The sequence below is a fragment of the Pseudophryne corroboree genome, unplaced genomic scaffold (genome assembly GCF_028390025.1).
Source record: "Pseudophryne corroboree isolate aPseCor3 unplaced genomic scaffold, aPseCor3.hap2 scaffold_373, whole genome shotgun sequence".
NCBI classification, from domain to species: Eukaryota; Metazoa; Chordata; class Amphibia; order Anura; family Myobatrachidae; genus Pseudophryne; species Pseudophryne corroboree.
This window is the reverse complement of record NW_026970023.1, coordinates 40,692-315,862: the sequence shown is the minus strand read 5'-3', so window position 1 is coordinate 315,862 and position 275,171 is coordinate 40,692. Positions and strand designations below refer to the sequence as shown.

The 275,171-nt window shown below is 42.8% G+C and overlaps 127 non-coding genes and 13 pseudogenes across 127 annotated transcripts; 42 read left to right on the top strand and 98 right to left on the bottom strand.

The window, feature by feature from the left end:
* Positions 1-30,745: 30,745 nt before the first annotated feature.
* Positions 30,746-30,909, top strand: LOC135021928 (U1 spliceosomal RNA). The gene has a single exon (XR_010219123.1). It is a non-coding gene; the product is annotated as a U1 spliceosomal RNA (small nuclear RNA).
* A 152-nt stretch (positions 30,910-31,061) lies between these two features.
* Positions 31,062-31,224, top strand: LOC135021821 (U1 spliceosomal RNA). Its single transcript, XR_010219032.1, has one exon. It is a non-coding gene; the product is annotated as a U1 spliceosomal RNA (small nuclear RNA).
* Positions 31,225-31,898: 674 nt separating this feature from the next.
* On the top strand, positions 31,899-32,062 carry LOC135021699 (U1 spliceosomal RNA). Its single transcript, XR_010218917.1, has one exon. It is a non-coding gene; the product is annotated as a U1 spliceosomal RNA (small nuclear RNA).
* A 150-nt stretch (positions 32,063-32,212) lies between these two features.
* Positions 32,213-32,376, top strand: LOC135021763 (U1 spliceosomal RNA). The gene has a single exon (XR_010218980.1). It is a non-coding gene; the product is annotated as a U1 spliceosomal RNA (small nuclear RNA).
* A 10,988-nt stretch (positions 32,377-43,364) lies between these two features.
* LOC135021944 (U1 spliceosomal RNA) lies at positions 43,365-43,528 on the top strand. The gene has a single exon (XR_010219138.1). It is a non-coding gene; the product is annotated as a U1 spliceosomal RNA (small nuclear RNA).
* Positions 43,529-43,680: 152 nt separating this feature from the next.
* Positions 43,681-43,843, top strand: LOC135021820 (U1 spliceosomal RNA). Its single transcript, XR_010219031.1, has one exon. It is a non-coding gene; the product is annotated as a U1 spliceosomal RNA (small nuclear RNA).
* A 674-nt stretch (positions 43,844-44,517) lies between these two features.
* LOC135021695 (U1 spliceosomal RNA) lies at positions 44,518-44,681 on the top strand. The gene has a single exon (XR_010218913.1). It is a non-coding gene; the product is annotated as a U1 spliceosomal RNA (small nuclear RNA).
* A 151-nt stretch (positions 44,682-44,832) lies between these two features.
* On the top strand, positions 44,833-44,996 carry LOC135021762 (U1 spliceosomal RNA). Its single transcript, XR_010218979.1, has one exon. It is a non-coding gene; the product is annotated as a U1 spliceosomal RNA (small nuclear RNA).
* A 23,529-nt stretch (positions 44,997-68,525) lies between these two features.
* Positions 68,526-68,688, bottom strand: LOC135021840 (U1 spliceosomal RNA). The gene has a single exon (XR_010219049.1). It is a non-coding gene; the product is annotated as a U1 spliceosomal RNA (small nuclear RNA).
* A 152-nt stretch (positions 68,689-68,840) lies between these two features.
* Positions 68,841-69,004, bottom strand: LOC135021737 (U1 spliceosomal RNA). The gene has a single exon (XR_010218954.1). It is a non-coding gene; the product is annotated as a U1 spliceosomal RNA (small nuclear RNA).
* A 674-nt stretch (positions 69,005-69,678) lies between these two features.
* LOC135021764 (U1 spliceosomal RNA) lies at positions 69,679-69,841 on the bottom strand. The gene has a single exon (XR_010218981.1). It is a non-coding gene; the product is annotated as a U1 spliceosomal RNA (small nuclear RNA).
* A 152-nt stretch (positions 69,842-69,993) lies between these two features.
* Positions 69,994-70,157, bottom strand: LOC135021711 (U1 spliceosomal RNA). The gene has a single exon (XR_010218929.1). It is a non-coding gene; the product is annotated as a U1 spliceosomal RNA (small nuclear RNA).
* A 674-nt stretch (positions 70,158-70,831) lies between these two features.
* Positions 70,832-70,994, bottom strand: LOC135021782 (U1 spliceosomal RNA). The gene has a single exon (XR_010218998.1). It is a non-coding gene; the product is annotated as a U1 spliceosomal RNA (small nuclear RNA).
* Positions 70,995-71,146: 152 nt separating this feature from the next.
* Positions 71,147-71,310, bottom strand: LOC135021710 (U1 spliceosomal RNA). Its single transcript, XR_010218928.1, has one exon. It is a non-coding gene; the product is annotated as a U1 spliceosomal RNA (small nuclear RNA).
* Positions 71,311-71,984: 674 nt separating this feature from the next.
* On the bottom strand, positions 71,985-72,147 carry LOC135021781 (U1 spliceosomal RNA). Its single transcript, XR_010218997.1, has one exon. It is a non-coding gene; the product is annotated as a U1 spliceosomal RNA (small nuclear RNA).
* A 149-nt stretch (positions 72,148-72,296) lies between these two features.
* On the bottom strand, positions 72,297-72,461 carry LOC135021788 (U1 spliceosomal RNA). The gene has a single exon (XR_010219004.1). It is a non-coding gene; the product is annotated as a U1 spliceosomal RNA (small nuclear RNA).
* A 670-nt stretch (positions 72,462-73,131) lies between these two features.
* LOC135021752 (U1 spliceosomal RNA) lies at positions 73,132-73,294 on the bottom strand. Its single transcript, XR_010218969.1, has one exon. It is a non-coding gene; the product is annotated as a U1 spliceosomal RNA (small nuclear RNA).
* Positions 73,295-73,446: 152 nt separating this feature from the next.
* LOC135021706 (U1 spliceosomal RNA) lies at positions 73,447-73,610 on the bottom strand. The gene has a single exon (XR_010218924.1). It is a non-coding gene; the product is annotated as a U1 spliceosomal RNA (small nuclear RNA).
* Positions 73,611-74,582: 972 nt separating this feature from the next.
* Positions 74,583-74,745, bottom strand: LOC135021696 (U1 spliceosomal RNA). The gene has a single exon (XR_010218914.1). It is a non-coding gene; the product is annotated as a U1 spliceosomal RNA (small nuclear RNA).
* A 674-nt stretch (positions 74,746-75,419) lies between these two features.
* Positions 75,420-75,582, bottom strand: LOC135021855 (U1 spliceosomal RNA). Its single transcript, XR_010219061.1, has one exon. It is a non-coding gene; the product is annotated as a U1 spliceosomal RNA (small nuclear RNA).
* A 152-nt stretch (positions 75,583-75,734) lies between these two features.
* LOC135021934 (U1 spliceosomal RNA) lies at positions 75,735-75,898 on the bottom strand. Its single transcript, XR_010219129.1, has one exon. It is a non-coding gene; the product is annotated as a U1 spliceosomal RNA (small nuclear RNA).
* A 692-nt stretch (positions 75,899-76,590) lies between these two features.
* On the bottom strand, positions 76,591-76,732 carry LOC135021761 (U1 spliceosomal RNA; annotated as a pseudogene).
* Positions 76,733-76,884: 152 nt separating this feature from the next.
* On the bottom strand, positions 76,885-77,048 carry LOC135021790 (U1 spliceosomal RNA). Its single transcript, XR_010219006.1, has one exon. It is a non-coding gene; the product is annotated as a U1 spliceosomal RNA (small nuclear RNA).
* A 673-nt stretch (positions 77,049-77,721) lies between these two features.
* LOC135021851 (U1 spliceosomal RNA) lies at positions 77,722-77,884 on the bottom strand. The gene has a single exon (XR_010219059.1). It is a non-coding gene; the product is annotated as a U1 spliceosomal RNA (small nuclear RNA).
* A 152-nt stretch (positions 77,885-78,036) lies between these two features.
* LOC135021689 (U1 spliceosomal RNA) lies at positions 78,037-78,200 on the bottom strand. The gene has a single exon (XR_010218907.1). It is a non-coding gene; the product is annotated as a U1 spliceosomal RNA (small nuclear RNA).
* Positions 78,201-78,344: 144 nt separating this feature from the next.
* Positions 78,345-78,460, top strand: LOC135021911 (U5 spliceosomal RNA). The gene has a single exon (XR_010219106.1). It is a non-coding gene; the product is annotated as a U5 spliceosomal RNA (small nuclear RNA).
* Positions 78,461-78,730: 270 nt separating this feature from the next.
* LOC135021923 (U5 spliceosomal RNA) lies at positions 78,731-78,847 on the top strand. The gene has a single exon (XR_010219119.1). It is a non-coding gene; the product is annotated as a U5 spliceosomal RNA (small nuclear RNA).
* Positions 78,848-79,133: 286 nt separating this feature from the next.
* LOC135021925 (U5 spliceosomal RNA) lies at positions 79,134-79,246 on the top strand. Its single transcript, XR_010219120.1, has one exon. It is a non-coding gene; the product is annotated as a U5 spliceosomal RNA (small nuclear RNA).
* Positions 79,247-84,066: 4,820 nt separating this feature from the next.
* LOC135021779 (U1 spliceosomal RNA) lies at positions 84,067-84,230 on the bottom strand. Its single transcript, XR_010218995.1, has one exon. It is a non-coding gene; the product is annotated as a U1 spliceosomal RNA (small nuclear RNA).
* Positions 84,231-84,374: 144 nt separating this feature from the next.
* On the top strand, positions 84,375-84,490 carry LOC135021893 (U5 spliceosomal RNA). Its single transcript, XR_010219088.1, has one exon. It is a non-coding gene; the product is annotated as a U5 spliceosomal RNA (small nuclear RNA).
* A 286-nt stretch (positions 84,491-84,776) lies between these two features.
* On the top strand, positions 84,777-84,892 carry LOC135021899 (U5 spliceosomal RNA). The gene has a single exon (XR_010219094.1). It is a non-coding gene; the product is annotated as a U5 spliceosomal RNA (small nuclear RNA).
* A 275-nt stretch (positions 84,893-85,167) lies between these two features.
* On the top strand, positions 85,168-85,283 carry LOC135021922 (U5 spliceosomal RNA). Its single transcript, XR_010219118.1, has one exon. It is a non-coding gene; the product is annotated as a U5 spliceosomal RNA (small nuclear RNA).
* Positions 85,284-91,904: 6,621 nt separating this feature from the next.
* On the bottom strand, positions 91,905-92,068 carry LOC135021796 (U1 spliceosomal RNA). Its single transcript, XR_010219011.1, has one exon. It is a non-coding gene; the product is annotated as a U1 spliceosomal RNA (small nuclear RNA).
* A 671-nt stretch (positions 92,069-92,739) lies between these two features.
* On the bottom strand, positions 92,740-92,902 carry LOC135021875 (U1 spliceosomal RNA). Its single transcript, XR_010219074.1, has one exon. It is a non-coding gene; the product is annotated as a U1 spliceosomal RNA (small nuclear RNA).
* Positions 92,903-93,054: 152 nt separating this feature from the next.
* On the bottom strand, positions 93,055-93,218 carry LOC135021709 (U1 spliceosomal RNA). Its single transcript, XR_010218927.1, has one exon. It is a non-coding gene; the product is annotated as a U1 spliceosomal RNA (small nuclear RNA).
* A 671-nt stretch (positions 93,219-93,889) lies between these two features.
* Positions 93,890-94,052, bottom strand: LOC135021839 (U1 spliceosomal RNA). The gene has a single exon (XR_010219048.1). It is a non-coding gene; the product is annotated as a U1 spliceosomal RNA (small nuclear RNA).
* Positions 94,053-94,204: 152 nt separating this feature from the next.
* On the bottom strand, positions 94,205-94,368 carry LOC135021938 (U1 spliceosomal RNA). Its single transcript, XR_010219133.1, has one exon. It is a non-coding gene; the product is annotated as a U1 spliceosomal RNA (small nuclear RNA).
* A 671-nt stretch (positions 94,369-95,039) lies between these two features.
* Positions 95,040-95,202, bottom strand: LOC135021848 (U1 spliceosomal RNA). The gene has a single exon (XR_010219056.1). It is a non-coding gene; the product is annotated as a U1 spliceosomal RNA (small nuclear RNA).
* A 152-nt stretch (positions 95,203-95,354) lies between these two features.
* LOC135021727 (U1 spliceosomal RNA) lies at positions 95,355-95,518 on the bottom strand. Its single transcript, XR_010218945.1, has one exon. It is a non-coding gene; the product is annotated as a U1 spliceosomal RNA (small nuclear RNA).
* A 674-nt stretch (positions 95,519-96,192) lies between these two features.
* Positions 96,193-96,355, bottom strand: LOC135021780 (U1 spliceosomal RNA). Its single transcript, XR_010218996.1, has one exon. It is a non-coding gene; the product is annotated as a U1 spliceosomal RNA (small nuclear RNA).
* A 149-nt stretch (positions 96,356-96,504) lies between these two features.
* Positions 96,505-96,669, bottom strand: LOC135021864 (U1 spliceosomal RNA). The gene has a single exon (XR_010219066.1). It is a non-coding gene; the product is annotated as a U1 spliceosomal RNA (small nuclear RNA).
* A 670-nt stretch (positions 96,670-97,339) lies between these two features.
* LOC135021751 (U1 spliceosomal RNA) lies at positions 97,340-97,502 on the bottom strand. Its single transcript, XR_010218968.1, has one exon. It is a non-coding gene; the product is annotated as a U1 spliceosomal RNA (small nuclear RNA).
* A 152-nt stretch (positions 97,503-97,654) lies between these two features.
* On the bottom strand, positions 97,655-97,818 carry LOC135021705 (U1 spliceosomal RNA). The gene has a single exon (XR_010218923.1). It is a non-coding gene; the product is annotated as a U1 spliceosomal RNA (small nuclear RNA).
* A 972-nt stretch (positions 97,819-98,790) lies between these two features.
* LOC135021852 (U1 spliceosomal RNA) lies at positions 98,791-98,969 on the bottom strand (annotated as a pseudogene).
* Positions 98,970-99,643: 674 nt separating this feature from the next.
* LOC135021881 (U1 spliceosomal RNA) lies at positions 99,644-99,806 on the bottom strand. Its single transcript, XR_010219079.1, has one exon. It is a non-coding gene; the product is annotated as a U1 spliceosomal RNA (small nuclear RNA).
* A 152-nt stretch (positions 99,807-99,958) lies between these two features.
* Positions 99,959-100,113, bottom strand: LOC135021845 (U1 spliceosomal RNA; annotated as a pseudogene).
* Positions 100,114-100,910: 797 nt separating this feature from the next.
* Positions 100,911-101,073, bottom strand: LOC135021750 (U1 spliceosomal RNA). Its single transcript, XR_010218967.1, has one exon. It is a non-coding gene; the product is annotated as a U1 spliceosomal RNA (small nuclear RNA).
* Positions 101,074-101,225: 152 nt separating this feature from the next.
* Positions 101,226-101,389, bottom strand: LOC135021767 (U1 spliceosomal RNA). The gene has a single exon (XR_010218983.1). It is a non-coding gene; the product is annotated as a U1 spliceosomal RNA (small nuclear RNA).
* Positions 101,390-102,063: 674 nt separating this feature from the next.
* Positions 102,064-102,226, bottom strand: LOC135021842 (U1 spliceosomal RNA). The gene has a single exon (XR_010219051.1). It is a non-coding gene; the product is annotated as a U1 spliceosomal RNA (small nuclear RNA).
* A 152-nt stretch (positions 102,227-102,378) lies between these two features.
* On the bottom strand, positions 102,379-102,542 carry LOC135021688 (U1 spliceosomal RNA). Its single transcript, XR_010218906.1, has one exon. It is a non-coding gene; the product is annotated as a U1 spliceosomal RNA (small nuclear RNA).
* Positions 102,543-103,213: 671 nt separating this feature from the next.
* Positions 103,214-103,376, bottom strand: LOC135021749 (U1 spliceosomal RNA). The gene has a single exon (XR_010218965.1). It is a non-coding gene; the product is annotated as a U1 spliceosomal RNA (small nuclear RNA).
* Positions 103,377-103,528: 152 nt separating this feature from the next.
* On the bottom strand, positions 103,529-103,692 carry LOC135021755 (U1 spliceosomal RNA). Its single transcript, XR_010218973.1, has one exon. It is a non-coding gene; the product is annotated as a U1 spliceosomal RNA (small nuclear RNA).
* Positions 103,693-104,366: 674 nt separating this feature from the next.
* LOC135021841 (U1 spliceosomal RNA) lies at positions 104,367-104,529 on the bottom strand. The gene has a single exon (XR_010219050.1). It is a non-coding gene; the product is annotated as a U1 spliceosomal RNA (small nuclear RNA).
* A 152-nt stretch (positions 104,530-104,681) lies between these two features.
* LOC135021952 (U1 spliceosomal RNA) lies at positions 104,682-104,845 on the bottom strand. Its single transcript, XR_010219146.1, has one exon. It is a non-coding gene; the product is annotated as a U1 spliceosomal RNA (small nuclear RNA).
* Positions 104,846-104,989: 144 nt separating this feature from the next.
* On the top strand, positions 104,990-105,105 carry LOC135021905 (U5 spliceosomal RNA). Its single transcript, XR_010219100.1, has one exon. It is a non-coding gene; the product is annotated as a U5 spliceosomal RNA (small nuclear RNA).
* Positions 105,106-105,375: 270 nt separating this feature from the next.
* Positions 105,376-105,492, top strand: LOC135021921 (U5 spliceosomal RNA). Its single transcript, XR_010219117.1, has one exon. It is a non-coding gene; the product is annotated as a U5 spliceosomal RNA (small nuclear RNA).
* A 286-nt stretch (positions 105,493-105,778) lies between these two features.
* LOC135021920 (U5 spliceosomal RNA) lies at positions 105,779-105,891 on the top strand. Its single transcript, XR_010219116.1, has one exon. It is a non-coding gene; the product is annotated as a U5 spliceosomal RNA (small nuclear RNA).
* Positions 105,892-110,704: 4,813 nt separating this feature from the next.
* On the bottom strand, positions 110,705-110,867 carry LOC135021926 (U1 spliceosomal RNA). Its single transcript, XR_010219121.1, has one exon. It is a non-coding gene; the product is annotated as a U1 spliceosomal RNA (small nuclear RNA).
* Positions 110,868-111,011: 144 nt separating this feature from the next.
* Positions 111,012-111,127, top strand: LOC135021904 (U5 spliceosomal RNA). Its single transcript, XR_010219099.1, has one exon. It is a non-coding gene; the product is annotated as a U5 spliceosomal RNA (small nuclear RNA).
* A 270-nt stretch (positions 111,128-111,397) lies between these two features.
* Positions 111,398-111,513, top strand: LOC135021913 (U5 spliceosomal RNA). The gene has a single exon (XR_010219109.1). It is a non-coding gene; the product is annotated as a U5 spliceosomal RNA (small nuclear RNA).
* A 286-nt stretch (positions 111,514-111,799) lies between these two features.
* On the top strand, positions 111,800-111,915 carry LOC135021900 (U5 spliceosomal RNA). Its single transcript, XR_010219095.1, has one exon. It is a non-coding gene; the product is annotated as a U5 spliceosomal RNA (small nuclear RNA).
* A 275-nt stretch (positions 111,916-112,190) lies between these two features.
* LOC135021916 (U5 spliceosomal RNA) lies at positions 112,191-112,306 on the top strand. Its single transcript, XR_010219112.1, has one exon. It is a non-coding gene; the product is annotated as a U5 spliceosomal RNA (small nuclear RNA).
* A 6,629-nt stretch (positions 112,307-118,935) lies between these two features.
* Positions 118,936-119,099, bottom strand: LOC135021680 (U1 spliceosomal RNA). The gene has a single exon (XR_010218899.1). It is a non-coding gene; the product is annotated as a U1 spliceosomal RNA (small nuclear RNA).
* Positions 119,100-119,770: 671 nt separating this feature from the next.
* Positions 119,771-119,933, bottom strand: LOC135021874 (U1 spliceosomal RNA). Its single transcript, XR_010219073.1, has one exon. It is a non-coding gene; the product is annotated as a U1 spliceosomal RNA (small nuclear RNA).
* A 152-nt stretch (positions 119,934-120,085) lies between these two features.
* On the bottom strand, positions 120,086-120,249 carry LOC135021724 (U1 spliceosomal RNA). The gene has a single exon (XR_010218942.1). It is a non-coding gene; the product is annotated as a U1 spliceosomal RNA (small nuclear RNA).
* Positions 120,250-120,917: 668 nt separating this feature from the next.
* LOC135021833 (U1 spliceosomal RNA) lies at positions 120,918-121,081 on the bottom strand. The gene has a single exon (XR_010219042.1). It is a non-coding gene; the product is annotated as a U1 spliceosomal RNA (small nuclear RNA).
* A 152-nt stretch (positions 121,082-121,233) lies between these two features.
* Positions 121,234-121,397, bottom strand: LOC135021929 (U1 spliceosomal RNA). Its single transcript, XR_010219124.1, has one exon. It is a non-coding gene; the product is annotated as a U1 spliceosomal RNA (small nuclear RNA).
* A 670-nt stretch (positions 121,398-122,067) lies between these two features.
* Positions 122,068-122,230, bottom strand: LOC135021847 (U1 spliceosomal RNA). Its single transcript, XR_010219055.1, has one exon. It is a non-coding gene; the product is annotated as a U1 spliceosomal RNA (small nuclear RNA).
* A 152-nt stretch (positions 122,231-122,382) lies between these two features.
* LOC135021937 (U1 spliceosomal RNA) lies at positions 122,383-122,546 on the bottom strand. Its single transcript, XR_010219132.1, has one exon. It is a non-coding gene; the product is annotated as a U1 spliceosomal RNA (small nuclear RNA).
* A 702-nt stretch (positions 122,547-123,248) lies between these two features.
* LOC135021859 (U1 spliceosomal RNA) lies at positions 123,249-123,383 on the bottom strand (annotated as a pseudogene).
* Positions 123,384-123,535: 152 nt separating this feature from the next.
* Positions 123,536-123,699, bottom strand: LOC135021701 (U1 spliceosomal RNA). The gene has a single exon (XR_010218919.1). It is a non-coding gene; the product is annotated as a U1 spliceosomal RNA (small nuclear RNA).
* A 2,361-nt stretch (positions 123,700-126,060) lies between these two features.
* Positions 126,061-126,216, top strand: LOC135021887 (U1 spliceosomal RNA). Its single transcript, XR_010219083.1, has one exon. It is a non-coding gene; the product is annotated as a U1 spliceosomal RNA (small nuclear RNA).
* Positions 126,217-129,520: 3,304 nt separating this feature from the next.
* On the bottom strand, positions 129,521-129,684 carry LOC135021948 (U1 spliceosomal RNA). The gene has a single exon (XR_010219142.1). It is a non-coding gene; the product is annotated as a U1 spliceosomal RNA (small nuclear RNA).
* Positions 129,685-130,376: 692 nt separating this feature from the next.
* LOC135021800 (U1 spliceosomal RNA) lies at positions 130,377-130,518 on the bottom strand (annotated as a pseudogene).
* Positions 130,519-130,670: 152 nt separating this feature from the next.
* Positions 130,671-130,834, bottom strand: LOC135021951 (U1 spliceosomal RNA). The gene has a single exon (XR_010219145.1). It is a non-coding gene; the product is annotated as a U1 spliceosomal RNA (small nuclear RNA).
* Positions 130,835-131,526: 692 nt separating this feature from the next.
* LOC135021799 (U1 spliceosomal RNA) lies at positions 131,527-131,668 on the bottom strand (annotated as a pseudogene).
* A 152-nt stretch (positions 131,669-131,820) lies between these two features.
* Positions 131,821-131,984, bottom strand: LOC135021869 (U1 spliceosomal RNA). Its single transcript, XR_010219070.1, has one exon. It is a non-coding gene; the product is annotated as a U1 spliceosomal RNA (small nuclear RNA).
* Positions 131,985-138,727: 6,743 nt separating this feature from the next.
* Positions 138,728-138,843, bottom strand: LOC135021919 (U5 spliceosomal RNA). The gene has a single exon (XR_010219115.1). It is a non-coding gene; the product is annotated as a U5 spliceosomal RNA (small nuclear RNA).
* A 275-nt stretch (positions 138,844-139,118) lies between these two features.
* LOC135021896 (U5 spliceosomal RNA) lies at positions 139,119-139,234 on the bottom strand. The gene has a single exon (XR_010219091.1). It is a non-coding gene; the product is annotated as a U5 spliceosomal RNA (small nuclear RNA).
* A 274-nt stretch (positions 139,235-139,508) lies between these two features.
* Positions 139,509-139,624, bottom strand: LOC135021909 (U5 spliceosomal RNA). The gene has a single exon (XR_010219104.1). It is a non-coding gene; the product is annotated as a U5 spliceosomal RNA (small nuclear RNA).
* Positions 139,625-139,899: 275 nt separating this feature from the next.
* On the bottom strand, positions 139,900-140,015 carry LOC135021903 (U5 spliceosomal RNA). The gene has a single exon (XR_010219098.1). It is a non-coding gene; the product is annotated as a U5 spliceosomal RNA (small nuclear RNA).
* A 274-nt stretch (positions 140,016-140,289) lies between these two features.
* Positions 140,290-140,405, bottom strand: LOC135021901 (U5 spliceosomal RNA). The gene has a single exon (XR_010219096.1). It is a non-coding gene; the product is annotated as a U5 spliceosomal RNA (small nuclear RNA).
* Positions 140,406-140,669: 264 nt separating this feature from the next.
* On the bottom strand, positions 140,670-140,785 carry LOC135021912 (U5 spliceosomal RNA). The gene has a single exon (XR_010219107.1). It is a non-coding gene; the product is annotated as a U5 spliceosomal RNA (small nuclear RNA).
* A 270-nt stretch (positions 140,786-141,055) lies between these two features.
* Positions 141,056-141,171, bottom strand: LOC135021907 (U5 spliceosomal RNA). Its single transcript, XR_010219102.1, has one exon. It is a non-coding gene; the product is annotated as a U5 spliceosomal RNA (small nuclear RNA).
* A 144-nt stretch (positions 141,172-141,315) lies between these two features.
* LOC135021886 (U1 spliceosomal RNA) lies at positions 141,316-141,443 on the top strand (annotated as a pseudogene).
* Positions 141,444-142,036: 593 nt separating this feature from the next.
* Positions 142,037-142,200, top strand: LOC135021720 (U1 spliceosomal RNA). The gene has a single exon (XR_010218938.1). It is a non-coding gene; the product is annotated as a U1 spliceosomal RNA (small nuclear RNA).
* A 152-nt stretch (positions 142,201-142,352) lies between these two features.
* Positions 142,353-142,515, top strand: LOC135021792 (U1 spliceosomal RNA). The gene has a single exon (XR_010219008.1). It is a non-coding gene; the product is annotated as a U1 spliceosomal RNA (small nuclear RNA).
* A 675-nt stretch (positions 142,516-143,190) lies between these two features.
* On the top strand, positions 143,191-143,354 carry LOC135021735 (U1 spliceosomal RNA). The gene has a single exon (XR_010218952.1). It is a non-coding gene; the product is annotated as a U1 spliceosomal RNA (small nuclear RNA).
* Positions 143,355-143,506: 152 nt separating this feature from the next.
* On the top strand, positions 143,507-143,669 carry LOC135021837 (U1 spliceosomal RNA). The gene has a single exon (XR_010219046.1). It is a non-coding gene; the product is annotated as a U1 spliceosomal RNA (small nuclear RNA).
* Positions 143,670-153,263: 9,594 nt separating this feature from the next.
* Positions 153,264-153,427, bottom strand: LOC135021686 (U1 spliceosomal RNA). Its single transcript, XR_010218904.1, has one exon. It is a non-coding gene; the product is annotated as a U1 spliceosomal RNA (small nuclear RNA).
* Positions 153,428-154,082: 655 nt separating this feature from the next.
* Positions 154,083-154,245, bottom strand: LOC135021809 (U1 spliceosomal RNA). The gene has a single exon (XR_010219020.1). It is a non-coding gene; the product is annotated as a U1 spliceosomal RNA (small nuclear RNA).
* A 152-nt stretch (positions 154,246-154,397) lies between these two features.
* LOC135021734 (U1 spliceosomal RNA) lies at positions 154,398-154,561 on the bottom strand. Its single transcript, XR_010218951.1, has one exon. It is a non-coding gene; the product is annotated as a U1 spliceosomal RNA (small nuclear RNA).
* A 993-nt stretch (positions 154,562-155,554) lies between these two features.
* On the bottom strand, positions 155,555-155,717 carry LOC135021775 (U1 spliceosomal RNA). The gene has a single exon (XR_010218992.1). It is a non-coding gene; the product is annotated as a U1 spliceosomal RNA (small nuclear RNA).
* Positions 155,718-155,869: 152 nt separating this feature from the next.
* Positions 155,870-156,035, bottom strand: LOC135021773 (U1 spliceosomal RNA). The gene has a single exon (XR_010218990.1). It is a non-coding gene; the product is annotated as a U1 spliceosomal RNA (small nuclear RNA).
* Positions 156,036-164,095: 8,060 nt separating this feature from the next.
* On the top strand, positions 164,096-164,259 carry LOC135021723 (U1 spliceosomal RNA). Its single transcript, XR_010218941.1, has one exon. It is a non-coding gene; the product is annotated as a U1 spliceosomal RNA (small nuclear RNA).
* A 152-nt stretch (positions 164,260-164,411) lies between these two features.
* Positions 164,412-164,574, top strand: LOC135021774 (U1 spliceosomal RNA). Its single transcript, XR_010218991.1, has one exon. It is a non-coding gene; the product is annotated as a U1 spliceosomal RNA (small nuclear RNA).
* Positions 164,575-165,229: 655 nt separating this feature from the next.
* On the top strand, positions 165,230-165,393 carry LOC135021685 (U1 spliceosomal RNA). Its single transcript, XR_010218903.1, has one exon. It is a non-coding gene; the product is annotated as a U1 spliceosomal RNA (small nuclear RNA).
* A 5,560-nt stretch (positions 165,394-170,953) lies between these two features.
* LOC135021687 (U1 spliceosomal RNA) lies at positions 170,954-171,117 on the bottom strand. The gene has a single exon (XR_010218905.1). It is a non-coding gene; the product is annotated as a U1 spliceosomal RNA (small nuclear RNA).
* A 671-nt stretch (positions 171,118-171,788) lies between these two features.
* On the bottom strand, positions 171,789-171,951 carry LOC135021873 (U1 spliceosomal RNA). Its single transcript, XR_010219072.1, has one exon. It is a non-coding gene; the product is annotated as a U1 spliceosomal RNA (small nuclear RNA).
* Positions 171,952-172,103: 152 nt separating this feature from the next.
* LOC135021946 (U1 spliceosomal RNA) lies at positions 172,104-172,267 on the bottom strand. Its single transcript, XR_010219140.1, has one exon. It is a non-coding gene; the product is annotated as a U1 spliceosomal RNA (small nuclear RNA).
* Positions 172,268-172,938: 671 nt separating this feature from the next.
* Positions 172,939-173,101, bottom strand: LOC135021811 (U1 spliceosomal RNA). Its single transcript, XR_010219022.1, has one exon. It is a non-coding gene; the product is annotated as a U1 spliceosomal RNA (small nuclear RNA).
* Positions 173,102-173,253: 152 nt separating this feature from the next.
* Positions 173,254-173,417, bottom strand: LOC135021936 (U1 spliceosomal RNA). The gene has a single exon (XR_010219131.1). It is a non-coding gene; the product is annotated as a U1 spliceosomal RNA (small nuclear RNA).
* A 702-nt stretch (positions 173,418-174,119) lies between these two features.
* On the bottom strand, positions 174,120-174,254 carry LOC135021865 (U1 spliceosomal RNA; annotated as a pseudogene).
* Positions 174,255-174,406: 152 nt separating this feature from the next.
* Positions 174,407-174,570, bottom strand: LOC135021700 (U1 spliceosomal RNA). Its single transcript, XR_010218918.1, has one exon. It is a non-coding gene; the product is annotated as a U1 spliceosomal RNA (small nuclear RNA).
* Positions 174,571-181,692: 7,122 nt separating this feature from the next.
* On the top strand, positions 181,693-181,856 carry LOC135021744 (U1 spliceosomal RNA). Its single transcript, XR_010218961.1, has one exon. It is a non-coding gene; the product is annotated as a U1 spliceosomal RNA (small nuclear RNA).
* A 152-nt stretch (positions 181,857-182,008) lies between these two features.
* LOC135021806 (U1 spliceosomal RNA) lies at positions 182,009-182,171 on the top strand. Its single transcript, XR_010219017.1, has one exon. It is a non-coding gene; the product is annotated as a U1 spliceosomal RNA (small nuclear RNA).
* A 618-nt stretch (positions 182,172-182,789) lies between these two features.
* LOC135021832 (U1 spliceosomal RNA) lies at positions 182,790-182,931 on the bottom strand (annotated as a pseudogene).
* Positions 182,932-183,083: 152 nt separating this feature from the next.
* Positions 183,084-183,247, bottom strand: LOC135021857 (U1 spliceosomal RNA). The gene has a single exon (XR_010219063.1). It is a non-coding gene; the product is annotated as a U1 spliceosomal RNA (small nuclear RNA).
* A 671-nt stretch (positions 183,248-183,918) lies between these two features.
* On the bottom strand, positions 183,919-184,082 carry LOC135021797 (U1 spliceosomal RNA). Its single transcript, XR_010219012.1, has one exon. It is a non-coding gene; the product is annotated as a U1 spliceosomal RNA (small nuclear RNA).
* A 152-nt stretch (positions 184,083-184,234) lies between these two features.
* Positions 184,235-184,398, bottom strand: LOC135021743 (U1 spliceosomal RNA). Its single transcript, XR_010218960.1, has one exon. It is a non-coding gene; the product is annotated as a U1 spliceosomal RNA (small nuclear RNA).
* Positions 184,399-185,092: 694 nt separating this feature from the next.
* LOC135021831 (U1 spliceosomal RNA) lies at positions 185,093-185,234 on the bottom strand (annotated as a pseudogene).
* Positions 185,235-185,386: 152 nt separating this feature from the next.
* On the bottom strand, positions 185,387-185,550 carry LOC135021846 (U1 spliceosomal RNA). Its single transcript, XR_010219054.1, has one exon. It is a non-coding gene; the product is annotated as a U1 spliceosomal RNA (small nuclear RNA).
* Positions 185,551-186,221: 671 nt separating this feature from the next.
* Positions 186,222-186,384, bottom strand: LOC135021804 (U1 spliceosomal RNA). The gene has a single exon (XR_010219015.1). It is a non-coding gene; the product is annotated as a U1 spliceosomal RNA (small nuclear RNA).
* A 152-nt stretch (positions 186,385-186,536) lies between these two features.
* LOC135021747 (U1 spliceosomal RNA) lies at positions 186,537-186,700 on the bottom strand. Its single transcript, XR_010218963.1, has one exon. It is a non-coding gene; the product is annotated as a U1 spliceosomal RNA (small nuclear RNA).
* A 615-nt stretch (positions 186,701-187,315) lies between these two features.
* Positions 187,316-187,478, bottom strand: LOC135021812 (U1 spliceosomal RNA). The gene has a single exon (XR_010219023.1). It is a non-coding gene; the product is annotated as a U1 spliceosomal RNA (small nuclear RNA).
* A 153-nt stretch (positions 187,479-187,631) lies between these two features.
* LOC135021772 (U1 spliceosomal RNA) lies at positions 187,632-187,795 on the bottom strand. The gene has a single exon (XR_010218989.1). It is a non-coding gene; the product is annotated as a U1 spliceosomal RNA (small nuclear RNA).
* Positions 187,796-188,478: 683 nt separating this feature from the next.
* LOC135021853 (U1 spliceosomal RNA) lies at positions 188,479-188,630 on the bottom strand (annotated as a pseudogene).
* Positions 188,631-188,782: 152 nt separating this feature from the next.
* On the bottom strand, positions 188,783-188,914 carry LOC135021890 (U1 spliceosomal RNA; annotated as a pseudogene).
* A 671-nt stretch (positions 188,915-189,585) lies between these two features.
* LOC135021830 (U1 spliceosomal RNA) lies at positions 189,586-189,748 on the bottom strand. The gene has a single exon (XR_010219041.1). It is a non-coding gene; the product is annotated as a U1 spliceosomal RNA (small nuclear RNA).
* Positions 189,749-189,900: 152 nt separating this feature from the next.
* On the bottom strand, positions 189,901-190,064 carry LOC135021694 (U1 spliceosomal RNA). Its single transcript, XR_010218912.1, has one exon. It is a non-coding gene; the product is annotated as a U1 spliceosomal RNA (small nuclear RNA).
* A 615-nt stretch (positions 190,065-190,679) lies between these two features.
* LOC135021810 (U1 spliceosomal RNA) lies at positions 190,680-190,842 on the bottom strand. Its single transcript, XR_010219021.1, has one exon. It is a non-coding gene; the product is annotated as a U1 spliceosomal RNA (small nuclear RNA).
* Positions 190,843-190,994: 152 nt separating this feature from the next.
* Positions 190,995-191,158, bottom strand: LOC135021746 (U1 spliceosomal RNA). The gene has a single exon (XR_010218962.1). It is a non-coding gene; the product is annotated as a U1 spliceosomal RNA (small nuclear RNA).
* Positions 191,159-191,830: 672 nt separating this feature from the next.
* Positions 191,831-191,993, bottom strand: LOC135021838 (U1 spliceosomal RNA). Its single transcript, XR_010219047.1, has one exon. It is a non-coding gene; the product is annotated as a U1 spliceosomal RNA (small nuclear RNA).
* A 152-nt stretch (positions 191,994-192,145) lies between these two features.
* LOC135021930 (U1 spliceosomal RNA) lies at positions 192,146-192,309 on the bottom strand. The gene has a single exon (XR_010219125.1). It is a non-coding gene; the product is annotated as a U1 spliceosomal RNA (small nuclear RNA).
* A 671-nt stretch (positions 192,310-192,980) lies between these two features.
* LOC135021829 (U1 spliceosomal RNA) lies at positions 192,981-193,143 on the bottom strand. Its single transcript, XR_010219040.1, has one exon. It is a non-coding gene; the product is annotated as a U1 spliceosomal RNA (small nuclear RNA).
* Positions 193,144-193,295: 152 nt separating this feature from the next.
* Positions 193,296-193,459, bottom strand: LOC135021684 (U1 spliceosomal RNA). The gene has a single exon (XR_010218902.1). It is a non-coding gene; the product is annotated as a U1 spliceosomal RNA (small nuclear RNA).
* A 671-nt stretch (positions 193,460-194,130) lies between these two features.
* Positions 194,131-194,293, bottom strand: LOC135021844 (U1 spliceosomal RNA). The gene has a single exon (XR_010219053.1). It is a non-coding gene; the product is annotated as a U1 spliceosomal RNA (small nuclear RNA).
* Positions 194,294-194,437: 144 nt separating this feature from the next.
* Positions 194,438-194,553, top strand: LOC135021895 (U5 spliceosomal RNA). The gene has a single exon (XR_010219090.1). It is a non-coding gene; the product is annotated as a U5 spliceosomal RNA (small nuclear RNA).
* A 270-nt stretch (positions 194,554-194,823) lies between these two features.
* On the top strand, positions 194,824-194,939 carry LOC135021892 (U5 spliceosomal RNA). Its single transcript, XR_010219087.1, has one exon. It is a non-coding gene; the product is annotated as a U5 spliceosomal RNA (small nuclear RNA).
* Positions 194,940-195,225: 286 nt separating this feature from the next.
* On the top strand, positions 195,226-195,341 carry LOC135021894 (U5 spliceosomal RNA). Its single transcript, XR_010219089.1, has one exon. It is a non-coding gene; the product is annotated as a U5 spliceosomal RNA (small nuclear RNA).
* Positions 195,342-195,619: 278 nt separating this feature from the next.
* Positions 195,620-195,735, top strand: LOC135021910 (U5 spliceosomal RNA). Its single transcript, XR_010219105.1, has one exon. It is a non-coding gene; the product is annotated as a U5 spliceosomal RNA (small nuclear RNA).
* A 275-nt stretch (positions 195,736-196,010) lies between these two features.
* Positions 196,011-196,126, top strand: LOC135021915 (U5 spliceosomal RNA). Its single transcript, XR_010219111.1, has one exon. It is a non-coding gene; the product is annotated as a U5 spliceosomal RNA (small nuclear RNA).
* Positions 196,127-201,486: 5,360 nt separating this feature from the next.
* Positions 201,487-201,560, bottom strand: TRNAN-AUU (transfer RNA asparagine (anticodon AUU)). Its single transcript has one exon. It is a non-coding gene; the product is annotated as a tRNA-Asn (tRNA).
* A 40,206-nt stretch (positions 201,561-241,766) lies between these two features.
* On the top strand, positions 241,767-241,930 carry LOC135021692 (U1 spliceosomal RNA). Its single transcript, XR_010218910.1, has one exon. It is a non-coding gene; the product is annotated as a U1 spliceosomal RNA (small nuclear RNA).
* Positions 241,931-242,082: 152 nt separating this feature from the next.
* On the top strand, positions 242,083-242,243 carry LOC135021862 (U1 spliceosomal RNA). Its single transcript, XR_010219065.1, has one exon. It is a non-coding gene; the product is annotated as a U1 spliceosomal RNA (small nuclear RNA).
* A 674-nt stretch (positions 242,244-242,917) lies between these two features.
* Positions 242,918-243,081, top strand: LOC135021728 (U1 spliceosomal RNA). The gene has a single exon (XR_010218946.1). It is a non-coding gene; the product is annotated as a U1 spliceosomal RNA (small nuclear RNA).
* Positions 243,082-243,233: 152 nt separating this feature from the next.
* Positions 243,234-243,396, top strand: LOC135021805 (U1 spliceosomal RNA). The gene has a single exon (XR_010219016.1). It is a non-coding gene; the product is annotated as a U1 spliceosomal RNA (small nuclear RNA).
* An 824-nt stretch (positions 243,397-244,220) lies between these two features.
* On the bottom strand, positions 244,221-244,383 carry LOC135021778 (U1 spliceosomal RNA). Its single transcript, XR_010218994.1, has one exon. It is a non-coding gene; the product is annotated as a U1 spliceosomal RNA (small nuclear RNA).
* Positions 244,384-244,535: 152 nt separating this feature from the next.
* LOC135021731 (U1 spliceosomal RNA) lies at positions 244,536-244,699 on the bottom strand. Its single transcript, XR_010218948.1, has one exon. It is a non-coding gene; the product is annotated as a U1 spliceosomal RNA (small nuclear RNA).
* A 3,497-nt stretch (positions 244,700-248,196) lies between these two features.
* On the top strand, positions 248,197-248,375 carry LOC135021879 (U1 spliceosomal RNA; annotated as a pseudogene).
* Positions 248,376-275,171: the final 26,796 nt, after the last annotated feature.

Below are 275,171 nucleotides of genomic sequence, written 5' to 3'. Positions count from 1 at the left end.
CGATTATTAAAATGGTAATTGACAAAAACAAACTACATTGTCACCAGAAGAGCAATACAAAATGTACAAGTGATATATTAAAATCATCTTTCCAGCTTGAATTTCAATGATGCATTGGGGCAACGATTTTGTGAGAAACATCTTCACCCTTAAATAAAGATTTTCTTAATTCCTTACCTGTGTGCTAATTAGATATCACCTTGTTTTCACATTAAACAGACTTCCACATGAGAAAGCAGCAAGGATGCAGTGGCGTTAATGTTTCCTGGTGTCAACCTGTATTATTTCAGTAGATATTGAAATGAGGATGCATCTTGCTGCCTTTCCAATGAAGCAAGTTTAATTTAGTAATAGGTGAAAAACCATCCCTACAAAGATGTTAATCAGATACTTGGCTTTGTGGACACTTTTCAGAGAACAAATTTGTTAGCATAAAAATAAAGCCAGAAAATGAAGAGCTGTTTAATCAGTCAATTGGATTTTTTTGCCAGCATATTTCTTTTTCTCTGCAACCCACTGCTAAATTGTGCTTCCTAGCTGTTTTTATAAAATCACTGAATCAAATCTAACTCTGATTACATCAGAGAAGGCCAGGTACCCTACACCATAACAGGGGTTTTCGAAATTTTGACTTGTCTACTTAAATATCACCAAAATCTGATCACAAGGTCAATTACGTCCCTGGGTGGGATTGAACCACCAACCTTTTGATTAATAGCTGAACACACTAACCGATTGCGCCACAGAGACACTTTGCAAAAAGTACATACTGACAAAGACTAATAAGCATTCATCTAGAACGTTTCCTAGAAAAACTTTAAAAAGTCAATAATCTGGAGAGTTTTTGTAAGATGTTTCTTCCAGCAACCAATGAAGAAACACATTGGTACTTTCGCATGATGAGTGAGTGCTTCAGGATCTCTTGCACTTACATGTGCAGCAGAGTACTGCACTGGAAGCATGCTGGGCCCATAACCCAGAGGTAGGCAGATTGAAACTATCCTTTGCTATATGCATTTTTTTTTTGTTCATTAAAGTAATCCAAAACTGGGATTGATATTTTAGCTTTTATTTTTACTTAAAGTACAATAACTTTTACCATTTTAATTTGTTTTAATAGTATATTGACAGTATTGTTTTCTTTCAAAAATCCAATTAATTTTCTTTACCCGATTATTAAAATGGTAATTGACAAAAACAAACTACATTGTCACCAGAAGAGCAATACAAAATGTACAAGTGATATATTAAAATCATCTTTCCAGCTTGAATTTCAATGATGCATTGGGGCAACGATTTTGTGAGAAACATCTTCACCCTTAAATAAAGATTTTCTTAATTCCTTACCTGTGTGCTAATTAGATATCACCTTGTTTTCACATTAAACAGACTTCCACATGAGAAAGCAGCAAGGATGCAGTGGCGTTAATGTTTCCTGGTGTCAACCTGTATTATTTCAGTAGATATTGAAATGAGGATGCATCTTGCTGCCTTTCCAATGAAGCAAGTTTAATTTAGTAATAGGTGAAAAACCATCACTACAAATATGTTAATCAGATACTTGGCTTTGTGGACACTTTTCAGAGAACAAATTAGTTAGCATAAAAATAAAGCCAGAAAATGAAGAGCTGTTTAATCACTCAATTGGATTTTTCTGCCAGCATATTTCTTTTTCTCTGCAACCCACTGCTAAATTGTGCTTCCTAGCTGTTTTTATAAAATCACTGAATCAAATCTAACTCTGATTACATCAGAGAAGGCCAGGTACCCTACACCATAACAGGGGGTTTGAAATTTTGACTTGTCTACTTAAAGATCACCAAAATCTGATAACAAGGTCAATTAAGTCCCTGGGTGGGATTGAACCACCAACCTTTTGGTTAATAGCCTTACACACTAACTGATTGCGCCACAGCGACACTTTGCAAAACTATATACTGACAAAGGCTAATAAGCATTCATCTAGAACGATTCCTAGAAACATTTTAAAAAGTCAATAATGTGGAGAGTTTTTGTAAGATGTTTCTTCCATCAACCAATGAAGAAACACATTGGTACTTTCCCATGATGAGTGAGTGCTTCAGGATCTCTTGCACTTACACGTGCAGCAGAGTACTGTAATGGAAGCATGCTGGGTCCATAACCCAGAGGTAGGCAGATTGAAACTATCCTCTGCTATATGCATTTTTTTTGTTAATTAAAGTAATCCAAAACTGGGATTGATATTTTTGCTCTTTTATTTTTACTTAAAGTACAATAACTTTTACCATTTTAATTTGTTTTAATAGTATATTGACAGTATTGTTTTCTTTCAAAAATCCAATTAATTTTCTTTACCCGATTATTAAAATGGTAATTGACAAAAACAAACTACATTGTCACCAGAAGAGCAATACAAAATGTACAAGTGATATATTAAAATCATCTTTCCAGCTTGAATTTCAATGATGCATTGGGGCAACGATTTTGTGAGAAACATCTTCACCCTTAAATAAAGATTTTCTTAATTCCTTACCTGTGTGCTAATTAGATATCACCTTGTTTTCACATTAAACAGACTTCCACATGAGAAAACAGCAAAGATGCAGTGGCGTTAATGTTTCCTGGTGTCAACCTGTATTATTTCCGTAGATATTGAAATGAGGATGCATCTTGCTGCCTTTCCAATGAAGCAAGTTTAATTTAGTAATAGGTGAAAAACCATCCCTACAAAGATGTTAATCAGATACTTGGCTTTGTGGACACTTTTCAGAGAACAAATTTGTTATCATAAAAATAAAGCCAGAAAATGAAGAGCTGTTTAATCACTCAATTGGATTTTTCTGCCAGCATTTTTCTTTTTCTCTGCAACCCACTGCTAAATTGTGCTTCCTAGCTGATTTTTTATAAAATCACTTAATCAAATCTAACTCTGATTACATCAGAGAAGGCCAGGTACCCTACACCATAAGAGGGGGTTTGCAATTTTGACTTGTCTACTTAAATATCACCAAAATCTGATCACAAGGTCAATTACGTCCCTGGGTGGGATTGAACCACCAACCTTTTGACTAATAGCTGAACACACTAACCGATTGCGCCACAGAGACACTTTGCAAAAAGTCCATACTGACAAAGACTAATAAGCATTCATCTAGAACGTTTCCTAGAAAAACTTTAAAAAGTCAATAATCTGGAGAGTTTTTGTAAGATGTTTCTTCCAGCAACCAATGAAGAAACACATTGGTACTTTCCCATGATGAGTGAGTGCTTCAGGATCTCTTGCACTTACATGTGCAGCAGAGTACTGTAATGGAAGCATGCTGGGTCCATAACCCAGAGGTAGGCAGATTGAAACTATCCTCTGCTATATGCATTTTTTTTTTGTTAATTAAAGTAATCCAAAACTGGGATTGATATTTTTGCTCTTTTATTTTTACTTAAAGTACAATAACTTTTACCATTTTAATTTGTTTTAATAGTATATTGACAGTATTGTTTTCTTTCAAAAATCCAATTAATTTTCTTTACCCGATTATTAAAATGGTAATTGACAAAAGCAAACTACATTGTCACCAGAAGAGCAATACAAAATGTACAAGTGATATATTAAAATCATCTTTCCAGCTTGAATTTCAATGATGCATTGGGGCAACGATTTTGTGAGAAACATCTTCACCCTTAAATAAAGATTTTCTTAATTCCTTACCTGTGTGCTAATTAGATATCACCTTGTTTTCACATTAAACAGACTTCCACATGAGAAAGCAGCAAGGATGCAGTGGCGTTAATGTTTCCTGGTGTCAACCTGTATTATTTCAGTAGATATTGAAATGAGGATGCATCTTGCTGCCTTTCCAATGAAGCAAGTTTAATTTAGTAATAGGTGAAAAACCATCCCTACAAAGATGTTAATCAGATACTTGGCTTTGTGGACACTTTTCAGAGAACAAATTTGTTAGCATAAAAATAAAGCCAGAAAATGAAGAGCTGTTTAATCAGTCAATTGGATTTTTTTGCCAGCATATTTCTTTTTCTCTGCAACCCACTGCTAAATTGTGCTTCCTAGCTGTTTTTATAAAATCACTGAATCAAATCTAACTCTGATTACATCAGAGAAGGCCAGGTACCCTACACCATAACAGGGGTTTTCGAAATTTTGACTTGTCTACTTAAATATCACCAAAATCTGATCACAAGGTCAATTACGTCCCTGGGTGGGATTGAACCACCAACCTTTTGATTAATAGCTGAACACACTAACCGATTGCGCCACAGAGACACTTTGCAAAAAGTACATACTGACAAAGACTAATAAGCATTCATCTAGAACGTTTCCTAGAAAAACTTTAAAAAGTCAATAATCTGGAGAGTTTTTGTAAGATGTTTCTTCCAGCAACCAATGAAGAAACACATTGGTACTTTCGCATGATGAGTGAGTGCTTCAGGATCTCTTGCACTTACATGTGCAGCAGAGTACTGCACTGGAAGCATGCTGGGCCCATAACCCAGAGGTAGGCAGATTGAAACTATCCTTTGCTATATGCATTTTTTTTTTGTTCATTAAAGTAATCCAAAACTGGGATTGATATTTTAGCTTTTATTTTTACTTAAAGTACAATAACTTTTACCATTTTAATTTGTTTTAATAGTATATTGACAGTATTGTTTTCTTTCAAAAATCCAATTAATTTTCTTTACCCGATTATTAAAATGGTAATTGACAAAAACAAACTACATTGTCACCAGAAGAGCAATACAAAATGTACAAGTGATATATTAAAATCATCTTTCCAGCTTGAATTTCAATGATGCATTGGGGCAACGATTTTGTGAGAAACATCTTCACCCTTAAATAAAGATTTTCTTAATTCCTTACCTGTGTGCTAATTAGATATCACCTTGTTTTCACATTAAACAGACTTCCACATGAGAAAGCAGCAAGGATGCAGTGGCGTTAATGTTTCCTGGTGTCAACCTGTATTATTTCAGTAGATATTGAAATGAGGATGCATCTTGCTGCCTTTCCAATGAAGCAAGTTTAATTTAGTAATAGGTGAAAAACCATCACTACAAATATGTTAATCAGATACTTGGCTTTGTGGACACTTTTCAGAGAACAAATTAGTTAGCATAAAAATAAAGCCAGAAAATGAAGAGCTGTTTAATCACTCAATTGGATTTTTCTGCCAGCATATTTCTTTTTCTCTGCAACCCACTGCTAAATTGTGCTTCCTAGCTGTTTTTATAAAATCACTGAATCAAATCTAACTCTGATTACATCAGAGAAGGCCAGGTACCCTACACCATAACAGGGGGTTTGAAATTTTGACTTGTCTACTTAAAGATCACCAAAATCTGATAACAAGGTCAATTAAGTCCCTGGGTGGGATTGAACCACCAACCTTTTGGTTAATAGCCTTACACACTAACTGATTGCGCCACAGCGACACTTTGCAAAACTATATACTGACAAAGGCTAATAAGCATTCATCTAGAACGATTCCTAGAAACATTTTAAAAAGTCAATAATGTGGAGAGTTTTTGTAAGATGTTTCTTCCATCAACCAATGAAGAAACACATTGGTACTTTCCCATGATGAGTGAGTGCTTCAGGATCTCTTGCACTTACATGTGCAGCAGAGTACTGTAATGGAAGCATGCTGGGTCCATAACCCAGAGGTAGGCAGATTGAAACTATCCTCTGCTATATGCATTTTTTTTGTTAATTAAAGTAATCCAAAACTGGGATTGATATTTTTGCTCTTTTATTTTTACTTAAAGTACAATAACTTTTACCATTTTAATTTGTTTTAATAGTATATTGACAGTATTGTTTTCTTTCAAAAATCCAATTAATTTTCTTTACCCGATTATTAAAATGGTAATTGACAAAAACAAACTACATTGTCACCAGAAGAGCAATACAAAATGTACAAGTGATATATTAAAATCATCTTTCCAGCTTGAATTTCAATGATGCATTGGGGCAACGATTTTGTGAGAAACATCTTCACCCTTAAATAAAGATTTTCTTAATTCCTTACCTGTGTGCTAATTAGATATCACCTTGTTTTCACATTAAACAGACTTCCACATGAGAAAACAGCAAAGATGCAGTGGCGTTAATGTTTCCTGGTGTCAACCTGTATTATTTCCGTAGATATTGAAATGAGGATGCATCTTGCTGCCTTTCCAATGAAGCAAGTTTAATTTAGTAATAGGTGAAAAACCATCCCTACAAAGATGTTAATCAGATACTTGGCTTTGTGGACACTTTTCAGAGAACAAATTTGTTATCATAAAAATAAAGCCAGAAAATGAAGAGCTGTTTAATCACTCAATTGGATTTTTCTGCCAGCATTTTTCTTTTTCTCTGCAACCCACTGCTAAATTGTGCTTCCTAGCTGATTTTTTATAAAATCACTTAATCAAATCTAACTCTGATTACATCAGAGAAGGCCAGGTACCCTACACCATAAGAGGGGGTTTGCAATTTTGACTTGTCTACTTAAATATCACCAAAATCTGATCACAAGGTCAATTACGTCCCTGGGTGGGATTGAACCACCAACCTTTTGACTAATAGCTGAACACACTAACCGATTGCGCCACAGAGACACTTTGCAAAAAGTCCATACTGACAAAGACTAATAAGCATTCATCTAGAACGTTTCCTAGAAAAACTTTAAAAAGTCAATAATCTGGAGAGTTTTTGTAAGATGTTTCTTCCAGCAACCAATGAAGAAACACATTGGTACTTTCCCATGATGAGTGAGTGCTTCAGGATCTCTTGCACTTACATGTGCAGCAGAGTACTGTAATGGAAGCATGCTGGGTCCATAACCCAGAGGTAGGCAGATTGAAACTATCCTCTGCTATATGCATTTTTTTTTTGTTAATTAAAGTAATCCAAAACTGGGATTGATATTTTTGCTCTTTTATTTTTACTTAAAGTACAATAACTTTTACCATTTTAATTTGTTTTAATAGTATATTGACAGTATTGTTTTCTTTCAAAAATCCAATTAATTTTCTTTACCCGATTATTAAAATGGTAATTGACAAAAGCAAACTACATTGTCACCAGAAGAGCAATACAAAATGTACAAGTGATATATTAAAATCATCTTTCCAGCTTGAATTTCAATGATGCATTGGGGCAACGATTTTGTGAGAAACATCTTCACCCTTAAATAAAGATTTTCTTAATTCCTTACCTGTGTGCTAATTAGATATCACCTTGTTTTCACATTAAACAGACTTCCACATGAGAAAGCAGCAAGGATGCAGTGGCGTTAATGTTTCCTGGTGTCAACCTGTATTATTTCAGTAGATATTGAAATGAGGATGCATCTTGCTGCCTTTCCAATGAAGCAAGTTTAATTTAGTAATAGGTGAAAAACCATCCCTACAAAGATGTTAATCAGATACTTGGCTTTGTGGACACTTTTCAGAGAACAAATTTGTTAGCATAAAAATAAAGCCAGAAAATGAAGAGCTGTTTAATCAGTCAATTGGATTTTTTTGCCAGCATATTTCTTTTTCTCTGCAACCCACTGCTAAATTGTGCTTCCTAGCTGTTTTTATAAAATCACTGAATCAAATCTAACTCTGATTACATCAGAGAAGGCCAGGTACCCTACACCATAACAGGGGTTTTCGAAATTTTGACTTGTCTACTTAAATATCACCAAAATCTGATCACAAGGTCAATTACGTCCCTGGGTGGGATTGAACCACCAACCTTTTGATTAATAGCTGAACACACTAACCGATTGCGCCACAGAGACACTTTGCAAAAAGTACATACTGACAAAGACTAATAAGCATTCATCTAGAACGTTTCCTAGAAAAACTTTAAAAAGTCAATAATCTGGAGAGTTTTTGTAAGATGTTTCTTCCAGCAACCAATGAAGAAACACATTGGTACTTTCGCATGATGAGTGAGTGCTTCAGGATCTCTTGCACTTACATGTGCAGCAGAGTACTGCACTGGAAGCATGCTGGGCCCATAACCCAGAGGTAGGCAGATTGAAACTATCCTTTGCTATATGCATTTTTTTTTGTTCATTAAAGTAATCCAAAACTGGGATTGATATTTTAGCTTTTATTTTTACTTAAAGTACAATAACTTTTACCATTTTAATTTGTTTTAATAGTATATTGACAGTATTGTTTTCTTTCAAAAATCCAATTAATTTTCTTTACCCGATTATTAAAATGGTAATTGACAAAAACAAACTACATTGTCACCAGAAGAGCAATACAAAATGTACAAGTGATATATTAAAATCATCTTTCCAGCTTGAATTTCAATGATGCATTGGGGCAACGATTTTGTGAGAAACATCTTCACCCTTAAATAAAGATTTTCTTAATTCCTTACCTGTGTGCTAATTAGATATCACCTTGTTTTCACATTAAACAGACTTCCACATGAGAAAGCAGCAAGGATGCAGTGGCGTTAATGTTTCCTGGTGTCAACCTGTATTATTTCAGTAGATATTGAAATGAGGATGCATCTTGCTGCCTTTCCAATGAAGCAAGTTTAATTTAGTAATAGGTGAAAAACCATCACTACAAATATGTTAATCAGATACTTGGCTTTGTGGACACTTTTCAGAGAACAAATTAGTTAGCATAAAAATAAAGCCAGAAAATGAAGAGCTGTTTAATCACTCAATTGGATTTTTCTGCCAGCATATTTCTTTTTCTCTGCAACCCACTGCTAAATTGTGCTTCCTAGCTGTTTTTATAAAATCACTGAATCAAATCTAACTCTGATTACATCAGAGAAGGCCAGGTACCCTACACCATAACAGGGGGTTTGAAATTTTGACTTGTCTACTTAAAGATCACCAAAATCTGATAACAAGGTCAATTAAGTCCCTGGGTGGGATTGAACCACCAACCTTTTGGTTAATAGCCTTACACACTAACTGATTGCGCCACAGCGACACTTTGCAAAACTATATACTGACAAAGGCTAATAAGCATTCATCTAGAACGATTCCTAGAAACATTTTAAAAAGTCAATAATGTGGAGAGTTTTTGTAAGATGTTTCTTCCATCAACCAATGAAGAAACACATTGGTACTTTCCCATGATGAGTGAGTGCTTCAGGATCTCTTGCACTTACATGTGCAGCAGAGTACTGTAATGGAAGCATGCTGGGTCCATAACCCAGAGGTAGGCAGATTGAAACTATCCTCTGCTATATGCATTTTTTTGTTAATTAAAGTAATCCAAAACTGGGATTGATATTTTTGCTCTTTTATTTTTACTTAAAGTACAATAACTTTTACCATTTTAATTTGTTTTAATAGTATATTGACAGTATTGTTTTCTTTCAAAAATCCAATTAATTTTCTTTACCCGATTATTAAAATGGTAATTGACAAAAACAAACTACATTGTCACCAGAAGAGCAATACAAAATGTACAAGTGATATATTAAAATCATCTTTCCAGCTTGAATTTCAATGATGCATTGGGGCAACGATTTTGTGAGAAACATCTTCACCCTTAAATAAAGATTTTCTTAATTCCTTACCTGTGTGCTAATTAGATATCACCTTGTTTTCACATTAAACAGACTTCCACATGAGAAAGCAGCAAGGATGCAGTGGCGTTAATGTTTCCTGGTGTCAACCTGTATTATTTCAGTAGATATTGAAATGAGGATGCATCTTGCTGCCTTTCCAATGAAGCAAGTTTAATTTAGTAATAGGTGAAAAACCATCCCTACAAAGATGTTAATCAGATACTTGGCTTTGTGGACACTTTTCAGAGAACAAATTTGTTAGCATAAAAATAAAGCCAGAAAATGAAGAGCTGTTTAATCAGTCAATTGGATTTTTTTGCCAGCATATTTCTTTTTCTCTGCAACCCACTGCTAAATTGTGCTTCCTAGCTGTTTTTATAAAATCACTGAATCAAATCTAACTCTGATTACATCAGAGAAGGCCAGGTACCCTACACCATAACAGGGGTTTTCGAAATTTTGACTTGTCTACTTAAATATCACCAAAATCTGATCACAAGGTCAATTACGTCCCTGGGTGGGATTGAACCACCAACCTTTTGATTAATAGCTGAACACACTAACCGATTGCACCACAGAGACACTTTGCAAAAAGTACATACTGACAAAGACTAATAAGCATTCATCTAGAACGTTTCCTAGAAAAACTTTAAAAAGTCAATAATCTGGAGAGTTTTTGTAAGATGTTTCTTCCAGCAACCAATGAAGAAACACATTGGTACTTTCGCATGATGAGTGAGTGCTTCAGGATCTCTTGCACTTACATGTGCAGCAGAGTACTGCACTGGAAGCATGCTGGGCCCATAACCCAGAGGTTGGCAGATTGAAACTATCCTTTGCTATATGCATTTTTTTTTGTTCATTAAAGTAATCCAAAACTGGGATTGATATTTTAGCTTTTATTTTTACTTAAAGTACAATAACTTTTACCATTTTAATTTGTTTTAATAGTATATTGACAGTATTGTTTTCTTTCAAAAATCCACTTAATTTTCTTTACCCTATTATTAAAATGGTAATTGACAAAAACAAACTACATTGTCACCAGAAGAGCAATACAAAATGTACAAGTGATATATTAAAATCATCTTTCCAGCTTGAATTTCAATGATGCATTGGGGCAACGATTTTGTGAGAAACATCTTCACCCTTAAATAAAGATTTTCTTAATTCCTTACCTGTGTGCTAATTAGATATCACCTTGTTTTCACATTAAACAGACTTCCACATGAGACAGCAGCAAGGATGCAGTGGCGTTAATGTTTCCTGGTGTCAACCTGTATTATTTCAGTAGATATTGAAATGAGGATGCATCTTGCTGCCTTTCCAATGAAGCAAGTTTAATTTAGTAATAGGTGAAAAACCATCCCTACAAATATGTTAATCAGATACTTGGCTTTGTGGACACTTTTCAGAGAACAAATTAGTTAGCATAAAAATAAAGCCAGAAAATGAAGAGCTGTTTAATCACTCAATTGGATTTTTCTGCCAGCATTTTTCTTTTTCTCTGCAACCCACTGCTAAATTGTGCTTCCTAGCTGTTTTTATAAAATCACTGAATCAAATCTAACTCTGATTACATCAGAGAAGGCCAGGTACCCTACACCATAACAGGGGGTTTGAAATTTTGACTTGTCTACTTAAACATCACCAAAATCTGATAACAAGGTCAATTAAGTCCCTGGGTGGGATTGAACCACCAACCTTTTGGTTACTAGCCTTACACACTAACTGATTGCGCCACCGCGACACTTTGCAAAAGTACATACTGACAAAGGCTAATAAGCATTCATCTAGAACGATTCCTAGAAACATTTTAAAAAGTCAATAATGTGGAGAGTTTTTGTATGATGTTTCTTCCATCAACCAATGAAGAAACACATTGGTACTTTCCCATGATGAGTGAGTGCTTCAGGATCTCTTGCACTTACATGTGCAGCAGAGTACTGTAATGGAAGCATGCTGGGTCCATAACCCAGAGGTAGGCAGATTGAAACTATCCTCTGCTATATGCATTTTTTTTTTGTTAATTAAAGTAATCCAAAACTGGGATTGATATTTTTGCTCTTTTATTTTTACTTAAAGTACAATAACTTTTACCATTTTAATTTGTTTTAATAGTATATTGACAGTATTGTTTTCTTTCAAAAATCCAATTAATTTTCTTTACCCGATTATTAAAATGGTAATTGACAAAAGCAAACTACATTGTCACCAGAAGAGCAATACAAAATGTACAAGTGATATATTAAAATCATCTTTCCAGCTTGAATTTCAATGATGCATTGGGGCAACGATTTTGTGAGAAACATCTTCACCCTTAAATAAAGATTTTCTTAATTCCTTACCTGTGTGCTAATTAGATATCACCTTGTTTTCACATTAAACCGACTTCCACATGAGAAAGCAGCAAGGATGCAGTGGCGTTAATGTTTCCTGGTGTCAACCTGTATTATTTCAGTAGATATTGAAATGAGGATGCATCTTGCTGCCTTTCCAATGAAGCAAGTTTAATTTAGTAATAGGTGAAAAACCATCCCTACAAAGATGTTAATCAGATACTTGGCTTTGTGGACACTTTTCAGAGAACAAATTTGTTAGCATAAAAATAAAGCCAGAAAATGAAGAGCTGTTTAATCAGTCAATTGGATTTTTTTGCCAGCATATTTCTTTTTCTCTGCAACCCACTGCTAAATTGTGCTTCCTAGCTGTTTTTATAAAATCACTGAATAAAATCTAACTCTGATTACATCAGAGAAGGCCAGGTACCCTACACCATAACAGGGGTTTTCGAAATTTTGACTTGTCTACTTAAATATCACCAAAATCTGATCACAAGGTCAATTACGTCCCTGGGTGGGATTGAACCACCAACCTTTTGATTAATAGCTGAACACACTAACCGATTGCGCCACAGAGACACTTTGCAAAAAGTACATACTGACAAAGACTAATAAGCATTCATCTAGAACGTTTCCTAGAAAAACTTTAAAAAGTCAATAATCTGGAGAGTTTTTGTAAGATGTTTCTTCCAGCAACCAATGAAGAAACACATTGGTACTTTCGCATGATGAGTGAGTGCTTCAGGATCTCTTGCACTTACATGTGCAGCAGAGTACTGCACTGGAAGCATGCTGGGCCCATAACCCAGAGGTAGGCAGATTGAAACTATCCTTTGCTATATGCATTTTTTTTTGTTCATTAAAGTAATCCAAAACTGGGATTGATATTTTAGCTTTTATTTTTACTTAAAGTACAATAACTTTTACCATTTTAATTTGTTTTAATAGTATATTGACAGTATTGTTTTCTTTCAAAAATCCAATTAATTTTCTTTACCCGATTATTAAAATGGTAATTGACAAAAAAAAACTACATTGTCACCAGAAGAGCAATACAAAATGTACAAGTGATATATTAAAATCATCTTTCCAGCTTGAATTTCAATGATGCATTGGGGCAACGATTTTGTGAGAAACATCTTCACCCTTAAATAAAGATTTTCTTAATTCCTTACCTGTGTGCTAATTAGATATCACCTTGTTTTCACATTAAACAGACTTCCACATGAGAAAGCAGCAAGGATGCAGTGGCGTTAATGTTTCCTGGTGTCAACCTGTATTATTTCAGTAGATATTGAAATGAGGATGCATCTTGCTGCCTTTCCAATGAAGCAAGTTTAATTTAGTAATAGGTGAAAAACCATCCCTACAAAGATGTTAATCAGATACTTGGCTTTGTGGACACTTTTCAGAGAACAAATTTGTTAGCATAAAAATAAAGCCAGAAAATGAAGAGCTGTTTAATCAGTCAATTGGATTTTTTTGCCAGCATATTTCTTTTTCTCTGCAACCCACTGCTAAATTGTGCTTCCTAGCTGTTTTTATAAAATCACTGAATCAAATCTAACTCTGATTACATCAGAGAAGGCCAGGTACCCTACACCATAACAGGGGTTTTCGAAATTTTGACTTGTCTACTTAAATATCACCAAAATCTGATCACAAGGTCAATTACGTCCCTGGGTGGGATTGAACCACCAACCTTTTGATTAATAGCTGAACACACTAACCGATTGCGCCACAGAGACACTTTGCAAAAAGTACATACTGACAAAGACTAATAAGCATTCATCTAGAACGTTTCCTAGAAAAACTTTAAAAAGTCAATAATCTGGAGAGTTTTTGTAAGATGTTTCTTCCAGCAACCAATGAAGAAACACATTGGTACTTTCGCATGATGAGTGAGTGCTTCAGGATCTCTTGCACTTACATGTGCAGCAGAGTACTGCACTGGAAGCATGCTGGGCCCATAACCCAGAGGTAGGCAGATTGAAACTATCCTTTGCTATATGCATTTTTTTTTGTTCATTAAAGTAATCCAAAACTGGGATTGATATTTTAGCTTTTATTTTTACTTAAAGTACAATAACTTTTACCATTTTAATTTGTTTTAATAGTATATTGACAGTATTGTTTTCTTTCAAAAATCCAATTAATTTTCTTTACCCGATTATTAAAATGGTAATTGACAAAAACAAACTACATTGTCACCAGAAGAGCAATACAAAATGTACAAGTGATATATTAAAATCATCTTTCCAGCTTGAATTTCAATGATGCATTGGGGCAACGATTTTGTGAGAAACATCTTCACCCTTAAATAAAGATTTTCTTAATTCCTTACCTGTGTGCTAATTAGATATCACCTTGTTTTCACATTAAACAGACTTCCACATGAGAAAGCAGCAAGGATGCAGTGGCGTTAATGTTTCCTGGTGTCAACCTGTATTATTTCAGTAGATATTGAAATGAGGATGCATCTTGCTGCCTTTCCAATGAAGCAAGTTTAATTTAGTAATAGGTGAAAAACCATCACTACAAATATGTTAATCAGATACTTGGCTTTGTGGACACTTTTCAGAGAACAAATTAGTTAGCATAAAAATAAAGCCAGAAAATGAAGAGCTGTTTAATCACTCAATTGGATTTTTCTGCCAGCATATTTCTTTTTCTCTGCAACCCACTGCTAAATTGTGCTTCCTAGCTGTTTTTATAAAATCACTGAATCAAATCTAACTCTGATTACATCAGAGAAGGCCAGGTACCCTACACCATAACAGGGGGTTTGAAATTTTGACTTGTCTACTTAAAGATCACCAAAATCTGATAACAAGGTCAATTAAGTCCCTGGGTGGGATTGAACCACCAACCTTTTGGTTAATAGCCTTACACACTAACTGATTGCGCCACAGCGACACTTTGCAAAACTATATACTGACAAAGGCTAATAAGCATTCATCTAGAACGATTCCTAGAAACATTTTAAAAAGTCAATAATGTGGAGAGTTTTTGTAAGATGTTTCTTCCATCAACCAATGAAGAAACACATTGGTACTTTCCCATGATGAGTGAGTGCTTCAGGATCTCTTGCACTTACATGTGCAGCAGAGTACTGTAATGGAAGCATGCTGGGTCCATAACCCAGAGGTAGGCAGATTGAAACTATCCTCTGCTATATGCATTTTTTTGTTAATTAAAGTAATCCAAAACTGGGATTGATATTTTTGCTCTTTTATTTTTACTTAAAGTACAATAACTTTTACCATTTTAATTTGTTTTAATAGTATATTGACAGTATTGTTTTCTTTCAAAAATCCAATTAATTTTCTTTACCCGATTATTAAAATGGTAATTGACAAAAACAAACTACATTGTCACCAGAAGAGCAATACAAAATGTACAAGTGATATATTAAAATCATCTTTCCAGCTTGAATTTCAATGATGCATTGGGGCAACGATTTTGTGAGAAACATCTTCACCCTTAAATAAAGATTTTCTTAATTCCTTACCTGTGTGCTAATTAGATATCACCTTGTTTTCACATTAAACAGACTTCCACATGAGAAAGCAGCAAGGATGCAGTGGCGTTAATGTTTCCTGGTGTCAACCTGTATTATTTCAGTAGATATTGAAATGAGGATGCATCTTGCTGCCTTTCCAATGAAGCAAGTTTAATTTAGTAATAGGTGAAAAACCATCCCTACAAAGATGTTAATCAGATACTTGGCTTTGTGGACACTTTTCAGAGAACAAATTTGTTAGCATAAAAATAAAGCCAGAAAATGAAGAGCTGTTTAATCAGTCAATTGGATTTTTTTGCCAGCATATTTCTTTTTCTCTGCAACCCACTGCTAAATTGTGCTTCCTAGCTGTTTTTATAAAATCACTGAATCAAATCTAACTCTGATTACATCAGAGAAGGCCAGGTACCCTACACCATAACAGGGGTTTTCGAAATTTTGACTTGTCTACTTAAATATCACCAAAATCTGATCACAAGGTCAATTACGTCCCTGGGTGGGATTGAACCACCAACCTTTTGATTAATAGCTGAACACACTAACCGATTGCACCACAGAGACACTTTGCAAAAAGTACATACTGACAAAGACTAATAAGCATTCATCTAGAACGTTTCCTAGAAAAACTTTAAAAAGTCAATAATCTGGAGAGTTTTTGTAAGATGTTTCTTCCAGCAACCAATGAAGAAACACATTGGTACTTTCGCATGATGAGTGAGTGCTTCAGGATCTCTTGCACTTACATGTGCAGCAGAGTACTGCACTGGAAGCATGCTGGGCCCATAACCCAGAGGTTGGCAGATTGAAACTATCCTTTGCTATATGCATTTTTTTTTGTTCATTAAAGTAATCCAAAACTGGGATTGATATTTTAGCTTTTATTTTTACTTAAAGTACAATAACTTTTACCATTTTAATTTTTTTTAATAGTATATTGACAGTATTGTTTTCTTTCAAAAATCCAATTAATTTTCTTTACCCGATTATTAAAATGGTAATTGACAAAAACAAACTACATTGTCACCAGAAGAGCAATACAAAATGTACAAGTGATATATTAAAATCATCTTTCCAGCTTGAATTTCAATGATGCATTGGGGCAACGATTTTGTGAGAAACATCTTCACCCTTAAATAAAGATTTTCTTAATTCCTTACCTGTGTGCTAATTAGATATCACCTTGTTTTCACATTAAACAGACTTCCACATGAGAAAGCAGCAAGGATGCAGTGGCGTTAATGTTTCCTGGTGTCAACCTGTATTATTTCAGTAGATATTGAAATGAGGATGCATCTTGCTGCCTTTCCAATGAAGCAAGTTTAATTTAGTAATAGGTGAAAAACCATCACTACAAATATGTTAATCAGATACTTGGCTTTGTGGACACTTTTCAGAGAACAAATTAGTTAGCATAAAAATAAAGCCAGAAAATGAAGAGCTGTTTAATCACTCAATTGGATTTTTCTGCCAGCATATTTCTTTTTCTCTGCAACCCACTGCTAAATTGTGCTTCCTAGCTGTTTTTATAAAATCACTGAATCAAATCTAACTCTGATTACATCAGAGAAGGCCAGGTACCCTACACCATAAGAGGGGGTTTGCAATTTTGACTTGTCTACTTAAATATCACCAAAATCTGATCACAAGGTCAATTACGTCCCTGGGTGGGATTGAACCACCAACCTTTTGATTAATAGCTGAACACACTAACCGATTGCGCCACAGAGACACTTTGCAAAAAGTATATACTGACAAAGACTAATAAGCATTCATCTAGAACGTTTCCTAGAAAAACTTTAAAAAGTCAATAATCTGGAGAGTGTTTGTAAGATGTTTCTTCCAGCAACCAATGAAGAAACACATTGGTACTTTCGCATGATGAGTGAGTGCTTCAGGATCTCTTGCACTTACATGTGCAGCAGAGTACTGCAATGGAAGCATGCTGGGTCCATAACCCAGAGGTAGGCAGATTGAAACTATCCTTTGCTATATGCATTTTTTTTTGTTCATTAAAGTAATCCAAAACTGGGATTGATATTTTAGCTTTTATTTTTACTTAAAGTACAATAACTTTTACCATTTTAATTTGTTTTAATAGTATATTGACAGTATTGTTTTCTTTCAAAAATCCACTTAATTTTCTTTACCCTATTATTAAAATGGTAATTGACAAAAACAAACTACATTGTCACCAGAAGAGCAATACAAAATGTACAAGTGATATATTAAAATCATCTTTCCAGCTTGAATTTCAATGATGCATTGGGGCAACGATTTTGTGAGAAACATCTTCACCCTTAAATAAAGATTTTCTTAATTCCTTACCTGTGTGCTAATTAGATATCACCTTGTTTTCACATTAAACAGACTTCCACATGAGACAGCAGCAAGGATGCAGTGGCGTTAATGTTTCCTGGTGTCAACCTGTATTATTTCAGTAGATATTGAAATGAGGATGCATCTTGCTGCCTTTCCAATGAAGCAAGTTTAATTTAGTAATAGGTGAAAAACCATCCCTACAAATATGTTAATCAGATACTTGGCTTTGTGGACACTTTTCAGAGAACAAATTAGTTAGCATAAAAATAAAGCCAGAAAATGAAGAGCTGTTTAATCACTCAATTGGATTTTTCTGCCAGCATTTTTCTTTTTCTCTGCAACCCACTGCTAAATTGTGCTTCCTAGCTGTTTTTATAAAATCACTGAATCAAATCTAACTCTGATTACATCAGAGAAGGCCAGGTACCCTACACCATAACAGGGGGTTTGAAATTTTGACTTGTCTACTTAAACATCACCAAAATCTGATAACAAGGTCAATTAAGTCCCTGGGTGGGATTGAACCACCAACCTTTTGGTTACTAGCCTTACACACTAACTGATTGCGCCACCGCGACACTTTGCAAAAGTACATACTGACAAAGGCTAATAAGCATTCATCTAGAACGATTCCTAGAAACATTTTAAAAAGTCAATAATGTGGAGAGTTTTTGTATGATGTTTCTTCCATCAACCAATGAAGAAACACATTGGTACTTTCCCATGATGAGTGAGTGCTTCAGGATCTCTTGCACTTACATGTGCAGCAGAGTACTGTAATGGAAGCATGCTGGGTCCATAACCCAGAGGTAGGCAGATTGAAACTATCCTCTGCTATATGCATTTTTTTTTTGTTAATTAAAGTAATCCAAAACTGGGATTGATATTTTTGCTCTTTTATTTTTACTTAAAGTACAATAACTTTTACCATTTTAATTTGTTTTAATAGTATATTGACAGTATTGTTTTCTTTCAAAAATCCAATTAATTTTCTTTACCCGATTATTAAAATGGTAATTGACAAAAGCAAACTACATTGTCACCAGAAGAGCAATACAAAATGTACAAGTGATATATTAAAATCATCTTTCCAGCTTGAATTTCAATGATGCATTGGGGCAACGATTTTGTGAGAAACATCTTCACCCTTAAATAAAGATTTTCTTAATTCCTTACCTGTGTGCTAATTAGATATCACCTTGTTTTCACATTAAACCGACTTCCACATGAGAAAGCAGCAAGGATGCAGTGGCGTTAATGTTTCCTGGTGTCAACCTGTATTATTTCAGTAGATATTGAAATGAGGATGCATCTTGCTGCCTTTCCAATGAAGCAAGTTTAATTTAGTAATAGGTGAAAAACCATCCCTACAAAGATGTTAATCAGATACTTGGCTTTGTGGACACTTTTCAGAGAACAAATTTGTTAGCATAAAAATAAAGCCAGAAAATGAAGAGCTGTTTAATCAGTCAATTGGATTTTTTTGCCAGCATATTTCTTTTTCTCTGCAACCCACTGCTAAATTGTGCTTCCTAGCTGTTTTTATAAAATCACTGAATAAAATCTAACTCTGATTACATCAGAGAAGGCCAGGTACCCTACACCATAACAGGGGTTTTCGAAATTTTGACTTGTCTACTTAAATATCACCAAAATCTGATCACAAGGTCAATTACGTCCCTGGGTGGGATTGAACCACCAACCTTTTGATTAATAGCTGAACACACTAACCGATTGCGCCACAGAGACACTTTGCAAAAAGTACATACTGACAAAGACTAATAAGCATTCATCTAGAACGTTTCCTAGAAAAACTTTAAAAAGTCAATAATCTGGAGAGTTTTTGTAAGATGTTTCTTCCAGCAACCAATGAAGAAACACATTGGTACTTTCGCATGATGAGTGAGTGCTTCAGGATCTCTTGCACTTACATGTGCAGCAGAGTACTGCACTGGAAGCATGCTGGGCCCATAACCCAGAGGTAGGCAGATTGAAACTATCCTTTGCTATATGCATTTTTTTTTGTTCATTAAAGTAATCCAAAACTGGGATTGATATTTTAGCTTTTATTTTTACTTAAAGTACAATAACTTTTACCATTTTAATTTGTTTTAATAGTATATTGACAGTATTGTTTTCTTTCAAAAATCCAATTAATTTTCTTTACCCGATTATTAAAATGGTAATTGACAAAAAAAAACTACATTGTCACCAGAAGAGCAATACAAAATGTACAAGTGATATATTAAAATCATCTTTCCAGCTTGAATTTCAATGATGCATTGGGGCAACGATTTTGTGAGAAACATCTTCACCCTTAAATAAAGATTTTCTTAATTCCTTACCTGTGTGCTAATTAGATATCACCTTGTTTTCACATTAAACAGACTTCCACATGAGAAAGCAGCAAGGATGCAGTGGCGTTAATGTTTCCTGGTGTCAACCTGTATTATTTCAGTAGATATTGAAATGAGGATGCATCTTGCTGCCTTTCCAATGAAGCAAGTTTAATTTAGTAATAGGTGAAAAACCATCACTACAAATATGTTAATCAGATACTTGGCTTTGTGGACACTTTTCAGAGAACAAATTAGTTAGCATAAAAATAAAGCCAGAAAATGAAGAGCTGTTTAATCACTCAATTGGATTTTTCTGCCAGCATATTTCTTTTTCTCTGCAACCCACTGCTAAATTGTGCTTCCTAGCTGTTTTTATAAAATCACTGAATCAAATCTAACTCTGATTACATCAGAGAAGGCCAGGTACCCTACACCATAACAGGGGGTTTGAAATTTTGACTTGTCTACTTAAAGATCACCAAAATCTGATCACAAGGTCAATTAAGTCCCTGGGTGGGATTGAACCACCAACCTTTTGGTTAATAGCCTTACACACTAACTGATTGCGCCACAGCGACACTTTGCAAAACTATATACTGACAAAGGCTAATAAGCATTCATCTAGAACGATTCCTAGAAACATTTTAAAAAGTCAATAATGTGGAGAGTTTTTGTAAGATGTTTCTTCCATCAACCAATGAAGAAACACATTGGTACTTTCCCATGATGAGTGAGTGCTTCAGGATCTCTTGCACTTACATGTGCAGCAGAGTACTGTAATGGAAGCATGCTGGGTCCATAACCCAGAGGTAGGCAGATTGAAACTATCCTCTGCTATATGCATTTTTTTTGTTAATTAAAGTAATCCAAAACTGGGATTGATATTTTTGCTCTTTTATTTTTACTTAAAGTACAATAACTTTTACCATTTTAATTTGTTTTAATAGTATATTGACAGTATTGTTTTCTTTCAAAAATCCAATTAATTTTCTTTACCCGATTATTAAAATGGTAATTGACAAAAACAAACTACATTGTCACCAGAAGAGCAATACAAAATGTACAAGTGATATATTAAAATCATCTTTCCAGCTTGAATTTCAATGATGCATTGGGGCAACGATTTTGTGAGAAACATCTTCACCCTTAAATAAAGATTTTCTTAATTCCTTACCTGTGTGCTAATTAGATATCACCTTGTTTTCACATTAAACAGACTTCCACATGAGAAAACAGCAAAGATGCAGTGGCGTTAATGTTTCCTGGTGTCAACCTGTATTATTTCCGTAGATATTGAAATGAGGATGCATCTTGCTGCCTTTCCAATGAAGCAAGTTTAATTTAGTAATAGGTGAAAAACCATCCCTACAAAGATGTTAATCAGATACTTGGCTTTGTGGACACTTTTCAGAGAACAAATTTGTTATCATAAAAATAAAGCCAGAAAATGAAGAGCTGTTTAATCACTCAATTGGATTTTTCTGCCAGCATTTTTCTTTTTCTCTGCAACCCACTGCTAAATTGTGCTTCCTAGCTGATTTTTTATAAAATCACTTAATCAAATCTAACTCTGATTACATCAGAGAAGGCCAGGTACCCTATACCATAAGAGGGGGTTTGCAATTTTGACTTGTCTACTTAAATATCACCAAAATCTGATCACAAGGTCAATTACGTCCCTGGGTGGGATTGAACCACCAACCTTTTGACTAATAGCTGAACACACTAACCGATTGCGCCACAGAGACACTTTGCAAAAAGTCCATACTGACAAAGACTAATAAGCATTCATCTAGAACGTTTCCTAGAAAAACTTTAAAAAGTCAATAATCTGGAGAGTTTTTGTAAGATGTTTCTTCCAGCAACCAATGAAGAAACACATTGGTACTTTCGCATGATGAGTGAGTGCTTCAGGATCTCTTGCACTTACATGTGCAGCAGAGTACTGCAATGGAAGCATGCTGGGCCCATAACCCAGAGGTAGGCAGATTGAAACTATCCTTTGCTATATGCATTTTTTTTTTGTTCATTAAAGTAATCCAAAACTGGGATTGATATTTTAGCTTTTATTTTTACTTAAAGTACAATAACTTTTACCATTTTAATTTGTTTTAATAGTATATTGACAGTATTGTTTTCTTTCAAAAATCCACTTAATTTTCTTTACCCTATTATTAAAATGGTAATTGACAAAAACAAACTACATTGTCACCAGAAGAGCAATACAAAATGTACAAGTGATATATTAAAATCATCTTTCCAGCTTGAATTTCAATGATGCATTGGGGCAACGATTTTGTGAGAAACATCTTCACCCTTAAATAAAGATTTTCTTAATTCCTTACCTGTGTGCTAATTAGATATCACCTTGTTTTCACATTAAACAGACTTCCACATGAGAAAGCAGCAAGGATGCAGTGGCGTTAATGTTTCCTGGTGTCAACCTGTATTATTTCAGTAGATATTGAAATGAGGATGCATCTTGCTGCCTTTCCAATGAAGCAAGTTTAATTTAGTAATAGGTGAAAAACCATCCCTACAAATATGTTAATCAGATACTTGGCTTTGTGGACACTTTTCAGAGAACAAATTAGTTAGCATAAAAATAAAGCCAGAAAATGAAGAGCTGTTTAATCACTCAATTGGATTTTTCTGCCAGCATATTTCTTTTTCTCTGCAACCCACTGCTAAATTGTGCTTCCTAGCTGTTTTTATAAAATCACTGAATCAAATCTAACTCTGATTACATCAGAGAAGGCCAGGTACCCTACACCATAACAGGGGGTTTGAAATTTTGACTTGTCTACTTAAAGATCACCAAAATCTGATAACAAGGTCAATTAAGTCCCTGGGTGGGATTGAACCACCAACCTTTTGGTTAATAGCCTTACACACTAACTGATTGCGCCACAGCGACACTTTGCAAAAGTACATACTGACAAAGGCTAATAAGCATTCATCTAGAACGTTTCCTAGAAAAACTTTAAAAAGTCAATAATCTGGAGAGTTTTTGTAAGATGTTTCTTCCAGCAACCAATGAAGAAACACATTGGTACTTTCGCATGATGAGTGAGTGCTTCAGGATCTCTTGCACTTACATGTGCAGCAGAGTACTGCAATGGAAGCATGCTGGGCCCATAACCCAGAGGTAGGCAGATTGAAACTATCCTTTGCTATATGCATTTTTTTTTTGTTCATTAAAGTAATCCAAAACTGGGATTGATATTTTAGCTTTTATTTTTACTTAAAGTACAATAACTTTTACCATTTTAATTTGTTTTAGTGCAAAAGGCATATCAGCACTAACTGGTGACATGCCATTTGTACAAGTAAGCCATGTGTGACTAATATATAAACATACTTTATTAAATAACACCTCAAACTATCATACCCTGGATTCAAACCTATAACCTGTTGAATTCTAATCAAACACCCTACCCATGGAGCTACTTGATCCTGCATCTTTTCTAACCTCCAAAAACAGATTCAGTTGCATTTTCCAGCGTGTTTTGTTTGCGCCTTTGCAAATGTCTTACATCGACAAACTTATTTAGTACTATTTTGCAAATAGGGTTACATTGTCGCAACATTGTGTTCCCTAATTGCTTGATTTTTTAAATGCAACAATTGATAAAGACACCTGATAATTGCTCTGTGGAGTCTTATTTTGTGTTTTGTGTTTAGTCTTTAGATCTGAATTTGAATGTACTTGTGAACTAACTTAATTTCCTACTTCTAAATTCATTCCTAAATTCACTACTTACATGAATCCTGTAGTTGGGCATTTTGGGACTTCGATTGTGGGCATTGTTTTGTGTCCAGACCAGCAGCAGGTGGTGTGCATTTGCTGGAAAGGCATCGAAGACCTCCGATATGCTGCATCTCCTGATGTGTGTCTCCCTCAAGTGGCTGTCAGCAAATGCCTGCTAGACACCCCATTCCAAGCTGATTGTGACATCATGGAACATGCATCATAGAACAGGCATGCTAAAACATGGGTCTTCAACCTGCGACCCTCCAGCTGCTGTGGAACTACACATCCCAGCATGCCCTGCCTCAGTTTTAGCATACCTTAATAGCAAAACTGTGGCAGGGCATGCTGGGATGTGTAGTTTCACAGCAGCTGGAGGGCCACAGGATGAAGACCCATGTGCTAGAGCCAAGCCGCAGGTACATTGAATGCTAGCAAGCTGAATATTTAAATCCTTTTTGTTCCGCAGCATTCCAATGCGGAAGATTCCATGGAACCAGAGATCCTTCCATTGAGAAGGACATGCTGCCTGGATGACTACACTGTGCAAATTAAATCACGGAGCCAGTTGGCTTGTGGGTGGCTCTGGTGACTGGGTGGTTGGGTGGGTGGTGTGTCGGAAGTGGAGCGCATGCAAATGATTGTGTATCATCCAGCTAGTGAGAGAGAAAACTCATGCAGGAGTGTGCCTGCTTGTCAGTGGGTTATGCACCTTGCCAGACGTTAAATCTACATAGAGCAGCTGGAGGGGACAAGAGCAGGTTTGCAAAATATAGATAGAAGAGCATATATGCTGGCGCATTCTCCATGATTGTGTCAGCTTATGTTTTGGTGCACTGCACTTTCCTCCACTAAGTTTTAGCCATTTTTGTTAAGCTCAAGTGTAGTTGCTTCTCGGCCTTTTGGCTGTGATCTTGTATCGTGGTTGAAGGGTCTGCTGGAGGGAGGGATTGTTTTCTTCATTGGCGAAAGACCAAAGATATTCCAGGATGGAAGGCTTGGGAACACTATCTGTTTTTCAGTTGTGGAAGAGCACAGAGGTCGGATTGGACTACATTCTATAGTAAAGGATATCTTTCTATTTATTGACCCTCCCCTTATATGTGTCTGTGTTACAATAAAGCTTCGGTTTTGTGAATCCCTCACCCTCTTACACTCCACACCCATAGCCTTATTAACTGTTGTATTATTGTATAGTTTAAATGTATAGTGCAGTTCATGATTTATAGTGTAGGCTGGCCTGTGCTGTAGTTCTGGAACTGTACTATACCATCAGCATTTGTATTGTGTTTTGGCTGTGCTGCAACACTGTACTTATGTGTGTAATGTTTATGTATGTTTTTTTAATGTCAATAAAAACTGCTTTTTCAAGCCAATATCTGAAAACAATCAATGTTTATCTTTGATGGCAATAAAAGTGGTATGATATTTGATGCTTTTGAAAGGCAATATCTGATATGTCCCCTATCTGGGAACCATATATTAAATGGCTTTTAAGAAAAGGGAGATGGGAGAAGAGCTTTCAGTACTTGTAGGACCGATGTACATAAAGAAGCAAAAAAACATACATAAACATTACACACATAAGTACCGCGTTGCGGCAATGCCAAAACACAATAGAAATGCTGACGGTATAGTACAGTTCAAGAACTACAGCACAGGCCAGCCTACACTATAAATCATGAACTGCACTATACATTTAAACTGTACAATAATACAACAGTTAATAAGGCTATGGGTGTGGAGTGTAAGAGGGTGAGGGAATCACAAGCCCGAAGCTTTATTGAAAGACTGACTCATATAAGGGGAGGATTAATAAATAGAAAGACATCCTTTACTATAGAATGTAGTCCAATCCGGTCTTTCAACTCTTCCACAATTGAAAAACGGATAGTGTTCCCAAGCCTTCCATCCTGGAATATCTTTGGTCTTTTGCCAATGAAGAAAGCAATCCCTCCCTCCAGCAGACCCTTCAACCACAATACAAGATCACAGCCAAAAGGCCGAGAAGCAACTACACTTGAGCTTAACAAAAATGGCTAAAACTTAGTGGAGGAAAGTGCAGTGCACCAAAACATAAGCTGACACAATCATGGAGAATGCGCCAGCATATATGCTCTTCTATCTATATTTTGCAAACCTGCTCTTGTCCCCTCCAGCTGCTCTATGTAGATTTAACGTCTGGCAAGGTGCATAACCCACTGACAAGCAGGCACACTCCTGCATGAGTTTTCACTCTCACTAGCTGGATGATACACAATCATTTGCATGTGCTCCACCTCCGACACACCACCCACCCAACCACCCAGTCACCAGAGCCACCCACAAACCAACTGGCTCCGTGATTTAATTTGCACAGTGTAGTCATCCAGGCAGCATGTCCTTCTCAATGGAAGGATCTCTGGTTCCATGGAATCTTCCGCATTGGAATGCTGCGGAACAAAAAGGATTTAAATATTCAGCTTGCTAGCATTCAATGTACCTGCGGCTTGGCTCTAGCACATGGGTCTTCATCCTGTGGCCCTCCAGCTGCTGTGAAACTACACATCCCAGCATGCCCTGCCACAGTTTTGCTATAAGGTATGCTAAAACTGAGGCAGGGCATGCTGGGATGTGTAGTTCCACAGCAGCTGGAGGGTCGCAGGTTGAAGACCCATGTTTTAGCATGCCTGTTCTATGATGCATGTTCCGTGATGTCACAATCAGCTTGGAATGGGGTGTCTAGCAGGCATTTGCTGACAGCCACTTGAGGGAGACACACATCAGGAGATGCAGCATATCGGAGGTCTTCGATGCCTTTCCAGCAAATGCACACCACCTGCTGCTGGTCTGGACACAAAACAATGCCCACAATCGAAGTCCCAAAATGCCCAACTACAGGATTCATGTAAGTAGTGAATTTAGGAATGAATTTAGAAGTAGGAAATTAAGTTAGTTCACAAGTACATTCAAATTCAGATCTAAAGTCTAGGTAGGCCTCACGTCCTGGCAGCCGCCAGCATTTAAAAATGCCTTGATTAGAGGTACGGAATTAAATGTAGATAAGAAGTAGACACAAAATAAGACTCCGCAGAGCAGTTATCAGGTGTTTTTATCAATTGTTGCATTTAAAAAATCAAGCAATTAGGGAACACAATGTTGCAACAATGTAACACTATTTGCAAAATAGTACTAAATAAGTTTGTCGATGTAAGACATTTGCAAAGGCGCATCCAAAACACGCTGGAAAATGCAACTGAATCTGTTTTTGGAGGCTAGAATAGGAAATGTGCATCGGTCCTACAAGTACTGAAAGCTCTTCTCCCATCTCCCTTTTCTGAAAAGCCATTTAATATATGGTTCCCAGATAGGGGACATATCAGATATTGCCTTTCAAAAGCAGCAAATATCATACCACTTCTATTGCCATCAAAGATAAACATTGATTGTTTTCAGATATTGGATTGAAAAAGCAGTCTTTATTGACATAAAGAAGCAAAAAAACATACATAAACATTACACACATAAGTACTGTGTTGCAGCACAGCCAAAACACAATACAAATGCTGTCGGTATAGTACAGTTCAAGAACTACAGCACAGGTCAGCCTACACTATAAATCATGAACTGCACTATACATTTAAACAATACAATAGTTAATAAGGCTATGGGTGTGGAGTGTAAGAGGGTGACGGAATCACAAGCCCAAAGCTTTATTGAAAGACAGACACATATAAAGGGAGGATTAATAAATACAAAGATACCCTTTACTATAGAATGTAGTCCAATCCGGTCTTTCAACTCTTCCACAACTGAAAAACGGATAGTGTTCCCAAGCCTTCCATCCTGGAATATCTTCAGTCTCTCGCCAATGAAGAAAACAATCCCTCCAGCAGACTCTTCAACCACAATACAATATCACAGCCAAAAGAGCGAGAAGCAACTACACTTGCGTTTAAACAAAATGGCTAAAACTTAGTGGAGGAAAGTGCAGTGCACCAAAACATAAGCTGACACAATCATGGAGAATGCGCCAGCATATATGCTCTTCTGTCTATATTTTCCAAACCTGCTCTTGTCCCCTCCAGTTGCTCCATGTAGATTTGACGTCTGGCAAGGTGCATAACTCACTGACAAGCAGGCACACTCCTACATGAGTTTTCTCTCTCACTAGCTGGATGATACACATTCATTTGCATGTGCTCCACCTCCGACACACCGCCCACCCAACCACCCAGTCACCAGAGCCACCCACAAGCCAACTGGCTCCGTGATTTAATTTGCACAGTGCAGTCATCCAGGCAGCATGTCCTTCTCAATGGAATAATCTCTGGTTCCATGGAATCTTCCGCATTGGAATGCTGCGGAACAAAAAGGATTTAAACATTCAGCTTGCTAGCATTCAATGTACCTGCGGTTTGGTTCTAGCACATGGGTCTTCATCCTGTTGCCCTCCAGCTGCTGTGAAACTACACATCCCAGCATGCCCTGCTACAGTTTTGCTTTTAAGGTATGCTAAAACTGAGGCAGGGCATGCTGGGATATGTAGTTCCACAGCAGCTGGAGGGTCGCAGGTTGAAGACCCATGTTCTAGCATGCCTGTTCTATGATGCATGTTCCGTGATGTCACAATCAGCTTGGAATGGGGTGTCTAGCATGCATTTGCTGACAGCCACTTGAGGCAGACACACATCAGGAGATGCAGCATATCGGAGGTCTTCGATGCCTTTCCAGCAAATGCACACCACCAGCTGCTGGTCTGGACACAAAACAATGCCCACAATTGAAGGCTCAAAATGCCCAACTACAGGATTAATGTAAGTAGTGAATTTAGGAATGAATTTAGAAGTAGGAAATTAAGTTAGTTCACAAGTACATTCAAATTCAGATCTAAAGACTAGGTAGGCCTCACGTCCTGGCAGCACCCAGCATTTAAAAATGCCTTGATTATAGGTAGGGAATTAAATGTAGATAAGAAGTAGACACAAAAGAAGACTCCACAGAGCAATTATCAGGTGTCTTTATCAATTTTTGCATTTAAAAAATCAAGCAATTAGGGAACACAATGTTGCGACAATGTAACCCTATTTGCAAAATAGTACTAAATAAGTTTGTCGATGTAAGACATTTGCAAAGGCGCAAACAAAACACGCTGGAAAATGCAACTGAATCTGTTTTTGGAGGTTAGAATAGATGCAGGATCAAGTAGCTCAATGGGTAGGGTGTTTGATTAGAATTTAACAGGTTTTAGGTTTGAATCCTGGGTATGATAGTTTGAGGTGTTATTTAATAAAGCATGTTTATATATTAGTCACACATGGCTTACTTGTACAAATGGCATGTCACCAGTTAGTGATGACTGCTGATATGCCATTTACACAAACATGCCATGTGTGACTGTATATGCATTTAAGGAGGGCACCCCTGCAATACCACAAACCATTGAGTGTCAAGTATACTAGATATATCTTCATATCTCATGTGCTTTCTCTGAGACCAATCTTGTTATGCCCCTTCCCCACAAGGCATGCGCCTTTTGTCCATATTGCAAAAATGGGGGGGAGGGCATATAATTCTCTGTCACAGGGCACCAAAAAGTCTAGTTATGGCTCTGGTATGCATTATGTAATCTGGCAGACCATCTCTCCAACACTGGCTGGTTGGAATAGAAATCCGGTTATCTATGTGAGCAAATGACCATCAACGATTTACTCTCAAACACTAAAAAATGGACAAAAATGGTCCCCTAAACAAATTGGTTAAATTTTGGGTTTAACCAATTTGTGTAATGACCATTTTTGACCACTTTTCTAGTGTTTGGGAGCAAATGGTTAATTGACATTTGCTCCTATACATTACCAGATTTTCATTCCAACCATCCAGACTGGATAGATAGCCTGACAGATAATTGTGTAGTGTACGCCCAGGATAACTGTTAGTCATGCTTTATTTTATGGCGGCACATAAATGGGTGGACAGATCCAGGGCAAGCACTGCCCACTCATGCATAGTTGTCAACTGATGTGAAGTTCCAGGGGGCAATCTCAGTTATAAAGGGAAGTATCTGGAAATTGTCCCTAGTTAAAAAAAAAAAAAAAAATTTGATCAACTCCATTTATTTAGTATGATATCCCAAGTGATAGGATGCCGGCAGTCAGAACAACATACTTTATTAAATAACACATCTCAAACTACCATACCCAGGATTCAAACCTATAACCTGTTGAATTCTAATCAAACACCCTACCTATTGAGCTATTTGATCCTGCATAAAAATTGTGAACATTATATGAAGCTATTGGTACTTTGCAAAAAAAAAGAATCAGCATTACAACGCAGCAGATCCATGCAGTTTGCAGCCACACACTACATGTATCTGCTCAGCCACAATGCTGATTATTTCTTCACAAAGTACAAGGTGAGCTCCAAACAGAATTCTCTAGCTTAGAATTATACCTTTCTTTGCCAAACCTAGAAGTCGGGTCCCCCACCCTGGGATCCCCCAGAGGGAGGCCTGCACCGTCATGCGGCAGGCTTGTCCGTTTTGGAAGCAGGCTGATGGGCAGCCCAGGATTGCTTCAGTCTGGGCTTGGCAGGTCTGGAAACATGAGCTTGCTTTGGGTATGCCTGACCTTGGGTACGCTTTACCTGGAGGATGAAAGGGCCAAGAAAAGTACTTTTAGCCTTCTGCGTGGTAGGAGTCATACTAGGTAGGCAAGCTGTTTTAGCAGTAGCCAGATCAGCTACAATCTTATTGAGGTCTTCTCCAAAAGGAGATTCAACTGAGGCAGCACAAGGGAACTCTCATCTGGGGACAACAACTGCAGGGAGAACACATATTTTCAGATGAACATGGTAGGGCAGAAGGCTGCCTAATACTGAAGCACCCCCAAACAACAAATCAAATGCAACTTACTTGACAGAGATGTGCCTGAGCAACGGCCCTCCCCAGCCCTATCCCAAATCATACTTATTTTGCATAGGAGATACCATGGTCATGAAGATTGTTCTCCCAGGGTTAGGTTCATTCATTGCATTCTGGGTATGCTGACCCCTGTGATTTCCCCAAATGTGGGAAACTCGACTGCATTATTTGTGGTAGTGGGGGACTGTATTTGTGCTTTCCTCTGGTCAGCTCTGGTAAAATTCAGATTTCTTTGTCTCAGATCTTCCTCTAGCCTTGTTCTTCTTTCGAGAGTTCCCTTGTGCTGCCTCAGTTGGATCTCCTTCACTTGACAGGGGGGTGCCCGAGCAGCGACCCTCCCCAGCTCTAGCCCAACTCCTACTTACCTGCCAGGTGAGATACTATGATCATGAAGTTGCTTCTCCCAGGGCAAGGCTCACCCATTGCACTCTGGGTGTGCTGCCCCTGCGATTTCCCCAAATGTGGGAAACTTGACTGCATAATTTGAGTTTTCCCTGGTCGGCTCTCATGTAATTCAGATCTCTTTGTCTCAGGTCTCTCTCCAGCCTAGTTTGCTGTCTGGTTCCACTTCTTTTTTCTTGAGCCCCTCCCTTCTATACCCTTGTGCACTATCCTGACTTCTCCTCCCGTCTGCTTACTTTGTGCCTCCCAATGCACAATGCAAACTACGGGTAGTGCTGCAGGGCCCACACCCTTTTACTTGCTTTACAGAGCAGCTCTGGAGCTGTTACAGTGCCCAGCTGCTGCAAGAAATCAGCTTGAATGCTTCAGGGGCTGGGGAATGGCCAACATGAGCCCCACACCGAAGGAGGGTGGGGGTGCTTAATGCGAACTAGGGGTCATCCAAGCACCACAAAAGGCCTCCATGCCCTGCACGCTCCTTTTCTCTTTTCATATGCAGACAAGGGTTGAAGCCAACTTTGACCCACTGCTTGGATGACATCACCATATTCAAATCCATCTGCTGCAGGCCATCCCCCAGGAATGCTTGCACTAGTTGTTGCATTTGGTTTGTTGTTTGGGGGTGCTTCAGTATTAGGCAGCCTTCTGCCACCCCATGTTCATCTGAAAATATGTGTTCTCCCTGCAGTTGTTGTCCCCAGATGAGAGTTCCCTTGTGCTGCCTCAGTTGAATCTCCTTTACTTGACAGAGATGTGCCTGAGCAGCGGCCCTCCCCAGCCCTATCCCAAATCATACTTATTTTGCATAGGAGATACTATTGTCATGAAGATTGTTTTCCCAGGGTGAGGTTCATTCATTGCATTCTGGGTATGCTGACCCCTGTGATTTCCCCAAATGTGGGAAACTCGACTGCATTATTTGTGGTAGTGGTGGACTGTGTTTGTGCTTTCCTCTGGTCAGCTCTGGTAAAGTCAGATTTCTTTGTCTCAGATCTTCCTCTAGCCTTGTTCTTCTTTTGAGAGTTCCCTTGTGCTGCCTCAGTTGGATCTCCTTCACTTGAAAGGTAGTGCCCGAGCAGCGACCCTCCCCAGCTCTAGCCCAACTCCTACTAACCTGCCAGGTGAGATACTATGATCATGAAGGTGCTTCTCCCAGGGCAAGGCTCACCCATTGCACTCTGGGTGTGCTGCCCCTTGCGATTTCCCCAAATGTGGGAAACTTGACTGCATAATTTGTGTTTCCCCTGGACGGCTCTCGTATAATTCAGATCTCTTTGTCTCAGGTCTCTCTCCAGCCTAGTATGCTGTCTGTTTCCACTTCTCTTTTCTTGAGCCCCTCCCTTCTATAACCTTGTGCACTATCCTGACTTCTCCTCCCGTCTGCTTACTTTGTGCCTTCCAATGCACAATGCAAACTACAGGTAGTGCTGCAGGGCCCACACCCTTTTACTTGCCTTACAGAGCAGCTCTGGAGCTGTTACAGTACCCAGCTGCTGCAAGAAATCAGCTTGAATGCTTCAGGGGCTGGGGCATGGCCAACATGAGCCCCACACCGAAGGAGGGTGGGGGTGTTTAATGCAAACTAGGGGTCATCCAAGCGTCGCAAAAGGCCGCCATGCCCTGCATATCCCTTTTCTCTTTTCATAAGCAGACGAGGGTTGAAGCCAACTTTGACCCACTGCTTGGATGACATCACTTGCTGCCTTTCCAATGAAGCAAGTTTAATTTAGTAATAGGTGAAAAACCATCCCTACAAAGGTGTTAATCAGATACTTGGCTTTGTGGACACTTTTCAGAGAACAAATTAGTTAGCATAAAAATAAAGCCAGAAAATGAAGAGCTGTTTAATCACTCAATTGGATTTTTCTGCAAGCGTATTTCTTTTTCTCTGCAACCCACTGCTAAGTTGTGCTTCCTAGCTGTTCTTTTATAAAATCACTTAATCAAATCTAACTCTGATTACATCAGAGAAGGCCAGGTACCCTACACCATAAGAGGGGGTTTGAAATTTTGACTTGTCTACTTAAAGATCACCAAAATCTGATGACAAGGTCAATAACATCCCTGGGTGGGATTGAACCACCAACCCTTTGGTTAATAACCAAACACACTAACCGATTGCACCACCGAGACACTTTGCAAAAGTACATACTGACAAAGGTTAATAAGCATTCATCTAGAACGTTTCCTAGAAAACTTTAAAAAGTCAATAATCTGGAGAGTTTTTGTAAGATGTTTCTTCCATCAACCAATGAAGAAACGCATTGGTACTTTCCCATGATGAGTGAGTGCTTCAGGATCTCTTGCACTTACATGTGCAGCAGAGTACTGCAATGGAAGCATGCTGGGCCCCTTAACCCAGAGGTAGGCAGATTGAAACTATCCTCTGCTATATGCATTTTTTTTTTGTTAATTAAAGTAATCCAAAACTGGGATTGATATTTTTGCTCTTTTATTTTTACTTAAAGTACAATAACTTTTACCATTTTAATTTGTTTTAATAGTATATTGACAGTATTGTTTTCTTTCAAAAATCCACTTAATTTTCTTTACCCTATTATTAAAATGGTAATTGACAAAAACAAACTACATTGTCACCAGAAGAGCAATACAAAATGTACAAGTGATATATTAAAATCATCTTTCCAGCTTGAATTTCAATGATGCATTGGGGCAACGATTTTGTGAGAAACATCTTCACCCTTAAATAAAGATTTTCTTAATTCCTTACCTGTGTGCTAATTAGATATCACCTTGTTTTCACATTAAACAGACTTCCACATGAGAAAGCAGCAAGGATGCAGTGGCGTTAATGTTTCCTGGTGTCAACCTGTATTATTTCAGTAGATATTGAAATGAGGATGCATCTTGCTGCCTTTCCAATGAAGCAAGTTTAATTTAGTAATAGGTGAAAAACCATCCCTACAAAGATGTTAATCAGATACTTGGCTTTGTGGACACTTTTCAGAGAACAAATTTGTTAGCATAAAAATAAAGCCAGAAAATGAAGAGCTGTTTAATCACTCAATTTGATTTTTTTGCCAGCATATTTCTTTTTCTCTGCAAACCACTGCTAAATTGTGCTTCCTAGCTGTTTTTATAAAATCACTGAATCAAATCTAACTCTGATTACATCAGAGAAGGCCAGGTACCCTACACCATAACAGGGGTTTTTGAAATTTTGACTTGTCTACTTAAAGATCACCAAAATCTGATAACAAGGTCAATTACATCCCTGGGTGGGATTGAACCACCAACCTTTTGGTTAATAGCTGTACACACTAACTGATTGCGCCACAGCGACACTTTGCAAAAGTACATACTGACAAAGGCTAATAAGCATTCATCTAGAACGTTTCCTAGAAAAACTTTAAATAGTCAATAATCTGGAGAGTTTTTGTAAGATGTTTCTTCCATCAACCAATGAAGAAACACATTGGTACTTTCCCATGATGAGTGAGTGCTTCAGGATCTCTTGCAATTACATGTGCAGCAGAGTACTGTAATGGAAGCATGCTGGGTCCATAGCCCAGAGGTAGGCAGATTGAAACTATCCTCTGCTATATGCGTTTTTTTTTTGTTAATTAAAGTAATCCAAAACTGGGATTGATATTTTTGCTCTTTTATTTTTACTTAAAGTACAATAACTTTTACCATTTTCATTTGTTTTAATAGTATATTGACAGTATTGTTTTCTTTCAAAAATCCACTTAATTTTCTTTACCCGATTATTAAAATGGTAATTGACAAAAACAAACTACATTGTCACCAGAAGAGCAATACAAAATGTACAAGTGATATATTAAAATCATCTTTCCAGCTTGAATTTCAATGATGCATTGGGGCAACGATTTTGTGAGAAACATCTTCACCCTTAAATAAATATTTTCTTAATTCCTTACCTGTGTGCTAATTAGATATCACCTTGTTTTCACATTAAACAGACTTCCACATGAGAAAGCACAAAGGATGCAGTGGCGTTAATGTTTCCTGGTGTCAACCTGTATTATTTCAGTAGATATTGAAATGAGGATGCATCTTGCTGCCTTTCCAATGAAGCAAGTTTAATTTAGTAATAGGTTAAAAACCATCCCTACAAATGTGTTAATCAGAAACTTGGCTTTGTGGACACTTTTCAGAGAACAAATTTGTTAGCATAAAAATAAAGCCAGAAAATGAAAAGCTGTTTAATCACTCAATTGGATTTTTTTGCCAGCATATTTCTTTTTCTCTGCAACCCACTGCTAAATTGTGCTTCCTAGCTGTTTTTATAAAATCACTGAATCAAATCTAACTCTGATTACATCAGAGAAGGCCAGGTACCCTACACCATAAGAGGGGGTTTGAAATTTTCACTTGTCTACATAAAGATCACCAAAATCTGATAACAAGGTCAATTACGTCCCTGGGTGGAATTGAACCACCAACCTTTTGGTTAATAGCCTTACACAGTAACTGATTGCGCCACAGCAACACTTTGTAAAAGTCCATACTGACAAAGGCTAATAAGCATTCATCTAGAACGATTCCTAGAAACATTTTAAAAAGTCAATAATGTGGAGAGTTTTTGTAAGATGTTTCTTCCATCAACCAATGAAGAAACACATTGGTACTTTCCCATGATGAGTGAGTGCTTCAGGATCTCTTGCACTTACATGTGCAGCAGAGTACTGTAATGGAAGCATGCTGGGTCCATAACCCAGAGGTAGGCAGATTGAAACTATCCTTTGCTATATGCATTTTTTTTTTGTTCATTAAAGTAAACCAAAACTGGGTTTGATATTTTAGCTTTTATTTTTACTGAAAGTACAATAACTTTTACCATTTTAATTTGTTTTAGTGCAAATGGCATATCAGCAGTCAGCACTAACTGGTGACATGCCATTTGTACAAGTAAGCCATGTGTGACTAATATATAAACATGCTTTATTAAATAACACCTCAAACTATCATACCCAGGATTCAAACCTATAACCTGTTGAATTCTAATCAAACACCCTACCCATGGAGCTACTTGATCCTGCATCTTTTCTAACCTCCAAAAACAGATTCAGTTGCATTTTCCAGCGTGTTTTGTTTGCGCCTTTGCAAATGTCTTACATCGACAAACTTATTTAGTACTATTTTGCAAATAGGGTTACATTGTCGCAACATTGTGCTCCCTAATTGCTTGATTTTTTAAATGCAACAATTGATAAAGACACCTGATAATTGCTCTGTGGAGTCTTATTTTGTGTTTTGTGTTTAGTCTTTAGATCTGAATTTGAATGTACTTGTGAACTAACTTAATTTCCTACTTCTAAATTCATTCCTAAATTCACTACTTACATGAATCCTGTAGTTGGGCATTTTGGGACTTCGATTGTGGGCATTGTTTTGTGTCCAGACCAGCAGCAGGTGGTGTGCATTTGCTGGAAAGGCATCGAAGACCTCCGATATGCTGCATCTCCTGATGTGTGTCTCCCTCAAGTGGCTGTCAGCAAATGCCTGCTAGACACCCCATTCCAAGCTGATTGTGACATCATGGAACATGCATCATAGAACAGGCATGCTAAAACATGGGTCTTCAACCTGCGACCCTCCAGCTGCTGTGGAACTACACATCCCAGCATGCCCTGCCTCAGTTTTAGCATACCTTAATAGCAAAACTGTGGCAGGGCATGCTGGGATGTGTAGTTTCACAGCAGCTGGAGGGCCACAGGATGAAGACCCATGTGCTAGAGCCAAGCCACAGGTACATTGAATGCTAGCAAGCTGAATATTTAAATCCTTTTTGTTCCGCAGCATTCCAATGCGGAAGATTCCATGGAACCAGAGATCCTTCCATTGAGAAGGACATGCTGCCTGGATGACTACACTGTGCAAATTAAATCACGGAGCCAGTTGGCTTGTGGGTGGCTCTGGTGACTGGGTGGTTGGGTGGGTGGTGTGTCGGAAGTGGAGCGCATGCAAATGATTGTGTATCATCCAGCTAGTGAGAGAGAAAACTCATGCAGGAGTGTGCCTGCTTGTCAGTGGGTTATGCACCTTGCCAGACGTTAAATCTACTTAGAGCAGCTGGAGGGGACAAGAGCAGGTTTGCAAAATATAGATAGAAGAGCATATATGCTGGCGCATTCTCCATGATTGTGTCAGCTTATGTTTTGGTGCACTGCACTTTCCTCCACTAAGTTTTAGCCATTTTTGTTAAGCTCAAGTGTAGTTGCTTCTCAGCCTTTTGGCTGTGATCTTGTATCGTGGTTGAAGGGTCTGCTGGAGGGAGGGATTGTTTTCTTCATTGGCGAAAGACCAAAGATATTCCAGGATGGAAGGCTTGGGAACACTATCTGTTTTTCAGTTGTGGAAGAGCACAGAGGTCGGATTGGACTACATTCTATAGTAAAGGATATCTTTCTATTTATTGACCCTCCCCTTATATGTGTCTGTGTTACAATAAAGCTTCGGTTTTGTGAATCCCTCACCCTCTTACACTCCACACCCATAGCCTTATTAACTGTTGTATTATTGTATACTTTAAATGTATAGTGCAGTTCATGATTTATAGTGTAGACTGGCCTGTGCTGTAGTTCTTGAACTGTACTATACCGTCAGCATTTGTATTGTGTTTTGGCTGTGCTGCAACACTGTATTTATGTGTGCAATGTTTATGTATGTTTTTTTCTTATGTCAATAAAGACTGCTTTTTCAAGCCAATATCTGAAAACAATCAATGTTTATCTTTGATGGCAATAAAAGTGGTATGATATTTGATGCTTTTGAAATCCAATATCTGATATGTCCCCTATCTGGGAACCATATATTAAATGGCTTTTCAGAAAAGGGAGATGGGAGAAGAGCTTTCATTACTTGTAGGACCGATGCACATAAAGAAGCAAAAAAACATACATAAACATTACACACATAAGTACCGCGTTGCGGCACAGCCAAAACACAATAGAAATGCTGATGGTATAGTACAGTTCAAGAACTACAGCACAGGCCAGCCTACACTATAAATCATGAACTGCACTATACATTTAAACTGTACAATAATACAACAGTTAATAAGGCTATGGGTGTGGAGTGTAAGAGGGTGAGGGAATCACAAGCCCGAAGCTTTATTGAAAGACTGACACATATAAGGGGAGGTTTAATAAATAGAAAGACATCCTTTACTATAGAATGTAGTCCAATCCGACCTCTGTGCTCTTCCACAACTGAAAAACAGATAGTGTTCCCAAGCCTTCCATCCTGGAATATCTTTGGTCTTTCGCCAATGAAGAAAGCAATCCCTCCCTCCAGCAGACCCTTCAACCACAATACAAGATCACAGCCAAAAGGCCGAGAAGCAACTACACTTGAGCTTAACAAAAATGGCTAAAACTTAGTGGAGGAAAGTGCAGTGCACCAAAACATAAGCTGACACAATCATGGAGAATGCGCCAGCATATATGCTCTTCTATCTATATTTTGCAAACATGCTCTTGTCCCCTCCAGCTGCTCTATGTAGATTTAACGTCTGGCAAGGTGCATAACCCACTGACAAGCAGGCACACTCCTGCATGAGTTTTCACTCTCACTAGCTGGATGATACACAATCATTTGCATGTGCTCCACCTCCGACACACCACCCACCCAACCACCCAGTCACCAGAGCCACCCACAAACCAACTGGCTCCGTGATTTAATTTGCACAGTGTAGTCATCCAGGCAGCATGTCCTTCTCAATGGAAGGATCTCTGGTTCCATGGAATCTTCCGCATTGGAATGCTGCGGAACAAAAAGGATTTAAATATTCAGCTTGCTAGCATTCAATGTACCTGCGGCTTGGCTCTAGCACATGGGTCTTCATCCTGTGGCCCTCCAGCTGCTGTGAAACTACACATCCCAGCACGCCCTGCCACAGTTTTGCTATAAGGTATGCTAAAACTGAGGCAGGGCATGCTGGGATGTGTAGTTCCACAGCAGCTGGAGGGTCGCAGGTTGAAGACCCATGTTTTAGCATGCCTGTTCTATGATGCATGTTCCGTGATGTCACAATCAGCTTGGAATGGGGTGTCTAGCAGGCATTTGCAGACAGCCACTTGAGGGAGACACACATCAGGAGATGCAGCATATCGGAGGTCTTTGATGCCTTTCCAGCAAATGCACACCACCTGCTGCTGGTCTGGACACAAAACAATGCCCACAATCGAAGTCCCAAAATGCCCAACTACAGGATTCATGTAAGTAGTGAATTTAGGAATGAATTTAGAAGTAGGAAATTAAGTTAGTTCACAAGTACATTCAAATTCAGATCTAAAGTCTAGGTAGGCCTCACGTCCTGGCAGCCGCCAGCATTTAAAAATGCCTTGATTAGAGGTACGGAATTAAATGTAGATAAGAAGTAGACACAAAATAAGACTCCGCAGAGCAGTTATCAGGTGTTTTTATCAATTGTTGCATTTAAAAAATCAAGCAATTAGGGAACACAATGTTGCAACAATGTAACCCTATTTGCAAAATAGTACTAAATAAGTTTGTCGATGTAAGACATTTGCAAAGGCGCATCCAAAACACGCTGGAAAATGCAACTGAATCTGTTTTTGGAGGCTAGAATAGGAAATGTGCATCGGTCCTACAAGTACTGAAAGCTCTTCTCCCATCTCCCTTTTCTGAAAAGCCATTTAATATATGGTTCCCAGATAGGGGACATATCAGATATTGCCTTTCAAAAGCAGCAAATATCATACCACTTCTATTGCCATCAAAGATAAACATTGATTGTTTTCAGATATTGGATTGAAAAAGCAGTCTTTATTGACATAAAGAAGCAAAAAAACATACATAAACATTACACACATAAGTACTGTGTTGCAGCACAGCCAAAACACAATACAAATGCTGTCGGTATAGTACAGTTCAAGAACTACAGTACAGGTCAGCCTACACTATAAATCATGAACTGCACTATACATTTAAACAATACAATAGTTAATAAGGCTATGGGTGTGGAGTGTAAGAGGGTGACGGAATCACAAGCCCAAAGCTTTATTGAAAGACAGACACATATAAAGGGAGGATTAATAAATACAAAGATACCCTTTACTATAGAATGTAGTCCAATCCGGTCTTTCAACTCTTCCACAACTGAAAAACGGATAGTGTTCCCAAGCCTTCCATCCTGGAATATCTTCAGTCTCTCGCCAATGAAGAAAACAATCCCTCCAGCAGACTCTTCAACCACAATACAATATCACAGCCAAAAGAGCGAGAAGCAACTACACTTGCGTTTAAACAAAATGGCTAAAACTTAGTGGAGGAAAGTGCAGTGCACCAAAACATAAGCTGACACAATCATGGAGAATGCGCCAGCATATATGCTCTTCTGTGTATATTTTCCAAACCTGCTCTTGTCCCCTCCAGTTGCTCCATGTAGATTTGACGTCTGGCAAGGTGCATAACTCACTGACAAGCAGGCACACTCCTGCATGAGTTTTCTCTCTCACTAGCTGGATGATACACATTCATTTGCATGTGCTCCACCTCCGACACACCGCCCACCCAACCACCCAGTCACCAGAGCCACCCACAAGCCAACTGGCTCCGTGATTTAATTTGCACAGTACAGTCATCCAGGCAGCATGTCCTTCTCAATGGAATAATCTCTGGTTCCATGGAATCTTCCGCATTGGAATGCTGCGGAACAAAAAGGATTTAAACATTCAGCTTGCTAGCATTCAATGTACCTGCGGTTTGGTTCTAGCACATGGGTCTTCATCCTGTGGCCCTCCAGCTGCTGTGAAACTACACATCCCAGCATGCCCTGCCACAGTTTTGCTATTAAGGTATGCTAAAACTGAGGCAGGGCATGCTGGGATATGTAGTTCCACAGCAGCTGGAGGGTCGCAGGTTGAAGACCCATGTTCTAGCATGCCTGTTCTATGATGCATGTTCCGTGATGTCACAATCAGCTTGGAATGGGGTGTCTAGCATGCATTTGCTGACAGCCACTTGAGGCAGACACACATCAGGAGATGCAGCATATCGGAGGTCTTCGATGCCTTTCCAGCAAATGCACACCACCAGCTGCTGGTCTGGACACAAAACAATGCCCACAATTGAAGGCTCAAAATGCCCAACTACAGGATTAATGTAAGTAGTGAATTTAGGAATGAGTTTAGAAGTAGGAAATTAAGTTAGTTCACAAGTACATTCAAATTCAGATCTAAAGACTAGGTAGGCCTCACGTCCTGGCAGCACCCAGCATTTAAAAATGCCTTGATTATAGGTAGGGAATTAAATGTAGATAAGAAGTAGACACAAAAGAAGACTCCACAGAGCAATTATCAGGTGTCTTTATCAATTTTTGCATTTAAAAAATCAAGCAATTAGGGAACACAATGTTGCGACAATGTAACCCTATTTGCAAAATAGTACTAAATAAGTTTGTCGATGTAAGACATTTGCAAAGGCGCAAACAAAACACGCTGGAAAATGCAACTGAATCTGTTTTTGGAGGTTAGAATAGATGCAGGATCAAGTAGCTCAATGGGTAGGGTGTTTGATTAGAATTTAACAGGTTATAGGTTTGAATCCTGGGTATGATAGTTTGAGGTGTTATTTAATAAAGTATGTTTATATATTAGTCACACATGGCTTACTTGTACAAATGGCATGTCACCAGTTAGTGCTGACTGCTGATATGCCATTTACACAAACATGCCATGTGTGACTGTATATGCATTTAAGGAGGGCACCCCTGCAATACCACAAACCATTGAGTGTCAAGTATACTAGATATATCTTCATATCTCATGTGCTTTCTCTGAGACCAATCTTGTTATGCCCCTTCCCCACAAGGCATGCGCCTTTTGTCCATATTGCAAAAATGGGGGGGAGGGCATATAATTCTCTGTCACAGGGCACCAAAAAGTCTAGTTATGGCTCTGGTATGCATTATGTAATCTGGCAGACCATCTCTCCAACACTGGCTGGTTGGAATAGAAATCCGGTTATCTATGTGAGCAAATGACCATCAACGATTTACTCTCAAACACTAAAAAATGGACAAAAATGGTCCCCTAAACAAATTGGTTAAATTTTGGGTTTAACCAATTTGTGTAATGACCATTTTTGACCACTTTTCTAGTGTTTGGGAGCAAATGGTTAATTGACATTTGCTCCTATACATTACCAGATTTTCATTCCATCCATCCAGACTGGATAGATAGCCTGACAGATAATTGTGTAGTGTACGCCCAGGATAACTGTTAGTCATGCTTTATTTTATGGCGGCACATAAATGGGTGGACAGATCCAGGGCAAGCACTGCCCACTCATGCATAGTTGTCAACTGATGTGAAGTTCCAGGGGGCAATCTCAGTTATAAAGAGAAGTATCTGGAAATTGTCCCTAGTTAAAAAAAAATAAATTTGATCAACTCCATTTATTTAGTATGATATCCCAGGTGATAGGATGCCGGCAGTCAGAACAACATACTTTATTAAATAACACATCTCAAACTACCATACCCAGGATTCAAACCTATAACCTGTTGAATTCTAATCAAACACCCTACCTATTGAGCTATTTGATCCTGCATAAAAATTGTGAACATTATATGAAGCTATTGGTACTTTGCAAAAAAAAAGAATCAGCATTACAACGCAGCAGATCCATGCAGTTTGCAGCCACACACTACATGTATCTGCTCAGCCACAATGCTGATTATTTCTTCACAAAGTACAAGGTGAGCTCCAAACAGAATTCTCTAGCTTAGAATTATACCTTTCTTTGCCAAACCTAGAAGTCGGGCCCCCCACCCTGGGATCCCCCAGAGGGAGGCCTGCACCGTCATGCGGCAGGCTTGTCCGTTTTGGAAGCAGGCTGATGGGCAGCCCAGGATTGCTTCAGTCTGGGCTTGGCAGGTCTGGAAACATGAGCTTGCTTTGGGTATGCCTGACCTTGGGTACGCTTTACCTGGAGGATGAAAGGGCCAAGAAAAGTACTTTTAGCCTTCTGCGTGGTAGGAGTCATACTAGGTAGGCAAGCTGTTTTAGCAGTAGCCAGATCAGCTACAATCTTATTGAGGTCTTCTCCAAAAGGAGATTCAACTGAGGCAGCACAAGGGAACTCTCATCTGGGGACAACAACTGCAGGGAGAACACATATTTTCAGATGAACATGGTAGGGCAGAAGGCTGCCTAATACTGAAGCACCCCCAAACAACAAATCAAATGCAACTTACTTGACAGAGATGTGCCTGAGCAACGGCCCTCCCCAGCCCTATCCCAAATCATACTTATTTTGCATAGGAGATACCATGGTCATGAAGATTGTTCTCCCAGGGTTAGGTTCATTCATTGCATTCTGGGTATGCTGACCCCTGTGATTTCCCCAAATGTGGGAAACTCGACTGCATTATTTGTGGTAGTGGGGGACTGTGTTTGTGCTTTCCTCTGGTCAGCTCTGGTAAAAGTCAGATTTCTTTGTCTCAGATCTTCCTCTAGCCTTTGTCTTCTTTCGAGAGTTCCCTTGTGCTGCCTCAGTTGGATCTCCTTCACTTGACAGGGGGGTGCCCGAGCAGCGACCCTCCCCAGCTCTAGCCCAACTCCTACTTACCTGCCAGGTGAGATACTATGATCATGAAGTTGCTTCTCCCAGGGCAAGGCTCACCCATTGCACTCTGGGTGTGCTGCCCCTGCGATTTCCCCAAATGTGGGAAACTTGACTGCATAATTTGAGTTTTCCCTGGTCGGCTCTCATGTAATTCAGATCTCTTTGTCTCAGGTCTCTCTCCAGCCTAGTTTGCTGTCTGGTTCCACTTCTTTTTTCTTGAGCCCCTCCCTTCTATACCCTTGTGCACTATCCTGACTTCTCCTCCCGTCTGCTTACTTTGTGCCTCCCAATGCACAATGCAAACTACGGGTAGTGCTGCAGGGCCCACACCCTTTTACTTGCTTTACAGAGCAGCTCTGGAGCTGTTACAGTGCCCAGCTGCTGCAAGAAATCAGCTTGAATGCTTCAGGGGCTGGGGAATGGCCAACATGAGCCCCACACCGAAGGAGGGTGGGGGTGCTTAATGTGAACTAGGGGTCATCCAAGCACCACAAAAGGCCTCCATGCCCTGCACGCTCCTTTTCTCTTTTCATATGCAGACGAGGGTTGAAGCCAACTTTGACCCACTGCTTGGATGACATCACCATATTCAAATCCATCTGCTGCAGGCCATCCCCCAGGAATGCTTGCACTAGTTGTTGCATTTGGTTTGTTGTTTGGGGGTGCTTCAGTATTAGGCAGCCTTCTGCCACCCCATGTTCATCTGAAAATATGTGTTCTCCCTGCAGTTGTTGTCCCCAGATGAGAGTTCCCTTGTGCTGCCTCAGTTGAATCTCCTTTACTTGACAGAGATGTGCCTGAGCAACGGCCCTCCCCAGCCCTATCCCAAATCATACTTATTTTGCATAGGAGATACTATTGTCATGAAGATTGTTCTCCCAGGGTGAGGTTCATTCATTGCATTCTGGGTATGCTGACCCCTGTGATTTCCCCAAATGTGGGAAACTCGACTGCATTATTTGTGGTAGTGGTGGACTGTGTTTGTGCTTTCCTCTAGTCAGCTCTGGTAAAAGTCAGATTTCTTTGTCTCAGATCTTCCTCTAGCCTTGTTCTTCTTTTGAGAGTTCCCTTGTGCTGCCTCAGTTGGATCTCCTTCACTTGAAAGGTAGTGCCCGAGCAGCGACCCTCCCCAGCTCTAGCCCAACTCCTACTAACCTGCCAGGTGAGATACTATGATCATGAAGGTGCTTCTCCCAGGGCAAGGCTCACCCATTGCACTCTGGGTGTGCTGCCCCTTGCGATTTCCCCAAATGTGGGAAACTTGACTGCATAATTTGTGTTTCCCCTGGACGGCTCTCGTATAATTCAGATCTCTTTGTCTCAGGTCTCTCTCCAGCCTAGTATGCTGTCTGTTTCCACTTCTCTTTTCTTGAGCCCATCCCTTCTATAACCTTGTGCACTATCCTGACTTCTCCTCCCGTCTGCTTACTTTGTGCCTTCCAATGCACAATGCAAACTACAGGTAGTGCTGCAGGGCCCACACCCTTTTACTTGCCTTACAGAGCAGCTCTGGAGCTGTTACAGTACCCAGCTGCTGCAAGAAATCAGCTTGAATGCTTTAGGGGCTGGGGCATGGCCAACATGAGCCCCACACCGAAGGAGGGTGGGGGTGTTTAATGCGAACTAGGGGTCATCCAAGCGTCGCAAAAGGCCGCCATGCCCTGCATATCCCTTTTCTCTTTTCATAAGCAGACGAGGGATGAAGCCAACTTTGACCCACTGCTTGGATGACATCACTTGCTGCCTTTCCAATGAAGCAAGTTTAATTTAGTAATAGGTGAAAAACCATCCCTACAAAGGTGTTAATCAGATACTTGGCTTTGTGGACACTTTTCAGAGAACAAATTTGTTAGCATAAAAATAAAGCCAGAAAATGAAGAGCTGTTTAATCACTCAATTGGATTTTTCTGCAAGCGTATTTCTTTTTCTCTGCAACCCACTGCTAAGTTGTGCTTCCTAGCTGTTCTTTTATAAAATCACTTAATCAAATCTAACTCTGATTACATCAGAGAAGGCCAGGTACCCTACACCATAAGAGGGGGTTTGAAATTTTGACTTGTCTACTTAAAGATCACCAAAATCTGATAACAAGGTAAATTACGTCCCTGGGTAGGATTGAACCACCAACCTTTTGGTTAATAACCGAACACGCTAACTGATTGCGCCACAGAGACACATTGCAAAAGTATATACTGACAAAGGCTAATAAGCATTCATCTAGAACGTTTCCTAGAAAAACTTTAAAAAGTCAATAATCTGGAGAGTTTTTGTAAGATGTTTCTTCCATCAACCAATGAAGAAACACATTGGTACTTTCCCATGATGAGTGAGTGCTTCAGGATCTCTTGCACTTACATGTGCAGCAGAGTACTGCAATGGAAGCATGCTGGGCCCATAACCCAGAGGTAGGCAGATTGAAACTATCCTCTGCTATATGCATTTTTTTTTGTTAATTAAAGTAATCCAAAACTGGGATTGATATTTTTGCTCTTTTATTTTTACTTAAAGTACAATAACTTTTATTATTTTAATTTGTTTTAATAGTATATTGACAGTATTGTTTTCTTTCAAAAATCCACTTAATTTTCTTTACCCTATTATTCAAATGGTAATTGACAAAAACAAACTACATTGTCACCAGAAGAGCAATACAAAATGTACAAGTGATATATTAAAATCATCTTTCCAGCTTGAATTTCAATGATGCATTGGGGCAACGATTTTGTGAGAAACCTCTTCACCCTTAAATAAAGATTTTCTTAATTCCTTACCTGTGTGCTAATTAGATATCACCTTGTTTTCACATTAAACAGACTTCCACATGAGAAAGCAGCAAGGATGCAGTGGCGTTAATGTTTCCTGGTGTCAACCTGTATTATTTCAGTAGATATTGAAATGAGGATGCATATTGCTGCCTTTCCAATGAAGCATGTTTAATTTAGTAATAGGTGAAAAACCATCCCTACAAAGGTGTTAATCAGATACTTGGCTTTGTGGACTCTTTTCAGAGAACAAATTTGTTAGCATAAAAATAAAGCCAGAAAATGAAGAGCTGTTTAATCACTCAATTGGATTTTTCTGCCAGCATATTTCTTTTTCTCTGCAACCCACTGCTAAATTGTGCTTCCTAGCTGTTTTTTTTCATAAAATCACTTAATCAAATCTAACTGATTACATCAGAGTAGGCCAGGTACCCTACACCATAAGAGAGGGTTTGAAATTTTGACTTGTCTACTTAAATATCACCAAAATCTGATCACAAGGTCAATTACGTCCCTGGGTGGGATTGAACCACCAACTTTTTGGTTAATAGCCGTACACACTAACTGATTGCGCTACAGCGACACTTTGTGAAAGTACATACTGACAAAGGCTAATAAGCATTCATCTAGAACGTTTCCTAGAAAAACTTTAAATAGTCAATAATCTGGAGAGTTTTTGTAAGATGTTTCTTCCATCAACCAATGAAGAAACACATTGGTACTTTCCCATGATGAGTGAGTGCTTCAGGATCTCTTGCACTTACATGTGCAGCAGAGTACTGTAATGGAAGCATGCTGGGTCCATAACCCAGAGGTAGGCAGATTGAAATTATCCTCTGCTATATGCATTTTTTTTGTTAATTAAAGTAATCCAAAACTGGGATTGATATTTTTGCTCTTTTTATTTTACTTAAAGTACAATAACTTTTACCTTTTTAATTTGTTTTAATAGTATATAGACAGTATTGTTTTCTTTCAAAAATCCACTTAATTTTCTTTACCCGATTATTAAAATGGTAATTGACAAAAACAAACTACATTGTCACCAGAAGAGCAATACAAAATGTACAAGTGATATATTAAAATCATCTTTCCAGCTTGAATTTCAATGATGCATTGGGGCAACGATTTTGTGAGAAACATCTTACCCTTAAATAAAGATTTTCTTAATTCCTTACCTGTGTGCTAATTAGATATCACCTTGTTTTCACATTAAACAGACTTCCACATGAGAAAGCAGCAAGGATGCAGTGGCGTTAATGTTTCCTGGTGTCAACCTGTATTATTTCAGTAGATATTGAAATGAGGATGCATCTTGCTGCCTTTCCAATGAAGCAAGTTTAATTTAGTAATAGGTGAAAAACCATCCCTACAAAGATGTTAATCCGATACTTGGCTTTGTGGACACTTTTCAGAGAACAAATTAGTTAGCATAAAAATAAAGCCAGAAAATGAAGAGCTGTTTAATCACTCAATTGGATTTTTCTGCCAGCATATTTCATTTTCTCTGCAAACCACTGCTAAATTGTGCTTCCTAGCTGTTTTTTGATAAAATCACTTAATCAAATCTAACTCTGATTACATCAGAGTAGGCCAGGTACCCTACACCATAAGAGGGGGTTTGAAATTTTGACTTGTCTACTTAAAGATCACCAAAATCTGATGACAAGGTCAATAACATCCCTGGGTGGGATTGAACCACCAACCCTTTGGTTAATAACCAAACACACTAACCGATTACACCACAGAGACACTTTGCAAAAGTACATACTGACAAAGGCTAATAAGCATTCATCTAGAACGTTTCCTAGAAAACTTTAAAAAGTCAATAATCTGGAGAGTTTTTGTAAGATGTTTCTTCCATCAACCAATGAAGAAACGCATTGGTACTTTCCCATGATGAGTGAGTGCTTCAGGATCTCTTGCACTTACATGTGCAGCAGAGTACTGCAATGGAAGCATGCTGGGCCCCTTAACCCAGAGGTAGGCAGATTGAAACTATCCTCTGCTATATGCATTTTTTTTTTGTTAATTAAAGTAATCCAAAACTGGGATTGATATTTTTGCTCTTTTATTTTTACTTAAAGTACAATAACTTTTACCATTTTAATTTGTTTTAATAGTATATTGACAGTATTGTTTTCTTTCAAAAATCCACTTAATTTTCTTTACCCTATTATTAAAATGGTAATTGACAAAAACAAACTACATTGTCACCAGAAGAGCAATACAAAATGTACAAGTGATATATTAAAATCATCTTTCCAGCTTGAATTTCAATGATGCATTGGGGCAACGATTTTGTGAGAAACATCTTCACCCTTAAATAAAGATTTTCTTAATTCCTTACCTGTGTGCTAATTAGATATCACCTTGTTTTCACATTAAACAGACTTCCACATGAGAAAGCAGCAAGGATGCAGTGGCGTTAATGTTTCCTGGTGTCAACCTGTATTATTTCAGTAGATATTGAAATGAGGATGCATCTTGCTGCCTTTCCAATGAAGCAAGTTTAATTTAGTAATAGGTGAAAAACCATCCCTACAAAGATGTTAATCAGATACTTGGCTTTGTGGACACTTTTCAGAGAACAAATTTGTTAGCATATAAATAAAGCCAGAAAATGAAGAGCTGTTTAATCACTCAATTGGATTTTTTTGCCAGCATATTTCTTTTTCTCTGCAAACCACTGCTAAATTGTGCTTCCTAGCTGTTTTTATAAAATCACTGAATCAAATCTAACTCTGATTACATCAGAGAAGGCCAGGTACCCTACACCATAACAGGGGTTTTTGAAATTTTGACTTGTCTACTTAAAGATCACCAAAATCTGATAACAAGGTCAATTACATCCCTGGGTGGGATTGAACCACCAACCTTTTGGTTAATAGCCGTACACACTAACTGATTGCGCCACAGCGACACTTTGCAAAAGTACATACTGACAAAGGCTAATAAGCATTCATCTAGAACGTTTCCTAGAAAAACTTTAAATAGTCAATAATCTGGAGAGTTTTTGTAAGATGTTTCTTCCATCAACCAATGAAGAAACACATTGGTACTTTCCCATGATGAGTGAGTACTTCAGGATCTCTTGCAATTACATGTGCAGCAGAGTACTGTAATGGAAGCATGCTGGGTCCATAGCCCAGAGGTAGGCAGATTGAAACTATCCTCTGCTATATGCGTTTTTTTTTTGTTAATTAAAGTAATCCAAAACTGGGATTGATATTTTTGCTCTTTTATTTTTACTTAAAGTACAATAACTTTTACCATTTTCATTTGTTTTAATAGTATATTGACAGTATTGTTTTCTTTCAAAAATCCACTTAATTTTCTTTACCCGATTATTAAAATGGTAATTGACAAAAACAAACTACATTGTCACCAGAAGAGCAATACAAAATGTACAAGTGATATATTAAAATCATCTTTCCAGCTTGAATTTCAATGATGCATTGGGGCAACGATTTTGTGAGAAACATCTTCACCCTTAAATAAAGATTTTCTTAATTCCTTACCTGTGTGCTAATTAGATATCACCTTGTTTTCACATTAAACAGACTTCCACATGAGAAAGCAGCAAGGATGCAGTGGCGTTAATGTTTCCTGGTGTCAACCTGTATTATTTCAGTAGATATTCAAATGAGGATGCATCTTGCTGCCTTTCCAATGAAGCAAGTTTAATTTAGTAATAGGTGAAAAACCATCCCTACAAAGGTGTTAATCAGAAACTTGGCTTTGTGGACACTTTTCAGAGAACAAATTTGTTAGCATAAAAATAAAGCCAGAAAATGAAGAGCTGTTTAATCACTCAATTGGATTTTTTTGCCAGCATATTTCTTTTTCTCTGCAACCCACTGCTAAATTGTGCTTCCTAGCTGTTTTTATAAAATCACTGAATCAAATCTAACTCTGATTACATCAGAGAAGGCCAGGTACCCTACACCATAAGAGGGGGTTTGAAATTTTGACTTGTCTACATAAAGATCACCAAAATCTGATAACAAGGTCAATTACGTCCCTGGGTGGGATTGAACCACCAACCTTTTGGTTAATAGCCTTACACAGTAACTGATTGCGCCACAGCAACACTTTGCAAAAGTCCTTACTGACAAAGGCTAATAAGCATTCATCTAGAACGATTCCTAGAAACATTTTAAAAAGTCAATAATGTGGAGAGTTTTTGTAAGATGTTTCTTCCATCAACCAATGAAGAAACATATTGGTACTTTCCCATGATGAGTGAGTGCTTCAGGATCTCTTGCACTTACATGTGCAGCAGAGTACTGTAATGGAAGCATGCTGGGTCCATAACCCAGAGGTAGGCAGATTGAAACTATCCTCTGCTATATGCATTTTTTTTTGTTAATTAAAGTAATCCAAAACTGGGATTGATATTTTTGCTCTTTTATTTTTACTTAAAGTACAATAACTTTTACCATTTTAATTTGTTTTAATAGTATATTGACAGTATTGTTTTCTTTCAAAAATCCAATTAATTTTCTTTACCCGATTATTAAAATGGTAATTGACAAAAACAAACTACATTGTCACCAGAAGAGCAATACAAAATGTACAAATGATATATTAAAATCATCTTTCCAGCTTGAATTTCAATGATGCATTGGGGCAACGATTTTGTGAGAAACATCTTCACCCTTAAATAAAGATTTTCTTAATTCCTTACCTGTGTGCTAATTAGATATCACCTTGTTTTCACATTAAACAGACTTCCACATGAGAAAGCAGCAAGGATGCAGTGGCGTTAATGTTTCCTGGTGTCAACCTGTATTATTTCAGTAGATATTGAAATGAGGATGCATCTTGCTGCCTTTCCAATGAAGCAAGTTTAATTTAGTAATAGGTGAAAAACCATCCCTACAAAGATGTTAATCAGATACTTGGCTTTGTGGACACTTTTCAGAGAACAAATTTGTTAGCATAAAAATAAAGCCAGAAAATGAAGAGCTATTTAATCACTCAATTGGATTTTTTTGCCAGCATATTTCTTTTTCTCTGCAACCCACTGCTAAATTGTGCTTCCTAGCTGTTTTTATAAAATCACTGAATCAAATCTAACTCTGATTACATCAGAGAAGGCCAGGTACCCTACACCATAACAAGGGTTTTCGAAATTTTGACTTGTCTACATAAAGATCACCAAAATCGGATAACAAGGTCAATTACATCCCTGGGTGGGATTGAACCACCAACCTTTTGGTTAATAGCCTTACACAGTAACTGATTGCGCCACAGCAACACTTTGCAAAAGTCCATACTGACAAAGGCTAATAAGCATTCATCTAGAACGATTCCTAGAAACATTTTAAAAAGTCAATAATGTGGAGAGTTTTTGTAAGATGTTTCTTCCATCAACCAATGAAGAAACACATTGGTACTTTCCCATGATGAGTGAGTGCTTCAGGATCTCTTGCACTTACATGTGCAGCAGAGGACTGTAATGGAAGCATGCTGGGTCCATAACCCAGAGGTAGGCAGATTGAAACTATCCTCTGCTATATGCATTTTTTTTTTGTTAATTAAAGTAATCCAAAACTGGTATTGATATTTTTGCTCTTTTATTTTTACTTAAAGTACAATAACTTTTACCATTTTAATTTGTTTTAATAGTATATTGACAGTATTGTTTTCTTTCAAAAATCCACTTAATTTTCTTTACCCGATTATTAAAATGGTAATTGACAAAAACAAACTACATTGTCACCAGAAGAGCAATACAAAATGTACAAGTGATATATTAAAATCATCTTTCCAGCTTGAATTTCAATGATGCATTGGGGCAACGATTTTGTGAGAAACATCTTACCCTTAAATAAAGATTTTCTTAATTCCTTACCTGTGTGCTAATTAGATATCACCTTGTTTTCACATTAAACAGACTTCCACATGAGAAAGCAGCAAGGATGCAGTGGCGTTAATGTTTCCTGGTGTCAACCTGTATTATTTCAGTAGATATTGAAATGAGGATGCATCTTGCTGCCTTTCCAATGAAGCAAGTTTAATTTAGTAATAGGTGAAAAACCATCCCTACAAAGATGTTAATCAGATACTTGGCTTTGTGGACACTTTTCAGAGAACAAATTTGTTAGCATAAAAATAAAGCCAGAAAATGAAGAGCTGTTTAATCACTCAATTGGATTTTTTTGCCAGCATATTTCTTTTTCTCTGCAAACCACTGCTAAATTGTGCTTCCTAGCTGTTTTTATAAAATCACTGAATCAAATCTAACTCTGATTACATCAGAGAAGGCCAGGTACCCTACACCATAACAGGGGTTTTTGAAATTTTGACTTGTCTACTTAAAGATCACCAAAATCTGATAACAAGGTCAATTACATCCCTGGGTGGGATTGAACCACCAACCTTTTGGTTAATAGCCGTACACACTAACTGATTGCGCCACAGCGACACTTTGCAAAAGTACATACTGACAAAGGCTAATAAGCATTCATCTAGAACGTTTCCTAGAAAAACTTTAAATAGTCAATAATCTGGAGAGTTTTTGTAAGATGTTTCTTCCATCAACCAATGAAGAAACACATTGGTACTTTCCCATGATGAGTGAGTGCTTCAGGATCTCTTGCACTTACATGTGCAGCAGAGTACTGTAATGGAAGCATGCTGGGTCCATAACCCAGAGGTAGGCAGATTGAAACTATCCTCTGCTGTATGCATTTTTTTTGTTAATTAAAGTAATCCAAAACTGGGATTGATATTTTTGCTCTTTTATTTTTACTTAAAGTACAATAACTTTTACCATTTTAATTTGTTTTAATAGTATATTGACAGTATTGTTTTCTTTCAAAAATCCAATTAATTTTCTTTACCCGATTATTAAAATGGTAATTGACAAAAACAAACTACATTGTCACCAGAAGAGCAATACAAAATGTACAAATGATATATTAAAATCATCTTTCCAGCTTGAATTTCAATGATGCATTGGGGCAACGATTTTGTGAGAAACATCTTCACCCTTAAATAAAGATTTTCTTAATTCCTTACCTGTGTGCTAATTAGATATCACCTTGTTTTCACATTAAACAGACTTCCACATGAGAAAGCAGCAAGGATGCAGTGGCGTTAATGTTTCCTGGTGTCAACCTGTATTATTTCAGTAGATATTGAAATGAGGATGCATCTTGCTGCCTTTCCAATGAAGCAAGTTTAATTTAGTAATAGGTGAAAAACCATCCCTACAAAGATGTTAATCAGATACTTGGCTTTGTGGACACTTTTCAGAGAACAAATTTGTTAGCATAAAAATAAAGCCAGAAAATGAAGAGCTGTTTAATCACTCAATTGGATTTTTTTGCCAGCATATTTCTTTTTCTCTGCAACCCACTGCTAAATTGTGCTTCCTAGCTGTTTTTATAAAATCACTGAATCAAATCTAACTCTGATTACATCAGAGAAGGCCAGGTACCCTACACCATAACAGGGGTTTTCGAAATTTTGACTTGTCTACATAAAGATCACCAAAATCTGATAACAAGGTCAATTACATCCCTGGGTGGGATTGAACCACCAACCTTTTGGTTAATAGCCTTACACAGTAACTGATTGCGCCACAGCAACACTTTGCAAAAGTCCATACTGACAAAGGCTAATAAGCATTCATCTAGAACGATTCCTAGAAACATTTTAAAAAGTCAATAATGTGGAGAGTTTTTGTAAGATGTTTCTTCCATCAACCAATGAAGAAACACATTGGTACTTTCCCATGATGAGTGAGTGCTTCAGGATCTCTTGCACTTACATGTGCAGCAGAGGACTGTAATGGAAGCATGCTGGGTCCATAACCCAGAGGTAGGCAGATTGAAACTATCCTCTGCTATATGCATTTTTTTTTGTTAATTAAAGTAATCCAAAACTGGTATTGATATTTTTGCTCTTTTATTTTTACTTAAAGTACAATAACTTTTACCATTTTAATTTGTTTTAATAGTATATTGACAGTATTGTTTTCTTTCAAAAATCCACTTAATTTTCTTTACCCGATTATTAAAATGGTAATTGACAAAAACAAACTACATTGTCATCAGAAGAGCAATACAAAATGTACAAGTGATATATTAAAATCATCTTTCCAGCTTGAATTTCAATGATGCATTGGGGCAACGATTTTGTGAGAAACATCTTACCCTTAAATAAAGATTTTCTTAATTCCTTACCTGTGTGCTAATTAGATATCACCTTGTTTTCACATTAAACAGACTTCCACATGAGAAAGCAGCAAGGATGCAGTGGCGTTAATGTTTCCTGGTGTCAACCTGTATTATTTCAGTAGATATTGAAATGAGGATGCATCTTGCTGCCTTTCCAATGAAGCAAGTTTAATTTAGTAATAGGTGAAAAACCATCCCTACAAAGATGTTAATCCGATACTTGGCTTTGTGGACACTTTTTAGAGAACAAATTAGTTAGCATAAAAATAAAGCCAGAAAATGAAGAGCTGTTTAATCACTCAATTGGATTTTTCTGCCAGCATATTTCATTTTCTCTGCAAACCACTGCTAAATTGTGCTTCCTAGCTGTTTTTTGATAAAATCACTTAATCAAATCTAACTCTGATTACATCAGAGTAGGCCAGGTACCCTACACCATAAGAGGGGGTTTGAAATTTTGACTTGTCTACTTAAAGATCACCAAAATCTGATGACAAGGTCAATAACATCCCTGGGTGGGATTGAACCACCAACCCTTTGGTTAATAACCAAACACACTAACCGATTGCACCACAGAGACACTTTGCAAAAGTACATACTGACAAAGGCTAATAAGCATTCATCTAGAACGTTTCCTAGAAAACTTTAAAAAGTCAATAATCTGGAGAGTTTTTGTAAGATGTTTCTTCCATCAACCAATGAAGAAACGCATTGGTACTTTCCCATGATGAGTGAGTGCTTCAGGATCTCTTGCACTTACATGTGCAGCAGAGTACTGCAATGGAAGCATGCTGGGCCCCTTAACCCAGAGGTAGGCAGATTGAAACTATCCTCTGCTATATGCATTTTTTTTTTGTTAATTAAAGTAATCCAAAACTGGGATTGATATTTTTGCTCTTTTATTTTTACTTAAAGTACAATAACTTTTACCATTTTCATTTGTTTTAATAGTATATTGACAGTATTGTTTTCTTTCAAAAATCCACTTAATTTTCTTTACCCGATTATTAAAATGGTAATTGACAAAAACAAACTACATTGTCACCAGAAGAGCAATACAAAATGTACAAGTGATATATTAAAATCATCTTTCCAGCTTGAATTTCAATGATGCATTGGGGCAACGATTTTGTGAGAAACATCTTCACCCTTAAATAAAGATTTTCTTAATTCCTTACCTGTGTGCTAATTAGATATCACCTTGTTTTCACATTAAACAGACTTCCACATGAGAAAGCAGCAAGGATGCAGTGGCGTTAATGTTTCCTGGTGTCAACCTGTATTATTTCAGTAGATATTCAAATGAGGATGCATCTTGCTGCCTTTCCAATGAAGCAAGTTTAATTTAGTAATAGGTGAAAAACCATCCCTACAAAGGTGTTAATCAGAAACTTGGCTTTGTGGACACTTTTCAGAGAACAAATTTGTTAGCATAAAAATAAAGCCAGAAAATGAAGAGCTGTTTAATCACTCAAATGGATTTTTTTGCCAGCATATTTCTTTTTCTCTGCAACCCACTGCTAAATTGTGCTTCCTAGCTGTTTTTATAAAATCACTGAATCAAATCTAACTCTGATTACATCAGAGAAGGCCAGGTACCCTACACCATAAGAGGGGGTTTGAAATTTTGACTTGTCTACATAAAGATCACCAAAATCTGATAACAAGGTCAATTACGTCCCTGGGTGGGATTGAACCACCAACCTTTTGGTTAATAGCCTTACACAGTAACTGATTGCGCCACAGCAACACTTTGCAAAAGTCCATACTGACAAAGGCTAATAAGCATTCATCTAGAACGATTCCTAGAAACATTTTAAAAAGTCAATAATGTGGAGAGTTTTTGTAAGATGTTTCTTCCATCAACCAATGAAGAAACACATTGGTACTTTCCCATGATGAGTGAGTGCTTCAGGATCTCTTGCACTTACATGTGCAGCAGAGTACTGTAATGGAAGCATGCTGGGTCCATAACCCAGAGGTAGGCAGATTGAAACTATCCTCTGCTATATGCATTTTTTTTGTTAATTAAAGTAATCCAAAACTGGGATTGATATTTTTGCTCTTTTATTTTTACTTAAAGTACAATAACTTTTACCATTTTAATTTGTTTTAATAGTATATTGACAGTATTGTTTTCTTTCAAAAATCCAATTAATTTTCTTTACCCGATTATTAAAATGGTAATTGACAAAAACAAACTACATTGTCACCAGAAGAGCAATACAAAATGTTCAAATGATATATTAAAATCATCTTTCCAGCTTGAATCTCAATGATGCATTGGGGCAACGATTTTGTGAGAAACATCTTACCCTTAAATAAAGATTTTCTTAATTCCTTACCTGTGTGCTAATTAGATATCACCTTGTTTTCACATTAAACAGACTTCCACATGAGAAAGCAGCAAGGATGCAGTGGCGTTAATGTTTCCTGGTGTCAACCTGTATTATTTCAGTAGATATTGAAATGAGGATGCATCTTGCTGCCTTTCCAATGAAGCAAGTTTAATTTAGTAATAGGTGAAAAACCATCCCTACAAAGATGTTAATCCGATACTTGGCTTTGTGGACACTTTTCAGAGAACAAATTAGTTAGCATAAAAATAAAGCCAGAAAATGAAGAGCTGTTTAATCACTCAATTGGATTTTTCTGCCAGCATATTTCATTTTCTCTGCAAACCACTGCTAAATTGTGCTTCCTAGCTGTTTTTTGATAAAATCACTTAATCAAATCTAACTCTGATTACATCAGAGTAGGCCAGGTACCCTACACCATAAGAGGGGGTTTGAAATTTTGACTTGTCTACTTAAAGATCACCAAAATCTGATGACAAGGTCAATAACATCCCTGGGTGGGATTGAACCACCAACCCTTTGGTTAATAACCAAACACACTAACCGATTGCACCACAGAGACACTTTGCAAAAGTACATACTGACAAAGGCTAATAAGCATTCATCTAGAACGTTTCCTAGAAAACTTTAAAAAGTCAATAATCTGGAGAGTTTTTGTAAGATGTTTCTTCCATCAACCAATGAAGAAACGCATTGGTACTTTCCCATGATGAGTGAGTGCTTCAGGTTCTCTTGCACTTACATGTGCAGCAGAGTACTGCAATGGAAGCATGCTGGGCCCCTTAACCCAGAGGTAGGCAGATTGAAACTATCCTCTGCTATATGCATTTTTTTTTGTTAATTAAAGTAATCCAAAACTGGGATTGATATTTTTGCTCTTTTATTTTTACTTAAAGTACAATAACTTTTACCATTTTAATTTGTTTTAATAGTATATTGACAGTATTGTTTTCTTTCAAAAATCCACTTAATTTTCTTTACCCTATTATTAAAATGGTAATTGACAAAAACAAACTACATTGTCACCAGAAGAGCAATACAAAATGTACAAGTGATATATTAAAATCATCTTTCCAGCTTGAATTTCAATGATGCATTGGGGCAACGATTTTGTGAGAAACATCTTCACCCTTAAATAAAGATTTTCTTAATTCCTTACCTGTGTGCTAATTAGATATCACCTTGTTTTCACATTAAACAGACTTCCACATGAGAAAGCAGCAAGGATGCAGTGGCGTTAATGTTTCCTGGTGTCAACCTGTATTATTTCAGTAGATATTGAAATGAGGATGCATCTTGCTGCCTTTCCAATGAAGCAAGTTTAATTTAGTAATAGGTGAAAAACCATCCCTACAAAGATGTTAATCAGATACTTGGCTTTGTGGACACTTTTCAGAGAACAAATTTGTTAGCATAAAAATAAAGCCAGAAAATGAAGAGCTGTTTAATCACTCAATTGGATTTTTTTGCCAGCATATTTCTTTTTCTCTGCAAACCACTGCTAAATTGTGCTTCCTAGCTGTTTTTATAAAATCACTGAATCAAATCTAACTCTGATTACATCAGAGAAGGCCAGGTACCCAACACCATAACAGGGGTTTTTGAAATTTTGACTTGTCTACTTAAAGATCACCAAAATCTGATAACAAGGTCAATTACATCCCTGGGTGGGATTGAACCACCAACCTTTTGGTTAATAGCCGTACACACTAACTGATTGCGCCACAGCGACACTTTGCAAAAGTACATACTGACAAAGGCTAATAAGCATTCATCTAGAACGTTTACTAGAAAAACTTTAAGTAGTCAATAATCTGGAGAGTTTTTGTAAGATGTTTCTTCCATCAACCAATGAAGAAACACATTGGTACTTTCCCATGATGAGTGAGTACTTCAGGATCTCTTGCAATTACATGTGCAGCAGAGTACTGTAATGGAAGCATGCTGGGTCCATAGCCCAGAGGTAGGCAGATTGAAACTATCCTCTGCTATATGCGTTTTTTTTTGTTAATTAAAGTAATCCAAAACTGGGATTGATATTTTTGCTCTTTTATTTTTACTTAAAGTACAATAACTTTTACCATTTTCATTTGTTTTAATAGTATATTGACAGTATTGTTTTCTTTCAAAAATCCACTTAATTTTCTTTACCCGATTATTAAAATGGTAATTGACAAAAACAAACTACATTGTCACCAGAAGAGCAATACAAAATGTACAAGTGATATATTAAAATAATCTTTCCAGCTTGAATTTCAATGATGCATTGGGGCAACGATTTTGTGAGAAACATCTTCACCCTTAAATAAAGATTTTCTTAATTCCTTACCTGTGTGCTAATTAGATATCACCTTGTTTTCACATTAAACAGACTTCCACATGAGAAAGCAGCAAGGATGCAGTGGCGTTAATGTTTCCTGGTGTCAACCTGTATTATTTCAGTAGATATTCAAATGAGGATGCATCTTGCAGCCTTTCCAATGAAGCAAGTTTAATTTAGTAATAGGTGAAAAACCATCCCTACAAAGGTGTTAATCAGAAACTTGGCTTTGTGGACACTTTTCAGAGAACAAATTTGTTAGCATAAAAATAAAGCCAGAAAATGAAGAGCTGTTTAATCACTCAATTGGATTTTTTTGCCAGCATATTTCTTTTTCTCTGCAACCCACTGCTAAATTGTGCTTCCAAGCTGTTTTTATAAAATCACTGAATCAAATCTAACTCTGATTACATCAGAGAAGGCCAGGTACCCTACACCATAAGAGGGGGTTTGAAATTTTGACTTGTCTACATAAAGATCACCAAAATCTGATAACAAGGTCAATTACGTCCCTGGGTGGGATTGAACCACCAACCTTTTGGTTATTAGCCTTACACAGTAACTGATTGCGCCACAGCAACACTTTGCAAAAGTCCATACTGACAAAGGCTAATAAGCATTCATCTAGAACGATTCCTAGAAACATTTTAAAAAGTCAATAATGTGGAGAGTTTTTGTAAGATGTTTCTTCCATCAACCAATGAAGAAACACATTGGTACTTTCCCATGATGAGTGAGTGCTTCAGGATCTCTTGCACTTACATGTGCAGCAGAGTACTGTAATGGAAGCATGCTGGGTCCATAACCCAGAGGTAGGCAGATTGAAACTATCCTCTGCTATATGCATTTTTTTTGTTAATTAAAGTAATCCAAAACTGGGATTGATATTTTTGCTCTTTTATTTTTACTTAAAGTACAATAACTTTTACCATTTTAATTTGTTTTAATAGTATATTGACAGTATTGTTTTCTTTCAAAAATCCAATTAATTTTCTTTACCCGATTATTAAAATGGTAATTGACAAAAACAAACTACATTGTCACCAGAAGAGCAATACAAAATGTACAAATGATATATTAAAATCATCTTTCCAGCTTGAATTTCAATGATGCATTGGGGCAACGATTTTGTGAGAAACATCTTCACCCTTAAATAAAGATTTTCTTAATTCCTTACCTGTGTGCTAATTAGATATCACCTTGTTTTCACATTAAACAGACTTCCACATGAGAAAGCAGCAAGGATGCAGTGGCGTTAATGTTTCCTGGTGTCAACCTGTATTATTTCAGTAGATATTGAAATGAGGATGCACCTTGCTGCCTTTCCAATGAAGCAAGTTTAATTTAGTAATAGGTGAAAAACCATCCCTACAAAGATGTTAATCAGATACTTGGCTTTGTGGACACTTTTCAGAGAACAAATTTGTTAGCATAAAAATAAAGCCAGAAAATGAAGAGCTATTTAATCACTCAATTGGATTTTTTTGCCAGCATATTTCTTTTTCTCTGCAACCCACTGCTAAATTGTGCTTCCTAGCTGTTTTTATAAAATCACTGAATCAAATCTAACTCTGATTACATCAGAGAAGGCCAGGTACCCTACACCATAACAGGGGTTTTCGAAATTTTGACTTGTCTACATAAAGATCACCAAAATCTGATAACAAGGTCAATTACGTCCCTGGGTGGGATTGAACCACCAACCTTTTGGTTAATAGCCTTACGCAGTAACTGATTGCACCACAGCAACACTTTGCAAAAGTCCATACTGACAAAGGCTAATAAGCATTCATCTAGAACGATTCCTAGAAACATTTTAAAAAGTCAATAATGTGGAGAGTTTTTGTAAGATGTTTCTTCCATCAACCAATGAAGAAACACATTGGTACTTTCCCATGATGAGTGAGTGCTTCAGGATCTCTTGCACTTACATGTGCAGCAGAGTACTGTAATGGAAGCATGCTGGGTCCATAACCCAGAGGTAGGCAGATTGAAACTATCCTCTGCTATATGCATTTTTTTTTTTGTTAATTAAAGTAATCCAAAACTGGGATTGATATTTTTGCTCTTTTATTTTTACTTAAAGTACAATAACTTTTACCATTTTAATTTGTTTTAATAGTATATTGACAGTATTGTTTTCTTTCAAAAATCCACTTAATTTTCTTTACCCGATTATTAAAATGGTAATTGACAAAAACAAACTACATTATCACCAGAAGAGCAATATAAAATGTTCAAGTAATATATTAAAATCATCTTTCCAGCTTGGATTTCAATGATGCATTGGGGCAACGATTTTGTGAGAAACATCTTCACCCTTAAATAAAGATTTTCTTAATTCCTTACCTGTGTGCTAATTAGAGATCACCTTGTTTTCACATTAAACAGACTTCCACATGAGAAAACAGCAATGATGCAGTGGCGTTAATGTTTCATGGTGTCAACCTGTATTATTTCCGTAGATATTGAAATGAGGATACATCTTGCTGCCTTTCCAATGAAGCAAGTTTAATTTAGTAATAGGTGAAAAACCATCCCTACAAAGATGTTAATCAGATACTTGGCTTTGTGGACACTTTTCAGAGAACAAATTTGTTATCATAAAAATAAAGCCAGAAAATGAAGAGCTGTTTAATCACTCAATTGGATTTTTCTGCCAGCATTTTTCTTTTTCTCTGCAACCCACTGCTAAATTGTGCTTCCTAGCTGTTTTTTTTATAAAATCACTTAATTAAATCTAACTCTGATTACATCAGAGAAGGCCAGGTACCCTACACCATAAGAGGGGGTTTGAAATTTTGACTTGTCTACTTAAATATCACCAAAATCTGATCACAAGGTCAATCACGTCCCTGGGTGGGATTGAACCACCAACCTTTTGATTAATAGCTGAACACACTAACCGATTGCGCCACAGAGACACTTTGCAAAAAGTAAATACTGACAAAGACTAATAAGCATTCATCTAGAACGTTTCCTAGAAAAACTTTAAAAAGTCAATAATCTGGAGAGTTTTTGTAAGATGTTTCTTCCAGCAACCAATGAAGAAACACATTGGTACTTTCGCATGATGAGTGAGTGCTTCAGGATCTCTTGCACTTACATGTGCAGCAGAGTACTGTAATGGAAGCATGCTGGGTCCATAACCCAGAGGTAGGCAGATTGAAACTATCCTTTGCTATATGCATTTTTTTTGTTCATTAAAGTAATCCAAAACTGGGATTGATATTTTAGCTTTTATTTTTACTTAAAGTACAATAACTTTTACCATTTTAATTTGTTTTAATAGTATATTGACAGTATTGTTTTCTTTCAAAAATCCACTTAATTTTCTTTACCCGATTATTAAAATGGTAATTGACAAAAACAAACTACATTGTCACCAGAAGAGCAATACAAAATGTACAAGTGATGTATTAAAATCATCTTTCCAGCTTGAATTTCAATGATGCATTGGGGCAACGATTTTGTGAGAAACATCTTCACCCTTAAATAAAGATTTTCTTAATTCCTTACCTGTGTGCTAATTAGATATCACCTTGTTTTCACATTAAACAGACTTCCACATGAGAAAGCAGCAAGGATGCAGTGGCGTTAATGTTTCCTGGTGTCAACCTGTATTATTTCAGTAGATATTGAAATGAGGATGCATCTTGCTGCCTTTCCAATGAAGCAAGTTTAATTTAGTAATAGGTGAAAAACCATTCCTACAAAGATGTTAATCAGATATTTGGCTTTGTGGACACTTTTCAGAGTACAAATTTGTTAGCATAAAAGTAAAGCCAGAAAATGAAGAGCTGTTTAATCACTCAATTGGATTTTTTTGCCAGCATATTTCTTTTTCTCTGCAAACCACTGCTAAATTGTGCTTCCTAGCTGTTTTTATAAAATCACTGAATCAAATCTAACTCTGATTACATCAGAGAAGGCCAGGTACCCAACACCATAACAGGGGTTTTTGAAATTTTGACTTGTCTACTTAAAGATCACCAAAATCTGATAACAAGGTCAATTACGTCCCTGGGTGGGATTGAACCACCAACCTTTTGGTTAATAGCCGTACACACTAACTGATTGCGCCACAGCGACACTTTGCAAAAGTACATACTGACAAAGGCTGATAAGCATTCATCTAGAACGTTTCCAAGAAAAACTTTAAATAGTCAATAATCTGGAGAGTTTTTGTAAGATGTTTCTTCCATCAACCAATGAAGAAACACATTGGTACTTTCCCATGATGAGTGAGTGCTTCAGGATCTCTTGCAATTACATGTGCAGCAGAGTACTGTAATGGAAGCATGCTGGGTCCATAGCCCAGAGGTAGGCAGATTGAAACTATCCTCTGCTATATGCATTTTTTTTGTTAATTAAAGTAATCCAAAACTGGGATTGATATTTTTGCTCTTTTATTTTTACTTAAAGTACAATAACTTTTACCATTTTAATTTGTTTTAATAGTATATTGACAGTATTGTTTTCTTTCAAAAATCCACTTAATTTTCTTTACCCGATTATTAAAATGGTAATTGACAAAAATAAACTGATGAGGATACTACTGCAGTCTTTGTTTCGTCTGTACCCGCTGAAAGAGCAGCAAAAGGTGGAGATCTTGATGGAACAGTTGAAAGGGCTTGCACTTAGAGAGGTTACTTCCTGGCCTACTGAAGAGAAGAAGACTGTGGACCAGATCCTCAACAGGCTTGCTACCACATTTGACACAAGGACAGTGTCAGAACTTAAAATGCACTTCTTTGCTCGAAAGCAACAACCAGGAGAGTCACTACGGGGCTATGCCCTCAGCTTGCAGGAAGCACTCAGAGATGTTCAGCAAGCAGACCCTGAGCAAGTGCATGACAAAGAGAAAATGTTATTGGACCAGTTCACTGAAGGTGCAAGGGGCGAATTTGTAAAACTCAGCTGCGACTATTGAGATTGCAGAAGCCTGGAAGCACATTCCTGGATTTTAAAGAGGCTGCGATTAAAGTTCTAGGCTCCAGTCTTACTTCAGGGGCTGTTCCACAAGAGTCTATTCCAGAGATGCCACGGTATCAAGAGAATTCTGATGCCCAGGAGTCAAGTTTTAAAGGAGCTACTTACCCACCTACAGTAAAAGGAGTGACAGTGCCATGTTCAAAGACATGCATATTTGACTCTTCTAGTGAGTTACGAAGTCTGCTGGCTGAACTGACACGTGGTGTGACAGAGATGCGCAGAGACCTGCAGATTCTGAAGAGACAGCAGGCACTGCTCCATGAAGAAATGGAATGGTGCCAGGAGAGGAGACCACTGAACAGTTCCCAATGGGACCTACATAGAAACAGGGAGACACTTTTTTCCAACCACTTTGCCTCCCAAAGGCGACCCATTTTTCAAAGCTGTGAAGGAAGCGGACAAATTAAGAGAGAATTTGAGCAGCCAGATCATTTAAACTCCAAATTCATGTGGTTAACCCGTTATGTTAGCCAAAGCCCGGTGGTTCAAGTTTGCATCAATGGAGTCTCAATGCCCGCTCTCTTAGACACTGGATCACAAGTGACCACAATACAAGCAACACAGTTTGAGCAGCATTGGACTGAGGAACAGATGTTTCCGTCAACTTCCACATTGATAAACCCGATTGCAAGCAATGGGCACTGCATCCCTTGCAAAGGATACTCGGAAGCTGAAATTCAAATCGGACGAACAGTGCTACCACAGCAAGGCTTCATCATCACCACTGCCCAAGATGATGGATTGCCTCCAGTGATAGTGGGCATGAATGTGTTGCGGAACTGCTGTGAGGAGCTCGTAGCAGCACTCCAAGGAGAGTTTCAAACTGACAAGCTCCAGGAGAAACAAGGCCTTCAACCTGGGATAGCCAAACAAAAGGGAAGAATGATAACAGAATTATCTGTAAGAGAGGAACATGAAAAAAATAAGGCTAGCCAAATAATGATAGAAATGCCCATCTCCAGTGTCCAGATTATCCGAAAGAATGCTTCAATGTTAGGCATGAATAATATAGCATCCAGTTCTAGAAACTGTGAGCAACCTATTCAAGGAACCAGTTTTGACCACCTGCAAGATAAAAGTCAGATGATAAGACACCTCAAAGCCTTACTGAAGATTGGGAAATACCTGACCAAGCGACAAAGGCAAGAATCCTCGCCAGAACTCCTGAAGTTGTTGAGACAGCGAGAAAGGCTGTTTGAAGAGAAAGGACAGTTGGTTCGATGTAGTGTGGATCCTAATACTCATTATAGGATCAGTCAACTTGTAATTCCAAGACAAAGTGCTTGTTATGTGCTTGAAGAATATCACGACAAGTCAGGTCACCCTGGGTGCAAAAGGATGGAAACAAGCATCTGGAAAAAGTTCTTTTGGGTTGAAATGAGGGAAGACATCAAGAGATGGTGCCGAAACTGTCCAACCTGTTCTGTAAGAAGAACCTTGCTGCCTCTTTCTCTCCAGAATCCATTGTCCCAAACCAGCTGTGATACTGAATCCCAAGATGGAATGGAAGAGGCTCATAAAATGTATTTACAGCAGACTAAGGTGGTTTGTCACCGACAAGGAGGCAAGAAGACTAGGGCTTGCAAAACAGAAAACCACCATAGTCAGCTGCAGTTTTGTACAGCATGTCCCAAAGACAGTTTAGAAAGAGTTCAATACTCATCCATGGCAGGGGGGTTGAGGTTTCCTAGACAAACTTTTCAAGACCATATACTGTCCAGATTTCAACCGATTGCTCCAGGAGCATGTGTTAATGTACTATAGCACAAAAGGAATTATACCTATCAGATACTGATGTTAAAAATGTTGATAAATGTTAATGTTTCAGACATAATCTGTGTTCACTAATGAATGTGACTGGATATAGTGAGAAGTTTATATAGGGATAAAACCAAAATGCGTGAAGACACGCATGTTTTGGGGGGGGGGCACGTGTGATATCCCATAACAACAAGGACATTTTTGACAACAGTGTAGTTGCCTGTGCCATTTTAAATAAAGTTTATTTAAAAGAAAATTGAACAGCAGTTTGAGAAGTCAGTTGGAGCCATGGTGAGGAAAGAGCTGGCGACGCCATTACGCAGAGATGAGCAGCTGAGAGAGGGGAGACAAATAAGCTGAAAATTGCATGAGAGAGTAAGCAGTAGTGCAAAATACAGCAGTGGAAGTGCAGCAATTAACAAGTAAGAACGCCATGACACTCTCAGCCAAGAGAGTGCACAGCAAGTGTCAGAGACAGGAGAGTATAAAGCCTTTATACCAATGCTGACTGGCCTACATCTGAGGGGAAACTGCCTCAGAAACATCTATTGACTGGGTGAGATAAATCCATATTTATACTGAAACCTACTCCACTGCAAAGGACATTATCCTATATTTACTATACCTATGCAGCGATTTACATGGGAAGCAGCTCCAGTTTGTTTTAAACAATCATCTTTACTACACAGAGCTACAATATTTTGTTCACAGCTAAAGGAGACAATAGCTGCATATAACTATGTAACAACATAACCGGGCCCCAACGTGCACATAGAGACTCCCTGCAGTGACACCAATGTTATCTGGGACTTAAATATTGTCTGCATAAGTTGATTTCTATTACTAAGCAACATAGTATTAATCTCAGATTTAGTTATATTACCATTTGTGTAATGACTTAAAGTGTATATGGTGTCTGTGTTTAAGTTGCTTGAATCAAATCTTTCCCTTCCCTACTGTAATCAGTTCCTTTTCTGAGTTATGTGGTAAACCATTTATTCTTTCATACAAAGCCCTGCCTGCCTTTCTTTGTGTCTGGGGAAACCTTGCCTCTCTGCCAGGAATAGAGAAGAGCTGCTGCTGAAGGAGGAATAGTCCATCAAGGTATCCCTGACCTGTTCCACATAGTTTACACACTTGTTATACCGGGGTGTTACATTGTGTGTGACTGACCTTAGGAAGAAACCGGAGCCTCCGCTGCAGTGACCCAGCAACCAGGGCACGGGAGTATACAGTGCCGCTGGGAGTGATGAAGCTGCAGTAAAGATGTCTATTAGACCTAGCCTGCTGCAGCCCTTGTAGATTCTCATAAAAAAAGTTCTTCTTTTCTTGTCAAAATTAATAGCTAAGAATAGGCTGCTTGAGGCAGGCCCCTGTTAAGTGGCCTGCTACTGAAGGCAACAACTACAAACTGAGCTCCCTGTTCATGGAAGCGGGGTTATAGAGGAGAATGCGCTGAGCATCTTGGGAACAGTCAAAAGCTTTGAGCCGGTTGGTGCCTCAGATCAAGATCCTACTCTACACCCCAATGTGAATCCTTGTGGAGTCCAGTGTACCCCACAGAAGAAATTAATGTGTCACACCCATTGGCAGCAACCTTAGAATAGCTGCTGACGGGCACAATTGAGAAAGGAAGGGGGGGGGGGACATTTGAATCCAGCACATAGATGCAATTCAAATATGTAATTTGAACCTTCCTATTTTAAAATATAATGGATGAACCTCACCCTGTGAGAACAATCTTCATGATATAGAGATCTCATATGCAAAATAAGTATGAGTTGGGATAGGGCTGGGGAGGGTGGCTGCTCGGGCAGCCCCTCCCCCGTCAAGTTAAGGAGATTCAACTGAGGAAGCACAAGGGAACTCTCGTCTGGGGACAACAACTGCAGGGAGACCACATCTTTTCAGATGAACATGGGAGGGCGGAAGGCTGCCTAATACTGAAGCACCATCAAATATCAAACCATATGCAATAACTAGTACAAGCATTCCTGGGGGAAGGTCTGCAGGAGACGAATTTGCATACGGTGATGTCATCCAAGCAGTGGGCCAAAGTTGGCTGGAACCCTCATCTGCATATGAAAAGAGAAAAGGGTTATGCAGGGCATGGCGGCCTTTTGCGGCGCTTGGATGACCCCTAGTTCGCATTAAACACCTCCACCCTCCTTCGGTGTGGGGCTCATGTTGACTATGCCCCAGCCCCTGAAGCATTCAAGCTGATTTCTTGCAGCAGCTGGGCACTGTAACAGCTCCAGAGCTGCTCTGTAAGGCAAATAAAAGGGTGTGGGCCCTGCAGCACTACCTGTAGTTCGCATTGTGCGTTGGAAGGCACAAAGTAATCAGACGGGAGAAGTCAGGATAGTGCTCAAGGGCATAGAAGGGAGCGGCTCAAGAAAAGAGAAGTGGAAACAGACAGCAAACTAGGCTGGAGAGAGACCTGAGACAAAGAGATCTGAATTATACGAGAGCCGACCAGGGGAAACACAAATTATGCAGTCAAGTTTCCCACATTTGGGGAAATCGCAGGGGCAGCACAGCCAGAGTGCAATGGGTGAGCCTTGCCCTGGGAGAAGCACCTTCAAGATCATAGTATCTCACCTGGCAGGTAAGTAGGAGTTGGGCTAGAGCTGGGGAGGGTCGCTGCTCGGGCACCCCCCTGTCAAGTGAAGGAGATCCAACTGAGGCAGCACAATGGAACTCTCGAAAGAAGAACAAGGCTAGAGGAAGATCTGAGACAAAGAAATCTGACTTTTACCAGAGCTGACCAGCGGAAAACACAAACACAGTCCCCCACTACCACAAATAATGCAGGCGAGTTTCCCACATTTGGGGAAATCACAGGGGTCAGCATACCCAGAATGCAATGAATGAACCTCACCCTGGGTGAACAATCTTCATGACCATGGTGTCTCCTATGCAAAATAAGTATGATTTGGGATAGGGCTGGGGAGGGCCGCTGCTCAGGCACATCTCTGTCAAGTAAAGTTAATTCAACTGAGGCAGCACAAGGGAACTCTCATCTGGGGACAACAACTGCAGGGAGAACACATATTTTCAGATGAACATGGGAGGGCAGAAGGCTGCCTAATACTGAAGCACCCCCAAACAACAAACCAAATGCAACAACTAGTGCAAGCATTCCTGGGGGAAGGCCTGCAGCAGATGGATTTGCATATGGTGATGTTATCCAAGCAGTGGGTCAAAGTTGGCTTCAACCCTCATCTGCATATGAAAAGAGAAAAGGGGCGTGCAGGGCATGGCGGCCTTTTGCGGCGCTTGGATGACCCCTAGATCGCATTAAACACCCCCACCCTCCTTTGGTGTGGGGCTCATGTTGGCCATGCCCCATCCCATGAAGCATTCAAGCTGATTTCTTGCAGCAGCTGGGCACTGTAACAGCTCCAGAGCTGCTCTGTAAGGCAAGTAAAAGGGTGTGGGCCCTGCAGCACTACCTGTAGTTTGCATTGTGCATTGGAAGGCACAAAGTAAGCAGACGGGAGGAGAAGTCAGGATAGTGCACAAGGGTATAGAAGGGAGGGGCTCAAGAAAAGAGAAGTGGAAACAGACAGCAAACTAGGCTGGAGAGAGACCTGAGACAAAGAGATCTGAATTATACGAGAGCCGACCAGGGGAAACACAAATTATGCAGTCAAGTTTCCCACATTTGGGGAAATTGCAGGGGCAGCACACCCAGAGTGCAATGGGTGAGCCTTGCCCTGGGAGAAGCACCTTCATGATCATAGTATCTCACCTGGCAGGTAAGTAGGAGTTGGGCTAGAGCTGGGGAGGGTCGCTGCTCGGACACCCCCCTGTCAAGTGAAGGAGATCCAACTGAGGCAGCACAAAGGAACTCTCGAAAGAAGAACAAGGCTAGAGGAAGATCTGAGACAAAGAAATCTGACTTTTACCAGAGCTGACCAGAGGAAAGCACAAACACAGTCCACCACTACCACAAATAATGCAGTCGAGTTTCCCACATTTGGGGAAATCACAGGGGTCAGCATACCCAGAGTGCAATGAATGAACCGCACCCTGGGAGAACAATCTTCATAACAATGGTATCTCCTATGCAAAATAAGTATGATTTGGGATATGGCTGGGGAGGGCCGCTGCTCAGGCACATCTCTGTCAAGTAAAGGAGATTCAACTGAGGCAGCACAAGGGAACTCTCATCTGGGGACAACAACTGCAGGGAGAACACATATTTTCAGATGAACATGGGAGGGCAGAAGGCTGCCTAATACTGAAGCACCCCCAAACAACAAACCAAATGCAACAACTAGTGCAAGCATTCCTGGGGGAAGGCCTGCAGCAGATAGATTTGCATATGGTGATGTCATCCAAGCAGTGGGTCAAAGTTGGCTTCAACCCTCGTCTGCATATGAAAAGAGAAAAGGGGCGTGCAGGGCATGGTGGCCTTTTGCGGCACTTGGCTGACCCCTAGTTTGCATTAAACACCTCCACCCTCCTTCGGTGTGGGGCTCATGTTGGCTATGCCCCAGCCCCTGAAGCATTCAAGCTGATTTCTTGCAGCAGCTGGGCACTGTAACAGCTCCAGAGCTGCTCTGTAAGGCAAGTAAAAGGTTGTGGGCCCTGCAGCACTACCTGTAGTTCGCATTGTGCGTTGGAAGGCACAAAGTAAGCAGAAAGGAGGAGAAGTCAGGATAGTGCGCAAGGGCATAGAAGGGAGCTGCTGAAGAAAAGAGAAGTGGAAACAGACAGCAAACTAGGCTGGAGAGAGACCTGAGACAAAGAGATCTGAATTATACGAGACCTGACCAGGGGAAACACAAATTATGCAGTCAAGTTTCCCACATTTGGGGAAATCGCAGGGGCAGCACACCCAGAGTGCAATGGGTGAGCCTTGCCCTGGGAGAAGCACCTTCATGATCATAGTATCTCACCTGGCAGGTAAGTAGGAGTTGGGCTAGAGCTGGGGAGGGTCGCTGCTCGGGCACCCCCCTGTCAAGTGAAGGAGATCCAACTGAGGCAGCACAAAGGAACTCTCGAAAGAAGAACAAGGCTAGAGGAAGATCTGAGACAAAGAAATCTGACTTTTACCAGAGCTGACCAGAGGAAAGCACAAACACAGTCCACCACTACCACAAATAATGCAGTCGAGTTTCCCACATTTGGGGAAATCACAGGGGTCAGCATACCCAGAGTGCAATGAATGAACCGCACCCTGGGAGAACAATCTTCATAACAATGGTATCTCCTATGCAAAATAAGTATGATTTGGGATATGGCTGGGGAGGGCCGCTGCTCAGGCACATCTCTGTCAAGTAAAGGAGATTCAACTGAGGCAGCACAAGGGAACTCTCATCTGGGGACAACAACTGCAGGGAGAACACATATTTTCAGATGAACATGGGAGGGCAGAAGGCTGCCTAATACTGAAGCACCCCCAAACAACAAACCAAATGCAACAACTAGTGCAAGCATTCCTGGGGGAAGGCCTGCAGCAGATAGATTTGCATATGGTGATGTCATCCAAGCAGTGGGTCAAAGTTGGCTTCAAACCTCGTCTGCATATGAAAAGAGAAAAGGGGCGTGCAGGGCATGGTGGCCTTTTGCGGCACTTGGCTGACCCCTAGTTTGCATTAAACACCTCCACCCTCCTTCGGTGTAGGGCTCATGTTGGCTATGCCCCAGCCCCTGAAGCATTCAAGCTGATTTCTTGCAGCAGCTGGGCACTGTAACAGCTCCAGAGCTGCTCTGTAAGTCAAGTAAAAGGGTGTGGGCCCTGCAGCACTACCTGTAGTTCGCATTGTGCGTTGGAAGGCACAAAGTAAGCAGAAAGGAGGAGAAGTCAGGATAGTGCGCAAGGGCATAGAAGGGAGCGGCTCAAGAAAAGAGAAGTGGAAACAGACAGCAAACTAGGCTGGAGAGAGACCTGAGACAAAGAGATCTGAATTATACGAGACCTGACCAGGGGAAACACAAATTATGCAGTCAAGTTTCCCACATTTGGGGAAATCGCAGGGGCAGCACACCCAGAGTGCAATGGGTGAGCCTTGCCCTGGGAGAAGCACCTTCATGATCATAGTATCTCACCTGGCAGGTAAGTAGGAGTTGGGCTAGAGCTGGGGAGGGTCGCTGCTCGGGCACCCCCCTGTCAAGTGAAGGAGATCCAACTGAGGCAGCACAAGGAAACTCTCGAAAGAAGAACAAGGCTAGAGGAAGATCTGAAACAAAGAAATCTGACTTTTACCAGAGAGCAGAGGAAAACACAAACACAGTCCCCCACTACCAACAAATAAAGCAGTCGCGTTTCCCACATTTGGGGAAATCACAGGGGTCAGCATACCCAGAATGCAATGAATGAACCTCACCCTGGGAGAGTAATCTTCATGACCATGGTATCTCCTATGCAAAATAAGTATGATTTGGGATAGGGCTGGGGAGGGCCGCTGCTCATGCACATCTCTGTCAAGTAAAGGAGATTCAACTGAGGCAGCACAAGGGAACTCTCATCTGGGGACAACAACTGCAGGGAGAACACATATTTTCAGATGAACATGGGAGGGCAGAAGGCTGCCTAATACTGAAGCACCCCCAAACAACAAACCAAATGCAACAACTAGTGCAAGCATTCCTGGGGGAAGTTCTGCAGAAGACGGATTTGCATACGGTGATGTCATCCAAGCAGTGGGTCAAAGTTGGCTTCAACCCTCATCTGCATATGAAAAGAGAAAAGGGGCGTGCAGGGCATGGCGGCCTTTTGCGGTGCTTGGATGACCCCTAGTTCGCATTAAACACCCCACCCTCCTTTGGTGTGGGGCTCATGTTGGCTATGCCCCATCCCCTGAAGCATTCAAGCTGATTTATTGCAGCAGCTGGGCACTGTAACAGCTCCAGAGCTGCTCTGAACGGCAAGTAAAAGGGTGTGGGCCCTGCAGCACTACCTGTAGTTTGCATTGTGCATTGGAAGGCACAAAGTAAGCAGACGGGAGAAGTCAGGATAGTGCGCAAGGGCATAGAAGGGAGCGGCTCAAGAAAAGAGAAGTTGAAACAGACAGCAAACTAGGCTGGAGAGAGACCTGAGACAAAGAGATCTGAATTATACGAGAGCCGACCAGGGGAAACACAAATTATGCAGTCAAGTTTCCCACATTTGGGGAAATCGCAGGAGCAGCACACCCAGAGTGCAATGGGTGAGCCTTGCCCTGGGAGAAGCACCTACATGATCATAGTATCTCACCTGCCAGGTAAGTAGAAGTTGGGCTAGAGCTGGGGAGGGTCGCTGCTCGGGTACCCCCCTGTCAAGTGAAGGAGATCCAACTGAGGCAGCACAAGGGAACTCTCGAAAGAAGAACAAGGCTAAAGGAAGATCTGAGACAAAGAAATCTGACTTTTACCAGAGCTGACCAGAGGAAAGCACAAACACAGTCCCCCACTACCACAAATAAAGCAGTCGAGTTTCCCACATTTGGGGAAATCACAGGGGTCAGCATACCCAGAATGCAATGAATGAACCTCACCGTGGGAGAACAATCTTCATGACCATGGTATCTCCTATGCAAAATAAGTATGATTTGGGATAGGGCTGGGGAGGGCCGCTGCTCAGGCACATCTCTGTCAAGTAAAGGAGATTCAACTGAGGCAGCACAAGGGAACTCTCATCTGGGGACAACAACTGCAGGGAGAACACATATTTTCAGATGAACATGGGAGGGCAGAAGGCTGCCTAATACTGAAGCACCCCCAAACAACAAACCAAATGCAACAACTAGTGCAAGCATTCCTGGGGGAAGGCCTGCAGCAGATGGATTTGCATACGGTGATGTCATCCAAGCAGTGGGTCAAAGTTGGCTTCAACCCTCGTCTGCATATGAAAAGAGAAAAGGGGCGTGCAGGGCATGGCGGCCTTTTGCGGCGCTTGGATGACCCCTAGTTCGCATTAAACACCTCCACCCTCCTTCGGTGTGGGGCTCATGTTGGCTATGCCCCAGCCCCTGAAGCATTCAAGCTGATTTCTTGCAGCAGCTGGGCACTGTAACAGCTCCAGAGCTGCTCTGTACGGCAAGTAAAAGGGTGTGGGCCCTGCAGCACTACCTGTAGTTTGCATTGTGCATTGGAAGGCACAAAGTAAGCAGACAGGAGGAGAAGTCAGGATAGTGCACAAGGGTATAAAAGGGAGGGGCTCATGAAAAAAGAAGTGGAAACAGACAGCAAACTAGGCTGGAGAGAGACCTGAGACAAAGAGATCTGAATTATACGAGAGCCGACCAGGGGAAACACAAATTATGCAGTCAAGCTTCCCACATTTGGGGAAATCAGAGTGCAATGGGTGAGCCTTGCCCTGGGAGAAGCACCTTCATGATCATAGTATCTCACCTGGCAGGTAAGTAGGAGTTGGGCTAGAGCTGGGGAGGGTCGCTGCTCGGGCACCCCTCTGTCAAGTGAAAGAGATCCAACTGAGGCAGCACAAGGAAACTCTCGAAAGAAGAACAAGGCTAGAGGAAGATCTGAGACAAATAAATCTGACTTTTACCAGAGCTGACCAGAGGAAAGCACAAACACAGTCCCCCACTACCACAAATAATGCAGTCGAGTTTCCCACATTTTGGAAATCACAGGGGTCAGCATACCCAGAATGCAATGAATGAACCTCACCCTGGGAGAACAATCTTCATGACCATGGTATCTCCTATGCAAAATAAGTATGATTTGGGATAGGGCTGGGGAGGGCCGCTGCTCAGGCACATCTCTGTCAAGTAAAGGAGATTCAACTGAGGCAGCACAAGGGAACTCTCATCTGGGGACAACAACTGCAGGGAGAACACATATTTTCAGATGAACATGGGAGGGCAGAAGGCTGACTAATACTGAAGCACCCCCAAACAACAAACCAAATGCAACAACTAGTGCAAGCATTCCTGGGGGAAGGCCTGCAGCAGATGGATTTGCATACGGTGATGTCATCCAAGCAGTGGGTCAAAGTTGGCTTCAACCCTCGTCTGCATATGAAAAGAGAAAAGGGGCGTGCAGGGCATGGCGGCCTTTTGCGGCGCTTGGATGACCCCTAGTTCACATTAAACACCTCCACCCTCCTTCGGTGTGGGGCTCATGTTGGCTGTGCCCCAGCCCCTGAAGCATTCAAGCTGATTTCTTGCAGTAGCTGGGCACTGTAACAGCTCCAGAGCTGCTCTGTACGGCAAGTAAAAGGGTGTGGGCCCTACAGCACTACCTGTAGTTTGCATTGTGCATTGGAAGGCACAAAGTAAGCAGACAGGAGGAGAAGTCAGGATAGTGCACAAGGGTATAAAAGGAAGGGGCTCATGAAAAAAGAAGTGGAAACAGACAGCAAACTAGGCTGGAGAGAGACCTGAGACAAAGAGATCTGAATTATACGAGAGCCGACCAGGGGAAACACAAATTATGCAGTCAAGCTTCCCACATTTGGGGAAATCGCAGGGGCACCACACCCAGAGTGCAATGGGTGAGCCTTGCCCTGGGAGAAGCACCTTCATGATCATAGTATCTCACCTGGCAAGTAAGTAGGAGTTGGGCTAGAGCTGGGGAGGGTCGCTGCTCGGGCACCCCCCTGTCAAGTGAAAGAGATCCAACTGAGGCAGCACAAGGGAACTCTCGAAAGAAGAACAAGGCTAGAGGAAGATCTGAGACAAATAAATCTGACTTTTACCAGAGCTGTCCAGAGGAAAGCACAAACACAGTCCCCCACTACCACAAATAATGCAGTTGAGTTTCCCACATTTGGGGAAATCACAGGGGTCAGCATACCCAGAATGCAATGAATGAACCTCACCCTGGGAGAACAATCTTCATGACCATGGTATCGCCTATGCAAAATAAGTATGATTTGGGATAGGGCTGGGGAGGGCCGCTGCTCAGGCACATCTCTGTCAAGTAAAGGAGATTCAACTGAGGCAGCACAAGGGAACTCTCATCTGGGGACAACAACTGCAGGGAGAACACATATTTTCAGATAAACATGGGAGGGCAGAAGGCAGCCTAATACTGAAGCACCCCCAAACAACAAACCAAATGCAACAACTAGTACAAGCATTCCTGGGGGAAGGCCTGCAGCAGATGGATTTGCATATGGTGATGTCATCCAAGCAGTGGGTCAAAGTTGGCTTCAACCCTCGTCTGCATATGAAAAGAGAAAAGGGGCGTGCAGGGCATGGCGGCCTTTTGCGGCGCTTGGATGACCCCTAGTTCGCATTAAACACCTCCACCCTCCTTCGGTGTGGGGCTCATGTTGGCTATGCCCCAGCCCCTGAAGCATTCAAGCTGATTTCTTGCAGCAGCTGGGCACTGTAACAGCTCCAGAGCTGCTCTGAACGGCAAGTAAAAGGGTGTGGGCCCTGCAGCACTACCTGTAGTTTGCATTGTGCATTGGAAGGCACAAAGTAAGCAGACGGGAGAAGTCAGGATAGTGCGCAAGGGCATAGAAGGGAGCGGCTCAAGAAAAGAGAAGTTGAAACAGACAGCAAACTAGGCTGGAGAGAGACCTGAGACAAAGAGATCTGAATTATATGAGAGCCGACCAGGGGAAACACAAATTATGCAGTCAAGTTTCCCACATTTGGGGAAATCGCAGGAGCAGCACACCCAGAGTGCAATGGGTGAGCCTTGCCCTGGGAGAAGCACCTACATGATCATAGTATCTCACCTGCCAGGTAAGTAGAAGTTGGGCTAGAGCTGGGGAGGGTCGCTGCTCGGGTACCCCCCTGTCAAGTGAAGGAGATTCAACTGAGGCAGCACAAGGGAACTCTCGAAAGAAGAACAAGGCTAGAGGAAGATCTGAGACAAATAAATCTGACTTTTACCAGAGCTGACCAGAGGAAAGCACAAACACAGTCCCCCACTACCACAAATAATGCAGTCGAGTTTCCCACATTTGGGGAAATCACAGGGGTCAGCATACCCAGAATGCAATGAATGAACCTCACCCTGGGAGAACAATCTTCATGACCATGGTATCTCCTATGCAAAATAAGTATGATTTGGGATAGGGCTGGGGAGGGCCGCTGCTCAGGCACATCTCTGTCAAGTAAAGGAGATTCAACTGAGGCAGCACAAGGGAACTCTCATCTGGGGACAACAACTGCAGGGAGAACACATATTTTCAGATGAACATGGGAGGGCAGAAGGCTGCCTAATAATGAAGCACCCCCAAACAACAAACCAAATGCAACAACTAGTGCAAGCATTCCTGGGGAAGGCCTGCAGCAGATGGATTTGCATACGGTGATGTCATCCAAGCAGTGGGTCAAAGTTGGCTTCAACCCTCGTCTTCATATGAAAAGAGAAAAGGGGCGTGCAGGGCATAGCGGCCTTTTGCGGCGCTTGGATGACCCCTAGTTCGCATTAAACACCTCCACCCTCCTTCGGTGTGGGGCTCATGTTGGCTATGCCCCAGCCCCTGAAGCATTCAAGCTGATTTCTTGCAGCAGCTGGGCACTGTAACAGCTCCAGAGCTGCTCTGTACGGCAAGTAAAAGGGTGTGGGCCCTGCAGCACTACCAGTAGTTTGCATTGTGCATTGGAAGGCACAAAGTAAGCAGACAAGAGGAGAAGTCAGGATAGTGCACAAGGGTATAAAAGGGAGGGGCTCATGAAAAAAGAAGTGGAAACAGACAGCAAACTAGGCTGGAGAGAGACCTGAGACAAAGAGATCTGAATTATACGAGAGCCGACCAGGGGAAACACAAATTATGCAGTCAAGCTTCCCACATTTGGGGAAATCGCAGGGGCACCACACCCAGAGTGCAATGGGTGAGCCTTGCCCTGGGAAAAGCACCTTCATGATCATAGTATCTCACCTGGCAGGTAAGTAGGAGTTGGGCTAGAGCTGGGGAGGGTCGCTACTCGGGCACCCCCCTGTCAAGTGAAAGAGATCCAACTGAGGCAGCACAAGGGAACTCTCGAAAGAAGAACAAGGCTAGAGGAAGATCTGAGACAAATAAATCTGACTTTTACCAGAGCTGACCAGAGGAAAGCACAAACACAGTCCCCCACTACCACAAATAATGCAGTCGAGTTTCCCACATTTGGGGAAATCACAGGGGTCAGCATACCCAGAATGCAATGAATGAACCTCACCCTGGGAGAACAATCTTCATGACCATGGTATCGCCTATGCAAAATAAGTATGATTTGGGATAGGGCTGGGGAGGGCCGCTGCTCAGGCACATCTCTGTCAAGTAAAGGAGATTCAGCTGAGGCAGCACAAGGGAACTCTCATCTGGGGACAACAACTGCAGGGAGAACACATATTTTCATATAAAAATCTTGGTCATGCTCTGGTTTCTCTTCAGAACGAACAAATCTTTCGCCTCTTACTAAAGATTTCCGTGGAGAGGCGCAAAACCGAGTTTTATCTCAATTTTTGCATGCCCCATCTTTTTGGGGTTTCTTTTACCGGTTTAAAGATAGAATGAGTGTGCTTTAATGTAAGCTCATTTGCATAGAAATGACAGTAAATGTTTATTTATGTTCAAACAGAACTTTCTTGACCATGCTACTTGCTTTAAAGATCTGGGAGCACATGGAATACAGTACAAACCATGCTTATAGCAAGGAGAAGCCAGGTGAGAAATCTGCTTTCTTTCAAATTGGGCACTCACTTTGATCTGAATGAGGACTGCTGGCACAGCACTCAGGCGACAGGTGGAATCTTGGTCATGCTCTGGTTTCTCTTCAGAACGAACAAATCTTTCGCCTTTTATTAAAGATTATCCGTGGAGAGGAGCAAAACTGAATTTTATCTCAATTTTTGCATGCCCCATATTATTGGGGTTTCTTTTATCAGTTTAAAGACAGAACGAGTGTGCTTTCTTGTTAGCTTTAATGTAAGTTTATTTGCATAACAATGACAATAAATGTCTGTTTCTTTTCAAGCAGAACTTTCTTGACCATACTAATTGCTTGAAAGATCTGGGAGCACATGGAAAAGAGTACAAACCATGTTTATAGCAAGGGGAAGCCTGGTGAGAAATCTGCTTTCTTTCTTTCAAATTGGGTGCTCACTTTGAGCTGAATGAGGACTGCTGGCATGGCACTCAGGCGACAGGTGGAATCTTGGTCATGCTCTGGTTTCTCTTCAGAACAAACAAATCTTTCGCCTTTTACTAAAGATTTCCGTGGAGAGGAGCAAAACTGAGTTTTATCTCAATTTTTGCATGCCCCATATCATACCTCCCAACTGTCCCGATTTTCGCGGGACAGTCCCGTTTTTTGGGGACTGTCCCGCTGTCCCACCTGCGGGCCGCAGTGTCCCGCGGTGGGGAGGACAATTGGGAGGCTCTGTCTGTCGCTGCCCTGCTTAGCAGAGCAGCGGTGAATAGACGCTGTGCGCATGCGCACAGCGTCTATTCACTGAAGTCAGAGGGAGAGGTGGCATGCCAGCGGCTCACAGAGCGCTGGGCATGCCCGCTCAGTGCCGAAAACGGGGGCGTGACTCGCGATCGCGGGTCCTCCCGCGAAGCCACGCCCCCTTTTACTTAGGCCACACCCTTTTTGGGAGCGCGCGCGACTTCGCCGCGTGTGTGTCCCTCTTTGCGAGCCGACAAAGTTGGGAGGTATGCCCATATTATTGGGGTTTCTTTTATCAGTTTAAAGACAGAACGAGTGTGCTTTCTGGTTAGCTTTAATGTAAGTTTATTTGCATAACAATGACAGTAAATGTTTGTTTCTTTTCAAACAGAACTTTCTTGACCATGCTACTTGCTTGAAAGATCTGGGAGCACATGGAAAACAGTACAAACCATGCAGTATCACAAGAGCCTTTATTTGATCTTTCATGAAGATAGAGCAGAATTGAGGACACGTCAACAATTTCTGCCGAAGGTGGTTCATCTTTCCACATGGTGCCTTTGGCCACTGACACCTTCGTTGAGTCAAAGTCTCTGGCTGTGGTCAGAACTTTGAAAATTTATGTCACCAGAACGGTTCAGATTAGGAAAACAGAGGCTCTGTTTGTCCTGTATGCTCCCAACAGGATTGGGTGTCCTGCTTCCATGTAGACCATTATGCGCTGGATCTGTGGTAAGATTCAGCATGCTCATTCCATGGCAGGATTGCCGTTACTGAATTAGGTGAAGACCCATTCTACTAGAAAGGTGGGTTCATCCTGGGCAGCTGGTCGGGGAGTCTCGGCATTGCAACTTTGCCGAGCAGCTATTTAGTAAACACTTTTGCTAAGTTTTACAAGTTTGATACCTTGGCCGATGATAACTTCAAGTTGGGTCATTCGGTGCTGCAGAGTCGTACGCACTCTTCCACCCGTTCAAGAGCTTTGGTATAACCCCATGGTTCTTAATGTGACCCCAGCATCCTCTAGGTCGTATGAGAAAATAGGATTTTAATACCTACCGGTAAATCCTTTTCTCTTAGTCTGTAGAGGATGCTGGGCACCCGTCCCAGTCCATACTGTGTCTGCAGTTATTACTTGTGGTTATACACATGTTGTGTTATGGTTCTGGTCAGCTTTTTGCTGCAATTGTTCATGCCGTTGGCTTGTGTTCTGTTGAATGCCACGTTCTGCGGCATGCTTAAGGTGTGAGCTGGTAAGATGCTCACCTTAGTTTAACAATAAATCCTTTCCTCGAAATGTCCGTCTCCATGGGCACAGTTCCTATAACTGGAGTCTGGAGGAGGGGCATAGAGGGAGGAGTCAGTTCACACCCTTTGATAGTCTTAAAGTGCCCATGTCTCTTGCGGATCCCGTCTATACCCCATGGTTCTTAATGTGACCCCAGCATCCTCTACGGACTAAGAGAAAAGGATGCCCTTGCGCACTATCCTGACTTCTCCTCCCGTCTGCTTACTTTGTGCCTTCCAACGCACAATGCAAACTACAGGTGGTGCTGCAGGGCCCACACCCTTTTACTTGCCTTACAGAACAGCTCTGGAGCTGTTACAGTGCCCAGCTGCTGCAAGAAATCAGCTTGAATGCTTCAGGGGATGGGGCATGGCCAACATGAGCCCCACACCAAAGGAGGGTGGGGGTGTTTAATGAGAACTAGGGGTCATCCAAGCACTGCAAAAGGCCGCCATGCCCTGCACGCCCCTTTTCTCTTTTCATATGCAGATGAGGGTTCCAGCCAACTTTGGCCCACTGCTTGAATAACATCACTGTATGCAAATCCGTCTGCTGCAGACCTTCCCCCAGGAAGGCTTGTACTAGATGTTGCATATGGTTTGATATTTGATGGTGCTTCAGTATTAGGCAGCCTTCCGCCCTCCCATGTTCATCTGAAAAGATGTGGTCTCCCTGCAGTTGTTGTCCCCAGACGAGAGTTCCCTTGTGCTTCCTCAGTTGAATCTCCTTAACTTGACGGGGGAGGGGCTGCCCGAGCAGCCACCCTCCCCAGCCCTATCCCAACTCATACTTATTTTGCATATGAGATCTCTTGATCATGAAGATTGTTATCACAGGGTGAGGTTCATCCATTATATTTTAAAATAGGAAGGTACAAATTACATATTTGAATTGCATTTATGTGCTGGATTCAAATGTCCCCCCCCCCCCTTCCTTTCTCAATTGTGCCCGTCAGCAGCTATTCTAAGGTTGCTGCCAATGGGTGTGACACATTAATTTCTTCTGTGGGGTACACTGGACTCCACAAGGATTCACATTGGGGTGTAGAGTAGGATCTTGATCTGAGGCACCAACCGGCTCAAAGCTTTTGACTGTTCCCAAGATGCTCAGTGCATTCTCCTCTATAACCCCGCTTCCATGAACAGGGAGCTCAGTTTGTAGTTGGTGCCTTCAGTAGCAGGCCACTTAACAGGGGCCTGCCTCAGGCAGCCTATTCTTAGCTATAAATTTTGACAAGAAAAGAAGAACTTGTTTTATGAGAATCTACAAGGGCTGCAGCAGGCTAGGTCTAATAGACATCTTTACTGCAGCTTCATCACTCCCAGCGGCGCTGTATACTCCCGTGCCCTGGTTGCTGGGTCACTGCAGCGGAGGGTCCGGTTTCATCCTAAGGTCAGTCACACACACACCACCCTTCCGGATCACGAGGCCACTGATGAAGGGGAGCGTGGCCGTAGGGGGTGGACCGTGTGCGCACTGGCGTGGACACTGATTACTGGGCAGCCGCTCCACTAGCCACCAGGTACAGTTAAGGAGCACAGGTCTGGGGGTTTTTCTCCTATATTAACCCAATTTTGTACTGCCCGCAGCGCATTGTGATAGGTAATAGGGCCTGATTCAGGTTGGATTGCAATCACAATAAGCGATCCAACTGCAAAAATTGCTAAGAGCATACGCATGTGCCTGCATTTTCTGCGGCACCCCGCAGAGAATGCGATCGCCTCTGCCTGTCAATCGGGGCGGGGGGGGGATAGGTGGGTCAGCAACACTCCATTTCCAAGTCAGGGATGGAGCGGTGCGGGGGCAAGGCTTCAAAATGGGGTCTGCAACGGAGGAGACACAGGGGGCGTGGTCACAGCGGCTGTATGACATCACATTCAGCCGCTGTGATCACAAAAATGGTGGCGGCTTCCTGCGCGCACATACAGTCTGCACCAGCAGGAGGCTACACCATTTTTTATGATCACGCTGAACTGCAGTGCGACTGCAATTACAGCATGGTCAAGAAGGGAGGCGTCATGCTGGGTGGCCATGCCCTTTCACTGTGCAGGAGCCAGCACTGCTCACACACTAGTCCCCGGGTGCAGCCCCCAACCCCCGGGACACCCGGAGCAACAAAATGTAGATTCAGGCCACCAGGCCACGCCCCTACCTATGAAACCATGCCTCCTTTTTACCATTGCGCTGCTTATCTGCGCGCACTGCATTACAATCTCCCTCGCCACCTCTCTGGGTGTCACCAGTGATAGTGACACCTCTGCCATGCTTGTAGCAGCTGGTCCTAAGATCTACGCCTCAAGCCCTGAGTGTTTGCCCTTGTGACTTGTTGATCATCATAGCGAAGCAGATGCTTACAGAAAACTGCAGGGGCTTAGATTGAAAATAAAAAAATTGATGGGTATAAGGTAGAGAGGAGCGGGTTCGGTTCTCCGAGAACCGAATTCCCCACGAACTCCACGTTGTTTACACTGGTCCGAGGCAGGCTCGGTTGTTCCCGCCTGACTCGGAAAACCTGAACAAGGGAAAATGTCATCATCCCGCTGTCGGATTCTCGCGAGATTCGGATTCCATATAAAGAGCTGCTTGTTGCCGCCATTTTTACTCGTGCTTTGAAGAGAGAGCGGAATGGACGTGGCTATGTTCTCTCAGTGGAAATCTCAATATCAGTGCTCAGTATCAGTGGTTACTTATTGCTGCTCAGTAATACTAGTAGTGTGTCTCTCCTGCTCAGTGTCAGTTCTCAGTAGTATCCTCATCAGTGCTCAGTATCACTGCTCATTGTCTTGTGCTGCATTGTGGTGCTCAGCATACTACAGTACATTACTAATAGTCCAGTGCTGCATCTTGCTGCTCAGTGTCAGTTCTAGTATCCTCATCAGTGCTCACTATCACTGTTCATTGCATTTTGGTTTTCTGTATACTACAGTAACATAGTAATATAGTAACATATAGTAACATAGTTTTTGAGGTTGAATAGAGGCAAATTGCCCATCGTGTTCAACCTGTTTTAAGTTGTGATGATTCTACATACTTGCTGAATAATGTTTTATGACTAGTTAGCTACTATAACTCATGTTACCCCCGGATTAACCATGTTGATATTTTAAGTATTATAACCTTAGATAGCTTTTTCATTCAGAAATGTATCCATTCCTTTTTTAAATCCAATTACAGAGTCCGCCATTACCACCTTCCCTGGCAGGGAATTCCACATCCTGATTGCCCTAACAGTGAAGATCATAGTATCTCACCTGGCAGGTAAGTAGGAGTTGGGCTAGAGCTGTGGAGGATTGCTGCTTGGGCACCCCCTGTCAAGTGAAGGAGATCCAACTGAGGCAGCACAAGGGAACTCTCGAAAGAAGAACAAGGCTAGAGGAAGATCTGAGACAAAGAAATCTGACTTTTACCAGAGCTGACCAGAGGAAAGCACAAACACAGTCCCCCACTACCACAAATAATGCAGTCGAGTTTCCCACATTTGGGGAAATCACAGGGGTCAGCATACCCAGAATGCAATGAATGAACCTCACCCTGGGAGAACAATCTTCATGACCATGGTATCTCCTATGCAAAATAAGTATGATTTGGGATAGGGCTGGGGAGGGCCGCTGCTCAGGCACATCTCTGTCAAGTAAAGGAGATTCAACTGAGGCAGCACAAGGGAACTCTCATCTGGGGACAACAACTGCAGGGAGAACACATATTTTCAGATGAAAATCTTGGTCATGCTCTGGTTTCTCTTCAGAACGAACAAATCTTTCGCCTTTTACTAAAGATTTCCGTGGAGAGGAGCAAAACTGAGTTTTATCTCAATTTTTGCATGCCCCATATTATTGGGGTTTCTTTTATCAGTTTAAAGACAGAACGAGTGTGCTTTCTTGTTGGCTTTAATGTAAGTTTATTTGTATAACAATGATAGTAAATGTCTGTTTCTTTTCAAACAGAACTTTCTTGACCATGCTACTTGCTTGAAAGATCTGGGAGCACATGGAAAAGAGTACAAACCATGCTTATAGCAAGGGGAAGCCTGGTGAGAAATCTGCTTTCTTTCTTTCAAATTGGGTGCTCACTTTGAGCTGAATGAGGACTGCTGGCATGGCACTCAGGCGACAGGTGGAATCTTGGTCATGCTCTGGTTTCTCTTCAGAACGAACAAATCTTTCGCCTTTTACTAAAGATTTCCGTGGAGAGGAGCAAAACTGAGTTTTATCTCAAATTTTGCATGCCCCATCTTATTGGGGTTTTATTTTATCTGTTTAAAGATAGAACGAGTGTGCTTTAATGTAAGCTCATTTGCATAGAAATGACAGTAAATGTTTGTTTCTTTTCAAACAGAACTTTCTTGACTATACTAATTGCTTGAAAGATCTGGGAACACATGGAAAAGAGTACAAACCATGTTTATAGCTAGGGGAAGCCTGGTGAGAAATCTGCTTTCTTTCTTTCAAATTGGGTGCTCACTTTGAGCTCAATGAGAACTGCTGGCATGGCACTCAGGCGACAGGTGGAATCTTGGTCATGCTCTGGTTTCTCTTCAGAACTAACAAATATTTCGCCTTTTATTAAAGATTTCCGTGGAGAGGAGCAAAACTGAGTTTTATCTCAATTTTTGCATGCCCCATATTATTGGGTTTCTTTTATCAGTTTAAAGACAGAACGAGTGTGCTTTCTTGTTAGCTTTAATGTAAGTTGCCATAGATGCAGTGAAACACATGTGTAGGGCACGGCGTGTCCGCGTGTATTTGACTCATGTGAAATGTTATAAAACAAAAATATATGATTATGATGTTAGCTGTTAGTCTCCACTAATAGGGAATAGAAGCTGAGCTATAAGAAAGGAATACACTAGATATGATGTCACTTAGCAATTACAATGTCTAAAGTGCATACAGATAGCTACTAATAACTCTTGATAAGAAAGTATATCAGTGTGGGTATATTTATATGATGGGATATTGGGACTAGTGAATATATATCACTCCTGCTGTCCAGATTGGCAATAACCAGACAATTATGATAAGAGTAGAGATGTCACATGGGCTGCTATAGATATTAATTTAATGCTGTATGTGTCATTTGTTACAAATGGATACATTTTCTATGAGTCAGCCTAGCAGCTGCATGTTCTAACAGAACACTATCCTCACACAGAATCTGCTAACCTTGAGATAACTAAATGACAGTGTGTAACAGTCTCTTTACTATAAGACTGTTACAAAGTAATATATATATTTGAAGTCAGTCTAGCAGCTGTGTGTTCCAGCAGTTTATAAGACAAAGAAAATCTCCTATTGTGGAATCTAGACACATGGGACTGCTGGCCTGTGTCATACTATTTCTATGTAATACCAGTAACATGTATATAACTGTTACATAATTGTTACAAATGGATAAATCTTTGAGTCAGCCTAGCAGCTGCATGTCCTAACAGGACACCATAAATCCTTTACAGTGTAACAAATTGATTGGTAACACTTAAAGGCTGGAGAGCAGTTATATGCCTTACTAGCATACTCAATATACCACATTATTACACCAGTTACCACGATTATTGACAGCGCATTTGATATATTATATTACCCTCACACTGAGTCTGTTTACCTTTAGATAACTAAGTGACCGAATATGTAACAGTTTCTCTATCATAAGACTGTTACAAAGTGAGATAGATATATTTGGAAGTCAGTCAAACAGCTGTGTGTTTCAGCGGTTTATAAGAAAATTCCTCATTGTGGAATCTGGACCACTAAGGGTTATTATATATATAGCACATGGAATTGCCACATCTCCCTATATGATAATTTCATTACACTGTAACATAATAAGAATTAACTCTTTAACAGTGTAAATAGAGAGTAATGAATCTCTGACACATGGAATATATTATTTCTTAGATGAATTGGATAAACCATTATGACAGACACTTTGCTTCTTAATAAGAATTGAGGTGGCTATACCTCTAAGGAAAGCATTATTGCCTACGCCTAGATCAGATTAAATAAGATCTGGCTGAATATATGAAGGAAGGTTGCTATTTATATGAGAATTGGAATTGCTATATTCCTTAAGGCAACCCCACCGATTGATATATGTTGTCAATTAAGTATATCTGAACGGCTATATCTGGACCAGATTTAATAAGATCTGGCTGATTATATGAAGGAGGGCTGCTATTTATATTGGAATTGCCATATTCCTTAAGGCAACCGCACCTGTTGGTATATCTCGCCAATTAACTATATCTAAACAGCTAAATTAAAGCTATTCATCATTTTTTTAGTTTGGATATTAATAAATATGATCTTTCCATGATCCATAGAGATTTCCCTATCAAGTGATTCCTTATCCGATATAGAAAGCTATCCCCCTGTGGTATTGAATTTAGGAATATAGTCTTAGGGGACACAGAGAAATAAGTGATCCCCATCTACCTAAGCACCCCACAAATTGGAGGTTAGCTTACCGGTTATACTCAATCACCCCCACAAATTCGCCAATGGGGATGGCTTCCCGGGAGGTAACCCCTATTGAGTGAAGGGAGTATATAGGATACGACCCAGTGGTACCTGACGACATAGATACTAACAGCTATTTAATAACATTACGCTAGAAAGTGATTATTAGCAACATATATATCTATATAAACAACCCCGCCAGGGTTGTGCCTTCAAAAATAATCACACACGGACACGCTTTTTAAACCTTTTTTTCACATCTCTTTATTCTTCTTATGCACATGTATGTTAGTTCTGTGATTTTAACATTTATGTTTCACTGCAGTTTGGGATAATAATATTAATATTTATCCAATTTTAATACATACTTAATAAAGGTTATGATTCATTCATTCTGTCCAGTGCGTCAACAGTGCAGATTTCTTCTTGTTTTTTCTCCCAAATTCTATAACAATGACAGTAAATGTTGTTTCTTTTCAAACAGAACTTTCTTGACCATGCTACTTGCTTGAAAGATCTGGGAGCACATGGAAAACAGTACAAACCATGCAGTATCACAAGAGCCTTTATTTGATCTTTCATGAAGATAGAGCAGAATTGAGGACACGTCAACAATTTCTGCCGAAGGTGGTTCATCTTTCCACATGGTGCCTTTGGCCACTGACACCTTCGTTGAGTCAAAGTCTCTGGCTGTGGTCAGAACTTTGAAAATTTATGTCACCAGAACGGTTCAGATTAGGAAAACAGAGGCTCTGTTTGTCCTGTATGCTCCCAACAGGATTGGGTGTCCTGCTTCCATGTAGACCATTATGCGCTGGATCTGTGGTAAGATTCAGCATGCTCATTCCATGGCAGGATTGCCATTACTGAATTAGGTGAAGACCCATTCTACTAGAAAGGTGGGTTCATCCTGGGCAGCTGGTCGGGGAGTCTCGGCATTGCAACTTTGCCGAGCAGCTATTTAGTAAACACTTTTGCTAAGTTTTACAAGTTTGATACCTTGGCTGATGATAACCTCAAGTTGGGTCATTCGGTGCTGCAGAGTCGTACGCACTCTCCCACCCGTTCAAGAGCTTTGGTATAACCCCATGGTTCTTAATGTGACCCCAGCATCCTCTAGGTCGTATGAGAAAATAGGATTTTAATACCTACTGGTAAATCCTTTTCTCTTAGTCCGTAGAGGATGCTGGGCACCCGTCCCAGTCCATACTGTGTCTGCAGTTATTACTTGTGGTTATACACATGTTATGTTATGGTTCTGGTCAGCTTTTTGCTGCAATTGTTCATGCCGTTGGCTTGTGTTCTGTTGAATGCCACGTTCTGCGGCATGCTTAAGGTGTGAGCTGGTAAGATGCTCACCTTAGTTTAACAATAAATCCTTTCCTCGAAATGTCCGTCTCCCTGGGCACAGTTCCTATAACTGGAGTCTGGAGGAGGGGCATAGAGGGAGGAGCCAGTTCACACCCTTTGAAAGTCTTAAAGTGCCCATGTCTCTTGCGGATCCCGTCTATACCCCATGGTTCTTAATGTGACCCCAGCATCCTCTACGGACTAAGAGAAAAGGATGCCCTTGCGCACTATCCTGACTTCTCCTCCCGTCTGCTTACTTTGTGCCTTCCAACGCACAATGCGAACTACAGGTGGTGCTGCAGTGCCCACACCCTTTTACTTGCCTTACAGAACAGCTCTGGAGCTGTTACAGTGCCCAGCTGCTGCAAGAAATCAGCTTGAATGCTTCAGGGGATGGGGCATGGCCAACATGAGCCCCACACCAAAGGAGGGTGGGGGTGTTTAATGCGAACTAGGGGTCATCCAAGCACCGCAAAAGGCCGCCATGCCCTGCATGCCCCTTTTCTCTTTTCATATGCAGATGAGGGTTCCAGCCAACTTTGGCCCACATCTTGGATGACATCACCGTATGCAAATCCGTCTTCTGCAGACCTTCCCCCAGGAATGCTTGTACTAGTTGTTGCATATGGTTTGATATTTGATGGTGCTTCAATATTAGGCAGCCTTCCACCCTCCCATGTTCATCTGAACAGATGTGGTCTCCCTGCAGTTGGTGTCCCCAGACGAGAGTTCCCTTGTGCGTCCTCAGTTGAATCTCCTTAACTTGACGGGGGAGGGGCTGCCCGAGCAGCCACCCTCCCCAGCCCTATCCCAACTCATACTTATTTTGCATATGAGATCTCTTGATCATGAAGATTGTTCTCACAGGGTGAGGTTCATCCATTATATTTTAAAATAGGAAGGTACAAATTACATATTTGAATTGCATCTATGTGCTGGATTCAAATGTCCCCCCCCCCCTTCCTTTCTCAATTGTGCCCGTCAGCAGCTATTCTAAGGTTGCTGCCAATGGGTGTGACACATTAATTTCTTCTGTGGGGTACACTGGACTCCACAAGGATTCACATTGGGGTGTAGAGTAGGATCTTGATCTGAGGCACCAACCGGCTCAAAGCTTTTGACTGTTCCCAAGATGCTCAGCGCATCCTCCTCTATAACCCCGCTTCCATGAACAGGGAGCTCAGTTTGTAGTTGGTGCCTTCAGTAGCAGGCCACTTAACAGGGGCCTGCCTCAGGCAGCCTATTCTTAGCTATTAATTTTGACAAGAAAAGAAGAACTTGTTTTATGAGAATCTACAAGGGCTGCAGCAGGCTAGGTCTAATAGACATCTTTACTGCAGCTTCATCACTCCCAGCGGCGCTGTATACTCCCGTGCCCTGGTTGCTGGGTCACTGCAGCGGAGGCTCCAGTTTCTTCCTAAGGTCAGTCACACACACACCGCCCTTCCGGATCACGAGGCCGCTGATGAAGGGGAGCGTGGCCGTAGGGGGTGGACCGTGTGCGCACTGGCGTGGACACTGATTACTGGGCAGCCGCTCCACTAGCCACCAGGTACAGTTAAGGAGCACAGGTCTGGGAGTTTTACTCCTATATTAACCCAATTTTGTACTGCCCGCAGCGCATTGTGATAGGTAATAGGGCCTGATTCAGGTTGGAATGCAATCACAATAAGCGATCCAACTGCAAAATTTGCTAACAGCATACGCATGTGCCTGCATTTTCTGCGGCACCCCGCAGAGAATGCGATCGCCTCTGCCTGTCAATCGGGGCGGGGGGGGGGGGGGAGGGGGGTCAGCAACACTCCATTTCCAAGTCAGGGATGGAGCGGTGCGGGGGCAAGGCTTCAAAATGGGGTCTGCAACGGAGGAGACACAGGGGGCGTGGTCACAGCGGCTGTATGACATCACATTCAGCCGCTGTGATCACAAAAATGGTGGCGGCTTCCTGCGCGCACATACAGTCTGCACCAGCAGGAGGCTACACCATTTTTTATGATCACGCTGAACTGCAGTGCGACTGCAATTACAGCATGGTCAAGAATGGAGGCGTCATGCTGGGTGGCCATGCCCTGTCACTGTGCAGGAGCCAGCACCGCACACACACTAGTCCCCGGGTGCAGCCCCCAACCCCCGGGACACCCGGAGCAACAAAATGTAGATTCAGGCCACCAGGCCACGCCCCTACCTATGAAACCATGCCTCCTTTTTACCATTGCACTGCTTATCTGCGCGCCCTGCATTACAATCTCCCTCGCCACCTCTCTGGGTGTCACCAGTGATAGTGACACCTCTGCCATGCTTGTAGCAGCTGGTCCTAAGATCTACGCCTCAAGCCCTGAGTGTTTGCCCTTGTGACTTGTTGATCATCATAGCGAAGCAGATGCTTACAGAAAACTGCAGGGGCTTAGATTGAAAATAAAAAAATTGATGGGTATAAGGTAGAGAGGAGCGGGTTCGGTTCTCCGAGAACCGAATTCCCGACGAACTCCACGTGGTTTACACTGGTCCGAGGCAGGCTCGGTTGTTCCCGCCTGACTCGGAAAACCTGAACAAGGGAAAATGTCATCATCCCGCTGTCGGATTCTCGCGAGATTCGGATTCCATATAAAGAGCTGCGCGTTGCCGCCATTTTTACTCGTGCATTGAAGAGAGAGCGGAGAGGACGTGGCTATGTTCTCTCAGTGGAAATCTCAATATCAGTGCTCAGTATCAGTGGTTACTTATTGCTGCTCAGTAATACTAGTAGTGTGTCTCTCCTGCTCAGTGTCAGTTCTCAGTAGTATCCTCATCAGTGCTCAGTATCACTGCTCATTGTCTTGTGCTGCATTGTGGTGCTCAGCATACTACAGTACATTACTAATAGTCCAGTGCTGCATCTTGCTGCTCAGTGTCAGTTCTAGTATCCTCATCAGTGCTCACTATCACTGCTCATTACATTGTGGTGTTCTGTATACTACAGTAACATAGTAATATAGTAACATATAGTAACATAGTTTTTGAGGTTGAATAGAGGCAAATTGCCCATCGTGTTCAACCTGTTTTAAGTTGTGATGATTCTACATACTTGCTGAATAATGTTTTATGACTAGTTAGCTACTATAACTCATGTTACCCCCGGATTAACCATGTTGATATTTTAAGTATTATAACCTTGGATAGCTTTTTCATTCAGAAATGTATCCATTCCTTTTTTAAATCCAATTACAGAGTCCGCCATTACCACCTTCCCTGGCAGGGAATTCCACATCCTGATTGCCCTAACAGTGAAGATCATAGTATCTCACCTGGCAGGTAAGTAGGAGTTGGGCTAGAGCTGTGGAGGATTGCTGCTCGGGCACCCCCTGTCAAGTGAAGGAGATCCAACTGAGGCAGCACAAGGGAACTCTCGAAAGAAGAACAAGGCTAGAGGAAGATCTGAGACAAAGAAATCTGACTTTTACCAGAGCTGACCAGAGGAAAGCACAAACGCAGTCCCCCACTACCACAAATAATGCAGTCGAGTTTCCCACATTTGGGGAAATCACAGGGGTCAGCATACCCAGAGTGCAATGAATGAACCTCACCCTGGGAGAACAATCTTCATGACCATGGTATCTCCTATGCAAAATAAGTATGATTTGGGATAGGGCTGGGGAGGGCCGCTGCTCAGGCACATCTCTGTCAAGTAAAGGAGATTCAACTGAGGCAACACAAGGGAACTCTCATCTGGGGACAACAACTGCAGGGAGAACACATATTTTCAGATGAACATGGGAGGGCAGAAGGCTGCCTAATACTGAAGCACCCCCAAACAACAAATCAAATGCAACTACTAGTGCAAGCATTCCTGGGGGAAGGCCTGCAGCAGATGGATTTGCATATGGTGATGTCATCCAAGCAGTGGGTCAAAGTTGGCTTCAACCCTCGTCTGCATATGAAAATAAAAAAGGGGTGTGCAGGGCATGGCGGCCTTTTGCGGCGCTTGGATGACCCCTAGTTCGCATTAAACACCTCCACCTTCCTTCGGTGTGGGGCTCATGTTGGCTATGCCCCAGCCCCTGAAGCATTCAAGCTGATATCTTGCAGCAGCTGGGCACTGTAACAGCTCCAGAGCTGCTCTGTAAAGCAAGTAAAAGGGTGTGGGCCCTGCAGCACTACCTGTAGTTTGCATTGTGCGTTGGAAGGCACAAAGTAAGCAGACGGGAGAAGTCAGGATAGTGCACAAGGGCATAGAAGGGAGCGGCTCAAGAAAAGAGAAGTGGAAACAGACAGCAAACTAGGCTGGAGAGAGACCTGAGACAAAGAGATCTGAATTATACGAGAGCCGACCAGAGGAAACACAAATTATGTAATCAAGTGTCCCACATTTGGGGAAATCGTAGGAGCAGCACACCCAGAGTGCATTGGGTGAGCCTTGCCCTGGGAGAAGCACCTTCCTGATCATAGTATCTCACCTGGCAGGTAAGTAGGAGTTGGGCTAGAGCTGGGGAGGGTCGCTGTTCGGGCACCCCCCTGTCAAGTGAACGAGATCCAACTGAGGCAGCACAAGGAAACTCTCGAAAAAAGAACAAGGCTAGAGGAAGATCTGAGACAAAGAAATCTGACTTTTACCAGAGCTGACCAGAGGAAAGCACAAACACAGTCCCCCACTACCACAAATAATGCAGTCGAGTTTCCCACATTTGGGGAAATCACAGGGGTCAGCATACCCAGAATGCAATGAATGAACTTCACCCTGGGAGAACAATCTTCATGACAATTGTATCTCCTATGCAAAATAAGTATGATTTGGGATAGGGCTGGGGAGGGCCGCTGCTCAGGCACATCTCTGTCAAGTAAAGGAGATTCAACTGAGGCAGCACAAGGGAACTCTCATCTGGGGACAACAACTGCAGGGAGAACACATATTTTCAGATGAACATGGGAGAGCAGAAGGCTGCCTAATACTGAAGCACCCCCAAACAACAAACCAAATGCAACAACTAGTACAAGCATTCCTGGGAAAAGGTCTGCAGAAGACGGATTTGCATACGGTGATGTCATCCAAGCAGTGGGCCAAAGTTGGCTGGAACCCTCATCTGCATATGAAAAGAGAAAAGGGGTATGCAGGGCATGGCGGCCTTTTGCGGCGCTTGGATGACCCTTAGTTAGCATTAAACACCTCCACCCTCCGTCGGTGTGGGGCTCATGTTGGCTATGCCCCAGCCCCTGAAGCATTCAAGCTGATTTCTTGCAGCAGCTGGGCACTGTAACAGCTCCAGAGCTGCTCTGTAAGGCAAGTAAAAGGGTGTTGGCCCTACAGCACTACCTGTAGTTTGCATTGTGCGTTGGAAGGCACAAAGTAAGCAGACAGGTGAAGTCAGGAGAGTGCACAAGGGCATAGAAGGCAGCGGCTCAAGAAAAGAGAAGTGGAAACAGACAGCAAACTAGGCTGGAGAGAGACCTGAGACAAAGAGATCTGAATTATACGAGAGCCGACCAGGGGAAACACAAATTATGCAGTCAAGTTTCCCACATTTGGGGAAATCACAGGAGCAGCACACCCAGAGTGCAATGGGTGAGCCTTGCCCTGGGAGAAGCACCTTCATGATCATAGTATCTCACCTGGCAGGTATGTAGGAGTTGGGCTAGAGCTGGGGAGGGTCGCTGCTCGGGTACCCCCCTGTCAAGTGAAGGAGATCAAACTGAGGCAGCACAATGGAACTCTCGAAAGAAGAACAAGGCTAGAGGAAGATCTGAGACAAAGAAATCTGACTTTTACCAGAGCTGACCAGAGGAAAACACAAACACAGTCCCCCACTACCACAAATAATGCAGTTGAGTTTCCCACATTTGGGGAAATCACAGGGGTCAGCATACCCAGAATGCAATGAATGAACCTCACCCTGGGAGAACAATCTTTATGACCATGGTATCTCCTATGCAAAATAAGTATGATTTGGGATAGGGCTGGGGAGGGCCGCTGCTCAGGCACATCTCTGTCAAGTAAAGGAGATTCAACTGAGGCAGCACAAGGGAACTCTCATCTGGGGACAACAACTGCAGGGAGAACACATATTTTCAGATGAACATGGGAGGGCAGAAGGCTGCCTAATACTGAAGCACCCCCAAACAACAAACCAAATGCAACAACTAGTGCAAGCATTCCTGGGGGAAGGCCTGCAGCAGATAGATTTGCATATGGTGATGTCATCCAAGCAGTGGGTCAAAGTTGGCTTCAACCCTCGTCTGCATATGAAAAGAGAAAAGGGGCGTGCAGGGCATGGTGGCCTTTTGCGGCACTTGGCTGACCCCTAGTTTGCATTAAACACCTCCACCCTCCTTCGGTGTGGGGCTCATGTTGGCTATGCCCCAGCCCCTGAAGCATTCAAGCTGATTTCTTGCAGCAGCTGGGCACTGTAACAGCTCCAGAGCTGCTCTGTAAGGCAAGTAAAAGGGTGTGGGCCCTGCAGCACTACCTGTAGTTCGCATTGTGCGTTGGAAGGCACAAAGTAAGCAGAAAGGAGAAGTCAGGATAGTGCGCAAGGGCATAGAAGGGAGCGGCTCAAGAAAAGAGAAGTGGAAACAGACAGCAAACTAGGCTGGAGAGAGACCTGAGACAAAGATATCTGAATTATACGAGACCTGACCAGGGGAAACACAAATTATGCAGTCAAGTTTCCCACATTTGGGGAAATCGCAGGAGCAGCACACCCAGAGTGCAATGGGTGAGCCTTGCCCTTGGAGAAGCGCCTTCATGATCATAGTATCTCACCTGGCAGGTAAGTAGGAGTTGGGCTAGAGCTGGGGAGGGTCGCTGCTCGGGCACCCCCCTGTCAAGTGAAGGAGATCCAACTGAGGCAGCACAAAGGAACTCTCGAAAGAAGAACAAGGCTAGAGGAAGATCTGAGACAAAGAAATCTGACTTTTACCAGAGCTGACCAGAGGAAAGCACAAACACAGTCCACCACTACCACAAATAATGCAGTCGAGTTTCCCACATTTGGGGAAATCACAGGGTTCAGCATACCCAGAGTGCAATGAATGAACCGCACCCTGGGAGAACAATCTTCATAACAATGGTATCTCCTATGCAAAATAAGTATGATTTGGGATATGGCTGCGGAGGGCCGCTGCTCAGGCACATCTCTGTCAAGTAAAGGAGATTCAACTGAGGCAGCACAAGGGAACTCTCATCTGGGGACAACAACTGCAGGGAGAACACATATTTTCAGATGAACATGGGAGGGCAGAAGGCTGCCTAATACTGAAGCACCCCCAAACAACAAACCAAATGCAACAACTAGTGCAAGCATTCCTGGGGGAAGGCCTGCAGCAGATAGATTTGCATATGGTGATGTCATCCAAGCAGTGGGTCAAAGTTGGCTTCAACCCTCGTCTGCATATGAAAAGAGAAAAGGGGCGTGCAGGGCATGGTGGCCTTTTGCAGCACTTGGCTGACCCCTAGTTTGCATTAAACACCTCCACCCTCCTTCGGTGTGGGGCTCATGTTGGCTATGCCCCAGCCCCTGAAGCATTCAAGCTGATTTCTTGCAGCAGCTGGGCACTGTAACAGCTCCAGAGACGCTCTGTAAGGCAAGTAAAAGGGTGTGGGCCCTGCAGCACTACCTGTAGTTCGCATTGTGCGTTGGAAGGCACAAAGTAAGCAGAAAGGAGGAGAAGTCAGGATAGTGCGCAAGGGCATAGAAGGGAGCGGCTCAAGAAAAGAGAAGTGGAAACAGACAGCAAACTATGCAGGAGAGAGACCTGAGACAAAGAGATCTGAATTATACGAGACCTGACCAGGGGAAACACAAATTATGCAGTCAAGTTTCCCACATTTGGGGAAATCGCAGGGGCAGCACACCCAGAGTGCAATGGGTGAGCCTTGCCCTGGGAGAAGCACCTTCATGATCATAGTATCTCACCTGGCAGGTAAGTAGGAGTTGGGCTAGAGCTGGGGAGGGTCGCTGCTCGGGCACCCCCCTGTCAAGTGAAGGAGATCCAACTGAGGCAGCACAAGGAAACTCTCGAAAGAAGAACAAGGCTAGAGGAAGATCTGAAACAAAGAAATCTGACTTTTACCAGAGATCAGAGGAAAACACAAACACAGTCCCCCACTGCCAACAAATAAAGCAGTCACGTTTCCCACATTTGGGGAAATCACAGGGGTCAGCATACCCAGAATGCAATGAATGAACCTCACCATGGGAGAGTAATCTTCATGACCATGGTATCTCCTATGCAAAATAAGTATGATTTGGGATAGGGCTGGGGAGGGCCGCTGCTCATGCACATCTCTGTCAAGTAAAGGAGATTCAACTGAGGCAGCACAAGGGAACTCTCATCTGGGGACAACAACTGCAGGGAGAACACATATTTTCAGATGAACATGGGAGGGCAGAAGGCTGCCTAATACTGAAGCACCCCCAAACAACAAACCAAATGCAACAACTAGTGCAAGCATTCCTGGGGGAAGTTCTGCAGAAGACGGATTTGCATACGGTGATGTCATCCAAGCAGTGGGTCAAAGTTGGCTTCAACCCTCATCTGCATATGAAAAGAGAAAAGGGGCGTGCAGGGCATGGCGGCCTTTTGCGGTGCTTGGATGACCCCTAGTTCGCATTAAACACCCCACCCTCCTTTGGTGTGGGGCTCATGTTGGCCATGCCCCATCCCCTGAAGCATTCAAGCTGATTTATTGCAGCAGCTGGGCACTGTAACAGCTCCAGAGCAGCTCTGAACGGCAAGTAAAAGGGTGTGGGCCCTGCAGCACTACCTGTAGTTTGCATTGTGCATTGGAAGGCACAAAGTAAGCAGACGGGAGAAGTCAGGATAGTGCGCAAGGGCATAGAAGGGAGCGGCTCAAGAAAAGAGAAGTTGAAACAGACAGCAAACTAGGCTGGAGAGAGACCTGAGACAAAGAGATCTGAATTATACGAGAGCCGACCAGGGGAAACACAAATTATGCAGTCAAGTTTCCCACATTTGGGGAAATCGCAGGAGCAGCACACCCAGAGTGCAATGGGTGAGCCTTGCCCTGGGAGAAGCACCTACATGATCATAGTATCTCACCTGCCAGGTAAGTAGAAGTTGGGCTAGAGCTGGGGAGGGTCGCTGCTCGGGTACCCCCCTGTCAAGTGAAGGAGATCCAACTGAGGCAGCACAAGGGAACTCTCGAAAGAAGAACAAGGCTAAAGGAAGATCTGAGACAAAGAAATCTGACTTTTACCAGAGCTGACCAGAGGAAAGCACAAACACAGTCCCCCACTACCACAAATAAAGCAGTCGAGTTTCCCACATTTGGGGAAATCACAGGGGTCAGCATACCCAGAATGCAATGAATGAACCTCACCGTGGGAGAACAATCTTCATGACCATGGTATCTCCTATGCAAAATAAGTATGATTTGGGATAGGGCTGGGGAGGGCCGCTGCTCAGGCACATCTCTGTCAAGTAAAGGAGATTCAACTGAGGCAGCACAAGGGAACTCTCATCTGGGGACAACAACTGCAGGGAGAACACATATTTTCAGATGAACATGGGAGGGCAGAAGGCTGCCTAATACTGAAGCACCCCCAAACAACAAACCAAATGCATCAACTAGTGCAAGCATTCCTGGGGGAAGGCCTGCAGCAGATGGATTTGCATACGGTGATGTCATCCAAGCAGTGGGTCAAAGTTGGCTTCAACCCTCCTCTGCATATGAAAAGAGAAAAGGGGCGTGCAGGGCATGGCGGCCTTTTGCGGCGCTTGGATGACCCCTAGTTCGCATTAAACACCTCCACCCTCCTTCGGTGTGGGGCTCATGTTGGCTATGCCCCAGCCCCTGAAGCATTCAAGCTGATTTCTTGCAGCAGCTGGGCACTGTAACAGCTCCAGAGCTGCTCTGTACGGCAAGTAAAAGGGTGTGGGCCCTGCAGCACTACCTGTAGTTTGCATTGTGCATTGGAAGGCACAAAGTAAGCAGACAGGAGGAGAAGTCAGGATAGTGCACAAGGGTATAAAAGGGAGGGGCTCATGAAAAAAGAAGTGGAAACAGACAGCAAACTAGGCTGGAGAGAGACCTGAGACAAAGAGATCTGAATTATACGAGAGCCGACCAGGGGAAACACAAATTATGCAGTCAAGCTTCCCACATTTGGGGAAATCAGAGTGCAATGGGTGAGCCTTGCCCTGGGAGAAGCACCTTCATGATCATAGTATCTCACCTGGCAGGTAAGTAGGAGTTGGGCTAGAGCTGGGGAGGGTCGCTGCTCGGGCACCCCCCTGTCAAGTGAAAGAGATCCAACTGAGGCAGCACAAGGAAACTCTCGAAAGAAGAACAAGGCTAGAGGAAGATCTGAGACAAATAAATCTGACTTTTACCAGAGCTGACCAGAGGAAAGCACAAACACAGTCCCCCACTACCACAAATAATGCAGTCGAGTTTCCCACATTTGGGGAAATCACAGGGGTCAGCATACCCAGAATGCAATGAATGAACCTCACCCTGGGAGAACAATCTTCATGACCATGCAAAATAAGTCAATCTTCATGACCATGCAAAATAAGTATGATTTGGGATAGGGCTGGGGAGGGCCGCTGCTCAGGCACATCTCTGTCAAGTAAAGGAGATTCAACTGAGGCAGCACAAGGGAACTCTCATCTGGGGACAACAACTGCAGGGAGAACACATATTTTCAGATGAACATGGGAGGGCAGAAGGCTGCCTAATACTGAAGCACCCCCAAACAACAAACCAAATGCAACAACTAGTGCAAGCATTCCTGGGGGAAGGCCTGCAGCAGATGGATTTGCATACGGTGATGTCATCCAAGCAGTGGGTCAAAGTTGGCTTCAACCCTCGTCTGCATATGAAAAGAGAAAAGGGGCGTGCAGGGCATGGCGGCCTTTTGCGGTGCTTGGATGACCCCTAGTTCACATTAAACACCTCCACCCTCCTTCGGTGTGGGGCTCATGTTGGCTGTGCCCCAGCCCCTGAAGCATTCAAGCTGATTTCTTGCAGTAGCTGGGCACTGTAACAGCTCCAGAGCTGCTCTGTACGGCAAGTAAAAGGGTGTGGGCCCTACAGCACTACCTGTAGTTTGCATTGTGCATTGGAAGGCACAAAGTAAGCAGACAGGAGGAGAAGTCAGGATAGTGCACAAGGGTATAAAAGGGAGGGGCTCATGAAAAAAGAAGTGGAAACAGACAGCAAACTAGGCTGGAGAGAGACCTGAGACAAAGAGATCTGAATTATACGAGAGCCGACCAGGGGAAACACAAATTATGCAGTCAAGCTTCCCACATTTGGGGAAATCGCAGGGGCACCACACCCAGAGTGCAATGGGTGAGCCTTGCCCTGGGAGAAGATCCTTCATGATCATAGTATCTCACCTGGCAAGTAAGTAGGAGTTGGGCTAGAGCTGGGGAGGGTCGCTGCTCGGGCACCCCCCTGTCAAGTTAAAGAGATCCAACTGAGGCAGCACAAGGGAACTCTCGAAAGAAGAACAAGGCTAGAGGAAGATCTGAGACAAAGAAATCTGACTTTTACCAGAGCTGTCCAGAGGAAAGCACAAACACAGTCCCCCACTACCACAAATAATGCAGTCGAGTTTCCCACATTTGGGGAAATCACAGGGGTCAGCATACCCAGAATGCAATGAATGAACCTCACCCTGGGAGAACAATCTTCATGACCATGTCCCCAGATGAGAGTTCCCTTGTGCTGCCTCAGTTGAATCTCCTTTACTTGACAGAGATGTGCCTGAGCAGCGGCCCTCCCCAACCCTATCCCAAATCATACTTATTTTGCATAGGCGATACGCCTATGCAAAATAAGTATGATTTGGGATAGGGTTGGGGAGGGCCGCTGCTCAGGCACATCTCTGTCAAGTAAAGGAGATTCAACTGAGGCAGCACAAGGGAACTCTCATCTGGGGACAACAACTGCAGGGAGAACACATATTTTCAGATAAACATGGGAGGGCAGAAGGCTGCCTAATACTGAAGCACCCCCAAACAACAAACCAAATGCAACAACTAGTACAAGCATTCCTGGGGGAAGGCCTGCAGCAGATGGATTTGCATATAGTGATGTCATCCAAGCAGTGGGTCAAAGTTGGCTTCAACCCTCGTCTGCATATGAAAAGAGAAAAGGGGCGTGCAGGGCATGGCGGCCTTTTGCGGCGCTTGGATGACCCCTAGTTCGCATTAAACACCTCCACCCTCCTTCGGTGTGGGGCTCATGTTGGCTATGCCCCAGCCCCTGAAGCATTCAAGGTGATTTCTTGCAGCAGCTGGGCACTGTAACAGCTCCAGAGCTGCTCTGAACGGCAAGTAAAAGGGTGTGGGCCCTGCAGCACTACCTGTAGTTTGCATTGTGCATTGGAAGGCACAAAGTAAGCAGACGGGAGAAGTCAGGATAGTGCGCAAGGGCATAGAAGGGAGCGGCTCAAGAAAAGAGAAGTTGAAACAGACAGCAAACTAGGCTGGAGAGAGACCTGAGACAAAGAGATCTGAATTATACGAGAGCCGACCAGGGGAAACACAAATTATGCAGTCAAGTTTCCCACATTTGGGGAAATCGCAGGAGCAGCACACCCAGAGTGCAATGGGTGAGCCTTGCCCTGGGAGAAGCACCTACATGATCATAGTATCTCACCTGCCAGGTAAGTAGAAGTTGGGCTAGAGCTGGGGAGGGTCGCTGCTCGGGTACCCCCCTGTCAAGTGAAGGAGATTCAACTGAGGCAGCACAAGGGAACTCTCGAAAGAAGAACAAGGCTAGAGGAAGATCTGAGACAAATAAATCTGACTTTTACCAGAGCTGACCAGAGGAAAGCACAAACACAGTCCCCCACTACCACAAATAATGCAGTCGAGTTTCCCACATTTGGGGAAATCACAGGGGTCAGCATACCCAGAATGCAATGAATGAACCTCACCCTGGGAGAACAATCTTCATGACCATGGTATCTCCTATGCAAAATAAGTATGATTTGGGATAGGGCTGGGGAGGGCCGCTGCTCAGGCACATCTCTGTCAAGTAAAGGAGATTCAACTGAGGCAGCACAAGGGAACTCTCATCTGGGGACAACAACTGCAGGGAGAACACATATTTTCAGATGAACATGGGAGGGCAGAAGGCTGCCTAATAATGAAGCACCCCCAAACAACAAACCAAATGCAACAACTAGTGCAAGCATTCCTGGGGGAAGGCCTGCAGCAGATGGATTTGCATACGGTGATGTCATCCAAGCAGTGGGTCAAAGTTGGCTTCAACCCTCGTCTGCATATGAAAAGAGAAAAGGGGCGTGCAGGGCATAGCGGCCTTTTGCGGCGCTTGGATGACCCCTAGTTCGCATTAAACACCTCCACCCTCCTTCGGTGTGGGGCTCATGTTGGCTATGCCCCAGCCCCTGAAGCATTCAAGCTGATTTCTTGCAGCAGCTGGGCACTGTAACAGCTCCAGAGCTGCTCTGTACGGCAAGTAAAAGGGTGTGGGCCCTGCAGCACTACCTGTAGTTTGCATTGTGCATTGGAAGGCACAAAATAAGCAGACAAGAGGAGAAGTCAGGATAGTGCACAAGGGTATAAAAGGGAGGGGCTCATGAAAAAAGAAGTGGAAACAGACAGCAAACTAGGCTGGAGAGAGACCTGAGACAAAGAGATCTGAATTATACGAGAGCCGACCAGGGGAAACACAAATTATGCAGTCAAGCTTCCCACATTTGGGGAAATCGCAGGGGCACCACACCCAGAGTGCAATGGGTGAGCCTTGCCCTGGGAGAAGCACCTTCATGATCATAGTATCTCACCTGGCAGGTAAGTAGGAGTTGGGCTAGAGCTGGGGAGGGTCGCTACTCGGGCACCCCCCTGTCAAGTGAAAGAGATCCAACTTAGGCAGCACAAGGGAACTCTCGAAAGAAGAACAAGGCTAGAGGAAGATCTGAGACAAATAAATCTGACTTTTACCAGAGCTGTCCAGAGGAAAGCACAAACACAGTCCCCCACTACCACAAATAATGCAGTCGAGTTTCCCACATTTGGGGAAATCACAGGGGTCAGCATACCCAGAATGCAATGAATGAACCTCACCCTGGGAGAACAATCTTCATGACCATGGTATCGCCTATGCAAAATAAGTATGATTTGGGATAGGGTTGGGGAGGGCCGCTGCTCAGGCACATCTCTGTCAAGTAAAGGAGATTCAACTGAGGCAGCACAAGGGAACTCTCATCTGGGGACAACAACTGCAGGGAGAACACATATTTTCAGATAAACATGGGAGGGCAGAAGGCTGCCTAATACTGAAGCACCCCCAAACAACAAACCAAATGCAACAACTAGTACAAGCATTCCTGGGGGAAGGCCTGCAGCAGATGGATTTGCATATAGTGATGTCATCCAAGCAGTGGGTCAAAGTTGGCTTCAACCCTCGTCTGCATATGAAAAGAGAAAAGGGGCGTGCAGGGCATGGCGGCCTTTTGCGGCGCTTGGATGACCCCTAGTTCGCATTAAACACCTCCACCCTCCTTCGGTGTGGGGCTCATGTTGGCTATGCCCCAGCCCCTGAAGCATTCAAGGTGATTTCTTGCAGCAGCTGGGCACTGTAACAGCTCCAGAGCTGCTCTGAACGGCAAGTAAAAGGGTGTGGGCCCTGCAGCACTACCTGTAGTTTGCATTGTGCATTGGAAGGCACAAAGTAAGCAGACGGGAGAAGTCAGGATAGTGCGCAAGGGCATAGAAGGGAGCGGCTCAAGAAAAGAGAAGTTGAAACAGACAGCAAACTAGGCTGGAGAGAGACCTGAGACAAAGAGATCTGAATTATACGAGAGCCGACCAGGGGAAACACAAATTATGCAGTCAAGTTTCCCACATTTGGGGAAATCGCAGGAGCAGCACACCCAGAGTGCAATGGGTGAGCCTTGCCCTGGGAGAAGCACCTACATGATCATAGTATCTCACCTGCCAGGTAAGTAGAAGTTGGGCTAGAGCTGGGGAGGGTCGCTGCTCGGGTACCCCCCTGTCAAGTGAAGGAGATTCAACTGAGGCAGCACAAGGGAACTCTCGAAAGAAGAACAAGGCTAGAGGAAGATCTGAGACAAATAAATCTGACTTTTACCAGAGCTGACCAGAGGAAAGCACAAACACAGTCCCCCACTACCACAAATAATGCAGTCGAGTTTCCCACATTTGGGGAAATCACAGGGGTCAGCATACCCAGAATGCAATGAATGAACCTCACCCTGGGAGAACAATCTTCATGACCATGGTATCTCCTATGCAAAATAAGTATGATTTGGGATAGGGCTGGGGAGGGCCGCTGCTCAGGCACATCTCTGTCAAGTAAAGGAGATTCAACTGAGGCAGCACAAGGGAACTCTCATCTGGGGACAACAACTGCAGGGAGAACACATATTTTCAGATGAACATGGGAGGGCAGAAGGCTGCCTAATAATGAAGCACCCCCAAACAACAAACCAAATGCAACAACTAGTGCAAGCATTCCTGGGGGAAGGCCTGCAGCAGATGGATTTGCATACGGTGATGTCATCCAAGCAGTGGGTCAAAGTTGGCTTCAACCCTCGTCTGCATATGAAAAGAGAAAAGGGGCGTGCAGGGCATAGCGGCCTTTTGCGGCGCTTGGATGACCCCTAGTTCGCATTAAACACCTCCACCCTCCTTCGGTGTGGGGCTCATGTTGGCTATGCCCCAGCCCCTGAAGCATTCAAGCTGATTTCTTGCAGCAGCTGGGCACTGTAACAGCTCCAGAGCTGCTCTGTACGGCAAGTAAAAGGGTGTGGGCCCTGCAGCACTACCTGTAGTTTGCATTGTGCATTGGAAGGCACAAAATAAGCAGACAAGAGGAGAAGTCAGGATAGTGCACAAGGGTATAAAAGGGAGGGGCTCATGAAAAAAGAAGTGGAAACAGACAGCAAACTAGGCTGGAGAGAGACCTGAGACAAAGAGATCTGAATTATACGAGAGCCGACCAGGGGAAACACAAATTATGCAGTCAAGCTTCCCACATTTGGGGAAATCGCAGGGGCACCACACCCAGAGTGCAATGGGTGAGCCTTGCCCTGGGAGAAGCACCTTCATGATCATAGTATCTCACCTGGCAGGTAAGTAGGAGTTGGGCTAGAGCTGGGGAGGGTCGCTACTCGGGCACCCCCCTGTCAAGTGAAAGAGATCCAACTTAGGCAGCACAAGGGAACTCTCGAAAGAAGAACAAGGCTAGAGGAAGATCTGAGACAAATAAATCTGACTTTTACCAGAGCTGACTAGAGGAAAGCACAAACACAGTCCCCCACTACCACAAATAATGCAGTCGAGTTTCCCACATTTGGGGAAATCACAGGGGTCAGCATACCCAGAATGCAATGAATGAACCTCACCCTGGGAGAACAATCTTCATGACCATGGTATCGCCTATGCAAAATAAGTATGATTTGGGATAGGGCTGGGGAGGGCCGCTGCTCAGGCACATCTCTGTCAAGTAAAGGAGATTCAGCTGAGGCAGCACAAGGGAACTCTCATCTGGGGACAACAACTGCAGGGAGAACACATATTTTCAGATAAAAATCTTGGTCATGCTCTGGTTTCTCTTCAGAACGAACAAATCTTTCGCCTCTTACTAAAGATTTCCGTGGAGAGGAGCAAAACCGAGTTTTATCTCAATTTTTGCATGCCCCATCTTTTTGGGGTTTCTTTTACCGGTTTAAAGATAGAATGAGTGTGCTTTAATGTAAGCTCATTTGCATAGAAATGACAGTAAATGTTTATTTATGTTCAAACAGAACTTTCTTGACCATGCTACTTGCTTTAAAGATCTGGGAGCACATGGAATACAGTACAAACCATGCTTATAGCAAGGAGAAGCCAGGTGAGAAATCTGCTTTCTTTCAAATTGGGCGCTCACTTTGATCTGAATGAGGACTGCTGGCACAGCACTCAGGCGACAGGTGGAATCTTGGTCATGCTCTGGTTTCTCTTCAGAATGAACAAATCTTTCGCCTTTTATTAAAGATTATCCGTGGAGAGGAGCAAAACTGAGTTTTATCTCAATTTTTGCATGCCCCATATTATTGGGGTTTCTTTTATCAGTTTAAAGACAGAACGAGTGTGCTTTCTTGTTAGCTTTAATGTAAGTTTATTTGCATAACAATGACAATAAATGTCTGTTTCTTTTCAAGCAGAACTTTCTTGACCATACTAATTGCTTGAAAGATCTGGGAGCACATGGAAAAGAGTACAAACCATGTTTATAGCAAGGGGAAGCCTGGTGAGAAATCTGCTTTCTTTCTTTCAAATTGGGTGCTCACTTTGAGCTGAATGAGGACTGCTGGCATGGCACTCAGGCGACAGGTGGAATCTTGGTCATGCTCTGGTTTCTCTTCAGAACGAACAAATCTTTCGCCTTTTACTAAAGATTTCCGTGGAGAGGAGCAAAACTGAGTTTTATCTCAATTTTTGCATGCCCCATATCATACCTCCCAACTGTCCCGATTTTCGCGGGACAGTCCCGTTTTTTGGGGACTGTCCCGCTGTCCCACCTGCGGGCCGCAGTGTCCCGCGGTGGGGAGGACAGTTGGGAGGCTCTGTCTGTCGCTGCCCTGCTTAGCAGAGCAGCGGTGAATAGTCGCTGTGCGCACAGCGTCTATTCACTGAAGCCAGAGGGAGAGGTGGCATGCCAGCAGCTCACAGAGCGCTGGGCATGCCCCCTCAGTGCCGAAAACGGGGGCGTGACTCGCGATCGCGGGTCCTCCCGCGAAGCCATGCCCCTTTTTACTTAGGCCACGCCCTTTTTGGGAGCGCGTGCGACTTCGCCGCGCGTGTGTCCCTCTTTGCGAGCCGACAAAGTTGGGAGGTATGCCCATATTATTGGGGTTTCTTTTATCAGTTTAAAGACAGAACGAGTGTGCTTTCTGGTTAGCTTTAATGTAAGTTTATTTGCATAACAATGACAGTAAATGTTTGTTTCTTTTCAAACAGAACTTTCTTGACCATGCTACTTGCTTGAAAGATCTGGGAGCACATGGAAAACAGTACAAACCATGCAGTATCACAAGAGCCTTTATTTGATCTTTCATGAAGATAGAGCAGAATTGAGGACACGTCAACAATTTCTGCCGAAGGTGGTTCATCTTTCCACATGGTGCCTTTGGCCACTGACACCTTCGTTGAGTCAAAGTCTCTGGCTGTGGTCAGAACTTTGAAAATTTATGTCACCAGAACGGTTCAGATTAGGAAAACAGAGGCTCTGTTTGTCCTGTATGCTCCCAACAGGATTGGGTGTCCTGCTTCCATGTAGACCATTATGCGCTGGATCTGTGGTAAGATTCAGCATGCTCATTCCATGGCAGGATTGCCGTTACTGAATTAGGTGAAGACCCATTCTACTAGAAAGGTGGGTTCATCCTGGGCAGCTGGTCGGGGAGTCTCGGCATTGCAACTTTGCCGAGCAGCTATTTAGTAAACACTTTTGCTAAGTTTTACAAGTTTGATACCTTGGCCGATGATAACTTCAAGTTGGGTCATTCGGTGCTGCAGAGTCGTACGCACTCTTCCACCCGTTCAAGAGCTTTGGTATAACCCCATGGTTCTTAATGTGACCCCAGCATCCTCTAGGTCGTATGAGAAAATAGGATTTTAATACCTACCGGTAAATCCTTTTCTCTTAGTCTGTAGAGGATGCTGGGCACCCGTCCCAGTCCATACTGTGTCTGCAGTTATTACTTGTGGTTATACACATGTTGTGTTATGGTTCTGGTCAGCTTTTTGCTGCAATTATTCATGCCGTTGGCTTGTGTTCTGTTGAATGCCACGTTCTGCGGCATGCTTAAGGTGTGAGCTGGTAAGATGCTCACCTTAGTTTAACAATAAATCCTTTCCTCGAAATGTCCGTCTCCATGGGCACAGTTCCTATAACTGGAGTCTGGAGGAGGGGCATAGAGGGAGGAGCCAGTTCACACCCTTTGATAGTCTTAAAGTGCCCATGTCTCTTGCGGATCCCGTCTATACCCCATGGTTCTTAATGTGACCCCAGCATCCTCTACGGACTAAGAGAAAAGGATGCCCTTGCGCACTATCCTGACTTCTCCTCCCGTCTGCTTACTTTGTGCCTTCCAACGCACAATGCAAACTACAGGTGGTGCTGCAGGGCCCACACCCTTGTACTTGCCTTACAGAACAGCTCTGGAGCTGTTACAGTGCCCAGCTGCTGCAAGAAATCAGCTTGAATGCTTCAGGGGATGGGGCATGGCCAACATGAGCCCCACACCAAAGGAGGGTGGGGGTGTTTAATGAGAACTAGGGGTCATCCAAGCACTGCAAAAGGCCGCCATGCCCTGCACGCCCCTTTTCTCTTTTCATATGCAGATGAGGGTTCCAGCCAACTTTGGCCCACTGCTTGAATAACATCACTGTATGCAAATCCGTCTGCTGCAGACCTTCCCCCAGGAAGGCTTGTACTAGATGTTGCATATGGTTTGATATTTGATGGTGCTTCAGTATTAGGCAGCCTTCCGCCCTCCCATGTTCATCTGAAAAGATGTGGTCTCCCTGCAGTTGTTGTCCCCAGACGAGAGTTCCCTTGTGCTTCCTCAGTTGAATCTCCTTAACTTGACGGGGGAGGGGCTGCCCGAGCAGCCACCCTCCCCAGCCCTATCCCAACTCATACTTATTTTGCATATGAGATCTCTTGATCATGAAGATTGTTCTCACAGGGTGAGGTTCATCCATTATATTTTAAAATAGGAAGGTACAAATTACATATTTGAATTGCATTTATGTGCTGGATTCAAATGTCCCCCCCCCCCCTTCCTTTCTCAATTGTGCCCGTCAGCAGCTATTCTAAGGTTGCTGCCAATGGGTGTGACACATTAATTTCTTCTGTGGGGTACACTGGACTCCACAAGGATTCACATTGGGGTGTAGAGTAGGATCTTGATCTGAGGCACCAACCGGCTCAAAGCTTTTGACTGTTCCCAAGATGCTCAGTGCATTCTCCTCTATAACCCCGCTTCCATGAACAGGGAGCTCAGTTTGTAGTTGGTGCCTTCAGTAGCAGGCCACTTAACAGGGGCCTGCCTCAGGCAGCCTATTCTTAGCTATAAATTTTGACAAGAAAAGAAGAACTTGTTTTATGAGAATCTACAAGGGCTGCAGCAGGCTAGGTCTAATAGACATCTTTACTGCAGCTTCATCACTCCCAGCGGCGCTGTATACTCCCGTGCCCTGGTTGCTGGGTCACTGCAGCGGAGGGTCCGGTTTCATCCTAAGGTCAGTCACACACACACCACCCTTCCGGATCACGAGGCCGCTGATGAAGGGGAGCGTGGCCGTAGGGGGTGGACCGTGTGCGCACTGGCGTGGACACTGATTACTGGGCAGCCGCTCCACTAGCCACCAGGTACAGTTAAGGAGCACAGGTCTGGGGGTTTTTCTCCTATATTAACCCAATTTTGTACTGCCCGCAGCGCATTGTGATAGGTAATAGGGCCTGATTCAGGTTGGATTGCAATCACAATAAGCGATCCAACTGCAAAAATTGCTAAGAGCATACGCATGTGCCTGCATTTTCTGCGGCACCCCGCAGAGAATGCGATCGCCTCTGCCTGTCAATCGGGGCGGGGGGGGATAGGTGGGTCAGCAACACTCCATTTCCAAGTCAGGGATGGAGCGGTGCGGGGGCAAGGCTTCAAAATGGGGTCTGCAACGGAGTAGACACAGGGGGCGTGGTCACAGCGGCTGTATGACATCACATTCAGCCGCTGTGATCACAAAAATGGTGGCGGCTTCCTGCGCGCACATACAGTCTGCACCAGCAGGAGGCTACACCATTTTTTATGATCACGCTGAACTGCAGTGCGACTGCAATTACAGCATGGTCAAGAAGGGAGGCGTCATGCTGGGTGGCCATGCCCTTTCACTGTGCAGGAGCCAGCACCGCTCACACACTAGTCCCCGGGTGCAGCCCCCAACCCCCGGGACACCCGGAGCAACAAAATGTAGATTCAGGCCACCAGGCCACGCCCCTACCTATGAAACCATGCCTCCTTTTTACCATTGCGCTGCTTATCTGCGCGCACTGCATTACAATCTCCCTCGCCACCTCTCTGGGTGTCACCAGTGATAGTGACACCTCTGCCATGCTTGTAGCAGCTGGTCCTAAGATCTACGCCTCAAGCCCTGAGTGTTTGCCCTTGTGACTTGTTGATCATCATAGCGAAGCAGATGCTTACAGAAAACTGCAGGGGCTTAGATTGAAAATAAAAAAATTGATTGGTATAAGGTAGAGAGGAGCGGGTTCGGTTCTCCGAGAACCGAATTCCCCACGAACTCCACGTTGTTTACACTGGTCCGAGGCAGGCTCGGTTGTTCCCGCCTGACTCGCAAAACCTGAACAAGGGAAAATGTCATCATCCCGCTGTCGGATTCTCGCGAGATTCGGATTCCATATAAAGAGCTGCGCGTTGCCGCCATTTTTACTCGTGCATTGAAGAGAGAGCGGAATGGACGTGGCTATGTTCTCTCAGTGGAAATCTCAATATCAGTGCTCAGTATCAGTGGTTACTTATTGCTGCTCAGTAATACTAGTAGTGTGTCTCTCCTGCTCAGTGTCAGTTCTCAGTAGTATCCTCATCAGTGCTCAGTATCACTGCTCATTGTCTTGTGCTGCATTGTGGTGCTCAGCATACTACAGTACATTACTAATAGTCCAGTGCTGCATCTTGCTGCTCAGTGTCAGTTCTAGTATCCTCATCAGTGCTCACTATCACTGTTCATTGCATTTTGGTTTTCTGTATACTACAGTAACATAGTAATATAGTAACATATAGTAACATAGTTTTTGAGGTTGAATAGAGGCAAATTGCCCATCGTGTTCAACCTGTTTTAAGTTGTGATGATTCTACATACTTGCTGAATAATGTTTTATGACTAGTTAGCTACTATAACTCATGTTACCCCCGGATTAACCATGTTGATATTTTAAGTATTATAACCTTAGATAGCTTTTTCATTCAGAAATGTATCCATTCCTTTTTTAAATCCAATTACAGAGTCCGCCATTACCACCTTCCCTGGCAGGGAATTCCACATCCTGATTGCCCTAACAGTAAAGATCATAGTATCTCACCTGGCAGGTAAGTAGGAGTTGGGCTAGAGCTGTGGAGGATTGCTGCTCGGGCACCCCCTGTCAAGTGAAGGAGATCCAACTGAGGCAGCACAAGGGAACTCTCGAAAGAAGAACAAGGCTAGAGGAAGATCTGAGACAAAGAAATCTGACTTTTACCAGAGCTGACCAGAGGAAAGCACAAACACAGTCCCCCACTACCACAAATAATGCAGTCGAGTTTCCCACATTGGGGAAATCACAGGGGTCAGCATACCCAGAATGCAATGAATGAACCTCACCCTGGGAGAACAATCTTCATGACCATGGTATCTCCTATGCAAAATAAGTATGATTTGGGATAGGGCTGGGGAGGGCCGCTGCTCAGGCACATCTCTGTCAAGTAAAGGAGATTCAACTGAGGCAGCACAAGGGAACTCTCATCTGGGGACAACAACTGCAGGGAGAACACATATTTTCAGATGAAAATCTTGGTCATGCTCTGGCTTCTCTTCAGAACGAACAAATCTTTCGCCTTTTACTAAAGATTTCCGTGGAGAGGAGCAAAACTGAGTTTTACCTCAATTTTTGCATGCCCCATCTTTTTGGATTTTCTTTTATCGGTTTAAAGATAGAATGAGTGTGCTTTAATGAAAGCTCATTTGCATAGAAATTACAGTAAATGTTTGTTTCTTTTCAAACAGAACTTTCTTGACCATGCTACTTGCTTGAAAGATCTGGGAGCACATGGAATACAGTACAAACCATGCTTATAGCAAGGAGAAGCCAGGTGAGAAATCTGCTTTCTTTCAAATTGGGCGCTCACTTTGATCTGAATGAGGACTGCTGGCATGGCACTCAGGCGACAGGTGGAATCTTGGTCATGCTCTGGTTTCTCTTCAGAATGAACAAATCTTTCGCCATTTATTAAAGATTTCCGTGGAGAGGAGCAAAACTGAGTTTTATCTCAATTTTTGCATGCCCCATATTATTGGGGTTTCTTTTATCAGTTTATGGACAGAATGAGTGTGCTTTCTTGTTGGCTTTAATGTAAGTTTATTTGTATAACAATGACAGTAAATGTCTGTTTCTTTTCAAACAGAACTTTCTTGACCATGCTACTTGCTTGAAAGATCTGGGAGCACATGGAAAAGAGTACAAACCATGCTTATAGCAAGGGGAAGCCTGGTGAGAAATCTGCTTTCTTTCTTTCAAATTGGGTGCTCACTTTGAGCTGAATGAGGACTGCTGGCATGGCACTCAGGCGACAGGTGGAATCTTGGTCATGCTCTGGTTTCTCTTCAGAACGAACAAATCTTTCGCCTTTTACTAAAGATTTCCGTGGAGAGGAGCAAAACTGAGTTTTATCTCAAATTTTGCATTCCCCATCTTATTGGGGTTTTATTTTATCTGTTTAAAGATAGAACGAGTGTGCTTTAATGTAAGCTCATTTGCATAGAAATGACAGTAAATGTTTGTTTCTTTTCAAACAGAACTTTCTTGACTATACTAATTGCTTGAAAGATCTGGGAACACATGGAAAAGAGTACAAACCATGTTTATAGCTAGGGGAAGCCTGGTGAGAAATCTGCTATCTTTCTTTCAAATTGGGTGCTCACTTTGAGCTCAATGAGAACTGCTGGCATGGCACTCAGGCGACAGGTGGAATCTTGGTCATGCTCTGGTTTCTCTTCAGAACTAACAAATATTTCGCCTTTTATTAAAGATTTCCGTGGAGAGGAGCAAAACTGAGTTTTATCTCAATTTTTGCATGCCCCATATTATTGGGGTTTCTTTTATCAGTTTAAAGACAGAACGAGTGTGCTTTCTTGTTAGCTTTAATGTAAGTTGCCATAGATGCAGTGAAACACACGTGTAGGGCACGGCGTGTCCGCGTGTATTTGACTCATGTGAAATGTTATAAAACAAAAATATATGATTATGATGTTAGCTGTTAGTCTCCACTAATAGGGAATAGAAGCTGAGCTATAAGAAAGGAATACACTAGATATGATGTCACTTAGCAGATACAATGTCTAAAGTGCATACAGATAGCTACTAATAACTCTTGATAAGAAAGTATATCAGTGTGGGTATATTTATATGATGGGATATTGGGACTAGTGAATATATATCACTCCTGCTGTCCAGATTGGCAATAACCAGACAATTATGATAAGAGTAGAGATGTCACATGGGCTGCTATAGATATTAATTTAATGCTGTATGTGTCATTTGTTACAAATGGATACATTTTCTATGAGTCAGCCTAGCAGCTGCATGTTCTAACAGAACACTATCCTCACACAGAATCTGCTAACCTTGAGATAACTAAATGACAGTGTGTAACAGTCTCTTTACTATAAGACTGTTACAAAGTAATATATATATTTGAAGTCAGTCTAGCAGCTGTGTGTTCCAGCAGTTTATAAGACAAAGAAAATCTCCTATTGTGGAATCTAGACACATGGGACTGCTGGCCTGTGTCATACTATTTCTATGTAATACCAGTAACATGTATATAACTGTTACATAATTGTTACAAATGGATAAATCTTTGAGTCAGCCTAGCAGCTGCATGTCCTAACAGGACACCATAAATCCTTTACAGTGTAACAAATTGATTGGTAACACTTAAAGGCTGGAGAGCAGTTATATGCCTTACTAGCATACTCAATATACCACATTATTACACCAGTTACCACGATTATTGACAGCGCATTTGATATATTATATTACCCTCACACTGAGTCTGTTTACCTTTAGATAACTAAGTGACCGAATATGTAACAGTTTCTCTATCATAAGACTGTTACAAAGTGAGATAGATATATTTGGAAGTCAGTCAAACAGCTGTGTGTTTCAGCGGTTTATAAGAAAATTCCTCATTGTGGAATCTGGACCACTAAGGGTTATTATATATATAGCACATGGAATTGCCACATCTCCCTATATGATAATTTCATTACACTGTAACATAATAAGAATTAACTCTTTAACAGTGTAAATAGAGAGTAATGAATCTCTGACACATGGAATATATTATTTCTTAGATGAATTGGATAAACCATTATGACAGACACTTTGCTTCCTAATAAGAATTGAGGTGGCTATACCTCTAAGGAAAGCATTATTGCCTACGCCTAGATCAGATTAAATAAGATCTGGCTGAATATATGAAGGAAGGTTGCTATTTATATGAGAATTGGAATTGCTATATTCCTTAAGGCAACCCCACCGATTGATATATGTTGTCAATTAAGTATATCTGAACGGCTATATCTGGACCAGATTTAATAAGATCTGGCTGATTATATGAAGGAGGGCTGCTATTTATATTGGAATTGCCATATTCCTTAAGGCAACCGCACCTGTTGGTATATCTCGCCAATTAACTATATCTAAACAGCTAAATTAAAGCTATTCATCATTTTTTTAGTTTGGATATTAATAAATATGATCTTTCCATGATGCATAGAGATTTCCCTATCAAGTGATTCCTTATCCGATATAGAAAGCTATCCCCCTGTGGTATTGAATTTAGGAATATAGTCTTAGGGGACACAGAGAAATAAGTGATCCCCATCTACCTAAGCACCCCACAAATTGGAGGTTAGCTTACCGGTTATACTCAATCACCCCCACAAATTCGCCAATGGGGATGGCTTCCCGGGAGGTAACCCCTATTGAGTGAAGGGAGTATATAGGATACGACCCAGTGGTACCTGACGACATAGATACTAACAGCTATTTAATAACATTACGCTAGAAAGTGATTATTAGCAACATATATATCTATATAAACAACCCCGCCAGGGTTGTGCCTTCAAAAATAATCACACACGGACACGCTTTTTAAACCTTTTTTTCACATCTCTTTATTCTTCTTATGCACATGTATGTTAGTTCTGTGATTTTAACCTTTATGTTTCACTGCAGTTTGGGATAATAATATTAATATTTATCCAATTTTAATACATACTTAATAAAGGTTATATTTTATGATTCATTCATTCTGTCCAGTGCGTCAACAGTGCAGATTTCTTCTTGTTTTTTCTCCCAAATTCTATAACAATGACAGTAAATGTTGTTTCTTTTCAAACAGAACTTTCTTGACCATGCTACTTGCTTGAAAGATCTGGGAGCACATGGAAAACAGTACAAACCATGCAGTATCACAAGAGCCTTTATTTGATCTTTCATGAAGATAGAGCAGAATTGAGGACACGTCAACAATTTCTGCCGAAGGTGGTTCATCTTTCCACATGGTGCCTTTGGCCACTGACACCTTCGTTGAGTCAAAGTCTCTGGCTGTGGTCAGAACTTTGAAAATTTATGTCACCAGAACGGTTCAGATTAGGAAAACAGAGGCTCTGTTTGTCCTGTATGCTCCCAACAGGATTGGGTGTCCTGCTTCCATGTAGACCATTATGCGCTGGATCTGTGGTAAGATTCAGCATGCTCATTCCATGGCAGGATTGCCGTTACTGAATTAGGTGAAGACCCATTCTACTAGAAAGGTGGGTTCATCCTGGGCAGCTGGTCGGGGAGTCTCGGCATTGCAACTTTGCCGAGCAGCTATTTAGTAAACACTTTTGCTAAGTTTTACAAGTTTGATACCTTGGCTGATGATAACCTCAAGTTGGGTCATTCGGTGCTGCAGAGTCGTACGCACTCTCCCACCCGTTCAAGAGCTTTGGTATAACCCCATGGTTCTTAATGTGACCCCAGCATCCTCTAGGTCGTATGAGAAAATAGGATTTTAATACCTACCGGTAAATCCTTTTCTCTTAGTCCGTAGAGGATGCTGGGCACCCGTCCCAGTCCATACTGTGTCTGCAGTTATTACTTGTGGTTATACACATGTTATGTTATGGTTCTGGTCAGCTTTTTGCTGCAATTGTTCATGCCGTTGGCTTGTGTTCTGTTGAATGCCACGTTCTGCGGCATGCTTAAGGTGTGAGCTGGTAAGATGCTCACCTTAGTTTAACAATAAATCCTTTCCTCGAAATGTCCGTCTCCCTGGGCACAGTTCCTATAACTGGAGTCTGGAGGAGGGGCATAGAGGGAGGAGCCAGTTCACACCCTTTGAAAGTCTTAAAGTGCCCATGTCTCTTGCGGATCCCGTCTATACCCCATGGTTCTTAATGTGACCCCAGCATCCTCTACGGACTAAGAGAAAAGGATGCCCTTGCGCACTATCCTGACTTCTCCTCCCGTCTGCTTACTTTGTGCCTTCCAACGCACAATGCGAACTACAGGTGGTGCTGCAGGGCCCACACCCTTTTACTTGCCTTACAGAACAGCTCTGGAGCTGTTACAGTGCCCAGCTGCTGCAAGAAATCAGCTTGAATGCTTCAGGGGATGGGGCATGGCCAACATGAGCCCCACACCAAAGGAGGGTGGGGGTGTTTAATGCGAACTAGGGGTCATCCAAGCACCGCAAAAGGCCGCCATGCCCTGCATGCCCCTTTTCTCTTTTCATATGCAGATGAGGGTTCCAGCCAACTTTGGCCCACATCTTGGATGACATCACCGTATGCAAATCCGTCTTCTGCAGACCTTCCCCCAGGAATGCTTGTACTAGTTGTTGCATATGGTTTGATATTTGATGGTGCTTCAATATTAGGCAGCCTTCCACCCTCCCATGTTCATCTGAACAGATGTGGTCTCCCTGCAGTTGTTGTCCCCAGACGAGAGTTCCCTTGTGCGTCCTCAGTTGAATCTCCTTAACTTGACGGGGGAGGGGCTGCCCGAGCAGCCACCCTCCCCAGCCCTATCCCAACTCATACTTATTTTGCATATGAGATCTCTTGATCATGAAGATTGTTCTCACAGGGTGAGGTTCATCCATTATATTTTAAAATAGGAAGGTACAAATTACATATTTGAATTGCATCTATGTGCTGGATTCAAATGTCCCCCCCCCCCCCTTCCTTTCTCAATTGTGCCCGTCAGCAGCTATTCTAAGGTTGCTGCCAATGGGTGTGACACATTAATTTCTTCTGTGGGGTACACTGGACTCCACAAGGATTCACATTGGGGTGTAGAGTAGGATCTTGATCTGAGGCACCAACCGGCTCAAAGCTTTTGACTGTTCCCAAGATGCTCAGCGCATCCTCCTCTATAACCCCGCTTCCATGAACAGGGAGCTCAGTTTGTAGTTGGTGCCTTCAGTAGCAGGCCACTTAACAGGGGCCTGCCTCAGGCAGCCTATTCTTAGCTATTAATTTTGACAAGAAAAGAAGAACTTGTTTTATGAGAATCTACAAGGGCTGCAGCAGGCTAGGTCTAATAGACATCTTTACTGCAGCTTCATCACTCCCAGCGGCGCTGTATACTCCCGTGCCCTGGTTGCTGGGTCACTGCAGCGGAGGCTCCAGTTTCTTCCTAAGGTCAGTCACACACACACCGCCCTTCCGGATCACGAGGCCGCTGATGAAGGGGAGCGTGGCCGTAGGGGGTGGACCGTGTGCGCACTGGCGTGGACACTGATTACTGGGCAGCCGCTCCACTAGCCACCAGGTACAGTTAAGGAGCACAGGTCTGGGAGTTTTACTCCTATATTAACCCAATTTTGTACTGCCCGCAGCGCATTGTGATAGGTAATAGGGCCTGATTCAGGTTGGAATGCAATCACAATAAGCGATCCAACTGCAAAAATTGCTAACAGCATACGCATGTGCCTGCATTTTCTGCGGCACCCCGCAGAGAATGCGATCGCCTCTGCCTGTCAATCGGGGCGGGGGTGGGGAGAGGGGGGTCAGCAACACTCCATTTCCAAGTCAGGGATGGAGCGGTGCGGGGGCAAGGCTTCAAAATGGGGTCTGCAACGGAGGAGACACAGGGGGCGTGGTCACAGCGGCTGTATGACATCACATTCAGCCGCTGTGATCACAAAAATGGTGGCGGCTTCCTGCGCGCACATACAGTCTGCACCAGCAGGAGGCTACACCATTTTTTATGATCACGCTGAACTGCAGTGCGACTGCAATTACAGCATGGTCAAGAATGGAGGTGTCATGATGGGTGGCCATGCCCTGTCACTGTGCAGGAGCCAGCACCGCACACACACTAGTCCCCGGGTGCAGCCCCCAACCCCCGGGACACCCGGAGCAACAAAATGTAGATTCAGGCCACCAGGCCACGCCCCTACCTATGAAACCATGCCTCCTTTTTACCATTGCGCTGCTTATCTGCGCGCACTGCATTACAATCTCCTTCGCCACCTCTCTGGGTGTCACCAGTGATAGTGACACCTCTGCCATGCTTGTAGCAGCTGGTCCTAAGATCTACGCCTCAAGCCCTGAGTGTTTGCCCTTGTGACTTGTTGATCATCATAGCGAAGCAGATGCTTACAGAAAACTGCAGGGGCTTAGATTGAAAATAAAAAAATTGATGGGTATAAGGTAGAGAGGAGCGGGTTCGGTTCTCCGAGAACCGAATTCCCGACGAACTCCACGTGGTTTACACTGGTCCGAGGCAGGCTCGGTTGTTCCCGCCTGACTCGGAAAACCTGAACAAGGGAAAATGTCATCATCCCGCTGTCGGATTCTCTCGAGATTCGGATTCCATATAAAGAGCTGCGCGTTGCCGCCATTTTTACTCGTGCATTGAAGAGAGAGCGGAGAGGACGTGGCTATGTTCTCTCAGTGGAAATCTCAATATCAGTGCTCAGTATCAGTGGTTACTTATTGCTGCTCAGTAATACTAGTAGTGTGTCTCTCCTGCTCAGTGTCAGTTCTCAGTAGTATCCTCATCAGTGCTCAGTATCACTGCTCATTGTCTTGTGCTGCATTGTGGTGCTCAGCATACTACAGTACATTACTAATAGTCCAGTGCTGCATCTTGCTGCTCAGTGTCAGTTCTAGTATCCTCATCAGTGCTCACTATCACTGCTCATTACATTGTGGTGTTCTGTATACTACAGTAACATAGTAATATAGTAACATATAGTAACATATTTTTTGAGGTTGAATAGAGGCAAATTGCCCATCGTGTTCAACCTGTTTTAAGTTGTGATGATTCTACATACTTGCTGAATAATGTTTTATGACTAGTTAGCTACTATAACTCATGTTACCCCCGGATTAACCATGTTGATATTTTAAGTATTATAACCTTGGATAGCTTTTTCATTCAGAAATGTATCCATTCCTTTTTTAAATCCAATTACAGAGTCCGCCATTACCACCTTCCCTGGCAGGGAATTCCACATCCTGATTGCCCTAACAGTGAACATCATAGTATCTCACCTGGCAGGTAAGTAGGAGTTGGGCTAGAGCTGTGGAGGATTGCTGCTCGGGCACCCCCTGTCAAGTGAAGGAGATCCAACTGAGGCAGCACAAGGGAACTCTCGAAAGAAGAACAAGGCTAGAGGAAGATCTGAGACAAAGAAATCTGACTTTTACCAGAGCTGACCAGAGGAAAGCACAAACGCAGTCCCCCACTACCACAAATAATGCAGTCGAGTTTCCCACATTTGGGGAAATCACAGGGGTCAGCATACCCAGAGTGCAATGAATGAACCTCACCCTGGGAGAACAATCTTCATGACCATGGTATCTCCTATGCAAAATAAGTATGATTTGGGATAGGGCTGGGGAGGGCCGCTGCTCAGGCACATCTCTGTCAAGTAAAGGAGATTCAACTGAGGCAACACAAGGGAACTCTCATCTGGGGACAACAACTGCAGGGAGAACACATATTTTCAGATGAACATGGGAGGGCAGAAGGCTGCCTAACACTGAAGCACCCCCAAACAACAAACCAAATGCAACTACTAGTGCAAGCATTCCTGGGGGAAGGCCTGCAGCAGATGGATTTGCATATGGTGATGTCATCCAAGCAGTGGGTCAAAGTTGGCTTCAACCCTCGTCTGCATATGAAAATAAAAAAGGGGTGTGCAGGGCATGGCGGCCTTTTGCGGCGCTTGGATGACCCCTAGTTTGCATTAAACACCTCCACCTTCCTTCGGTGTGGGGCTCATGTTGGCTATGCCCCAGCCCCTGAAGCATTCAAGCTGATTTCTTGCAGCAGCTGGGCACTGTAACAGCTCCAGAGCTGCTCTGTAAAGCAAGTAAAAGGGTGTGGGCCCTGCAGCACTACCTGTAGTTTGCATTGTGCGTTGGAAGGCACAAAGTAAGCAGACGGGAGAAGTCAGGATAGTGCACAAGGGCATAGAAGGGAGCGGCTCAAGAAAAGAGAAGTGGAAACAGACAGCAAACTAGGCTGGAGAGAGACCTGAGACAAAGAGATCTGAATTATACGAGAGCCGACCAGAGGAAACACAAATTATGTAATCAAGTGTCCCACATTTGGGGAAATCGTAGGAGCAGCACACCCAGAGTGCATTGGGTGAGCCTTGCCCTGGGAGAAGCACCTTCCTGATCATAGTATCTCACCTGGCAGGTAAGTAGGAGTTGGGCTAGAGCTGGGGAGGGTCGCTGTTCGGGCACCCCCCTGTCAAGTGAAGGAGATCCAACTGAGGCAGCACAAGGAAACTCTCGAAAAAAGAACAAGGCTAGAGGAAGATCTGAGACAAAGAAATCTGACTTTTACCAGAGCTGACCAGAGGAAAGCACAAACACAGTCCCCCACTACCACAAATAATGCAGTCGAGTTTCCCACATTTGGGGAAATGACAGGGGTCAGCATACCCAGAATGCAATGAATGAACCTCACCCTGGGAGAACAATCTTCATGACAATGGTATCTCCTATGCAAAATAAGTATGATTTGGGATAGGGCTGGGGAGGGCCGCTGCTCAGGCACATCTCTGTCAAGTAAAGGAGATTCAACTGAGGCAGCACAAGGGAACTCTCATCTGGGGACAACAACTGCAGGGAGAACACATATTTTCAGATGAACATGGGAGAGCAGAAGGCTGCCTAATACTGAAGCACCCCCAAACAACAAACCAAATGCAACAACTAGTACAAGCATTCCTGGGAAAAGGTCTGCAGAAGACGGATTTGCATACGGTGATGTCATCCAAGCAGTGGGCCAAAGTTGGCTGGAACCCTCATCTGCATATGAAAAGAGAAAAGGGGTATGCAGGGCATGGCGGCCTTTTGCGGCGCTTGGATGACCCTTAGTTCGCATTAAACACCTCCACCCTCCGTCGGTGTGGGGCTCATGTTGGCTATGCCCCAGCCCCTGAAGCATTCAAGCTGATTTCTTGCAGCAGCTGGGCACTGTAACAGCTCCAGAGCTGCTCTGTAAGGCAAGTAAAAGGGTGTTGGCCCTGCAGCACTACCTGTAGTTTGCATTGTGCGTTGGAAGGCACAAAGTAAGCAGACAGGAGAAGTCAGGAGAGTGCACAAGGGCAAGGGCAGGGGCTCAAGAAAAGAGAAGTGGAAACAGACAGCAAACTAGGCTGGAGAGAGACCTGAGACAAAGAGATCTGAATTATACGAGTAGCCGACCAGAGGAAACACAAATTATGTAGTCAAGTGTCCCACATTTGGGGAAATCGTAGGAGCAGCACACCCAGAGTGCAATGGGTGAGCCTTGCCCTGGGAGAAGCACCTTCCTGATCATAGTATCTCACCTGGCAGGTAAGTAGGAGTTGGGCTAGAGCTGGGGAGGGTCGCTGCTCGGGCACCCCCCTGTCAAGTGAAGGAAATCCAACTGAGGCAGCACAAGGAAACTCTCAAAAAAAGAACAAGGCTAGAGGAAGATCTGAGACAAAGAAATCTGACTTTTACCAGAGCTGACCAGAGGAAAGCACAAACACAGTCCCCCACTACCACAAATAATGCAGTCGAGTTTCCCACATTTGGGGAAATCACAGGGGTCAGCATACCCAAAATGCAATGAATGAACCTCACCCTGGAAGAACAATCTTCATGACCATGGTATCTCCTATGCAAAATAAGTATGATTTGGGATAGGGCTGGGGAGGGCCGCTGCTCAGGCACATCTCTGTCAAGTAAAGGAGATTCAACTGAGGCAGCACAAGAGAACTCTCATCTGGGGACAACAACTGCAGGGAGAACACATATTTTCAGATGAACATGGGAGAGCAGAAGGCTGCCTAATACTGAAGCACCCCAAACAACAAACCAAATGCAACAACTAGTACAAGCATTCCTGGGGGAAGGTCTGCAGAAGACGTATTTGCATACGGTGATGTCATCCAAGCAGTGGGCCAAAGTTGGCTGGAACCCTCATCTGCATATGAAAAGAGAAAAGGGGTATGCAGGGCATGGCGGCCTTTTGCGGCGCTTGGATGACCCTTAGTTCGCATTAAACACCTCCACCCTCCGTCGGTGTGGGGCTCATGTTGGCTATGCCCCAGCCCCTGAAGCATTCAAGCTGATTTCTTGCAGCAGCTGGGCACTGTAACAGCTCCAGAGCTGCTCTGAAAGGCAAGTAAAAGGGTGTGGGCCCTGCAGCACTACCTGTAGTTTGCATTGTGCGTTGGAAGGCACAAAGTAAGCAGACAGGAGAAGTCAGGAGAGTGCACAAGGGCATAGAAGGCAGCGGCTCAAGAAAAGAGAAGTGGAAACAGACAGCAAACTAGGCTGGAGAGAGACCTGAGACAAAGAGATCTGAATTATACAAGAGCCGACCAGGGGAAACACAAATTATGCAGTCAAGTTTCCCACATTTGGGGAAATCGCAGGAGCAGCACACCCAGAGTGCAATGGGTGAGCCTTGCCCTGGGAGAAGCACCTTCATGATCATAGTATCTCACCTGGCAGTTATGTAGGAGTTGGGCTAGAGCTGGGGAGGGTCGCTGCTCGGGTACCCCCCTGTCAAGTGAAGGAGATCAAACTGAGGCAGCACAATGGAACTCTCGAAAGAAGAACAAGGCTAGAGGAAGATCTGAGACAAAGAAATCTGACTTTTACCAGAGCTGACCAGAGGAAAACACAAACACAGTCCCCCACTACCACAAATAATGCAGTTGAGTTTCCCACATTTGGGGAAATCACAGGGGTCAGCATACCCAGAATGCAATGAATGAACCTCACCCTGGGAGAACAATCTTTATGACCATGGTATCTCCTATGCAAAATAAGTATGATTTGGGATAGGGCTGGGGAGGGCCGCTGCTCAGGCACATCTCTGTCAAGTAAAGGAGATTCAACTGAGGCAGCACAAGGGAACTCTCATCTGGGGACAACAACTGCCGGGAGAACACATATTTTCAGATGAACATGGGAGGGCAGAAGGCTGCCTAATACTGAAGCACCCCCAAACAACAAACCAAATGCAACAACTAGTACAAGCATTCCTGGGGGAAGGTCTGCAGAAGACGGATTTGCATACAGTGATGTCATCCAAGCAGTGGGCCAAAGTTGGCTGGAACCCTCATCTGCATATGAAAAGAGAAAAGGGGTATGCAGGGCATGGCGGCCTTTTGCGGCGCTTGGATGACCCTTAGTTCGCATTAAACACCCCCACCCTACTTCGGTGTGGGGCTCATGTTGGCCATGCCCCAGCCCCTGAAGCATTCAAGCTGATTTCTTGCAGCAGCTTGGCACTGTAACAGCTCCAGAGCTGCTCTGTAAGGCAAGTAAAAGGGTGTGGGCCCTGCAGCACTACCTGTAGTTTGCATTGTGCATTGGAAGGCACAAAGTAAGCAGACAGGAGGAGAAGTCAGGATAGTGCACAAGGGTATAGATGGGAGGGGCTCAAGAAAAAAGAAGTGGAAACAGACAGCAAACTAGGCTGGAGAGAGACCTGAGACAAAGAGATCTGAATTATATGAGAGCCGACTAGGGGAAACACAAATTATGCAATCAAGTTTCCCATATTTGGGGAAATCGCAGGGGCAGCACACCCAGAGTGCAATGGGTGAGCCTTGCCCTGGGAGAAGCAACTTCATGATCATAGTATCTCACCTGGCAGGTAAGTAGGAGTTGGGCTAGAGCTGGGGAGGGTCGCTGCTCGGGCACCCCCCTGTCAAGTGAAGGAGATCCAACTGAGGCAGCACAAGGGAACTCTTGAAAGAAGAACAAGGCTAGAGGAAGATCTGAGACAAAGAAATCTGACTTTTACCAGAGCTGACCAGAGGAAAGCACAAACACAGTCCCCCACTACCACAAATAATGCAGTTGAGTTTCCCACATTTGGGGAAATCACAGAGGTCAGCATACCCAGAACGCAATGAATGAACCTAACCCTGGGAGAACAATCTTCATGACCATGGTATCTCCTATGCAAAATAAGTATGATTTGGGATAGGGCTGGGGAGGGCCGCTGCTCAGGCACATCTCTGTCAAGTAAAGGAGATTCAACTGAGGCAGCACAAGGGAACTCTCATCTGGGGACAACAACTGCAGGGAGAACACATATTTTCAGATGAACATGGGAGGGCAGAAGGCTGCCTAATACTGAAGCACCCCCAAACAACAAACCAAATGCAACAACTAGTGCAAGCATTCCTGGGGGAAGGCCTGCCGCAGATGGATTTGCATATGGTGATGTCATCCAAGCAGTGGGTCAAAGTTGGCTTCAACCCTCGTCTGCATATGAAAAGAGAAAAGGGGCATGCAGGGCATGGCGGCCTTTTGCGGCGCTTGGCTGACCCCTAGTTTGCATTAAACACCTCCACCCTCCGTCGGTGTGGGGCTCATGTTGGCTATGCCCCAGCCCCTGAAGCTTTCAAGCTGATTTCTTGCTGCAGCTGGGCACTGTAACAGCTCCAGAGCTGCTCTGTAAGGCAAGTAAAAGGGTGTGGGCCCTGCAGCACTACCTGTAGTTTGCATTGTGCGTTGGAAGGCACAAAGTAAGCAGACAGGAGAAGTCTGGAGAGTGCACAAGGGCATAGAAGGCAGCGGCTCAAGAAAAGAGAAGTGGAAACAGACAGCAAACTAGGCTGGAGAGAGACCTGAGACAAAGAGATCTGAATTATACGAGAGCCGACCAGGGGAAACACAAATTATGCAGTCAAGTTTCCCACAGGAGTATATAGGATACGACCCAGTGGTACCTGACGACATAGATACTAACAGCTATTTAATAACATTACGCTAGAAAGTGATTATTAGCAACATATATATCTATATAAACAACCCCGCCAGGGTTGTGCCTTCAAAAATAATCACACACGGACACGCTTTTTAAACCTTTTTTTCACATCTCTTTATTCTTCTTATGCACATGTATGTTAGTTCTGTGATTTTAACCTTTATGTTTCACTGCAGTTTGGGATAATAATATTAATATTTATCCAATTTTAATACATACTTAATAAAGGTTATATTTTATGATTCATTCATTCTGTCCAGTGCGTCAACAGTGCAGATTTCTTCTTGTTTTTTCTCCCAAATTCTATAACAATGACAGTAAATGTTGTTTCTTTTCAAACAGAACTTTCTTGACCATGCTTCTTGCTTGAAAGATCTGGGAGCACATGGAAAACAGTACAAACCATGCAGTATCACAAGAGCCTTTATTTGATATTTCATGAAGATAGAGCAGAATTGAGGACACGTCAACTATTTCTGCCGAAGGTGGTTCATCTTTCCACATGGTGCCTTTGGCCACTGACACCTTCGTTGAGTCAAAGTCTCTGGCTGTGGTCAGAACTTTGAAAATTTATGTCACCAGAACGGTTCAGATTAGGAAAACAGAGGCTCTGTTTGTCCTGTATGCTCCCAACAGGATTGGGTGTCCTGCTTCCATGTAGACAATTATGCGCTGGATCTGTGGTAAGATTCAGCATGCTCATTCCACGGCAGGATTGCCGTTACTGAATTAGGTGAAGACCCATTCTACTAGAAAGGTGGGTTCATCCTGGGCAGCTGGTCGGGGAGTCTCGGCATTGCAACTTTGCCGAGCAGCTATTTAGTAAACACTTTTGCTAAGTTTTACAAGTTTTAGAGTAAAGGAGATTCAACTGAGGCAGCACAAGGGAACTCTCATCTGGGGACAACAACTGCAGTGAGAACACATATTTTCAGATGAACATGGGAGGGCAGAAGGCTGCCTAATACTGAAGCACCCCCAAACAACAAACCAAATGCAACAACTAGTACAAGCATTCCTGGGGGAAGGTCTGCAGAAGACGGATATGCATATAGTGATGTCATCCAAGCATTGGGCCAAAGTTGGCTGGAACCCTCATCTGCATATGAAAAGAGAAAAGGGGTATGCAGGGCATGGCGGCCTTTTGCGGCGCTTGGATGACCCTTAGTTCGCATTAAACACCCCCACCCTCCTTCGGTGTGGGGCTCATGTTGGCCATGCCCCAGCCCCTGAAGCATTCAAGCTGATTTCTTGCAGCAGCTTGGCACTGTAACAGCTCCAGAGCTGCTCTGTAAGGCAAGTAAAAGGGTGTGGGCCCTGCAGCACTACCTGTAGTTTGCATTGTGCATTGGAAGGCACAAAGTAAGCAGACAGGAGGAGAAGTCAGGATAGTCCACAAGGGTATAGAAGGGAGGGGCTCAAGAAAAAAGAAGTGGAAACAGACAGCAAACTAGGCTGGAGAGAGACCTGAGACAAAGAGATCTGAATTATATGAGAGCCGACCAGGGGAAACACAAATTATGCAGTCAAGTTTCCCACATTTGGGGAAATCGCAGGGGCAGCACACCCAGGTGAGATACTATAATCAGGAAGGTGCTTCTCCCAGGGCAAGGCTCACCCATTGCACTCTGGGTGTGCTGCCCCTGCGATTTCCCCAAATATGGGAAACTTGACTGCATAATTTGTGTTTCCCCTGGTCGGCTCTCGTATAATTCAGATCTCTTTGTCTCAGGTCTCTCTCCAGCCTAGTTTGCTGTCTGTTTCCACTTCTCTTTTCTTGAGCCGCTCCCTTCTATGCCCTTGCGCACTATCCTGACTTCTCCCGTCTGCTTACTTTGTGCCTTCCAACGCACAATGCGAACTACAGGTAGTGCTGCAGGGCCCACACCCTTTTATTTGCCTTACAGAGCAGCTCTGGAGCTGTTACAGTGCCCAGCTGCTGCAAGAAATCAGCTTGAATGCTTCAGGGGCTGGGGCATAGCCAACATGAGCCCCACACCGAAGGAGGGTGGAGGTGTTTAATGCGAACTAGGGGTCATCCAAGCGCCGCAAAAGGCCGCCATGCCCTGCATAACCCTTTTCTCTTTTCATATGCAGATGAGGGTTCCAGCCAACTTTGGCCCACTGCTTGGATGACATCACCGTATGCAAATTCGTCTCCTGCAGACCTTCCCCCAGGAATACTTGTACTAGTTATTGCATATGGTTTGATATTTGATGGTGCTTCAGTATTAGGCAGCCTTCCGCCCTCCCATGTTCATCTGAAAAAATGTGGTCTCCCTGCAGTTGTTGTCCCCAGACGAGAGTTCCCTTGTGCTTCCTCAGTTGAATCTCCTTAACTTGACGGGGGAGGGGCTTGCCCGAGCAGCCACCCTCCCCAGCCCTATCCCAACTCATACTTATTTTGCATATGAGATCTCTATATCATGAAGATTGTTATCACAGGGTGAAGTTCATCCATTATATTTTAAAATAGGAAGGTTCAAATTACATATTTGAATTGCATCTATGTGCTGGATTCAAATGTCCCCCCCCCCTTCCTTTCTCAATTGTGCCCGTCAGCAGCTATTCTAAGGTTGCTGCCAATGGGTGTGACACATTAATTTCTTCTGTGGGGTACACTGGACTCCACAAGGATTCACATTGGGGTGTAGAGTAGGATCTTGATCTGAGGCACCAACCGGCTCAAAGCTTTTGACTGTTCCCAAGATGCTCAGCGCATTCTCCTCTATAACCCCGCTTCCATGAACAGGGAGCTCAGTTTGTAGTTGGTGCCTTCAGTAGCAGGCCACTTAACAGGGGCCTGCCTCAGGCAGCCTATTCTTAGCTATTAATTTTGACAAGAAAATAAGAACTTTTTTTATGAGAATCTACAAGGGCTGCAGCAGGCTAGGTCTAATAGACATCTTTACTGCAGCTTCATCACTCCCAGCGGCGCTGTATACTCCCGTGCCCTGGTTGCTGGGTCACTGCAGCGGAGGCTCCGGTTTCTTCCTAAGGTCAGTCACACACGCACCGCCCTTCCGGATCACGAGGCCGCTGATGAAGGGGAGCGTGGCCGTAGGGGGTGGACCGTGTGCGCACTGGCGTGGACACTGATTACTGGGCAGCCGCTCCACGAGCCACCAGGTACAGTTAAGGAGCACAGGTCTGGGGTTTTTTCTCCCATATTAAACCAATTTTGTACTGCCCGCAGCGCATTGTGATAGGTAATAGGGCCTGATTCAGGTTGGATTGCAATCACAGTAAGCGATCCAACTGCAAAAATTGCTAAGAGCATACGCATGTGCCTGCATTTTCTGCGGCACCCCGCAGAGAATGCGATCGCCTCTGCCTGTCAATCGGGGCAGGGGGGGAGAGGGGGGTCAGCAACACTCCATTTCCAAGTCAGGGATGGAGCGGTGCGGGGGCAAGGCTTCAAAATGGGGTCTGCAACGGAGGAGACACAGGGGGCGTGGTCACAGCGGCTGTATGACATCACATTCAGCCGCTGTGATCACAAAAATGGTGGCGGCTTCCTGCGCGCACATACAGTCTGCACCAGCAGGAGGCTACACCATTTTTTATGATCACGCTGAACTGCAGTGCGACTGCAATTACAGATTGGTCAAGAAGGGAGGCGTCATGCTGGGTGGCCATGTCCTGTCACTGTGCAGGAGCCAGCACCGCTCACACACTAGTCCCCGGGTGCAGCCCCCAACCCCCGGGACACCCGGAGCAACAAAATGTAGATTCACACCACCAGGCCACGCCCCTACCTATGAAACCATGCCTCCTTTTTACCATTGCGCTGCTTATCTGCGCGCACTGCATTACAATCTCCTTCGCCACCTCTCTGGGTGTCACCAGTGATAGTGACACCTCTGCCATGCTTGTAGCAGCTGGTCCTAAGATCTACGCCTCAAGCCCTGAGTGTTTGCCCTTGTGACTTGTTGATCATCATAGCGAAGCAGATGCTTACAGAAAACTGCAGGGGCTTAGATTGAAAATAAAAAAATATATGGGTATAAGGTAGAGAGGAGCGGGTTCGGTTCTCCGAGAACCGAATTCCCCACGAACTCCACGTGGTTTACACTGGTCCGAGGCAGGCTCGGTTGTTCCCGCCTGACTCGGAAAACCTGTACAAGGGAAAATGTCATCATCCCGCTGTCGGATTCTCGCGAGATTCGGATTTCATATAAAGAGCTGCGCGTTGCCGCCATTTTTACTCGTGCATTGAAGAGGGAGCGGAGAGGACGTGGCTATGTTCTCTCAGTGGAAATCTCAATATCAGTGCTCAGTATCAGTGGTTACTTATTGCTGCTCAGTAATACTAGTAGTGTGTCTCTCCTGCTCAGTGTCAGTTCTCAGTAGTATCCTCATCAGTGCTCAGTATCACTGCTCATTGTCTTGTGCTGCATTGTGGTGCTCAGCATACTACAGTACATTACTAATAGTCCAGTGCTGCATCTTGCTGCTCAGTGTCAGTTCTAGTATCCTCATCAGTGCTCACTATCACTGCTCATTACATTGTGGTGTTCTGTATACTACAGTAACATAGTAATATAGTAACATATAGTAATATAGTTTTTGAGGTTGAAAAGAGGCAAATTGCCCATCGTGTTCAACCTGTTTTAAGTTGTGATGATTCTACATACTTGCTGAATAATGTTTTATGACTAGTTAACTACTACAACTCATGTTACCCCCGGATTAACCATGTTGATATTTTAAGTATTATAACCTTGGATAGCTTTTTCATTCAGAAATGTATCCATTCCTTTTTTAAATCCAATTACAGAGTCCGCCATTACCACCTTCCCTGGCAGGGAATTCCACATCCTGATTGCCCTAACAGTGAAGATCATAGTATCTCACCTGGCAGGTAAGTAGGAGTTGGGCTAGAGCTGTGGAGGATTGCTGCTTGGGCACCCCCTGTCAAGTGAAGGAGATCCAACTGAGGCAGCACAAGGGAACTCTCGAAAGAAGAACAAGGCTAGAGGAAGATCTGAGACAAAGAAATCTGACTTTTACCAGAGCTGACCAGAGGAAAGCACAAACACAGTCCCCCACTACCACAAATAATGCAGTCGAGTTTCCCACATTTGGGGAAATCACAGGGGTCAGCATACCCAGAATGCAATGAATGAACCTCACCCTGGGAGAACAATCTTCATGACCAAGGTATCTCCTATGCAAAATAAGTATGATTTGGGATAGGGCTGGGGAGGGCCGCTGCTCAGGCACATCTCTGTCAAGTAAAGGAGATTCAACTGAGGCAGCACAAGGGAACTCTCATCTGGGGACAACAACTGCAGGGAGAACACATATTTTCAGATGAACATGGGAGGGCAGAAGGCTGCCTAAAACTGAAGCACCCCCAAACAACGAACCAAATGCAACTACTAGTGCAAGCATTCCTGGGGGAAGGCCTGCAGCAGATGGATTTGCATATGGTGATGTCATCCAAGCAGTGGGTCAAAGTTGGCTTCAACCCTCGTCTGCATATGAAAAGAAAAAAGGGGTGTGCAGGGCATGGCGGCCTTTTGCGGCGCTTGGATGACCCCTAGTTCGCATTAAACACCTCCACCCTCCTTCGGTGTGGGGCTCATGTTGGCTATGCCCCAGCCCCTGAAGCATTCAAGCTGATTTCTTGCAGCAGCTGGGCACTGTAACAGCTCCAGAGCTGCTCTGTAAAGCAAGTAAAAGGGTGTGGGCCCTGCAGCACTACCTGTAGTTTGCATTGTGCGTTGGAAGGCACAAAGTAAGCAGATGGGAGAAGTCAGGATAGTGCACAAGGGTATAGAAGGGAGGGGCTCAAGAAAAAAGAAGTGGAAACAGACAGCAAACTAGGCTGGAGAGAGACCTGAGACAAAGAGATCTGAATTATATGAGAGCCGACCAGGGGAAACACAAATTATGCAGTCAAGTTTCCCACATTTGGGGAAATCGCAGGGGCAGCACACCCAGAGTGCAATGGGTGAGCCTTGCCCTGGGAGAAGCATCTTCATGATCATAGTATCTCACCTGGCAGGTAAGTAGGAGTTGGGCTAGAGCTGGGGAGGGTCGCTGCTCGGGCACCCCCCTGTCAAGTGAAGGAGATCCAACTGAGGCAGCACAAGGGAACTCTCGAAAGAAGAACAAGGCTAGAGGAAGATCTGAGACAAAGAAATCTGACTTTTACCAGAGCTGACCAGAGGAAAGCACAAACACAGTCCCCCACTACCACAAATAATGCAGTTGAGTTTCCCACATTTGGGGAAATCACAGGGGTCAGCATACCCAGAATGCAATGAATGAACCTAACCCTGGAAGAACAATCTTCATGACCATGGTATCTCCTATGCAAAATAAGTATGATTTGGGATAGGGCTGGGGAGGGCCGCTGCTCAGGCACATCTCTGTCAAGTAAAGGAGATTCAACTGAGGCAGCACAAGGGAACTCTCATCTGGGGACAACAACTGCAGGGAGAACACATATTTTCAGATGAACATGGGAGGGCAGAAGGCTGCCTAATACTGAAGCACCCCCAAACAACAAACCAAATGCAACAACTAGTGCAAGCATTCCTGGGGGAAGGCCTGCAGCAGATGGATTTGAATATGGTGATGTCATCCAAGCAGTGGGTCAAAGTTGGCTTCAACCCTCGTCTGCATATGAAAAGAATAAAGGGGTGTGCAGGGCATGGCGGCCTTTTGCGGCGCTTGGATGACCCCTAGTTCGCATTAAACACCTCCACCCTCCTTCGGTGTGGGGCTCATGTTGGCTATGCCCCAGCCCCTGAAGCATTCAAGCTGATTTCTTGCAGCAGCTGGGCACTGTAACAGCTCCAGAGCTGCTCTGTAAAGCAAGTAAAAGGGTGTGGGCCCTGCAGCACTACCTGTAGTTTGTATTGTGCGTTGGAAGGCACAAAGTAAGCAGACGGGAGAAGTCAGGATAGTGCACAAGGGTATAGAAGGGAGGGGCTCAAGAAAAAAGAAGTGGAAACAGACAGCAAACTAGGCTGGAGAGAGACCTGAGACAAAGAGATCTGAATTATATGAGAGCCGACCAGGGGAAACACAAATTATGCAGTCAAGTTTCCCACATTTGGGGAAATCGCAGGGGCAGCACACCCAGAGTGCAATGGGTGAGCCTTGCCCTGGGAGAAGCATCTTCATGATCATAGTATCTCACCTGGCAGGTAAGTAGGAGTTGGGCTAGAGCTGGGGAGGGTCGCTGCTCGGGCACCCCCCTGTCAAGTGAAGGAGATCCAACTGAGGCAGCACAAGGGAACTCTCGAAAGAAGAACAAGGCTAGAGGAAGATCTGAGACAAAGAAATCTGACTTTTACCAGAGCTGACCAGAGGAAAGCACAAACACAGTCCCCCACTACCACAAATAATGCAGTTGAGTTTCCCACATTTGGGGAAATCACAGGGGTCAGCATACCCAGAATGCAATGAATTAACCTAACCCTGGGAGAACAATCTTCATGACCATGGTATCTCCTATGCAAAATAAGTATGATTTGGGATAGGGCTGGGGAGGGCCGCTGCTCAGGCACATCTCTGTCAAGTAAAGGAGATTCAACTGAGGCAGCACAAGGGAACTCTCATCTGGGGACAACAACTGCAGGGAGAACACATATTTTCAGATGAACATGGGAGGGCAGAAGGCTGCCTAATACTGAAGCACCCCCAAACAACAAACCAAATGCAACAACTAGTGCAAGCATTCCTGGGGGAAGGCCTGCCGCAGATGGATTTGCATATGGTGATGTCATCCAAGCAGTGGGTCAAAGTTGGTTCAAACACCTTTGCAAAGTTCTATAAGTTTGATACCCTGGCTGAGGAGGACCTCCTGTTTGCTCAATCGGTGCTGCAAAGTCATCCGCACTCTCCTGCCCGTTTGGGAGCTTTGGTATAATCCCCATGGTCCTTACGGAGTCCCCAGCATCCTCTAGGACGTAAGAGAAAATAAGATTTTAAACCTACCGGTAAATCTTTTTCTCGTAGTCCGTAGAGGATGCTGGGTGCCCGTCCCAAGTGCGGTCTACTTCTGCAAGACTTGTATATAGTTATTGCTTACATAAGGGTTATATGTTAGTTTTCATCGGTCTTGGACTGATGCTATGTTGTTTTCATACTGTTAACTGGGTAGTATATCACAAGTTATACGGTGTGATTGGTGTGGCTGGTATGAATCTTGACCTTGGATTAACAAAAATCCTTTCCTCGTACTGTCCGTCTCCTCTGGGCACAGTTTCTCTAACTGAGGTATGGAGGAGGGGCATAGAGGGAGGAGCCAGTGCACACCCAGATCTAAAGTCTTTCTTAAAGTGCCCATGTCTGCTGCGGAGCCCGTCTATCCCCCATGGTCCTTACGGAGTCCCCATCATCCTCTACGGACTACGAGAAAAAAAAATTACCGGTAGGTTTAAAATGTTATTTTTTTCTCTGCAACCCACTGCTAAATTGTGCTTCCTAGCTGTTTTTTATAAAATCACTTAATTAAATCTAACTCTGATTACGTCAGAGAAGGCCAGGTACCCTACACCATAAGAGGGGGTTTGAAATTTTGACTTGTCTACTTAAAGATCACCAAAATCTGATGACAAGGTCAATTACATCCCTGGGTGGGATTGAACCACCAACCTTTTGGTTAATAGCCCATGTAAGTGCAAGAAATCCTGAAGCACTCACTCATCATGGGAAAGTACCAATGTGTTTCTTACAAAAATTCTCCAGATTATTGACTTTTTAAAGTTTTTCTAGGAAACGTTCTAGATGAATGCTTATTAGCCTTTGTCAGTATTGACTTTCGCAAGGTGTCTCTGTGGCGCAATCGGTTAGCATGTTTGGCTATTAACCAAAAGGTTGGTGGTTCAATCCCACCCAGGGATGTAATTGACCTTGTAATCAGATTTTGGTGATCTTTAAGTAGACAAGTCAAAATTTCAAAAACCCCCCTTATGGTGTAGGGTACCTGGCCTTCTCTGATGTAATCAGAGTTAGATTTGATTAAGTGATTTTATAAAAAAACAGCTAGGAAGCACAATTTAGCAGTGAGTTGCAGAGAAAAAAAATTATGCTGGCAGAAAAGTCCAATTGAGTGATTAAACAGCTCTTCATTTTCTGATTTTATGTTTATGCTAACAAATTTGCTCTCTGAAAAGTGTCCACATAGCCAAGTCTCTGATTAACACCTTTGTAGGAATGGTTTTTCACCTATTACTGAATTAAACTTGCTTCATTGGAAAGGCATCAAAGATGCATCCTCATTTCAATGTCTACTGAAATAATACAGGTTGACACCAGGAAACGTCACTGCATCCTTGCTGCTTCCTCATGGGGAAGTCTGTTTAATGTGAAAACAAGGTGATATCTAATCAGCACACAGGTAAGGAATTAAGAAAATCTTTCTTTATGGGTGAAGATGTTTCTCACAAATTGTTGTCCCAATGCATCATTGAAATTCAAGATGGAAGATGATTTTCATATATCACTTGTACATTTTGCATTGCTCTTCTGGTGACAATGTAGTTTGTTTTTGTCAATTACCATTTCAGTAATAGGGTAAAGAAAATTAAGTGGATTTTTTAAAGAAAACAATGCTGTCAATATACTATTAAAACAAATTAAAATGATAAAAGTTATTGTACTTTAAGTAAAAATAAAAGTGCCAAAATATCAATCCCAGTTTTTGATTACTTTAATTATAAAAAAAAAAATGCACATAGTAGAGGATAGTTTCGATCAATCGACCTCTGGGTTATGGGCCCAGCATGCTTCCATTGCACTACTCTGCTGCTCATGGAAGTGTCAGAGATCCTGAAGACTAAATTGATTAAAGGCCTTAAAGTACTGGACTATAAGGAAAGACTTACTAGGCTGAATATTTATACACTAGAAAAGAGGTGCCTAAGAGGAGATATTATTAATATCTTCAAATATGTAAAGATACATAACAAAGAGTTATCAGAGGAATTATTTATTAAAAGAACACGTGGTCACTCGCTGCGACTGGAGGAAAGTTCAGAACGCAATGGAGGAGAGGTTTCTTCACTGTTAGGGCAATCAGGATGTGGAATTCCCTGCCAGGGAAGGTGGTAATGGCGGACTCTGTAATTGGATTTAAAAAAGGAATGGATACATTTCTGAATGAAAAAGCTATCCAAGGTTATAATACTTAAAATATCAACATGGTTAATCCGGGGGTAACATGAGTTATAGTAGCTAACTAGTCATAAAACATTATTCAGCAAGTATGTAGAATCATCACAACTTAAAACAGGTTGAACACGATGGGCAATTTGCCTCTATTCAACCTCAAAAACTATGTTACTATATTACTATGTTATTGTAGTATACAGAACACCACAATGCAATGAGCAGTGATAGTGAGCACTGATGAGGATACTAGAACTGACACTGAGCAGCAAGATGCAGCACTGGACTATTAGTAATGTACTGTATTATGCTGAGCAACACAATGCAGCACAAGACAATGAACAGTGATACTGAGCACTGATGAGGATACTACTGAGAACTGACACTGAGCAGGAGAGACACACTACTAGTATTACTGAGCAGCAATAAGTAACCACTGATACTGAGCACTGATATTGAGATTTCCACTGAGAGAACATAGCCACGTCCTCTCCGCTCTCTCTTCAATGCACGAGTAAAAATGGCAGCAACGCGCAGCTCTTTATATGGAATCCGAATCTCGCGAGAATCCGACAGCGGGATGATGACATTTTCCCTTGTTCAGGTTTTCCGAGTCAGGCGGGAACAACCGAGCCTGCCTCGGACCAGTGTAAACCACGTGGAGTTCGTGGGGAATTCGGTTCTCGGAGAACCGAACCCGCTCCTCTCTACCTTATACCCTATCAATTTTTTTATTTTCAATCTAAGCCCCTGCAGTTTTCTGTAAGCATCTGCTTCGCTATGATGATCAACAAGTCACAAGGGCAAACACTCAGGGTTTGAGGCGTAGATCTTAGGACCAGCTGCTACAAGCATGGCAGAGGTGTCACTATCACTGGTGACACCCAGAGAGGTGGCGAGGGAGATTGTAATGCAGTGCGCGCAGATAAGCAGTGCAATGGTAAAAAGGAGGCATGGTTTCATAGGTAGGGGCGTGGCCTGGTGGCCTGAATCTACATTTTGTTGCTCCGGGTGTCCCGGGGGTTGGGGGCTGCACCCGGGGACTAGTGTGTGAGCGGTGCTGGCTCCTGCAAAGTGACAGGGCATGGCCACCCAGCATGACGCCTCCCTTCTTGACCATGCTGTAATTGCAGTCGCACTGCAGTTCAGCGTGATCATAAAAAATGGTGTAGGCTCCTGCTGGTGCAGACTGTATGTGCGCGCAGGAAGCCGCCACCATTTTTGTGATCACAGCGGCTGAATGTGATGTCATACAGTCGCTGTGACCACGCCCCCTGTGTCTCCTCCGTTGCAGACCCCATTTTGAAGCCTTGCCCCCGCACCGCTCCATCCCTGACTTGGAAATGGAGTGTTGCTGACCCACCTCTCCCCCCCTTCCCCGCCCCGATTGACAGGCAGAGGCGATCACATTCTCTGCGGGGTGCCGCAGAAAATGCAGGCACATGCGTATGCTCTTAGCAATTTTTGCAGTTGGATCGCTTATTGTGATTGCAATCCAACCTGAATCAGGCCCTATTACCTATCACAATGCGCTGCGGGCAGTACAAAATTGGGTTAATATAGGAGAAAAACCCCCAGACCTGTGCTCCTTAACTGTACCTGGTGGCTAGTGGAGCGGCTGCCCAGTAATCAGTGTCTACCGCAGTGCGCACACGGCCCACCCCCTACGGCCTCGCTCCCCTTCAGCAGCGGCCTCGTGATCCGGAAGGGTGGTGTGTGTGTGACTGACCTTAGGATGAAACCGGAGCCTCCGCTGCAGTGACCCAGCAACCAGGGCACGGGAGTATACAGCGCCGCTGGGAGTGATGAAGCTGCAGTAAAGATGTCTATTAGACCTAGCCTGCTGCAGCCCTTGTAGATTCTCATAAAACAAGTTCTTCTTTTCTTGTCAAAATTAATAGCTAAGAATAGGCTGCCTGAGGCAGGCCCCTGTTAATTGGCCTGCTACTGAAGGCACCAACTACAAACTGAGCTCCCTGTTCATGGAAGCGGGGTTATAGAGGAGAATGCACTGAGCTTCTTGGGAACAGTCAAAAGCTTTGAGCCGGTTGGTGCCTCAGATCAAGATCCTACTCTACACCCCAATGTGAATCCTTGTGGAGTCCAGTGTACCCCACAGAAGAAATTAATGTGTCACACCCATTGGCAGCAACCTTAGAATAGCTGCTGACGGGCACAATTGAGAAAGGAAGGGGGGGGGGACATTTGAATCCAGCACATAGATGCAATTCAAATATGTAATTCGTACCTTCCTATTTTAAAATATAATGGATGAACCTCACCCTGTGAGAACAATCTTCATGATCAAGAGATCTCATATGCAAAATAAATATGAGTTGGGATAGGGCTGGGGAGGGCTGCTCGGGCAGCACCTCCCCCGTCAAGTTAAGGAGATTCAACTGAGGAAGCACAAGGGAACTCTCATCTGGGGACAACAACTGCAGGGAGACCACATCTTTTCAGATGAACATGGGAGGGCGGAAGGCTGCCTAATACTGAAGCACCATATGCAACAACTAGTACAAGCATTCCTGGGGGAAGGTCTGCAGCAGACGGATTTGCATACGGTGATGTTATCCAAGCAGTGGGCCAAAGTTGACTGGAACCCTCATCTGCATATGAAAAGAGAAAAGGGGCATGCAGGGCATGGCGGCCTTTTGCAGTGCTTGGATGACCCCTAGTTCACATTAAACACCCCCACCCTCCTTTGGTGTGGGGCTCATGTTGGCCATGCCCCATCCCCTGAAGCATTCAAGCTGATTTCTTGCAGCAGCTGGGCACTGTAACAGCTCCAGAGCTGTTCTGTAAGGCAAGTAAAAGGGTGTGGGCCCTGCAGCACCACCTGTAGTTCGCATTGTGCGTTGGAAGGCACAAAGTAAGCAGACGGGAGGAGAAGTCAGGATAGTGCGCAAGGGCATTCTTTTCTCTTAGTCCGTAGAGGATGCTGGGGTCACATTAAGAACCATGGGGTATAGACGGGATCCGCAAGATACATGGGCACTTTAAGACTTTCAAAGGGTGTGAACTGGCTCCTCCCTCTATGCCCCTCCTCCAGACTCCAGTTATAGGAACTGTGCCCAGGGAGACGGACATTTCGAGGAAAGGATTTATTGTTAAACTAAGGTGAGCATCTTACCAGCTCACACCTTAAACATGCCGCAGAACGTGGCATTCAACAGAACACAAGCCAACGGCATGAACAATTGCAGCAAAAAGCTGACCAGAACCATAACACAACATGTGTATAACCACAAGTAATAACTGCAGACACAGTATGGACTGGGACGGGTGCCCAGCATCCTCTACAGACTAAGAGAAAAGGATTTACCGGTAGGTATTAAAATCCTATTTTCTCATACGACCTAGAGGATGCTGGGGTCACATTAAGAACCATGGGGTTATACCAAAGCTCTTGAACGGGTGGGAGAGTGCGTACGACTCTGCAGCACCGAATGACCCAACTTAAGGTTATCATCAGCCAAGGTATCAAACTTGTAAAACTTAGCAAAAGTGTTTACTAAATAGCTGCTCGGCAAAGTTGCAATGCCGAGACTCCCCGACCAGCTGCCAAGGATGAACCCACCTTTCTAGTAGAATGGGTCTTCACCTACTTCAGTAACGGCAATCCTGCCGTGGAACGAGCATGCTGAATCTTACCACAGATCCAGCGCATAATGGTCTGCATGGAAGCAGGACACCAAATCCTGTTGGGAGCATACAGGACAAACAGAGCCTCTGTTTTCCTAATCTGAACCGTTCTGGTGACATACATTTTCAAAGTTCTGACCACAGCCAGAGACTTTGACTCAACGAAGGTGTCAGTGGCCAAAGGCACCATGTGGAAAGATGAACCACCTTCGGCAGAAATTGTTGACGTGTCCTCAATTCTGCTCTATCTTCATGAAAGATCAAATAAAGGCTCTTGTGATACTGCATGGTTTGTACTGTTTTCCATGTGCTCCCAGACCTTTAAGCAAGTAGCATGGTCAAGAAAGTTCTGTTTGAAAAGAAACAACATTTACTGTCATTGTTATGCAAATAAACTTACATTAAAGCTAACAAGAAAGCACACTCGTTCTGTCTTTAAACTGATAAAAGAAACCCCAATAATATGGGGCATGCAAAAATTTAGATAAAACTCAGTTTTGCTCCTCTCCACGGAAATCTTTAATAAAAGGCGAAATATTTGTTAGTTCTGAAGAGAAACCAGAGCATGACCAAGATTCCACCTGTCGCCTGAGTGCCATGCCAGCAGTTCTCATTCAGCTGAAAGTGAGCACCCAATTTGAATGAAAGAAAGCAGATTTCTCACCAGGCTTCCCCTTGCTATAAACATGGTTTGTACTCTTTTCCATGTGCTCCCAGATCTTTCAAGCAATTAGTGTGGTCAAGAAAGTTCTGTTTGAAAAGAAACAAACATTTACTGTCATTTCTATGCAAATGAGCTTACATTAAAGCACACTCGTTCTATCTTTAAACCGATAAAATAAAACCCCAATAAGATGGGGCATGCAAAAATTGAGATAAAACTCAGTTTTGCTCCTCTCCACGGAAATCTTTAGTAAAAGGCGAAAGATTTGTTCGTTCTGAAGAGAAACCAGAACATGACCAAGATTCCACCTGTCGCCTGAGTGCCATGCCAGCAGTCCTCATTCAGCTCAAAGTGAGCACCCAATTTGAAAGAAAGAAAGCAGATTTCTCACCAGGCTTCCCCTTGCTATAAACATGGTTTGTACTCTTTTCCATGTGCTCCCAGATCTTTCAAGCAATTAGTATAGTCAAGAAAGTTCTGTTTGAAAAGAAACAAACATTTACTGTCATTTCTATGCAAATGAGCTTACATTAAAGCACACTCGTTCTATCTTTAAACCGATAAAAGAAACCCCAATAAGACGGAGCATGCAAAAATTGAGATAAAACTCAGTTTTGCTCCTCTCCACGGAAATCTTTAGTAAAAGGCGAAAGATCTGTTCGTTTTGAAGAGAAACCAGAGCATGACCAAGATTCCACCTGTCGCCTGAGTGCCATGCCAGCAATCCTCATTCAGCTCAAAGTGAGCACCCAATTTGAAAGAAAGAAAGCAGATTTCTCACCAGGCTTCCCCTTGCTATAAACATGGTTTGTACTCTTTTCCATGTGCTCCCAGATCTTTCAAGCAATTAGTGTGGTCAAGAAAGTTCTGTTTGAAAAGAAACAAACATTTACTGTCATTTCTATGCAAATGAGCTTACATTAAAGCACACTCGTTCTATCTTTAAACCGATAAAATAAAATCCCAATAAGATGGGGCATGCAAAAATTGAGATAAAACTCAGTTTTGCTCCTCTCCACGGAAATCTTTAGTAAAAGGCGAAAGATTTGTTCGTTCTGAAGAGAAACCAGAACATGACCAAGATTCCACCTGTCGCCTGAGTGCCATGCCAGCAGTCCTCATTCAGCTCAAAGTGAGCACCCAATTTGAAAGAAAGAAAGCAGATTTCTCACCAGGCTTCCCCTTGCTGTAAACATGGTTTGTACTCTTTTCCATGTGCTCCCAGATCTTTCAAGCATTTAGTATAGTCAAGAAAGTTCTGTTTGAAAAGAAACAAACATTTACTGTCATTTCTATGCAAATGAGCTTACATTAAAGCACACTCGTTCTATCTTTAAACCGATAAAAGAAACCCCAATAAGACGGAGCATGCAAAAATTGAGATAAAACTCAGTTTTGCTCCTCTCCACGGAAATCTTTAGTAAAAGGCGAAAGATCTGTTCGTTTTGAAGAGAAACCAGAGTATGACTAAGATTCCACCTGTCGCCTGAGTGCCATGCCAGCAGTCCTCATTCAGCGCAAAGTGAGCACCCAATTTGAAAGAAAGAAAGCAGATTTCTCACCAGGCTTCCCCTTGCTATAAGCATGGTTTGTACTCTTTTCCATGTGCTCCCAGATCTTTCAAGCAATTAGAATGGTCAAGAAAGTTCTGCTTGAAAAGAAACAGACATTTATAGTCATTGTTATGCAAATAAACTTACATTAAAGCTAACAAGAAACTGATAAAAGAAACCCCAATAATATGGGGCATGCAAAAATTGAGATAAAACTCAGTTTTGCTCCTCTCCACAGAAATCTTTAATAAAAGGCGAAAGATTTGTTCGTTCTGAAGAGAAACCAGAGCATGACCAAGATTCCACCTGTCGCCTAAATGCTGTGCCAGCAGTCCTCATTCAGATCAAAGTGAGCGCCCAACTTGAAAGTAAGCAGATTTCTCACCTGGCTTCTCCTTGCTATAAGCATGGTTTGTACTGTATTCCATGTGCTCCCAGATCTTTCAAGCAAGTAGCATGGTCAAGAAAGTTCTGTTTGAAAAGAAACAAACATTTACTGTCATTTCTATGCAAATGAGCTTACATTAAAGCACACTCATTCTATCTTTAAACCGATAAAAGAAACCCCAAAAAGATGGGGCATGCAAAAATTGAGATAAAACTCGGTTTTGCTCCTCTCCACGGAAATCTTTAATAAAAGGCGAAAGATTTGTTCGTTCTGAAGAGAAACCAGAGCATGACCAAGATTTTTATCTGAAAATATGTGTTCTCCCTGCAGTTGTTGTCCCCAGATGAGAGTTCCCTTGTGCTGCCTCAGTTGAATCTCCTTTACTTGACAGAGATGTGCCTGAGCAGCGGCCCTCCCCAGCCCTATCCCAAATCATACTTATTTTGCATAGGAGATACCATGGTCATGAAGATTGTTCTCCCAGGGTGAGGTTCATTCATTGCATTCTGGGTATGCTGACCCCTGTGATTTTCCCAAATGTGGGAAACTCGCTTTTATACCCTTGTGCACTATCCTGACTTCTCCTCCTGTCTGCTTACTTTGTGCCTTCCAATGCACAATGCAAACTACAGGTAGTGCTGCAGGGCCCACACCCTTTTACTTGCCTTACAGAGCAGCTCTGGAGCTGATACAGTGCCAAGCTGCTGCAAGAAATCAGCTTGAATGCTTCAGGGGATGGGGCATGGCCAACATGAGCCCCACACCGAAGGAGGGTGGGGGTGTTTAATGCGAACTAAGGGTCATCCAAGCGCCGCAAAAGGCCGCCATGCCCTGCATACCCCTTTTCTCTTTTCATATGCAGATGAGGGTTCCAGCCAACTTTGGCCCACTGCTTGGATGACATCACCGTATGCAAATCCGTCTTCTGCAGAACTTCCCCCAGGAATGCTTGCACTAGTTGTTGCATTTGGTTTGTTGTTTGGGGGTGCTTCAGTATTAGGCAGCCTTCTGCCCTCCCATGTTCATCTGAAAATATGTGTTCTCCCTGCAGTTGTTGTCCCCAGATGAGAGTTCCCTTGTGCTGCCTCAGTTGAATCTCCTTTACTTGACAGAGATGTGCATGAGCAGCGGCCCTCCCCAGCCCTATCCCAAATCATACTTATTTTGCATAGGAGATACCATGGTCATGAAGATTGTTCTCCCAGGGTGAGGTTCATTCATTGCATTTTGGGTATGCTGACCCCTGTGATTTACCCAAATGTGGGAAACTCGACTGCATTATTTGTGGTAGTGGGGGACTGTGTTTGTGCTTTCCTCTGGTCAGCTCTGTTAAAACTCAGATTTCTTTGTCTCAGATTTTCCTCTAGCCTTGTTCTTCTTTCGAGAGTTCCCTTGTGCTGCCTCAGGTGGATCTCCTTCACTTGACAGGGGGGTGCCCGAGCAGCGACCCTCCCCAGCTCTAGCCCAACTCCTACTTACCTGCCAGGTGAGATACTATGATCAGGAAGGTGCTTCTCCCAGGGCAAGGCTCACCCATTGCACTCTGGGTGTGCTGCTCCTACGATTTCCCCAAATGTGGGACACTTGACTGCATAATTTGTGTTTCCTCTGGTCGGCTCTCGTATAATTCAGATCTCTTTGTCTCAGGTCTTTCTCCAGCCTAGTTTGCTGTCTGTTTCCACTTCTTTTATCTTGAGCCCCTCCCTTCTATACCCTTGTGCACTATCCTGACTTCTCCTCCCGTCTGCTTACTTTGTGCCTTCCAATGCACAATGCAAACTACAGGTAGTGCTGCAGGGCCCACACAATCTTTTACTTGCCTTAAAGAGCAGCTCTGGAGCTGTTACAGTGCCCAGCTGCTGCAAGAAATCAGCTTGAATGCTTCAGGGGATGGGGCATGGCCAACATGAGCCCCACACCAAAGGTGGGTGGGGGTGTTTAATGCGAACTAGGGGTAATCCAAGCACCGCAAAAGGCCGCCATGCCCTGCACGCCCCTTTTCTCTTTTCATATGCAGATGAGGGTTGAAGCCAACTTTGACCCACTGCTTGGATGACATCACCATATGCAAATCCATCTGCTGCAGGCCATCCCCCAGGAATGCTTGCACTAGTTGTTGCATTTGGTTTGTTGTTTGGGGGTGCTTCAGTATTAGGCAGCCTTCTGCCCTCCCATGTTCATCTGAAAATATGTGTTCTCCCTGCAGTTGTTGTCCCCAGATGAGAGTTCCCTTGTGCTGCCTCAGTTGAATCTCCTTTACTTGACAGAGATGTGCCTGAGCAGCGGCCCTCCCAGCCCTATCCCAAATCATACTTATTTTGCATAGGAGACACCATGGTCATGAAGATTGTTCACCCAGGGTGAGGTTCATTCATTGCATTCTGGGTATGCTGACCCCTGTGATTTCCCCAAATGTGGGAAACTCGCCTGCATTTTTTGTGGTAGTGGGGGACTGTGTTTGTGTTTTCCTCTGGTCAGCTCTGGTAAAAGTCAGATTTCTTTGTCTCATATATTCCTCTAGCCTTGTTCTTCTTTCGAGAGTTCCCTTGTGCTGCCTCAGTTGGATCTCCTTCACTTGACAGGGGGGTGCCCGAGCAGTGACCCTCCCCAGCTCTAGCCCAACTCCTACTTACCTGCCAGGTGAGATACTATGATCATGAAGGTGCTTCTCCCAGGGCAAGGCTCACCCATTGCACTCTGGGTGTGCTGCTCCTGTGATTTCCCCAAATGTGGGAAACTTGATTGCATAATTTGTGTTTCCCCTGGTCGGCTCTCGTATAATTCAGATCTCTTTGTCTCAGGTCTCTCTCCAGCCTAGTTTGCTGTCTGTTTCCACTTCTCTTTTCTGGAGCCACTCCCTTCTATGCCCTTGCGCACTATCCTGACTTCTCCCGTCTGCTTACTTTGTGCCTTCCAACGCACAATGCGAACTACAGGTAGTGCTGCAGGGCCCACACCCTTTTAGTTGCCTTACAGAGCAGCTCTGGAGCTGTTACAGTGCCCAGCTGCTGCAAGAAATCAGCTTGAATGCTTCAGGGGCTGGGGCATAGCCAACATGAGCCCCACACCAAAGGAGGGTGGGGGTGTTTAATGCGAACTAGGGGTCATCCAAGCACCGCAAAAGGCCGCCATGCCCTGCATGCCCCTTTTCTCTTTTCATATGCAGATGAGGGTTCCAGCCAACTTTGGCCCACTGCTTGGATGACATCACCGTATGCAAATCCGTCTGCTGCAGACCTTCCCCCAGGAATGCTTGTACTAGTTGTTGCATATGGTTTGATATTTGATGGTGCTTCAGTATTAGGCAGCCTTCCGCCCTCCCATGTTCATCTGAAAAGATGTGGTCTCCCTGCAGTTGTTGTCCCCAGACGAGAGTTCCCTTGTGCTTCCTCAGTTGAATCTCCTTAACTTGATGGGGGAGGGGCTGCCCGAGCAGCCACCCTCCCCAGCCCTATCCCAACTCATACTTATTTTGCATATGAGATCTCTTGATCATGAAGATTGTTCTCACAGGGTGAAGTTCATCCATTATATTTTAAAATAGGAAGGTACAAATTACATATTTGAATTGCATCTATGTGCTGGATTCAAATGTCCCCCCCCCCTTCCTTTCTCAATTGTGCCCATCAGCAGCTATTCTAAGGTTGCTGCCAATGGGTGTGACACATTAATTTCTTCTGTGGGGTACACAGGACTCCACAAGGATTCACATTGGGGTGTAGAGTAGGATCTTGATCTGAGGCACCAACCGACTCAAAGCTTTTGACTGTTCCCAAGATGCTCAGCGCATCCTCCTCTATAACCCCGCTTCCATGAACAGGGAGCTCAGTTTGTAGTTGGTGCCTTCAGTAGCAGGCCACTTAACAGGGGCCTGCCTCAGGAAGCCAATTCTTAGCTATTCATTTTGACAAGAAAAGAAGAACTTGTTTTATGAGAATCTACAAGGGCTGCAGCAGGCTAGGTCTAATAGACATCTTTACTGCAGCTTCATCACTCCCAGCGGCGCTGTATACTCCCGTGCCCTGGTTGCTGGGTCACTGCAGCGGAGGCTCCGGTTTCTTCCTAAGGTCAGTCACACACACACCGCCCTTCCGGATCACGAGGCCGCTGATGAAGAGGAGCGTGGCCGTAGGGGGTGGACCGTGTGCGCACTGGCGTGGACACTGATTACTGGGCAGCCGCTCCACTAGCCACCAGGTACAGTTAAGGAGCACAGGTCTGGGGGTTTTTCTCCTATATTAAACCAATTTTGTACTGCCCGCAGCGCATTGTGATAGGTAATAGGGCCTGATTCAGGTTGGATTGCAATCACAATAAGTGATCCAACTGCAAAAATTGCTAAGAGCATACGCATGTGCCTGCATTTTCTGCGGCACCCCGCAGAGAATGCGATCGCCTCTGCCTGTCAATCGGGGCAGGGGGGGAGAGGGGGGTCAGCAACACTCCATTTCCAAGTCAGGGATGGAGCGGTGCGGGGGCAAGGCTTCAAAATGGGGTCTGCAATGGAGGAGACACAGGGGGCGTGGTCACAGCAGCTGTATGACATCACATTCAGCCGCTGTGATCACAAAAATGGTGGCGGCTTCCTGCGCGCACATACAGTCTGCACCAGCAGGAGGCTACACCATTTTTTATGATCACGCTGAACTGCAGTGCGACTGCAATTACAGCATGGTCAAGAAGGGAGGCGTCATGCTGGGTGGCCATAAGAGATGAGCGGGTTCGGTTCCTCGGAATCCGAACCCGCCCGAACTTCACCCTTTTTTGCTCGGGTCCGAGCAGACTCGGATCCTCTCGCCTTGCTCGGTTAACCCGAGCGCGCCCGAACGTCATCATCCCGCTGTAGGATTCTCACGAGACTTGGATTCTATATAAGGAGCCGCGCGTCGCCGCCATTTTAACACGTGCATTGAGATTGATAGGGAGAGGACGTGGCTGGCGTCCTCTCCGTTTAGATTAGAAGATAGAGACGAGTGACATTTGATTTACTACTAATTTGGGGAGCAGTTGAACTTGTCAGGAGTACTCAGTAGTGCAGAGTTTTGCTGATAGTGACCACCAGTTTTATTATTTATAATCCGTTCTCTGCCTGAAAAAAAACGATACACATACCATATCTGTGCTCAGCCTCAGTGTGCTGCATTATATATTATCTATGTATATCTGACTGTGCTGAGTGCTCACTGCTCACACAGCTTAATTGTGGGGGAGACTGGGGAGCAGTTATAGCAGGAGTACAGTGCACACTTTTGCTGCCAGTGTGACCACCAGTATATTGTCTGCCTGAAAAAGTTAAACACTCCTGTGGTGTTTTTTTTTTATTCTATAAATGCATTCTGCTGACAGTGTCCAGCAGGTCCGTCATACATATATTATATAAATATTTACCTGCAGTAGTGTTATATTTTTTTTTTCATCTTTATCATCTCTATATTAGCAGACGCAGTACGGTAGTCCACGGCTGTGGCTATCTCTGTGTCGTCAGTGCTCGTCCATAATTGTATACCTACCTACCTGTGGTGGTTTTTTTTTTTCTATCTTCTTCATACTAGTAGTTTAGGAGTCTACTGACAGTGTCCACCAGGTCCATCATTATATTATATACCTACAGTAGTAATATATTTATTATATTATCTATACTAGCAGACGCAGTACGGTAGTCCACGGCTGTGGCTATCTCTGTGTCGTCAGTGCTCGTCCATAATTGTATACCTACCTACCTGTGGTGGGTTTTTTTTTTTATCTTCTTCATACTAGTAGTTTAGCAGTCTGCTGACAGTGTCCACCAGGTCCGTCATTATATTATATACCTACAGTAGTAATATATTTATTATATTATCTATACTAGCAGATGCAGTACGGTAGTCCACGGCTGTACCTACCTCTGTGTCGTCAGTGCTCGTCCATAATTGTATACCTACCTGTGGTGGGGTTTTTTTTTCTATCTTCTTCATACTAGTAGTTTAGGAGTCTGCTGACAGTGTCCACCAGGTCCGTCATTATATTATATACCTACAGTAGTAATATATTTAGTATATTATCTATACTAGCAGACGCAGTACGGTAGTCCACGGCTGTACCTACCTCTGTGTCGTCACTCGTCCATAATTGTATACCTAACTGTGGTGGTTTTTTTTTTCTATCTTCTTCATACTAGTAGTTTAGCAGTCTGCTGACAGTGTCCACCAGGTCCGTCATTATATTATATATACCTACAGTAGTTATATATATATTTTTTTATATCATTAATTATCATCTCTATACTAGCAGACGCAGTACGGTAGGCCACGGCTGTGGCTATCTCTGTGTCGTCAGTGCTCGTCCATAATTGTATACCTACCTACCTGTGGTGGAAGTTTTTTTCTATCTTCTTCATACTAGTAGTTTAGCAGTCTGCTGACAGTGTCCACCAGGTCCGTCATTATATTATATATACCTACAGTAGTTATATATATATTTTTTTTTATATCATTAATTATCATCTCTATACTAGCAGACGCAGTACGGTAGTCCACGGCTGTAGCTACCTCTGTGTCGTCAGTCACTCGTCATCCATAAGTATACTAGTATCCATCCATCTCCATTGTTTACCTGAGGTGCCTTTTAGTTGTGCCTATTAAAATATGGAGAACAAAAATGTTGAGGTTCCAAAAATAGGGAAAGATCAAGATCCACTTCCACCTCGTGCTGAAGCTGCTGCCACTAGTCATGGCCGAGACGATGAAATTCCATCAACGTCGTCTGCCAAGGCCGATGCCCAATGTCATAGTACAGAGCATGTAAAATCCAAAACACAAAAGATCAGTAAAAAAATGACTCAAAAATCTAAATAAAAATCGTCGGAGGAGAAGCGTAAACTTGCCAATATGCCATTTACCACACGGAGTGGCAAGGAACGGCTGAGGCCCTGGCCTATCTTCATGGCTAGTGGTTCAGCTTCACATGAGGATGGAAGCACTCAGCCTCTCGCTAGAAAAATGAAAAGACTTAAGCTGGCAAAAGCACAGCAAAGAACTGTGCGTTCTTCAAAATCACAAATCCACAAGGAGAGTCCAATTGTGTCGGTTGCGATGCCTGACCTTCCCAACACTGGACGTGAAGAGCATGCACCTTCCACCATTTGCACACCCCCTGCAAGTGCTGGAAGGAGCACCCGCAGTCCAGTTCCTGATAGTCAGATTGAAGATGTCAGTGTTGAAGTACACCAGGATGAGGAGAATATGGGTGTTGCTGGCGCTGGGGAGGAAATTGACAAGGAGGATTCTGATGGTGAGGTGGTTTGTTTAAGTCAGGCACCCGGCGAGACACCTGTTGTCCGTGGGAGGAATATGGCCATTGACATGCCTGGTGAAAATACCAAAAAAATCAGCTCTTCGGTGTGGAAGTATTTCAACAGAAATGCGGACAACAGGTGTCAAGCCGTGTGTTGCCTTTGTCAAGCTGTAATAAGTAGGGGTAAGGACGTTAACCACCTCGGAACATCCTCCCTTATACGTCACCTGCAGCGCATTCATCATAAGTCAGTGACAAGTTCAAAAACTTTGGGCGACAGCGGAAGCAGTCCACTGACCAGTAAATCCCTTCCTCTTGTAACCAAGCTCACGCAAACCACCCCACCAACTCCCTCAGTGTCAATTTCCTCCTTCCCCAGGAATGCCAATAGTCCTGCAGGCCATGTCACTGGCAATTCTGACGAGTTCTCTCCTGCCTGGGATTCCTCCAATGCATCCTTGAGTGTAACGCCTACTGCTGCTGGCGCTGCTGTTGTTGCTGCTGGGAGTCGATGGTCATCCCAGAGGGGAAGTCGTAAGACCACTTTTACTACTTCCACCAAGCAATTGACTGTCCAACAGTCCTTTGCGAGGAAGATGAAATATCACAGCAGTCATCCTGCTGCAAAGCGGATAACTGAGGCCTTGGCATCCTGGGCAGTGAGAAACGTGGTTCCGGTATCCATCATTACTTCAGAGCCAACTATAGACTTGATTGAGGTACTGTGTCCCCGGTACCAAATACTATCTAGGTTCCATTTCTCTAGGCAGGCGATACCGAAAATGTACACAGACCTCAGAAAAAGACTCACCAGTGTCCTAAAAAATGCAGTTGTACCCAATGTCCACTTAACCACGGACATGTGGACAAGTGGAGCAGGGCAGACTCAGGACTATATGACTGTGACAGCCCACTGGGTAGATGTATTGACTCCCGCCGCAAGAACAGCAGCGGCGGCACCAGTAGCAGCATCTCGCAAACGCCAACTCTTTCCTAGGCAGGCTACGCTTTGTATCACCGCTTTCCAGAATACGCACACAGATGAAAACCTCTTACGGCAACTGAGGAAGATCATCACAGAATGGCTTACCCCAATTGGACTCTCCTGTGGATTTGTGGCATCGGACAACGCCAGCAATATTGTGCCTGCATTATATCTGGGCAAATTCCAGCACGTCCCATGTTTTGCACATACCTTGAATTTGGTGGTGCAGAATTATTTAAAAAACGACAGGGGCGTGCAAGAGATGCTGTCGGTGGCCACAAGAATTGCGGGACACTTTCGGCGTACAGGCACCACGTACAGAAGACTGGAGCAACACCAAAAACGCCTGAACCTGCCCTGCCATCATCTGAAGCAAGAAGTGGAAACGAGGTGGAATTCAACCCTCTATATGCTTCAGAGGATGGAGGAGCAGCAAAAGGCCATTCAAGCCTATACATCTGACCACGATATAGGAGGTGGAATGCACCTGTCTCAAGCGCAGTGGAGAATGATTTCAACGTTGTGCAAGGTTCTGCAACCTTTGAACTTGCCACACGTGAAGTCAGTTCAGACACTGCCAGCCTGAGTCAGGTCATTCCCGTCATCAGGCTTTTGCAGAAGAAGCTGGAGACATTGAAGGAGGAGCTAAGACAGAGCGATTCCGCTAGGCATGTGGGACTTGTGGATGGAGCCCTTCATTCGCTTAACCAGGATTCACGGGTGGTCAATCTGTTGAAATCAGAGCACTACATTTTGGCCACCGTGCTCGATCCTAGATTTAAAACCTACGTTGTATCTCTCTTTCCGGCAGACACAAGTCTGCAGGGGTTCAAAGACCTGCTGGTGAGAAAATTATCAAGTCAAGCGGAACTTGATCGGTCAACAGCTCCTCCTTCACAGTCTCCCGCAATTGGGGGTGCGAGGAAAAGGCTCAGAATTCCGAGCCCACCCGCTGGCGGTGATGCAGGGCAGTCTGGAGCGACTGCTGATGCTGACATCTGGTCCGGACTGAAGGACCTGCCAACGATTACGGACATGTCGTCTACTGTCACTGCATATGATTCTCTCACCATTGAAAGAATGGTGGAGGATTATATGAGTGACCGCATCCAAGTAGGCACGTCAGACAGTCCGTACGTATACTGGCAGGAAAAAGAGGCAATTTGGAGGCCCTTGCACAAACTGGCTTTATTCTACCTAAGTTGCCCTCCCACAAGTGTGTACTCCGAAAGAGTGTTTAGTGCCGCCGCTCACCTTGTCAGCAATCGGCGTACGAGGTTACTTCCAGAAAATGTGGAGAAGATGATGTTCATTAAAATGAATTATAATCAATTGCTCCGTGGAGACATTGACCAGCAGCAATTGCCTCCACAAAGTATACAGGGAGCTGAGATGGTGGATTCCAGTGGGGACGAATTGATAATCTGTGAGGAGGGGGATGTACACGGTGATGAATCGGAGGATGATGATGAGGTGGACATCTTGCCTCTATAGAGCCAGTTTGTGCAAGGAGAGATTTATTGCTTCTTTTTTGGTGGGGGTCCAAACCAACCCGTCATTTCAGTCACAGTCGTGTGGCAGACCCTGTCACTGAAATGATGGGTTGGTTAAAGTGTGCATGTCCTGTTTATACAACATAAGGGTGGGTGGGAGGGCCCAAGGCAATTCCACCTTGCACCTCTTTTTTCTTTTATTTTTCTTTGCGTCATGTGCTGTTTGGGGAGTGTTTTTTGGAAGGGCCATCCTGCGTGACACTGCAGTGCCACTCCTAGATGGGCCAGGTGTTTGTGTCGGCCACTTGGGTCGCTGAGCTTAGTCACACAGCTACCTCATTGCGCCTCTTTTTTTCTTTGCGTCATGTGCTGTTTGGGGAGTGTTTTTTGGAAGGGCCATCCTGCGTGACACTGCAGTGACACTCCTAGATGGGCCAGGTGTTTGTGTCGTCCACTTGGGTCGCTGAGCTTAGTCACACAGCTACCTCATTGCGCCACTTTTTTTCTTTGCGTCATGTGCTGTTTGGGGAGTGTTTTTTGGAAGGGCCATCCTGCGTGACACTGCAGTGCCACTCCTAGATGGGCCAGGTGTTTGTGTCGGCCACTTGGGTCGCTGAGCTTAGTCACACAGCTACCTCATTGCGCCTCTTTTTTTCTTTGCGTCATGTGCTGTTTGGGGAGTGTTTCTGGAAGGGCCATCCTGCGTGACACTGCAGTGCCACTCCTAGATGGGCCAGGTGTTTGTGTCGGCCACTTGGGTCGCTGAGCTTAGTCACACAGCTACCTCATTGCGCCTCTTTTTTTCTTTGCGTCATGTGCTGTTTGGGGAGTGTTTTTTGGAAGGGCCATCATGCGTGACACTGCAGTGCCACTCCTAGATGGGCCAGGTGTTTGTGTCGGCCACTTGGGTCACTGAGCTTAGTCATCCAGCGACCTCGGTGCAAATTTTAGGACTAAAAATAATATTGTGAGGTGTGAGGTGTTAAGAATAGACTGAAAATTAGTGGAAATTATGGTTATTGAGGTTAATAATACTTTGGGATCAAAATGACTCCCAAATTCTATGATTTAAGCTGTTTTTTAGGGTTTTTTGAAAAAAACACCCGAATCCAAAACACACCCGAATCCGACAAAAAAAATTCGGTGAGGTTTAGCCAAAACGCGTTCGAACCCAAAACACGGCCGCGGAACCGAACCCAAAACCAAAACACAAAACCCGAAAAATTTCCGGTGCACATCTCTAGTGGCCATGCCATGTCACTGTGCAGGAGCCAGCACCGCTCACACACTAGTCCCCGGTGCAGCCCCCAACCCCCGGGACACCCGGAGCAACAAAATGTAGATTCAGGCCACCAGGCCACGCCCCTACCTATGAAACCATGCCTCCTTTTTACCATTGCGCTGCTTATCTGCGCGCACTGCATTACAATCTCCCTCGCCACCTCTCTGGGTGTCACCAGTGATAGTGACACCTCTGCCATGCTTGTAGCAGCTGGTCCTAAGATCTACACCTCAAGCCCTGAGTGTTTGCCCTTGTGACTTGTTGATCATCATAGCAAAGCAGATGCTTACAGAAAACTGCAGGGGCTTAGATTGAAAATAAAAAAAATTGATGGGTATAAGGTAGAGAGGAGCGGGTTCGGTTCTCCGAGAACCGAATTCCCCACGAACCCCACGAACTCCTCCTCCGAGGCAGGCTCGGTTGTTCCCGCCTGACTCGGAAAACCTGAACAAGGGAAAATGTCATCATCCCGCTGTCGGATTCTCGCGAGATTCGGATTCCATATAAAGAGCTGCGCGTTGCCGCCATTTTTACTCGTGCATTGAAGAGAGAGCGGAGAGGACGTGGCTATGTTCTCTCAGTGGAAATCTCAATATCAGTGCTCAGTATTAGTGGATACTTATTGCTGCTCAGTAATACTAGTAGTGTGTCTCTCCTGCTCAGTGTCAGTTCTCAGTAGTATCCTCATCAGTGCTCAGTATCACTGCTCATTGTCTTGTGCTGCATTGTTGTGCTCAGCATACTACAGTACATTACTAATAGTCCAGTGCTGCATCTTGCTGCTCAGTGTCAGTTCTAGTATCCTCATCAGTGCTCACTATCACTGCTCATTGCATTGTGGTGTTCTGTATACTACAGTAACATAGTAATATAGTAACATATAGTAACATAGTTTTTGAGGTTGAATAGAGGCAAATTGCCCATCGTGTTCAACCTGTTTTAAGTTGTGATGATTCTACATACTTGCTGAATAATGTTTTATGACTAGTTAGCTACTACAACTCATGTTACCCCCGGATTAACCATGTTGATATTTTAAGTATTATAACCTTGGATAGCTTTTTCATTCAGAAATGTATCCATTCCTTTTTTAAATCCAATTACAGAGTCCGCCATTACCACCTTCCCTGGCAGGGAATTCCACATCCTGATTGCCCTAACAGTGAAGATCATAGTATCTCACCTGGCAGGTAAGTAGGACTTGGGCCAGAGCTGTGGAGGATTGCTGCTCGGGCACCCCCCTGTCAAATGAAGGAGATCCAACTGAGGCAGCACAAGGGAACTCTCGAAAGAAGAACAAGGCTAGAGGAAGATCTGAGACAAAGAAATCTGACTTTTACCAGAGCTGACCAGAGGAAAGCACAAACACAGTCCCCCACTACCACAAATAATGCAGTCGAGTTTCCCACATTTGGGGAAATCACAGGGGTCAGCATACCCAGAATGCAATGAATGAACCTCACCCTGGGAGAACAATCTTCATGACCATGGTATCGCCTATGCAAAATAAGTATGATTTGGGATAGGGCTGGGGAGGGCCGCTGCTCAGGCACATCTCTGTCAAGTAAAGGAGATTCAACTGAGGCAGCACAAGGGAACTCTCATCTGGGGACAACAACTGCAGGGAGAACACATATTTTCAGATGAACATGGGAGGGCAGAAGGCTGCCTAATACTGAAGCACCCCCAAACAACAAACCAAATGCAACAACTAGTACAAGCATTCCTGGGGGAAGTTCTGCAGAAGACGGATTTGCATACGGTGATGTCATCCAAGCAGTGGGCCAAAGTTGGCTGGATCCCTCATCTGCATATGAAAAGAGAAAAGGGGTATGCAGGGCATGGCGGCCTTTTGCGGCGCTTGGATGACCCTTAGTTCGCATTAAACACCCCCACCCTCCTTCGGTGTGGGGCTCATGTTGACAATGCCCCAGCCCCTGAAGCATTCAAGCTGATTTCTTACAGCAGCTTGGCACTGTAACAGCTCCAGAGCTGCTCTGTAAGGCAAGTAAAAGGGTGTGTAGTTTGCATTGTGCATTGGAAGGCACAAAGTAAGCAGACAGGAGGAGAAGTCAGGATAGTGCACAAGGGTATAAAAGGGAGGGGCTCAAGAAAAAAGAAGTGGAAACAGACAGCAAACTAGGCTGGAGAGAGACCTGAGACAAAGAGATCTGAATTATACGAGAGCCGACCAGGGGAAACACAAATTATGCAGTCAAGTTTCCCACATTTGGGGAAATCGCAGGGGCAGCACACCCAGAGTGCAATGGGTGAGCCTTGCCCTGGAAGAAGCACCTTCATGATCATAGTATCTCACCTGGCAGGTAAGTAGGAGTTGGGCTTGAGCTGGGGAGGGTCGCTGCTCGGGCACCCCCCTGTCAAGTGAAGGAGATCCAACTGAGGCAGCACAAGGGAACTCTCGAAAGAAGAACAAGGCTAGAGGAAGATCTGAAACAAAGAAATCTGACTTTTACCAGAGCTGACCAGAGGAAAACACAAACACAGTCCCCCACTACCACAAATAATGCAGTCGAGTTACCCACATTTGGGGAAATCACAGGGGTCAGCATACCCAGAATGCAATGAATGAACCTCACCCTGGGAGAATAATCTTCATGACCATGATATCTCATATGCAAAATAAGTATGATTTGGGATAGGGCTGGGGAGGGCCGCTGCTCAGGCACATCTCTGTCAAGTAAAGGAGATTCAACTGAGGCAGCACAAGGGAACTCTCATCTGGGGACAACAACTGCAGGGAGAACACATATTTTCAGATGAACATGGGAGGGCAGAAGGCTGCCTAATACTGAAGCACCCCCAAACAACAAACCAAATGCAACAACTAGTGCAAGCATTCCTGTTTGTTTCTGAAGCCAACTTTGACCCACTGCTTGGATGACATCACCATATGCAAATCCATCTGCTGCAGGCCTTCCCCCAGGAATGCTTGCACTCTTTATATGAAATCCGAATCTCGCGAGAATCCGACAGCGGGATGATGACATTTTCCCTTGTTCAGGTTTTCCGAGGCAGGCGGGAACAACCGAGCCTGCCTCGGAGGAGGAGTTCGTGGGGTTCGTGGGGAATTCGGTTCTCGGAGAACCGAACCCGCTCCTCTCTACCTTATACCCATCAATTTTTTTTATTTTCAATCTAAGCCCCTGCAGTTTTCTGTAAGCATCTGCTTTGCTATGATGATCAACAAGTCACAAGGGCAAACACTCAGGGCTTGAGGTGTAGATCTTAGGACCAGCTGCTACAAGCATGGCAGAGGTGTCACTATCACTGGTGACACCCAGAGAGGTGGCGAGGGAGATTGTAATGCAGTGCGCGCAGATAAGCAGCGCAATGGTAAAAAGGAGGCATGGTTTCATAGGTAGGGGCGTGGCCTGGTGGCCTGAATCTACATTTTGTTGCTCCGGGTGTCCCGGGGGTTGGGGGCTGCACCGGGGACTAGTGTGTGAGCGGTGCTGGCTCCTGCACAGTGACATGGCATGGCCACTAGAGATGTGCACCGGAAATTTTTCGGGTTTTGTGTTTTGGTTTTGGGTTCGGTTCCGCGGCCGTGTTTTGTGTTCGAACGCATTTTGGCTAAACCTCACCGAATTTTTTTTGTGAGAGAGACCTGAGACAAAGAGATCTGAATTATACGAGAGCCGACCAGGGGAAACACAAATTATGCAGTCAAGTTTCCCACATTTGGGGAAATCGCAGGGGCAGCACACCCAGAGTGCAATGGGTGAGCCTTGCCCTGGGAGAAGCACCTTCATGATCATAGTATCTCACCTGGCAGGTAAGTAGGAGTTGGGCAAGAACTGGGGAGGGTCGCTGCTCGGGCACCCCCCTGTCAAGTGAAGGAGATCCAACTGAGGCAGCACAAAGGAACTCTCGAAAGAAGAACAAGGCTAGAGGAAGATCTGAGACAAAGAAATCTGACTTTTACCAGAGCTGACCAGAAGAAAGCACAAACACAGTCCCCCCACTACCAACAAATAAAGCAGTCGCGTTTCCCACATTTGGGGAAATCACAGGGGTCAGCATACCCAGAATGCAATGAATGAACCTCACCCTGGGAGAGTAATCTTCATGACCATGGTATCTCCTATGCAAAATAAGTATGATTTGGGATAGGGCTGGGGAGGGCCGCTGCTCATGCACATCTCTGTCAAGTAAAGGAGATTCAACTGAGGCAGCACAAGGGAACTCTCATCTGGGGACAACAACTGCAGGGAGAACACATATTTTCAGATGAACATGGGAGGGCAGAAGGCTGCCTAATACTGAAGCACCCCCAAACAACAAACCAAATGCAACAACTAGTGCAAGCATTCCTGGGGGAAGGCCTGCAGCAGATGGATTTGCATACGGTGATGTCATCCAAGCAGTGGGTCAAAGTTGGCTTCAACCCTCGTCTGCATATGAAAAGAGAAAAGGGGCGTGCAGGGCATGACTAGTGGCAGCAGCTTCAGCACGAGGTGGAAGTGGATCTTGATCTTTCCCTATTTTTGGAACCTCAACATTTTTGTTCTCCATGGCCTTCTCTGATGTAATCAGAGTTAGATTTGATTAAGTGATTTTATAAAAAAACAGCTAGGAAGCACAATTTAGCAGTGGGTTGCAGAGAAAAAGAATAATGCTGGCAGAAAAATCCAATTGAGTGATTAAACAGCTCTTCATTTTCTGGCTTTATTTTTATGATAACAAATTTGTTCTCTGAAAAGTGTCCACAAAGCCAAATATCTGATTAACATCTTTGTAGGGATGGTTTTTCACCTATTACTAAATTAAACTTGCTTCATTGGAAAGGCAGCAAGATGCATCCTCATTTCAATATCTACGGAAATAATACAGGTTGACACCAGGAAACATTAACGCCACTGCATCTTTACTGTTTTCTCATGTGGAAGTCTGTTTAATGTGAAAACAAGGTGATATCTAATTAGCACACAGGTAAGGAATTAAGAAAATCTTTATTTAAGGGTGAAGATGTTTCTCACAAAATCGTTGCCCCAATGCATCATTGAAATTCAAGCTGGAAAGATGATTTTAATATATCACTTGTACATTTTGTATTGCTCTTCTGGTGACAATGTAGTTTGTTTTTGTCAATTACCATTTTAATTATCGGGTAAAGAAAATTAAGTGGATTTTTGAAAGAAAACAATACTGTCAATATACTATTAAAACAAATTAAAATGGTAAAAGTTATTGTACTTTAAGTAAAAATAAAAGAGCAAAAATATCAATCCCAGTTTTGGATTACGTTAATTAACAAAAAAAAAATGCATATAGCAGAGGATAGTTTCAATCTGCCTACCTCTGGGTTATGGACCCAGCATGCTTCCATTACAGTACTCTGCTGCACATGTAAGTGCAAAAGATCCTGAAGCACTCACTCATCATGGGAAAGTACCAATGTGTTTCTTCATTGGTTGATGGAAGAAACATCTTACAAAAACTCTCCACATTATTGACTTTTTAAAATGTTTCTAGGAATCGTTCTAGATGAATGCTTATTAGCCTTTGTCAGTATGTACTTTTGCAAAGTGTCGCTGTGGCGCAATCAGTTAGTGTGTAAGGCTATTAACCAAAAGGTTGGTGGTTCAATCCCACCCAGGGACTTAATTGACCTTGTTATCAGATTTTGGTGATCTTTAAGTAGACAAGTCAAAATTTCAAACCCCCTGTTATGGTGTAGGGTACCTGGCCTTCTCTGATGTAGTTAGATTTGATTCAGTGATTTTATAAAAACAGCTAGGAAGCACAATTTAGCAGTGGGTTGCAGAGAAAAAGAAATATGCTGGCAGAAAAATCCAATTGAGTGATTAAACAGCTCTTCATTTTCTGGCTTTATTTTTATGCTAACTAATTTGTTCTCTGAAAAGTGTCCACAAAGCCAAGTATCTGATTAACATATTTGTAGGGATGGTTTTTCATCTATTACTAAATTATACTTGCTTCATTGGAAAGGCAGCAAGATGCATCCTCATTTCAATATCTACTGAAATAATACAGGTTGACACCAGGAAACATTAACGCCACTGCATCCTTGCTGCTTTCTCATGTGGAAGTCTGTTTAATGTGAAAACAAGGTGATATCTAATTAGCACACAGGTAAGGAATTAAGAAAATCTTTATTTAAGGGTGAAGATGTTTCTCACATAATCGTTGCCCCAATGCATCATTGAAATTCAAGCTGGAAAGATGATTTTAATGTATCACTTGTACATTTTGTATTGCTCTTCTGGTGACAATGTAGTTTGTTTTTGTTAATTACCATTTTAATAATAGGGTAAAGAAAATTAAGTGGATTTTTGAAAGAAAACAATACTGTCAATATACTATTAAAACAAATTAAAATGGTAAAAGTTATTGTACTTTAAGTAAAAATAAAAGCTAAAATATCAATCCCAGTTTTGGATTACTTTAATGAACAAAAAAAAATGCATATAGCAAAGGATAGTTTCAATCTGCCTACCTCTGGGTTATGGGCCCAGCATGCTTCCATTGCAGTACTCTGCTGCACATTTAAGTGCAAGAGATCCTGAAGCACTCACTCATCATGCGAAAGTACCAATGTGTTTCTTCATTGGTTGCTGGAAGAAACATCTTACAAAAACTCTCCAGATTATTGACTTTTTAAAGTTTTTCTAGGAAACGTTCTAGATGAATGCTTATTAGTCTTTGTCAGTATGGACTTTTTGCAAAGTGTCTCTGTGGCGCAATCTGTTAGTGTGTTCAGCTATTAATCAAAAGGTTGGTGGTTCAATCCCACCCAGGGACGTAATTGACCTTGTGATCAGATTTTGGTGATATTTAAGTAGACAAGTCAAAATTGCAAACCCTCTCTTATGGTGTAGGGTACCTGGCCTTCTCTGATGTAATCAGAGTTAGATTTGATTAAGTGATTTTATAAAAAAAAACAGCTAGGAAGCACAATTTAGCAGTGGGTTGCAGAGAAAAAGAAAAATGCTGGCAGAAAAATCCAATTGAGTGATTAAACAGCTCTTCATTTTCTGGCTTTATTTTTATGATAACAAATTTGTTCTCTGAAAAGTGTCCACAAAGCCAAGTATCTGATTAACATTTTTGTAGGGATGGTTTTTCACCTATTACTAAATTAAACTTGCTTCATTGGAAAGGCAGCAAGATGCATCCTCATTTCAATATCTACGGAAATAATACAGGTTGACACCAGGAAACATTAACGCCACTGCATCTTTGCTGTTTTCTCATGTGGAAGTCTGTTTAATGTGAAAACAAGGTGATATCTAATTAGCACACAGGTAAGGAATTAAGAAAATCTTTATTTAAGGGTGAAGATGTTTCTCACAAAATCGTTGCCCCAATGCATCATTGAAATTCAAGCTGGAAAGATGATTTTAATATATCACTTGTACATTTTGTATTGCTCTTCTGGTGACAATGTAGTTTGTTTTTGTCAATTACCATTTTAAAAATCGGGTAAAGAAAATTAATTGGATTTTTGAAAGAAAACAATACTGTCAATATACTATTAAAACAAATTAAAATGGTAAAAGTTATTGTACTTTAAGTAAAAATAAAAGCTAAAATATCAATCCCAGTTTTGGATTACTTTAATGAACAAAAAAAAAATGCATATAGCAAAGGATAGTTTCAATCTGCCTACCTCTGGGTTATGGGCCCAGCATGCTTCCATTGCAGTACTCTGCTGCACATGTAAGTGCAAGAGATCCTGAAGCACTCACTCATCATGCGAAAGTACCAATGTGTTTCTTCATTGGTTGCTGGAAGAAACATCTTACAAAAACTCTCCAGATTATTGACTTTTTAAAGTTTTTCTAGGAAACGTTCTAGATGAATGCTTATTAGTCTTTGTCAGTATATTCTTTTTGCAAAGTGTCTCTGTGGCGCAATCGGTTAGTGTGTTCAGCTATTAATCAAAAGGTTGGTGGTTCAATCCCACCCAGGGACGTAATTGACCTTGTGATCAGATTTTGGTGATATTTAAGTAGACAAGTCAAAATTGCAAACCCCCTCTTATGGTGTAGGGTACCTGGCCTTCTCTGATGTAATCAGAGTTAGATTTGATTAAGTGATTTTATAAAAAAACAGCTAGGAAGCACAATTTAGCAGTGGGTTGCAGAGAAAAAGAAAAAAGCTGGCAGAAAAATACAATTGAGTGATTAAACAGCTCTTCATTTTCTGGCTTTATTTTTATGATAACAAATTTGTTCTCTGAAAAGTGTCCACAAAGCCAAGTATCTGATTAACATCTTTGTAGGGATGGTTTTTCACCTATTACTAAATTAAACTTGCTTCATTGGAAAGGCAGCAAGATGCATCCTCATTTCAATATCTACGGAAATAATACAGGTTGACACCATGAAACATTAACGCCACTGCATCTTTGCTGTTTTCTCATGTGGAAGTCTGTTTAATGTGAAAACAAGGTGATATCTAATTAGCACACAGGTAAGGAATTAAGAAAATCTTTATTTAAGGGTGAAGATGTTTCTCACAAAATCGTTGCCCCAATGCATCATTGAAATCCAAGCTGGAAAGATGATTTTAATATATCACTTGTACATTTTGTATTGCTCTTCTGGTGACAATGTAGTTTGTTTTTGTCAATTACCATTTTAATAATCGGGTAAAGAAAATTAAGTGGATTTTTGAAAGAAAACAATACTGTCAATATACTATTAAAACAAATTAAAATGGTAAAACTTATTGTTACTTTAAGTAAAAATAAAAGAGCAAAAATATCAATCCCAGTTTTGGTTTACTTTAATTAACAAAAAAAAATGCATATAGCAGAGGATAGTTTCAATCTGCCTACCTCTGGGTTATGGACCCAGCGAGCTTCCATTACAGTACTCTGCTGCACATGTAATTGCAAGAGATCCTGAAGCACTCACTCATCATGGGAAAGTACCAATGTGTTTCTTCATTGGTTGATGGAAGAAACATCTTACAAAAACTCTCCAGATTATTGACTATTTAAAGTTTTTCTAGGAAACGTTCTAGATGAATGCTTATTAGCCTTTGTCAGTATGTACTTTTGCAAAGTGTCGCTGTGGCGCAATCAGTTAGTGTGTACGGCTATTAACCAAAAGGTTGGTGGTTCAATCCCACCCAGGGACGTAATTGACCTTGTTATCAGATTTTGGTGATCTTTAAGTAGACAAGTCAAAATTTCAAAAACCCCTGTTATGGTGTAGGGTACCTGGCCTTCTCTGATGTAATCAGAGTTAGATTTGATTCAGTGATTTTATAAAAACAGCTAGGAAGCACAATTTAGCAGTGGTTTGCAGAGAAAAAGAAATATGCTGGCAAAAAAATCCAATTGAGTGATTAAACAGCTCTTCATTTTCTGGCTTTATTTTTATGCTATCAAATTTGTTCTCTGAAAAGTGTCCACAAAGCCAAGTATCTGATTAACATCTTTGTAGGGATGGTTTTTCACCTATTACTAAATTAAACTTGCTTCATTGGAAAGGCAGCAAGATGCATCCTCATTTCAATATCTACTGAAATAATACAGGTTGACACCAGGAAACATTAACGCCACTGCATCCTTGCTGCTTTCTCATGTGTAAGTCTGTTTAATGTGAAAACAAGGTGATATCTAATTAGCACACAGGTAAGGAATTAAGAAAATCTTTATTTAAGGGTGAAGATGTTTCTCACAAAATCGTTGCCCCAATGCATCATTGAAATTCAAGCTGGAAAGATGATTTTAATATATCACTTGTACATTTTGTATTGCTCTTCTGGTGACAATGTAGTTTGTTTTTGTCAATTACCATTTTAATAATAGGGTAAAGAAAATTAAGTGGATTTTTGAAAGAAAACAATACTGTCAATATACTATTAAAACAAATTAAAATGGTAAAAGTTATTGTACTTTAAGTAAAAATAAAAGAGCAAAAATATCAATCCCAGTTTTGGATTACTTTAATTAACAAAAAAAAATGCATATAGCAGAGGATAGTTTCAATCTGCCTACCTCTGGGTTATGGGCCCAGCATGCTTCCATTGCAGTACTCTGCTGCACATGTAAGTGCAAGAGATCCTGAAGCACTCACTCATCATGGGAAAGTACCAATGCGTTTCTTCATTGGTTGATGGAAGAAACATCTTACAAAATCTCTCCAGATTATTGACTTTTTAAAGTTTTCTAGGAAACGTTCTAGATGAATGCTTATTAGCCTTTGTCAGTATGTACTTTTGCAAAGTGTCTCTGTGGTGCAATCGGTTAGTGTGTTTGGTTATTAACCAAAGGGTTGGTGGTTCAATCCCACCCAGGGATGTTATTGACCTTGTCATCAGATTTTGGTGATCTTTAAGTAGACAAGTCAAAATTTCAAACCCCCTCTTATAGTGTAGGGTACCTGGCCTACTCTGATGTAATCAGAGTTAGATTTGATTAAGTGATTTTATCAAAAAACAGCTAGGAAGCACAATTTAGCAGTGGGTTGCAGAGAAAATGAAATATGCTGGCAGAAAAATCCAATTGAGTGATTAAACAGCTCTTCATTTTCTGGCTTTATTTTTATGCTAACAAATTTGTTCTCTGAAAAGTGTCCACAAAGCCAAGTATCGGATTAACATCTTTGTAGGGATGGTTTTTCACCTATTACTAAATTAAACTTGCTTCATTGGAAAGGCAGCAAGATGCATCCTCATTTCAATATCTACTGAAATAATACAGGTTGACACCAGGAAACATTAACGCCACTGCATCCTTGCTGCTTTCTCATGTGGAAGTCTGTTTAATGTGAAAACAAGGTGATATCTAATTAGCACACAGGTAAGGAATTAAGAAAATCTTTATTTAAGGGTGAAGATGTTTCTCACAAAATCGTTGCCCCAATGCATCATTGAAATTCAAGATGGAAAGATGATTTTAATATATCACTTGTACATTTTGTATTGCTCTTCTGGTGACAATGTAGTTTGTTTTTGTCAATTACCATTTTAATAATCGGGTAAAGAAAATTAAGTGGATTTTTGAAAGAAAACAATACTGTCAATATACTATTAAAACATATTAAAATGGTAAAAGTTATTGTACTTTAAGTAAAAATAAAAGAGAAAAAATATCAATCCCAGTTTTGGATTACTTTAATTAACAAAAAAAAAATGCATATAGCAGAGGATAGTTTCAATCTGCCTACCTCTGGGTTATGAACCCAGCATGCTTTCATTACAGTACTCTGCTGCACATGTAAGTGCAAGAGATCTTGAAGCACTCACTCATCATGGGAAAGTAACAATGTGTTTCTTCGTTGGTTGATGGAAGAAACATCTTACAAAAACTCTCCAGATTATTGACTTTTTAAAGTTTTTCTAGGAAACGTTCTAGATGAATGCTTATTAGCCTTTGTCAGTATGGACTTTTGCAAAGTGTCTCTGTGGCGCAATTGGTTAGTGTGATTGGTTATTAACCAAAGGGTTGGTGGTTCAATCCCACCCAGGGATGTAATTGACCTTGTTATCAGATTTTGGTGATCTTTAAGTAGACAAGTCAAAATTTCAAAAACCCCTGTTATGGTGTAGGGTGCCTGGCCTTCTCTGATGTAATCAGAGTTAGATTTGATTCAGTGATTTTATAAAAACAGCTAGGAAGCACAATTTAGCAGTGGTTTGCAGAGAAAAAGAAATATGCTGGCAAAAAAATCCAATTGAGTGATTAAACAGCTCTTCATTTTCTGGCTTTATTTTTATGATAACAAATTTGTTCTCTGAAAAGTGTCCACAAAGCCAAGTATCTGATTAACATCTTTGTAGGGATGGTTTTTCACCTATTACTAAATTAAACTTGCTTCATTGGAAAGGCAGCAAGATGCATCCTCATTTCAATATCTACTGAAATAATACAGGTTGACACCAGGAAACATTAACGCCACTGCATCCTTGCCGATGATAACCTCAAGTTGGGTCATTCGGTGCTGCAGAGTCGTACGCACTCTTCCACCCGTTCAAGAGCTTTGGTATAACCCCATGGTTCTTAATGTGACCCCAGCATCCTCTAGGTCGTATGAGAAAATAGGATTTTAATACCTACCGGTAAATCCTTTTCTCTTAGTCTGTAGAGGATGCTGGAGTTCCCTTGTGCTGCCTCAGTTGAATCTCCTTTACTTGACAGAGATGTGCCTGAGCAGCGGCCCTCCCCAGCCCTATCCCAAATCATACTTATTTTGCATAGGAGATACCATGGTCATGAAGATTATTCTCCCAGGGTGAGGTTCATTCATTGCATTCTGGGTATGCTGACCCCTGTGATTTCCCCAAATGTGGGTAACTCGACTGCATTATTTGTGGTAGTGGGGGACTGTGTTTGTGTTTTCCTCTGGTCAGCTCTGGTAAAAGTCAGATTTCTTTGTTTCAGATCTTCCTCTAGCCTTGTTCTTCTTTCGAGAGTTCCCTTGTGCTGCCTCAGTTGGATCTCCTTCACTTGACAGGGGGGTGCCCGAGCAGCGACCCTCCCCAGCTCAAGCCCAACTCCTACTTACCTGCCAGGTGAGATACTATGATCATGAAGGTGCTTCTCCCAGGGCAAGGCTCACCCATTGCACTCTGGGTGTGCTGCCCCTGCGATTTCCCCAAATGTGGGAAACTTGACTGCATAATTTGTGTTTCCCCTGGTCGGCTCTCGTATAATTCAGATCTCTTTGTCTCAGGTCTCTCTCCAGCCTAGTTTGCTGTCTGTTTCCACTTCTTTTTTCTTGAGCCCCTCCCTTTTATACCCTTGTGCACTATCCTGACTTCTCCTCCTGTCTGCTTACTTTGTGCCTTCCAATGCACAATGCAAACTACACACCCTTTTACTTGCCTTACAGAGAAGCTCTGGTGCTGTTACAGTGCCAAGCTGCTGTAAGAAATCAGCTTGAATGCTTCAGGGGCTGGGGCATTGTCAACATGAGCCCCACACCGAAGGAGGGTGGGGGTGTTTAATGCGAACTAAGGGTCATCCAAGCGCCGCAAAAGGCCGCCATGCCCTGCATACCCCTTTTCTCTTTTCATATGCAGATGAGGGTTCCAGCCAACTTTGGCCCACTGCTTGGATGACATCACCGTATGCAAATCCATCTTCTGCAGAACTTCCCCCAGGAATGCTTGTACTAGTTGTTGCATTTGGTTTGTTGTTTGGGGGTGCTTCAGTATTAGGCAGCCTTCTGCCCTCCCATGTTCATCTGAAAATATGTGTACTCCCTGCAGTTGTTGTCTCCAGATGAGAGTTCCCTTGTGCTGCCTCAGTTGAATCTCCTTTACTTGACAGAGATGTGCCTGAGCAGCGGCCCTCCCCAGCCCTATCCCAAATCATACTTATTTTGCATAGGCGATACCATGGTCATGAAGATTGTTCTCCCAGGGTGAGGTTCATTCATTGCATTCTGGGTATGCTGACCCCTGTGATTTCCCCAAATGTGGGAAACTCGACTGCATTATTTGTGGTAGTGGGGGACTGTGTTTGTGCTTTCCTCTGGTCAGCTCTGGTAAAAGTCAGATTTCTTTGTCTCAGATCTTCCTCTAGCCTTGTTCTTCTTTCGAGAGTTCCCTTGTGCTGCCTCAGTTGGATCTCCTTCACTTGACAGGGGGTGCCCGAGCAGCAATCCTCCACAGCTCTGGCCCAACTCCTACTTACCTGCCAGGAGAGATACTATGATCTTCACTGTTAGGGCAATCAGGATGTGGAATTCCCTGCCAGGGAAGGTGGTAATGGCGGACTCTGTAATTGGATTTAAAAAAGGAATGGATACATTTCTGAATGAAAAAGCTATCCAAGGTTATAATACTTAAAATATCAACATGGTTAATCCGGGGGTAACATGAGTTGTAGTAGCTAACTAGTCATAAAACATTATTCAGCAAGTATGTAGAATCATCACAACTTAAAACAGGTTGAACACGATGGGCAATTTGCCTCTATTCAACCTCAAAAACTATGTTACTATATGTTACTATATTACTATGTTACTGTAGTATACAGAACACCACAATGCAATGAGCAGTGATAGTGAGCACTGATGAGGATACTAGAACTGACACTGAGCAGCAAGATGCAGCACTGGACTATTAGTAATGTACTGTAGTATGCTGAGCACAACAATGCAGCACAAGACAATGAGCAGTGATACTGAGCACTGATGAGGATACTACTGAGAACTGACACTGAGCAGGAGAGACACACTACTAGTATTACTGAGCAGCAATAAGTATCCACTGATACTGAGCACTGATATTGAGATTTCCACTGAGAGAACATAGCCACGTCCTCTCCGCTCTCTCTTCAATGCACGAGTAAAAATGGCGGCAACGCGCAGCTCTTTATATGGAATCCGAATCTCGCGAGAATCCGACAGCGGGATGATGACATTTTCCCTTGTTCAGGTTTTCCGAGTCAGGCGGGAACAACCGAGCCTGCCTCGTACCAGTGTAAACCACGTGGAGTTCGTGGGGAATTCGGTTCTCGGAGAACCGAACCCGCTCCTCTCTACCTTATACCCATCAATTTTTTTTATTTTCAATCTAAGCCCCTGCAGTTTTCTGTAAGCATCTGCTTTGCTATGATGATCAACAAGTCACAAGGGCAAACACTCAGGGCTTGAGGCGTAGATCTTAGGACCAGCTGCTACAAGCATGGCAGAGGTGTCACTATCACTGGTGACACCCAGAGAGGTGGCGAGGGAGATTGTAATGCAGTGCGCGCAGATAAGCAGCGCAATGGTAAAACGGAGGCATGGTTTCATAGGTAGGGGCGTGGCCTGGTGGCCTGAATCTACATTTTGTTGCTCCGGGTGTCCCGGGGGTTGGGGGCTGCACCGGGGACTAGTGTGTGAGCGGTGCTGGCTCCTGCACAGTGACATGGCATGGCCACTAGAGATGTGCACCGGAAATTTTTCGGGTTTTGTGTTTTGGTTTTGGGTTCGGTTCCGCGGCCGTGTTTTGGGTTCGAACGCGTTTTGGCTAAACCTCACCGAATTTTTTGTTGTCGGATTCGGGTGTGTTTTGGATTCGGGTGTTTTTTTCAAAAAACCCTAAAAAACAGCTTAAATCATAGAATTTGGGAGTCATTTTGATCCCAAAGTATTATTAACCTCAATAACCATAATTTCCACTCATTTTCAGTCTATTCTTAACACCTCACACCTCACAATATTATTTTTAGTCCTAAAATTTGCACCGAGGTCGCTGGATGACTAAGCTCAGTGACCCAAGTGGCCGACACAAACACCTGGCCCATCTAGGAGTGGCACTGCAGTGTCACGCATGATGGCCCATCCAAAAAACACTCCCCAAACAGCACATGACGCAAAGAAAAAAAGAGGCGCAATGAGGTAGCTGTGTGACTAAGCTCAGCGACCCAAGTGGCCGACACAAACACCTGGCCCATCTAGGAGTGGCACTGCAGTGTCACGCAGGATGGCCCTTCCAAAAAACACTCCCCAAACAGCACATGACGCAAAGAAAAAAAGAGGCGCAATGAGGTAGCTGTGTGACTAAGCTCAGCGACCCAAGTGGACGACACAAACACCTGGCCCATCTAGGAGTGTCACTGCAGTGTCACGCAGGATGGCCCTTCCAAAAAACACTCCCCAAACAGCACATGACGCAAAGAAAAAAAGAGGCGCAATGAGGTAGCTGTGTGACTAAGCTCAGCGACCCAAGTGGCCGACACAAACACCTGGCCCATCTAGGAGTGGCACTGCAGTGTCACGCAGGATGGCCCTTCCAAAAAACACTCCCCAAACAGCACATGACGCAAAGAAAAATAAAAGAAAAAAGAGGTGCAAGGTGGAATTGCCTTGGGCCCTCCCACCCACCCTTATGTTGTATAAACAGGACATGCACACTTTAACCAACCCATCATTTCAGTGACAGGGTCTGCCACACGACTGTGACTGAAATGACGGGTTGGTTTGGACCCCCACCAAAAAAGAAGCAATTAATCTCTCCTTGCACAAACTGGCTCTATAGAGGCAAGATGTCCACCTCATCATCCTCCGATTCATCACCGTGTACATCCCCCTCCTCACAGATTATCAATTCGTCCCCACTGGAATCCACCATCTCAGCTCCCTGTATACTTTGTGGAGGCAATTGCTGCTGGTCAATGTCTCCACGGAGAAATTGATTATAATTCATTTTAATGAACATCATCTTCTCCACATTTTCTGGAAGTAACCTCGTACGCCGATTGCTGACAAGGTGAGCGGCGGCACTAAACACTCTTTCGGAGTACACACTTGTGGGAGGGCAACTTAGGTAGAATAAAGCCAGTTTGTGCAAGGGCCTCCAAATTGCCTCTTTTTCCTGCCAGTATACGTACGGACTGTCTGACGTGCCTACTTGGATGCGGTCACTCATATAATCCTCCACCATTCTTTCAATGGTGAGAGAATCATATGCAGTGACAGTAGACGACATGTCCGTAATCGTTGGCAGGTCCTTCAGTCCGGACCAGATGTCAGCATCAGCAGTCGCTCCAGACTGCCCTGCATCACCGCCAGCGGGTGGGCTCGGAATTCTGAGCCTTTTCCTCGCACCCCCAATTGCGGGAGAATGTGAAGGAGGAGCTGTTGACCGATCAAGTTCCGCTTGACTTGATAATTTTCTCACCAGCAGGTCTTTGAACCCCTGCAGACTTGTGTCTGCCGGAAAGAGAGATACAACGTAGGTTTTAAATCTAGGATCGAGCACGGTGGCCAAAATGTAGTGCTCTGATTTCAACAGATTGACCACCCGTGAATCCTGGTTAAGCGAATGAAGGGCTCCATCCACAAGTCCCACATGCCTAGCGGAATCGCTCTGTCTTAGCTCCTCCTTCAATGTCTCCAGCTTCTTCTGCAAAAGCCTGATGACGGGAATGACCTGACTCAGGCTGGCAGTGTCTGAACTGACTTCACGTGTGGCAAGTTCAAAAGGTTGCAGAACCTTGCACAACGTTGAAATCATTCTCCACTGCGCTTGAGACAGGTGCATTCCACCTCCTATATCGTGGTCAGATGTATAGGCTTGAATGGCCTTTTGCTGCTCCTCCATCCTCTGAAGCATATAGAGGGTTGAATTCCACCTCGTTACCACTTCTTGCTTCAGATGATGGCAGGGCAGGTTCAGGCGTTTTTGGTGTTGCTCCAGTCTTCTGTACGTGGTGCCTGTACGCCGAAAGTGTCCCGCAATTCTTGTGGCCACCGACAGCATCTCTTGCACGCCCCTGTCGTTTTTTAAATAATTCTGCACCACCAAATTCAAGGTATGTGCAAAACATGGGACGTGCTGGAATTTGCCCAGATATAATGCACGCACAATATTGCTGGCGTTGTCCGATGCCACAAATCCACAGGAGAGTCCAATTGGGGTAAGCCATTCTGTGATGATCTTCCTTAGTTGCCGTAAGAGGTTTTCAGCTGTGTGCGTATTCTGGAAAGCGGTGATACAAAGCGTAGCCTGCCTAGGAAAGAGTTGGCGTTTGCGAGATGCTGCTACTGGTGCCGCCGCTGCTGTTCTTGCGGCGGGAGTCAATACATCTACCCAGTGGGCTGTCACAGTCATATAGTCCTGAGTCTGCCCTGCTCCACTTGTCCACATGTCCGTGGTTAAGTGGACATTGGGTACAACTGCATTTTTTAGGACACTGGTGAGTCTTTTTCTGAGGTCTGTGTACATTTTCGGTATCGCCTGCCTAGAGAAATGGAACCTAGATGGTATTTGGTACCGGGGACACAGTACCTCAATCAAGTCTATAGTTGGCTCTGAAGTAATGATGGATACCGGAACCACGTTTCTCACTGCCCAGGATGCCAAGGCCTCAGTTATCCGCTTTGCAGCAGGATGACTGCTGTGATATTTCATCTTCCTTGCAAAAGACTGTTGGACAGTCAATTGCTTGGTGGAAGTAGTAAAAGTGGTCTTACGACTTCCCCTCTGGGATGACCATCGACTCCCAGCAGCAACAACAGCAGCGCCAGCAGCAGTAGGCGTTACACTCAAGGATGCATCGGAGGAATCCCAGGCAGGAGAGAACTCGTCAGAATTGTCAGTGACATGGCCTGCAGGACTATTGGCATTCCTGGGGAAGGAGGAAATTGACACTGAGGGAGTTGGTGGGGTGGTTTGCGTGAGCTTGGTTACAAGAGGAAGGGATTTACTGGTCAGTGGACTGCTTCCGCTGTCGCCCAAAGTTTTTGAACTTGTCACTGACTTATGATGAATGCGCTGCAGGTGACGTATAAGGGAGGATGTTCCGAGGTGGTTAACGTCCTTACCCCTACTTATTACAGCTTGACAAAGGCAACACACGGCTTGACACCTGTTGTCCGCATTTCTGTTGAAATACTTCCACACCGAAGAGCTGATTTTTTTGGTATTTTCACCAGGCATGTCAATGGCCATATTCCTCCCACGGACAACAGGTGTCTCGCCGGGTGCCTGACTTAAACAAACCACCTCACCATCAGAATCCTCCTTGTCAATTTCCTCCCCAGCGCCAGCAACACCCATATCCTCCTCATCCTGGTGTGTTTTGGATTCGGGTGTTTTTTTCAAAAAACCCTAAAAAAACAGCTTAAATCATAGAATTTGGGAGTCATTTTGATCCCAAAGTATTGCCAAATTGCCCATCGTGTTCAACCTGTTTTAAGTTGTGATGATTCTACATACTTGCTGAATAATGTTTTATGACTAGTTAACTACTATAACTCATGTTACCCCCGGATTAACCATGTTGATATTTTAAGTATTATAACCTTGGATAGCTTTTTCATTCAGAAATGTATCCATTCCTTTTTTAAATCCAATTACAGAGTCCGCCATTACCACCTTCCCTGGCAGGGAATTCCACATCCTGATTGCCCTAACAGTGAAGATCATAGTATCTCACCTGGCAGGTAAGTAGGAGTTGGGCTAGAGCTGTGGAGGATTGCTGCTCGGGCACCCCCTGTCAAGTGAAGGAGATCCAACTGAGGCAGCACAAGGGAACTCTCGAAAGAAGAACAAGGCTAGAGGAAGATCTGAGACAAAGAAATCTGACTTTTACCAGAGCTGACCAGAGGAAAGCACAAACACAGTCCCCCACTACCACAAATAATGCAGTCGAGTTTCCCACATTTGGGGAAATCACAGGGGTCAGCATACCCAGAGTGCAATGAATGAACCTCACCCTGGGAGAACAATCTTCATGACCATGGTATCTCCTATGCAAAATAAGTATGATTTGGGATAGGGCTGGGGAGGGCCGCTGCTCAGGCACATCTCTGTCAAGTAAAGGAGATTCAACTGAGGCAGCACAAGGGAACTCTCATCTGGGGACAACAACTGCAGGGAGAACACATATTTTCAGATGAACATGGGAGGGCAGAAGGCTGCCTAATACTGAAGCACCCCCAAACAACAAACCAAATGCAACTACTAGTGCAAGCATTCCTGGGGGAAGGCCTGCAGCAGATGGATTTGCATATGGTGATGTCATCCAAGCAGTGGGTCAAAGTTGGCTTCAACCCTCGTCTGCATATGAAAATAAAAATGGGGTGTGCAGGGCATGGCGGCCTTTTGCGGCGCTTGGATGACCCCTAGTTCGCATTAAACACCTCCACCTTCCTTCGGTGTGGGGCTCATGTTGGCTATGCCCCAGCCCCTGAAGCATTCAAGCTGATTTCTTGCAGCAGCTGGGCACTGTAACAGCTCCAGAGCTGCTCTGTAAAGCAAGTAAAAGGGTGTGGGCCCTGCAGCACTACCTGTAGTTTGCATTGTGCTTTGGAAGGCACAAAGTAAGCAGACGGGAGAAGTCAGGATAGTGCACAAGGGCATAGAAGGGAGCGGCTCAAGAAAAGAGAAGTGGAAACAGACAGCAAACTAGGCTGGAGAGAGACCTGAGACAAAGAGATCTGAATTATACGAGAGCCGACCAGAGGAAACACAAATTATGTAATCAAGTGTCCCACATTTGGGGAAATCGTAGGAGCAGCACACCCAGAGTGCATTGGGTGAGCCTTGCCCTGGGAGAAGCACCTTCCTGATCATAGTATCTCACCTGGCAGGTAAGTAGGAGTTGGGCTAGAGCTGGGGAGGGTCGCTGTTCGGGCACCCCCCTGTCAAGTGAAGGAGCTCCAACTGAGGCAGCACAAGGAAACTCTCGAAAAAAGAACAAGGCTAGAGGAAGATCTGAGACAAAGAAATCTGACTTTTACCAGAGCTGACCAGAGGAAAGCACAAACACAGTCCCCCACTACCACAAATAATGCAGTCGAGTTTCCCACATTTGGGGAAATCACAGGGGTCAGCATACCCAGAATGCAATGAATGAACCTCACCCTGGGAGAACAATCTTCATGACAATGGTATCTCCTATGCAAAATAAGTATGATTTGGGATAGGGCTGGGGAGGGCCGCTGCTCAGGCACATCTCTGTCAAGTAAAGGAGATTCAACTGAGGCAGCACAAGGGAACTCTCATCTGGGGACAACAACTGCAGGGAGAACACATATTTTCAGATGAACATGGGAGAGCAGAAGGCTGCCTAATACTGAAGCACCCCCAAACAACAAACCAAATGCAACAACTAGTACAAGCATTCCTGGGAAAAGGTCTGCAGAAGACGGATTTGCATACGGTGATGTCATCCAAGCAGTGGGCCAAAGTTGGCTGGAACCCTCATCTGCATATGAAAAGAGAAAAGGGGTATGCAGGGCATGGCGGCCTTTTGCGGCGCTTGGATGACCCTTAGTTCGCATTAAACACCTCCACCCTCCGTCGGTGTGGGGCTCATGTTGGCTATGCCCCAGCCCCTGAAGCATTCAAGCTGATTTCTTGCAGCAGCTGGGCACTGTAACAGCTCCAGAGCTGCTCTGAAAGGCAAGTAAAAGGGTGTGGGCCCTGCAGCACTACCTGTAGTTTGCATTGTGCGTTGGAAGGCACAAAGTAAGCAGACAGGAGAAGTCAGGAGAGTGCACAAGGGCATAGAAGGCAGCGGCTCAAGAAAAGAGAAGTGGAAACAGACAGCAAACTAGGCTGGAGAGAGACCTGAGACAAAGAGATCTGAATTATACGAGAGCCGACCAGGGGAAACACAAATTATGCAGTCAAGTTTCCCACATTTGGGGAAATCGCAGGAGCAGCACACCCAGAGTGCAATGGGTGAGCCTTGCCCTGGGAGAAGCACCTTCATGATCATAGTATCTCACCTGGCAGGTATGTAGGAGTTGGGCTAGAGCTGGGGAGGGTCGCTGCTTGGGTACCCCCCTGTCAAGTGAAGGAGATCAAACTGAGGCAGCACAATGGAACTCTCGAAAGAAGAACAAGGCTAGAGGAAGATCTGAGACAAAGAAATCTGACTTTTACCAGAGCTGACCAGAGGAAAACACAAACACAGTCCCCCACTACCACAAATAATGCAGTTGAGTTTCCCACATTTGGGGAAATCACAGGGGTCAGCATACCCAGAATGCAATGAATGAACCTCACCCTGGGAGAACAATCTTTATGACCATGGTATCTCCTATGCAAAATAAGTATGATTTGGGAAAGGGCTGGGGAGGGCCGCTGCTCAGGCACATCTCTGTCAAGTAAAGGAGATTCAACTGAGGCAGCACAAAGGAACTCTCATCTGGGGACAACAACTGCCGGGAGAACACATATTTTCAGATGAACATGGGAGGGCAGAAGGCTGCCTAATACTGAAGCACCCCCAAACAACAAACCAAATGCAACAACTAGTTCAAGCATTCCTGGGGGAAGGTCTGCAGAAGACGGATTTGCATACAGTGATGTCATCCAAGCAGTGGGCCAAAGTTGGCTGGAACCCTCATCTGCATATGAAAAGAGAAAAGGGGTATGCAGGGCATGGCGGCCTTTTGCGGCGCTTGGATGACCCTTAGTTCGCATTAAACACCCCCACCCTCCTTCGGTGTGGGGCTCATGTTGGCCATGCCCCAGCCCCTGAAGCATTCAAGCTGATTTCTTTCAGCAGCTTGGCACTGTAACAGCTCCAGAGCTGCTCTGTAAGGCAAGTAAAAGGGTGTGGGCCCTGCAGCACTACCTGTAGTTTGCATTGTGCATCGGAAGGCACAAAGTAAGCAGACAGGAGGAGAAGTCAGGATAGTGCACAAGGGTGTAGAAGGGAGGGGCTCAAGAAAAAAGAAGTGGAAACAGACAGCAAACTAGGCTGGAGAGAGACCTGAGACAAAGAGATCTGAATTATATGAGAGCCGACTAGGGGAAACACAAATTATGCAGTCAAGTTTCCCACATTTGGGGAAATCGCAGGGGCAGCACACCCAGAGTGCAATGGGTGAGCCTTGCCCTGGGAGAAGCAACTTCATGATCATAGTATCTAACCTGGCAGGTAAGTAGGAGTTGGGCTAGAGCTGGGGAGGGTCGCTGCTCGGGCACCCCCCTGTCAAGTGAAGGAGATCCAACTGAGGCAGCACAAGGGAACTCTTGAAAGAAGAACAAGGCTAGAGGAAGATCTGAGACAAAGAAATCTGACTTTTACCAGAGCTGACCAGAGGAAAGCACAAACACAGTCCCCCACTACCACAAATAATGCAGTTGAGTTTCCCACATTTGGGGAAATCACAGAGGTCAGCATACCCAGAATGCAATGAATGAACCTAACCCTGGGAGAACAATCTTCATGACCATGTTATCTCCTATGCAAAATAAGTATGATTTGGGATAGGGCTGGGGAGGGCCGCTGCTCAGGCACATCTCTGTCAAGTAAAGGAGATTCAACTGAGGCAGCACAAGGGAACTCTCATCTGGGGACAACAACTGCAGGGAGAACACATATTTTCAGATGAACATGGGAGGGCAGAAGGCTGCCTAATACTGAAGCACCCCCAAACAACAAACCAAATGCAACAAGATGAAGACCCATGTGCTAGAGCCAAGCCGCAGGTACATTGAATGCTAGCAAGCTGAATATTTAAATCCTTTTTGTTCCGCAGCATTCCAATGCGGAAGATTCCATGGAACCAGAGATCCTTCCATTGAGAAGGACATGCTGCCTGGATGACTACACTGTGCAAATTAAATCACGGAGCCAGTTGGCTTGTGGGTGGCTCTGGTGACTGGGTGGTTGGGTGGGTGGTGTGTCGGAAGTGGAGCGCATGCAAATGATTGTGTATCATCCAGCTAGTGAGAGAGAAAACTCATGCAGGAGTGTTCCTGCTTGTCAGTGGGTTATGCACCTTGCCAGACGTTAAATCTACATAGAGCAGCTGGAGGGGACAAGAGCAGGTTTGCAAAATATAGATAGAAGAGCATATATGCTGGCGCATTCTCCATGATTGTGTCAGCTTATGTTTTGGTGCACTGCACTTTCCTCCACTAAGTTTTAGCCATTTTTGTTAAGCTCAAGTGTAGTTGCTTCTCGGCCTTTTGGCTGTGATCTTGTATCGTGGTTGAAGGGTCTGCTGGAGGGAGGGATTGTTTTCTTCATTGGCGAAAGATCAAAGATATTCCAGGATGGAAGGCTTGGGAACACTATCTGTTTTTCAGTTGTGGAAGAGCACAGAGGTCGGATTGGACTACATTCTATAGTAAAGGATATCTTTCTATTTATTGACCCTCCCCTTATATGTGTCTGTGTTACAATAAAGCTTCGGTTTTGTGAATCCCTCACCCTCTTACACTCCACACCCATAGCCTTATTAACTGTTGTATTATTGTATACTTTAAATGTATAGTGCAGTTCATGATTTATAGTGTAGACTGGCCTGTGCTGTAGTTCTTGAACTGTACTATACCGTCAGCATTTGTATTGTGTTTTGGCTGTGCTGCAACACTGTATTTATGTGTGCAATGTTTATGTATGTTTTTTTTTATGTCAATAAAGACTGCTTTTTCAAGCCAATATCTGAAAACAATCAATGTTTATCTTTGATGGCAATAAAAGTGGTATGATATTTGATGCTTTTGAAATCCAATATCTGATATGTCCCCTATCTGGGAACCATATATTAAATGGCTTTTCAGAAAAGGGAGATGGGAGAAGAGCTTTCATTACTTGTAGGACCGATGCACATAAAGAAGCAAAAAAACATACATAAACATTACACACATAAGTACCGCGTTGCGGCACAGCCAAAACACAATAGAAATGCTGATGGTATAGTACAGTTCAAGAACTACAGCACAGGCCAGCCTACACTATAAATCATGAACTGCACTATACATTTAAACTGTACAATAATACAACAGTTAATAAGGCTATGGGTGTGGAGTGTAAGAGGGTGAGGGAATCACAAGCCCGAAGCTTTATTGAAAGACTGACACATATAAGGGGAGGTTTAATAAATAGAAAGACATCCTTTACTATAGAATGTAGTCCAATCCGACCTCTGTGCTCTTCCACAACTGAAAAACAGATAGTGTTCCCAAGCCTTCCATCCTGGAATATCTTTGGTCTTTCGCCAATGAAGAAAGCAATCCCTCCCTCCAGCAGACCCTTCAACCACAATACAAGATCACAGCCAAAAGGCCGAGAAGCAACTACACTTGAGCTTAACAAAAATGGCTAAAACTTAGTGGAGGAAAGTGCAGTGCACCAAAACATAAGCTGACACAATCATGGAGAATGCGCCAGCATATATGCTCTTCTATCTATATTTTGCAAACATGCTCTTGTCCCCTCCAGCTGCTCTATGTAGATTTAACGTCTGGCAAGGTGCATAACCCACTGACAAGCAGGCACACTCCTGCATGAGTTTTCACTCTCACTAGCTGGATGATACACAATCATTTGCATGTGCTCCACCTCCGACACACCACCCACCCAACCACCCAGTCACCAGAGCCACCCACAAACCAACTGGCTCCGTGATTTAATTTGCACAGTGTAGTCATCCAGGCAGCATGTCCTTCTCAATGGAAGGATCTCTGGTTCCATGGAATCTTCCGCATTGGAATGCTGCGGAACAAAAAGGATTTAAATATTCAGCTTGCTAGCATTCAATGTACCTGCGGCTTGGCTCTAGCACATGGGTCTTCATCCTGTGGCCCTCCAGCTGCTGTGAAACTACACATCCCAGCACGCCCTGCCACAGTTTTGCTATAAGGTATGCTAAAACTGAGGCAGGGCATGCTGGGATGTGTAGTTCCATAGCAGCTGGAGGGTCGCAGGTTGAAGACCCATGTTTTAGCATGCCTGTTCTATGATGCATGTTCCGTGATGTCACAATCAGCTTGGAATGGGGTGTCTAGCAGGCATTTGCTGACAGCCACTTGAGGGAGACACACATCAGGAGATGCAGCATATCGGAGGTCTTCGATGCCTTTCCAGCAAATGCACACCACCTGCTGCTGGTCTGGACACAAAACAATGCCCACAATCGAAGTCCCAAAATGCCCAACTACAGGATTCATGTAAGTAGTGAATTTAGGAATGAATTTAGAAGTAGGAAATTAAGTTAGTTCACAAGTACATTCAAATTCAGATCTAAAGTCTAGGTAGGCCTCACGTCCTGGCAGCCGCCAGCATTTAAAAATGCCTTGATTAGAGGTACGGAATTAAATGTAGATAAGAAGTAGACACAAAATAAGACTCCGCAGAGCAGTTATCAGGTGTTTTTATCAATTGTTGCATTTAAAAAATCAAGCAATTAGGGAACACAATGTTGCAACAATGTAACCCTATTTGCAAAATAGTACTAAAAAAGTTTGTCGATGTAAGACATTTGCAAAGGCGCATCCAAAACACGCTGGAAAATGCAACTGAATCTGTTTTTGGAGGCTAGAATAGGAAATGTGCATCGGTCCTACAAGTACTGAAAGCTCTTCTCCCATCTCCCTTTTCTGAAAAGCCATTTAATATATGGTTCCCAGATAGGGGACATATCAGATATTGCCTTTCAAAAGCAGCAAATATCATACCACTTCTATTGCCATCAAAGATAAACATTGATTGTTTTCAGATATTGGATTGAAAAAGCAGTCTTTATTGACATAAAGAAGCAAAAAAACATACATAAACATTACACACATAAGTACTGTGTTGCAGCACAGCCAAAACACAATACAAATGCTGTCGGTATAGTACAGTTCAAGAACTACAGTACAGGTCAGCCTACACTATAAATCATGAACTGCACTATACATTTAAACAATACAATAGTTAATAAGGCTATGGGTGTGGAGTGTAAGAGGGTGACGGAATCACAAGCCCAAAGCTTTATTAAAAGACAGACACATATAAAGGGAGGATTAATAAATACAAAGATACCCTTTACTATAGAATGTAGTCCAATCCGGTCTTTCAACTCTTCCACAACTGAAAAACGGATAGTGTTCCCAAGCCTTCCATCCTGGAATATCTTCAGTCTCTCGCCAATGAAGAAAACAATCCCTCCAGCAGACTCTTCAACCACAATACAATATCACAGCCAAAAGAGCGAGAAGCAACTACACTTGCGTTTAAACAAAATGGCTAAAACTTAGTGGAGGAAAGTGCAGTGCACCAAAACATAAGCTGACACAATCATGGAGAATGCGCCAGCATATATGCTCTTCTGTGTATATTTTCCAAACCTGCTCTTGTCCCCTCCAGTTGCTCCATGTAGATTTGACGTCTGGCAAGGTGCATAACTCACTGACAAGCAGGCACACTCCTGCATGAGTTTTCTCTCTCACTAGCTGGATGATACACATTCATTTGCATGTGCTCCACCTCCGACACACCGCCCACCCAACCACCCAGTCACCAGAGCCACCCACAAGCCAACTGGCTCCGTGATTTAATTTGCACAGTGCAGTCATCCAGGCAGCATGTCCTTCTCAATGGAATAATCTCTGGTTCCATGGAATCTTCCGCATTGGAATGCTGCGGAACAAAAAGGATTTAAACATTCAGCTTGCTAGCATTCAATGTACCTGCGGTTTGGTTCTAGCACATGGGTCTTCATCCTGTGGCCCTCCAGCTGCTGTGAAACTACACATCCCAGCATGCCCTGCCACAGTTTTGCTATTAAGGTATGCTAAAACTGAGGCAGGGCATGCTGGGATATGTAGTTCCACAGCAGCTGGAGGGTCGCAGGTTTCCTAGAAAAACTTTAAAAAGTCAATAATCTGGAGAGTTTTTGTAAGATGTTTCTTCCAGCAACCAATGAAGAAACACATTGGTACTTTCGCATGATGAGTGAGTGCTTCAGGATCTCTTGCACTTACATGTGCAGCAGAGTACTGCACTGGAAGCATGCTGGGCCCATAACCCAGAGGTAGGCAGATTGAAACTATCCTTTGCTATATGCATTTTTTTTTTGTTCATTAAAGTAATCCAAAACTGGGATTGATATTTTAGCTTTTATTTTTACTTAAAGTACAATAACTTTTACCATTTTAATTTGTTTTAATAGTATATTGACAGTATTGTTTTCTTTCAAAAATCCAATTAATTTTCTTTACCCGATTATTAAAATGGTAATTGACAAAAACAAACTACATTGTCACCAGAAGAGCAATACAAAATGTACAAGTGATATATTAAAATCATCTTTCCAGCTTGAATTTCAATGATGCATTGGGGCAACGATTTTGTGAGAAACATCTTCACCCTTAAATAAAGATTTTCTTAATTCCTTACCTGTGTGCTAATTAGATATCACCTTGTTTTCACATTAAACAGACTTCCACATGAGAAAGCAGCAAGGATGCAGTGGCGTTAATGTTTCCTGGTGTCAACCTGTATTATTTCAGTAGATATTGAAATGAGGATGCATCTTGCTGCCTTTCCAATGAAGCAAGTTTAATTTAGTAATAGGTGAAAAACCATCACTACAAATATGTTAATCAGATACTTGGCTTTGTGGACACTTTTCAGAGAACAAATTAGTTAGCATAAAAATAAAGCCAGAAAATGAAGAGCTGTTTAATCACTCAATTGGATTTTTCTGCCAGCATATTTCTTTTTCTCTGCAACCCACTGCTAAATTGTGCTTCCTAGCTGTTTTTATAAAATCACTGAATCAAATCTAACTCTGATTACATCAGAGAAGGCCAGGTATCCTACACCATAACAGGGGGTTTGAAATTTTGACTTGTCTACTTAAAGATCACCAAAATCTGATAACAAGGTCAATTAAGTCCCTGGGTGGGATTGAACCACCAACCTTTTGGTTAATAGCCTTACACACTAACTGATTGCGCCACAGCGACACTTTGCAAAACTATATACTGACAAAGGCTAATAAGCATTCATCTAGAACGATTCCTAGAAACATTTTAAAAAGTCAATAATGTGGAGAGTTTTTGTAAGATGTTTCTTCCATCAACCAATGAAGAAACACATTGGTACTTTCCCATGATGAGTGAGTGCTTCAGGATCTCTTGCACTTACATGTGCAGCAGAGTACTGTAATGGAAGCATGCTGGGTCCATAACCCAGAGGTAGGCAGATTGAAACTATCCTCTGCTATATGCATTTTTTTTGTTAATTAAAGTAATCCAAAACTGGGATTGATATTTTTGCTCTTTTATTTTTACTTAAAGTACAATAACTTTTACCATTTTAATTTGTTTTAATAGTATATTGACAGTATTGTTTTCTTTCAAAAATCCAATTAATTTTCTTTACCCGATTATTAAAATGGTAATTGACAAAAACAAACTACATTGTCACCAGAAGAGCAATACAAAATGTACAAGTGATATATTAAAATCATCTTTCCAGCTTGAATTTCAATGATGCATTGGGGCAACGATTTTGTGAGAAACATCTTCACCCTTAAATAAAGATTTTCTTAATTCCTTACCTGTGTGCTAATTAGATATCACCTTGTTTTCACATTAAACAGACTTCCACATGAGAAAACAGCAAAGATGCAGTGGCGTTAATGTTTCCTGGTGTCAACCTGTATTATTTCCATAGATATTGAAATGAGGATGCATCTTGCTGCCTTTCCAATGAAGCAAGTTTAATTTAGTAATAGGTGAAAAACCATCCCTACAAAGATGTTAATCAGATACTTGGCTTTGTGGACACTTTTCAGAGAACAAATTTGTTATCATAAAAATAAAGCCAGAAAATGAAGAGCTGTTTAATCACTCAATTGGATTTTTCTGCCAGCATTTTTCTTTTTCTCTGCAACCCACTGCTAAATTGTGCTTCCTAGCTGATTTTTTATAAAATCACTTAATCAAATCTAACTCTGATTACATCAGAGAAGGCCAGGTACCCTACACCATAAGAGGGGGTTTGCAATTTTGACTTGTCTACTTAAATATCACCAAAATCTGATCACAAGGTCAATTACGTCCCTGGGTGGGATTGAACCACCAACCTTTTGACTAATAGGCACTTAGCAACTGTATAAATGTTAAGGATAATGTTAATAAGTTAACCAATGCAAGCATTAACCCGTGCAAGTTGTACCCTGTTTTGAACTTTGAACATGAGCCCCACACCAAAGGAGGTTGGAGGTGTTTAATGCAAACTAGGGGTCAGCCAAGCGCCGCAAAAGGCCACCATGCCCTGCACGCCCCTTTTCTCTTTTCATATGCAGACGAGGGTTGAAGCCAACTTTGACCCACTGCTTGGATGACATCACCATATGCAAATCCATCTGCGGCAGGCCTTCCCCCAGGAATGCTTGCACTAGTTGTTGCATTTGGTTTGTTGTTTGGGGGTGCTTCAGTATTAGGCAGCCTTCTGCCCTCCCATGTTCATCTGAAAATATATGTTCTCCCTGCAGTTGTTGTCCCCAGATGAGAGTTCCCTTGTGCTGCCTCAGTTGAATCTCCTTTACTTGATAGAGATGTGCATGAGCAGCGGCCCTCCCCAGCCCTATTCCAAATCATACTTATTTTGCATAGGAGATACCATGGTCATGAAGATTTTTCTCCCAGGGTGAGGTTCATTCATTGCATTTTGGGTATGCTGACCCCTGTGATTTCCCCAAATGTGGGAAACTTGACTGCATTATTTGTGGTAGTGGGAGGCTGTGTTTGTGATTTCTTCTGGTCAGCTCTGGTAAAAGTCAGATTTCTTTGTCTCAGATTTTCCTTTAGCCTTGTTCTTCTTTCGAGAGTTCCCTTGTGCTGCCTCAGTTGGATCTCCTTCACTTTACAGGGGGGTACCCGAGCAGCAACCCTCCCCAGCTCTAGACCAACTCCTACTTACCTGCCAGGTGAGATACTATGATCATGAAGGTGCTTCTCCCAGGGCAAGGCTCACCCATTGTACTCTGGGTGTGCTGCTCCTGCGATTTCCCCAAATGTGGGAAACTTGACTGCATAATTTGTGTTTCCCCTGGTCGGCTCTCGTATAATTCAGATCTCTTTGTCTCAGGTCTCTCTCCAGCCTAGTTTGCTGTCTGTTTCCACTTCTCTTTTCTTCAGCCGCTTCCTTCTATACCCTTGTGCACTATCCTGACTTCTCCTCCCGTCTGCTTACTTTGTGCCTTCCAATGCACAATGCAAACTACAGGTAGTGCTGCAGGGCCCACACCCTTTTACTTGCCTTACAGAGCAGCTCTGGAGCTGTTACAGTGCCCAGCTGCTGCAAGAAATCAGCTTGAATGCTTCAGGGGCTGGGGCATAGCCAACATGAGCCCCACACCGAAGGAGGGTGGAGGTGTTTAATGCAAACTAGGGGTCAGTCATGTTGGCTATGCCCCAGCCCCTGAAGCATTCAAGCTGATTTCTTGCAGCAGCTGGGCACTGTAACAGCTCCAGAGCTGCTCTGAAAGGCAAGTAAAAGGGTGTGGGCCCTGCAGCACTACCTGTAGTTTGCATTGTGCGTTGGAAGGCACAAAGTAAGCAGACAGGAGGAGAAGTCAAGAGAGTCCACAAGGGTATAGAAGGGAGGGGCTCAAGAAAAAAGAAGTGGAAACAGACAGCAAACTAGGCTGGAGAGAGACCTGAGACAAAGAGATCTGAATTATATGAGAGCCGACCAGGGGAAACACAAATTATGCAGTCAAGTTTCCCACATTTGGGGAAATCGCAGGGGCAGCACACCCAGAGTGCAATGGGTGAGCCTTGCCCTGGGAGAAGCACCTACATGATCATAGTATCTCACCTGGCAGGTAAGTAGGAGTTGGGCTAGAGCTGGGGAGGGTCGCTGCTCGGGCACCCCCCTGTCAAGTGAAGGAGATCCAACTGAGGCAACACAAGGGAACTCTCGAAAGAAGAACAAGGCTAGAGGAAGATCTGAGACAAAGAAATCTGACTTTTACCAGAGCTGACCAGAGGAAAGCACAAACACAGTCCCCCACTACCACAAATAATGCAGTTGAGTTTCCCACATTTGGGGAAATCACAGGGGTCAGCATACCCAGAATGCAATGAATTAACCTAACCCTGGGAGAACAATCTTCATGACCATGGTATCTCCTATGCAAAATAAGTATGATTTGGGATAGGGCTGGGGAGGGCCGCTGCTCAGGCACATCTCTGTCAAGTAAAGGAGATTCAACTGAGGCAGCACAAGGGAACTCTCATCTGGGGACAACAACTGCAGGGAGAACACATATTTTCAGATGAACATGGGAGGGCAGAAGGCTGCCTAATACTGAAGCACCCCCAAACAACAAACCAAATGCAACAACTAGTAAAAGCATTCCTGGGAGAAGGTCTGCAGAAGACGGATTTGCATACGGTGATGTCATCCAAGCAGTGGGCCAAAGTTGGCTGGAACCCTCATCTGCATATGCAAAGAAAAAAGGGTTATGCAGGGCATGGCGGCCTTTTGCGGCGCTTGGATGACCCCTAGTTCGCATTAAACACCTCCATTCTCCTTCGGTGTGGGGCTCATGTTGGCTATGCCCCAGCCCCTGAAGTATTCAAGCTGATTTCTTGCAGCAGCTGGGCACTGTAACAGCTCCAGAGCTGCTCTGTAAGGCAAGTAAAAGGGTGTGGGCCCTGCAGCACTACCTGTAGTTCGCATTGTGCGTTGGAAGGCACAAAGTAAGCAGACAGGAGAAGTCAGGAGAGTGCACAAGGGCATAGAAGGCAGGGGCTCAAGAAAAGAGAAGTGGAAACAGACAGCAAACTAGGCTAAAGAGAGACCTGAGACAAAGAGATCTGAATTATACGAGTAGCCGACCAGAGGAAACACAAATTATGCAATCAAGTGTCCCACATTTGGGGAAATCGTAGGAGCAGCACACCCAGAGTGCAATGGGTGAGCCTTGCCCTGGGAGAAGCACCTTCCTGATCATAGTATCTCACCTGGCAGGTAAGTAAGAGTTGGGCTTGAGCTGGGGAGGGTCGCTGCTCGGGCACCCCCCTGTCAAGTGAAGGAGATCCAACTGAGGCAGCACAAGGAAACTCTCAAAAAGAGAACAAGGCTAGAGGAAGATCTGAGACAAAGAAATCTGACTTTTACCAGAGCTGACCAGAGGAAAGCACAAACACAGTCCCCCACTACCACAAATAATGCAGTCGAGTTTCCCACATTTGGGGAAATCACAGGGGTCAGCATACCCAGAATGCAATGAATGAACCTCACCCTGGGAGAACAATCTTCATGACCATGGTATCTCCTATGCAAAATAAGTATGATTTGGGATAGGGCTGGGGAGGGCCGCTGCTCAGGCACATCTCTGTCAAGTAAAGGAGATTCAACTGAGGCAGCACAAGGGAACTCTCATCTGGGGACAACAACTGCAGGGAGAACACATATTTTCAGATGAACATGGGAGAGCAGAAGGCTGCCTAATACTGAAGCACCCCAAACAACAAACCAAATGCAACAAATAGTACAAGCATTCCTGGGGGAAGGTCTGCAGAAGACGGATTTGCATACGGTGATGTCATCCAAGCAGTGGGCCAAAGTTGGCTGGAACCCTCATCTGCATATGAAAAGAGAAAAGGGGTATGCAGGGCATGGCGGCCTTTTGCGGCGCTTGGATGACCCTTAGTTCGCATTAAACACCTCCACCCTCCGTCGGTGTGGGGCTCATGTTGGCTATGCCCCAGCCCCTGAAGCATTCAAGCTGATTTCTTGCAGCAGCTGGGCACTGTAACAGCTCCAGAGCTGCTCTGAAAGGCAAGTAAAAGGGTGTGGGCCCTGCAGCACTACCTGTAGTTTGCATTGTGCGTTGGAAGGCACAAAGTAAGCAGACAGGAGGAGAAGTCAAGAGAGTCCACAAGGGTATAGAAGGGAGGGGCTCAAGAAAAAAGAAGTGGAAACAGACAGCAAACTAGGCTGGAGAGAGACCTGAGACAAAGAGATCTGAATTATATGAGAGCCGACCAGGGGAAACACAAATTATGCAGTCAAGTTTCCCACATTTGGGGAAATCGCAGGGGCAGCACACCCAGAGTGCAATGGGTGAGCCTTGCCCTGGGAGAAGCACCTACATGATCATAGTATCTCACCTGGCAGGTAAGTAGGAGTTGGGCTAGAGCTGGGGAGGGTCGCTGCTCGGGCACCCCCCTGTCAAGTGAAGGAGATCCAACTGAGGCAACACAAGGGAACTCTCGAAAGAAGAACAAGGCTAGAGGAAGATCTGAGACAAAGAAATCTGACTTTTACCAGAGCTGACCAGAGGAAAGCACAAACACAGTCCCCCACTACCACAAATAATGCAGTTGAGTTTCCCACATTTGGGGAAATCACAGGGGTCAGCATACCCAGAATGCAATGAATGAACCTAACCCTGGGAGAACAATCTTCATGACCATGGTATCTCCTATGCAAAATAAGTATGATTTGGGATAGGGCTGGGGAGGGCCGCTGCTCAGGCACATCTCTGTCAAGTAAAGGAGATTCAACTGAGGCAGCACAAGGGAACTCTCATCTGGGGACAACAACTGCAGGGAGAACACATATTTTCAGATGAACATGGGAGGGCAGAAGGCTGCCTAATACTGAAGCACCCCCAAACAACAAACCAAATGCAACAACTAGTAAAAGCATTCCTGGGAGAAGGTCTGCAGAAGACGGATTTGCATACGGTGATGTCATCCAAGCAGTGGGCCAAAGTTGGCTGGAACCCTCATCTGCATATGCAAAGAAAAAAGGGTTATGCAGGGCATGGCGGCCTTTTGCGGTGCTTGGATGACCCCTAGTTCGCATTAAACACCTCCATTCTCCTTCGGTGTGGGGCTCATGTTGGCTATGCCCCAGCCCCTGAAGTATTCAAGCTGATTTCTTGCAGCAGCTGGGCACTGTAACAGCTCCAGAGCTGCTCTGTAAGGCAAGTAAAAGGGTGTGGGCCCTGCAGCACTACCTGTAGTTCGCATTGTGCGTTGGAAGGCACAAAGTAAGCAGACAGGAGAAGTCAGGAGAGTGCACAAGGGCATAGACGGCAGGGGCTCAAGAAAAGAGAAGTGGAAACAGACAGCAAACTAGGCTGGAGAGAGACCTGAGACAAAGAGATCTGAATTATACAAGCGCCGACCAGGGGAAACACAAATTATGCAGTCAAGTTTCCCACATTTGGGGAAATCGCAGGAGCAGCACACCCAGAGTGCAATGGGTGAGCCTTGCCCTGGGAGAAGCACCTTCATGATCATAGTATCTCACCTGGCAGGTATGTAGGAGTTGGGCTAGAGCTGGGGAGGGTCGCTACTCGGGTACCCCCCTGTCAAGTGAAGGAGATCAAACTGAGGCAGCACAATGGAACTCTCGAAAGAAGAACAAGGCTAGAGGAAGATCTGAGACAAAGAAATCTGACTTTTACCAGAGCTGACCAGAGGAAAACACAAAAACAGTCCCCCACTACCACAAATAATGCAGTTGAGTTTCCCACATTTGGGGAAATCACAGGGGTCAGCATACCCAGAATGCAATGAATGAACCTCATCCTGGGAGAACAGTCTTTATGACCATGGTATCTACTATGCAAAATAAGTATGATTTGGGATAGGGCTGGGGAGGGCCGCTGCTCAGGCACATCTCTGTCAAGTAAAGGAGATTCAACTGAGGCAGCACAAGGGAACTCTCATCTGGGGACAACAACTGCAGGGAGAACACATATTTTCAGATGAACATGGGAGGGCAGAAGGCTGCCTAATACTGAAGCACGCCCAAACAACAAACCAAATGCAACAACTAGTACAAGCATTCCTGGGGGAAGGTCTGCAGAAGACGGATTTGCATACGGTGATGTCATCCAAGCAGTGGGCCAAAGTTGGCTGGAACCCTCATCTGCATATGAAAAGAGAAAAGGGGTATGCAGGGCATGGCGGCCTTTTGCGGCGCTTGGATGACCCTTAGTTCGCATTAAACACCCCCACCCTCCTTCGGTGTGGGGCTCATGTTGGCCATGCCCCAGCCCCTGAAGCATTCAAGCTGATTTCTTGCAGCAGCTTGGCACTGTAACAGCTCCAGAGCTGCTCTGTAAGGCAAGTAAAAGGGTGTGGGCCCTGCAGCACTACCTGTAGTTTGCATTGTGCATTGGAAGGCACTTAAGAAAAGAGAAGTGGAAACAGACAGCAAACTAGGCTGGAGAGAGACCTGAGACAAAGAGATCTGAATTATACGAGAGCCGACCAGGGGAAACACAAATTATGCAGTCAAGTTTCCCACATTTGGGGAAATCGCAGGAGCAGCACACCCAGAGTGCAATGGGTGAGCCTTGCCCTGGGAGAAGCACCTACGTGATCATAGTATCTCACCTGGCAGGTAAGTAGGAGTTGGGCTAGAGCTGGGGAGGGTCGCTGCTCGGGTACCCCCCCTGTCAAGTGAAGGAGATCCAACTGAGGCAGCACAAGGGAATTCTCGAAAGAAGAACAAGGCTAGAGGAAGATCTGAGACAAAGAAATCTGACTTTTACCAGAGCTGACCAGAGGAAAACACAAACACAGTCTCCCACTACCACAAATAATGCTGTCGAGTTTCCCACATTTGGGGAAATCACAGGGGTCAGCACACCCAGAATGCAATGAATGAACCTCATACTGGGAGAATAATCTTCATGACCATGGTCTCTCCTATGCAAAATAAGTATGATTTGGGATAGGGCTGGGGAGGGCCGCTGCTCAGGCACATCTCTGTCAAGTAAAGGAGATTCAACTGAGGCAGCATAAAGGAACTCTCATCTGGGGACAACAACTGCAGGGAGAACACATATTTTCAGATGAACATGGGAGGGCAGAAGGCTGCCTAATACAGAAGCACCCCCAAACAACAAACCAAATGCAACAACTAGTGCAAGCATTCCTGGGGGAAGGCCTGCAGCAGATGGATTTGCATATGGTGATGTCATCCAAAGCAGTGGGTCAAAGTTGGCTTCAACCCTCGTCTTTATATGAAAAGAGAAAAGGGGCGTGCAGGGCATGGCGGCCTTTTGCGGCGCTTGGATGACCCCTAGTTCGCATTAAACACCTCCACCCTCCTTCGGTGTGGGGCTCATGTTGGCTATGCCCCAGCCCCTGAAGCATTCAAGCTGATTTCTTGCATTAGCTGGGCACTGTAACTGCTCCAGAGCTGCTCTGTACGGCAAGTAAAAGGGTGTGGGCCCTGCAGCACTACCTGTAGTTTGCATTGTGCATTGGAAGGCACAAAGTAAGCAGACGGGAGAAGTAAGGATAGTGCGCAAGGCCATAGAATGGAGCGGCTTAAGAAAAGAGAAGTGGAAACAGACAGCAAACTAGGCTGGAGAGAGACCTGAGACAAAGAGATCTGAATTATACCAGAGCCGACCAGGGGAAACACAAATTATGCAGTCAAGTTTCCCACATTTGGGGAAATCGCAGGGGCAGCACATCCAGAGTGCAATGGGTGAGCCTTGCCCTGGGAGAAGCACCTTCATGATTATAGCATCTCACCTGGCAGGTAAGTAGAAGTTGGGCTAGAGCTGGGGAGAGTCGCTGCACGGGCACCCCCCTGTCAAGTGAAGGAGATCCAACTGAGGCAGCACAAGGGAACTCTCGAAAGAAGAACAAGGCTAGAGGAAGATCTGAAACAAAGAAATCTGACTTTTACCAGAGCTGACCAGAGGAAAGCACAAACACAGTCCCCCACTACCACAAATCACAGGGGTCAGCATACCCAGAATGCAATGAATGAACCTCACCCTGGGAGAACAATCTTCAAGACCATGATCTCTCCTATGCAAAATAAGTATGATTTGGGATAGGGCTGGGGAGGGCCGCTGCTCAGGCACATCTCTGTCAAGTAAAGGAGATTCAACTGAGGCAGCACAAGGGAACTCTCATCTGGGGACAACAACTGCAGGGAGAACACATATTTTCAGATGAACATGGGAGGGCAGAAGGCTGCCTAATACTGAAGCACCCCCAAACAACAAACCAAATGCAACAACTAGTGCAAGCATTCCTGGGGGAAGGCCTGCAGCAGATGGATTTGCATATGGTGATGCCATCCAAGCAGTGGGTCAAAGTTGGCTTCAACCCTCGTCTGCATATGAAAAGAGAAAAGGGGCGTGCAGGGCATGGCGGCCTTTTGCGGCGCTTGGATGACCCCAAGTTCGCATTACACACCTCCACCCTCCTTCGGTGTGGGGCTCATGTTGGCTATGCCCCAGCCCCTGAAGCATTCAAGCTGATTTCTTGCAGCAGCTGGGCACTGTAACTGCTCCAGAGCTGCTCTGTAAGGCAAGTAAAAGGGTGTGGGCCCTGCAGCACTACCTGTAGTTTGCATTGTGCGTTGGAAGGCACGAAGTAAGCAGACGGGAGAAGTCAGGATAGTGCGCAAGGGCATAGAAGGGAGCGGCTCAAGAAAAGAGAAGTGGAAACAGACAGCAAACTAGGCTGGAGAGAGACCTGAGACAAAGAGATCTGAATTATACGAGAGATGACCAAGGGAAACACAAATTATGCAGTCAAGTTTCCCACATTTGGGGAAATCGCAGGGGCAGCACAACCAGAGTGCAATGGGTGAGCCTTGCCCTGGGAGAAGCACCTTCATGATCATAGTATCTCACCTGGCAGGTAAGTAGGAGTTGGGCTAGAGCTGGGGAGGGTCACTGCTCGGGCACCCCCCTCTCAAGTGAAAGAGATCCAACTGAGGCAGCACAAGGGAACTCTCGAAAGAAGAACAAGGCTAGAGGAAGATCTGATATAAAGAAATCTGATTTTTACCAGAGCTGACCAGAGGAAAGCACAAACACAGTCCCCCACTACCACAAATAATGCAGTCGAGTTTCCCACATTTGGGGAAATCACAGGGGTCAGCATACCCAAAATGCAATGAATGAACCTCACCCTCGGAGAACAATCTTCATGAAAATGGTATCTCCTATGCAAAATAAGTATGATTTGGGATAGGGCTGGGGAGGGCCGCTGCTCAGGCACATCTCTGTCAAGTAAAGGAGATTCAACTGAGGCAGCACAAGGGAACTCCCATCTGGGGACAACAACTGCAGGGAGAACACATATTTTCAGATGAACATGGGAGGGCAGAAGGCTGCCTAATACTGAAGCACCCCCAAACAACAAACCAAATGCAACAACTAGTACAAGCATTCCTGGGGGAAGTTCTGCAGAAGACGGATTTGCATACGGTGATGTCATCCAAGCAGTGAGCCAAAGTTGGCTGGAACCCTCATCTGCATATGAAAAGAGAAAAGGGGTATGCAGGGCATGGCGGCCTTTTGCGGCGCTTGGATGACCCTTAGTTCACATTAAACACCCCCACCCTCCTTCGGTGTGGGGCTCATGTTTGCTATGCCCCAGCCCCTGAAGCATTCAAGCTGATTTCTTGCAGCAGCTGGGCACTGTAACAGCTCCAGAGCTGCTCTGTACGGCAAGTAAAAGGGTGTGGGCCCTGCAGCACTACCTGTAGTTTGCATTGTGCATTGGAAGGCACTTAAGAAAAGAGAAGTGGAAACAGACAGCAAACTAGGCTGGAGAGAGACCTGAGACAAAGAGATCTGAATTATACGAGAGCCGACCAGGGTAAACACAAATTATGCAGTCAAGTTTCCCACATTTGGGGAAATCGCAGGAGCAGCACACCCAGAGTGCAATGGGTGAGCCTTGCCCTGGGAGAAGCACCTACGTGATCATAGTATCTCACCTGGCAGGTAAGTAGGAGTTGGGCTAGAGCTGGGGAGGGTCGCTGCTCGGGTAACCCCCTGTCAAGTGAAGGAGATCCAACTGAGGCAGCACAAGGGAATTCTCGAAAGAAGAACAAGGCTAGAGGAAGATCTGAGACAAAGAAATCTGACTTTTACCAGAGCTGACCAGAGGAAAACACAAACACAGTCCCCCACTACCACAAATAATGCTGTCGAGTTTCCCACATTTGGGGAAATCACAGGGGTCAGCATACCCAGAATGCAATGAATGAACCTCACACTGGGAGAATAATCTTCATGACCATGGTATCTCCTATGCAAAATAAGTATGATTTGGGATAGGGCTGGGGAGGGCCGCTGCTCAGGCACATCTCTTTCAAGTAAAGGAGATTCAACTGAGGCAGCATAAGGGAACTCTCATCTGGGGACAACAACTGCAGGGAGAACACATATTTTCAGATGAACATGGGAGGGCAGAAGGCTGCCTAATACTGAAGCACCCCCAAACAACAAACCAAATGCAACAACTAGTGCAAGCATTCCTGGGGGAAGGCCTGCAGCAGATGGATTTGCATATGGTGATGTCATCCAAAGCAGTGGGTCAAAGTTGGCTTCAACCCTCGTCTGCATATGAAAAGAGAAAAGGGGCGTGCAGGGCATGGCGGCCTTTTGCGGCGCTTGGATGACCCCTAGTTCGCATTAAACACCTCCACCCTCCTTCGGTGTGGGGCTCATGTTGGCTATGCCCCAGCCCCTGAAGCATTCAAGCTGATTTCTTGCAGTAGCTGGGCACTGTAACTGCTCCAGAGCTGCTCTGTACGGCAAGTAAAAGGGTGTGGGCCCTGCAGCACTACCTGTAGTTTGCATTGTGCATTGGAAGGCACAAAGTAAGCAGACGGGAGAAGTAAGGATAGTGCGCAAGGCCATAGAATGGAGCGGCTTAAGAAAAGAGAAGTGGAAACAGACAGCAAACTAGGCTGGAGAGAGACCTGAGACAAAGAGATCTGAATTATACGAGAGCCGACCAGGGGAAACACAAATTATGCAGTCAAGTTTCCCACATTTGGGGAAATCGCAGGGGCAGCACATCCAGAGTGCAATGGGTGAGCCTTGCCCTGGGAGAAGCACCTTCATGATTATAGTATCTCACCTGGCAGGTAAGTAGAAGTTGGGCTAGAGCTGGGGAGAGTCGCTGCACGGGCACCCCCCTGTCAAGTGAAGGAGATCCAACTGAGGCAGCACAAGGGAACTCTCGAAAGAAGAACAAGGCTAGAGGAAGATCTGAAACAAAGAAATCTGACTTTTACCAGAGCTGACCAGAGGAAAGCACAAACACAGTCCCCCACTACCACAAATAATGCAGTTGAGTTTCCCACATTTGGGGAAATCACAGGGGTCAGCATACCCAGAATGCAATGAATGAACCTCACCCTGGGAGAACAATCTTCAAGACCATGGTCTCTCCTATGCAAAATAAGTATGATTTGGGATAGGGCTGGGGAGGGCCGCTGCTCAGGCACATCTCTTTCAAGTAAAGGAGATTCAACTGAGGCAGCACAAGGGAACTCTCATCTGGGGACAACAACTGCAGGGAGAACACATATTTTCAGATGAACATGGGAGGGCAGAAGGCTGCCTAATACTGAAGCACCCCCAAACAACAAACCAAATGCAACAACCAGTGCAAGCATTCCTGGGGGAAGGCCTGCAGCAGATGGATTTGCATATGGTGATGCCATCCAAGCAGTGGGTCAAAGTTGGCTTCAACCCTCGTCTGCATATGAAAAGAGAAAAGGGGCGTGCAGGGCATGGCGGCCTTTTGCGGCGCTTGGATGACCCCTAGTTCGCATTACACACCTCCACCCTCCTTCGGTGTGGGGCTCATGTTGGCTATGCCCCAGCCCCTGAAGCATTCAAGCTGATTTCTTGCAGCAGCTGGGCACTGTAACTGCTCCAGAGCTGCTCTGTAAGGCAAGTAAAAGGGTGTGGGCCCTGCAGCACTACCTGTAGTTTGCATTGTGCGTTGGAAGGCACGAAGTAAGCAGACGGGAGAAGTCAGGATAGTGCGCAAGGGCATAGAAGGGAGCGGCTCAAGAAAAGAGAAGTGGAAACAGACAGCAAACTAGGCTGGAGAGAGACCTGAGACAAAGAGATCTGAATTATACGAGAGATGACCAAGGGAAACACAAATTATGCAGTCAAGTTTCCCACATTTGGGGAAATCGCAGGGGCAGCACAACCAGAGTGCAATGGGTGAGCCTTGCCCTGGGAGAAGCACCTTCATGATCATAGTATCTCACCTGGCAGGTAAGTAGGAGTTGGGCTAGAGCTGGGGAGGGTCGCTGCTCGGGCACCCCCCTCTCAAGTGAAAGAGATCCAACTGAGGCAGCACAAGGGAACTCTCGAAAGAAGAACAAGGCTAGAGGTAGATCTGATATAAAGAAATCTGATTTTTACCAGAGCTGACCAGAGGAAAGCACAAACACAGTCCCCCACTACCACAAATAATGCAGTCGAGTTTCCCACATTTGGGGAAATCACAGGGGTCAGCATACCCAGAATGCAATGAATGAACCTCACCCTGGGAGAACAATCTTCATGACCATGGTATCGCCTATGCAAAATAAGTATGATTTGGGATAGGGCTGGGGAGGGCCGCTGCTCAGGCACATCTCTGTCAAGTAAAGGAGATTCAACTGAGGCAGCACAAGGGAACTCTCATCTGGGGACAACAACTGCAGGGAGAACACATATTTTCAGATGAACATGGGAGGGCAGAAGGCTGCCTAATACTGAAGCACCCCCAAACAACAAACCAAATGCAACAACTAGTGCAAGCATTCCTGGGGGAAGGCCTGCAGCAGATGGATTTGCATATGGTGATGTCATCCAAACAGTGGGTCAAAGTTGGCTTCAACCCTCGTCTGCATATGAAAAGAGACAAGGGGCGTGCAGGGCATGGCGGCCTTTTGCGGCGCTTGGATGACCCCTAGTTCGCATTACACACCTCCACCCTCCTTCGGTGTGGGGCTCATGTTGGCTATGCCCCAGCCCCTGAAGCATACAAGCTGATTTCTTGCAGCAGCTGGGCACTGTAACTGCTCCAGAGACGCTCTGTAAGGCAAGTAAAAGGGTGTGGGCCCTGCAGCACTACCTGTAGTTTGCATTGTGCGTTGGAAGGCACGAAGTAAGCAGACGGTAGAAGTCAGGATAGTGCGCAAGGGCATAGAAGGGAGCGGCTCAAGAAAAGAGAAGTGGAAACAGACAGCAAACTAGGCTGGAGAGAGACCTGAGACAAAGAGATCTGAATTATACGAGAGCCGACCAGGGGAAACACAAATTATGCAGTCAAGTTTCCCACATTTGGGGAAAACGCAGAAGCAGCACACCCAGAGTGCAATGGGTGAGCCTTGCCCTGGGAGAAGCACCTTCATGATCATAGTATCTCACCTGGCAGGTAAGTAGGAGTTGGGCTAGAGCTGGGGAGGGTCGCTGCTCGAGCATCCCCCTGTCAAGTAAAGGAGATTCAACTGAGGCAGCACAAGGGAACTCTCATCTGGGGACAACAACTGCAGGGAGAACACATATTTTCAGATAAAAATCTTGGTCATGCTCTGGTTTCTCTTCAGAACGAACAAATCTTTCGCCTTTTACTAAAGATTTCCGTGGAGAGGAGCAAAACCGAGTTTTATCTCAATTTTTGCATGCCCCATCTTTTTGGGGTTTCTTTTATCGGTTTAAAGATAGAATGAGTGTGCTTTAATGTAAGCTCATTTGCATAGAAATGACAGTAAATGTTTGTTTCTTTTCAAACAGAACTTTCTTGACCATGCTACTTGCTTGAAAGATCTGGGAGCACATGGAATACAGTACAAACCATGCTTATAGCAAGGAGAAGACAGGTGAGAAATCTGCTTTCTTTCAAATTGGGCGCTCACTTTGATCTGAATGAGGACTGCTGGCACGGCACTCAGGCGACAGGTGGAATCTTGGTCATGCTCTGGTTTCTCTTCAGAACGAACAAATCTTTCGCCTTTTACTAAAGATTTCCGTGGAGAGGAGCAAAACTGAGTTTTATCTCAATTTTTGCATGCCCCATATTATTGGGGTTTCTTTTATCGGATTAAAGACAGAACGAGTGTGCTTTCTTGTTAGCTTTAATGTAAGTTTATTTGCAGAACAATGACAATAAATGTCTGTTTCTTTTCAAGCAGAACTTTCTTGACCATACTAATTGCTTGAAAGATCTGGGAGCACATGGAAAAGAGTACAAACCATGCTTATAGCAAGGGGAAGCCTGGTGAGAAATCTGCTTTCTTTCTTTCAAATTGGGTGCTCACTTTGAGCTGAATGAGGACTGCTGGCATGGCACTCAGGCGACAGGTGGAATCTTGGTCATGCTCTGGTTTCTCTTCAGAACGAACAAATCTTTCGCCTTTTACTAAAGATTTCCGTGGAGAGTAGCAAAACTGAGTTTTATCTCAATTTTTGCATGCCCCATCTTATTGGGGTTTCTTTTATCAGTTTAAAGATAGAACGAGTGTGCTTTAATGTAAGCACATTTGCATAGAAATGACAGTAAATGTTTGTTTCTTTTCAAACAGAACTTTCTTGACTATACTAATTGCTTGAAAGATGTGGGAGCACATGGAAAAGAGTACAAACCATGTTTATAGCAAGGGGAAGCCTGGTGAGAAATCTGCTTTCTTTCTTTCTTTCAAATTGGGTGCTCACTTTGAGCTGAATGAGGACTGCTGGCATGGCACTCAGGCGACAGGTAGAATCTTGGTCATCCTGTGGTTTCTCTTCAGAACGAACAAATCTTTCGCCTTTTACTAAAGATTTCCGTGAAGAGGAGCAAAACTGAGTTTTATCTCAATTTTTGCATGCCCCATCTTATTGGGGTTTTATTTTATCGGTTTAAAGATAGAACGAGTGTGCTTTAATGTAAGCTCATTTGCATAGAAATGACAGTCAATGTTTGTTTCTTTTCAAACAGAACTTTCTTGACCACACTAATTGTTTGAAAGATCTGGGAGCACATGGAAAAGAGTACAAACCATGTTTATAGCAAGGGGAAGCCTGGTGAGAAATCTGCTTTCTTTCATTCAAATTGGGTGCTCACTTTGAGCTGAATGAGAACTGCTGGCATGGCACTCAGGCGACAGGTGGAATCTTGGTCATGCTCTGGTTTCTCTTCAGAACTAACAAATATTTCGCCTTTTATTAAAGATTTCCGTGGAGAGGAGCAAAACTGAGTTTTATCTCAATTTTTGCATGCCCCATATTATTGGGGTTTCTTTTATCAGTTTAAAGACAGAACGAGTGTGCTTTCTTGTTAGCTTTAATGTAAGTTTATTTGCATAACAATGACAGTAAATGTTTGTTTCTTTTCAAACAGAACTTTCTTGACCATGCTACTTGCTTGAAAGATCTGGGAGCACATGGAAAACAGTACAAACCATGCAGTATCACAAGAGCCTTTATTTGATCTTTCATGAAGATAGAGCAGAATTGAGGACACGTCAACAATTTCTGCCAAAGGTGGTTCATCTTTCCACATGGTGCCTTTGGCCACTGACACCTTCGTTGAGTCAAAGTCTCTGGCTGTGGTCAGAACTTTGAAAATTTATGTCACCAGAACGGTTCAGATTAGGAAAACAGAGGCTCTGTTTGTCCTGTATGCTCCCAACAGGATTGGGTGTCCTGCTTCCATGCAGACCATTATGCGCTGAATCTGTGGTAAGATTCAGCATGCTCATTCCACGGCAGGATTGCCGTTACTGAATTAGGTGAAGACCCATTCTACTAGAAAGGTGGGTTCATCCTGGGCAGCTGGTCGGGGAGTCTCAGCATTGTAACTTTGCCGAGCAGCTATTTAGTAAACACTTTTGCTAAGTTTTACAAGTTTGATACCTTGGCTGATGATAACCTCAAGTTGGGTCATTCGGTGCTGCAGAGTCGTACGCACTCTCCCACCCGTTCAAGAGCTTTGGTATAACCCCATGGTTCTTAATGTGACCCCAGCATCCTCTAGGTCGTATGAGAAAATAGGATTTTAATACCTACTGGTAAATCCTTTTCTCTTAGTACGTAGAGGATGCTGGGCACCCGTCCCAGTCCATACTGTGTCTGCAGTTATTACTTGTGGTTATACACATGTTGTGTTACGGTTCTGGTCAGCTTTTTGCTGCAATTGTTCATGCCGTTGGCTTGTGTTCTGTTGAATGCCACGTTCTGCGGCATGCTTAAGGTGTGAGCTGGTAAGATGCTCACCTTAGTTTAAAAATAAATCCTTTCCTCGAAATGTCCGTCTCCCTGGGCACAGTTCCTATAACTGGAGTCTGGAGGAGGGGCATAGAGGGAGGAGCCAGTTCACACCCTTTGAAAGTCTTAAAGTGCCCATGTCTCTTGCGGATCCCGTCTATACCCCATGGTTCTTAATGTGACCCCAGCATCCTTTACGGACTAAGAGAAAAGGATGCCCTTGTGTACTATCCTGACTTCTCCTCCCGTCTGCTTACTTTGTGCCTTCCAACGCACAATGCGAACTACAGGTGGTGCTGCAGGGCCCACACCCTTTTACTTGCCTTACAGAGCAGCTCTGGAGCTGTTACAGTGCCCAGCTGCTGCAAGAAATCAGCATGAATGCTTCAGGGGATGGGGCATGGCCAACATGAGCCCCACACCAAAGGAGGGTGGGGGTGTTTAATGCAAACTAGGGGTCATCCAAGCACTGCAAAAGGCCGCCATGCCCTGCATGCCCCTTTTCTCTTTTTATATGCAGATGAGGGTTCCAGCCAACTTTGGCCCACTGCTTGGATGACATCACCGTATGCAAATCCGTCTGCTGCAGACCTTCCCCCAGGAATGCTTGTACTAGTTGTTGGATATGGTTTGATATTTGATGGTGCTTCAGTATTAGGCAGCCTTCCGCCCTCCCATGTTCATCTGAAAAGATGTGGTCTCCCTGCAGTTGTTGTCCCCAGACGAGAGTTCCCTTGTGCTTCCTCAGTTGAATCTCCTTAACTTGACGGGGGAGGGGCTGCCCGAGCTGCCACCCTCCCCAGCCCTATCCCAACTCATACTTATTTTACATATTAGATCTCTTGATCATGAAGATTGTTCTTACAGGGTGAGGTTCATCCATTATATTTTAAAATAGGAAGGTACAAATTACATATTTGAATTGCATCTATGTGCTGGATTCAAATGCCCCCCCCTTCCTTTCTCAATTGTGCCCGTCAGCAGCTATTCTAAGGTTGCTGCCAATGGGTGTGACACATTAATTTCTTCTGTGGGGTACACTGGACTCCACAAGGATTCACATTGGGGTGTAGAGTAGGATCTTGATCTGAGGCACCAACCGGCTCAAAGCTTTTGACTGTTCCCAAGATGCTCAGCGCATCCTCCTCTATAACCCCGCTTCCATGAACAGGGAGCTCAGTTTGTAGTTGGTGCCTTCAGTAGCAGGCCACTTAACAGGGGCCTGCCTCAGGCAGCCTATTCTTAGCTATTAATTTTGACAAGAAAAGAAGAACTTGTTTTATGAGAATCTACAAGGGCTGCAGCAGGCTAGGTCTAATAGACATCTTTACTGCAGCTTCATCACTCCCAGCGGCGCTGTATACTCCCGTGCCCTGGTTGCTGGGTCACTGCAGCGGAGGCTCCGGTTTCTTCCTAAGGTCAGTCACACACACACACCGCCCTTCCGGATCACGAGGCCGCTGATTAAGGGGAGCGTGGCCGTAGGGGGTGGGCCGTGTGCGCACTGGGGTGGACACTGATTACTGGGCAGCCGCTCCACTAGCCACCAGGTACAGTTAAGGAGCACAGGTCTGGGGGTTTTTCTCCTATATTAACCCAATTTTGTACTGCCCGCAGCGCATTGTGATAGGTAATAGGGCCTGATTCAGGTTGGATTGCAATCACAATAAGCGATCCAACTGCAAAAATTGCTAAGAGCATACGCATGTGCCTGCATGCGATCGCCTCTGCCTGTCAATCGGGGCAGGGGGGGAGAGTGGGGTCAGCAACACTCCATTTCCAAGTCAGGGATGGAGCAGTGCGGGGGCAAGGCTTCAAAATGGGGTCTGCAATGGAGGAGACACAGGGGGCGTGGTCACAGCGGCTGTATGACATCACATTCAGCCGCTGTGATCACAAAAATGGTGGCGGCTTCCTGCGCGCACATACAGTCTGCACCAGCAGGAGGCTACACCATTGTTTATGATCACGCTGAACTGCAGTGCGACTGCAATTACAGCATGGTCAAGAAGGGAGGTGTCATACTGGGTGGCCATGCCCTGTCACTGTGCAGGAGCCAGCACCGCTTACACACTAGTCCCCGGGTGCAGCACCCAACCCCCGGGACACCCGGAGCAACAAAATGTAGATTCAGGCCACCAGGCCACGCCCCTACCTATGAAATCATGCCTCCTTTTTACCATTGCGCTGCTTATTTGCACGCACTGCATTACAATCTCCCTCGACACCTCTCTGGGTGTCACCAGTGATAGTGACACCTCTGCCATGCTTGTAGCAGCTAGTCCAAAGATCTATGCCTCAAGCCCTGAGTGTTTGCCCTTGTGACTTGTTGATCATCATAGCGAAGCAGATGCTTACAGAAAACTGCAGGGGCTTAGATTGAAAATAAAAAAAATTGATGGGTATAAGGTAGAGAGGAGCGGGTTCGGTTCTCCGAGAACCGAATTCCCCACGAACTCCACGTGGTTTACACTGGTCTGAGGCAGGCTCGGTTGTTCCCGCCTGACTCGGAAAACCTGAACAAGGGAAAATGTCATCATCCCGCTGTCGGATTCTCGCGAGATTCGGATATTATATATAGAGCAGCGCGTTGCCGCCATTTTTACTCGTGCATTGAAGAGAGAGCGGAGAGGACGTGGCTATGTTCTCTCAGTGGAAATCTCAATATCAGTGCTCAGTATCAGTGGTTACTTATTGCTGCTCAGTAATACTAGTAGTGTGTCTCTCCTGCTCAGTGTCAGTTCTCAGTAGTATCCTCATCAGTGCTCAGTATCACTGCTCATTGTCTTGTGCTGCATTGTGGTGCTCAGCATACTACAGTACATTACTAATAGTCCAGTGCTGCATCTTGCTGCTCAGTGTCAGTTCTAGTATCCTCATCAGTGCTCACTATCACTGCTCATTGCATTGTGGTGTTCTGTATACTACAGTAATATAGTAACATATAGTAACATAGTTTTTGAGGTTGAATAGAGGCAAATTGCCCATCGTGTTCAACCTGTTTTAAGTTGTGATGATTCTACATACTTGCTGAATAATGTTTTATGACTAGTTAGCTACTATAACTCATGTTACCCCCGGATTAACCATGTTGATATTTTAAGTATTATAACCTTGGATAGCTTTTTCATTCAGAAATGTATCCATTCCTTTTTTAAATCCAATTACAGAGTCCGCCATTACCACCTTCCCTGGCAGGGAATTCCACATCCTGATTGCCCTAACAGTGAAGAAACCTTTCCTCCATTGCGTTCTGAACTTTCCTCCAGTCGCAGCGAGTGACCACGTGTTCTTTTAATAAATAATTCCTCTGATAACTCTTTGTTATGTATCTTTACATATTTGAAGATATTAATAATATCTCCTCTTAGGCACCTCTTTTCTAGTGTATACATATTCAGCCTAGTAAGTCTTTCCTTATAGTCCAGTACTTTTAGGCCTTTAATCAATTTAGTCTTCAGGATCTCTCGGACTTCCATGAGCAGCAGAGTAGTGCAATGGAAGGATGCTGGGCGCATAACCCAGAGGTCGATTAATCGAAACTATCCTCTGCTATGTGCATTTTTTTTTATAATTAAAGTAATCAAAAACTGGGATTGATATTTTGGCTCTTTTATTTTTACTTAAAGTACAATAACTTTTATCATTTTAATTTGTTTTAATAGTATATTGACAGCATTGTTTTCTTTAAAAAATCCACTTAATTTTCTTTACCCTATTACTGAAATGGTAATTGACAAAAACAAACTACATTGTCACCAGAAGAGCAATGCAAAATGTACAAGTGATATATTAAAATCATCTTCCATCTTGAATTTCAATGATGCATTGGGACAACAATTTTGTGAGAAACATCTTCACCCATAAAGAAAGATTTTCTTAATTCCTTATCTGTGTGCTGATTAGATATTACCTTGTTTTCACATTAAACAGACTTCCACATGAGAAAGCAGCAAGGATGCAGTAACGTTTATGTTTCCTGGTGTCAACCTGTATTATTTCAGTAGACATTGAAATGAGGATGCATCTTGCTGCCTTTCCAATGTAGCAAGTTTAATTCAGTAATAGGTGAAAAAACATTCCTACAAAGGTGTTAATCAGAGACTTGGCTTTGTGGACACTTTTCAGAGAGCAAATTTGTTAGCATAAAAATAAAGTCAGAAAATGAAGAGCTGTTTAATCACTCAATTGGACTTTTCTGCCAGCATAATTTTTTTTTCTCTGCAACCCACTGCTAAATTGTGCTTCCTAGCTGTTTTTTATAAAATCACTTAATCAAATCTAACTCTGATTACATCAGAGAAGGCCAGGTACCCTACACCATAAGAGGGGGTTTGAAATTTTGACTTGTCTACTTAAAGATCACCAAAATCTGATCACAAGGTCAATTACATCCCTGGGTGGGATTGAACCACCAACCTTTTGGTTAATAGCCAAACATGCTAACCGATTGCACCACAGAGACACCTCGTAAAAGTCCATTCTGACAAAGGCTAATAAGCATTCATCTAGAACGTTTCCTAGAAAAACTTTAAAAAGTCAATAATCTGGAGAGTTTTTGTAAGAAACACATTGCTACTTTCCCATGATGAGTGAGTGCTTCAGGATCTCTTGCACTTACATGAGCAGCAGAGTACTGCAACGGAAGCATGCTGGGCCCATAACCCAGATGTAGGCAGATTGAAACTATCTTCTGCTATATGCATTGTTTTTTGTTAATTAAAGTAATCCAAAACTGGGATTGATATTTTGGCTCTTTTATTTTTACTTAAAGTACAATAACTTTTACCATTTTAATTTGTTTTAATAGTAAATTGACAGTATTGTTTTCTTTCAAAAATCCACTTAATTTTCTTTACCCTATTATTAAAATGGTAATTGACAAAAACAAACTACATTGTCACCAGAAGAGCAGTATAAAATGTACAAGTGATATATTAAAATCATCATTCCAGCTTGAATTTCAATGATGCTTTGGTGCAACAATTTTGTGAGAAACATCTTCACCCATAAAGAAAGATTTTCTTAATTCCTTACCTGTGTGCTGATTAGATATCACCTTGTTTTCACATTAAACAGACTTCCCCATGAGGAAGCAGCAAGGATGCAGTGACGTTTATGTTTCCTGGTGTCAACCTGTATTATTTCAGTAGACATTGAAATGAGGATGCATCTTGCTGCCTTTCCAATGAAGCAAGTTTAATTCAGTAATAGGTGAAAAACCATTCCTACAAAGGTGTTAATCAGAGACTTTACTTTGTGGACACTTTTCAGAGAGCAAATTTGTTAGCATAAACATAAAATCAGAAAATGAAGAGCTGTTTAATCACTCAATTGGACTTTTCTGCCAGCATAGTTTTTTTTCTCTGCAACCCACTGCTAAATTGTGCTTCCTAGCTGTTTTTTATAAAATCACTTAATCAAATCTAACTCTGATTACATCAGAGAAGGCCAGGTACCCTACACCATAAGAGGGAGTTTGACATTTTGACTTGTCTACTTAAAGATTACCAAAATCTAATCACAAGGTCAATTACATCCATGGGTGGGATTGAACCACCAACCTTTTGGTTAATAGCCAAACATGCTAACCGATTGCACCACAGAGACACCTCGTAAAAGTATATACTGACAAAGGCTAATAAGCATTCATCTAGAACGTTTCCTAGAAAAACTTTAAAAAGTCAATAATCTGGAGAGTTTTTGTAAGAAACACATTGGTACTTTCCCATGATGAGTGAGTGCTTCAGGATCTCTTGCACTTACATGAGCAGCAGAGTACTGCAACGGAAGCATGCTGGGCCCATAACCCAGAGGTAGGCAGATTGAAACTATCCTCTGCTATATGCATTGTTTTTTGTTAATTAAAGTAATCCAAAACTGGGATTGATATTTTGGCTCTTTTATTTTTACTTAAAGTACAATAACTTTTACCATTTTAATTTGTTTTAATAGTATATTGACAGTATTGTTTTCTTTCAAAAATCCACTTAATTTTCTTTACCCTATTATTAAAATGGTAATTGACAAAAACAAACTACATTGTCACCAGAAGAGCAGTACAAAATGTACAAGTGATATATTAAAATCATCTTTCCAGCTTGAATTTCAATGATGCTTTGGTGCAACAATTTTGTGAGAAACATCTTCACCCATAAAGAAAGATTTTCTTAATTCCTTACCTGTGTGCTGATTAGATATCACCTTGTTTTCACATTAAACAGACTTCCCCATGAGGAAGCAGCAAGGATGCAGTGACGTTTATGTTTCCTGGTGTCAACCTGTATTATTTCAGTAGACATTGAAATGAGGATGCATCTTGCTGCCTTTCCAATGAAGCAAGTTTAATTCAGTAATAGGTGAAAAACCATCCCTACAAAGGTGTTAATCAGAGACTTGGCTTTGTGGACACTTTTCAGAGAGCAAATTTGTTAGCATAAACATAAAATCAGAAAATGAAGAGCTGTTTCGTCACTAAATTGGACTTTTCTGCCAGCATAATTTTTTTTCTCTGCAACCCACTGCTAAATTGTGCTTCCTAGCTGTTTTTTTATAAAATCACTTAATCAAATCTAACTCTGATTACATCAGAGAAGGCCAGGTACCCTACACCATAAGAGGGGGTTTGAAATTTTGACTTGTCTATTTAAAGATCACCAAAATCTGATTACAAGGTTATTTACATCCCTGGGTGGGATTGAACCACCAACCTTTTGGTTAATAGCCAAACATGCTAACCGATTGCGCCACATAGACACCTTGCAAAAGTAGATACTGACAAAGGCTAATAAGCATTTATCTAGAACGTTTCCTAGAAAAACTTTAAAAAGTCAATAATCTGGAGAATTTTTGTAAGAAACACATTGGTACTTTCCCATGATGAGTGAGTGCTTCAGGATCTCTTTCACTTACATGAGCAGCAGAGTACTGCAACGGAAGCATGCTGGGCCCATAACCCAGAGGTAGGCAGATTGAAACTATCCTCTGCTATATGCATTGTTTTTTGTTAATTAAAGTAATCCAAAACTGGGATTGATATTTTGGCTCTTTTATTTTTACTTAAAGTACAATAACTTTTACCATTTTAATTTGTTTTAATAGTATATTGACAGTATTGTTTTCTTTCAAAAATCCACTTAATTTTCTTTACCCTATTATTAAAATGGTAATTGACAAAAACAAACTACATTGTCACCAGAAGAGCAGTACAAAATGTACAAGTGATATATTAAAATCATCTTTCCAGCTTGAATTTCAATGATGCTTTGGTGCAACAATTTTGTGAGAAACATCTTCACCCATAAAGAAAGATTTTCTTAATTCCTTACCTGTGTGCTGATTAGATATCACCTTGTTTTCACATTAAACAGACTTCCCCATGAGGAAGCAGCAAGGATGCAGTGACGTTTATGTTTCCTGGTGTCAACCTGTATTATTTCAGTAGACATTGAAATGAGGATGCATCTTGCTGCCTTTCCAATGAAGCAAGTTTAATTCAGTAATAGGTGAAAAACCATCCCTACAAAGGTGTTAATCAGAGACTTGGCTTTGTGGACACTTTTCAGAGAGCAAATTTGTTAGCATAAACATAAAATCAGAAAATGAAGAGCTGTTTCGTCACTAAATTGGACTTTTCTGCCAGCATAATTTTTTTTCTCTGCAACCCACTGCTAAATTGTGCTTCCTAGCTGTTTTTTTATAAAATCACTTAATCAAATCTAACTCTGATTACATCAGAGAAGGCCAGGTACCCTACACCATAAGAGGGGGTTTGAAATTTTGACTTGTCTATTTAAAGATCACCAAAATCTGATTACAAGGTTATTTACATCCCTGGGTGGGATTGAACCACCAACCTTTTGGTTAATAGCCAAACATGCTAACCGATTGCGCCACATAGACACCTTGCAAAAGTAGATACTGACAAAGGCTAATAAGCATTTATCTAGAACGTTTCCTAGAAAAACTTTAAAAAGTCAATAATCTGGAGAATTTTTGTAAGAAACACATTGGTACTTTCCCATGATGAGTGAGTGCTTCAGGATCTCTTTCACTTACATGGGCTATTAACCAAAAGGTTGGTGGTTCAATCCCACCCAGGGATGTAATTGACCTTGTGATCAGATTTTGGTGATCTTTAAGTAGACAAGTCAAAATGTCAAACCCCCTCTTATGGTGTAGGGTACCTGGCCTTCTCTGACGTAATCAGAGTTAGATTTAATTAAGTGATTTTATAAAAAACAGCTAGGAAGCACAATTTAGCAGTGGGTTGCAGAGAAAAAAATAACATTTTAAACCTACCGGTAAATTTTTTTTCTCGTAGTCCGTAGAGGATGATGGGGACTCCGTAAGGACCATGGGGGATAGACGGGCTCCGCAGCAGACATGGGCACTTTAAGAAAGACTTTAGATCTGGGTGTGCACTGGCTCCTCCCTCTATGCCCCTCCTCCATACCTCAGTTAGAGAAACTGTGCCCAGAGGAGACGGACAGTACGAGGAAAGGATTTTTGTTAATCCAAGGTCAAGATTCATACCAGCCACACCAATCACACCGTATAACTTGTGATATACTACCCAGTTAACAGTATGAAAACAACATAGCATCAGTCCAAGACCGATGAAAACTAACATATAACCCTTATGTAAGCAATAACTATATACAAGTCTTGCAGAAGTAGTCCGCACTTGGGACGGGCACCCAGCATCCTCTACGGACTACGAGAAAAAGATTTACCGGTAGGTTTAAAATCTTATTTTCTCTTACGTCCTAAAAGATGCTGGGGACTCCGTAAGGACCATGGGGATTATACCAAAGCTCCCAAACGGGCTCCTGCGGATGACTCTGCAGCACCGATTGAGCAAACAGGAGGTCCTCCTCAGCCAGGGTATCAAACTTATAGAACTTTGCAAAGGTGTTTGAACCCGACCAAGTAGCAGCTCGGCACAGCTGTAGTGCCGAGACCCCCGGGCAGCTGCCCAAGAAGAGCCCACCTTCCTAGTGGAATGGGCCTTGACTGAATTAGGCAACGGCAATCCCGCCATAGAATGCGCCTGCTGAATCGTGTTACAGATCCAGAGAGCAATAGTCTGATTTGAAGCAGGGGTGCCAATCTTGTTGGCTGCATACAGGACAAACAGTGCTTCTGTTTTTCTGACTCTAGCCGTTCTGGCCACGTAAATTTTCAAAGCCCTGACCACATCAAGGGACTCGGAATCCTCCAAGTCACGCGTAGCCACAGGCACCACAATAGGTTGGTTCATATGAAAGGATGAGTCCACTTTTAGCAGGAATTGAGGACGGGTCTGCAATTCCGCTCTATCCATATGGAAAACCAGATAGGGGATTTTATGTGATAAAGCTGCTAATTCCGACACTCGCCTAGCGGAAGCCAAGGCTAATAACATGACCACCTTCCAAGTGAGATATTTAAACTCCACCATTTTAAGTGGTTCAAACCATAACCTTAACACCACGTTAAGGTCCCAAGGGACCACCGGAGGTACAAAAGGAGGCTGAATATGCAGTACTCCCTTCACAAAAGTTTGTACTTACTTCAGGAAGAGAGGCCAATTCCTTTTGAAAGAAAATGGATAAGGCCAAAATCTGAACCTTAATAGAGCCTAATTTTAGGCCCAAATTCACTCCAGTTTGTAGGAAGTGAAGGAAGTGGCCCAGGTGGAATTCTTACGTATGAGCATTCCTGGCCTCACACAAAGAAACATATTTTCGCCATATACAGTGATAATGTTTAGATGTCACGTCCTTCCTAGCCTTTATTAGCGTAGGAATGACCTCATCTGGAATACCCTTTTCCGCTAGGATCCGGCGTTCAACCGCCATGCCGTCAAACGCAGCCGCGGTAAGTCTTGGAACAGACAGGGCCCCTGTTGCAACAGGTCCTGTCTTAGAGGAAGTGGCCACGGATCTTCTGTGAGCATTTCCTGCAGATCTGGATACCAGGTCCTTCGCGGCCAATCTGGAACAATGAGAATTGTTCTTACTCCTCTTTTTCTTACTATTATCAACACCTTGGGTATGAGAGGTAGAGGAGGAAATACATAGACCGACCGGAACACCCACGGTGTCACTAGGGCGTCTACAGCTACTGCCCGAGGGTCTCTTGACCTGTTGCAATACCTCTGTAGCTTTTTGTTGAGGCGGGACGCCATCATGTCTATCTGGAACAGTCCCCACCGACTTGCAATCTGTGCGAAGACTTCCTGATGGAGTCCCCACTCTCCTGGATGTAGGTCGTGTCTGCTGAGGAAGTCTGCATCCCAGTTGTCCACTCCCGGAATGAACACTGCTGACAGTGCGCTTTGATAAAGCTAAATATTTATCTTATTTAAAACCCTTTGTGAGGTCTAAGAACACTGTACGCTATTTGCGTATGGAGTACTGTAAGGGTACGCTCGTTGCGTAACAATCGCTTAGCCGTGGTCGAGACGCTCAAGCGTCACGTTCGCTCACGGCCAAGAGATCACAGGCAGGCACGCTATTGGCTGCTGACTAACGTAATGGTTCGCTATAGCATAACGGACGCTGTATCGGGAGCGGGCTGCTCGAGCGATACAGACGCTCACGAGAATACGCTGTTGGTATCGGGCACACTTATAGGTGAGCGACTACCGTAATGCGACGCTATCAGCGTAGCGGACGCTCGAGACCACGAGGAGATCACGAGCGGCGCCGACGCTCACAATGTTAAACCTTTATGTCTAAACCACAAACAATGTAATTTGCTGTAAAACCTTAGTGTAGAGATAGGGTGTAAATGCAACACTGTATAACCTTATTAACTCAAAAGCTGTTCGAGCGTCACCGACGCTCTGAGAATACTTAACACTATAAGAAATACACAAATACCGTGCTTAGGGTCCAACGCCTAATATATATATTATGAATGTTATACTTGCAAAAGAATTAATACAATACAAGTCATACACTACAATATAACATAGACTAACTAACCAGGTAACTACACAGTAAATACAATACAAGTACGTTTAAGAGAAAATGAGAGAAAGAGAAGAGAGAGAGAGAAAGATATGGCCCATAATAACAAGAAAAGACAATATGATTACGGAGAAAACTTACGCACAAAGGAAACGATCGCATGCGCCTCTGGACATCCAGCTCCCGATTTTCAGCAATGATAACCGATGAAGAGTGAGTGCTGGATGTGATCGGCCTGTCTATTTATGCCCCACACACAATACAATTCAATGGTCCCTACAATCTCATTGTTCATTGGACACAGGAATTCGTCTTCGCATTATAACAAAAGGTCATAGGTTGATTCATACAGGTGGGCTGTGACTATTTCCAACAGCTCAGGTGGGAGGGAAACTGGGTTTCCCGCCGCATGGATAAGTAAGTGCAAATACAGTAAATGTTCATAAACTTCTTATGTCCATAACTATTCGCACGAGCGATTGATCCGCTTCAAACCAACACCGGAATATTGCTAATTAAATACTCTTCCGATGGATACTAAACACCACTGTATTACTCCTGTCTGACCCTTCGTATCAAACAATGAGGGATCTCTCTGTCCAGGAACATACTACATTAACTAAACTTTCAGAATCTATCAAAGGGACCATAATCTACAAAATGCATTATATGGTGAAAATATGTAACGAAAGAGTCGCCCGCTAGACGCACACAATCTCTACCGTAAATGTGCATACCGTGCGCCTGCGGGTGCCCGCAACAGCGAGTATGCGCACGCACGGTAGAGCGCACGCATGCGCAGCAGGGACACATATGAGGTGCAAATATGGCAGTGTGCATCGTGATATTTTTCTGACTTTGACAGTCCACCCTTTGGCAGTCAACAATAACTGCCACTTCCTAAAACATTTCAAAAAGAGAAAAATATATGTCAGGGGTTAATACATTTACATGGTTGGGTAGGGGAGGAGAGGAGAAGGTAGGAAAAGGGTATGACCTAGTGAGATAGCAGAAGCATGTGTGTATGAATCCATGTTTGGGGGGTCATGTATCATCGTGCCGTACGTGTTTTAAATCAAGCTTTGAGGTATTGCGAAGTATACATTTGAATTCCTTCTTATCCCGTGGTACGGGTCTGTGGATGGGCTGTCAAACTTTACCGAGCTTTTTTCGGATTTTGGTTGTAACAAAAATGGGGAGCACATTTTAGTTGATGATACATGAATGGGGGAATATGTGATTGCTGATATCTGTGCCTGTATTCCCTATACTATGTGTGTAATTACCTGAAGGTTGTAGAGATGAAGAAAATACATAGTTACGGTAAATGCAGTGGTATTCTATGTCAGGTTAATGAACATTCGTCGATTGAGGTCTTGTTTGGTGTCTGTTGAATGCAGTCTTCTTTGTGCTTTTGCCCATAAGGTGCGAGCAAAAAGCTTTGTCAATGTCCATAGATTTACAAAAGTGTTGGGCTAGAGTAATTTTAAAATTTCTAGGGAAACTGGGGATCTATGGCATAGTTCATCAAAAATCTGTGTATAAGGTTGTCAAAACTTCTTCTTTAATCCATCTGTTGTCTGTATATCGGCTCATCAAATTCCTCGTCCAAGTGGGTCTTTTTACCTCAGAGGAAAACGGAAAAACAGGTGAAAGAAACGGACCGTAGAAATCGCATTACAATTTCCTCACTCCTTAAACTCATCACCCTGGTACTTCGTTTGCACTTCGTTAAAGCCTGACCGCATCTAAATATCAAGCCAATCGTTATGATAACACCTAAGATACATAGGAGAAACTTCCCTACATCCATTATAACTCCTTGAGCCCATTCTCCTAAACCGGAGAACCAATTTCGCGGGTTCAACCATGACACCCAACTAGTCAGCTCATTACTCACAGCAGCAAGGGTGAGATTGTGTCTCCTGCGAAATTCCCACTTCAATTGGAGAATATCGTCCATCTTTTGGTCTATGACCTCGACCGGGTCCTCGGTACTATTCGTTATATATGTGCAGCATTTCACGCCGTACTGCGTTGCCAGTGTGACACAATATCCACCTGTTACTGCTGTGAGATAATTGAGAATCATTCTATGCTGAACTAGTTCTGTTTTATAAGCTTGAAGTTCTCTTCCAGTATACCTAAACGTGTCATCATACATTTCTGTGATATTGTCTAACAAATTTGCGAGCGCAGATATGTATTTATAATTCAACACTCCTCTGGCGGTGCGAGTGAGGTCTAACGCAAGTAGAAACTGAATCCCGGTGGATTCATGGATCATGTCAGAGGCCGGGTGCTCTGTTCTTTCTATCAGGTGCCGTTTAACTACGTGCTCGTAATGGGTGTGAGTATAAGGAGTTTGGGCAACACGGTGTATGTCTTTCATTTTGGCATGTGATACAGTCATTACCTCAGGCAATACTTTTCCAATATAACACAATCCTTCAGAGTTTGGGGCAAGCCACTTATACGCCTTCCTCCCGCATATGAAATATGCATCATCGGGGAGAACATATGGGACGGAGTAGGACATAACCATATTACACATTTTCCATGTGAAATCTCCTAACCCTAATTCTCCCATCTGTCTAGTACACGTATCAGCTTGTACGATATGTGCACAGTATCCTGGTGATACCTCTCCAACTCTCGTAATCCTACTTCCTAGGGTATACCTATACCGGAAAGATTTTCCTCTACTGGCTATGTGGCGTATAAGCTCTGTATCTGTCGGCATTCTATCTGCTCTATATGAAAAGGTCATGGTTTGGTTACTCCATGACACTTCCCAATTTCCCGGCTTTCGGGGATTGGAAATGTTAAAACATATGAGGGATCTATCCACATGATATTGGTGGAGCTTCAAACTAGGAGGACTGGAGATATTAAACCTCCTGTCCACCGGTCTCCCACCACTTAGCTCAAGTACCTCCCCTATCGTTAAAGGAAATGGTACTAGTCCTGATTTGCTATGACCTTGAGGTACTTGAGAGCATACCCAACAATCTGTTTGATTTAACACGCTACCCACTAAGGAGTGATAGTCACTCAAGGGATGCCGGTCCATGTGGATATTAAAACTGGATTGGCATTTCTTAATGCACCCATCCTCGACTACGTTGTCACAGAGCCTACAGATACAGTTTTCTTCAGCTAACAATCCTTCACAATTCCTTCTATTGTCAATGCTATCGGATCGTTTTCTGATACTCGCCTTTGCTTGTTGATTATGTTGTTCTCGGAAAACTACGCCTCCATCTCTGTCATCAGAACCCATTCCAGAACCTCTCTCGACCTCCATGGTACTCTCGCCGGAACAGACTGCTCTGGTCAACATCATGGTCAACAGGAAAATCCGGATCACAGTCTCTTGGGGCAAGTCCATCTTATAGGAGGAAACGAAGAAGAATGAGAAGGGGGGGGAAATAATTTGAGGGAGAGGGGATGGGAAGTTGGAGAAAAACAATAAAAGGGAACAGGGAATCGACAACTGCTTTTGATCTTGTGATTTTCAATGCTCAGGTGCCGCCTCAGTCCTCCTGGAACAGACACTCCAGTGATACAACGTCCTCTACCGTCTGTTCCTTATCACGGGACCTCTCTGGATCAGCAACCTTCTTACAATGGGACGAATGAACCCAAGTCTCTCTCTCGGCAACTTTCAATGCTGTAGTGCTAGTCAATAAGACTTGGTATGGTCCTTCCCATCTGTCAATAAGGCAACCTGAGCGTAGAAAATTTTGTATCATTACATACTCCCCAGGTTCAATGTCATGACAATTACTTTCTGGTAAATCAGGAATCACCAACTTCAAATTATTATTTTGATTCCTTAGCTGTTTACTCATATTAACCAGGTACTTTACAGTCACTTCATTGTTACACTTCAAATCATCCTGAGGGTTAATCATAACATGCGGTTGTCGACCAAACAAGATTTCAAAAGGGGACAGATTAAGAGGGGACCTGGGAGTGGTTCTGATGCTGTACAGTACAATGGGTAAAGCTTCTGGCCATGTCAATCCTGTTTCTGCCATAACTTTGCTCAAATTATTTTTAATAGTGCTATTCACTCTTTCCACCTTCGCACTCGCCTGTGGACGGTATGGAGTGTGCAGCTTGCTATCAATTCCCATCAACTTACACATTCCTTGAAAGACATCACCTGTAAAATGGGTACCCCTATCACTTTTGATAATTCTAGGGATACCATATCTACATACAAATTCCTGCACAATTTTCTTAGCAGTAAACATAGCGGTATTTGTGGCCGCCGGGAATGCTTCAACCCAATTTGAGAACACATCTATACAAACAAGTACATATTTCAAATTTCGACAAGGGGGTAATTGAATGAAGTCAATCTGTATTGCCTGGAAAGGACCGCCTGCAGGTGGGATATGAGATGGTTCTGTTGGTATTGCCTTTCCGATATTCTTTCTCAAACAGGTAAGGCATGACATTGCTCTCTTACTTGCATGAGATGAAAATCCTGGGGCGCACCAATATGCTCTTACCAACTTGCACATTCCTTCCTTGCCCAGATGAGTCAGCCCGTGAGCTGCCTCAGCTAAACATGGAAGATATGCTCTGGGGGCCACCGGTTTACCTTGTCCATCCGTCCAGAGTCCTGAGGACTCCTGGCCATATCCCTTCGCCTTCCAGACTGCCTTTTCCTGTGTGGAACACAAATTTTGCATTTCACACAACTTCTGTGTGTTGATGGTATTAAATACCATCAGTTGTGTGGTGTCTGTCTGTCTGGGGGTACCAGCTGCTAACTTAGCTGCTTCGTCTGCTCGGCTGTTACCAAGTGATACTGGGTCCTAGCTATATGTGTGTGCTTTACACTTGATAACAGCCACTCTGTCGGGTTCCTGTATCGCTGTTAGAAGCCTTTTGATGTGAGCTGCATGCGCTACCGGTGTACCAGCTGCCGTCATGAAATTTCTGAGGCGCCATAGGGCTCCGAAATCATGGACTACCCCGAATGCGTATCTAGAGTCGGTGTAGATATTGGCTGATTTGCCCTTAGCCAATTCACATGCTCTGGTTAGGGCGACCAGTTCAGCAACCTGGGCTGAGTGAGGTGGGCCTAGCGGTTCCGCTTCTATGGTGCCTTGGTCATCTACGACTGCGTATCCAGTACACAAGTCTCCCGAGTCTGACTGTCTGTGACAACTACCGTCCGTGTAGAAAGTTAGATCTACATTTTCCAGCGGGTTGTCACTGATGTCAGGCCTTGCGGTAAAATTTTGGGTCAAATATTCCATACAATCATGTGTGTCCTCCTGTGTGTTAAATTCTCCTTCCCCACCACTCTCATCCTCCACCCTTTGTGCCTGTCCAGGCACACCTGGGAGATATGTTGCAGGATTTAATGCACTGCATCTCCTTATGGTGATGTTTACGGGGGCCATTAGTGCCAATTCCCATCTTGTAAACCGCGCTGATGAGACGTGCCTGGTTTGGGCAGAATTTAGCAAGGCTGACACTGCATGTGGTGTATGAATTGTGAGGTTGTGACCTAGCACTACATCTTCGCTTTTCGTTACTAGCAATGCTATCGCAGCGACGCTTCGCAAGCATGTGGGGAGGGATCGCGCTACCGTGTCTAGCTGAGCGCTGTAGTATGCTACTGGCCTGCTGGCATCACCGTGCTTTTGGGTTAAGACGCCTGCCGCGCAACCAGCACTTTCTGTTCCGTACAGCTCAAAGGGTTTCCCATAGTCTGGCATACCTAATGCTGGTGCCTGCGTTAGGCACTGTTTAAGTCTCTCAAATGCCATCTCGGACTCGTCTGTATGCGAAATCCGATCAGGTTTGTTTGAGGAGACCATCTCCTGCAGAGGTAACGCTAGAATGGAAAACCCTGGGATCCAGTTACGGCAATACCCACACATTCCTAAAAATGTTCTGATCTGTTGCTGGGTTTTTGGCAGAGTCATGTCTCTAATTGCTTGAATTCTATCAGTGGTCAGGTGTCTCAGTCCTTGTGTTAGACAGTGTCCCAAATATTTTACCTTAGTTTGGCATAATTGCAACTTGTCTTTGGAAACCTTGTGTCCTGTGTCTGAAAGATGAAACAGGAGCTGTTTCGTATCCTTCAGGGATGCTTCCAATGAATCAGAACACAGTAGTAGATCATCCACGTACTGTATTAATACTGATCCACTCTCTGGTTGGAAAGACTGTAAACAATCATGCAAAGCCTGGGAAAATATACTTGGACTGTCTATGAAACCTTGTGGTAATCGAGTCCATGTGTATTGGACTCCTCTGTATGTGAATGCAAACAAATATTGGCTGTCAGGGTGCAGAGGTACCGAAAAGAAAGCGGAGCAGAGGTCAATAACAGTGAAAAATTTCGCAGTGGGAGGGATTTGCATAAGGATGACAGCTGGATTTGGCACTACGGGGAACTGACTCTCAACTATTTTGTTGATCCCCCTTAGATCCTGCACTAGCCGGTAACCCCTCCCCCCACTCTTTTTCACAGGGAAGATGGGACTATTGGCAGTGCTGGACGTTCTTACCAGAATACCCTGTTGTAGCAAGCGCTCTATTACGGGATACACTCCTAACTCCACCTCTGGCTTCAGAGGGTACTGTGGGATTTTTGGAGCTATCCTACCATCTTTTACTTGTACAACTACTGGAGCTACGTTTGCCATTAATCCAGTGTCCTGTCCATCTTTAGTCCAAAGTGACTCTGGTATCTGGGATGTCATTTCTTCTACTTTGGATGGAGTCCTATTTGTCATAATGGTATGTGACATTAATTTTGATGGGGAGTCTAACATGTCTCGCACTTCCTGAGCGTGATTCTCAGGTATGTCCAAGAATACACCTTCAGGAGTACAATAAATGACGCACCCCATTTTACACAATAAGTCTCTTCCCAGGAGATTAGTCGGTGCCGATGCAGCCAGCAAAAAGGAATGCTTGGTATGTAAAGGCCCTACTGTAATCTCGGCTGGTTTGCTAACAGGGTAGTGCTGGACTACTCCCGTTACCCCTATGGCTGGAATTGTCTTACCAGTGGTTCTCATGCCCACTGTCGAATTTATCACTGATTTGGCCGCCCCTGTGTCTACAAGAAAGTTTAATGATTTACCAGCTACATTGATTGCAATTTCAGGTTCATTCCCAAGGCTTGCAATCAATTTTACTGGCTGCAGATTACAGGTATGGCTACACCCCTATTGGGTATGGTGACCTCCCTGAATCCCGCTGGCAGCAACTACTTGTGAAGGGGTTAAATGGGAACTGCCAGGAGTTTGCCAGTCTCTGTTCGGGGGGTATCTTTTTGTTTCTCCTGCATGTGGCTCATAACTCCGTCTCTGCGGACCTTGCTCCCAATGTCGTGTGTCGTGTCGTTGTCTAGGGGGTTGGTAAGATCTTTGCGAATTTTTCGCTCTACAGTCTCGTGCTATGTGTCCCTGTTTATGACAAAAATAACATGTTACCACATTTGACTTACCCACAGGGTTTGGTGATATAAACACAGGCTGTTTTGTGGTCAGGGCCTGTATACTTACTGACATTAACTTATCACCTTGCGACTCCCTGTGTCTGGTGATATTCCGGTCGTGATCAATAGCAGCCTCTCTCAAAGTAGCCACTGACAGACCTCGCCAACATGGTTGCGTGGTCTGTACCCTTGTCTTTAATGCTTCTTTTAAACCATCCATTAGCACAGATACTGCTACTTCTTGATGGTTTGCATTGGTCCTAATGTCCTCTATGCCAGTGTACTTTGCCATTTCTAATAATGCCCGGTGAAAATAATCAGCAGCTGTTTCTGTCTCTTTTTGTTTAATGGAAAAAATTCTATTCCATTTGGCTACAGCTGGGAAATACTCCTTTAACTGTAAATTTATTCTTTTTACGTTATCTTTGTTGTACACATCTGTAAGAGGTACATCCAGATCCAATCCACAGTCAGCTAAAAATTGAGCTGAGTCGACATTGGAGGGTAAACATGCCCTCAGCAATATCTGCCAGTCTTTGTTATTGGGCTCTAAAGTGTTTCCTAGGTCTCTGATGTATTTTTGGCTAGCAACTAAGTCTTTTCTGGGGTCAGGGAATTCAGACACTATGGTCCTTAATTCCATTCTGGAAAATGGGATATACATGGCAATGTTCCTGATAGGAGTGACTCCTGATGTGTCAGTTTTCCCATTTGGAACAGCTATTACCCTAACAGGATTAAGTCTACTAACATCATTCTGTGTAGATTCTACAGCCTGTGGTGAAATGGTTTCAGCATAGTGTAAGGTGCCGTACTTACCCGTTGATACGACCTCACCTGTCCCTCCGCTAGGGGGCTTTGTTACTAATCTTATGGGTTGGGCCGTGCCTACTGTCGTTTCTGATATAGTGGCTGCTAGAGAGAGCGCCGATATTGTTGCCGATTCGTCCTCTTGATCACACTCCTGGGGAAAGTGAGTGCAAGAGATCCTGAAGCACTCACTCATCATGGGAAAGTACCAATGTGTTTCTTCATTGGTTGATGGAAGAAACATCATACAAAAACTCTCCACATTATTGACTTTTTAAAATGTTTCTAGGAATCGTTCTAGATGAATGCTTATTAGCCTTTGTCAGTATGTACTTTTGCAAAGTGTCGCGGTGGCGCAATCAGTTAGTGTGTAAGGCTATTAACCAAAAGGTTGGTGGTTCAATCCCACCCAGGGACTTAATTGACCTTGTTATCAGATTTTGGTGATTTTTAAGTAGACAAGTCAAAATTTCAAACCCCCTGTTATGGTGTAGGATACCTGGCCTTCTCTGATGTAATCAGAGTTAGATTTGATTCAGTGATTTTATAAAAACAGCTAGGAAGCACAATTTAGCAGTGGGTTGCAGAGAAAAAGAAAAATGCTGGCAGAAAAATCCAATTGAGTGATTAAACAGCTCTTCATTTTCTGGCTTTATTTTTATGCTAACTAATTTGTTCTCTGAAAAGTGTCCACAAAGCCAAGTATCTGATTAACATATTTGTAGGGATGGTTTTTCACCTATTACTAAATTAAACTTGCTTCATTGGAAAGGCAGCAAGATGCATCCTCATTTCAATATCTACTGAAATAATACAGGTTGACACCAGGAAACATTAACGCCACTGCATCCTTGCTGCTTTCTCATGTGGAAGTCTGTTTAATGTGAAAACAAGGTGATATCTAATTAGCACACAGGTAAGGAATTAAGAAAATCTTTATTTAAGGGTGAAGATGTTTCTCACAAAATCGTTGCCCCAATGCATCATTGAAATTCAAGCTGGAAAGATGATTTTAATATATCACTTGTACATTTTGTATTGCTCTTCTGGTGACAATGTAGTTTGTTTTTGTCAATTACCATTTTAATAATCGGGTAAAGAAAATTAATTGGATTTTTGAAAGAAAACAATACTGTCAATATACTATTAAAAAAAATTAAAATGGTAAAAGTTATTGTACTTTAAGTAAAAATAAAAGCTAAAATATCAATCCCAGTTTTGGATTACTTTAATGAACAAAAAAAAAATGCATATAGCAAAGGATAGTTTCAATCTGCCTACCTCTGGGTTATGGGCCCAGCATGCTTCCAGTGCAGTACTCTGCTGCACATGTAAGTGCAAGAGATCCTGAAGCACTCACTCATCATGCGAAAGTACCAATGTGTTTCTTCATTGGTTGCTGGAAGAAACATCTTACAAAAACTCTCCAGATTATTGACTTTTTAAAGTTTTTCTAGGAAACGTTCTAGATGAATGCTTATTAGTCTTTGTCAGTATGTACTTTTTGCAAAGTGTCTCTGTGGCGCAATCGGTTAGTGTGTTCAGCTATTAATCAAAAGGTTGGTGGTTCAATCCCACCCAGGGACGTAATTGACCTTGTGATCAGATTTTGGTGATATTTAAGTAGACAAGTCAAAATTTCGAAAACCCCTGTTATGGTGTAGGGTACCTGGCCTTCTCTGATGTAATCAGAGTTAGATTTGATTCAGTGATTTTATAAAAACAGCTAGGAAGCACAATTTAGCAGTGGGTTGCAGAGAAAAAGAAATATGCTGGCAAAAAAATCCAATTGACTGATTAAACAGCTCTTCATTTTCTGGCTTTATTTTTATGCTAACAAATTTGTTCTCTGAAAAGTGTCCACAAAGCCAAGTATCTGATTAACATCTTTGTAGGGATGGTTTTTCACCTATTACTAAATTAAACTTGCTTCATTGGAAAGGCAGCAAGATGCATCCTCATTTCAATATCTACTGAAATAATACAGGTTGACACCAGGGAACATTAACGCCACTGCATCCTTGCTGCTTTCTCGTGTGGAAGTCTGTTTAATGTGAAAACAAGGTGATATCTAATTAGCACACAGGTAAGGAATTAAGAAAATCTTTATTTAAGGGTGAAGATGTTTCTCACAAAATCGTTGCCCCAATGCATCATTGAAATTCAAGCTGGAAAGATGATTTTAATATATCACTTGTACATTTTGTATTGCTCTTCTGGTGACAATGTAGTTTGCTTTTGTCAATTACCATTTTAATAATCGGGTAAAGAAAATTAATTGGATTTTTGAAAGAAAACAATACTGTCAATATACTATTAAAACAAATTAAAATGGTAAAAGTTATTGTACTTTAAGTAAAAATAAAAGAGCAAAAATATCAATCCCAGTTTTGGATTACTTTAATTAACAAAAAAAAAATGCATATAGCAGAGGATAGTTTCAATCTGCCTACCTCTGGGTTATGGACCCAGCATGCTTCCATTACAGTACTCTGCTGCACATGTAAGTGCAAGAGATCCTGAAGCACTCACTCATCATGGGAAAGTACCAATGTGTTTCTTCATTGGTTGCTGGAAGAAACATCTTACAAAAACTCTCCAGATTATTGACTTTTTAAAGTTTTTCTAGGAAACGTTCTAGATGAATGCTTATTAGTCTTTGTCAGTATATAGTTTTTGCAAAGTGTCTCTGTGGCGCAATCGGTTAGTGTGTTCAGCTATTAATCAAAAGGTTGGTGGTTCAATCCCACCCAGGGACGTAATTGACCTTGTGATCAGATTTTGGTGATATTTAAGTAGACAAGTCAAAATTGCAAACCCCCTCTTATGGTGTAGGGTACCTGGCCTTCTCTGATGTAATCAGAGTTAGATTTGATTAAGTGATTTTATAAAAAAACAGCTAGGAAGCACAATTTAGCAGTGGGTTGCAGAGAAAAAGAAAAATGCTGGCAGAAAAATCCAATTGAGTGATTAAACAGCTCTTCATTTTCTGGCTTTATTTTTATGATAACAAATTTGTTCTCTGAAAAGTGTCCACAAAGCCAAGTATCTGATTAACATCTTTGTAGGGATGGTTTTTCACCTATTACTAAATTAAACTTGCTTCATTGGAAAGGCAGCAAGATGCATCCTCATTTCAATATCTACGGAAATAATACAGGTTGACACCAGGAAACATTAACGCCACTGCATCTTTGCTGTTTTCTCATGTGGAAGTCTGTTTAATGTGAAAACAAGGTGATATCTAATTAGCACACAGGTAAGGAATTAAGAAAATCTTTATTTAAGGGTGAAGATGTTTCTCACAAAATCGTTGCCCCAATGCATCATTGAAATTCAAGCTGGAAAGATGATTTTAATATATCACTTGTACATTTTGTATTGCTCTTCTGGTGACAATGTAGTTTGTTTTTGTCAATTACCATTTTAATAATCGGGTAAAGAAAATTAAGTGGATTTTTGAAAGAAAACAATACAGTCAATTATAAGGGCACGGTCGTGCCCTTATATTAAGGCTGAATCGAACAAACGGAATTCTCCCATAGGGAACTTCTGAGATGGGGGCATGGTGTTTGAGGGGCTACACCTCAAAACTGATTGGACGTACTGAGCTGAAATTTGGTATGGACGCGTAGAATCGTCACCCGCTGCTGCAGGACAAATTTCAGGGCAAAATAATAAAAAATGAGGAATTGGGAGTAAGCTAAATTTCCAACTGTCAGTTTTTTTCTGCCACTCCCTCTGTGGCTTTTTGACAACGTTTTCCCATAGAGTGAATGAAGATTTTTTTGGGAAGGCATAAGTCAGGATAGAGGACGAATTAAGACTTGGGGTTTGTTTTACTAGATAGAGTATGCCCCAGTGTAGTGCCTTTTGGGGTTGTGGTTTTTCAGAAAGTTATAGGGTTTTTTTAATTAAGAGAAATATGCCCCATTATAGAGATAGGGCATTTCAATTTGTTGCGCCTGCGCAGTGACCGCCAGCAGGGGGTGTACAGAGAGTAGCTCTGGCAGTTGGGCACGAGGAGACAGAGCGGGAAGGAGTCACGTGGAGCTGCAGGAGGACAGCCAGCGGTTCCCGGCGTGTGAGTTCATTGAGGTCCATGAAGCGGGAGGAGATCGCCGGAGCTGCGTAGCACTGGGTGAGTTCTGTCAGGCAGCCCACCGCTGTGTACCCAGCTTCCACTTCTCCCCCGCGTGTCCGGCCACCCTCCCCTCCCGCCCGCCCGGCCACCCTCCCCTCCCGCCCGCCCGCCCGCCCGCTCGCCCGCCCGCTCGCCCGCTGTGTGCCCGGCCGCCCGCCGGACCTTCCCTGGTGGCTGCCTGCGTCTCCTCCCCGCGTCTGTAGTGCGGCTGGCAGTAGGAGGCGCCTCGGGCAGCTGTGTCCGGCCACTCCTCCCTCCTCCTCCTCCCGCTGTGTCCGGCCCTCCCTCCGTGCAGTATGCGGTATTTATCAAGGTCTCTATGGTCACCAGTCACCCCCCCCTCCCCCTCTCGCCCTCCCTGCTGTGTGTCCGTCTCCCTCCCCCCCCCTGCTGTGTGTCCGTCGCCCCCCCCCTTGCCCTCCCTGCTGTGTGTCCCCCCCCCTCCTCCCTGCAGTGTGTTCCCCCCCGCGCCCTCCCTGCTGTGTGTCCGGCCACCCTCCCCTCCTCCCGCTGTGTCCGGCCACCCTCCCCTCCTCCCGCTGTGTCCGGCCACCCCCCCTCCCGCTGTGTCCGGCCACCCCCCCTCTCGCTGTGTCCGTCCACCCCCCCTCCCGCTGTGTCCGGCCACCCCCCCCCCCCGCTGTGTCCGGCCACCCCCCCCTCCCGCTGTGTCTGGCCACCCCCCCCTCCCGCTGTGTCCGGCCACCCTCCCCTCCTCCCGCTGTGTCCGGCCACCCCCCCCTCCCGCTGTGTCCGGCCACCCCCCCCTCCCACTGTTTCCGTCCACCCCCCCTCCCGCTGTGTCCGGCCACCCCCCCTCCCGCTGTGTCCGGCCACCCCCCCCTCCCGCCGTGTCCGGCCACCCCCTCTCCTCCCGCTGTGTCCGGCCACCCCCCCTCCTCCCGCTGTGTCCGGCCACCCCCCTCCTCCCGCTGTGTCCGGCCACCCCCCCTCCTCCCGCTGTGTCCGGCCACCCCCCCTCCTCCTCTCTGCTGTGTGTCCGTTCTCCCCCCGCCCTCCCTGCTGTGTCCGTCCCCCCCCCGCCCTCCCTGCTGTCCGTCCCCCCCGCCCTCCCTGCAGCGCCTGACACACGCACACGCAGCGCCTGACACACACGCACACACGCAGCACCTGACACACACACACAGACGCAGCACCTGACACTCACACGGACCTGACACACACGCACACACTCACACGCAGCGCCTTACACACACAGACACGCAGCGCCTGACACACACAGACACGCAGCGCCTGACACACACACACTCACGCACCTGACACACACACTCACGCACCTGACACACACACACACACTCACGCACCTGACACACACACACTCACGCACCTGACACACGCACACTCACGCACCTGACACACGCACACGGCACGCAGCACCTGACACACACACACAGCACCTGACACACACACACGCAGCACCTGACACACAGACATGCAGCGCCTGACACACACACGCAGACATGCAGCACCTGACACACACACGCAGACACGCAGCACCTGACACACACACACACACACACACGCAGCACCTGACACACACACGCAGACACGCAGCACCTGACACACACACGCAGACACGCAGCACCTGACACACACACACACACACACACACAGCACCTGACACACACACACACACACACACGCAGCACCTGACACAGACATGCAGCGCCTGACACACACGCAGACATGCAGCACCTGACACACACATGCAGCACCTGACAGACACACACACACACACACACATGCAGCACCTGACACACCCACACACACAGACATGCAGCACCTGACACACCCACACACACACGCAGCACCTGACACACATACATACATACATGTGGCATTTAACGCACACACGCACAGCACCTGACACACAATCATATACACTCAGAGCACCTAACACACACATACACTCGCAGCACCTCACACACACTCGTATACACACGCAGCACCTGCCACTCACACATATATACACATGTAGCACCTGCCACTCCCACATACATGAACAGCACCTAACACACACATATATACATGCAGCACCTGACACACACATACACGTGCAGCACCTGACAGTCACACACATACAGATGCGACACAAACACATACACGCTCAACACCTGACACCCACGTGGCAGCTGACGCATACAAATGCAGCACCTGAGATACACACATATACACGTGCAGCACCTGAGACACACACATACACGTACAGCACCTGACACACACACACATGTATGTACACGCGCGGCTCCAGGCACACACATACGTACGTACACACGCGGAATTTAACACACACACACACATACACGTGCGGCACCTGACACACATGTACGAACACGCGCGGCTCCTGACACACACACACACACGCGTGGCTCCTGACACACACACACATGTACGAACACGCGCGGCTCCTGACACACACACGTATATATGTATACGCACGGCACCTGACACCTACACGTATGTACGTATACGCACGGCTCCTGACACCCACACGCATGTACACGCGCGGCTCCTGGCACACACACACACGTACGTACACGCGCGGCACCTGACACACGCCTGTACGTACACACATGCACAGCACCTGACATACACACATGTAGGTACGCGCCACCTGACACACACACACACACGTACACGCACGACACTTGACACACACACGTACGTACACGCACGGCACTGACACGTATGTACGCGCACGGCACCTGACACTCACGTACATACTAGTGATGAGTGGGTTCGGTTCGTCGGAATCCGAACCCCCCGAACTTCACCCATTTTACACGGGTCCGAGGCAGGTTCGAACCTTCCCGCCTTGCTCGGCTAGCCCGAGCGCGCACGAACGTCATCATCCCGCTGTCGGATTCTCGCGAGATTCGGATGTCTGCATTCGTGGAAAGGGATCCCATGTGTAAACATGGGACCCCTTTCAGTCCGTCTGGTCCGGGTGTTCGGTTTGTTGTTTTGCCAAGTACGTGGATTTAGTCTGGAACCTGGATCAGGTGAGTATAATTATCTTTTATTTTCAGGTACCCGTGGATTCTACTTGGAGAAGAGGACCGACTGCTTCATGTCAACATAGGTAAGTATGGGTGTGTCGGCAGGTGGGAAATAAAGTTAAATTTTTACGGTGTCTGTGTCCTGTTTTTATTTGGGTATTTTTTCCCCAGTAGAACTACAGGTACCAGCGGGCCCGTTTTTCTCCTGCATGCTGGTACTTGTGGTTCTCCAAGTACCAGCTTGCGGGGGAGGCTTGCTGGGACTTGTAGTAGTACTAGAAAAAACAATATTATTTAAATTTTCTCAAGGCTATCAGCCTCCCATCCGCAGCCCTTGGATGGGGGGGACAGCCTCGGGCTTCACCCCTGGCCCTTGGGTGGCTGGGGGGGACCCCTTGATTGAAGGGGTCCCCACTCCCCAAGGGTACCCCGGCCAGGGGTGACTAGTTGGATATTTAATGCCACGGCCGCAGGGCACTGTATAAAAGTGACCCCCGGCTGTGGCATTATCTGTCCAGCTAGTGGAGCCCGATGCTGGTGTAAAAAATACGGGGGACCCCTACTCTTTTTGTTCCCCGTATTTTTTGCACCAGCACCAGGCGCAGAGCCCGGTGCTGGTTTTAAAAATACGGGGGATCCCCTGTCCGTTTTTCCCCCAGATTTTTAGAACCAGGACCGGCTCGAAGAGCCCGAGGCTGGTTATGCTTTGGAGGGGGGACCCACGCAATTTTTTTTCGGGTTTTTCACATTCCATTTAAAAAATAAATAATATTTTAAAAAATATATAAATAATACTTGTGCCTCCAAAAAAGACAAACCAAGTACCTAATCCCTTCTAATATAAATAGATATGCTATTACCAAAAAAAAAAAAACTGCAAAAAAAAAACATGTTTTTAAATTTTTTTTATTAGATTCCGCCAGCAAAGTGTGGCGGATTGAAAATGACGAATTTACTGTTTAAAAGCACTGTTGTCGAATTTACAAACTTCAATTGAATATACTTTTGTCGAATTGCCGCATTTGTACCATTGCAGAAAAGTCGAATTTGTCAAATGTCGAATTTTAAAGTCGAATTTTGAAAGCGTGTAAGAATAGGCTCCGTCCCCTTCTACCCCTGTACCTTGCTCTCTCCTGTCTGTGCTCTCTCCCGTCTGTAGGACTAGGCCCCGCCCCCTTCTTACCCTCCTGTGACTGCTCTCTCCTGACAAGTGGACCAGGCCTGCCCCCTACACGCTGCTGGTGTCTTCATTGTTACTTGGTCTGGAGCTCCGTTGGGGAGAGAACTCACGTGAGCTCATTAAGAATGAGGAACTGGGATGTTTTAATTTTATTGTGAGTAGTGTAGTGTGGTGATGTAGTATGTTGTATGGGGGGTATAGTGTAATTATGAAGTGCAGCATATGGGAGGGCTGTAGCATAGTGATGTAGTGTGGCATATGGGTGGTGGTAGCGCATAGGCGTGCGTACAGGGGGTGCCTGGTGCGCACAGGCACTCCCTAATGTCCAGCACCGCTGCACGCCACGCTTGCTGTAGCACAGTGATCGCTGAGTGTGTGATCGGTGGAGCCTAGCCTGCAGCTCATTTCCGTACCTCCCACCACCGCTGCACCCGACCCCCCTCTGCCTGCTGCTAATACTATGCTGAGTGCATTCGTCGGCGGCCTCACTGGGGGGACTGGCGTCACCTTGCAATGTGACATGGTGATGTCCGCCCATGCTCTCCTCCCGCCCACCTGTGCTTTCCTCCTGCTGCGGTCTCTCAGTCCTAGTGTGCCGCGGCCGCCACACCACTGGCAGTGTTCCTCTAGGAGGGACTGGGAGCTGCTGGCAGACACATTCTGCTGAGACTTACTTGTCAGTGCGGGTTCCGGACGGCAGGCGGCGGGTGGGAGGGCAGACGGGGAGCAGGTGTCACAAGGAGTGTGTGGGTAACTAATTCACAATACTTCCGCTCAACGTGGCACTGCTGGTCCTTCATCTCCCATGTCTCTTCACCAGGTGGCGGGCGGCCCGGAAATTAAGTGATGTGTTGTGCAGCAGTCAGTGTGAAGTGACTGTGAGTAACACTGGTGGTGCTGATGATGCTGCTGCAGAATCTGGAAGCAATTAATTCATAAATATAATGTACTCTATCAGTGTTTCTCTGACGTCCTAGTGGATGCTGGGAACTCCATAAGGACCATGGGGATTAGCGGCTCCGCTGGAGACTGGGCACAAAAGTAAAGCTTTAGGACTACCTGGTGTGCACTGGCTCCTCCCCCTATGACAATCCTCCAAGCCTCAGTTAGATTTTTGTGCCCGGCCGAGAAGGGTGCACACTAGGGGCTCTCCTGAGCTTCTTAGTGAAAGTTTAGTTTTAGGTTTTTTATTTTCAGTGAAACCTGCTGGCAACAGGCTCACTGCATCGAGGGACTAAGGGGAGAAGAAGCGAACTCACCTGCGTGCAGAGTGGATTGGGCTTCTTAGGCTACTGGACACCATTAGCTCCAGAGGGACCGAACACAGGCCCAGCCTCGGAGCTCGGTCCCAGAGCCGCGCCGCCGGCCCCCTTACAGAGCCAGAAGCAAGAAGAGGTCCGGAAAATCGGCGGCAGAAGACATCCTGTCTTCACCAAGGTAGCGCACAGCACTGCAGCTGTGCGCCATTGCTCCTCAGCACACTTCACACTTCGGTCACTGAGGGTGCAGGGCGCTAGGGGGGGGCGCCCTGAGCAGCAATAGAAACACCTTGGCTGGCGAAAATACATCACATATAGCCCCCAGGGCTATATGGATGAATTTTAACCCCTGCCAGATTCCACAGAAAAACGGGAGAAAAGGCCGCCGAGAAGGGGGCGGAGCCTATCTCCTCAGCACACTGGCGCCATTTTCTCTCACAGCTCCGTTGGAGGGAAGCTCCCTGGCTCTCCCCTGCAGTTACTACACTACAGAAAGGGGTTAAAAAAGAGAGGGGGGCACTAATTAGGCGTAGTATAACAATACAGCAGCTATAAGGGGAAAAACACTTATATAAGGTTATCCCTGTATACATATTATTAGCGCTCTGGTGTGTGCTGGCATACTCTCCCTCTGTCTCCCCAAAGGGCTAGTGGGGTCCTGTCCTCTATCAGAGCATTCCCTGTGTGTGTGCTGTGTGTCGGTACGATTGTGTCGACATGTATGAGGAGGAAAATGGTGTGGAGGCGGAGCAATTGCCTGTAATGGAGTTGTCACCCCCTAGGGAGTCAACACCTGAGTGGCTGAGCTTATGGAAGGAATTACGTGACAGTGTCAGCTCTTTACAAAAGATTGATGACATGAGACAGCCGGCTACTCAGCCTGTGCCTGTCCAGGTGTCTCAAAAGCCATCAGGGGCTCTAAAACGCCCGTTACCGCAGATGGCAGATACAGACGCCGACACGGATACTGATTCCAGTGTCGACGATTAAGAGACGAATGTGACTTCCAGTAGGGCCACACGTTACATGATTGAGGCTATGGAAAATGTTTTTACACATTTCTGATAATACCAGTACCACTAAAAAGGGTATTATGTTGGGTGAGAAAAAACTGCCTGTAGTTTTTCCTGCATCTGAGGAATTAAATGAAGTGTGTGATGATGCGTGGGTTTCCCCCGATAAAAACTGTTAATTCCTAAAAAGTTATTAGCATCATACCCCTTCCCGCCAGAGGATAGGGCACATTGGGAAACACCCCCTAGGGTGAATAAAGCGCTCACACGCTTGTCTAAACAGGTGGCACTACCGTCCCCGGATACGGCCGCCCTTAAGGAACCTGCTGACAGAAAGCAGTAAAATATCCTAAAATGTATATACACTCACACGGGTGTGATACTGCGACCAGCAATCGCCTCAGCCTGGATGTGCAGTGCTGGGGTGGCTTGGTCGGATTCCCTGACTGACAATATTGATACCCTAGATAGGGACAGTATATTACTGACTATAGAGCATTTAAAATATGCTTTCTATATATGCGTGATGCACAGAGGGATATTTGCCGACTGGCATCAAGAGTAAGTGCGCTGTCCATTTCTGCCAGAAGAGGGTTATGGACAAGACAGTGGTCAGGTGATGCTGATTCCAAAAGGCATATGGAAGTATCGCCTTATAAAAGGGAGGAGTTATTTGGGGTAGGTCTAACAGACCTGGTGGCCACGGCAACGGCTGGGAAATCCACATTTTTACCCCAGGTAGCCTCTCAACATAAGAAGACGCCGTATTATCAGGCGCAGTCCTTTGGGCCCCATAAGGGCAAGCGGGCAAAAGGCTCCTCATTTCTGCCCCGTGGCAGAGGGAGAGGAAAAAGGCTGCAGCAAACAGCCAGTTCCCAGGAACAGAAACGGTGTGGGCCCGTCTCATAAATTTCAGCGTGCAGTGGGCTCACTCACAGGTGGACCCCTGGATCCTTCAGGTGGTATCTCAGGGGTACAAATTGGAATTCGAGACGTCTCCCCTTCGCCGTTTTCCTAAAGTCTGCTTTACCGACGTCTCCCTCCGACAGGGAGGCGGTATGGGAAGCCATTCACAAGCTGTATTCCCAGCAGGTGATAATCAAGGTACCCCTCCTACAACAGGGAAAGGGGTATTATTCCACGCTGTTTGTGGTACCGAAGCCGGACGGCTCGGTGAGACCTAATTTAAATCTGAAATCCTTGAACACTTACATACAAAGGTTCAAATTCAAGATGGAGTCACTCAGAGCGGTGATGGCAAACCGGGAAGAAGGGGATTATATGGTGTCTCTGGACATCAAGGATGCTTATCTCCATGTCCCAAATTACCCTTCTCACCAAGGGTACCTCAGGTTTGTGGTACAGAACTGTCACTATCAGTTTCAGACGCTGCCGTTTGGTTTGTCCACGGCACCCCGGGTCTTTACCAAAGTAATGGCCGAAATGATGATACTCCTTCGAAGGAATGGAGTTTTAATTATCCCTTACTTGGACGATCTCCGGATAAGGGCAAGATCCAGGGAACAGTTGGTAGTCGGGGTAGCACTATCTCAGGTAGTGTTGCGGCAGCACGGTTGGATTCTTAATATTCCAAAATCGCAGCTGATCCCGACGACACGTCTTCTATTCCTAAGGATGATCCTGGACACAGTCCAGAAAATAAGAATTTACTTACCGATAATTCTATTTCTCATAGTCCGTAGTGGATGCTGGGGACTCCGAAAGGACCATGGGGAATAGCGGCTCCGCAGGAGACTGGGCACAAAGTAAAAGCTTTAGGACTAGCTGGTGTGCACTGGCTCCTCCCCCTATGACCCTCCTCCAAGCCTCAGTTAGGATACTGTGCCCGGATGAGCGTACACAATAAGGAAGGATTTTGAATCCCGGGTAAGACTCATACCAGCCACACCAATCACACCGTACAACTTGTGATCTGAACCCAGTTAACAGCATGATAACAAAGAGATAGGCATTGGAAAATTCAGGGCTATAACAAGTAGATGAAGCACTAACAGGAGGCTTTAAAATTTTCATTCTAGTGTCTTTCGTTTGGGAGAAAAATGCAAAGGTACAATACAGCTTTTCCTTGCCGATATCTCTCTTTTGCAAAGAGATAGGCATTGGAAAATTCAGGGCTATAACGTGTAGATGAAGCATTAACAGGAGGCTTTAAAATTTTCATTCTAGTGTCCTTCGTTTGGGAGAAAAATGCAAAGGTACAATACAGCTTTTCCTTGCCGATATCTCTCTTTTGCAAAGAGATAGGCATTGGAAAATTCAGGGCTATAACGTGTAGATGAAGCACTAACAGGAGGCTTTAAAATTTTTATTCTAGTGTCCTTCGTTTGGGAGAAAAATGCAAAGGTACAATACAGCTTTTCCTTGCCGATATCTCTCTTTTGCAAAGAGATAGGCATTGGAAAATTCAGGGCTATAACGTGTAGATGAAGCACTAACAGGAGGCTTTAAAATTTTCATTCTAGTGTCTTTCGTTTGGGAGAAAAATGCAAAAGTACAATGCAGCTTTTCCTTGCCAATATCTCTCTTTTGCAAAGAGATAGGCATTGGAAAATGCAGGGCTATAACGTGTAGATGAAGCACTAACAGGAGGCTTTAAAATTTTCATTCTAGTGTCTTTCGTTTGGGAGAAAAATGCAAAGGTACAATACAGCATTTCCTTGCCGATATCTCTCTTTTGCAAAGAGATAGGCATTGGAAAATTCAGGGCTATTACGTGTAGATGAAGCACTAACAGGAGGCTTTAAAATTTTCATTCTAGTGTCTTTCGTTTGGGAGAAAAATGCAAAAGTACAATGCAGCTTTTCCTTGCCGATATCTCTCTTTTGCAAAGAGATAGGCATTGGAAAATGCAGGGCTATAACGTGTAGATGAAGCACTAACAGGAGGCTTTAAAATTTTCATTCTAGTGTCTTTCGTTTGGGAGAAAAATGCAAAGGTACAATACAGCATTTCCTTGCCGATATCTCTCTTTTGCAAAGAGATAGGCATTGGAAAATTCAGGGCTATAACGTGTAGATTAAGCACTAACAGGAGGCTTTAAAATTTTCATTCTAGTGTCCTTCGTTTGGGAGAAAAATGCAAAGGTGCAATACAGCTTTTCCTTGCCGATATCTCTCTTTTGCAAAGAGATAGGCATTGGAAAATTCAGGGCTATAACGTGTAGATGAAGCACTAATAGGAGGCTTTAAAATTTTCATTCTAGTGTCCTTCGTTTGGGAGAAAAATGCAAAGGTACAATACAGCTTTTCCTTGCCGATATCTCTCTTTTGCAAAGAGATAGGCATTGGAAAATTCAGGGCTATAACGTGTAGATGAAGCACTAATAGGAGGCTTTAAAACTTTCATTCTAGTGTCCTTCGTTTGGGAGAAAAATGCAAAGGTACAATACAGCTTTTCCTTGCCGATATCTCTCTTTTGCAAAGAGATAGGAATTGGAAAATTCAGGGCTATAACATGTAGATGAAGCACTAACAGGAGGCTTTAAAATTTTCATTCTAGTGTCTTTCGTTTGGGAGAAAAATGCAAAAGTACAATGCAGCTTTTCCTTGCCGATATCTCTCTTTTGCAAAGAGATAGGCATTGGAAAATGCAGGGCTATAACGTGTAGATGAAGCACTAACAGGAGGCTTTAAAATTTTCATTCTAGTGTCTTTCGTTTGGGAGAAAAATGCAAAGGTACAATACAGCTTTTCCTTGCCGATATCTCTCTTTTGCAAAGAGATAGGCATTGGAAAATTCAGGGCTATAACGTGTAGATGAAGCATTAACAGGAGGCTTTAAAATTTTCATTCTAGTGTCCTTCGTTTGGGAGAAAAATGCAAAGGTACAATACAGCTTTTCCTTGCCGATATCTCTCTTTTGCAAAGAGATAGGCATTGGAAAATTCAGGGCTATAACGTGTAGATGAAGCACTAACAGGAGGCTTTAAAATTTTTATTCTAGTGTCCTTCGTTTGGGAGAAAAATGCAAAGGTACAATACAGCTTTTCCTTGCCGATATCTCTCTTTTGCAAAGAGATAGGCATTGGAAAATTCAGGGCTATAACGTGTAGATGAAGCACTAACAGGAGGCTTTAAAATTTTCATTCTAGTGTCTTTCGTTTGGGAGAAAAATGCAAAAGTACAATGCAGCTTTTCCTTGCCAATATCTCTCTTTTGCAAAGAGATAGGCATTGGAAAATGCAGGGCTATAACGTGTAGATGAAGCACTAACAGGAGGCTTTAAAATTTTCATTCTAGTGTCTTTCGTTTGGGAGAAAAATGCAAAGGTACAATACAGCATTTCCTTGCCGATATCTCTCTTTTGCAAAGAGATAGGCATTGGAAAATTCAGGGCTATTACGTGTAGATGAAGCACTAACAGGAGGCTTTAAAATTTTCATTCTAGTGTCTTTCGTTTGGGAGAAAAATGCAAAAGTACAATGCAGCTTTTCCTTGCCGATATCTCTCTTTTGCAAAGAGATAGGCATTGGAAAATGCAGGGCTATAACGTGTAGATGAAGCACTAACAGGAGGCTTTAAAATTTTCATTCTAGTGTCTTTCGTTTGGGAGAAAAATGCAAAGGTACAATACAGCATTTCCTTGCCGATATCTCTCTTTTGCAAAGAGATAGGCATTGGAAAATTCAGGGCTATAACGTGTAGATTAAGCACTAACAGGAGGCTTTAAAATTTTCATTCTAGTGTCCTTCGTTTGGGAGAAAAATGCAAAGGTGCAATACAGCTTTTCCTTGCCGATATCTCTCTTTTGCAAAGAGATAGGCATTGGAAAATTCAGGGCTATAACGTGTAGATGAAGCACTAATAGGAGGCTTTAAAATTTTCATTCTAGTGTCCTTCGTTTGGGAGAAAAATGCAAAGGTACAATACAGCTTTTCCTTGCCGATATCTCTCTTTTGCAAAGAGATAGGCATTGGAAAATTCAGGGCTATAACGTGTAGATGAAGCACTAATAGGAGGCTTTAAAACTTTCATTCTAGTGTCCTTCGTTTGGGAGAAAAATGCAAAGGTACAATACAGCTTTTCCTTGCCGATATCTCTCTTTTGCAAAGAGATAGGAATTGGAAAATTCAGGGCTATAACATGTAGATGAAGCACTAACAGGAGGCTTTAAAATTTTCATTCTAGTGTCTTTCGTTTGGGAGAAAAATGCAAAAGTACAATGCAGCTTTTCCTTGCCGATATCTCTCTTTTGCAAAGAGATAGGCATTGGAAAATGCAGGGCTATAACGTGTAGATGAAGCACTAACAGGAGGCTTTAAAATTTTCATTCTAGTGTCTTTCGTTTGGGAGAAAAATGCAAAGGTACAATACAGCATTTCCTTGCCGATATCTCTCTTTTGCAAAGAGATAGGCATTGGAAAATTCAGGGCTATTACGTGTACATGAAGCACTAACAGGAGGCTTTAAATTTTTCATTCTAGTGTCTTTCGTTTGGGAGAAAAATGCAAAAGTACAATGCAGCTTTTCCTTGCCGATATCTCTCTTTTGCAAAGAGATAGGCATTGGAAAATGCAGCGCTATAACGTGTAGATGAAGCACTAACAGGAGGCTTTAAAATTTTCATTCTAGTGTCTTTCGTTTGGGAGAAAAATGCAAAGGTACAATACAGCTTTTCCTTGCCGATATCTCTCTTTTGCAAAGAGATAGGCATTGGAAAATTCAGGGCTATAACGTGTAGACGAAGCACTAACAGGAGGCTTTAAAATTTTCATTCTAGTGTCTTTCGTTTGGGAGAAAAATGCAAAGGTACAATACAGCTTTTCCTTGCCGATATCTCTCTTTTGCAAAGAGCTAGGCATTGGAAAATTCAGAGCTATAACGTGTAGATGAAGCACTAACAGTAGGCTTTAAAATTTTCATTCTAGTGTCTTTCGTTTGGGAGAAAAATGCAAAGGTACAATACAGCTTTTCCTTGCCAATATCTCTCTTTTGCAAAGAGATAGGCATTGGAAAATGCAGGGCTATAACGTGTAGATGAAGCACTAACAGGAGGCTTTAAAATTTTCATTCTAGTGTCTTTCGTTTGGGAGAAAAATGCAAAGGTACAATACAGATTTTCCTTGCCGATATCTCTCTTTTGCAAAGAGCTAGGCATTGGAAAATTCAGGGCTATAACGTGTAGATGAAGCACTAACAGGAGGCTTTAAAATTTTCATTCTAGTGTCCTTCGTTTGGGAGAAAAATGCAAAGGTACAATACAGCTTTTCCTTGCCAATATCTCTCTTTTGCAAAGAGCTAGGCATTGGAAAATTCAGGGCTATACCGTGTAGTTGAAGCACTAACAGGAGGCTTTTAAATTTTCATTCTAGTGTCCTTCGTTTGGGAGAAAAATGCAAAGGTACAATACAGCTTTTCCTTGCCGATATCTCTCTTTTGCAAAGAGATAGGCATTGGAAAATTCAGGGCTATAACGTGTAGATGAAGCACTGACAGGAGGCTTTAAAATTTTCATTCTAGTGTCTTTCGTTTGGGAGAAAAATGCAAAGGTACAATACAGCTTTTCCTTGCCGATATCTCTCTTTTGCAAAGAGCTAGGCATTGGAAAATTCAGGGCTATAACGTGTAGATGAAGCACTAACAGTAGGCTTTAAAATTTTCATTCTAGTGTCTTTCGTTTGGGAGAAAAATGCAAAGGTACAATACAGCTTTTCCTTGCCAATATCTCTCTTTTGCAAAGAGCTAGGCATTGGAAAATTCAGGGCTATACCGTGTAGATGAAGCACTAACAGGAGGCTTTTAAATTTTCATTCTAGTGTCCTTCGTTTGGGAGAAAAATGCAAAGGTACAATACAGCTTTTCCTTGCCGATATCTCTCTTTTGCAAAGAGATAGGCATTGGAAAATTCAGGGCTATAACGTGTAGATGAAGCACTAACAGGAGGCTTTAAAATTTTAATTCTAGTGTCTTTCGTTTGGGAGAAAAATGCAAAGGTACAATACAGTTTTTCCTTGCCGATATCTCTCTTTGGCAAAGAGATAGGCATTGGAAAATTCAGGGCTATAACGTGTAGATGAAGCACTAACAGGAGGCTTTAAAATTTTCATTCTAGTGTCTTTCGTTTGGGAGAAAAATGCAAAAGTACAATGCAGCTTTTCCTTGCCGATATCTCTCTTTTGCAAAGAGATAGGCATTGGAAAATGCAGGGCTATAACGTGTAGATGAAGCACTAACAGGAGGCTTTAAAATTTTCATTCTAGTGTCTTTCGTTTGGGAGAAAAATGCAAAGGTACAATACAGCATTTCCTTGCCGATATCTCTCTTTTGCAAAGAGATAGGCATTGGAAAATTCAGGGCTATAACGTGTAGATTAAGCACTAACAGGAGGCTTTAAAATTTTCATTCTAGTGTCCTTCGTTTGGGAGAAAAATGCAAAGGTGCAATACAGCTTTTCCTTGCCGATATCTCTCTTTTGCAAAGAGATAGGCATTGGAAAATTCAGGGCTATAACGTGTAGATGAAGCACTAATAGGAGGCTTTAAAATTTTCATTCTAGTGTCCTTCGTTTGGGAGAAAAATGCAAAGGTACAATACAGCTTTTCCTTGCCGATATCTCTCTTTTGCAAAGAGATAGGCATTGGAAAATTCAGGGCTATAACGTGTAGATGAAGCACTAATAGGAGGCTTTAAAACTTTCATTCTAGTGTCCTTCGTTTGGGAGAAAAATGCAAAGGTACAATACAGCTTTTCCTTGCCGATATCTCTCTTTTGCAAAGAGATAGGAATTGGAAAATTCAGGGCTATAACATGTAGATGAAGCACTAACAGGAGGCTTTAAAATTTTCATTCTAGTGTCTTTCGTTTGGGAGAAAAATGCAAAAGTACAATGCAGCTTTTCCTTGCCGATATCTCTCTTTTGCAAAGAGATAGGCATTGGAAAATGCAGGGCTATAACGTGTAGATGAAGCACTAACAGGAGGCTTTAAAATTTTCATTCTAGTGTCTTTCGTTTGGGAGAAAAATGCAAAGGTACAATACAGCATTTCCTTGCCGATATCTCTCTTTTGCAAAGAGATAGGCATTGGAAAATTCAGGGCTATTACGTGTACATGAAGCACTAACAGGAGGCTTTAAATTTTTCATTCTAGTGTCTTTCGTTTGGGAGAAAAATGCAAAAGTACAATGCAGCTTTTCCTTGCCGATATCTCTCTTTTGCAAAGAGATAGGCATTGGAAAATGCAGCGCTATAACGTGTAGATGAAGCACTAACAGGAGGCTTTAAAATTTTCATTCTAGTGTCTTTCGTTTGGGAGAAAAATGCAAAGGTACAATACAGCTTTTCCTTGCCGATATCTCTCTTTTGCAAAGAGATAGGCATTGGAAAATTCAGGGCTATAACGTGTAGACGAAGCACTAACAGGAGGCTTTAAAATTTTCATTCTAGTGTCTTTCGTTTGGGAGAAAAATGCAAAGGTACAATACAGCTTTTCCTTGCCGATATCTCTCTTTTGCAAAGAGCTAGGCATTGGAAAATTCAGAGCTATAACGTGTAGATGAAGCACTAACAGTAGGCTTTAAAATTTTCATTCTAGTGTCTTTCGTTTGGGAGAAAAATGCAAAGGTACAATACAGCTTTTCCTTGCCAATATCTCTCTTTTGCAAAGAGATAGGCATTGGAAAATGCAGGGCTATAACGTGTAGATGAAGCACTAACAGGAGGCTTTAAAATTTTCATTCTAGTGTCTTTCGTTTGGGAGAAAAATGCAAAGGTACAATACAGATTTTCCTTGCCGATATCTCTCTTTTGCAAAGAGCTAGGCATTGGAAAATTCAGGGCTATAACGTGTAGATGAAGCACTAACAGGAGGCTTTAAAATTTTCATTCTAGTGTCCTTCGTTTGGGAGAAAAATGCAAAGGTACAATACAGCTTTTCCTTGCCAATATCTCTCTTTTGCAAAGAGCTAGGCATTGGAAAATTCAGGGCTATACCGTGTAGTTGAAGCACTAACAGGAGGCTTTTAAATTTTCATTCTAGTGTCCTTCGTTTGGGAGAAAAATGCAAAGGTACAATACAGCTTTTCCTTGCCGATATCTCTCTTTTGCAAAGAGATAGGCATTGGAAAATTCAGGGCTATAACGTGTAGATGAAGCACTGACAGGAGGCTTTAAAATTTTCATTCTAGTGTCTTTCGTTTGGGAGAAAAATGCAAAGGTACAATACAGCTTTTCCTTGCCGATATCTCTCTTTTGCAAAGAGCTAGGCATTGGAAAATTCAGGGCTATAACGTGTAGATGAAGCACTAACAGTAGGCTTTAAAATTTTCATTCTAGTGTCTTTCGTTTGGGAGAAAAATGCAAAGGTACAATACAGCTTTTCCTTGCCAATATCTCTCTTTTGCAAAGAGCTAGGCATTGGAAAATTCAGGGCTATACCGTGTAGATGAAGCACTAACAGGAGGCTTTTAAATTTTCATTCTAGTGTCCTTCGTTTGGGAGAAAAATGCAAAGGTACAATACAGCTTTTCCTTGCCGATATCTCTCTTTTGCAAAGAGATAGGCATTGGAAAATTCAGGGCTATAACGTGTAGATGAAGCACTAACAGGAGGCTTTAAAATTTTAATTCTAGTGTCTTTCGTTTGGGAGAAAAATGCAAAGGTACAATACAGTTTTTCCTTGCCGATATCTCTCTTTGGCAAAGAGATAGGCATTGGAAAATTCAGGGCTATAACGTGTAGATGAAGCACTAACAGGAGGCTTTAAAATTTTCATTCTAGTGTCTTTCGTTTGGGAGAAAAATGCAAAAGTACAATGCAGCTTTTCCTTGCCGATATCTCTCTTTTGCAAAGAGATAGGCATTGGAAAATGCAGGGCTATAACGTGTAGATGAAGCACTAACAGGAGGCTTTAAAATTTTCATTCTAGTGTCTTTCGTTTGGGAGAAAAATGCAAAGGTACAATACAGCATTTCCTTGCCGATATCTCTCTTTTGTAAAGAGATAGGCATTGGAAAATTCAGGGCTATTACGTGTAGATGAAGCACTAACAGGAGGCTTTAAAATTTTAATTCTAGTGTCTTTCGTTTGGGAGAAAAATGCAAAGGTACAATACAGTTTTTCCTTGCCGATATCTCTCTTTGGCAAAGAGATAGGCATTGGAAAATTCAGGGCTATAACGTGTAGATGAAGCACTAACAGGAGGCTTTAAAATTTTCATTCTAGTGTCTTTCGTTTGGGAGAAAAATGCAAAGGTACAGTACAGCTTTTCCTTGCCGATATCTCTTTTTTGCAAAGAGATAGGCATTGGAAAATTCAGGGCTATAACGTGTAGATGAAGCACTAACAGGAGGCTTTAAAATTTTCATTCTAGTGTCTTTCGTTTGGGAGAAAAATGCAAAGGTACAATACAGCATTTCCTTGCCGATATCTCTCTTTTGTAAAGAGATAGGCATTGGAAAATTCAGGGCTATTACGTGTAGATGAAGCACTAACAGGAGGCTTTAAAATTTTCATTCTAGTGTCTTTCGTTTGGGAGAAAAATGCAAAAGTACAATGCAGCTTTTCCTTGCCGATATCTCTCTTTTGCAAAGAGATAGGCATTGGAAAATGCAGGGCTATAACGTGTAGATGAAGCACTAACAGGAGGCTTTAAAATTTTCATTCTAGTGTCTTTCGTTTGGGAGAAAAATGCAAAGGTATAATACAGCATTTCCTTGCCGATATCTCTCTTTTGCAAAGAGATAGGCATTGGAAAATTCAGGGCTATAACGTGTAGATGAAGCACTAACAGGAGGCTTTAAAATTTTCATTCTAGTGTCTTTCGTTTGGGAGAAAAATGCAAAGGTACAATACAGCTTTTCCTTGCCGATATCTCTCTTTTGCAAAGAGATAGGAATTGGAAAATTCAGGGCTATAACGTGTAGATGAAGCACTAACAGGAGGCTTTAAAATTTTCATTCTAGTGTCCTTCGTTTGGGAGAAAAATGCAAAGGTACAATACAGCTTTTCCTTGCCGATATCTCTCTTTTGCAAAGAGATAGGCATTGGAAAATTCAGGGCTATAACGTGTAGATGAAGCATTAACAGTAGGCTTTAAAATTTTCATTCTAGTGTCTTTCGTTTGGGAGAAAAATGCAAAGGTACAATACAGCTTTTCCTTGCCAATATCTCTCTTTTGCAAAGAGCTAGGCATTGGAAAATTCAGGGCTATAACGTGTAGATGAAGCACTAACAGGAGGCTTTAAAATTTTCATTCTAGTGTCTTTCGTTTAGGAGAAAAATGCAAAGGTACAATACAGTTTTTCCTTGCCAATATATCTCTTTTGCAAAGAGATAGGCATTGGAAAATTCAGGGCTATAACGTGCAGATGAAGCACTAACAGGAGGCTTTAAAATTTTCATTCTAGTGTCCTTCGTTTGGGAGAAAAATGCAAAGGTACAATACAGCTTTTCCTTGCCAATATCTCTCTTTTGCAAAGAGCTAGGCATTGGAAAATTCAGGGCTATACCGTGTAGATGAAGCACTAACAGGAGGCTTTTAAATTTTCATTCTAGTGTCCTTCGTTTGGGAGAAAAATGCAAAGGTACAATACAGCTTTTCCTTGCCGATATCTCTCTTTTGCAAAGAGATAGGCATTGGAAAATTCAGGGCTATAACGTGTAGATGAAGCCCTAACAGGAGGCTTTAAAATTTTCATTCTAGTGTCTTTCGTTTGGGAGAAAAATGCAAAGGTACAATACAGCTTTTCCTTGCCGATATCTCTCTTTTGCAAAGAGATAGGCATTGGAAAATTCAGGGCTATAACGTGTAGATGAAGCACTAACAGGAGGCTTTAAAATTTTCATTCTAGTGTCTTTCGTTTGGGAGAAAAATGCAAAGGTACAATACAGCTTTTCCTTGCCGATATCTCTCTTTTGCAAAGAGATAGGCATTGGAAAATTCAGGGCTATAACGTGTAGATGAAGCACTAACAGGAGGCTTTAAAATTTTCATTCTAGTGTCTTTCGTTTGGGAGAAAAATGCAAAAGTACAATGCTGCTTTTCCTTGCCGATATCTCTCTTTTGCAAAGAGATAGGCATTTGAAAATGCAGGGCTATAACGTGTAGATGAAGCACTAACAGGAGGCTTTAAAATTTTCATTCTAGTGTCTTTCGTTTGAGAGAAAAAATGCAAAGGTACAATACAGCTTTTCCTTGCCAATATCTCTCTTTTGCAAAGAGCTAGGCATTGGAAAATTCAGGGCTATACCGTGTAGATGAAGCACTAACAGGAGGCTTTTAAATTTTCATTCTAGTGTCCTTCGTTTGGGAGAAAAATGCAAAGGTACAATACAGTTTTTCCTTGCCGATATCTCTCTTTGGCAAAGAGATAGGCATTGGAAAATTAAGGGCTATAACGTGTAGATGAAGCACTAACAGGAGGCTTTAAAATTTTCATTCTAGTGTCTTTCGTTTGGGAGAAAAATGCAAAGGTACAATACAGTTTTTCCTTGCCGATATCTCTCTTTGGCAAAGAGATAGGCATTGGAAAATTCAGGGCTATAACGCGTAGATGAAGCACTAACAGGAGGCTTTAAAATTTTCATTCTAGTGTCTTTCGTTTGGGAGAAAAATGCAAAGGTACAATACAGCTTTTCCTTGCCAATATCTCTCTTTTGCAAAGAGCTAGGCATTGGAAAATGCAGGGCTATAACGTGTAGATGAAGCACTAACAGGAGGCTTTAAAATTTTCATTCTAGTGTCTTTCGTTTGGGAGAAAAATGCAAAGGTACAATACAGTTTTTCCTTGCCGATATCTCTCTTTGGCAAAGAGATAGGCATTGGAAAATTCAGGGCTATAACGCGTAGATGAAGCACTAACAGGAGGCTTTAAAATTTTCATTCTAGTGTCTTTCGTTTGGGAGAAAAATGCAAAAGTACAATGCAGCTTTTCCTTGCCGATATCTCTCTTTTGCAAAGAGATAGCAATTGGAAAATGCAGGGCTATAACGTGTAGATGAAGCACTAACAGGAGGCTTTAAAATTTTCATTCTAGTGTCTTTCGTTTGGGAGAAAAATGCAAAGGTACAATACAGATTTTCCTTGCCGATATCTCTCTTTTGCAAAGAGCTAGGCATTGGAAAATTCAGGGCTATAACGTGTAGATGAAGCACTAACAGGAGGCTTTAAAATTTTCATTCTAGTGTCCTTCGTTTGGGAGAAAAATGCAAAGGTACAATACAGCTTTTCCTTGCCAATATCTCTCTTTTGCAAAGAGCTAGGCATTGGAAAATTCAGGGCTATACCGTGTAGATGAAGCACTAATAGGAGGCTTTTAAATTTTCATTCTAGTGTCCTTCGTTTGGGAGAAAAATGCAAAGGTACAATACAGCTTTTCCTTGCCGATATCTCTCTTTTGCAAAGAGATAGGCATTGGAAAATTCAGGGCTATAACGTGTAGATGAAGCACTAACAGGAGGCTTTAAAATTTTCATTCTAGTGTCTTTCGTTTGGGAGAAAAATGCAAAGGTACAATACAGCTTTTCCTTGCCGATATCTCTCTTTTGCAAAGAGCTAGGCATTGGAAAATTCAGGGCTATAACGTGTAGATGAAGCACTAACAGTAGGCTTTAAAATTTTAATTCTAGTGTCTTTCGTTTGGGAGAAAAATGCAAAGGTACAATACAGCTTTTCCTTGCCAATATCTCTCTTTTGCAAAGAGCTAGGCATTGGAAAATTCAGGGCTATACCGTGTAGATGAAGCACTAACAGGAGGCTTTTAAATTTTCATTCTAGTGTCCTTCGTTTGGGAGAAAAATGCAAAGGTACAATACAGCTTTTCCTTGCCGATATCTTTCTTTTGCAAAGAGATAGGCATTGGAAAATTCAGGGCTATAACGTGTAGATGAAGCACTAACAGGAGGCTTTAAAATTTTAATTCTAGTGTCTTTCGTTTGGGAGAAAAATGCAAAGGTACAATACAGTTTTTCCTTGCCGATATCTCTCTTTGGCAAAGAGATAGGCATTGGAAAATTCAGGGCTATAACGTGTAGATGAAGCACTAACAGGAGGCTTTAAAATTTTCATTCTAGTGTCTTTCGTTTGGGAGAAAAATGCAAAGGTACAATACAGTTTTTCCTTGCCGATATCTCTATTTGGCAAAGAGATAGGCATTGGAAAATTCAGGGCTATAACGCGTAGATGAAGCACTAACAGGAGGCTTTAAAATTTTCATTCTAGTGTCTTTCGTTTGGGAGAAAAATGCAAAGGTACAATACAGCTTTTCCTTGCCAATATCTCTCTTTTGCAAAGAGCTAGGCATTGGAAAATGCAGGGCTATAACGTGTAGATGAAGCACTAACAGGAGGCTTTAAAATTTTCATTCTAGTGTCTTTCGTTTGGGAGAAAAATGCAAAAGTACAATGCAGCTTTTCCTTGCCGATATCTCTCTTTTGCAAAGAGATAGGCATTGGAAAATGCAGGGCTATAACGTGTAGATGAAGCACTAACAGGAGGCTTTAAAATTTTCATTCTAGTGTCTTTCGTTTGGGAGAAAAATGCAAAGGTACAATACAGCATTTCCTTGCCGATATCTCTCTTTTGCACTGCTTGGATGACATCACCGTATGCAAATCCGTCTTCTGCAGAACTTCCCCCAGGAATGCTTGCACTAGTTGTTGCATTTGGTTTGTTGTTTGGGGGTGCTTCAGTATTAGGCAGCCTTCTGCCCTCCCATGTTCATCTGAAAATATGTGTTCTCCCTGCAGTTGTTGTCCCCAGATGAGAGTTCCCTTGTGCTGCCTCAGTTGAATCTCCTTTACTTGACAGAGATGTGCATGAGCAGCGGCCCTCCCCAGCCCTATTCCAAATCATACTTATTTTGCATAGGAGATACCATGGTCATGAAGATTGTTCTCCCAGGGTGAGGTTCATTCATTGCATTTTGGGTATGCTGACCCTTGTGATTTCCCCAAATGTGGGAAACTTGACTGCATTATTTGTGGTAGTGGGGGACTGTGTTTGTGCTTTCCTCTGGTCAGCTCTGGTAAAAGTCAGATTTCTTTGTCTCAGATTTTCCTCTAGCCTTGTTCTTCTTTCGAGAGTTCCCTTGTGCTGCCTCAGTTGGATCTCCTTCACTTTACAGGGGGGTACCCGAGCAGCGACCCTCCCCAGCTCTAGCCCAACTCCTACTTACCTGCCAGGTGAGATACTATGATCATGAAGGTGCTTCTCCCAGGGCAAGGCTCACCCATTGCTCTGGGTGTGCTGCTCCTGCGATTTCCCCAAATGTGGGAAACTTGACTGCATAATTTGTGTTTCCCCTGGTCGGCTCTCGTATAATTCAGATCTCTTTGTCTCAGGTCTCTCTCCAGCCTAGTTTGCTGTCTGTTTCCACTTCTCTTTTCTTGAGCCGCTCCCTTCTATGCCCTTGCGCACTATCCTGACTTCTCCTCCTGTCTGCTTACTTTGTGCCTTCCAACGCACAATGCGAACTACAGGTAGTGCTGCAGGGCCCACACCCTTTTACTTGCCTTACAGAGCAGCTCTGGAGCTGTTACAGTGCCCAGCTGCTGCAAGAAATCAGCTTGAATGCTTCAGGGGCTGGGGCATAGCCAACATGAGCCCCACACCAAAGGAGGGTGGAGGTGTTTAATGCAAACTAGGGGTCAGCCAAGCGCCGCAAAAGGCCACCATGCCCTGCACGCCCCTTTTCTCTTTTCATATGCAGACGAGGGTTGAAGCCAACTTTGACCCACTGCTTGGATGACATCACCATATGCAAATCCATCTGCGGCAGGCCTTCCCCCAGGAATGCTTGCACTAGTTGTTGCATTTGGTTTGTTGTTTGGGGGTGCTTCAGTATTAGGCAGCCTTCTGCCCTCCCATGTTCATCTGAAAATATATGTTCTCCCTGCAGTTGTTGTCCCCAGATGAGAGTTCCCTTGTGTTGCCTCAGTTAAATCTCCTTTACTTGACAGAGATGTGCATGAGCAGCGGCCCTCCCCAGCCCTATTCCAAATCATACTTATTTTGCATAGGAGATACCATGGTCATGAAGATTTTTCTCCCAGGGTGAGGTTTATTCATTGCATTTTGGGTATGCTGACCCCTGTGATTTCCCCAAATGTGGGAAACTTGACTGCATTATTTGTGGTAGTGGGAGGCTGTGTTTGTGATTTCTTCTGGTCAGCTCTGGTAAAAGTCAGATTTCTTTGTCTCAGATTTTCCTTTAGCCTTGTTCTTCTTTCGAGAGTTCCCTTGTGCTGCCTCAGTTGGATCTCCTTCACTTTACAGGGGGGTACCCGAGCAGCGACCCTCCCCAGCTCTAGCCCAACTCCTACTTACCTGCCAGGTGAGATACTATGATCATGAAGGTGCTTCTCCCAGGGCAAGGCTCACCCATTGTACTCTGGGTGTGCTGCTCCTGCGATTTCCCCAAATGTGGGAAACTTGACTGCATAATTTGTGTTTCCCCTGGTCGGCTCTCGTATAATTCAGATCTCTTTGTCTCAGGTCTCTCTCCAGCCTAGTTTGCTGTCTGTTTCCACTTCTCTTTTCTTCAGCCGCTCCCTTCTATACCCTTGTGCACTATCCTGACTTCTCCTCCCGTCTGCTTACTTTGTGCCTTCCAATGCACAATGCAAACTACAGGTAGTGCTGCAGGGCCCACACCCTTTTACTTGCCTTACAGAGCAGCTCTGGAGCTGTTACAGCGGCCAGCTGCTGCAAGAAATCAGCTTGAATGCTTCAGGGGCTGGGGCATAGCCAACATGAGCCCCACACCGAAGGAGGGTGGAGGTGTTTAATGCAAACTAGGGGTCAGTCAAGCGCCGCAAAAGGCCACCATGCCCTGCACGCCCCTTTTCTGTTTTCATATGCAGACGAGGGTTGAAGCCACCTTTGACCAACTGCTTGGATGACATCACCACAAATCCATCTGCGGCAGGCCTTCCCCCAGGAATGCTTGCACTAGTTGTTGCATTTGGTTTGTTGTTTGGGGGTGCTTCAGTATTAGGCAGCCTTCTGCTCCACCCTCCTTTGGTGTGGGGCTCATGTTGGCCATGTCCCATCCCCTGAAGCATTCAAGCAGATTTCTTGCAGCAGCTGGGCACTGTAACAGCTCCAGAGACGCTCTGTAAGGCAAGTAAAAGGGTGTGGGCCCTGCAGCACTACCTGTAGTTTGCATTGTGCATTGGAAGGCACAAAGTAAGCAGACGGGAGGAGAAGTCAGGATAGTGCACAAGGGTATAGAAGGGAGCGGCTGAAGAAAAGAGAAGTGGAAACAGACAGCAAACTAGGCTGGAGAGAGATCTGAGACAAAGATATCTGAATTATACGAGAGCCGACCAGGGGAAACACAAATTATGCAGTCAAGTTTCCCACATTTGGGGAAATCGCAGGGGCAGCACACCCAGAGTGCAATGGGTGAGCCTTGCCCTGGGAGAAGCACCTTCATGATCATAGTATCTCACCTGGCAGGTAAGTAGGAGTTGGGCTAGAGCTGGGGAGGGTCGCTGCTCGGGCACCCCCCTGTTAAGTGAAGGAGATCCAACTGAGGCAGCACAAGGGAACTCTCGAAAGAAGAACAAGGCTAAAGGAAAATCTGAAACAAAGAAATCTGACTTTTACCAGAGCTGACCAGAAGAAATCACAAACACAGCCTCCCACTACCACAAATAATGCAGTCGAGTTTCCCACATTTGGGGAAATCACAGGGGTCAGCATACCCAAAATGCAATGAATGAACCTCACCCTGGGAGAAAAATCTTCATGACCATGGTATCTCCTATGCAAAATAAGTATGATTTGGAATAGGGCTGGGGAGGGCCGCTGCTCATGCACATCTCTGTCAAGTAAAGGAGATTCAACTGAGGCAGCACAAGGGAACTCTCATCTTGGGACAACAACTGCAGGGAGAACATATATTTTCAGATGAACATGGGAGGGCAGAAGGCTGCCTAATACTGAAGCACCCCCAAACAACAAACCAAATGCAACAACTAGTGCAAGCATTCCTGGGGGAAGGCCTGCCGCAGATGGATTTGCATATGGTGATGTCATCCAAGCAGTTGGTCAAAGTTGGCTTCAACCCTCGTCTGCATATGAAAAGAGAAAAGGGGCGTGCAGGGCATGGTGGCCTTTTGCGGCGCTTGGCTGACCCCTAGTTTGCATTAAACACCTCCACCCTCCTTTGGTGTGGGGCTCATGTTGGCTATGCCCCAGCCCCTGAAGCATTCAAGCTGAATTCTTGCAGCAGCTGGGCACTGTAACAGCTCCAGAGCTGCTCTGTAAGGCAAGTAAAAGGGTGTGGGCCCTGCAGCACTACCTGTAGTTCGCAGATGGATTTGCCGCCATAGAATGCGCCTGCTGAATCGTGTTACAGATCCAGAGAGCAATAGTCTGCTTTGAAGCAGGGGTGCCAATCTTGTTGGCTGCATACAGGACAAACAGTGCTTCTGTTTTTCTGACTCTAGCCGTTCTGGCCACGTAAATTTTCAAAGCCCTGACCACATCAAGGGACTCGGAATCCTCCAAGTCACGCGTAGCCACAGGCATCACAATAGGTTGGTTCATATGAAAGGATGATTCCACTTTTAGCAGGAATTGAGGACGGGTCTGCAATTCCGCTGCCACCGCGCTACAACCCCGGCCGACGCAATTGCCGGTCTGAGTAAGGTACCAGAATGTGTGTAAATGGACTTTAGGGTAACCTCCTGCTTGCGGTCAGCAGGGTCCCTGATGGTAGCCGTATCCTGGGATGGCAGCGCTACCTTTTTGGATAAGCGTGTCAATGCTTTATCCACCCTAGGGGAGGATTCCCACCGTATCCTGTCCATTGGCGGGAAAGGATACGCCATAAGAATCCTTTTGGGAATCTGCAGCTTTTTGTCTGGAGATTCCCAAGCTTTTTCACATAATTCGTTCAACTCATGTGAGGGGGGAAAGGTTATCTCAGGTTTCTTTCCCTTATACATGTGTACCCTCGTGTCAGGGACAGGGGACTCTGTGATGTGCAAAACATCTTTTAGTGCAATAATCATATATCGAATACATTTAGCCAATTTTGGCTGTAACTTTGCATCATCGTAGTCGACACTGGAGTCAGAATCCGTGTCGGTATCTGTGTCAACTATTTGGGATAGTGGGCGCTTTTGAGACCCCGAAGGTCCCTGCGACATAGGGACAGGCATGGGTTGACTCCCTGACTGTTCCCTAGCTTCAGCTTTGTCTAATCTCTTGTGTAATAAGTTTACATTAGCACTTAAAACATTCCACATATCCATCCAGTCAGGTGTCGGCGTTGTCGATGGAGACACCACATTAATTTGCTCCTGCTCCTCTCTAGGAGAGCCTTCTACCTCAGACATGTCGACACACGTGTACCGACACACCATACACTCAGGGAATCCTCTTATCTGAGGACAGTTCCCCAACAAGGCCCTTTGGAGAGACAGAGAGAGAGAGTATGCCAGCACACACCCCAGCGCTATATGACCCAGGAAAAAAACACAATAATTTTATGTTTACCCAGTAGCGCTGTATTTCCATATATATATGCGCCTAATTATGTGCCCCCCTCTTCTTTAAGACCCTCTTTCTACCGTGGTATAAGCAGGGGAGAGTCCGTGGAGCTTCCCCTCAGCGGTGCTGTGGAGAAAATGGCGCTGGTGAGTGCTGAGGGAGAAGCCCCACCCCCTCAGCGACGGGCTTCTGTCCCGCTCAAATATAGTAAAAAAAAGGCTGGGGCTCTTATATATATATACAGTGCCTAGCTGCATATATATTTATTTTGCCAAAGAGAGGTCTATATTGCTGCCCAGGGCGTCCCCCCTGCGCCCTTCACCCTTACACTGACTGCCGTGTGAGAGGTGTATGGGAGCAATGGAGCACAGCTTTACTGCTGTGCGTTACCTCAGTGAAGATCATGAAGTCTTCCGCCGCCTCTGAAGTCTTCTTTTCTTCTCATACTCACCCGGCTTCTATCTTCCGGCTCTGCGAGGGGGACGGCGGCGCGGCGCTGGGACGGACGGCGAGGGTGAGACCTGCGTACCGATCCCTCTGGAGCTAATGCTGTACAGTAGCCTAAGAAGCAGAGCCTATCAACTCACAGAAGTAGGTGTGCATCTCTCCCCTCCGCCCCTCGATGCAGGGAGTCTGTTGCCAGCAGGCTCCCTGAAAATAAAAAAATCTAACAAATATACTTTCTGTCAGGAAACTCAGGAGAGCTCCCTGAAAAGCACCCAGTCTCCTCTGGGCACAGTAGTAAACTGAGGTCTGGAGGAGGGGCATAGAGGGAGGAGCCAGTGCACACCCAGATCTAAAGTCTTTCTTAAAGTGCCCATGTCTCCTGCGGAGCCCGTCTATCCCCCATGGTCCTTACGGAGTCCCCAGCATCCTCTAGGACGTAAGAGAAAAATTATGCTGGCAGAAAAATCCAATTGAGTGATTAAACAGCTCCAGAGCTGCTCTGTAAGGCAAGTAAAAGGGTGTGGGCCCTGCAGCACTACCTGTAGTTTGCATTGTGCATTGGAAGCCTAGTTTGCTGTCTGTTTCCACTTCTTTTTTCTTGAGCCCCTCCCGTCTATACCCTTGTGCACTATCCTGACTTCTCTTCCCGTCTGCTTACTTTGTGCCTTCCAAAGCACAATGCAAACTACAGTTAGTGCTGCAGGGCCCACACCCTTTTACTTGCCTTACAGAGCAGCTCTTGAGCTGTTACAGTGCCCAGCTGCTGCAAGAAATCAGCGTGAATGCTTCAGGGGCTGGGGCATGGCCAACATGAGCCCCACACCGAAGGAGGGTGGGGGTGTTTAATGCGAACTAGGGGTCTCGCACAATGCGAACTACAGGTAGTGCTGCAGGGCCCACACCCTTTTACTTGCCTTACAGAGCAGCTCTGGAGCTGTTACAGTGCCCAGCTGCTGCAAGAAATGTGAACTAGGGGTCATCCAAGTGCCGCAAAAGGCCGCCATGCCCTGCACGCCCCTTTTCTCTTTTCATATGCAGACGAGGGTTGAAGCCAACTTTGACCCACTGCTTGGATGACATCGCCATATGCAAATCCATCTGCTGCAGGCCTTCCCCCAGGAATGCTTGCACTAGTTGTTGCATTTGGTTTGTTGTTTGGGGGTGCTTCAGTATTAGGCAGCCTTCTGCCCTCCCATGTTCATCTGAAAATATGTGTTCTCCCTGCAGTTGTTGTCCCCAGATGAGAGTTCCCTTGTGCTGCCTCAGTTGAATCTCCTTTACTTGACAGAGATGTGCCTGAGCAGCGGCCCTCCCCAGCCCTATCCCAAATCATACTTATTTTGCATAGGAGATACCATGGTCATGAAGACTGTTCTCCCAGGGAGCGGTTCATTCATTGCATTCTGGGTATGCTGACCCCTGTGATTTCCCCAAATGTGGGAAACTCGACTGCATTATTTAATGCGAACTAGGGGTCATCCAAGCACCGCAAAAGGCCGCCATGCCCTGCATACCCCTTTTCTCTTTTCATAAGCAGACGAGGTTTGAAGCCAACTTTGACCCACTGCTTGGATGACATCACTTGCTGCCTTTCCAATGAAGCAAGTTTAATTTAATAATAGGTGAAAAACCATCCCTACAAAGGTGTTAATCAGATACTTGGCTTTGTGGACACTTTTCAGAGCACAAATTTGTTAGCATAAAATAAAGCCAGAAAATGAAGAGCTGTTTAATCACTCAATTGGATTTTTCTGCCAGCATATTTCTTTTTCTCTGCAACCCACTGCTAAATTGTGCTTCCTAGCTGTTTTTATAAAATCACTGAATCAAATCTAACTCTGATTACATCAGAGAAGGCCAGGTACCCTACACCATAACAGGGGGTTTGAAATTTTGACTTGTCTACTTAAAGATCACCAAAATCTGATAACAAGGTCAATTAAGTCTCTGGGTGGGATTGAACCACCAACCTTTTGGTTAATAGCCTTACACACTAACTGATTGCGCCACAGCAACACTTTGCAAAAGTCCATACTGACAAAGGCTAATAAGCATTCATCTAGAACGATTCCTAGAAACATTTTAAAAAGTCAATAATGTGGAGAGTTTTTGTAAGATGTTTCTTCCATCAACCAATGAAGAAACACATTGGTACTTTCCCATGATGAGTGAGTGCTTCAGGATCTTTTGCACTTACATGTGCAGCAGAGTACTGTAATGGAAGTGCTGGGTCCATAACCCAGAGGTAGGCAGATTGAAACTATCCTCTGCTATATGCATTTTTTTTTGTTAATTAAAGTAATCCAAAACTGGGATTGATATTTTTGCTCTTTTATTTTTACTTAAAGTACAATAACTTTTACCATTTTAATTTGTTTTAATAGTATATTGACAGTATTGTTTTCTTTCAAAAATCCAATTAATTTTCTTTACCCGATTATTAAAATGGTAATTGACAAAAACAAACTACATTGTCACCAGAAGAGCAATACAAAATGTACAAGTGATATATTAAAATCATCTTTCCAGCTTGAATTTCAATGATGCATTGGGGCAACGATTTTGTGAGAAACATCTTCACCCTTAAATAAAGATTTTCTTAATTCCTTACCTGTGTGCTAATTAGATATCACCTTGTTTTCATATTAAACAGACTTCCACATGAGAAAACAGCAAAGATGCAGTGGCGTTAATGTTTCCTGGTGTCAACCTGTATTATTTCCGTAGATATTGAAATGAGGATGCATCTTGCTGCCTTTCCAATGAAGCAAGTTTAATTTAGTAATAGGTGAAAAACCATCCCTACAAAGATGTTAATCAGATACTTGGCTTTGTGGACACTTTTCTGAGAACAAATTTGTTATCATAAAAATAAAGCCAGAAAATGAAGAGATGTTTAATCACTCAATTGGATTTTTCTGCCAGCATTTTTCTTTTTCTCTGCAACCCACTGCTAAATTGTGCTTCCTACCTGTTTTTTTTATAAAATCACTTAATCAAATCTAACTCTGATTACATCAGAGAAGGCCAGGTACCCTACACCATAAGAGGGGGTTTGCAATTTTGACTTGTCTACTTAAATATCACCAAAATCTGATCACAAGGTCAATTACGTCCCTGGGTGGGATTGAACCACCAACCTTTTGATAAATAGCTGAACACACTAACCGATTGCGCCACAGAGACACTTTGCAGAAAATACATACTGACAAAGACTAATAAGCATTCATCTAGAACGTTTCCTAGAAAAACTTTAAAAAGTCAATAATCTGGAGAGTTTTTGTAAGATGTTTCTTCCAGCAACCAATGAAGAAACACATTGGTACTTTCGCATGATGAGTGAGTGCTTCAGGATCTCTTGCACTTACATGTGCAGCAGAGTACTGCAATGGAAGCATGCTGGGCCCATAACCCAGAGGTAGGCATTGAAATGAGGATGCATCTTGCTGCCTTTCCAATGAAGCAAGTTTAATTTAGTAATAGGTGAAAAACCATCCCTACAAATATGTTAATCAGATACTTGGCTTTGTGGACACTTTTCAGAGAACAAATTTGTTATCATAAAAATAAAGCCAGAAAATGAAGAGCTGTTTAATCACTCAATTGGATTTTTCTGCCAGCATTTTTCTTTTTCTCTGCAACCCACTGCTAAATTGTGCTTCCTAGCTGTTTTTTTATAAAATCACTTAATCAAATCTAACTCTGATTACATCAGAGAAGGCCAGGTACCCTACACCATAAGAGGGGGTTTGCAATTTTGACTTGTCTACTTAAATATCACCAAAATCTGATCACAAGGTCAATTACGTCCCTGGGTGGGATTGAACCACCAACCTTTTGATTAATAGCTGAACACACTAACCGATTGCGCCACAGAGACACTTTGCAAAAAGTACATACTGACAAAGACTAATAAGCATTCATCTAGAACGTTTCCTAGAAAAACTTTAAAAAGTCAATAATCTGGAGAGTTTTTGTAAGATGTTTCTTCCAGCAACCAATGAAGAAACACATTGGTACTTTCGCATGATGAGTGAGTGCTTCAGGATCTCTTGCACTTACATGTGTAGCAGAGTACTGCACTGGAAGCATGCTGGGCCCATAACCCAGAGGTAGGCAGATTGAAACTATCCTTTGCTATATGCATTTTTTTTTGTTCATTAAAGTAATCCAAAACTGGGATTGATATTTTAGCTTTTATTTTTACTTAAAGTACAATAACTTTTACCATTTTAATTTGTTTTAATAGTATATTGACAGTATTGTTTTCTTTCAAAAATCCAATTAATTTTCTTTACCCGATTATTAAAATGGTAATTGACAAAAACAAACTACATTGTCACCAGAAGAGCAATACAAAATGTACAAGTGATATATTAAAATCATCTTTCCAGCTTGAATTTCAATGATGCATTGGGGCAACGATTTTGTGAGAAACATCTTCACCCTTAAATAAAGATTTTCTTAATTCCTTACCTGTGTGCTAATTAGATATCACCTTGTTTTCACATTAAACAGACTTCCATATGAGAAAACAGCAAAGATGCAGTGGCTTGGATTTTTGAAAGAAAACAATACTGTCAATATACTATTAAAACAAATTAAAATGGTAAAAGTTATTGTACTTTAAGTAAAAATAAAAGCTAAAATATCAATCCCAGTTATGAATTACTTTAATGTACAAAAAAATAATGCATATAGCAAAGGATAGTTTCAATAAGATGCATCCTCATTTCAATATCTACGGAAATAATACAGGTTGACACCAGGAAACATTAACGCCACTGCATCTTTGCTGTTTTCTCATGTGGAAGTCTGTTTAATGTGAAAACAAGGTGATATCTAATTAGCACACAGGTAAGGAATTAAGAAAATCTTTATTTAAGGGTGAAGATGTTTCTCACAAAATCGTTGCCCCAATGCATCATTGAAATTCAAGCTGGAAAGATGATTTTAATATATCACTTGTACATTTTGTATTGCTCTTCTGGTGACAATGTAGTTTGTTTTTGTCAATTACCATTTTAATAATCGGGTAAAGAAAATTAATTGGATTTTTGAAAGAAAACAATACTGTCAATATACTATTAAAACAAATTAAAATGGTAAAAGTTATTGTACTTTAAGTAAAAATAAAAGAGCAAAAATATCAATCCCAGTTTTGGATTACTTTAATTAACAAAAAAAATGCATATAGCAGAGGATAGTTTCAATCTGCCTACCTCTGGGTTATGGACCCAGCATGCTTCCATTACAGTACTCTGCTGCACATGTAAGTGCAAGAGATCCTGAAGCACTCACTCATCATGGGAAAGTACCAATGTGTTTCTTCATTGGTTGATGGAAGAAACATCTTACAAAAACTCTCCACATTATTGACTTTTTAAAATGTTTCTAGGAATCGTTCTAGATGAATGCTTATTAGCCTTTGTCAGTATATAGTTTTGCAAAGTGTCGCTGTGGCGCAATCAGTTAGTGTGTAAGGCTATTAACCAAAAGGTTGGTGGTTCAATCCCACCCAGGGGCTTAATTGACCTTGTTATCAGATTTTGGTGATCTTTAAGTAGACAAGTCAAAATTTCAAACCCCGTGTTATGGTGTAGGGTACCTGGCCTTCTCTGATGTAATCAGAGTTAGATTTGATTCAGTGATTTTATAAAAACAGCTAGGAAGCACAATTTAGCAGTGGGTTGCAGAGAAAAAGAAATATGCTGGCAGAAAAATCCAATTGAGTGATTAAACAGCTCTTCATTTTCTGGTTTTATTTTTATGCTAACTAATTTGTTCTCTGAAAAGTGTCCACAAAGCCAAGTATCTGATTAACATATTTGTAGTGATGGTTTTTCACCTATTACTAAATTAAACTTGCTTCATTGGAAAGGCAGCAAGATGCATCCTCATTTCAATATCTACTGAAATAATACAGGTTGACACCAGGAAACATTAACGCCACTGCATCCTTGCTGCTTTCTCATGTGGAAGTCTGTTTAATGTGAAAACAAGGTGATATCTAATTAGCACACAGGTAAGGAATTAAGAAAATCTTTATTTAAGGGTGAAGATGTTTCTCACAAAATCGTTGCCCCAATGCATCATTGAAATTCAAGCTGGAAAGATGATTTTAATATATCACTTGTACATTTTGTATTGCTCTTCTGGTGACAATGTAGTTTGTTTTTGTCAATTACCATTTTAATACTCGGGTAAAGAAAATTAATTGGATTTTTGAAAGAAAACAATACTGTCAATATACTATTAAAACAAATTAAAATGGTAAAAGTTATTGTACTTTAAGTAAAAATAAAAGCTAAAATATCAATCCCAGTTTTGGATTACTTTAATGAACAAAAAAAAATGCATATAGCAAAGGATAGTTTCAATCTGCCTACCTCTGGGTTATGGGCCCAGCATGCTTCCAGTGCAGTACTCTGCTGCACATGTAAGTGCAAGAGATCCTGAAGCACTCACTCATCATGCGAAAGTACCAATGTGTTTCTTCATTGGTTGCTGGAAGAAACATCTTACAAAAACTCTCCAGATTATTGACTTTTTAAAGTTTTTCTAGGAAACGTTCTAGATGAATGCTTATTAGTCTTTGTCAGTATGTACTTTTTGCAAAGTGTCTCTGTGGCGCAATCGGTTAGTGTGTTCAGCTATTAATCAAAAGGTTGGTGGTTCAATCCCACCCAGGGATGTAATTGACCTTGTGATCAGATTTTGGTGATATTTAAGTAGACAAGTCAAAATTTCGAAAACCCCTGTTATGGTGTAGGGTACCTGGCCTTCTCTGATGTAATCAGAGTTAGATTTGATTCAGTGATTTTATAAAAACAGCTAGGAAGCACAATTTAGCAGTGGGTTGCAGAGAAAAAGAAATATGCTGGCAAAAAAATCCAATTGACTGATTAAACAGCTCTTCATTTTCTGGCTTTATTTTTATGCTAACAAATTTGTTCTCTGAAAAGTGTCCACAAAGCCAAGTATCTGATTAACATCTTTGTAGGGATGGTTTTTCACCTATTACTAAATTAAACTTGCTTCATTGGAAAGGCAGCAAGATGCATCCTCATTTCAATATCTACTGAAATAATACAGGTTGACACCAGGAAACATTAACGCCACTGCATCCTTGCTGCTTTCTCATGTGGAAGTCTGTTTAATGTGAAAACAAGGTGATATCTAATTAGCACACAGGTAAGGAATTAAGAAAATCTTTATTTAAGGGTGAAGATGTTTCTCACAAAATCGTTGCCCCAATGCATCATTGAAATTCAAGCTGGAAAGATGATTTTAATATATCACTTGTACATTTTGTATTGCTCTTCTGGTGACAATGTAGTTTGCTTTTGTCAATTACCATTTTAATAATCGGGTAAAGAAAATTAATTGGATTTTTGAAAGAAAACAATACTGTCAATATACTATTAAAACAAATTAAAATGGTAAAAGTTATTGTACTTTAAGTAAAAATAAAAGAGCAAAAATATCAATCCCAGTTTTGGATTACTTTAATTAACAAAAAAAAAAATGCATATAGCAGAGGATAGTTTCAATCTGCCTACCTCTGGGTTATGGACCCAGCATGCTTCCATTACAGTACTCTGCTGCACATGTAAGTGCAAGAGATCCTGAAGCACTCACTCATCATGGGAAAGTACCAATGTGTTTCTTCATTGGTTGCTGGAAGAAACATCTTACAAAAACTCTCCAGATTATTGACTTTTTAAAGTTTTTCTAGGAAACGTTCTAGATGAATGCTTATTAGTCTTTGTCAGTATGGACTTTTTGCAAAGTGTCTCTGTGGCGCAATCGGTTAGTGTGTTCAGCTATTAGTCAAAAGGTTGGTGGTTCAATCCCACCCAGGGACCTAATTGACCTTGTGATCAGATTTTGGTGATATTTAAGTAGACAAGTCAAAATTGCAAACCCCCTCTTATGGTGTAGGGTACCTGGCCTTCTCTGATGTAATCAGAGTTAAATTTGATTAAGTGATTTTATAAAAAATCAGCTAGGAAGCACAATTTAGCAGTGGGTTGCAGAGAAAAAGAAAAATGCTGGCAGAAAAATCCAATTGAGTGATTAAACAGCTCTTCATTTTCTGGCTTTATTTTTATGATAACAAATTTGTTCTCTGAAAAGTGTCCACAAAGCCAAGTATCTGATTAACATCTTTGTAGGGATGGTTTTTCACCTATTACTAAATTAAACTTGCTTCATTGGAAAGGCAGCAAGATGCATCCTCATTTCAATATCTACGGAAATAATACAGGTTGACACCAGGAAACATTAACGCCACTGCATCTTTGCTGTTTTCTCATGTGGAAGTCTGTTTAATGTGAAAACAAGGTGATATCTAATTAGCACACAGGTAAGGAATTAAGAAAATCTTTATTTAAGGGTGAAGATGTTTCTCACAAAATCGTTGCCCCAATGCATCATTGAAATTCAAGCTGGAAAGATGATTTTAATATATCACTTGTACATTTTGTATTGCTCTTCTGGTGACAATGTAGTTTGTTTTTGTCAATTACCATTTTAATAATCGGGTAAAGAAAATTAATTGGATTTTTGAAAGAAAACAATACTGTCAATATACTATTAAAACAAATTAAAATGGTAAAAGTGATTGTACTTTAAGTAAAAATAAAAGAGCAAAAATATCAATCCCAGTTTTGGATTACTTTAATTAACAAAAAAAATGCATATAGCAGAGGATAGTTTCAATCTGCCTACCTCTGGGTTATGGACCCAGCATGCTTCCATTACAGTACTCTGCTGCACATGTAAGTGCAAGAGATCCTGAAGCACTCACTCATCATGGGAAAGTACCAATGTGTTTCTTCATTGGTTGATGGAAGAAACATCTTACAAAAACTCTCCACATTATTGACTTTTTAAAATGTTTCTAGGAATCGTTCTAGATGAATGCTTATTAGCCTTTGTCAGTATATAGCTTTGCAAAGTGTCGCTGTGGCGCAATCAGTTAGTGTGTAAGGCTATTAACCAAAAGGTTGGTGGTTCAATCCCACCCAGGGACTTAATTGACCTTGTTATCAGATTTTGGTGATCTTTAAGTAGACAAGTCAAAATTTCAAACCCCCTGTTATGGTGTAGGGTACCTGGCCTTCTCTGATGTAATCAGAGTTAGATTTGATTCAGTGATTTTATAAAAACAGCTAGGAAGCACAATTTAGCAGTGGGTTGCAGAGAAAAAGAAATATGCTGGCAGAAAAATCCAATTGAGTGATTAAACAGCTCTTCATTTTCTGGCTTTATTTTTATGCTAACTAATTTGTTCTCTGAAAAGTGTCCACAAAGCCAAGTATCTGATTAACATATTTGTAGTGATGGTTTTTCACCTATTACTAAATTAAACTTGCTTCATTGGAAAGGCAGCAAGATGCATCCTCATTTCAATATCTACTGAAATAATACAGGTTGACACCAGGAAACATTAACGCCACTGCTACCTTGCTGCTTTCTCATGTGGAAGTCTGTTTAATGTGAAAACAAGGTGATATCTAATTAGCACACAGGTAAGGAATTAAGAAAATCTTTATTTAAGGGTGAAGATGTTTCTCACAAAATCGTTGCCCCAATGCATCATTGAAATTCAAGCTGGAAAGATGATTTTAATATATCACTTGTACATTTTGTATTGCTCTTCTGGTGACAATGTAGTTTGTTTTTGTCAATTACCATTTTAATACTCGGGTAAAGAAAATTAATTGGATTTTTGAAAGAAAACAATACTGTCAATATACTATTAAAACAAATTAAAATGGTAAAAGTTATTGTACTTTAAGTAAAAATAAAAGCTAAAATATCAATCCCAGTTTTGGATTACTTTAATGAACAAAAAAAAAAATGCATATAGCAAAGGATAGTTTCAATCTGCCTACCTCTGGGTTATGGGCCCAGCATGCTTCCAGTGCAGTACTCTGCTGCACATGTAAGTGCAAGAGATCCTGAAGCACTCACTCATCATGCGAAAGTACCAATGTGTTTCTTCATTGGTTGCTGGAAGAAACATCTTACAAAAACTCTCCAGATTATTGACTTTTTAAAGTTTTTCTAGGAAACGTTCTAGATGAATGCTTATTAGTCTTTGTCAGTATGTACTTTTTGCAAAGTGTCTCTGTGGCGCAATCGGTTAGTGTGTTCAGCTATTAATCAAAAGGTTGGTGGTTCAATCCCACCCAGGGATGTAATTGACCTTGTGATCAGATTTTGGTGATATTTAAGTAGACAAGTCAAAATTTCGAAAACCCCTGTTATGGTGTAGGGTACCTGGCCTTCTCTGATGTAATCAGAGTTAGATTTGATTCAGTGATTTTATAAAAACAGCTAGGAAGCACAATTTAGCAGTGGGTTGCAGAGAAAAAGAAATATGCTGGCAAAAAAATCCAATTGACTGATTAAACAGCTCTTCATTTTCTGGCTTTATTTTTATGCTAACAAATTTGTTCTCTGAAAAGTGTCCACAAAGCCAAGTATCTGATTAACATCTTTGTAGGGATGGTTTTTCACCTATTACTAAATTAAACTTGCTTCATTGGAAAGGCAGCAAGATGCATCCTCATTTCAATATCTACTGAAATAATACAGGTTGACACCAGGAAACATTAACGCCACTGCATCCTTGCTGCTTTCTCATGTGGAAGTCTGTTTAATGTGAAAACAAGGTGATATCTAATTAGCACACAGGTAAGGAATTAAGAAAATCTTTATTTAAGGGTGAAGATGTTTCTCACAAAATCGTTGCCCCAATGCATCATTGAAATTCAAGCTGGAAAGATGATTTTAATATATCACTTGTACATTTTGTATTGCTCTTCTGGTGACAATGTAGTTTGCTTTTGTCAATTACCATTTTAATAATCGGGTAAAGAAAATTAATTGGATTTTTGAAAGAAAACAATACTGTCAATATACTATTAAAACAAATTAAAATGGTAAAAGTTATTGTACTTTAAGTAAAAATAAAAGAGCAAAAATATCAATCCCAGTTTTGGATTACTTTAATTAACAAAAAAAAAATGCATATAGCAGAGGATAGTTTCAATCTGCCTACCTCTGGGTTATGGACCCAGCATGCTTCCATTACAGTACTCTGCTGCACATGTAAGTGCAAGAGATCCTGAAGCACTCACTCATCATGGGAAAGTACCAATGTGTTTCTTCATTGGTTGATGGAAGAAACATCATACAAAAACTCTCCACATTATTGACTTTTTAAAATGTTTCTAGGAATCGTTCTAGATGAATGCTTATTAGCCTTTGTCAGTATGTACTTTTGCAAAGTGTCGCGGTGGCGCAATCAGTTAGTGTGTAAGGCTATTAACCAAAAGGTTGGTGGTTCAATCCCACCCAGGGACTTAATTGACCTTGTTATCAGATTTTGGTGATCTTTAAGTAGACAAGTCAAAATTTCAAACCCCCTGTTATGGTGTAGGGTACCTGGCCTTCTCTGATGTAATCAGAGTTAGATTTGATTCAGTGATTTTATAAAAACAGCTAGGAAGCACAATTTAGCAGTGGGTTGCAGAGAAAAAGAAAAATGCTGGCAGAAAAATCCAATTGAGTGATTAAACAGCTCTTCATTTTCTGGCTTTATTTTTATGCTAACTAATTTGTTCTCTGAAAAGTGTCCACAAAGCCAAGTATCTGATTAACATATTTGTAGGGATGGTTTTTCACCTATTACTAAATTAAACTTGCTTCATTGGAAAGGCAGCAAGATGCATCCTCATTTCAATATCTACTGAAATAATACAGGTTGACACCAGGAAACATTAACGCCACTGCATCCTTGCTGCTTTCTCATGTGGAAGTCTGTTTAATGTGAAAACAAGGTGATATCTAATTAGCACACAGGTAAGGAATTAAGAAAATCTTTATTTAAGGGTGAAGATGTTTCTCACAAAATCGTTGCCCCAATGCATCATTGAAATTCAAGCTGGAAAGATGATTTTAATATATCACTTGTACATTTTGTATTGCTCTTCTGGTGACAATGTAGTTTGTTTTTGTCAATTACCATTTTAATAATCGGGTAAAGAAAATTAATTGGATTTTTGAAAGAAAACAATACTGTCAATATACTATTAAAACAAATTAAAATGGTAAAAGTTATTGTACTTTAAGTAAAAATAAAAGCTAAAATATCAATCCCAGTTTTGGATTACTTTAATGAACAAAAAAAAATGCATATAGCAAAGGATAGTTTCAATCTGCCTACCTCTGGGTTATGGACCCAGCATGCTTCCATTGCAGTACTCTGCTGCACATGTAAGTGCAAGAGATCCTGAAGCACTCACTCATCATGCGAAAGTACCAATGTGTTTCTTCATTGGTTGCTGGAAGAAACATCTTACAAACACTCTCCAGATTATTGACTTTTTAAAGTTTTTCTAGGAAACGTTCTAGATGAATGCTTATTAGTCTTTGTCAGTATATACTTTTTGCAAAGTGTCTCTGTGGCGCAATCGGTTAGTGTGTTCAGCTATTAATCAAAAGGTTGGTGGTTCAATCCCACCCAGGGACGTAATTGACCTTGTGATCAGATTTTGGTGATATTTAAGTAGACAAGTCAAAATTGCAAACCCCATCTTATGGTGTAGGGTACCTGGCCTTCTCTGATGTAATCAGAGTTAGATTTGATTCAGTGATTTTATAAAAACAGCTAGGAAGCACAATTTAGCAGTGGGTTGCAGAGAAAAAGAAATATGCTGGCAGAAAAATCCAATTGAATGATTAAACAGCTCTTCATTTTCTGGCTTTATTTTTATGCTAACTAATTTGTTCTCTGAAAAGTGTCCACAAAGCCAAGTATCTGATTAACATATTTGTAGTGATGGTTTTTCACCTATTACTAAATTAAACTTGCTTCATTGGAAAGGCAGCAAGATGCATCCTCATTTCAATATCTACTGAAATAATACAGGTTGACACCAGGAAACATTAACGCCACTGCATCCTTGCTGCTTTCTCATGTGGAAGTCTGTTTAATGTGAAAACAAGGTGATATCTAATTAGCACACAGGTAAGGAATTAAGAAAATCTTTATTTAAGGGTGAAGATGTTTCTCACAAAATCGTTGCCCCAATGCATCATTGAAATTCAAGCTGGAAAGATGATTTTAATATATCACTTGTACATTTTGTATTGCTCTTCTGGTGACAATGTAGTTTGTTTTTGTCAATTACCATTTTAATAATCGGGTAAAGAAAATTAATTGGATTTTTGAAAGAAAACAATACTGTCAATATACTATTAGAAAAAATTAAAATGGTAAAAGTTATTGTACTTTAAGTAAAAATAAAAGCTAAAATATCAATCCCAGTTTTGGATTACTTTAATGAACAAAAAAAAAATGCATATAGCAAAGGATAGTTTCAATCTGCCTACCTCTGGGTTATGGGCCCAGCATGCTTCCAGTGCAGTACTCTGCTGCACATGTAAGTGCAAGAGATCCTGAAGCACTCACTCATCATGCGAAAGTACCAATGTGTTTCTTCATTGGTTGCTGGAAGAAACATCTTACAAAAACTCTCCAGATTATTGACTTTTTAAAGTTTTTCTAGGAAACGTTCTAGATGAATGCTTATTAGTCTTTGTCAGTATGTACTTTTTGCAAAGTGTCTCTGTGGCGCAATCGGTTAGTGTGTTCAGCTATTAATCAAAAGGTTGGTGGTTCAATCCCACCCAGGGACGTAATTGACCTTGTGATCAGATTTTGGTGATATTTAAGTAGACAAGTCAAAATTTCGAAAACCCCTGTTATGGTGTAGGGTACCTGGCCTTCTCTGATGTAATCAGAGTTAGATTTGATTCAGTGATTTTATAAAAACAGCTAGGAAGCACAATTTAGCAGTGGGTTGCAGAGAAAAAGAAATATGCTGGCAAAAAAATCCAATTGACTGATTAAACAGCTCTTCATTTTCTGGCTTTATTTTTATGCTAACAAATTTGTTCTCTGAAAAGTGTCCACAAAGCCAAGTATCTGATTAACATCTTTGTAGGGATGGTTTTTCACCTATTACTAAATTAAACTTGCTTCATTGGAAAGGCAGCAAGATGCATCCTCATTTCAATATCTACTGAAATAATACAGGTTGACACCAGGAAACATTAACGCCACTGCATCCTTGCTGCTTTCTCATGTGGAAGTCTGTTTAATGTGAAAACAAGGTGATATCTAATTAGCACACAGGTAAGGAATTAAGAAAATCTTTATTTAAGGGTGAAGATGTTTCTCACAAAATCGTTGCCCCAATGCATCATTGAAATTCAAGCTGGAAAGATGATTTTAATATATCACTTGTACATTTTGTATTGCTCTTCTGGTGACAATGTAGTTTGCTTTTGTCAATTACCATTTTAATAATCGGGTAAAGAAAATTAATTGGATTTTTGAAAGAAAACAATACTGTCAATATACTATTAAAACAAATTAAAATGGTAAAAGTTATTGTACTTTAAGTAAAAATAAAAGAGCAAAAATATCAATCCCAGTTTTGGATTACTTGAATTAACAAAAAAAAAATGCATATAGCAGAGGATAGTTTCAATCTGCCTACCTCTGGGTTATGGACCCAGCATGCTTCCATTACAGTACTCTGCTGCACATGTAAGTGCAAGAGATCCTGAAGCACTCACTCATCATGGGAAAGTACCAATGTGTTTCTTCATTGGTTGCTGGAAGAAACATCTTACAAAAACTCTCCAGATTATTGACTTTTTAAAGTTTTTCTAGGAAACGTTCTAGATGAATGCTTATTAGTCTTTGTCAGTATGGACTTTTTGCAAAGTGTCTCTGTGGCGCAATCGGTTAGTGTGTTCAGCTATTAGTCAAAAGGTTGGTGGTTCAATCCCACCCAGGGACGTAATTGACCTTGTGATCAGATTTTGGTGATATTTAAGTAGACAAGTCAAAATTGCAAACCCCCTCTTATGGTGTAGGGTACCTGGCCTTCTCTGATGTAATCAGAGTTAGATTTGATTAAGTGATTTTATAAAAAATCAGATAGGAAGCACAATTTAGCAGTGGGTTGCAGAGAAAAAGAAAAATGCTGGCAGAAAAATCCAATTGAGTGATTAAACAGCTCTTCATTTTCTGGCTTTATTTTTATGATAACAAATTTGTTCTCTGAAAAGTGTCCACAAAGCCAAGTATCTGATTAACATCTTTGTAGGGATGGTTTTTCACCTATTACTAAATTAAACTTGCTTCATTGGAAAGGCAGCAAGATGCATCCTCATTTCAATATCTACGGAAATAATACAGGTTGACACCAGGAAACATTAACGCCACTGCATCTTTGCTGTTTTCTCATGTGGAAGTCTGTTTAATGTGAAAACAAGGTGATATCTAATTAGCACACAGGTAAGGAATTAAGAAAATCTTTATTTAAGGGTGAAGATGTTTCTCACAAAATCGTTGCCCCAATGCATCATTGAAATTCAAGCTGGAAAGATGATTTTAATATATCACTTGTACATTTTGTATTGCTCTTCTGGTGACAATGTAGTTTGTTTTTGTCAATTACCATTTTAATAATCGGGTAAAGAAAATTAATTGGATTTTTGAAAGAAAACAATACTGTCAATATACTATTAAAACAAATTAAAATGGTAAAAGTTATTGTACTTTAAGTAAAAAAAAAAGAGCAAAAATATCAATCCCAGTTTTGGATTACTTTAATTAACAAAAAAAATGCATATAGCAGAGGATAGTTTCAATCTGCCTACCTCTGGGTTATGGACCCAGCATGCTTCCATTACAGTACTCTGCTGCACATGTAAGTGCAAGAGATCCTGAAGCACTCACTCATCATGGGAAAGTACCAATGTGTTTCTTCATTGGTTGATGGAAGAAACATCTTACAAAAACTCTCCACATTATTGACTTTTTAAAATGTTTCTAGGAATCGTTCTAGATGAATGCTTATTAGCCTTTGTCAGTATATAGTTTTGCAAAGTGTCGCTGTGGCGCAATCAGTTAGTGTGTAAGGCTCTTAACCAAAAGGTGGGTGGTTCAATCCCACCCAGGGACTTAATTGACCTTGTTATCAGATTTTGGTGATCTTTAAGTAGACAAGTCAAAATTTCAAACCCCCTGTTATGGTGTAGGGTACCTGGCCTTCTCTGATGTAATCAGAGTTAGATTTGATTCAGTGATTTTATAAAAACAGCTAGGAAGCACAATTTAGCAGTGGGTTGCAGAGAAAAAGAAATATGCTGGCAGAAAAATCCAATTGAGTGATTAAACAGCTCTTCATTTTCTGGCTTTATTTTTATGCTAACTAATTTGTTCTCTGAAAAGTGTCCACAAAGCCAAGTATCTGATTAACATATTTGTAGTGATGGTTTTTCACCTATTACTAAATTAAACTTGCTTCATTGGAAAGGCATCAAGATGCATCCTCATTTCAATATCTACTGAAATAATACAGGTTGACACCAGGAAACATTAACGCCACTGCATCCTTGCTGCTTTCTCATGTGGAAGTCTGTTTAATGTGAAAACAAGGTGATATCTAATTAGCACACAGGTAAGGAATTAAGAAAATCTTTATTTAAGGGTGAAGATGTTTCTCACAAAATCGTTGCCCCAATGCATCATTGAAATTCAAGCTGGAAAGATGATTTTAATATATCACTTGTACATTTTGTATTGCTCTTCTGGTGACAATGTAGTTTGTTTTTGTCAATTACCATTTTAATAATCGGGTAAAGAAAATTAATTGGATTTTTGAAAGAAAACAATACTGTCAATATACTATTAAAACAAATTAAAATGGTAAAAGTTATTGTACTTTAAGTAAAAATAAAAGAGCAAAAATATCAATCCCAGTTTTGGATTACTTTAATTAACAAAAAAAATGCATATAGCAGAGGATAGTTTCAATCTGCCTACCTCTGGGTTATGGACCCAGCATGCTTCCATTACAGTACTCTGCTGCACATGTAAGTGCAAGAGATCCTGAAGCACTCACTCATCATGGGAAAGTACCAATGTGTTTCTTCATTGGTTGATGGAAGAAACATCTTACAAAAACTCTCCACATTATTGACTTTTTAAAATGTTTCTAGGAATCGTTCTAGATGAATGCTTATTAGCCTTTGTCAGTATATAGCTTTGCAAAGTGTCGCTGTGGCGCAATCAGTTAGTGTATAAGGCTATTAACCAAAAGGTTGGTGGTTCAATCCCACCCAGGGACTTAATTGACCTTGTTATCAGATTTTGGTGATCTTTAAGTAGACAAGTCAAAATTTCAAACCCCCTGTTATGGTGTAGGGTACCTGGCCTTCTCTGATGTAATCAGAGTTAGATTTGATTCAGTGATTTTATAAAAACAGCTAGGAAGCACAATTTAGCAGTGGGTTGCAGAGAAAAAGAAATATGCTGGCAGAAAAATCCAATTGAGTGATTAAACAGCTCTTCATTTTCTGGCTTTATTTTTATGCTAACTAATTTGTTCTCTGAAAAGTGTCCACAAAGCCAAGTATCTGATTAACATATTTGTAGTGATGGTTTTTCACCTATTACTAAATTAAACTTGCTTCATTGGAAAGGCAGCAAGATGCATCCTCATTTCAATATCTACTGAAATAATACAGGTTGACACCAGGAAACATTAACGCCACTGCATCCTTGCTGCTTTCTCATGTGGAAGTCTGTTTAATGTGAAAACAAGGTGATATCTAATTAGCACACAGGTAAGGAATTAAGAAAATCTTTATTTAAGGGTGAAGATGTTTCTCACAAAATCGTTGCCCCAATGCATCATTGAAATTCAAGCTGGAAAGATGATTTTAATATATCACTTGTACATTTTGTATTGCTCTTCTGGTGACAATGTAGTTTGTTTTTGTCAATTACCATTTTAATAATCGGGTAAAGAAAATTAATTGGATTTTTGAAAGAAAACAATACTGTCAATATACTATTAAAACAAATTAAAATGGTAAAAGTTATTGTACTTTAAGTAAAAATAAAAGAGCAAAAATATCAATCCCAGTTTTGGATTACTTTAATTAACAAAAAAAATGCATATAGCAGAGGATAGTTTCAATCTGCCTACCTCTGGGTTATGGACCCAGCATGCTTCCATTGCAGTACTCTGCTGCACATGTAAGTGCAAGAGATCCTGAAGCACTCACTCATCATGCGAAAGTACCAATGTGTTTCTTCATTGGTTGCTGGAAGAAACATCTTACAAACACTCTCCAGATTATTGACTTTTTAAAGTTTTTCTAGGAAACGTTCTAGATGAATGCTTATTAGTCTTTGTCAGTATATACTTTTTGCAAAGTGTCTCTGTGGCGCAATCGGTTAGTGTGTTCAGCTATTAATCAAAAGGTTGGTGGTTCAATCCCACCCAGGGACGTAATTGACCTTGTGATCAGATTTTGGTGATATTTAAGTAGACAAGTCAAAATTGCAAACCCCATCTTATGGTGTAGGGTACCTGGCCTTCTCTGATGTAATCAGAGTTAGATTTGATTCAGTGATTTTATAAAAACAGCTAGGAAGCACAATTTAGCAGTGGGTTGCAGAGAAAAAGAAATATGCTGGCAGAAAAATCCAATTGAATGATTAAACAGCTCTTCATTTTCTGGCTTTATTTTTATGCTAACTAATTTGTTCTCTGAAAAGTGTCCACAAAGCCAAGTATCTGATTAACATATTTGTAGTGATGGTTTTTCACCTATTACTAAATTAAACTTGCTTCATTGGAAAGGCAGCAAGATGCATCCTCATTTCAATATCTACTGAAATAATACAGGTTGACACCAGGAAACATTAACGCCACTGCATCCTTGCTGCTTTCTCATGTGGAAGTCTGTTTAATGTGAAAACAAGGTGATATCTAATTAGCACACAGGTAAGGAATTAAGAAAATCTTTATTTAAGGGTGAAGATGTTTCTCACAAAATCGTTGCCCCAATGCATCATTGAAATTCAAGCTGGAAAGATGATTTTAATATATCACTTGTACATTTTGTATTGCTCTTCTGGTGACAATGTAGTTTGTTTTTGTCAATTACCATTTTAATAATCGGGTAAAGAAAATTAATTGGATTTTTGAAAGAAAACAATACTGTCAATATACTATTAGAAAAAATTAAAATGGTAAAAGTTATTGTACTTTAAGTAAAAATAAAAGCTAAAATATCAATCCCAGTTTTGGATTACTTTAATGAACAAAAAAAAAATGCATATAGCAAAGGATAGTTTCAATCTGCCTACCTCTGGGTTATGGGCCCAGCATGCTTCCAGTGCAGTACTCTGCTGCACATGTAAGTGCAAGAGATCCTGAAGCACTCACTCATCATGCGAAAGTACCAATGTGTTTCTTCATTGGTTGCTGGAAGAAACATCTTACAAAAACTCTCCAGATTATTGACTTTTTAAAGTTTTTCTAGGAAACGTTCTAGATGAATGCTTATTAGTCTTTGTCAGTATGTACTTTTTGCAAAGTGTCTCTGTGGCGCAATCGGTTAGTGTGTTCAGCTATTAATCAAAAGGTTGGTGGTTCAATCCCACCCAGGGACGTAATTGACCTTGTGATCAGATTTTGGTGATATTTAAGTAGACAAGTCAAAATTTCGAAAACCCCTGTTATGGTGTAGGGTACCTGGCCTTCTCTGATGTAATCAGAGTTAGATTTGATTCAGTGATTTTATAAAAACAGCTAGGAAGCACAATTTAGCAGTGGGTTGCAGAGAAAAAGAAATATGCTGGCAGAAAAATCCAATTGAGTGATTAAACAGCTCTTCATTTTCTGGCTTTATTTTTATGCTAACTAATTTGTTCTCTGAAAAGTGTCCACAAAGCCAAGTATCTGATTAACATATTTGTAGTGATGGTTTTTCACCTATTACTAAATTAAACTTGCTTCATTGGAAAGGCATCAAGATGCATCCTCATTTCAATATCTACTGAAATAATACAGGTTGACACCAGGAAACATTAACGCCACTGCATCCTTGCTGCTTTCTCATGTGGAAGTCTGTTTAATGTGAAAACAAGGTGATATCTAATTAGCACACAGGTAAGGAATTAAGAAAATCTTTATTTAAGGGTGAAGATGTTTCTCACAAAATCGTTGCCCCAATGCATCATTGAAATTCAAGCTGGAAAGATGATTTTAATATATCACTTGTACATTTTGTATTGCTCTTCTGGTGACAATGTAGTTTGTTTTTGTCAATTACCATTTTAATAATCGGGTAAAGAAAATTAATTGGATTTTTGAAAGAAAACAATACTGTCAATATACTATTAAAACAAATTAAAATGGTAAAAGTTATTGTACTTTAAGTAAAAATAAAAGAGCAAAAATATCAATCCCAGTTTTGGATTACTTTAATTAACAAAAAAAATGCATATAGCAGAGGATAGTTTCAATCTGCCTACCTCTGGGTTATGGACCCAGCATGCTTCCATTACAGTACTCTGCTGCACATGTAAGTGCAAGAGATCCTGAAGCACTCACTCATCATGGGAAAGTACCAATGTGTTTCTTCATTGGTTGCTGGAAGAAACATCTTACAAAAACTCTCCAGATTATTGACTTTTTAAAGTTTTTCTAGGAAACGTTCTAGATGAATGCTTATTAGTCTTTGTCAGTATGGACTTTTTGCAAAGTGTCTCTGTGGCGCAATCGGTTAGTGTGTTCAGCTATTAGTCAAAAGGTTGGTGGTTCAATCCCACCCAGGGACGTAATTGACCTTGTGATCAGATTTTGGTGATATTTAAGTAGACAAGTCAAAATTGCAAACCCCCTCTTATGGTGTAGGGTACCTGGCCTTCTCTGATGTAATCAGAGTTAGATTTGATTAAGTGATTTTATAAAAAATCAGCTAGGAAGCACAATTTAGCAGTGGGTTGCAGAGAAAAAGAAAAATGCTGGCAGAAAAATCCAATTGAGTGATTAAACAGCTCTTCATTTTCTGGCTTTATTTTTATGATAACAAATTTGTTCTCTGAAAAGTGTCCACAAAGCCAAGTATCTGATTAACATCTTTGTAGGGATGGTTTTTCACCTATTACTAAATTAAACTTGCTTCATTGGAAAGGCAGCAAGATGCATCCTCATTTCAATATCTACGGAAATAATACAGGTTGACACCAGGAAACATTAACGCCACTGCATCTTTGCTGTTTTCTCATGTGGAAGTCTGTTTAATGTGAAAACAAGGTGATATCTAATTAGCACACAGGTAAGGAATTAAGAAAATCTTTATTTAAGGGTGAAGATGTTTCTCACAAAATCGTTGCCCCAATGCATCATTGAAATTCAAGCTGGAAAGATGATTTTAATATATCACTTGTACATTTTGTATTGCTCTTCTGGTGACAATGTAGTTTGTTTTTGTCAATTACCATTTTAATAATCGGGTAAAGAAAATTAATTGGATTTTTGAAAGAAAACAATACTGTCAATATACTATTAAAACAAATTAAAATGGTAAAAGTTATTGTACTTTAAGTAAAAAAAAAAGAGCAAAAATATCAATCCCAGTTTTGGATTACTTTAATTAACAAAAAAAATGCATATAGCAGAGGATAGTTTCAATCTGCCTACCTCTGGGTTATGGACCCAGCATGCTTCCATTACAGTACTCTGCTGCACATGTAAGTGCAAGAGATCCTGAAGCACTCACTCATCATGGGAAAGTACCAATGTGTTTCTTCATTGGTTGATGGAAGAAACATCTTACAAAAACTCTCCACATTATTGACTTTTTAAAATGTTTCTAGGAATCGTTCTAGATGAATGCTTATTAGCCTTTGTCAGTATATAGTTTTGCAAAGTGTCGCTGTGGCGCAATCAGTTAGTGTGTAAGGCTCTTAACCAAAAGGTGGGTGGTTCAATCCCACCCAGGGACTTAATTGACCTTGTTATCAGATTTTGGTGATCTTTAAGTAGACAAGTCAAAATTTCAAACCCCCTGTTATGGTGTAGGGTACCTGGCCTTCTCTGATGTAATCAGAGTTAGATTTGATTCAGTGATTTTATAAAAACAGCTAGGAAGCACAATTTAGCAGTGGGTTGCAGAGAAAAAGAAATATGCTGGCAGAAAAATCCAATTGAGTGATTAAACAGCTCTTCATTTTCTGGCTTTATTTTTATGCTAACTAATTTGTTCTCTGAAAAGTGTCCACAAAGCCAAGTATCTGATTAACATATTTGTAGTGATGGTTTTTCACCTATTACTAAATTAAACTTGCTTCATTGGAAAGGCATCAAGATGCATCCTCATTTCAATATCTACTGAAATAATACAGGTTGACACCAGGAAACATTAACGCCACTGCATCCTTGCTGCTTTCTCATGTGGAAGTCTGTTTAATGTGAAAACAAGGTGATATCTAATTAGCACACAGGTAAGGAATTAAGAAAATCTTTATTTAAGGGTGAAGATGTTTCTCACAAAATCGTTGCCCCAATGCATCATTGAAATTCAAGCTGGAAAGATGATTTTAATATATCACTTGTACATTTTGTATTGCTCTTCTGGTGACAATGTAGTTTGTTTTTGTCAATTACCATTTTAATAATCGGGTAAAGAAAATTAATTGGATTTTTGAAAGAAAACAATACTGTCAATATACTATTAAAACAAATTAAAATGGTAAAAGTTATTGTACTTTAAGTAAAAATAAAAGAGCAAAAATATCAATCCCAGTTTTGGATTACTTTAATTAACAAAAAAAATGCATATAGCAGAGGATAGTTTCAATCTGCCTACCTCTGGGTTATGGACCCAGCATGCTTCCATTACAGTACTCTGCTGCACATGTAAGTGCAAGAGATCCTGAAGCACTCACTCATCATGGGAAAGTACCAATGTGTTTCTTCATTGGTTGATGGAAGAAACATCTTACAAAAACTCTCCACATTATTGACTTTTTAAAATGTTTCTAGGAATCGTTCTAGATGAATGCTTATTAGCCTTTGTCAGTATATAGCTTTGCAAAGTGTCGCTGTGGCGCAATCAGTTAGTGTATAAGGCTATTAACCAAAAGGTTGGTGGTTCAATCCCACCCAGGGACTTAATTGACCTTGTTATCAGATTTTGGTGATCTTTAAGTAGACAAGTCAAAATTTCAAACCCCCTGTTATGGTGTAGGGTACCTGGCCTTCTCTGATGTAATCAGAGTTAGATTTGATTCAGTGATTTTATAAAAACAGCTAGGAAGCACAATTTAGCAGTGGGTTGCAGAGAAAAAGAAATATGCTGGCAGAAAAATCCAATTGAGTGATTAAACAGCTCTTCATTTTCTGGCTTTATTTTTATGCTAACTAATTTGTTCTCTGAAAAGTGTCCACAAAGCCAAGTATCTGATTAACATATTTGTAGTGATGGTTTTTCACCTATTACTAAATTAAACTTGCTTCATTGGAAAGGCAGCAAGATGCATCCTCATTTCAATATCTACTGAAATAATACAGGTTGACACCAGGAAACATTAACGCCACTGCATCCTTGCTGCTTTCTCATGTGGAAGTCTGTTTAATGTGAAAACAAGGTGATATCTAATTAGCACACAGGTAAGGAATTAAGAAAATCTTTATTTAAGGGTGAAGATGTTTCTCACAAAATCGTTGCCCCAATGCATCATTGAAATTCAAGCTGGAAAGATGATTTTAATATATCACTTGTACATTTTGTATTGCTCTTCTGGTGACAATGTAGTTTGTTTTTGTCAATTACCATTTTAATACTCGGGTAAAGAAAATTAATTGGATTTTTGAAAGAAAACAATACTGTCAATATACTATTAAAACAAATTAAAATGGTAAAAGTTATTGTACTTTAAGTAAAAATAAAAGCTAAAATATCAATCCCAGTTTTGGATTACTTTAATGAACAAAAAAAAAATGCATATAGCAAAGGATAGTTTCAATCTGCCTACCTCTGGGTTATGGGCCCAGCATGCTTCCAGTGCAGTACTCTGCTGCACATGTAAGTGCAAGAGATCCTGAAGCACTCACTCATCATGCGAAAGTACCAATGTGTTTCTTCATTGGTTGCTGGAAGAAACATCTTACAAAAACTCTCCAGATTATTGACTTTTTAAAGTTTTTCTAGGAAACGTTCTAGATGAATGCTTATTAGTCTTTGTCAGTATGTACTTTTTGCAAAGTGTCTCTGTGGCGCAATCGGTTAGTGTGTTCAGCTATTAATCAAAAGGTTGGTGGTTCAATCCCACCCAGGGACGTAATTGACCTTGTGATCAGATTTTGGTGATATTTAAGTAGACAAGTCAAAATTGCAAACCCCCTCTTATGGTGTAGGGTACCTGGCCTTCTCTGATGTAATCAGAGTTAGATTTGATTCAGTGATTTTATAAAAACAGCTAGGAAGCACAATTTAGCAGTGGGTTGCAGAGAAAAAGAAATATGCTGGCAGAAAAATCCAATTGAATGATTAAACAGCTCTTCATTTTCTGGCTTTATTTTTATGCTAACTAATTTGTTCTCTGAAAAGTGTCCACAAAGCCAAGTATCTGATTAACATATTTGTAGGGATGGTTTTTCACCTATTACTAAATTAAACTTGCTTCATTGGAAAGGCAGCAAGATGCATCCTCATTTCAATATCTACTGAAATAATACAGGTTGACACCAGGAAACATTAACGCCACTGCATCCTTGCTGCTTTCTCATGTGGAAGTCTGTTTAATGTGAAAACAAGGTGATATCTAATTAGCACACAGGTAAGGAATTAAGAAAATCTTTATTTAAGGGTGAAGATGTTTCTCACAAAATCGTTGCCCCAATGCATCATTGAAATTCAAGCTGGAAAGATGATTTTAATATATCACTTGTACATTTTGTATTGCTCTTCTGGTGACAATGTAGTTTGTTTTTGTCAATTACCATTTTAATAATCGGGTAAAGAAAATTAATTGGATTTTTGAAAGAAAACAATACTGTCAATATACTATTAGAAAAAATTAAAATGGTAAAAGTTATTGTACTTTAAGTAAAAATAAAAGCTAAAATATCAATCCCAGTTTTGGATTACTTTAATGAACAAAAAAAAAAATGCATATAGCAAAGGATAGTTTCAATCTGCCTACCTCTGGGTTATGGGCCCAGCATGCTTCCAGTGCAGTACTCTGCTGCACATGTAAGTGCAAGAGATCCTGAAGCACTCACTCATCATGCGAAAGTACCAATGTGTTTCTTCATTGGTTGCTGGAAGAAACATCTTACAAAAACTCTCCAGATTATTGACTTTTTAAAGTTTTTCTAGGAAACGTTCTAGATGAATGCTTATTAGTCTTTGTCAGTATGTACTTTTTGCAAAGTGTCTCTGTGGCGCAATCGGTTAGTGTGTTCAGCTATTAATCAAAAGGTTGGTGGTTCAATCCCACCCAGGGACGTAATTGACCTTGTGATCAGATTTTGGTGATATTTAAGTAGACAAGTCAAAATTTCGAAAACCCCTGTTATGGTGTAGGGTACCTGGCCTTCTCTGATGTAATCAGAGTTAGATTTGATTCAGTGATTTTATAAAAACAGCTAGGAAGCACAATTTAGCAGTGGGTTGCAGAGAAAAAGAAATATGCTGGCAAAAAAATCCAATTGACTGATTAAACAGCTCTTCATTTTCTGGCTTTATTTTTATGCTAACAAATTTGTTCTCTGAAAAGTGTCCACAAAGCCAAGTATCTGATTAACATCTTTGTAGGGATGGTTTTTCACCTATTACTAAATTAAACTTGCTTCATTGGAAAGGCAGCAAGATGCATCCTCATTTCAATATCTACTGAAATAATACAGGTTGACACCAGGAAACATTAACGCCACTGCATCCTTGCTGCTTTCTCATGTGGAAGTCTGTTTAATGTGAAAACAAGGTGATATCTAATTAGCACACAGGTAAGGAATTAAGAAAATCTTTATTTAAGGGTGAAGATGTTTCTCACAAAATCGTTGCCCCAATGCATCATTGAAATTCAAGCTGGAAAGATGATTTTAATATATCACTTGTACATTTTGTATTGCTCTTCTGGTGACAATGTAGTTTGCTTTTGTCAATTACCATTTTAATAATCGGGTAAAGAAAATTAATTGGATTTTTGAAAGAAAACAATACTGTCAATATACTATTAAAACAAATTAAAATGGTAAAAGTTATTGTACTTTAAGTAAAAATAAAAGAGCAAAAATATCAATCCCAGTTTTGGATTACTTTAATTAACAAAAAAAAAATGCATATAGCAGAGGATAGTTTCAATCTGCCTACCTCTGGGTTATGGACCCAGCATGCTTCCATTACAGTACTCTGCTGCACATGTAAGTGCAAGAGATCCTGAAGCACTCACTCATCATGGGAAAGTACCAATGTGTTTCTTCATTGGTTGCTGGAAGAAACATCTTACAAAAACTCTCCAGATTATTGACTTTTTAAAGTTTTTCTAGGAAACGTTCTAGATGAATGCTTATTAGTCTTTGTCAGTATGGACTTTTTGCAAAGTGTCTCTGTGGCGCAATCGGTTAGTGTGTTCAGCTATTAGTCAAAAGGTTGGTGGTTCAATCCCACCCAGGGACGTAATTGACCTTGTGATCAGATTTTGGTGATATTTAAGTAGACAAGTCAAAATTGCAAACCCCCTCTTATGGTGTAGGGTACCTGGCCTTCTCTGATGTAATCAGAGTTAGATTTGATTAAGTGATTTTATAAAAAATCAGCTAGGAAGCACAATTTAGCAGTGGGTTGCAGAGAAAAAGAAAAATGCTGGCAGAAAAATCCAATTGAGTGATTAAACAGCTCTTCATTTTCTGGCTTTATTTTTATGATAACAAATTTGTTCTCTGAAAAGTGTCCACAAAGCCAAGTATCTGATTAACATCTTTGTAGGGATGGTTTTTCACCTATTACTAAATTAAACTTGCTTCATTGGAAAGGCAGCAAGATGCATCCTCATTTCAATATCTACGGAAATAATACAGGTTGACACCAGGAAACATTAACGCCACTGCATCTTTGCTGTTTTCTCATGTGGAAGTCTGTTTAATGTGAAAACAAGGTGATATCTAATTAGCACACAGGTAAGGAATTAAGAAAATCTTTATTTAAGGGTGAAGATGTTTCTCACAAAATCGTTGCCCCAATGCATCATTGAAATTCAAGCTGGAAAGATGATTTTAATATATCACTTGTACATTTTGTATTGCTCTTCTGGTGACAATGTAGTTTGTTTTTGTCAATTACCATTTTAATAATCGGGTAAAGAAAATTAATTGGATTTTTGAAAGAAAACAATACTGTCAATATACTATTAAAACAAATTAAAATGGTAAAAGTTATTGTACTTTAAGTAAAAATAAAAGAGCAAAAATATCAATCCCAGTTTTGGATTACTTTAATTAACAAAAAAAATGCATATAGCAGAGGATAGTTTCAATCTGCCTACCTCTGGGTTATGGACCCAGCATGCTTCCATTACAGTACTCTGCTGCACATGTAAGTGCAAGAGATCCTGAAGCACTCACTCATCATGGGAAAGTACCAATGTGTTTCTTCATTGGTTGATGGAAGAAACATCTTACAAAAACTCTCCACATTATTGACTTTTTAAAATGTTTCTAGGAATCGTTCTAGATGAATGCTTATTAGCCTTTGTCAGTATATAGTTTTGCAAAGTGTCGCTGTGGCGCAATCAGTTAGTGTGTAAGGCTCTTAACCAAAAGGTTGGTGGTTCAATCCCACCCAGGGACTTAATTGACCTTGTTATCAGATTTTGGTGATCTTTAAGTAGACAAGTCAAAATTTCAAACCCCCTGTTATGGTGTAGGGTACCTGGCCTTCTCTGATGTAATCAGAGTTAGATTTGATTCAGTGATTTTATAAAAACAGCTAGGAAGCACAATTTAGCAGTGGGTTGCAGAGAAAAAGAAATATGCTGGCAGAAAAATCCAATTGAGTGATTAAACAGCTCTTCATTTTCTGGCTTTATTTTTATGCTAACTAATTTGTTCTCTGAAAAGTGTCCACAAAGCCAAGTATCTGATTAACATATTTGTAGTGATGGTTTTTCACCTATTACTAAATTAAACTTGCTTCATTGGAAAGGCAGCAAGATGCATCCTCATTTCAATATCTACTGAAATAATACAGGTTGACACCAGGAAACATTAACGCCACTGCATCCTTGCTGCTTTCTCATGTGGAAGTCTGTTTAATGTGAAAACAAGGTGATATCTAATTAGCACACAGGTAAGGAATTAAGAAAATCTTTATTTAAGGGTGAAGATGTTTCTCACAAAATCGT